Genomic DNA, 240451 nt, shown 5'->3' on the forward strand with positions numbered 1-240451 from the left:
ATATAGGTTATATTACATTTTGCAAGCAATAAGAATTTTCAGGCATAAGATTTGATTTGTGATTTCTCCTTTAATACATATCAGACATATATTCTGTTAAACTGCTTTTTTTTCATATTTAGAAGGTAAAGAGTATCCACCCATCTCATGCCTATACTCTTCATTCTAGAACATTCCTGCTATTTTTCTCCAGTTGGTTGTTTTTTCATCCAGTTATTACTCATATGCAACAACTGCCTGGACCACCTAACATATTTTAGATTGTAGCATTAAAACAGTTTTCTCTGTGGTATACACTTAATGTATAAAAAAAATAAGTGAGCATTTCAAGCCAAGATAAATTTTTATAGCAGAGTAAAGATGTGGAAATGCTTGAGGATAGCACATAAATGGGTGACATTTAAAAATGAGATGCTTACTCATTTCTGTTTGTTCCACTTCCTAATAAGTCTAGTTAATGTTCCTGCAGCAATGCCCAAGATATACTCACAGAAAGAGTGTCTTTTCATGACCTATGCTTTAACCATTGTTTTGTTATTAACAATAGAATCTGGAATTTTGCTGACCAGAGTTTAATACCCACACAATTGTAATGTTTTTTTCAGCTTTTTGACACACAATATGAGACTTTGTTTTTCAATGTAATATTTAAAAATATCAGATGCAGACCTCTCTCCATTATGACTCATGATATCACATCCCATCTCATCATTATGGTTATCTCTAAGAGCTCTAGGAATGCCACTGAGGATTGGATTTTTTACAGAATAAGAAATAGGTTAGTTTAAAGATGTGAATTTAACTGTTTCATACCAGCAGCAATGGAAAATTCACACACCAGTTCACCTTGTGGTGAAGCAAAACAGCATAGGAAGCTATTTTATCTGGGAGACATTCCCATGTTGTGTCCATCTTCCACACAAATAGAAGAGTAACAGAGAGGTTCATACCCATACAAGGCTGCCCATGTAACATTTTAATATAAACTGTTGCAGACATGCAACTCAACTCTGATTAGTGAAATGCATCTTCAAAATGACCCAATTAGGGGTCCATATTTATATAGAGGTCAAAAAGTTAGGAGCATCCAAAGAAACACCCACGGAATAACCAAAACACTTCTTTTCTGGTTTCTGTCCAGCAAAGGAACAGTGAGACCCTCTTCCTTTTCTCATTATTAAAAAGTTCTTGCTTTGACAAGTTCTTGTAATGGTGACATTACTGTGGTGGATGGAGAGAGGCTGAGGTTAGAGTGTCAGGTGACCTCTGACCCCCAAGCTGTCATCACCTGGAATCTTGATGGGAAAATTGTGAAGGCATCCAAGTTCATTATCTTATCACAGGAAGGTATGAAAGCAGATACATTTGACCACAGTTTCACAATTACAATACAAAATACTATTGATCTTGTTTTTTCTACACAGTTATTTATGTCTTTTGATGATAGATGTGACAGACAATTCCAATGAAATGTGATAACCTTATGTCAGTAGAGTTATTTAATGATGAGGACAGGTTTAAAATCTTTATTCCCAAATTCCCTACTATAGTTTTCTGAGCTGTGTTGTAAATCACATGCTGAGAGGAAAGAATCACATGCTGATTATTTGCCAACTGGAGTGCTCAGTGATGTTATCTTGATTCTTTGAGCTCATTCACATTAGGTTATTCAATCTGAAGATTTAAGGTTTCTCTAACCCTTTTCACTGACATGAGACAGAATGATGGTCTGGTTTGCAATTAGAAAGTTCTGAAATAGCAATAGAGGATTCCCCCTAAATCAAACAGGGATGTGATGGGTGTTCCCTGCACTAATGCATTATCCAGTGCTTTAGGTTCTCAGTTGTTCTGGTGGATTTTATGTTTAGAAAGCAGGGGCCGGGTTCATCAAAATCTTTTTTAATTTGTAAGAATGTTAAATTCTGAAAATGTGATTACTGAGAAACTATTCAGTATTTTTTATTTTTATTTTATTTTTATTTATTTTTTTGGTAACACTTTAGATAAGGGAACACATATTCACTATTAACTAAGATTTTTCCCTCAATAAACTCTTAACTGCTGCATAAAGATAATAAGGTAGTTATTGTAATAGTTAGGTATGAGGTAGGGTTAAGTGATCTAGAATATGGTCATGCAGAATAAGGCATTAATATGTGATTTATAAATACTAATAAACAGCCAGTGTTTTAGCCATAGACTGTAAAAAAAGATGGACGACTCGCCTTCGCTCTCTTCCATTGGTCAAAACTGAAGCCGCCAGTGTCCCGCTATGGCGCTGACATCTTGGGCCCTGTCCCAAATGGCACACTCCGGACTTGTGGACTTCCTCAGAGTCCACACTTCGGTGACGTCATGTAGTGCAGACCTATAGGGCCCTTAGCGCGAGTCCGCGAGGGTGCATTGAGAGGTATTTTGGGACAGACTCGATCGTCACGCCGGAAACAGGAAGAAGGTCTGGTTGACTTATCCCTCTCCATACGGAGCTGAATAAACTTAAAGGTCATTTCATCAGTCCCTTTATTAGAAAAATATCACAAATATCATTAAACAAATTACAGTCTTTAGCATAGAGAACAGGATTAATTTTAATTTCCCAAATAATATGTCCATGTGAAATACACAGCCTGCTTTTACAGTTCTATAATTGTAAATGCCACCTGGGCATTAGAATAGATGTCATGGTTATTTAAATGATAAATACATTTGTACATAATAATACATAATGTTAAATTTTAACACAAAATTAAAATGAGTTTAAGAAAAATGTATAGGTTTCAATATTCATACTACGTTTATATGACTCATAAAGCCATGACATTCGGTTCTATTTATGTAATGAATCATAATGCGATCGTATTATTTAACGCGCTATTATTATGTTTGAGATATCAACTGGTCGATAATGTTTGTATAACTGTAAGTAACAACTGGTAAAATGTACGCCTATGTCATAAAAAACATTGATACTTTTACACTTAAATATTCTCTTCTCAGCCATGTTTACAGTCCGTGAGCGAAATATCCTCCCATCTGTTGTCTGATTGGTCTTTCGCAAGGATTCCTGGGTAGTTGAAGTGCGTGGAGCCTGCTTCTATGCGGGCTTCGCGGAAGACCGCTTCAAGGGTACAAAGGGGGCGCTGCTGAGCACACTTCGGAGCGTTAAAATGCTGAATGGGACGGCCTACGGACTCGTAGACTCGGCGAGCACGCGCATTTCAAGTCCACGAGACCGAAAGTCCACATGAAGTGCGCGATTTGGGACAGGGCCTTGGACTTGCGCCTGCGCAGATAGCGATCTAGGGACCAGTTCTGCGCAGTAGCTATGCGCAGTAGCAAGCAGGAAGTAAAGCCTTAAAGCCGCGAAATCAACGGCCCCGCCCCTGTGCCCCGCCCTCACTCTCCCTCGCAGAATGCACATACCGTAATCTGCACTGTTTTGGAAGTGGAGTCCTGCTCCTGTAAACTCTGTCTGCTCCGTTCCACTCCAATCTCATTAAAATAAGGTAAATACAATCTCCTCAGTCCTCCGAAGATCATGAAAAAAGCCTGTTGACGCTTCAGTGCCTCCTCGGCTCAGAGAGCTGTCAATCACGACGTCACACCACCGTTTTTAGAGCATTAAATAACTATCTAAAAACAACTTATTTTAAAAACGAACACTTGAATTTACATTAGCGTGATACAAACTACAGTAAATGACAAAAAACAGCTTCGGAAAAAAGATATTTGAAGGGTAATTTAATTGTTTAGTTGGTCTCGCGTCCCATTGAATAACATGGGGAGGCGGGGTTTATGACCTATACTAGGACCACTCACCAGGGGGCGATCGAGACGTTTTGGCTTCACTTTTCAGGGCTTGTGCGGCACGCTTGGTTTTAGCAATATGCATGCTAATTAGTTAATAGTGAATAGTTTTCCTTAATTGTTTTTTTAAGAAGAAAAAAAATATTTGAAACATTCAAATAAATTCATTAAACATCACCTTTTAGGATTCAAGACAAGTTGAACGTTTTTTCTCATTCCTCCTATTGGATTACTTCATGGTCACAAGCAGGAAAATCTACTTAGACCTTAATATACCTTACATAAAAATGCTTTAACACTATTTGATCACTGTTTTAAAATTAAACATTATTTTGTTGTTTTACAGTTGTTATTTATGTACAAAATTGCTAATAAGCTTGCACGCTCACCCTTGGAAGCATTTGTTTCTTCTCGTACTGAAAACATTAGAGTTTTAGAGTTTGGTCTTTCAGCTTTTTTCTATAAGAGCTGTTAATAACTGGAATAATTTACCAATTAATATTAGACAGTTTCCTACTTTTGCACAGTTTAAGCTACATTGAAAATATGGTTAAAGATGAGTCAGGTTTGATCATTGAATATTCTTGTGTTTTAACATGGTTACATAATTTGGGGATCTTAATTTATCCACTTCAGCTGTTATTTTGATTTTTTGAGAATTAGGCATATGCAATATTGGACCCACCGGTGGGTCCCCAGAGTTGATGTGGTTATATTATAGGGATTTGATTTGTAGTCATTGTGATGTAGGTTCTATGTGAGGATTATATTTCTTATCTTTTTCTTTTTCTTTTTTTTTTGAAGGGGGGGGGGGGGGGGGGGCTGTATATGCTTTTACATTGATGTTTTTGTTATGTAATGTGTTTTGGTACTTTCCTGGCGAGGGACAGCAGATGAAATTTAGCTCTGTAGCTAATTGTCCCTGTTAAATAAAGAATTAAATAATAAAAATATATATTTATGGATTACAACTTAGAATTGGAAGTTTATTTGGATAATATACATGTATGTTAATTCTTCTTTAAAATTCAGCTTTTGAATTTATCCTTGGAAATCAAGTATCTTTTTTATAATAGTAAAGCTGCAATAGCTTTTTATTGTCTGATAATAGCTGGCATAAGATATTTAATCTTTGCAAAGCATAAGCCCAGCATTTAGGTTTTAGTGAATACCAAGACTGAAAGCAAAAGTTCAATCATAAAACAATTCTGTTGTCAGCTGCTATGTGTTTGGAAAGGATGATACACATTTGGCATTAAATGCTACCTCTTGTTTTACATCAGGTGAAAAGTGTTCACTTGCAATTGACAAGGCTCTCCCAGAGGATGAAGGATGCTACACATGTAGGGCAGAGAATGCACATGGTAAAGCAGAGTGTTCCTGTATGGTCTCTGTAGATGGTAAGTGTCCTGTCTCCTAGACTTCTTCTTATCCATGTCATTGGAAACATACAGTAGAATTGAGTGAGGGTGGAATACCAATAAAAATACTAACAATGTCAAATTCCTTTAGAAACAAAATGGAGGGAAAAAAATACTATGTTCATTTGTATTGCATTCCTATAGATCCTTCAGACCCATCAGCAGATAAGAAGAACAGGAACAGCTCTTCTGCAACTCCCACTACAGAACTTGAGTAAGAACACATGTTGTGGCCTACTTACTTGAGCTGTTACTAGTTTATTTTTAAAGGGATTAAAAGTTATTACTGTAATCCATTACTCAATCTCATTTCATTACCAAATCCTGTTCATCAACATGTCTTCCATTTGTGGAACATAAAAGGTGATATTTTGAAGAATGTTCATGCTCCTCTTTTCCATATAACTAAAGTTTATCGGGACCAAGGGTTGACAAGCTCCAAAAATTATACATAAAAGTAGTCAAAACTCATAGAGTGTATTCCCAGTTTTCATGGTCACCATTGACAATTGAGTTTATGAAAAGGAGCAGCTTGGACATTAAGGTATAAATAACTCCTTTTGTGCTCCATTGAAGAAAGAAAGTCCTAAAGGTATCAATTTGAGGATGAATAAATAATGACAGAATTTTCATATCTGGGTGAACTATCCATTTATGAGAGCACCCTTACAGGAAAGTCAAATAAAGTCATGTCAGGTCATGCCTTATCATCGCATTCACAAAATTAGAGCTGAGATATTCAAAATCTTGTCTACAACGAACAACAAATATTCAATCTTAGCAGACTGTAAATATTGTGTTTGTTTTACCCTTCTTTGAGGATGACCATATGTAGTGAATATTTGAGTAAGCTTCCAAAAACCACAATAACTCACGTATTATGTCCATTTTCTCCTTATGTTGTCTTTAATCATCTGAAATGGTTGTCAAAAGCATTTAGTCCTTAATTCTACTACATATTTAGTGCACATTTCATCCCAATTTCCCTTTCAAAAATACTTGTCATGTGGAACAATGGCCATCAAGTGCACTCTACAGACTCCCAGAGAGGATTTCCATCCCACTGTATCTGATGACAGATTGTATCTACAGTGCTTTAATGGTTTGCCTGTTTGTTTTTGTTCCGGCTTTTAACACAATGGATCACGACAGAGCAGAAAACAAACTCAGCCGTTAGTGTTTTGAAAGAACAATCAACTAGCTGTACTGTTGCATTCGTTCTTCTAGTATTTCATAAGTGGCTCACATTTATGTTGCAGTTATGTTCTTAAACAATGACAAATTGATTTCATAATTTAGGGCACAAAAAGCATGTTATTGGCAAATACCAGAACAGAGTACAGTGTATCCCCACAGTGCTTGTGGAAAAAGCTCAGGTGTGTCCTAGCATAAAAGAGAACATGAAAGATAGGAAAGAAGCATCTGAAGACAAAGAGAAGGCCTAAAATGATAGACTTCTGTGAGCTGAAACACATAAAGATCTGACTGTCCTCTCTGTCTTCCTCACCACTGTTCTCCCCCTTTCTATGTCTCTCTGGACTTTGCTGGAGTATTAGTGGGGTTTACATGTTGCATTGTTTCTTGATGGTGATCAAACATTAAATAAATAGTGGAGAGAGAGAGAGAGAGAGAGAGAGAGACACTGCTTCCCGGATCTTTGGAGACCCTATATTTAGCATGCCCATGTGAGGGGAAATCCAGCAAGACAGTGTCCACACAAACACTCTCTCCCTGGATGCTGATCAGGAGAGGCAGTTTCCTTAGAACCCCTGTCAATTCTCAGATGCACCCATAGATGGCTGTGGCTCCCAGCTTCTCTTCTGTCATTCAGGATGTAGAAGTGGTTGAAGGCAGTGCTGCCCGCTTTGACTGCAAGATCGAGGGTAATTATTACCTCTCTTACCTTAAAATTCCATCAGCTACTTGGTTGAGCAGTTAACAAATGTGTATTTTGAAAATATCTTGTTATTTTAATCTCCTTTAGGATTTAAAATGAATATAGTTGCTGATATACCAATATTGTGAGGATTGTTTTTACCTTCTTCTTTCCCTGTAATGTGGTAATGTTCAAAATCACAAATAATGAAAATGCCTGGCAGTTTGGTTGGAGATTTCATCATCATGAGTCAGGAAATTAGCAAATTGGAGCAGCTGGGTATGATTTTTAATGTTTACACTTACACCATATCCACTACTCTTTATATGGATATTTAATTATATGCCCTTATGGGTTAATTGTTGGTAGACCAAAGGTAAATGACTGTGTGGTCCACTTACTGTGTGGTCCACTTGCATTTGAATTTTTAACAGCCTTTTTAATTTTTTACTGATTTACTGTGTTTTCTGAACATAAAGGCTACCCAGACCCTGAGATTGTATGGTACAAGGATGACCAGCCTATTAAGGAGACACGTCACTTCCAGATTGATTATGAAGAGGATGGCCACTGTAGCCTGGTGATCTCAGAGGTTTGTCCCGATGATGATGCCAAGTACACCTGCAAAGCCGTCAACAGTCTGGGAGAGGCCACCTGTACTGCTGAACTGATGGTGGAGTTTATGCAGGAGGAGGAAGGAGAGGGGGGCAGTGAAGTAGAGGAAGAGGATTGAATAATGATGGAAACGGGTGTGGATAAGGATGGAGAAGTGTAGGACGGTGTGAGATGAATGAGGAGAATGACTGCATACCACAGGAACTATGAATATCTTAAACATTTGACACCATTTCGATTCTTCTCTATACACCATCTTCATATTTCTTCTTACTGCCTAGAATGGTTTGGAAAGAGCAACTGTTTTGGGGTAAAACTGTTTGCCATGATCAAAGACATTCCAGCTTGTGCCATTCTGTCCAGACAATTGTCCCAACTGATTTACCAAAAGAGACTACAAAACTAAATGTGACAAGCATATGCCTGTATAGCAACCATTTGATGCACTGGAAAAGATCCACCACTTGTTTCATCATTTCATTGAAATCATCCATGTCAGTAATTTTGAGAGACAATATACTTTTGTGCACACATTTGACATTTTAGGTCTGCACTGCAGTGCAATCTAGTGGTATAAACACGACAGTGCTTCCTCTAATAGCAATAGTCTAGTCTATATGGTGATGGAATCAAGATGAAGACCATTGTTGGAGACCTTACTGTATGAAGATAGGCTATTAAATAATGATTACATTATTATTTTATTTAAAAGTTATAAGAATTATTTGTTGCTGATTTGAAAGTGACCATCATTCGACTCCTGAAATACAAAGAACTGTCTGTGCTGTTTGAACTTTGAATTCATTTTGCCCTATTTAAGTAAATTCACTTGCATGACAGAGTAATGAGCTGAATTTTGTGCAGGAACCTGCAATACAACCCCTCATATGATATTTATAAACTCTGTATAGGCTTCTGCTGCCTTTGAGTGTCTGCACTATTCTCTGAGAATGAATTATTTATAGAATTAAAGCTGTTTTGTCTTTTCTTTTGATTTTTACTTAACATATAATGCTTTACATTTCCCATCACATCAGAAGATATTAAAACTTATAACAGAAACAAATCTAAGTGGTCCTGTATGATAGTTTTTGGTTTATTCAGCATAACTGGCAGCAATTTTCTGAACTGTGGTTCTATAAATAAAGTGTTTCCCTTCTGTGCTTTTGTGACATTTATGTTGTTTTTTAATCAAAATTACAGTTATTTATAAATATAGATTTTTATTCATGCGATGCCACTATTTTTTACACGATCCTTGTGAAAAAGAAGTGCAATTTATTGTACTGAATGTGTACTCCAAATTCTGAAAGAATATATATATGTGTATATATATATTTATATATATATAAACTGTAATTGCATATTTTCAGTATTAATCAAATAAAAGGCAAATTAAGTGTACTTAAAAGAGTATATTATCATGACTGTTCACATATAATCTTATGCTTGTGCTATATAGTTTAATTTAGTCTGTAAGAAAATATCCATTGTATGACATGTCCCAGATTTACCCTCCCAAAACGGCACAATCTGTCTTCACTGGAATTATTGAAATAGTTAACCCCATTAATTACAAGGAGGTGTCTACATACTTTTGAAGAGGAATCAGGATTCCTTCAGGGCTTTAGTTGAAAAGACAGATGACAACAGGAGCAATTTACTAAATGTAACAATACACTGTATACATTAGCTTATATAGCTAATGCTATACCAACCAAGCTACTAAAATTTGATTGTTACTGCAAATATATTATAATTTATACATTAAAATATATCATATAATATTAAGAACACAGGTAATGCAATGAAATGTCATATGGTGATAAAACAAATACCAAAACATAAATAAATAGATAAAAAATACCACATATAAATAATGCCATAAACATAACATTATTGACTGTTTGAAAGGTTTTCAATAAAGTATATAGGTGATAGCCTACTTTTTATGACTTAAACAGGCCACAATTGCCTTGTTAAACATAATATAATAGACTATAGCCTATGCATAATGTTAATTTTCTTTCTAACTTAAATTCGTACTATAATATATTTTTTCCTTCTTTTCCTTAGCCTACCATTCCACCTTGTGCAGAGCTGTTATTAAGGGATGTTATTAAGGGAAGTGGTGGCTATTTTGAAGAATCTAATAATAAAATTATTCATATTAATAAAATAATGCACAACATGACATAATAAAAACACAGTAGCCTAGTTTCTACAATAAACTACAATAAATGCACTTTCTGAGTCGGATTTTTAGAACGTAAATCTATAATGTCGTAAAGTGTGCTGCCCAAACTACAAATACCGGCATGCAACAGAACAAAACATTGCCTCCCCCTCGACTCCTCAGCATGGCTTTTTGGCACTCCCCAGCGGGGGATTGGTGCTGAAAGGATTCATTGTGTCGGGGATTGAATGGGGGAGTTTGCGTTTAGTCGAAGTCCGTCTGTTATCATCCACACAGCGCGGATTAACTGGCCTGCCGAGTCCGAGCCATGCGCGTTATCATGCCGCAAACCTCCAGCGGTGCATTTGTAGTGCGTGACACAGATAAATGCGCCCAGCTTCATACCCGCTGCTGTTGAGTGAACGATGCTCAACAGCTCCGAAAAATGAACTGAGGGCCCGACAGATATGGATTAACAATGTAGGGATGCTCTTGTCGAATTCTCGCATCTGATACAGATCTCTGCATCGATGGAGAAGGTGTTTGGTCACCTTTAAAATCTTTTTTGATTGCTTTTAGCCTCTTGACTACATTTTGAGGCTGAATACGTTTTCCAAAGGGTTTGCCGTCACTGGGCATCAGACAAAAAACATGGGGAACGCAGAAAGTATGGATGCTCAGCTCACAGATTTCAGGGCGAGGGGCAGCAAACCCCCTAAACTGCCCATGCCTGACCCGACCGAACTGGAGGAGAGATTCGCAATCGCACTGGTAATTTTCACTTGTATCCTAAAAAGCCATATCGATGTAATTGTATCATGTGCACAACTAATATGGAAGCTGGCAGCCCACGCCAGCACACACGCCTCTATTGTGTGCGGTTGGCAGTGTGCATCGCTTTGATGCTGTTTGCGCGTGCATGATAGCTACTAATTGCAGGCGCGCGGCATCTTTATTACGGAATCTTTTGGGGTTTTGATGTTTTAGCGTCAGTAGAATTGTGAAAATTGCTTTCTTATTGCGGTAATTATTCGTTTATGTATGATTTAAAGAGTCTGCCCTTAATCCAGTCATCGCAACGTGCTCTACAGGCCACTGTATTTTTTGCATTTGTTTTTCTATAGGATTCTTTTAATTGCTGGACTTAACATAACCAATAACCCGTGAAACATGAAAAGTACTTGCACTTATTTAAGATACAGATAGCGCTACAATGTCAGTATTATCTTGCTGGGTGATATTTCAGCCAATGTCTGATTGTAGTCTGGTAAAGCGGTCTGAAATGCTTCAGTTTGTCATGAAAGGCTTTTTAAGATAATGGCTTGAGGGATATACATGATATCTATCCTGTGATTTAATTCTCTCATCAGAATCCAGCTTGCAGTGTATTAAAATTACATTTGGAGTGGTACAAATCCGCCCCCAGAGACCCTAAATTTCCCCTCGGAGATCAATAAAGTGTAACTAACTGTTTCTGTATTGTACCACTGATCAAACCTCTTTTCTTATTAATATTAGCTGGTCCTGTTTATGTTTGTAATTGCAGTGCCTTGATTAATTTGACGGGTTCAAAACCACATTCCTTTGGCAAGGTTTACATGTGAAGTTCTCAAAGGTCTTTAATCAATGCACTTAGAATAGCTCATCTGTTACTAATCTCCCTGTTTGCTTGTCCTGTCCACAGAACACTCAAGATTTAATCAGTGCATTGAGAATCAAAAGTCTGCAAATCAGCATTACCTCTTCATGCCATGTGTACATGTGTGTGGGCATGTCTGTCTGTCTGTCTGTCTGTGTTTGTGCCTGAGAGAGGAGAAACGGAGCAGGGGGAGTGAATGCAAATGGGTTAACGCTGCCTCGTTTTCATAGATTTGCATCACAAATTCTGTCCCAGTAGAGTTGGCTTTTGCAGCCTATGCTCTTCACCCTCTTCCACATGTTGGGCACTGATGCTGTGTTTTCATTAGATGCTCAGACGGTTTGATTTCCAGCGCTTTTCTCTCATTAATCATTTAGTCAATCTTGGGCTTGGCTTATTATGCCCAAATAGAAGAAGTAACATGAAAAAAGTTTGAGAAACTAACAGTATGTTTCAGTCAGTTATCATATAGTCATTTAAATTAGTGCAATTAATTAATCTGATTCTATCAATCCATTATATTATTTTATATGTGCAAAATAAGCATATATGGACTAAGTTTGTAACATACAAGTAAAAATCACTTTGGAGATATTTTTCACTAAATTTCATGGATTATAAAAGAAAAGGCTTCATTCTTGGTTTCCTTCTCTAAATATGCATTTCTTAAAGGAATATTTTATCCAAAAATTAATATCTTGCTGACAGTTTAATTTACTTACCCTCAGGCCATAGATGTAGATGATTTTTTTTTTTTTTTGTTCATTGGAACAGGTCTGCAGAAATGTAACATTACTTTACTTGGATCCTCTGCATTGAATGGGTGCCGTCAGAATGAAAGTTTAAACAGCTGATGAAAACATCACAAGTAATCCACACAGCTCCAGTCTATCAATTAATGTTTTGTGAGATGAAAAGTTACATGTTTGTAAAATTTGAGTCCTCTATCCATAGTATTGCTTTCTCCAGAGATGACCTGAGAATCAGGAGTAAAATGTGCACAGATCAAGCACCATTTAAAAGCAAAAATGATTCTAAACTAAATGTCATTTGATTTTGATGTAAGAACGTGGTGGACTTTTACCCTTGAGGAAGCATCATTATTGTTTATGGACTGGTATTTTGTCCAGAAGCAACAGTTTTAACATGACACAATGCTTTAGTTTCTTGCAAAAACTGTATTTTTAATTCACAAGATGTTAATTGATTTACTGAAATCCTAAGGATCGTTTGTGGATTATTTTGATGTTTTTATCAGCTGTTTGAACTGTGATTCTAAAGGCACCCATTCACTGCAGAGGATCCATTGGTGACTGAGCAATACTAAAATGGTGATGTAATACAGAAATCTCTTCTGATGAAGAAACAAGCTCATCTACATCTTGAATTTTCAGCAGAATATTCTTTTTGAGCAAAGTTTTCCTTTAGGGAGGCACTGTCATTAAAGTTACATTAAATTCAGACAGTTTTTTGTAATGCTGGTGATATTCTGTATGATTGTTGCTGAGGAGAATTTTGCTGTTCTGAAGATATTTAGTCTGTTCAGACTGAAACCATGTTTGAACTTAGATCATGGGACAAAATATTAAAAAGGTTAAATGCTGCCTGGTGACATTTGTTTTTAAACAACTTGCAAAGACCAATCCATGGTGTCTCGATAAATTTCAAGACTAGCTATTTAGCTTTTCATCATTCGTGTTTTTGGTGAATGTGGTATGTATGCTTCAAATGTATGAGAAAAAAGAATGTTAATGCTCTCTCTTTCTGTCTTTCTCAGAACTCTATGAACCTTCCTCCGGATAAAGTGAGGCTCCTTAGACAGTATGACAATGAAAAAAAATGGGAACTGATATGTGATCAGGTGAGTGTCTGTTTACATGCATTCTGCATAATGAGTCTCAGAAAAGTCAGAAAGCAATTTTACAGAACTGTTATATAACCATGTCTTAGTCAGAGGTTGTTACAAGTGACATTTTTTCCTTTTTACAGAAAATTAAAGTCTTTATTATAAGCAGTATTAACTCTGTAAAGCCTACGGCATCATATTTGATAAAGTTTCATGGCCTCTAAATTAGTGGTCGACACATATATCGCCAAGGTATGCTTTAAACTTTAAACTCGTGATTTCAAATTATACTGCATTTTATGCATTTGCCCACTGTCAAATTGAAAAATATGATTCCCAAATCCACACAAACTTCCCAGAATACTGAGTGCCCTGTTGGTTCCAGTAATTACTTTCTTATTAATTATATTCTTAAATATTTATTTATTTGTGAAAAATACTGTCATCTAAAGTTTAAGTATGTTTCTTTTACACATTATTTTTTAATCTATTGTCAAATGATTTCAAATTTCTTAAAAATTAATTATAATAATTAAAAAATATATATCTGCTTAATATCGGCTATCACCCCCCTGCTTTCCAAAATATCGGCATAGGCTGTCAAAAAACACATATCGGTTGACCACTACTCTACATTATCAATGTTCAAAACTTTGCTGAAAAACCTGTTGTACAAAATCTACTACAGGCTTTGTCATCTGTCTGATTGATGGCTTATAGATTGATACTGTTTTAGCAAGTAAAAGGCCTTTTAGGGGCAGTTTACACATCAACTTTTTATACATTTTGCCTGATCGTTTACACGACAACTGCGTTTAGTTTTTGAAAACGGCACATTAATATGGATTTACTTCACCAATATTACAACCAACAATGGAGATGCATCATATACATCATATTATCGTCAGCTCCTTACAGGTACTGTTTACTTACAAGGTGACAGGGCCAACTACTGGCCTGGCATACGTAATACAGCATTTTTGGCTGTTGTTGCAGATATGTGTAAACGCGAATCGTTTTGAAAAAGTTGTCATGTATACGTGAAACTTTTTAAAAGCGCAAAGGAAAAACTTTTCAGTTTTTGACTACATTGTTGTTATGTAAACGTAGCCTTAGTATTCTAAAAACGCCCTCCTTCAGGTCGAGCTACATTTATCTTTTTACTGTGAACTCTTTAATGATTTTTATAAAATGTAAGAATAACTTTTACTTTGTAATATTTCAAGATGAACACTTGCTGGACTAAAGCAACTTGATTATCAATGTTTACTTATTTATTTTTTTAATTTTCAGAAAACAATTATTAAAAGGTAGACCGATCCTATTAAAATCGAAGTATTAAATATGATAAATCAGGTTTTTGAGGAATTTGTACGTCCCTCAATCATTTTTGTATTAGATTACAGGTGCATCTTAAAAAAATTGAATATCATGAAAACGTTCTTTATTTTTTGCAGTTTCATTCAAAAAAGCTAACTTTCTTATATTGTAGATTCATTGCAATATTTCTGCAAAATATTGAGATATTTCAAGAGTTTTTTTTTCTGATGGTTATGACATAGTTTAGAAAAATAATCTAAAAAAAAATGTGAATATTTTCCTCAAAGATCTTCCTCTTCACAATACCCCATTGATTCTCTGTGAGGTTCAGGTCAGGCATGTTGGCTGGCCGATCAAGCACAGTAATATCAAGGTCAGCAAACCACTTGGAAGTGGTTTTGGCACTGTGGGCAGGATATGAAATCAGTATCTCCATAAAGCTTGCCAGCAGATGGAAGCATAAAGTGCTCCAGAATCTCCTGGTAGAAGGCTACATTGACTTTGGACTTGATAAAACACAATGGACCAACACCAGCAGATGTCACGGAACACCAAATCATCGCTGACTTCATAAACTTCACACTGGACTTTGGATTCGGTGCCTCTCCAGTCTTCCTCTAGACTCCAGACCTTGATTTCCAAATTAAATGCTAAATTTACTTTCAGAAACAGTCCAGTTATTTTCAGAAATGCTTCTGACGTTTTTTTTTCTAGCTCAGGAGTGGCTTGGTTCAAGGAATGTGACAGAATGTGACTCCGGCTTCAGTCCACTCCTTGTGAAGCTCTCCCAAGTTCTTGAATAGGCTTTTCCTGACCATCTTCCCAAGACTGTGGTCATCCCTGTTGCTTGTGCACCTTTTCCTACCACACTTTTTCATTCCAGTCAACTTTCTATGAAAATATTTTGATACAGCACTCTGTGAACAGCCAGCCCTTTCACCAATGACCTTCTGTGGCTTACCATCCTTGTGGAGGGTGTTGTTGATTGTCTTCTGGACAACTGTCAAGTCAGTAGTCTTTCCCATTATTGTGGTTGCATGTTCTAAACTAGCCCTAGAAGTACCCAGTATTTATACTCAAAATTAATCAAACTAATCAAGCTCAAAATGGAATATTCTAATTTTTTGAGATGCTGAATTAAAAAATTTCCTAAGCTGTAAGTAACCATCCGAAATAAAACAAAAAAAAACTCTTTTCAGTTTGTGTGCAATGAATCTAGAATAGTTTGCTTTTTTTTATTAAATTACAAAAAATAAAGAACTTTTCCATGACATTCAATTTTTTTTAGATGGACCTGTATGTTTTGCCTCCTAGAATAAAAACTACAGAATTTAAATTATAGAACAACTGTTCCATTTCATATAAATAGTTTGACCACTATTTTATATGTCAAGTTTTACAGGGTAAAACTTTTTTTAAAGTGTAAAGATGACAACCCATGTGCATGACACCTTAAACCCCATTTGACTTTTGAAAAAAAAAATAATAATTATGTCAGAACAAAATTCCAGCTACAATGTTCAATATAATATTGTAATGTTTGGCATCTTTATTGTGACATTGATATCACAAGAATCTCTGTAGCAGTAGGTATTTCAGCCATACCAAGTGCTCTGTTGAGGTTTTTTGTGCTTTTATTCCGTGAAATAAGACAACAGACACTCTGGTCAGCCGATTAAATAACCACTGGAATACACTTCATTTCTGTATGTTCCTCTACAGGTCCATTTCCTTGTGGCCCCAAAAACGTTGTAATTGTTTTTTGTTTTATTTCCAGTTGGCATACCTTAGTCAAAGAATGATTCCAATAAAGCAGATATCTCTCTTATTATATTTCCAATTAACAGAAAGCACATCCATCTGTCTAAAGCCCCTTTCACACTGAGAGTCCGGATAATACACAGGTAATGTGTCCCGGCAATTGTTCCTGTATTGTTAGATTTTGATTCATTCACACTGCCAGTGATTTCCCGGAATCTGTGAGTGTGTTCTCACACAACCCGTAAAGGTCCCGTAATGACACATGACATCAGGATGTGACGTTTTATGTATGTGTCGAAAACGCTAGGGATGTTAATTTTCACTTAAACTGGCAAACGATCTCAGCTTCAGTGCTGATAGTGAGGAACTAACTACCTGATCTTTGCTTCATTACAGTTTGCACTTATTTTTTCGTCACGAACATTGATCTGCCTTCAAAGCATCCGGTAAAAGTGTTTTGCACGAGAACGTGCGTCATCACTACGACACACCCTTTACAGCATTGGTTCTGGCTTTTGTTCACTGGACTGAACCCAGCAATGTTACTAGGTCCCCAAAGTGTTTGTGCTCACACAGAAGGCAATCCAGTGTCCTGACATTTTATCCTACCTGTCAGATTTTCCTACCAGGGTTTACGGTGCATGCAAACATCAATATTGTGGCCTTTTTCTCATACTGAACATTTAATTTATCTGCATTACTGTAAGGGTAGGTTTAGGGTTGGGGTAGGGGTACACTTTAATAAAACACAATCTAATAGGTAGAAAAAAGTATTTATTGTTGGCTTCCTGTAGCTGTATCCCTTCTAGCTACAACAACAAATATAACACATAATTACTGTATTTGCATTACTTTAAGGGTAGGTTTAGGGTTGTGGTAGGTGTATACATTAATAAACCATAACTTTACAGGTAGCATTTTTCATTGTCAAATTGTACTACCATTCAGTTTTAATGGGATGCAGCAAAATCTGACATGGACAAATCCACAGAACACCGGCAATTTTCCCGGTCCAACGTGCGGTGTGAAAGGGGCTTTAGTTATCCTTCAATGTTTTTAAAGTTGGTAAAATAATACAAACTCTGACCTTTTAATTTTGTTGTATTTCCTGTAAACATGTGCAACTTTAATTAGTACAGATACACTGAACAAAATTATAGATGCAACTCTTATTTTTGCCCCCATTTTTCATGAGCTGAACTCAAAGATCAAAGACTTTCTATGTACACAAAAGGCCTATTTCTCTCTAATATTGTTCACAAATCTGTCTAAATCTTTGTTAGTGAGCACTTCTGCTTTGCCGAGATAATCCATCAACCTCACAGGTGTGGCATATCAAGATGATGATTAGACAGCATGATTATTGCACAGATGTGCCTTAGGCTGGCCACAATAAAAGGCCATTCTAAAATGTGCAGTTTTATCACACAGCACAATGCCACAGATGGCACAAGTTTTGAGGGAGCGTGCAGTTAGCACACTGACTGCAGGAATGTCCACCAGAGCTGTTGCCTGTGAATTGAATTTTCATTTCTCTAGCATAAGCCATCTCCAAAGGAGTTTCAGAGAATTTGGCAGTACATCCAACCATCCTCAACTCACAGACCACATGTAACGACACCAGCCCAGGACCTCCAGATCCAGCATCTTCACCTCCAAGATTGTCTGAGACCTGCGACCCAGACAACTGCTGCAACAATCGGTTTGCATAACCAGAGAATTTCTGCACAAACTGTCAGAAACCATCTCAGGGAAGCTCATCTGCATGCTCGTCATCCTTATCGGGGTCTCGACCTGACTGCAGTTCGTCATCATAACTGGCTTGGGTAGGCAAATGCTCACATTCGATGGCATCTGGCACTTTGGAGAGGTGTTTTCTTCAAGATGAATCCTGGTTTTCTCTGTAAAGGGCAGATGGCAGTTAATGTGTATAGCGTTGTGTGGGCTAATGATTTGCTGATGTCAACGTTGTGGATTGAGTGGCCCATAGTGGCGGTGGGGTTATAGTATGGGCAGGCATGTGTTATGAACAACAAACACTGGTGCATTTTATTGATGGCATTTTGAATGCACAGAGATACTGTGAAGAGATCCTGAGGCCCATTGTTGTGCCATTCGTCCACGACCATCACCTCATGTTGCAGCATGATAATGCACGGCCTCATGTTACAAGGATCTGTACACAATTCCAGGAAGCTGAAAAGTTCTTGCATGGCCAGCATACTCACCGGACATGTCACTCTTTGAGCATGTTTGGGATGCTCTTGATCGGTGTATATGACAGCGTGTTCTAGTTCCTGCCAATATCCAGCAACTTCGCACAGCCATTGAAGAGGAGTGGACCAACATTCCACAGGCCACAGTCAACAACCTGATCAACTCTATTCGAAGGTGATGTTACACTGTGTGAGGCAAATGATACTAACTGGTTTTCGACCCCCACCCCCCCCCCCCCCCCCGAACCCCCAATACAGTAAAATTGCACATTTTAGAGTGGCCTTTTTATTGTGGCCAGCCTAAGGCACACCTGTGCAAGAATCATGCTGTCTAATCAGCATCTTGATATGCTATACCGGTGAGGTGGATGGAATATCTGGGCATAGGAGAAGTGCTCACTAATGCAGATTTAGACAGATTTGTGAACAATATTTGAGAGAGAGAGGCCTTTTGTGTACATAGAAAAAGACTTCAGCTCATGAAAAATGGGGGCAAAAACAAAAGCGTTGCGTTTATAATTTTGTTCAGTGAATATAATCACCCTAATACATATACACAGAGGAAAGTTCCCTTATCATAATTAAAGTTCTCAACGCAGGTTCGGGAGGAACCTAAGCATCCAGTCCTGTTATTTATCTCTACGACCGTATATAAGCAGCAGTCATTGCTCCAGCAACAATTCTTCCGGGCATTCCCCAACCTCCCCTTCTCCTTCTCTAATGCCTTATCTTTTTCCTCCACACTGTACCACCATAAGAAGGGGATCTTACTCTGAGCTCAAGCTGAGCCTCGGGTTCTAGCCTCCTTCGCGGACAGCAAGCCAAGCTGGTTTACCGTTATCTGGCAGGGCTGAATGGGCAGGTGAACTCATGAACAGCACCTCTAAGTAAACATATTCTTTATTAATACATTCTCTCTACATCAACCCTATCATGTCACCATGGCTACACTGCCATAAGAGAAGGAGAATATGGCTGACAGTGGAAATATTTGTTGAGGTGAAAGAGTGTGAAATGCCTGCTGTCTAAATAATGAATGATCATATCTCAGTGATTGCCATGAGGCTTACAAGGCTGAAATGTGGTTCAGAAGTGATTGGGTAAAAGTTAGACTCTGCGAGGAGTTGAATGATTGGGAATTAGATCAGAGGATAACTGAACAGAAAAGAAGGTTTGCTTAGTTAATGTTTCATATTGAAGTTGGGGAGGGGTTGAACTTGCTTCAAGAGGAGTGATACATTTTAATAATAGAAATAAAGCATAATTTGTGTGTTAAACAGGAACGATTCCAAGTGAAAAATCCTCCCCATACGTACATTCAGAAGCTCAGAAGCTTTCTAGACCCTGCTGTCACCAGGAAGGTGAGTTATGGCTTTTTGTCTGCTATATTAATAGACCACAAATATTTAAAGCTCTAGCCCTGGCATCCAAAGGTTGTACATTCAAACTCTTCAAGGATTGCTCATCATCGTGCCCTTAAGCAAGGCACTTGCAGTTAGTGTATATAGTAGATACACATGCATGTATGTGTGAAGATGCTTTAAAGGAGTAGTTTACTTCCAGAATGATAATTCTGTCATTTACTCACCATCCACTTGTTCCAAACCTGTATTAGTTTCTTCTGTTGAACCCAAAAGAAGATATTTAGAAAGATTTTAATATCCGTACAGTTGATGGGCACCATTGACTTCCATAAAAAATACTTTGGAATTCAATGGTGCCGATCAACACCAACAGCAAAATATCTTCTTCTGTGTTCAACAGAAGAAAGAAACTCATACAGGTTTGGAACTAGTGGAGGGTGAGTAAATGATGACAGAGTTTTCATTCTGGGAGTGAACTAATCCTTTAAATTAATTATATATGCAAATAAAAATAAATGTCTCCTGCATATTTTAAATCTGCGTCTAAGTAATGGAAGAAACATCTACCTCGTAAATTTACTGGCCCATCCTGAAATCCCTATCATACAAGTCGAGTCATATAGCACTTCTATAAGAACCATTAGAATATAATTCCTCTGTTTTCAAACTGGAGTTGTCAAACTGGATGACAAGTAGGTGCTAGGAGGTCTGTTTTGTGTAAAGGTTTGGGGTGAAATATTAATAATGCAACGTTCATAAATGTAAATAACAAATAAGGTTTTCTAAATTTTTTATATTTGTTGATAGTTTCTTTCAAGGTTATAAGTGTAACAGCATTCTTGTGATAGGTAAGAAAGATCATTTTCAAGATCATAAAGCTAAAAAAATATATAAATGTTTGTAAAATATTTACTTTCTGATAACTTGACAACTTTATTATAAAGTAAATATTTCATACTCCTTTATCATCAAAAAGTTCATGATAAAAGATTGGCATTTGCTACTTTCCAACTAAATTAAGTACATGCTTGCTCAGAAGTGGACACCTCTTCCTCCTCCTTCACAGAAATTTAGAAGGCGAGTTCAAGAATCAACTCAGGTGCTCAGAGAGCTGGAGATATCTCTTAGGACCAATCACATTGGGTGAGTCTCAATGAATCAACCTCAATAATGAATTTTTCTTTTGAGGTATTTAAGGCCATTGAATGTTTTGTTCTTCACTTAGGTGGGTGAGAGAGTTTCTCAATGAGGAAAATAAAGGGCTTGATGTTCTGGTGGAGTACCTGTCTTTTGCCCAGTATGCTGTCACGTAAGTTGTTTTTTTGCTTGTCAATCTAAATTTTAGTTTTTGGTGCAGTCTTTTGTTTTTGTTTACCACCTAGGGCTGCACAATGTGTCGTTTAAGCATCGATATCGCGATGTACGAATCCAAGTTAGTCACATCGCAGGATGTGCGATGTAGGCTGTCGTAGTTGATCCATTATTCATTTACTGTACGGGCCAGCTGCTCCCCGGCCCCGGAGAGAGAGAGAGAGAGAGAGAGAGAGCGCGCGAGAGAGAGAGAGAGAGAGAGAGAGCGCAAGAGAGAGAGAGAGAGAGAGAGAGCGCAAGAGAGAGAGAGCGCGAGAGATAGAGAGCGAGTGAGCGAGCCCCGGCCGCACGCTCACCGTTTTAAAACAACACGAGCGCTGTCTTGCTCTCTCCCTCGTGCATATTAATCAGTTGACACGATGGTGTCGATGTTTAAATCATTTAAAATCAGAATGTAAGTGTGCTCACCCCATTTTTGTTTGTAAGAAAAAATTACATTAGATTTCATATCGCAATATATATCGCACAAAAATAAAATATCGCAATGTCATTTTTTCCCAATATCGTGCAGCCCTATTACCACCTCAGAACAACATTGGTAAGTGTTGTCACAGCAGTAGACTATTGTTACTGAAATCTTGTCACCAGTCACTGGGTTCCTTCTAACAAGTGAAAGAGGGTGATGAATTAGATAAGTGCCTCATTTAGCAGTTACAGAAGGTTTGATGGATGAAAATGTGCAAGGTGTGTTTTGAGGTCAGTGTGAAAACAAGACCAAATACAATGAAATAGATTTGTGAAAACCATTTAAAAAAAGTTTTTCAGCATTGTGTCGTGATTGCCATTTTAGCTGAAAAGGTACCTAAAAGTTTTATAAAAACTTGTACACATTAATTTTACAACAAGGTATTCTGTATTTTTTTTTATATTTATTATATTTGTTAATATGTAATAAATGTAATGTTGTTGGAGTTCAAGTGTAGATTGATGAGCCAGATTATTGGGCATGGCAGGGTCTAATAAAACTCTGCATGGGTGTCCTAAGGTGTAGGCAAAGGAAAGAAATGGAAGTAATGTTAGTGCTTCTAATAAAGAAAGGATCAATAGTTGCCAGCCTACAGAATAAGTGTAGCAGGATTAGAAGTGAACTATGGGGATGTAACTATATGCGTGGCTAAACAGATGAGTTTTAAGTCTAGACTTAAAGAGAGTTTGTCTAAGTTCTGAATAGTGTTAGAAAGGACATTCTAAAGGTTAAAGGGTTAGTTCACCCAAAAATGAAAATTAGTCCATAAATTACTCCCCCTCAAGTCATCCTAGGTGTGTATGCCTTTCTTCTATCAGAGGAAATCAGTTGGAGTTATAATAAAAAAATGTCTTTGATCTTTCAAGCTGTTTAATGCCAGCGGGTGTTGCAGTGCATCAGTAAGAAGTGAAATAAAAAGCATCCATCCATTTAAAAAAGTCTCACATTGCTCCAGGGGGTGAACAAAGGCCTCCTGAAAATATCCATATTCAAAATGCTTTAAATACTTTAAAAAATACTTTAATGTAGCTTGCGCCAATAGTTGTACATGGAAGCAACTCCAGGAGGATGACGTACGAGTATGAGCATGCACTGGGGAGTCTCGTGGAAACCAACGTTTGTTAACAAAAGTGAAGGAAATAGGGCTGTCGCGATAACCGCAATATTGTAATACCGCGCTATTGACAAGCAAACCGCAGAGGAAAGATAGAAACCGCAGTGTTCAGTTTTTTTTGTTTGTTTTTTTTAGGCTGTGGCCTTATTGTTTTTTTTTTCAATTTGTCACTGTGCATTCAATGTTATATACATTAATGATACAATATGGTTACGACTAATTTTCTCGCGAGTCCGTTGTAGCTTTATGGTGCTTCGTTTGTTTTGAATAGGCCGGCTGAAACGATGGGAGACGCTCGATCTCGTCCCAAAACCTAATGTCACGTCGCCAGTTTGGGAACATTTTGGCTTTCAACCCAATGAAAAGGACGAGCCAGCGAATATAGATGAGCCGATATGCAAAATGTGCTGCAAAAAAGGTTCCTGTGATGCGGCAATAGCCTACATCTAATTTGAGGTCATCGGGACATTCTTAAACGCTTAACGTGGTTTAATGTAGGCTACCAATACAGTGATATTAACAGACCAAACTCACTAAACATCATATTAATAAAGTATATTATCTACAAAAAAATCAGATGATCCCTGAATATGAATTCAACGCGTTTAATAACACGTTAAGCCTTTTCCTCTCATAGAAAACCATCATAATGCTTAACGTGTTATTAAACGACTTGCATTCATAATCAGGGATCATCTGTTTTTTTGTTTTGTTTTTTGTACATCGTATACTACTTTATTAGTATAATGTTTAGTGAGTTTGGTTTTTAAAAATCATTGTCATTGAGCCACATTAAGCGCTTTCTTATAACGGTTTTCTATGGGAGGAAAAGGCTTAACGTGTTATTAAACAAGTTGCATTCATATTCAGGGTTCATCTGATTTTTTTTATAGATAGTATACTTAATTAGTATGATTTTTAGTGAGTTTGGTCTGTTAATATCACTGTCTTAGTACATTAAGCCATGTTAAGCGTTTAGAGTGTCCCCTGTCATCCAGCGCAGCTGCCCCCTCAAGCATCAGATCGCGGAGCAACATCAAAAAGAACAGCTGAGACCGGCCGACAGTTAAGAGTAGCTGAAGCCTTTGCGAAATCTGTAAAATACAGCCGTGAAAGTAACAGGCATACCTGCTGAAGTCACGGACAAACCTCCGCGTCAGTGCCCATACCCAAGAAAGCGTGAGCAGATAACGAGCTCACACGCTATCTGCTTGAGGAGTGCATCGACTCCAACGCGAATCCACTGTCCTGTTGGGTCAGTGGTGGCGCGATAATCAGTCTAGATTTCTGCTGCTGTCCAAAGTCGCGCGCAAATACGTGTAATACATGTTAGAACTCTTTGATTTCTTAAAAAAAATGTATTGGAAATGCATGTTCTTGTTGCTGTTTGGCATTTAACAAAAAAAAAAATGTTTTAAAACGTGTCTCTCTGTCAGTTAAAAAAGCAACAATATATGCTACATAACTCAACGATAGAGCTTTGTATGCAGCAAAATCAGGATAAATTAGGTATGTATACAAAAAAAAAAAAACGGCGGTAATACCGCATATCGCGCTATTGAGCCACCCATAATAACCGCAGGGGTAATTTCTTAACCGCGACAGCGGTTATAAGTCTTCTCTTGGCTTATATCGAAATCCTCCAACATACTTCTTTACAAATCCTCATTTTGTACTTCTAATCAGTAGTGTTGAGTATCGATTGGGTATTTAACAATACTGGTGCCATGTCGATACTTTTAAAATGGTTCCGGTGCCTGAACCGATTTATATCTTTTGCTGTAGTGTGTTGTCAGTAGGAAATATCAGTTTACATTTACAAACATTCATTTTGTCATTAATTTTAATAATAATCTAGTGAGATTTTTGAATGCACAAGCAGTCTTACAACAGCCGGTGCTCCACACAGAGATCTGATCTCACCATCATCGAATCTGTCTGTGATTACATGAAGAAACTGATGAAACTGAGACAAACTAAATCTAAACTATTTTCTTCTGACACACTACAGCAAAAGATATAAATAACTGTCTGAACACCATTCATTTGGGTGAAAATACTAACATGCTTCAGACCTTTGCACAGTAGTGTATGTATAAAGTAAGTAAATTAAATTAAGTATATTTAAATAAGTATAATTAAACTATGCATTCATGTGTTAAGGGCATGATTTTCGCTGGAGGAAACAGCTGTGGTGTGATGAGCGGTGAACAGATCAAAAACTTTAGATGGGACACTGATTGCTCCCTCGTGACTTTTTGTAAACTGTATTTACTTCGCTTTTCTCCATAGACAGAGTCTGGAAGTGCATAATTGACAAGCGGATACTTTCTCGTGGGAAAACAAAACCATTGAGCGAGTTTTGCTGCCTCCTTAATCTGATCATCCATGAGAGCAACCAAGGGGGACACAATCTCAGTTATCACCTTGCCAGACTTTCGCCTCCCCAGTTTCTCACTGACAATCGGTAACGGTTGATCAATTAAACTTTTCCCAAAACCTGTCGGGAGTAGGGCCACAACATCACCTCCATTCAAAATGTGAAACAAACACTCTTCTTGTTTGGGCTTCAGTAGACAAATGCAGGGAATATTCTCCATAACCGAGTGAATAGCATCCCGTGTCTCCATATCCGCTGTTTTCGATTTCCCTAACCTAAACTACAATCTTAAATTCGGCGCTTACGCTTATCTTAGCATCTAGTTAGTTGATTGGACGGCTGGTGCGGAGCTTGAGGAAATCTGGGAGCTGGTTTGCTATCTCAGACTGAGTACAGAAGCGAACTGAAATTAAAGTATGAAGTCTGACGTAGTCAGGCTAGCACAGATACAGATATTCTAAAAATCTGCCGATAAACACACACCTTGTGTCCTCTGTTTCTGTCTGAAAACACTTGCACTTCTCCGCCATGGTCTGCGGATTGAAGAGTGCACTGAAAGACGAGGAGGAGACAAGTCTGCCGCCGTTTTCATATGAAATTTAAGAGTACTGACTCTGAGGAAATCGCAAATTTGTGTTTATGGAGCTAAATGCTATAGACCCGCTAAAAAAAGCCTAGCGACCCCCATGCTTCTTGGGTACATTTCGGAGAACCAGGACAAATATTTCAAATGATTGCTCAGACATTTAAGAGGCACTGAAATCTGCATTCTGGTTCGGTTCAAACCTGTTCCATAGGGCACCGGGTTTCGGTGCCCAACCCTACTAATTAGTGACCGTTGTTTTGTTTTGATCTCTCCTATGTGCTTCTGCATTCATCACATCTGAGTGGCACATGTGCAAAGCCAACCTCATACATCATCCGCCCGGAGATGCTTCCACGTAAAACAGTGAGCGCAAGCTAGATTAAATTGATTATTACATTTTAAATATGGTTCTTTTTCTTACAAAAAAAACATTGATTCGCTACAGGAGGATTTTGTTCACCACCTGGAGCCGCGTGAGACATAGATTGGCACTCTTTATTTAACTTCTTTTGGACTGATGCACTGCAACACCCGCTGAGTGCCATTAAACAGCTTGAAAGAACAGAAGACAATTTTTGATGTAACCACAACTGGATTTGTCTGAAAAAAGAAAGTCATGTACACCTAGGATGACTTGAGGGTGAATAATTTACGGAGCTAATTTTTATTTTTGGGTGAACTAACCCTGTAAGAGCCATGTAAGGAAATGCCCATCTAGTTTTTTTATTTAGTTTTTCTTAATTGCCACTGTCAAAAGACAAGAGTTTTGGGACTTTAATAGGTTCGTGAAGTAGTATGTGTTAGACAGGAAAGGCACAAAAAAAAGTGCAATTCTGTGTGCATCAGGACCAGAATTGGAAACCACTGGTAGGCACAAGGCTGCAGGCTGAGATAATCACAGCCATTCTGATATAGGGCGATATCACATGACTATGAGTGTGATATTGCATTTATACAACAGTTTGATGGCACAAGTGTGTAAATAATTAATAAACAAACAGAGTGTCTTGAAAGATTTTGTACAGTTGTGATGGACATCGGCTGAACAGTTGATGGGCACCTTTGACTTCCGTAGTATTTTTTTCCTACTATGGAAGACAATGTTGCCCATCAACTGTTCGGATACTAACATTTTTCAAAATATTTTATTTTGTGTTCAACAGAAGAAAGAAACATTTTGGATTTGGAACAAGAGTAGGTAGAGTAAATGATGACGGAATTTTGATTTTGGAAGTGAACTACTCCTTTAAGCCTGTTTAAAAGAGTGGTTACATAGTATCAAAAGCTTGTAGTATTAGCAGTGAGATACAACAAAATTTGAAAGACAAAAGTAATTTGTTACCATGACGGGTAACAAATAACTCCATTAACTGTGATGGAGCCTAAAATGTGACTGAAGCAAACTTTGTATGTAAGGAGGAGTTGGGAGGACACCGTCTTTTGTAGTACTTTTGACATAAACAATACAGAACCTATACATAATTTTCTGTTTATGCTTCATACTCTTTTATTCTCTCTCAGGTTTGATGGAGATGTAGCAGAGAGCACCACAGGTGAGATTTCTGTAGAGACCCCTTGGAGCCGGTCTATAGAAGATCTCCATGGCGACAGTAATCTACCATCACCAGTCAGCGGCAGCAGCATACCACGATCCACTCGGCACTCCTTAAGGTAGAAGCACATAAACCAACAGAAGCACATTTGTGTTCATTCTGAAAATTGGAGAATATTTTTTACAAGACCACCCTTAACATTGTATTGCTTTCTTAGGTCAAGTACTTTGCCCAGTCGCAGAACTCTGAAGAATTCACGTTTGGTGTGTAAAAAAGATGATGTTCATGTTTGCATCATGTGTCTAAGAGCTATTATGAACTACCAGGTAAGCAGATTATGAAATTTACATTTTAAAAACGGCTGAATTTAAAAACAAAACAAAAAAAAATACTTCAATCTCTTTTCATTTTCCCCTTTTCTGTATCACTCACTCTTTGGCTGAAGTATGGCTTCAACATGGTTATGTCCCACCCCCATGCTGTCAATGAAATTGCTCTGAGCCTTAACAACAAAAATCCCAGGTAACCACACACACACACACACACAGATATATATATATTGGTTTCTCTTAACCATCATATATGTGAAAACATTAAACATTGCTCGCAAACTTTTCTCTGGTTTGTTTAAACCTCTGAAAATGGTTGATGAGAACTCTCTTATCTGTCATGGCTTTCATCCAAACCCTTAAGGTATTACATTTGATCAAAAACCTTTTTAGTAGGGCTTTTCTTTGGACAGTTTACCTATAAATAGATTAATTGTCTGTTAGTTGTGCTGATTGATGTCAATAGAAGATAATGGTTTGTAACTAAGACCGTTCCTTGAGACAATGATACAGAATCTTTCGAAGCCATCAAATATAACCTTTAAGGATAGCTGCTTGTATAGCTGAATTCATCTTTGATTTGCCAACCATAAAACCAGTAGGACAATTTGACCTGCCCCTTGGATATTTCTTAAGAGTTGTATCTGGAATTTTTAATTTTTCCTTGGAATGTTTTATCAGAGTATTTTGTTTGTTGATTTTAAGTGTCCTTTTGTCTTGGTTGTGCAGGACCAAAGCCCTAGTTCTGGAGCTGTTGGCCGCCGTGTGCTTGGTCAGAGGTGGACATGAGATCATCCTGGCTGCTTTTGACCATTTCAAAGAGGTAGGAAAGGATATTCTGCCTTCCAGCATTTTTACATTCAGTTTATTTCACTCGGATGTAGGACTACGATATTGAAAAAAATATATAAAGTGATCAAATATTAAGTTCATCATCTATATATATTGAGAGATTTAAAAATACATGAATTCTCACCAGATAATTTGAATAACTAGATTTAGAAGTTAGTGGGTTGATTTTGTTAGGGAGTTCATATGCATAGAAAATAACAATAATTGAAGATATTTTTGAGTGTGAAATCCTTTCAGTACTTTACAAAAATTTGGTGTTCATACTTTGGTATTTATGTATATATATAAACACTTACACCTCTTTCAGTAACAATTTCAGTTATTAAAATAAAGTAACAATAAACAATAAAAATCTGCAAGAAATCAATAATAAAACAACATGTCCCACACTTTATAGATCTGATCTTACATTTTTTTTCTGCTGGTTTGCAGTCCACTGCCAGTGTTTGACATTATTTCACTCATGGGTAACATTTAAGTCGGTGAGCTTCAATTATGTTTACATTTCATGATACATTTCATGGATCATCATAAAAACTAAGTAAATTGATACTTTTATAAAATTGAACCAAATTACAGACGGTTAATTAATTATATTTATTAATACCGAAACTTAAACAAAACTACTCACGGCAAAAAGCTAAATTACAAAACCAAAAAGCACAGTGTTGTTTTTTTCGGTGGGTTATTAAAACACAACTTATGTCTTTTATGTTTCTCAGGTCTGCTCAGAATCCCAAAGGTTTGAAAAATTGATGGAACACTTCAAAAATGAAGACAACAATATTGATTTCATGGTGGGTCTATATTGCAGAGTCCTTCCTCTCTCCTCTGGAGTGCCTTTTAGACTGACAAGCTCTCACCACCACTGATGTCATATCTCTTCATCATTCCCTGTTCGTGATTTAGGTGGCATGCATGCAGTTCATCAATATTGTGGTGCACTCAGTAGAGGACATGAACTTCAGAGTTCATCTTCAGTATGATTTCACCAAGCTTGCTTTGGATGACTATCTGGAGGTATGAAAACTGTTCTTAGTGTGTTTAAAGTATCTTCTCTTTATGCTCAGTCAGAAACTCACTGTTGTTTACTGTCTCTGGGGTGTGTTTTTTTGCTCAGAGGCTAAAGCACACTGAAAGTGATAAACTCAAAGTGCAGATCCAGGCTTACTTGGATAACCTGTTTGATGTTGGGACACTTCTAGAGGACGCAGAGACCAAAAATGCTGCCCTGGAACGTGTGGAGGAACTGGAGGAGAGTCTCTCACATGTGAGCAAACACTCAGACACCACTTTATTTTCCTTGCCTTTCTGATTCCTTGTAATATAGTCTTACTTTTCAGCATAATATATATATATATATATATATATAATTAATTAATTAATTAATTAATAACACAACTGTTATCTGAGTTCTCTATTCTAACTATTCCTCATGTTGGCAGATGTCAGACAAACTCTTAGAAACAGAGAATGAGGCCATGTCTAAAATCGTGGAACTTGAGAAGCAGTTGATGCAGAAGAACAAAGAGTTGGATGCTGTCCGGGTCAGTATCACACCACCTGACTTAGAACCAAGATCTATAGTAGTTTGGATCTCATCAAACGGTTCATAACACCCTCTCAACATAACACTTAATTTTACTTTTACAGATTTAAAACATATGAAAATGTTCCTTTTCAAGTTATTTATTGGGCTGATAATTTAACATATTCATTTAGTACAATTCCATGATATTATAGAATTATTAATATTTTGAATGGCCTTTTATTTTCAGTATTCTTTTATGTTTTAGTAATATTATGTGATTTGTCTTTTTTATATTTCTATTTAGCTTTATTTTTATTTAGATTTTAGTACTTCAACTTAAATTGATTTTATTTCAGATAGTTGCTAAAGCAAATAGGTCTAGTTTTTAGGATTTTCATAGAATATTTTATTTCAGCTTTATTTTAATTAATGAAAACGTTTTTAATCGTTTTTGTTAACAGTAAAAATTGCATAAATATTGATTATTATTTAATGTTATTAATGACTAATTTGATTACTGGGTTATATGTTGAATGTCCCCTAACCAAACCAGAAAACCGTTCTCATCACATCCGTTCACATGAGAGAGTGTTAAGAGTTATATGAACTGATGGAAATAATAAGCTTACCTAGCTAGTTGTTTTTATTATCTGTGTTTTGTTAAATTTTAATATCCGAATGTTAGTGAGAAGAAGAAAAATGTATATGTGATGGACATCGGTTATGATTTTCTTTGGGATCTCCTTCAAATGCATCTAGAATAAAACAGCTCTGTATTTAACAATTCACATACGCAAAACCTGATCTGATGCGACCTGTTTTATAGAAAACAGGTTTTTGGTCATAACCCCAATTGCCAGTCAGTTGATTAAAATGTCTAATTGATTGACAAGCCATTTTCTTAAAGAACTTCTAGAAATAATGTCGCCATGTTATCTTTCATTTACTTGATAACATGGGATGATTTCTTTTTAAATCCTAAATTACTCTGTTTGCGTGCACATGTGCAATCCAGGCTGTGTACCGGGACGCCAGTTCGCAAGTTCACACGCTTCGCCGGATAGTTCGTGAGAAGGATGAGACCATTCAGAGGCAGTCCACTCTGGAGAAGAAAATCCATGAACTAGAGCGCCGAGGCAGTCTCCAGATCCAGGTGAGGGGTGAGGGAGATGGAGAAGGAGACGTGTCTCCGCTGCCGTCACCTCCTCAACCCATGGCTCTTTCTCCCTGCCCTGATGCCATGGCTCTGGCCGGAGCCTGTGCTGGTGCAGTGTACAGCTCTGGCAGCACGTCCCAGACTGGAACTCTTCGAGCAATGGCCACACCACCTCCTCCTCCCCCTCCACCACCTCCAATGGCAAGTTCCTCTGGTGAGTAATGATTTCAACAAATCTGATGATTCAGCACTCATTAAATGAGGGTATAATGAAATGACTACTTTCTACAACTAAAGATGATTAATGTTATGGGTTTCACTCAGTGTGACTGCCATCATTTTATTTAATTGAGGTGGTGTAGCCTAATGGTCTTGGGTTCAAACAGTGCAGTTGCTTGAATTTACTGAGCCTGAGAAATAAAAGGTTATAGGAGGGCCCCCTTCCAATGGGCCCAATTGAAAGTCTGTAGCACTTTCTCACAAGACCTGAGACAGCATTCCCCTGACAGTGCCCCTGTTGCAACCCTACAAAGGTTGATCTGTGAACTGTTTATTATCCATTTAACTTCAGTCTAGGTGGATGTATTGCGTGAAAAAAAACTATGGTTGACCAAATGATTAGTAAACATAATCGATTCTTTATTTTTAAACTTAAGTGTTAGATAACTGATATGCAGAACCAATATTTAATCTTTGTTTTATGCATTTTTGCACAAATAATTGTTGTTACATTGTAACGTAATCCCCGGTTTCACAGACAATGCTTAAGCTTAGTCCCAGACTAAAATGCATGACTCAGCTGTTTTAACTGAAAAAAACTTACATTGACATATCTTAAAATATCATCACCTTGTTTTGTCTCTAGATGCACACCAGTAATGTTTTTTTCTAAGGCACATTTATAAAAGTTACTTTAATGTCCTAATTGAACTGTGGCTTAAGCCCTTTCTGTGAAACCAGACCTAAATGCATTATGAATATTTGTATAATTATAAACATTACTCTAAAATATCTTCTGACCTCAAGCTTTTTCATGTTAAAGGGGGTCATATGATGCGATTTAACATTTTTCCTTTCTCCTTGGAGTGTTACAAGCTCTCGGTGCATAAAGAAGATCTGTGAAGTTGCAAAGACTAAAGTCTCCAATCCAAAGAAATATTCTTTATAAAAGTTAAGACTCGTCCACACCCCCCTAAAACGGCTCGTTCTAACTCCCCCACATCACTATGTGAGAAGATTTGCATAACACTGCCCAGATGTTCATGCAAAGAAAGACGGCGTACCTTTTATTCTCGTTGTAGTATTGTTGTTGCCGCTTTCGCAATGTCGTATAGATGCTGTGTGTTTGGTTGTGTAAGCGAAATTACTTTGTTTGGCCTTCCAAAAGAGGATGATATCTGCTTCGTCTTTGCACTGTGGACGTTCATTATAAGCTTGGATTTGCGCAGCTTGTCAGTTAACAACGGCTCCGTGTAGTAACAGCTGCTCTATGTTAAATCACGCACCTGATTTACAGCTGATTAGAGAACCGGCTTTACTGACTTAGTAACTGACTTTAGATGCGTAGTAATCATCGGCCAATATATATTGTGCACCCCTAAAATTTACATAAATATAAATATCCACGTAAAACTACCTATTTTTTAAAACATAAGAGTAATGTATTTTAGTTGTATGATAGTCTGTAGTTCACTGAATATATCCTAAGAAATAAGGTCAAATCTGTAAATGTGTCGACACATTCATAAAGTCCAGCTGATCAGAACTATTAATAACGTTTTCTGAACCCTCTATGAAAACTAACTAAATACCTAACAGACCACCATTTTACCAAGCTTTTACTGTGCACATGTTTGCAGCCAGTGATTGCGTAAAAGACTGTGCCAACATTTTTACCACAAACACGTTCTCTCTCTTCTCCTGTAGTTTCTAATGGGCCATCGGCAGCTCTCGCACCTCCACTGCCGCCGCCTCCTCCTCCACCTCCTCCTCCCCCACCTCCACCTCCTGGACATTCTATTGAGATCTCTGCTCCATTACCCCCGCCTCCCCCTCCTTGTGCTCCTCCTCTCCCAGGAAGCGGCACGCCAACTGTCATATTCAACTCTGGCTTGACGGGTATAAATGTGTATATGATTGTTTCCGTGTGAATGGGTCATTGCAAATATATTCTTTTTTTTTATTGACTGTTTTGATTCGGATAATTTTTCCCTGAAATAATTTTCCATGCTTTTGTGCAATTTTGTTCATCACTTCTTAGTGCTTAGAAGCATTTTCGGGCTTTCTCTTTCTAGACATTTGTGCTTTATTACTCTCTAAACATTTGTTTTTATCTACTCTCTTTTTCTCCCGCACTCAAAGATGGACCAATCAAGCTCTTCTGTAGGTTTCCTGATATTTGTCATGGCCACCATTTACTCCCATGATCCTGTCACATTATGTGTTGTGTGTCTTTGCTTAACACGTTATCATGTATTTTAATGATTCTTTTTAATCTCATTGAGTAGTTGTTTTGGTAGTCACAGGCCTCTGTTCTTTCTTGGCAGCTGTGAAAATTAAAAAGCCAATCAAAACCAAGTTCCGCATGCCAGTGTTCAATTGGGTGGCTCTGAAACCAAATCAGATCAACGGCACTGTCTTCAATGAAATCGATGACGAGAAGATTCTAGAGGTATCTGTCTGTAGCACTTTACATGGTGTGAAATGTGTGATCTCTTTCAAGTTCAAGAACATTCTGTAACTGCTGCTTACTAAAATCGCAAGAAACAATACATACAGAAAGTCAAGCATGTGAAGCAAGCAAGGATGTCGAATCATTGGTGCCATCAATGGTGCCAACGTTTTTGAACACCAAGTTCTAGGAGTGCTGTGGATTACAACTTTAATAGAATGCTTTTATTTGCAGGATTTGAATGTGGATGAGTTTGAGGAAATGTTCAAGACCAAAGCCCAGGGCCCTGCTGTCGACATGACGATGCAAAAGCAGAAGGCTCCTCCGAAGGGCCCCAACAAAGTTTCACTGCTGGAGGCCAACAGAGCCAAAAACCTTGCCATCACGCTCCGTAAGGCAGGGAAGAGCCCAGAAGAGATCTGCAAAGCAATCCAGACGTAAGTTCCCACTTTGCCATTAATGTCAAGATAAAGATGAACCATATTCTCTGTGAGATGATGATTTACAACTGTGGCATTGCTCTTGTTCAAAGGGATAGTTCACCCAAAAATGAAAATTTTCCTCTTGGCTTATATCAAAATCTTCCAACATTTTTCTTTACAAATCCTTATTTTGTACCTCTAATTCGTGAAAGGTGTTTCCCTTACATCTGCTTGTTAGAACATAAGTCAGTTCTTGTTCTGTTCCTTCCAAAGTTCAGCTCCTGTATCTTCTAACTTTGCTGGTTTTGTTTAGTTTCGTTTTAGTTTGGTTTAGTTTTTAGTTTAGTTTAGTTTTCGTTTAGTTTCGGTTTCGTTTCGTTTCGTTTCGTTTCTGGTTTGTTTTTGGTTTGGTTGGTTGGTTTTGTTTTATGTTTTGTTTTGGTTCGGTGTTTTTAGTTTTGCTTAGTTTGTTTTTTTGTTTATTTGGTTTTTTGAGGTTTGTTTTTTTCAATCGCACTCTGATCAGTTTCTCTCAACCCCTGCAGGTTTGACCTGCGTACAGTGCCCGTGGACTTTGTGGAATGTTTGATGCGGTTCATGCCCACTGAAAGTGAGGTGAAGATGCTCCGCCAGTATGAGCGGGAGCGACGGCCAATGGATGGGGTCACTGATGAGGACCGATTCATGATGCTCTTCAGCAAGATAGAGAGGCTGCCACAGCGGATGACCATCATGGCATTCATGGGCAACTTTAACGATAGCCTGCAGATGCTCACACCGGTAAGGTGGAAAGAGAAAAAAAAGAGAAACAACCGTGATTGAATCATTGAATTGAATAATAACACTCTTATTAATAAAGATCCATCTGACATACATTTTTCCTACAGCAACTGCACGCTATCATAGCAGCATCTGTATCCATAAAGTCATCACAGAAGTTAAAGAAAATCCTTGAGGTAAGATAGTATAACTTTAATATCACACAGTTTCTTGCAGTTTTAGAGTCTTCCTTGTAATTAATTGTGTGATATCTCTTATTTCAGATAATTTTGGCACTGGGCAACTACATGAACAGTAGTAAGAGAGGAGCTGTTTATGGCTTCAAACTTCAGAGCTTGGATTTGGTAACATCACATGTCATAACACAAATATGTTTTTTTTTTTTTTTTTAATTAAGTTTATTCTGAGATTATTAACATTTAAGTTTAATTGTAATGTTTCCTGTCTTTAGCTATTGGAAACCAAGTCCACAGACAGGAAGCAGACACTTTTACACTACATAGCCAATGTGGTGAAGGAGAAATATCCTATTGTAAGCGTTTTTTACAATGAGCTGCACTACATTGAGAAAGCTGCTGCAGGTAAGTCTGTATATATAAATATATTTAAAATATACTAATTAATAATGTCAATTATTTTTTTTTATTATTAGTGCTGGTAAGAACTAATTCTAGAAATATATTTTTTAGTTGAGGCGAAAATATAATAAATAAAATAAATAAATTCAACTAACAAAAGTAGAATTAGTTTAAATTAAAATACTAGAATTACTAAAACTGAAATAAAAAACAATCTAAATAGAAATATTAAAAAAAACGAATGGAAATGACAAGCACATAAAAATCACACACTTAAATTAAAATGAAAACCATAGAATTCAAAGTTAATAATTTCTGTAATAGTGCATAATACTAAAATAACACTTTGTAAATGCATTTTGAAATGTTCTTAGGTCTCACATTAACAGAAAGAAATACAAAAATGATTGTCCTCTATGTATTTTTTGCTGTAATATGCTATGTAATCTGATTGATTCTACAGTAAGTTTGTTGTTGACGTTGGTCCTCATTATTCCCATGTTGCAGTCTCACTGGAGAATGTACTCCTGGATGTGAAGGAGCTTCAGAGAGGTATGGATCTGACCAGAAGAGAGTACAGCATGCACGGCCACAACTCCCTGCTCAAAGATTTCATCCATCACACTGAGGCCAGACTGAAGAAGCTGCTGGATGATGCCAGGATTGCACAGGTAAAAAAGAGGAGGGTTTAGGATGTCGTGGTGGGCTGGTAATGGTAAGGCTGTGGGTTTGAATCTCACAAGGCATAATCCCCATGATCATGTGGCTTGCATGTAATTACAGGATGCCTTTGACGATGTTATTAAGTTCTTCGGGGAGAGTCCCAAGACCATGCCACCCTCTGTGTTCTTCCCTGTGTTTGTTCGCTTCATCAAGTCCTATAGGGTGAGTCTATATTCTATCAGGGCATCAACTTCCGTCTTCAACTCCAACTTCACACAAGGCCCAGATCTAATTTGTCTTTGTTTTCAGCAAGCGGATGAAGAGAACGAGCAGAGGAAGAGGCAAGAGCAGCTGATGATGGAGAAACTTCTGGAACAGGAGGCCATGATGGAGGAGCAAGAAAGTCAACAGGTATGATGAGTTGAAAGCCTTGGTAGGTCCCACTAGGGCTGGGTTGAAAATATCAGTTTCTCGATTTTTTCATTTCTCATTTTAAGGAACCAATAATGATTCTTTTATCCCCCCAAAATTGATCTTTTATTCTATGCTGTTTTCAGTTGATGTGTAAACAACTCTTCACTACACACTATTTTATTGCATGGCTTCCATCCAACAAACTATTGATTGAAACTGCCCCCGATTTCAAATTCTGTCAATTTTATTATGAAATTCGAACAATAAATAATATTTTGGCACTTTTTAATGTGATGACAGATCACTGTAGTGCCTTAGTTCAAGTAAAGTGCCATGCACATGAACTGATCATCTCTTCCTCTTTAATACAAGTAACAGCACGGAATAAACGTAAATGAACATAAGGTATGTTGAAAAATACAGTACAAATTACTGAAATGTATCATGTCTATTGTTATCATACCAGTGCGAGCCAGGGCTTAAAACGGGCCAGACGGGGCTAATAGCCTCGGGCCAGTAGCACGAGTCCAGAGTATCGCAGGGTTTCCACAGTCGGTCCTGAAGCACCACTGCGCTTCACTAAAACCCGCCCTTTACACGCCTCTCAGGAACAACGTCACGAAACCCCATCATTTCACCAACAAAGAGAAGTTATCAGAAAAGTCATTGGAATTAGCGCGATCACAAAACGAACATGATAAAAGCGGTCGTTTATTTGCATGCTTTGTTAAATATTCAACTTCTCTAGCCCCAGCTGGCCCGCTTTGGCCCAAGGTTTTCGTCGTTGGCCCCGAGGAAGCCCCGACGAGGCACGATCAAGCCCCAGAAGTGACAGTGGAAACGCGACTGCCACGCATTAGCACGCCCGGTTTAAGCTCAACAGTGGAAACGCGGCTAGTGATTGTAGCTCGATTTGTTGACTATAAAAATGTACTTTAGAGAGTAGTATTTTGCTAAATCTGTATTATATTATCATAAATTTTTTTTCTTAGCCAGTTCTTAAATATTGAATGTGTGTTAGGATAATGTTAGAATAAATCAGTGATTTAGACAGCCACCTTTTAAATATTTATATAAAAAAAACCTAATTGGATAGAAAATATAGAAATATAATTGTCATTAAAAGTTATATTATTAAAAAATATATATATATATATATAATCATTTAATTTTAACCTTAAATACTATAGTTATGTACCAACTGACAGAATTCCCTGTATGCTTTACACCATTAGTTTTTAGAGAATCTTGTCCTTAAACTGACATGTACTGTACCTGAATCAAATTGAGATCAGAATCGAGTCGAAACACAAGCTTGTGAATCAAAATCAAATCGAATCGTGTCATTTTATGTCAATAGCCAGCCCTAGAGCACACTACAGTGTACATTTAAAGGAAAGATTACAGCAAAACTGTGTGCACTAACCGGATATTATATCATTTATTAATTTGCACAAACACCAGTCACCATCTCACAAGGGCAAGCGGCAGCAGCAGGGACTGATTGCAGAGTTAAGGAAGAGGCAAGGCAAAGATAGCCGTCACGTCTACGAAGGCAAAGATGGAGCCATTGAGGACATCATTACGGGTAAGAACGGTGCTGGATGCAAGCTATCCAGATTCATCTGATTGTACGCATGTCAAATGAATCTGTTTCCCTAAGTGTGTATTGGTCTTGTTCTTTAGATAGTAACAGTAGACGCACAGTAGCAGTAGATGCCATGCTGTTTAGACTTACTGGAGTTTAGAGGCTTGAAGTTTCCATCTGATTCCGTGCTTTTTCTAGAGCTTTTAGCTTTTTGTGTTTCTGTGTTGTGATTGACTATTATTTTGCTGCAGTGCTGAAGACCGTCCCCTTTACCGCTCGATCAGCCAAACGTGGCTCGCGGTTCTTCTGTGACCCCGCCCTCTCCGAGGACTTCCATTATTAAACTAAATTCTGTCCCCTCAGAAAGGTGCCTTTAAGTCCGTCTCTTCTTCACTCACTCCCAGTCATTCACTCCATCCTTATCTATTTCTTCATTTCACGTTTTCTGTTCACCTGGGTAAGGGCATTAAATACAGGATGGCAACCTGAATTCTCTGCATAAAAAAAAATGCATGCCTGCCTGCCTTCAATCATTTCTGTTATGCATTTTGTTTCCTGCACACTATTTAAATCTAGTCGTAGATTAAAAAAAGCTGTTGAAGTGTCCCCTTTGAGTAGTTCTATATCAGCCATTATATCAAACCTATACCAATAAATGGTAGAGACCGATAAATGGCCAATATTAAACTATTCTATTCCATTTTGCCAATTGGTTCTGAAACACCCAATGGTGTTTGCCAATAACACCCAGTAACCGATATAGTACCAGAATATCATGCATCCCTACTAAATTGATCTAAAACTAACCAAAAATCCACACACCTGCCTGTTTTGTACCCATCTTTGGCCCTGTCTCATCCATATCCACAGGTACAGACTGTAGTTGTGCTCTCTGTGTAACGGTTGACTTGTTTGTCTTCAGACCTGCGCAGTCAACCTTTCCGACGGGCCGATGCCCTGAGGAGGAGTGGGAGAAGGAACTTGGAGATACAGCACCTTCTGCTACACAACATGGAGATCACCACCTGCTAGCCAAGTTTGTTCCACTTTTGAGGACAGAAGGTGGGCCAATGACACTACTGAAACAAAAAAATAGCACACTTAGATCAGTGGAAGGATGGATAAATGTGACACTGATTTTGTGGCATTTTGGACTGTTTTAAAGAACGTAGGATAAAGAGAACGAAGTCTAGAGTGGTGGATGCAGTATGTTGACTTGGTCAAATATTGTGGATTCTACAAATGGACATTGTGGAAAAGGTTGTGGTCTTTTATGATTCACTATAGTCAACATTGAGACATTGTGTGTCATGTACAAGACAGAGCAGAAATGCCAAAGGAAGTCCTTGGATTGGCCCACTTCTCATTTTCATTGTCATTTTACCTCTAGTTCTAAAACTCCAAGCTGAGTAGCTTTTTCTGAGGGGGAGATTTACAAGATGCACTTTTATTTTTATTTTTAACCTTGATCATCTTAAAACTGAACTTTTGATTTAAAAAAAAAGAGAGGGAGATTCAATCTTAAGCTGGACTTGATACTGTAATGCTGTTGAGGATTTCTCTTCTTTGCGACTGAAACATCCCATGAAATGTTGAGAAAATGTTTACTACCAAGCATCCACATTCAGCTTGACATTGTATGTACAGTACATCTCATTTTAATCACAGACTTGCTCTCCTACTGATTTTATCTCATGTGAGTGTGTTTTTGTTGTTGTTGTTGTTTTTTTTAACCGAAGACATTTCATTGAACAAAAAAGTCTTTTTTTTAACTGTACAGATATTTTGCTACAAAATTGAGCCTCTTATTTTTTACATTGTTCATCCATTGTGGTGCTGTACATATTGTTGAAACAAACCAACTTGTCCTGCAATATCACTGGAATGTTATTAACTTTTATGTTGTTTAGTATGACAGTATTATTTAATCTGATGGTGAAGACAGTGAATCAACTTACTCTGTGACCTAAATTGCTCTCTCATTACTATCGTTGCATATGGTAAATGTCTGTGGTTGCACGTAACACTTGAAAGCTTGAACAGACACTAGTGGCACATATAACTTTTTTCTACTTTGAACTCTTTAACTGGAATCAGTGGTTGTGTGCAAATAAATCAATGACACCAGCACCATTAAAAACAGTGATTCTTTTGTGTGGTCGATGCAAGAATTCACAGAGAGGTTTTTACTTGACTGAAAATTTGGATCGACACATGAGGATGCTCAATGATAAATGTGACGTTGGAGCTATTTGTGGGCAGTGGTTATCTAACGGTGCCACAAGGTGGTAGCAAACCCTTGTGTTTAGGTATCTTAGCCACTTCTTTTTGGCCCCGGGTCCATGGAACAGGCATCTATTAAACATGGTCAGATTACAGTTAAGTTATTTAAACCAGACCACATACTAATGTATAGCTCGCTATCTCTGTAAATTTCATAAAATTCATATGTCTATAAAAATTCATTTTACATTTATGAAGGTTTTCGATGACTAATCATTTTTCAGTTTTGGGTTTACTATCCTTTTTAATAAAATCAACACTATTGCTGTAATCTGCAATACTAAAAGTAATATTTTGCTATATGGCTGTAGAAGGACACAGCAGGTGTTGATTTATTGAGCATAAATGGGCCAAAAATACAATGCTTTAAAAATATTTTAGCACTAAAACTTGGACCCAATTTTTCACATATGAAATTTTCAAGCACTTTAGTTCCACCAGATCAAAGTGGGATACCGATATCCTGTCTGATGGCTAATGGACATCACACAAGGTTGGGGACCAGTTCACCATGCAGAACTAAAGAGGAGAAAAATAAAAGCCGACAACTCACGCTATGGAGAACGTGGGCAGACCTCCCAACTTCAACTGTCAGAAGATTTAAGAGTGCTGAAGAATTGTTCCATGAAAAACTATGAAAATAAATGAAAGAATTCAATAGATAAGTGCTTAGATACAGTGAAAATTATTCTTAAAATCGTATTAGAGTAATTAGTCTGTTAACAGAATCGTTCATCCAAAATTAACAGACTATACCTTAACATGATATTGCTGAAGAATGTGTAGATAATATTTAATATACAAGTTAAGTTAAATATTAAGTATTTTTCAATTATTAATAGTTGTTTCGCAAGTTATCAACTTCTGTAAGAACAAAAAAAACTAGCTAAAAAATTGATTCATGCAAGTAATATTTCAGCCATTTAATTTTTCTTATACGATCTCTTAGACCTCGTTGTTCCTTCAGATGTGGTGGGATTATTGTGTTTGATCTTCGGGCTATAACATTTTGACATCAGCGACAAACTCAATCAGCGGTCAGTCTTTAAACCGTTTTGTGTGGTGAAGCTTTACAATGTGTGGAACAAGTAGGTTTGACGTGCTTCAAATCCAATCGTATGGTCGTATTTCCTGGGTCTTCAATTACGATTGGACAACACTGTAATCGAGGCGGTGCTTCACAAACAAGGAAGCATAAGCCGCGATGATTTGAAACCGTTCACCGTTTAACTATTTCAAATTAATACACGTTGTGTTCAGTGAACTCGTCTTTAAGTCTGTTGTATTTCTCGTTTAACTTAATAAAACGTTTTTAACACTCATTGTACAAATCGAGTGCCAGTTGTCTGGGAAACGGAAACGCGCAAACTAAAGACGCGGGATGTGACTCACGAGCCAACAATTTCAACTTTAGAAACATATCTCGGCGACCATGCTTCGGGCTGCCAGAGATAAAGACGGACAGTCATTAGACGTTTATTCTGATGATGAAGATAATACTGCATTAGCAGGAAGAATAAACATGTTGGGGGAAATAAATGCAGCTTCACGTGAGAGCAGCGAAATCCGCAGGGAAACGCCCGGGCGGCAACCCGTAACGTTAAGCCAGCGCTACTGGAAACACACTCACCTGTGGCCCGCTCGTGTAGTCTCTGTGCTATGCAGCGTAGTCATCATATCATTTATCGCTGTGCTCATCTCCTTCTTGTACATCGTATTAAAAGGTAACGTAAAAAAATTATATCTATTTCTTGGAACTCTTCTCCTGAGGTTCAAACATGTGAAGTGCCTAATGATATATGCATTGTGAATGTATGCTTGATTTGATGAACAATCCTTTGATCTATAGATCTAAGAGCAGAGAGGATAACCAGTGAAGATGGATCAGAAGTGAGAATCCTAGGTAGGTCTAAATTACACCTAGTGTATTTTAACATAGTGGCTGCATATTGTGAAACACAGGACTTTTTTCCTGCAGGTTTTTGGAGTATTTTGGTACTGTCTTCCCTGGCTGGAGTTCTTTGTTACAGTTTCTCCTGGACCCTAACCTACTTTGACTCTTTTGAGCCAGGAATGTTTCCCCCAACTCCTCTTTCCTCAGCCAGACTCAAGTGAGCCTATTTTATCTCTTAGCACACATTAAATCACCAAACCATATTCTCTGAAGCAAAAATAATAATAATAATAATAATGTTCCACACTGCCAATAGAGTACTGCGGATAAGTTTGCATAGCCCTTGCAGAACATGCAAGATGTTAATAATTTTAGCAAAATATGAAGGAATAAAAATTACGTGTTATTCATTTTGTTCTGAATAAGCTGTTTAACAGACACACTGTGATTCAAGAGTAACATTCACTGATGCACAAGAAGGCAATGTGATGCATTATGATCAGTGATGTATAAACTTAAATATATATATATATATATTCATAAACATTGTGTATATATTTATATATATATGTGTATATATCATATACATAACATTATAATGAGAACACTATTATAATTAAAATCTTTTAGAGTTTACTTGCCGGGTTTCACTCTGTGGATGCATTGTGTACATTTCCACAGGTTTTGTGATTTATAAAAGAGGATTATCAGAGCAGATAAATAATTTGTGACTGATTGGGATTGAGTGATACGGTGTCTTCTCCCACTCTTAAAATGCACAAATAGCCTTTCATCCATAATGTCCACATTGAGTTTGCTCTGCAAGTGAGCTGCATGCTGCAATACAAGACTGGCACGTGTTTTGGACAATTGACGGAATTGTCACTAGCACGTAACTTTAAGCTATTTTAACTCATAAAGTACTGTCCCCTTTTCAGGTCTTCACTGTGTTCTCAGCTAATGCGCGGCCAGCCGCCTCTCAAACAGCTCGCGACTCTCGAGTATCAGATTGAGTTACAACCCGAATTCCGGAAAAGTTGGGACGTTTTTTAAATTTTAATAAAATGAAAACTAAAAGACTTTCAAATCACATGAGCCAATATTGTATTCACAATAGAACATAGATAACATAGCAAATGTTTAAACTGAGAAAGTTTACAATTTTATGCACAAAATAAGCTCATTTCAATTTTGATTTCTGCTACAGGTCGCAAAATAGTTGGGACGGGGCATGTTTACCATGGTGTAGCATCTCCTTTTCTTTTCAAAACAGTTTGAAGGCGTCTGGGCATTGAGGCTATGAGTTGCTGGAGTTTTGCTGTTGGAATTTGGTCCAATTCTTGCCTTATATAGATTTCCAGCTGCTGAAGAGTTCGTGGTCGTCTTTGACGTATTTTTCGTTTAATGATGCGCCAAATGTTCTCTATAGGTGAAAGATCTGGACTGCAGGCAGGCCAGGTTAGCAGCCGGACTCTTCTACGACGAAGCCATGCTGTTGTTATAGCTGCAGTATGTGGTTTTGCATTGTCCTGCTGAAATAAACAAGGCCTTCCCTGAAATAGACGTTGTTTGGAGGGAAGCATATGTTGCTCTAAAACCTTTATATACCTTTCAGCATTCACAGAGCCTTCCAAAACATGCAAGCTGCCCATACCGTATGCACTTATGCACCCCCATACCATCAGAGATGCTGGCTTTTGAACTGAACGCTGATAACATGCTGGAAGGTCTCCCTCCTCTTTAGCCCGGAGGACACGGCGTCCGTGATTTCCAACAAGAATGTCAAATTTGGACTCGTCTGACCATAAAACACTATTCCACTTTCAAATAGTCCATTTTAAATGAGCCTTGGCCCACAGGACACGACAGCGCTTCTGGACCATGTTCACATATGGCTTCCTTTTTGCATGATAGAGCTTTAGTTGGCATCTGCTGATGGCACGGCGGATTGTGTTTACCGACAGTGGTTTCTGAAAGTATTCCTGGGCCCATTTAGTAATGTCATTGACACAATCATGCCGATGAGTGATGCAGTGTCGTCTGAGAGCCCGAAGACCATGGGCATCCAATAAAGGTCTCCGGCCTTGTCCCTTGTTTCTCTGAATCTTTTGATGATGTTATGCACTGTAGATGATGAGATTTGCAAAGCCTTTGCAATTTGACGTTGAGGAACATTGTTTTTAAAGTTTTCCACAATTTTTTTATGCAGTCTTTCACAGATTGGAGAGCCTCTGCCCATCTTTACTTCTGAGAGACTCTGCTTCTCTAAGACAAAGCTTTTATAGCTAATCATGTTACAGACCTGATATCAATTAACTTAATTAATCACTAGATGTTCTCCCAGCTGAATCTTTTCAAAACTGCTTGCTTTTTTAGCCATTTGTTGCCCCCGTGCCAACTTTTTTGAGACCTGTAGCAGGCATTAAATTTTAAATGAGCTAATTAAGTGGATAAAAGTGTAAAATTTCTCAGTTTAAACATTTGCTACGTTATCTATGTTCTATTGTGAATAAAATATTGGCTCATGTGATTTGAAATTCCTTTAGTTTTCATTTTATTAAAATTTAAAAAACGTCCCAACTTTTCCGGAATTCGGGTTGTATTACATATTTGATTAGAATCATTTCCTTATTGTCATCCATGGCACATGCATTTTTATAGGTAGCCTGAGTAATGTTGTCCAATGACTTGCATTATTTAGGCATTATTTTATTTTAATAAACTTTTGGGTAACACATTACAAACAACAGTTTTTAAAGTCTCATTTGTTAATGCATTAATTAACATGAACTACCATAGAGCAATTATTGTTTATTATGATTTTTATGTTAAAAGTGAATCTAGTGTTCTTTTGTATTGCTAGTGCCATACCACGTGGCATGAACCGAACTGTGACTTTGGTAAATCGTTACACCCCTTAATTACTGTTGGTAAGGGTTCAAATGTGCAGAAGATGCTAGAAAACCAAAGAATGTGCAGGACATGGAGAATTGATCTGAGGAAAAATGGAGAGTTAAATGCTCAGGGCAAACAATAGACATTAAAAACTATCACAAAACTTAAAAAGTTTTGACCATCCAGGTAACAACACACAACATTAGGGTATGTAAACTTTTAAACTGATAAATTTGTGCGAGCTTAATTAGGACAGTACTAAATAAAGTTATTTCTATGATCTCTCTTTGTTAAAATTATTATTGAATATTATGCAAGGGATATGTAAACCTATGAGCAGAGGAAAGTTCAATATAAAATTAAGTAATGTAGGTGCTGTAAGTAGTCACCATCTCCAAATCAAATTCTTCTCAATTAATATTAGACATTATACAGTTAGACAAGTTAAAACAGTTTTAGTTTAAATATAGCCCTCTACACCACAGGAAACCATAGTTTAAGTACCATTGTATTGAAAAAAGAAAAGAAAAAAAAACTCTATCTGAAATCTAAAAAAGGGCTATTTTCTTAGGCAGTAACCAGATGTATGAAGACATTAAGGCACTTCTGACTCTGTTTGAGTTGTTTCCTGTCTACTATACCTCCATGTGGTTAATTTTCAATGGCACCATAGTAGTCATTAAATATTTGATTGGATATCTGTAAAGCTCACATAAATTTGTTCTAGACCATTAGAGGTGACCTTATTGTGCTTTGGAAGCCAGAAAAAGGGACCTTAATTCAAAAATAATGTTTGTTTAGCCATTAACTGCCTGGGTTGTAAACTGCCTTCAGTTTCAAGAAATGCATAATTTTCCAAGTAATTCAAACTGGTCTTTTGCAATAGCACTGTGTTTGTTACTGTTCAAAAGTAACCAAAAGAATTAAAAGTAAATATTATAAGTTTTTAAATGTTATTTTATAGATTTTTTTAAACTCCATACATTAGAAGAAAATTCTAAGAAATAACATAAAAGTTCACATTCATCTGCGGTATAGGCAGAGAATCTCAAAATCCAAGAAAAAGTGATCATCATCCGATCACTTCCCTCCAGTCTCACTCATTATCACTGCTGCAGCACCTGCAACAGTCATCTAACTGATCTTGTGAGCATTATTCATTTATTTCAGTGCTTGATGTCTGATTTTCTCTACAAGTAGCTGTTTTTTTTTCCATGGCCAGTTCTGCTCAGTAGTGTTATACCCTGAGAGAGTACAAGAGTTATAGGAACATGTTATCAAGGCTGTTCCTCTTGTCTGAGGTTATTCAGCCATTTTTCCTATTTTGTTTTTAGCTGTCAGTGCCTTAGAAGCTTGTCAGCTGGTAAAATAGAAAATTGTTCCTATCTCTCTGTGCTGGTTCGACTCGCCCGGGCGAGAGCAGACTCAGAGGAGAACAGAAAAGCAATTTTCCTGTAATTGCTTTTCATCTTCAGACCTGAATACTTGCACCAAGCGGAACATTCCAAAACTGTCCCAGAATTGGTCCTCAGGGATTTTGTGTGGCTCCAAGCCCCATCAAATATGTCTAAATGTCCTTTACCCCAACTGCTTATGCTCTTGAAGTAGAGAGTGGTGAGGGAATTTGCCTGAATTTTTAGAGTGTTGCTCTTTCCAAAATCGTCAACTGTCATTTAGCTGGTTTGTTTGTTTGCTTATTTATTTATTGAGGGGTGGGAATTAGTTCACCCAAAAATATGATCATTCATACATTCAATCATACATCATTCTAATCCCATACTTTTGACATCTTGGAAACACAAATGAAGATATGTTTATGAAACCCGAGAGATTTCTGTCTCTATTGAAAGTTCACACTACCAAAATTTTGGCATTTCAAAAAGTTCATAAAGATATTGTAAAAGTAATCAATATTAATCAAGTGGATTTAATTGAAGTCTTCTGAAGACATGATCACTTTATATGATGAACAAATTTAAATTTAAGCGTTTATTCACATATAAACAATACATACATGTAGAGTACATCAAAAAAGGTGAATAGAATCTCAAATGTGCTTGTGAGACATTTGTTCTTGTGTGTCACACAAGCATGTTTGAACCTCCACAAGAACAAGTTTTGTTCTGGCAAGTTAAGCAAGTACAGTTTAGGTTCCGAAGAGTCTCTTTAGAAGACTTGATATATGGATTTATTTTACAAACTCTCTATGAACTTTTTGAAGCGTTTACGTTTCGGTAAAATAGACATGTTTTTTAAAGAATTTGTAGATTAATTCATTTCTATTTATGGCAAACCTTCGTGACTGTGCTGTTAACAGGAAGTGTTAACCACAGAAATAATGCCACAACCAACTCAGTAAGACCTGCATATCACAAGGTTCACACTAGAGCTGGTGAAACCCTAGAAACTGTTTCGTCGCCATGGTTAGTAAGTAAACTGACTGACACTGAGGAAAAATAATGAACGTAGGTGCATATACAGAGCATTAGTCACTCCCTCAGTGGTTTACCCACTGCATAAATGAGGAAGTGTTTGGAAGGTGTGATGAATTGCTGTTAGCCCATCAGACTGTGAATTCTGTTGTATTTCCAGTGACCTTAGTACTTCTGACATTTATTAGCAGGAGTTTTGTGTACATAGGATAGAAGGCACATGGACAGAGAGGGATGCTGTGACAAGCTGTTGCTGTTTGCAGATTTAATATACTTTGAAATTACCTCAATTTAGATTTAATGATCCAGTCACGAGGAGACCTATGCTTTTAGAAAGGCTTCAGAGGACACTCAACTGATAAAATCCTCTAATGAATATTGAACGGTGACCTAAAACTGAACTAAAAATGATTCAGCCTAACATATTACAGAACAAACATTTTAACACGGCTCTCTAAAGTTGTTTTTCAACTCTAATTAATTCAGGCTGGATGGCACCACTGAAAAGACGGGGAGCCCCATTTGAAGCAAGCTGAAATGTTTCTCCTCCACTAACTTTGAGTTTTGCAAATGAGTATAAGGCTGTACTCCAATTTATGAATCTATAAGCCAGATTCTGATTGGCTTTTTGTAGGAACGTTATTGATTGTGTCTGGAGGCTTGGCGATAAAACCCAGGGTCACTTCATCGCCAAACAAGTTGGTTATCTAATCACACAGCGGTGCTCTGACGATGTCTGTAACCCAACTTACACAGCCAACTCAGAACATGATCAGGCTATCGACCAGCTTGCAGCCGGATGGGGTGTTATTGACTGACCCCCACGGAACTGTGACTGGGTCTGCTTGTTCCTTCACGCTTGCATAGCTCCAGTTCACCACCAAAAAACAGCAGTGGTCGGCACACACTCTGTCCTATTGGCATTCTCCATGTCAGTTTTCACTGTATGTCACAGCGCTGCTCTGGCAGTTAGCCTTTTGCATTATCCTCAAATGATCCAATGCTAATTAAAGCTTTCCTCTTTTTTTTTTTCAGATATGCACAAATGTATTAGTATAATGCACCCATCACTTTGTTTCCATAGAAACCCAACCTTTCAATCATTGGGCGCCTATGGTCACAGTCAGTTGTTTGTGGCTCTGTCTCCATCAGATAAGCTTTACGTTATCTGCTTCCGTTGTAGGTGAGGTTCAGGGAGTTCACTTCACAACAATTGAGCTGCTGAATTTACTGGGTAATAGAAATAATTTTAGTTTCTTTCAGTGCATTGGGTTTTTAGTCGTGTCATTCCCTGATGGGGTGTAAGAAAATATCGATACATGGGAGTATCGCAATTTTTTTTGTTTGACGAAACTGTATCAATTCTCAAAAACAGAATATCGATATAAATAAAAAAAATCATGGTCTCGGTGATTCCACGCAGGACATAAATGCAAACTGAAAAACCTGTGAAATACAAGTTGAAAGGTTCTGAGAATGATCAGCATCTGAAATTAATTAATTGTTTTTTGTTTTCTTTAGGAATCCTGCAAGCACTTTATTTTTCATTGATTATTATGGGTCAGTTCACCCAAAAATGAAAATTACCCTGTGTTTTACTCACCCCCAAAGCATCCTATTTTTATTTGACTTTCTTCTTTCAGACGGATTTAATCTAAGTTATATAAAAAATTGTCCTGGCCCCTCCAAGCCTTTCAATGGGGGTAAAGCGGATGTTGGTTGTCAACCGTTCAGAAGTTAAAGTGTGTGCATCCATAATAAAATGTCCCTCACATTAGGCAATAAATCGCGATTAGGCAGAAGCTGCGATTATCATGCGTATCTTCCAGTGAAGCACAGTTCTGTGATCGGCAGTAAATCTCCATCTGAAGGCCAGAGAGCTCTCTTGCACTGAAAAAATTCTTTCATGGATTCAACGTGACTAATAAATACACGATTACGACAATATATGGTTTATCTGAGTTATATTATTATTATTAATATCATTTTCATCTTAAGGTATATCTATAATGAAATGCTAATAGACACAGCCATTATCACTGCTTAGAATACAATGGAATATTGTTTGCCTTAATTATTCTGTTTAAGAAGCCACATCATCTCACGGAAGGATTTAATTCAAACACTCAGCTGAAGTTATGAAGAGAAGTTTGGAATAAAATCATGTTTCCCACATGCTCTCAGATGGAGCAGCATTTACTACACAGATCCATAGTTCACTGAGAAGATACGCAAACAGCTTTCATTATTGCGAACAATTTTGTTGATTTCATAATCCGACGATTATATCGTCTGCGATTATGAACACGATTTTGTATAGCTTGTCAGAGAATTACGGCTCTGTGTAGTTAATGAACCAGCTTTACTGACAAAATGTGCATGACAATTTAACCATGTTCAATTAATCGTGCAGTCCTACCTCACATGGCTCCAGGGGGTGAATAAAGGCCTTCTGTAGTGAATCCTTGTATTTTTGTAAGATATTTCAAAAGTAATAAACACTTTTACATAAAAAATCTTCCGTTTTACATGGAAGTCGCTCTGGCGGATGACCTAAGATAAGACATTGTGTGATAACTGACAAAACAAAATGCCGTTCACGAATTAGCACAAAATGAGGATTTGTAAAGAAAAATGGAGGATTTCGTTATAAGCCAAGAAAAGACTGGTTTTCCTTTGCTTCTTTCTTTCTTTTTTTTCTTTTAAATGCCATACCAGCTTCTAAGGCTATATTCATGGCGAGAATAGTTTTCCTTTGCTAAAGTAAGTTTCAAGTTTACTTTATTTATATAGCACATTTAAAACCGCCACAAGACTGACAAAAGTGCTTTACAGTAAGAAAAATCATCATAAAATTTAGTGCAACCAGAAAATCAAAACACGGAAAATACAATAGGCAAGAATATATTCATAATAGGCCAATGAAAACAAATGGGTTTTTAAAAGAGACTTAAAAATAGACCGGCTAGGGGCCATTCTGATCTCCATTTGCAAGTCATTCTAAAGACGAAGCCTAATTACGGAGAAGGCACGATCACCTCTACGCTTGAGTCTGGTATGCGGAATTAAAAGATGGTTCTGGTTACAAGATCTTAGGCTTCTCGAGGTGATATACTGATACAGCAATTCAGATAAATAAACAGGCGCTTCATTGTGCAGAGATTTAAAAACAAATAATACGATTATAAAATGTATTCTAAATTGAACAGGCAACCAATGAAGGGCTTTCAAGAGTGGTGTAATATGATCCCTTTTTTCTTTTTTAAAAGGAATCTAGAGGCAGCCATCTGGACCAATTGAAGATTAGCAAAGTTTTGGAGATGCCACAGTATAAAGAGTTACACTAATAGAGATTCAATGTAACAAAAGCATGAACCGCCATCTCCAGAGTCTTGCCAGTGAGAAAGTGTTTAATTTTTGCTAGTTTACAGAGCTGATTTTGTTTCAGCAAAATGAGAGGGGTAAGATACACCAGCTGACTTTGTTTCCTTTGCTCGTGTATTTCTCAGAGGCGCACGCATGATGCATACATCTTACGTCATCCGTCTGAACATCTTTGCTTACCACAGTCACCGGAAGTGAGAAAAAAAAGTGTTTATTACATTTGAAATACGAATATTTATTTTACAAAAATGCATGGATTCGCTACAAGAGGCCTTTATTCACCACCCGGAGCCATGTGAGGGATGCTTTATATGGATGCGTGCACTTTATTTAACTTCTTCTGAACCTGCTTACCCCCATTGAAAGGCTGGGAGGGGCCAGGACAATTTTAAGTATGACTCCAATTGTATTTGTCTGAAAGAAGAAAGTCACATACACCTAGGATGCTTTGAGGGTGAGTAAAACACGGTTATTTTCATTTTTGGGTGAACTAACCCTTTAAGCAGATGTAATTTTTTTTTTTCCAGATCAAAATGTTATGTCATTGTATGTCACAATTGTAGACTTGTAGACTGTGAACCTATAAAGCAGGGTCTAAAAATATATATGTTCTTTATATAAAATACATATTATACATACACATTTAACTAAAATACTTACTGCAAGCACTTTTATTTTTCCTCCTTTACTCATGCTACACAAAAAGTGGTCCAGTAACGTTGAATGTTACAGTGACTGATTATTGCAAATGCAGATCCCACTGTGTTCTGGTTAAACTATTTATTTATTCATTTTATTTTATTTTTTAAGGTTTGCATATGATGGTGTGTTCTTAATGACAGCTTTCCTAAAATATATATCCTATTCCTAAAATAAGAAATTTCCCAATATATCGCCTTGCTTACAGTATCACAGTGTATTGCAATATATCGTATCGCAACTCCTGTATCGTGATGTGTATCATGTCGCCAGATTCTTGCTAATACACAGCCCTATTCCCTGATTATATCTCAAATTCGTAAATTATCTGAAGGGATGGCCTTAATTATAATTAGTACCCAAACTATTTTTCCCCATTGATATGTTGGGAAATCCCTGGCTCCCTATTGTTTCATGTCAAGGCTGCTGTCTGTCTAATGTGTGTCATTAAGTCTTTGAGAGATAAATGTTACTGTTTCCTGGCTTTAAAAAAGCTAAGACAGACACAAGCTGTAATATCTGAGCATGTTATATGTCTGGTTCAGACTTATCATTGAAAATGAGCCTTAATATATCATGGTCAAGTCCAGTTGATGTACAGTACAGACCAAAAGTTTGGAAACATTACTATTTTTAATGTTTTTGAAAGAAGTTTCTTCTGCTCATCAAGCCTGCATTTATTTGATCAAAAATACAGAAAAAACAGTAATATTGTGAAATATTATTACAACTTAAAATAATAGTTTTCTATTTGAATATACTTTAAAAAAAAATAATTTACTCCTGTGATGCAAAGCTGAATTTTCAGCACCATTACTCCAGCCTTCAGTGTCACATGTAACATCCAGTCTATCACATGTTCATTTAGAAATCATTCTAATATTATGATTTATTGTGAGTGTTGGAAACAGTTCTGCTGTCTAATATATTTGATGAATAAAAGGTTAAAAAGAACTGCATTTATTCAAAATAAAAAAAAAATATAATAATATATATTCTAATAATATATTTTCTTTACTATCACTTTTTATCAATTTAACATCCTTGCTGAATAAAAGTATTGATTTTATTTTAAAAAAAGAAAGAAAAAAAATGACTGACCCCAAATTACTGACCAGTAGTGTATATTGTTATTACAAAATATTTATATTTTAAAAACATAGCTTCTTTTTTTTTTTTTCATCAAAGTATCCTAAAAAAGTATCGCATGTTCTGAAAAAATATTAAGCAGCAGAACTGTTTCCAACTTTGATAATGAAGCATCATATTAGAATGATTTCTAAAGGATCATGTGATAATGATCCTAAAAATTCAGCTTTGCATCACAGAAATAAATAATAATTTAAAGTATAATAAATTTTAAAACAATTATTTTAAATTGTAATAATATATCACAATATTACATTTTTTTTTCATTTATTTTTTATCAAATAAATGCAGGCTTGATGAGCAGAAGAAACTTCTTTCAAAAACATTAAAAATAGTAATGTTTCCAAACTTTTGGTCTGTACTGTACATCAACTGGACTTGACCATGATATATTAAGGCTCATTTTCAATGATAAGTCTGAACCAGAAGTTTCCAAAGTTTTGGTCTGTACTGTAATTTAGAAATCTGCTTGTCCAGGTCCAAAAGCTCTATCAGATTCCAAAAGAAAGCAATGAACAAAGCTCATCTACACTTACGGTGAATGTTATTCATATTTGAAAGTTTCTAAAATAGCAATAAACATTTTGGAAATTTGATATAAATTTTTTTTTATTAAAAATAATAAAGACTTTTCCAGGCTTTCTTCATCATGATATGTTGTATCACCCTGGTCCCTGACATTTGAAATTCTGAAATTAAAAACATGATTGTTGTAGAAGAGGTGTATTCTACTTGGTCATTGTATGTATGAATAAATAGAACAAACAATTGAGCATTTGTCACATTGGAATAGATCTGCACTCCTGAACCTGCTACTTTAAAAGCATGTTCAAATTAACCGTTAAAAGGGACTCATGGGAGTGGTTAACGTGGGACATCTGGATGCCTCATAATGGGATTTTTATTGGCCTCTGCACTCACTATAGTAGAGTAATGGCCAGCAGATAGGATCAATGCACTTGTCCATATTCCATACGCTGTCCTCAGTTTTGTTTGTTCCGTGTGCTTTTAAATTTCCTGATTTGGAGTAAGACACCTCTAGAGAGTAACGGGCAGATTGAGTGGTAGTACATCATACAGCTGTGCAATTAATTGGATAAACAATTTTGATATTATTATAGCTGTTACAATTACAAGTGTATGGATTACAGTACCTCATTAAGGAGTACATCTGTTGCATAAGAAGTTTCTATTTCCAATAGTGTGTTTTTTGCATCGGTTGAGCATTGTTACAATTCACAGACACCAGTTGTGCACAAGAATTCAAGAGATGTTTTTTAATTAATTACTTTAGAACTAAAGTGAAAAGCATTGTTGGATTCACTGTAAACCATTAACAATCCCGTTATGATCAATGAGGCACAGACACAGTGTAAATAAGATTCATTACAGCATAAACTGCTTCGTTAATTATATTGACGATTTCTTAAGGGTCCAGACCTCAGTAACAGGTCTGAACAAAAGACTGGAATACAAAACACAACTTTTTCCCAGATTTGCAGTCTAGAAGAGTCGACTCTACTTGCCAAAAGTCAGAGCCAGTCTGCAGAGCTTTGGCAGATGACAGATTGCCACAGAAAAAATGTGAGGTTCATGATGGGCTTCAGACTATAATTCATCCAGTTGAGAGATATCAGACATGTTTGACATTTTAAGACAATTAGAACACATACTTTTTTCATAAATACTACTTCTAGCAACAATACATGTTTTGCCTGAGTTTGTTGTGCTCAGAATGACTTAAGTCTGGTAGTGTGTGATTTTGTCATTTAGTGAATGATGTTCTCTGTAACCATTTACAAAGTCAGCAGGTGTTTGATGTCCAGTTTTTAAAATATGTTCAGATTTTAAATGTCCAGTGTATTCCTGCCTTAAAGGATCAAAATGTTGCCTAAATCTTTAAATTTGCAGTGACTAGGGCTGGCAATATATCTAACGATATGATCATGCGCATCTAATCAGTAAAGCTGCTACCGTGATTACCGCTAAAATCGCCATTACCTGCTTATAATTGGAGTGGCATTTAATAGACAGAGCTGTAAATCGCTGACAAGCTACGCAATATCGCGTTCATTATCCCAGATGAATCGCCTTCGATAATGAATGCGATATTGCGTAGCTTGTCAGCGATCTACGGCTCTGTCTATTAAATGCTGCTCCATTCAAAAGCAGGTGATGGCGATTTTTAGCTGTAATCACGGAACCAGATTTACTGACTAGATGCGCATGATCATATAGTTAGATGTCTTGGTTCGTTTCATTTTCGGTATAGTAAGTGAGAGAAATGCAAACATTAAACTGCAGGTTGTTTATTACTATACACTTTTATTTAAAAATACTTTTTAATAAAAAAATATATATATATATATATATATATATATATATATATATATATATATATATATATATATAAGAAGTAATAAGAAATAAAATACTGCTGCAAAGTTCTCCACTAAATAAAATACTCTGTCTCAAACCAATATCATATAATAAAATATAATGAAAAATAAATAACTATGATTACAGTGCAGCATTACCAATCCCAGCTTGTAGGCCTGCTTCACCAGAACTGTGCCTGACGCGGCGCTGGCGCGCTGCTGCTACTGTAGGTTACAGGGAGACCGCCGACCATAGACAGTAAAAGAAATGGACACAGAATAATGGACATAGAATAATGGACAAATGGAGTCTTTAAACACCTCAGATGTAAAGTTATTCGCTGTCAAAGTGACGCCAAAATGAATGGGAGTCAATGGGATGCTCACGCAAGTGAAGTTCTGCTTCAAGATGGCGGCACGCGGCTGACTTCAACTTTCGGTCGACTTCCTTCCCGCCTGCCGCCAACAGACCAGGCTCTTGTCTTCATGACAACAATATCTATACTTCATGTTGAGCATAAATATAAAGCCTACTGATAAAGGACACCGTCAACAGTATTGACGGCAAAATAGACTATGTTTGACAGGGTCAATATTTGAAAATCGATAATTTATTTTTTTAATTACATTTTATATCTGAATTTGTCAACCTATAGACTTTCAAACATCAAAGTGTCATGAATTAATATGTATTTGTGTACAAAATGACATATAAACATATTTTCCTATTCTATTTTGCCTGGAAACGCTTCCAACACGCTTGCGTGTCGCGTGAAAAATAGGCGTCGGTTCTATTTCTAGCATGCACGTGTTTTTCGCGCGGTTTGAGCCGCGCCTGAGATGCGCGTCTCACGCAGGCAGTCTGCAAGCTCTAACCTGTTAACATGGGAGCCGAATTAAAAACAGACACACCACGCAGCTGAGACGCTTGCGCCATGCCTCCAGTGTGTCGCCGGATTTGCGCTGAACGCGGAGACTTCCGCCACTTAATATGTTCGTTTGGAAACACGAAAATGTACTTATGTTCCGCGCACAAAATATTGCATTCCGTCATTCGGTACACACGTGCACCGTACCGAAAGCCCTGTACCGAAACGGTCCGGTACGAATACACGTACCGTTACACCCCTAATGTATTCGTATACGGACATCTCGGTTCGGTGCATGAGGCCTTACAATGAATACAGACAGTTCACCCCCAATCCAGAAGGGGTGCCCGCAACAATGCAACACTGTTTGATAACCGGCCTCCAGCAGAAGAACTGCGAATGCCGTGAGTTGCGCACTTGAAAATAAAGGCCGTTAGACAGTGACCATGTGCAGATTCTGAATGCGTCTCTTAACAGACTGACAAAGGAGTATACTTTAAAGGGTTAGTTCAGCCAAATATTAAAATTGTCATTAATAACTTACCCTCATGTTGTTCCAAACCCGTAAGACCTCAGTTTATCTTCGGAACACAGTTTAAGATATTTTAGAGTTAGTCCGAGAGCTCTCAGTCCCTCCATTGAAGCTGTGTGTACGGTCTACTGTCCATGTCCAGAAAGGTAAGAAAAACATCATCAAAGTAGTCCATGTGACATCAGAGGGTCAGTTAGAATTTTTTGGAAGCATCGAAAAGACATTTTGGTCCAAAAATAGCAGAAACTACGACTTTATTCAGCATTGTCTTCTCTTCCGTGTCTGTTGTGAGAGAGTTCAAAACAAAGCAGTTTGTGATATCCGGTTCGCGAACGAATCATTCGATGTAACCGGATCTTTTTGAACCAGTTCACCAAATCAAACTGAATCGTTTTAAACTGTTCGCATCTCCAATACGCATTAATCCACAAATGACTTAAGCTGTTAACTTTTTTAATGTGGCTGACACTCCCTCTGAGTTCAAACAAACCAATATCCCGGAGTAATTCATTTACTCAAACAGTACACTGACTGAACTGCTGTGAAGAGAGAACTGAAGATAAACAAAGCCGAGCCAGATAACGAACAATAGACTGACTCGTTCATGAGTCAAGAACTGGTTGCATAGGTTTTCGGATCACCAATACTTCTCTCGGACAGTTCAATTCAATAAACCAGTTGAAGAAAACGGTTCACCGGTTCTTTTACGCTCGACGTAATGGCGTCATTGGCGATGATTGCCCTTGATTCAAGCCTTCGGTTTACCCGCGCTCATAACACTAGCACAGAATCAGTTCAGTCTGCTTCACACTGAATCACACATGTGCAGTATCATCAGCTCCTCGGTTCTCGAATCGGACACGTCTGACAGAAACGGTTCTTTACTCGTGAACGAGTCAGTCTGTTGTTCGTTATCTGGCTCGGCTCGGTGTTCATCTTCAGTTCTCTCTTCACAGCAGTTCAGTCAGTGTACTGTTTGAGTACATGAATTACTCCGGGATATTGGTTTGCTTGAACTCAGAGGGAGTGTCAGCCACATTCAAAAAGTTAACAGCTTAAGTCATTTGTGGATTAATGCGTAATGGAGACGCGAACCATTTAAAACGATTCAGTTTGATTTGGTGAACTGGTTCAAAAAGATCCGGTTCCATCGAATGATTCGTTCACGAACTGGATATCACAAACTGCTTTGTTTTGAACTCACTCTCACAACAGAATTGGAAGAAAAGACAATGCTGAATAAAGTCGTAGTTTTTGCTATTTTTGGACCAAAATGTATTTTCGATGCTTCCAAAAGATAAACGGAGGTCTTACGGGTTTGGAACAACATAAAGATAAGTTATTAATGACATAATTTTAATATTTGGCTGAACTAACCCTTTAAAGGCTTGCGCACTGTTTGTGTACTGGAGCTTTATGCTCGTGTATCCTACCGCTCTTATTCGGCACAAATCCAAATCCAAGTGGGCAGTCATTTATGCTGCGGCGCCCGGGGAGCGGTTAGGGGTTCGGTGCCTTGCTCAAAGGCACCTCAGTTGTGGTATTGCCGGCCCGAAACTCAAACCCACAACTTTAGGATTAGGAGTCAAACTCTCTAACCAATAGGCCATGACTTCCCCCATATCTGAATTCTAAACTATTATTTATTATTTAAATTATAGGCTTTGTACTTCAGTTCCAACCCTTGTTTATCTGTAAACTAAATAATATATTTCAAAAAAGTATTCCTTGTATGTAGGCTATAAATGTACTGCAGATTATATATATTTAACAATGTAATAATATTTAGTATCTTAACATCTAGGTGGGAAAAAAGTTGTAATTTGTACTACTTTTCTGTTCAAAATTAATGAAAAGAATCAGAGCATAGTACATTTTTTTTTTTTTTTTTTTTTTTTTTCTGTTGTAACGAAATCATATTGAACTGTGACCTCTGAAACTGAGGTACGTATCAAACCGTGACATCTGTGTACCATTCCACCCCCTAGTAAACGAACAAGCAAACAATGGCAAGGACTATAATCAACTTATGATATAATCAAATTCTGATTTGTTATAGTCAGGCTGTGGACTAATGTCATTTGAATGTTTGTGTTTTGGTTTTGCAGAAGTATGACCGGACATTCTTTCCACATGGGCTACAGTATGGCTATACTCAACGGCATAGTGGCTGCGCTCACCCTCTTATATGGTATCTCACCTGATGCACCTCAACTACCGCCCGTATGTGGATACCTTGACTGACATTTAACTTGCAGGTACCAGGAAGAAATTCCAAGTTTAAATAGTTCACCCCAAAATGAAAATTTCCTTAAGATTTAGATGAGTTTGCTTCTTCATCGGAACTTCCGCCCCAGTGGATCCTCCGTCCCATAATTTTCATTTTTGGTTGGACTATTGCTTTAGTGGCAGGAGGAGCTGTCAAATAAAGTAATTAATATAACTACAGATAAAACTTTTTTTTTTTTTTTTTAAGGGCTCAAATCAAACACAAAGAATAGAATACGAGTTTAAAAATGTATTACATTTAATTTTTCTTAGTAATTCAGACAAGTACTGTTTGAGGATTTCCCAAATTTTTTTATGTTAATTTGACAAATTCAATGAACGCACAATGGTTTCTTAATGGACTACATTTCAGAAAAAAATAATGAATATAATAGCTAAGTCAGGGTCTCTTTGTTACCGTTATTTTGTCTTCTAAAAGGCTTTTATTACCGAATCCCGTGCAAGCAGCTTTTTAACATTACAATAGCAGTGCAGTAGATCTGCTTTTTGCCCTTTTTGATGTCATTCATTTTTGATGTCATTTCATTGTCAGTGTGCCAACACATAGATGCTGTTTAAGTCTTTCTCAATAAATTGCATTTGCATTTTAGGACCTCTGCTCAGCAAAGACTAGAGTCCCTTTGCAGTTGCGCTTTATTAAAGCAGGAAGTTGCTGCTCTATTGAGTGTTTTAATGGGGGAAATCATTAATACAATAGCTGTTTTGGGGTTGATGGAGAGTGACCGTGCTTAAGCTTTGGTGAGAGCCTGGGAGAAGGTCAGAGAGTGTAGACGTGTGAATTTAATTTATGACTTTAATTATTTGATGCAGACTCTGCCAGGCCATTATTACTTATTCCTCCTTCATTAGATTAGCAGGCCCTTTAGCAAATCATTTCAGCTAGCACTAATGCACTGGTCTATCTCATATATATGGAGTTTTAATGTACTGCCGCCTCATGTGTGAGTGTGTTCTTTTTGTATCCGTGGCAACAGCATCCTATAATTTGTTTTCCCTTACAGGACATTTCCATCTCTATTTTTAATACATTTAAATAGACATGAATTCCGGTTTGTTGTGATGATTGCTTTACACCAAATAATGTTTTTTTTAGCAAAGTCATATGACCCCTTTAATGCTTTTTCTGTTGAGGTGAAGGTCTGTTCTGGGGTAAACCATCATGCAGTGCAATTGTCACAAACAATATCCTGTCCTGAAGCCACCTGATTTGAAGGTTGAGTGGTTTGCTTGCTTGTTTTCCTGCCATTTAAATAATCAGGGATGAAAAAACAACACTGGAATATTCTTTGCTTACCCAAGAGGTAGGATATTGTGTCAAATAATGCTTGTAGAATTTATATTGTAAGAATGTATTTGTGCAAAGCAATTTAAATGAAAAAATATTTTTGTTTTATTTTTCAATCTTTCACATTTCACTCTAGCACTAGTTATGTGTGATTGCTTTTCTCATAAAATGGAAAAAAAAAATGTATGCCTCCACATAAAATCATAATGTGTTGCAATTCATAAAAACTGATAGAAACATCTGTTTTGCAGTTTGAGGTGAGTGCTTCTGAAGATCTCCGTTATGGCCTAAGGGCGCAGCGGTTCAGAATGCACTGTGCAGACGTGAGCGCGAGTGGCAGTCGATATGGAAGCATTTGCTATGTTGCCTTTTTACTTGTCACCCCAAAGGCTAGTTTTAACGAAAGAGCAACGAGACATGTAATCTTTCCGCAGAATAAAAAATTACACCCACGGCTCACTGCGTGGCTGACAAGATTGACTCTTAATCTGTCTGATTCTTGTCAAAAATAAAATACACTACACAAACTAATAACAGAGCCACAATTCGCCAAGGTGTAATAAAGTTCCAGCCCTGGGCTTGAGTTAATGGAATTGTGCATGCAATCCCATTAGTAATGCTGACCAGTAATACTGGTGAACGATTACAAAGACACAGCAAGTAACACATTAAGCATGAAGGTTAGAAAGCAGAAAGTGTGAATTTTTTTTTCTTTACTGTATTTCAGTAATCTTTGTTTTATTTTCAACTTTTAAAAATATTTTTTGTCAATTTGACTTGTTTTGTATAAGGTGACAAATCCATGGAACAAATTAAACCAGCAGATGCTCTTGCAAGTTTTAGTGTGCAAATACATCAAGGCAGTTAATGGGCCAGCTCAGTGTTTGGCCTTTTCCCCCTCGCTTAGTGCTTTCCATCTGTCTTTCTTTACCCACTGATCTGGCGATGACATTAGACCTGACTCCTTTGATGCAATCATCTCGGTCATCTTTTGCTTTGCGTCATGAACTCCACCATCACAAAACCAAACAGAGAGAGAGGGAGTACATTTTTTTCAATCAGCAATAACCTAGAATCTGCCTTGTTTTGGCTTTCTGTTGGATAAGGAGTTGGACAAGCTGAATGAAAACAGAGACAATGTATGTTGCTTAGATACTGGCTAGAATGTGAAAAAAATATCTGATGTTGGCCATGGTCTGCCTCCACATGAAGAGCTCCATGGAATATCGATAATAAACTATTATAGTTTTGGTTAATATTTAGAGTTTTGTTAAGCTTTTGTCTTTTTTTATTTGGTGTTTATTTTAAATGTCTGTACAGTTTTTATTCATTTGTTTATTTTAATTTCTGTGATTTTAGTTAATTTCAGTATTCTAGGTTAATCTAAATGAAAATGTTATCTTTAAAGATTTTTTTTATTAATCTCTTTTTTTTATTTAATTAGTTTTAATAAATAATAAACCATTTTTATTATTATTTATTTCAGGCTGTTTATTTGATTTATTTTCCAAAGAGTACATTTTTTATTATGACAGCATTTATTCCTTGCATTCCTAAAAAAAAAATTTTCCACTGTGATGCTATAGAAGAACTATTTTGGGTTCCTTTAAAGATCATTTTTTCACTATAAAGAACATTTTGTGAACCTTGTCATGGAACCATAGATGCCAAGAAAGAATATATAACAGTGCAATACGTGGACAATCATGAAACTAAAGTGCACAAACATAGAAAAGGAGTTTTGTAAACTCAAGAGCCCCTGGACCTAGCAGAGTGGAGTTGTGTGAAATGTGAGTTGTGTAAAAACTCAATGTTAAACTCAAGTGCTGGCCTATTTCATGACACTTTTTGCATTCTGGTGTTTATGATTTGCACAGCTGTTTGACGCACTGATGTGTGTACTAGAGTGAAAATATGCCTAAGGTAAACAAACACTGGTCTGGACATACAAGGTTAAGGTAATGGGGTGATCTGTGCTGAGATGTGTGTCATGTACATAAACTAAATGTCACAGTTAAAGTAAAGTCAGTTATTTAGTCATGTTGTTGCTAGAATATAGTTCACATGCATTCTTTAGGTGTGTTTTTTCTCTCATGTTAAAAAACTATTTGAAAAGCACATTGGGGTCTTGTTAGCTATAGGAACCAAAAATCAGAAACCATTACAAATTCTGGACAAATTCAGCTTTAACCTTGAAATTTAAAACTTTTAAAGAACTGTGGTGTAAAATGAATATGATTGATTAAAAAGATTATCTTGAATGCATATTTTAACTCATTTTATTATGGTGATAATATAATGGAAAAATTATTACAAGAATGAAAGTAAGTAATTGGAATAAAGAGTTTTCAGTAATGCTCTTAGACCTTTGGACCCAATTATTTCAAACAGGCGAGTTGAACTGCTGTTGATCTGATTTTGTTGTTTTGTCCAGTCTTTAATGAGATGATTATTTGCCCAAGGCTAGGAAACATAACAATATTAATCCATATTTCCCTTTCTATCTGATAATGAAACGCATGCACACACACTCATATGTAGTGATATCTGCTTCTGTAAAAAAAAAAAAAAAAAAACAAGACAATGAAATTATGATTGTTATTTTGTACTTGCACTTTATAAAAAAGGTTTCGAGGTTGCAGTGACGCAGATATCTATTACATTTGTCAGTTTCATAATTACCTCATTGTAATAAATCCATGACACATAATTCATCCATAAACATGCAAATTACAACAAAATAAGTGCAAACCGGAGTTTCGCTGGACAACATAAAAATTTCCAAATGTAATTTAACAGTAAATTAGATACGTTAGCAGAGCAAAGACATCTGTCACTGAATATTGCACGAAATAAACATCCAGCGTTAAGAAGTGCTTTAGTTACACATGATTATACCTTTATTTAAACTTTAAAAGCATTACTCAAAATGTACGCAGTAGTCACCACATAAATCTCGGCAGTCTGAAACAGCAGTTTGTTTCACAAGCATTAATCACATGGATATTAATCACTCATGGTCCACTGGGTGGGCAGAACAGTCCAGATGTTTCCTCTCATCTATTTTATATTCATTGCAGTCTCCAGGTCGCACGGTATACACTTTCATCTTTACTTTTCTCAGTAACTACTTTTTCCCAGTGGAAACGGTCAACACTGAATCATAAATGTTATGTTTCTTCTATCGTCGATGCGGATAGTTTCACGTTACCAATGCACGCCCCATCTGACCATGAAACTTTTACGCACTAGTACGATCCCACGATGACCGCTTCGACATCCTTTGACGGTCTTCTCTCCGTGACCAGAAAGTTGATCATGCCCTCGGACTTAATGAGCAAGTTACAGCCTAAAAAGAAGATGCCGAAGACCACGGTGAGCGCCAGCACGCACATGACCGCGATCTGCACCGTGCGCGTGATTAACACGCTGCGCTCGTCCAGCGCCGCGGACACAAACCCGCTGTCCGTCACCACCGAGGACAAATTACAGCACGAAAGAAAGCTCTCGCTGCTTCTGTTGGAAAACAAAACACTGTCTGTGTCGTTAAAAACAGTTGAATTCATTCTGGATTACTATCCGGGTTCCTTTGGAAGAGAGGAGCAGGTGCGTATAAAACAGCGAGTGAAGTTTCCTTCAGTGCTTTAAAGTCACAAGAGCAAAGAAGAGCTTGACAGAATGAATGGGCCGACATGCAGTAAAGAGGATGGTTCTACTCGGACCTGTTGTTCAGGTAATATGGGGCTCTGGTCTGCAGAGGACAGGGGTCTGACTCCTGAGAACTCACACAATCAAGGCTGAGCTCGTCCCCTGCGACTAGAGTTCACACTGCGCCCCCTTTGACACAAGCTGAAAACTAGCGGCCGGAATAAACTTAGACTCGTTCAAATGTCTAACTAACCAGTGTCTACTAATTTGTATGCTACATAGTTGGCTACCCAATTTTAATAGTCACTCACTAGTGATTTTAGTACATTTTTGCTCATTCCAATAGAGACTGTATTCAGTTAATTACTAATACTTATTCATTACATACTAGCTGTTATGATTTTGCTTCTAGTCAGTTTACTAGTAGTGGCAAACAACTATTACATAAAATGCAGATTTTGCCATTAAATTGTAAGTATGTGATTCAAACATCACTTTTGGTTATAATGTATTCCAGTTGTAATTAGTAAATAACTGATGTACTGGTGTTCTTTTATTTGTATCTTAAGTAACCATTCTGACAAGTCATTACATATAACAAGTAAATAAGCAATTAGTAACTATTAGGATATGTTTAAGATTTGTTACTAGTAAAAATGTGGATGTCTTCTCATAAATGGCCTAATAATAGTACTAGATGCTAGTAAGAGTATTACTGAGCTAACCTTGGCTAGCGTTTTGGCAAGGTTTGCTCAAGTTATGAAGCAGTAATGTTAGTAGAAATGTTGTTAAAAGTTATCTGGTTTTTAATAATGTTTTCAAAATGTTAGCACAGAAACATTATTTATACATTGTCTATATAACTTTTTTTCCTGCAACGGTTTAGTTGGACATTTGTCTAACATTTTTTTTAAGTGCATTTATAGAACATTCAAAAGTAACATTCCCATAATGTTTGCAAAATGATCAAATTGAATTTTTCCTTTAACATCTCTACAAAGAAGAAAAAACATTTTTTTAAACATTTAAAAACTGGTCATTTTGATTATTCAGAGATCATTCACCAATAATGTTTTTTATAGCTTAATGGCAAAACATTTTTAGAATATATTTTTTGTTTACTGGGTAGTAGCCAATGAACTAAATAACCAGAATCAGTGGAACAATATTGGGATAGTGTAATGTTTAAGGAATAAATGTTACAACGGCTTGCATAAGATTGGAAAACTAATTGCACATTAATCTTATTTAAAATTAATTAGTCCTGCTTTATTTGGCTTTGAAGTATTACATATTATATCCACTTTTTATAAATGTGTGTTTTGCACAAGAATAACTAAAGACCAGTTAATCGAAACCTGAACAGAGTATCATCTGTGATGAGGAGGTGGTCTACAGACACACATGCAGCAGAGGGCAGAGTTGCTCCTAAAATGTGTCTAAATGAATGCAGTTTTCTTTACTTCTTTACTTATTGAAGATCCAGTTCACACATTTTAATAAAACAAACTAAACAATCCAACATGGTAAAAGTTGAAGCACACATTGAGTCACCGTGCTGTGACTCACAGTTGGGTTTAACTTGAAGATGGAAATCCATAATTAAGGAAACCATATAAACCCTCAGAAATGAGTGATGTCCTTGTAAACATTTGGATGGAGAACAGCAGGATTACCATGGAAATGTATGGGTGCAATATATCCATTAGAAGCCACTGACAAGTTTTGCAACGTGGCAGTTATAGATAATCTTTTTAATATGCTAGTGTTTACACAGTCTCAGGTGAAAATCTGTGCTCCCCTATCGCAATCGACTATTCTTGCACAATATATCCTCCACGTGCTCCTTTAAGTACTGGTTATAGTATTTATATTGCTTTGAGATCACATCTTAGTCATGTTTTATTTTATGCTTTTTCAGGGTTAAATGTGTATTGAACAATCACTTAACAGCATCAAAGCTCTTAGATATCAGGCTTATTATAAGTCCTAAAAGCCCCTTTTGTGAAGCATTCAGTAGTGGGAGGAAGAATCGATCATGGAGGGTGCTTAGATCCTCTCAAACCTGGCCTTTTAATCAACAGCCCGGTAACCAGGATCTGCGCAATGTACACATCCCACAATGCACCTCCTGGAGTGAGTCCATCAACAAGGGTCTTTTGAGCAGCACTTCTTGTCTTCTCTCATGAAGCCTATTTTACATGTCTTCCCTGTCCCGTATCACCCTCTCTCAGTGTTTATGAATCATCAGACCTATCGAGTAGAGAGAGAGATGTGCTCTCAGGACATTGTGCTATTCCTGTCTGGGTGTTTCTGTGCACACTGAAATGTGCTCTCTTCCAATGCTTTCACTGAGCGCTTGCTTTTCTCCCTCAGTGGTGGAGGGCGATGGAGGGAAAGAGAGAGAGAGAGAGAGAGAGAGAGAGAGAGAGAGAGAAGAGGAACAAGAAGAGTGGGTGGTTATGGGTAGAACAGGCTACAGATGGAAGAGTACAGAAATTTGTCATATGGCGAGATTCAGGAGAGATAGAAACAAGGCAAAAGATGCATCTGAAATGATTGCGGGGAGAAAAACAGAATAATTTTTAATTATTTTAATAGAAGCTGAACCTTATTATGATGTCGATCAGGTAGAAGTTAAAATCTGTTCAAATGACCTATGATGCGCGACTGGCAATTCCATTTATATTTGTGCATTAATGTAATGTAATCTCCTTATATTCTTAATAAAACTGCCTCCATTTTATTAAAAAGCTATGCATATTTAAAAGTGCATGTTTAAAAATGAAAGGGGCTCACCAAAAATCCTTTCAGGTCTTAAAATAACAAGTTTTAATCATTTTAGAAATCTTAACCTTTTTTCACTATAAAGGACCTTCTGTGTAATGGAAAAGTAGAGATAATAAAGGAACCATCAATGGCATTAAGGAACTTTTATTTGTGTGTCTTGCATTTCAGCTACACGATTACCAGGCAGGTCATGTGTATTTTCTGTATAAAAAAATGTTGTCAAACAAGACTGGGATATTTTATAACATGATGTGTCTAGTTATATAACAGAGTGCATGTTGCTTACCAAATAGCTGAGAGCCGTTCTGCTAAAACATGATCTAAAAGCAAAAATGTGTGATATGCTTGGGATTTGATGACCTGGTTGATATTTATTTGTTGGTACAGTCTTCTTTCTAAGCTCTGGGGACAAGAATATTGAATGTCAGGGCTTTTAAAAGCATCACTCTGATGAACTCTGCCATCTAGTGATTATCACATGAGAGGAATAGCAGTAACTGATTGGACTGATTGATTTAGTAAACAAATAAGCAGACTTTCTTGTCCAGAGTCAGAGAGGGGGTTTTTAGTTACAGTGCCAGTGGTGGTAAAAGTCCTCTTTTATTATTCCAATCGTTATGTGTCATTCTCACCAGTGACATCAGGCTGCCTGGACACGTTTAATCACATTTCATTATGCTCCGGCCGTCCTCCTGCAGCGGTATAATTATTTCTTTAAGTCATTAAGGCTTTCTGGAGAAGACAGGGCAAGAGTCTTGAGGAAAACCTCAGCTGGCATGAAGCAGTTGCGCTAAGATAACAGTCACGATGTGCTTTTGCAGCATTCAGACAAGTGCATGTAGTGTCTGATGCTTGGTCTAATAAGCATGCTGTTTGTGTTTGCATGTGTATGGGATTGTCCTTGGTGCAGACACCCTTAAGCTTGTTCTACACTAACCCCATTCTTCATTACAAACAGAGCATCCTAATGGTGCACTTGGATTTGAATGCTTCCAAAAACAACAACAAAATAGCCTAAACTAACAGGTTCAGTAAAAAGAATTTAAAATAGCTACATCCTGTATTTGTGTTTGCTTCCAAAAGAGCTCACTGTGCATGTGTGAATGTGCAACCTACTGTATAATGGGAATAGAAAGGTCAGAACTGAGATGGGAAGAGAATGGGAGAGATATGCCATTGCACAAAATGCTCTTTACAGTGGAAGAAGTTTCAAGATTATTAAAATGTTATTCATGCTAAGAAACAAAAATGTTCTTTTAAGAACTGTTTATTTAACATTGCTGTGAAACCTCATCTTTATTTGTAAGAGTGTACCTGATGATGTTCTGTCAGTCTTCCACTGTGGATAGTGCTGACACTTCCAGAGCAGCAGAGTCAGTCCATTATAGACTGAGCGTCATTTGCATGACTCCAAAATAACACACTAATTGTGTCCTTATCTTCCAGCACCCCGCTTGGATTGAAATAGGAAGGGATGGACAATCTCAGAGTTGGAAAAGGACACACAGATGTCAAATACAGTTTCAGAGAGAAGTACAGTGCGTGTTTTTCTTTAAGATAGTGTCAGAAAATGACATGTATGGCTGCGTCATAAAAAGTCGTGGTAATAACAGTTTGCTTTAGAAGCTTTATCAAATGAAGAATGTCTTTTGTTAAAGAAAGCTTATTCCCTCTGCTCTGTCTGACACTGATGTGACAGTATATTCATCAACTCTATCTCCTTCATCCATCATTTTGACACATAAAGGGCCAAATATATTAAAGGCTGGACATGAATTATTTTCTGATAAATTGTACATTGGTGTAAAATATTAGATTACCTTCAGGGTGGTTGACTGTTTACAGAAACTTCTGTCTAAAATATCAGTGCAAGATCAAATGACTTAAAACAGTGTGTGTTTTCATTAGAAAATAGATTAAAACATAAAATTAAATCATCTGTAAACTGTACAATATGTTTGCCTTTTACTATTTTGCTATGGAACACCTTTACCATGCCCTGATGGCTCATTCAAAGTGCGCATCTCTGTTTACGTTTTAAAATTCTGACATTTTAAATAAATAATAATAATAATAATAATAATAAAAACGCTTCTTGCTTTGTCTTGTTTTTAGAATGAGCTGTTTGTAGCTGTAATTTCTGGACTGAATTGCTTAAGCGAAAAAAAAAGTATTTTGTCACTCTTAGCAAATAATAGACTTCGAGACTTCGAGTGTTTTTTTGTTATAGGCTATGTAAATTAGTCAGTGTACAAAAGTGCTGAAGCAGCTGCTGTTGCTATGGTTATTTCCTAGCGTGAATGCAAATTGTGTTTGCAAGCATGTATGTAGCGACTAATTCGAATTTGAAACTTGTGATTACTAACATCGGAAAATTCAACTGATAGCTATTTAACTTTACATGTTGAGTTCGATTGGGGTAAGGGGCATTAATGAATTAGCCTTAATTAGGGAGGTCCCCCAGACGCCAACCCTCCTCTAATTCGCATCCTGCATATTGGCTGTAAACGAACACATCTTGCAGAGATCACGTTGTATGCAGCACTGTTCAGAGAAGCATATTACAAACGCAGCAAAAAAAGATGTATCCAACACAAGAACACGTGTTCATCCCTCCCCCACTCCCCATCTCCACCACCACCACCCTCTCAGAGAAGTTTATCTTCTTTGTCGGGGCTGGAGATGGAGTTTGAGAGCTGGAGGCGCGCAGTGCGCAGGAACCGAGAACAGTGAAGACGAACTGAATCAGATAACAAAGCTCGCCAGCCGCGAGGATCAGCAGTTAAACTTGGACAGGATCCTTAGGGCGTCTACCAACTACCATCTTATCAAATTTGGTGCGATACACCTGGGGAAACAGGAGGAGGAGGAGGGTGCCAACGCACAAATGCATTGACTGCGCCAAGCCAATCTGAAATTACAAATTACTCGCATCCATATTTTTTCCACATTTACAGCCTTGGCTGAGTGAGTCTTTTTTATTACTATTATTAGTTATGCGGGTTTGGGGAAGACAAGGAGATCCGCATCGCTTCATCCAAAGACCAACGCTCTGCTGCTATTGACAGCGGTAAGCCCTAAAAATAACTTTAAAATAAATAAATAAAAACATTATCTGCACAGAAATGCGAGAGACTGGTGTACCTAAAGTGTGAAGAAAACCGAAAACATTTTGTCAGGAACAAGCACGCAAAGCATTCTTGTATATCTGGGACAACTTTAACCGTGAAGGATGTCAGCGTTGCGGAAAAAATTTGGGGATGATTATCAAGTGGTGACCACTTCGTCCAGCGGTGGCGGGTTCAACCAGGCGGCCCCCGAGAAGAAAAAGAAACGGCAGCGCTTTGTGGACAAGAACGGCCGCTGTAACGTCCAGCACGGGAACCTGGGAGGAGAGACCAGCCGGTACCTGTCGGACCTGTTCACCACGCTCGTGGACCTCAAATGGCGCTGGAATCTATTCATCTTCATCCTTACCTACACGGTGGCGTGGCTCTTCATGGCTTCCATGTGGTGGGTCATTGCCTTTATACGTGGAGACCTTAACCAGGCCCACGATGACAAGTACACACCGTGCGTGGCCAACGTCCACAACTTTCCCTCCGCGTTTCTGTTCTTCATCGAAACTGAGGCCACTATCGGATACGGTTACCGCTACATTACAGACAAGTGCCCGGAAGGCATCATTCTCTTCCTCTTCCAATCCATCCTAGGTTCTATAGTGGACGCTTTTCTGATCGGGTGCATGTTCATCAAGATGTCCCAGCCGAAGAAACGCGCAGAGACGCTGATGTTCAGCGAGCACGCGGCTATTTCCATGCGTGACGGCAAACTGACCCTGATGTTCCGAGTGGGGAACCTGCGGAACAGCCATATGGTCTCCGCGCAAATACGCTGCAAACTGCTTAAAGTGAGTATACGACTGGCACCAAAAAAAGTAACGGAGAGAAGGAGAGAGAGAAGGAAAGAAAATGATAACACATTATGTGCTGATTAAACTACGAGATCTCACAGTTAGAAATATAAATAAATGAATTTCAGTCATAACATGTGAATATAATGTTAATGTTTTCAAGCTAATCTGCATTCGTTAACCCAATAAAATCATTACCTTAAGCCTAGACAGATGAGAAAGACCTGTAATTTAATTTTTGTATTGACCCCGCGATGGTCTTGGATGCCACAGTCCCTTTTGGATCACTGTAGATGCATTAGACCCAGTCTTTCTCTCTCACTCACTTATACTCCATCATCTTCCTGTTTTATCCTAAGTAGTTCTCTTTCTCTACCTTTCCCTGTAGTCCCGCCAGACTCCTGAAGGCGAGTTTTTGCCTCTGGATCAACTGGAGCTGGACGTTGGTTTCAGCACCGGAGCTGACCAGCTTTTCTTAGTGTCCCCTCTGACGATCTGCCATGTGATCGACTCCAAGAGCCCATTCTATGACCTCTCGCTCAGGTCCATGCAAACAGAGCAATTTGAGATTGTGGTTATCTTAGAGGGGATCGTGGAGACCACCGGTGAGTTTTAGTAACACACACAAAGAGAATATGCTCAGATGTCAAAAACAATTGGCAGAAACCTGTATCTGAATGCTGAAATTTAATTTCACCAGATCCTTCACAGTAAATTTCCACCATGTATGCTTAACAAATGTTTTAGAGAAATAGAAAAAAATATTTAACAATTGTTTATTTTAATTGAATCATACACATTATTTACAAACCAGTGCTATGCAGTCAAGTTTCTAAATCCCTATACTTTCAATGAATTTCTAAGGTGTGTTGTTGTTTTTTTGCACAATAGTAGAATATTTGTGCGGGGTGAAGGTGTTTGTGTGATGTGCTACACGTGTGTGGTTCAGTGTGTCAGTCTGCAGAAGCAAGTTTGCTGGTGCAAATCGCCTTTCTATGATATAAAATGAATGAAGGTTGGTGTGTAGCAAAGACGGAAAGCGAGAGAGAGAGAGACGTCTTATGAAAGAGATGATATACAAAGTTAGTCTTTCATTTTGCTCTCTGTCTCATGGTTCTGTAGTCTGGCATTCTTAGAGATTAAGCCACCTGTCAATCAAATCACAGCTCACCTTTACTTTCTCACCCTGCAGCGCCAAACACATCGATCCATACATATACAAGACAGCACGCACTTACAGTAAGAAAAACCGCCTTCAAACAAGCAACAGCGGAAAATCTCTGCAGCATACATGTTGTATGTACATATTCAATTAGATTCAGAACCTCATGTTTCCATGGTTTGATTTAATTAACATAATCAAGAAAATCATATATGCTGTCCGGTCTTCCTTATTGATGGCACATCTGAATACTCCACCTGCAGAAAGTGAAGGGCTTTGTGGTTAAAAAAAGAAAGGGGGGGGGGGAGCTGAATTATGTACAGTTAGTCAGCACTCTGTTCTCCCCATTGTGAATCAGTTTCCATAGCAACTAAATCGGCCCCTTCTTAAGCGGTCTCCATACAGTAAAGTCTTACTGGCTGTTTGAAATATGGAGACGAAACTTGTGTTTATCAGCCTCATAAATCAAATACTAATTACTACTTATCAACTATTTCATTAGACATTTTTAATTATGTCCTGTAATTATGGCTAGGTTTATGACATGTGCATGTGGGAATGCAGCACACATTTGTTATGCATGTGTGTGTATGTGTGTGTGTCCTTCAGTTCTAATCTTCAGTATTAAAGTCTTTGTTTAGACACATCTCGGTATATGAAAGCTCATATTTCACATAGCGGATAGATACCGGGGCTAGTTTCACAAGGGCTACGTCTCAGTAAGGTAATTGTTTTGATATGTTGGTTTCAGATTTCTTCAGATGTGTTCCATTGAAGAAACAAACTAATCTACATCTTGAAAAGCCTGATGGTCACTACTATTCTTTGAGAAATGTTCATTTTTGGAGTCTTTATTTGGAATCATTATTTTGGTGAGATATCTGTCTTTTAGACTAAAATGATTATTTCAAATTTCTGTAGTAGCAGCATTTATATAAAAGGACACAACATAAAACTACAGGGGCATAAATTAAGATTAAAAACTGGTTTAAACCAAAATAAATAAAAAAAATTATCATAAGCATCAGGTTAGCAGCATATGCTCTATGTTTAAATATATTCCAATTACAATTCAGTCTGCTGGCAAAAACAATGGCTTGATAGTTTTAATAGTGTAGAATTGTTGTGTTTTCTAAATTTAGCTGAAGAGCCATTAAATTGACAGTAATAGGTTTTTAAATGGCAGGTATGATAACAGCCCTCATGTCCCAAAAAAAGTGCAAAAATTGTAGAGGTGCAACAGTGTATCACTGATGCAGTACCCTTAAAAGGACAACTTTGTAACTTATCTACCCCTAAACGTTACTTACTTAAGGATAAAAAGGTACAAAGATGTGCCTTTAAGGATACTCCCGCAACGAAAAGCTGTTATAGACCTAAAGGTACAATCTTTACACATTTTTGTACCCCAGCACTGCTTTTAGAGCATGTTGTCACTAAAAGTGTGCTCAGCTAACTGTTATCTTTCTTATTGGACAATAGCGGAGGAAATAGACTTTTTGTAGCTGAAAATGTAAGGTGCTTTCCTATACAGAAATTGACTCTGGATTAACAAGTGTGACAACTGATCTGAGTTTCCTCTATATGATTCTCACAATGTGGCATGAGGAAGATTTAGCCATTAATACATTAATTTCCTTCAAGCAGAGAGGCAGCAACTTCAAGGCCATGGAGTCTCAGAGGAACAGCCCTGAGCCATCCATTGCCCTCAGAGATAAATATGACAGCTGTGCCAGCATTCACATCTGTCAAATTATTTACAGCTTTTCACATTACACTGCAAACATGTGTCTCTGAAATATAGCAATATATTCCTGATGCTAAGCAAAAACAGAATATGTGTTAAGAAAAATTACTTTCTAGGCATTCTAGGCACAATAAATAGTAATGGTTTTGAATGTTAATTAATTTTAGTAAAAAAAATTGTAACTGCATTACAATTATAGTGTTTGTCATTCAGTTCTTTGTAATTTGCATCTTCAAAAGATCCTGAGATGTAAATTCTTAAAGACATATAATCTTAAACAAAAGCACTTTTATTTAAGAATTTATTTTAGAAGTAGATTTGTTTCCAGGGAATCAAAAAGTTGACTTCAGCATTGTAACATTGTTTTAGCTAAGCTGCAGAAATGCTGGTAATGACATGGTGAATTAAGACGATAAAACTAGATTTATGATTAAAGCATTGTTTAATACAAGACGACAACAAAAGACTGCATTGTAGGTATACATATATATATATATATATTTTTTTTTTTTTTTTTTTTTTTTTTTCTCAAACAAGAATGTTCACTTATCTATAACTGTCCCTGCTTGGAAAAAGTTGTCAAAAAGTTGTTGAAATATAAGTAGATCAGAGTTATTTTTATATATATATATATATATATATATATATATATATATAACATTCCTTTAAGTTTAAATACCTTATGCAACTTTTAATTATCAAATTAATGTTTCATGTTTAAAGTATAGATATTTTGGTGAATAAAACAAATATATGGGGGGGGGCTTTTCCTAAAACTAGTTAACCAACAATAATAATTGCTGTTGTTCATTGTCTGGTTGACTACATCTTGTATTAATTTTGCCATATGCACATAAACTGACCACTGATAAGCAACTACTAAATATTGTAGAAACTAAATTTTCTGTAAAGTTGTATCGTAAAAAGCACTATACAAATAAACTTGAATTGAATTGAACATGTCTACACACAAAATATATATATAATGATATTCAAGATTGTTTGTTTTGACAAAAGAGCATGACACAGATTTGCCTGATGCTAAGATTTTGGTGCCAAACAATTTCGATTAAATGCAATCTGTATACTTCTCTTTAAGCCTCTGTGTGACAGAACAGTTTGACCAATTAAATATGATGTAAATAAGATAAAACATATGAAAACATATGATCTGTGACTGCTTTTTTGTTAGATCATATCAGATGTCTGATTAGGCAGTTATTGTCACTAAATTGTCCAGATCAACAGAATGACATGGTGGTTAGGCCATGTAGAAATAGTTAGACCATAGAATTAGTTATTTTAAACTAAAACCTTCTTTGTTCCTGTAAAAAAAAAAAAAAAAAAAAAAAAAAATTCATTTCAGCTAGTTGCTCGAGAAACTATTTTTTTATTTTTATGTATGTACTAAAGTTACTAAAACTGGAATAAAAAATAATAAAAACTATATAGACATATAAAAATTTTAAATTAAAAAAAAAAACTACAAACTTTCCAAAACGTTAACTAAAATTCAAATGAAAAATAAATAAATAAAAATAAAACTATTAATAAAAACATATATAACAGTATAATACATATCTAATTGTATATAATATTTAAAAAATAAAAAGATATATATAATAGTAATTATACTAACACTGGGCTAGATTCAATTACAGTGTCTTTGTACATAGTGAACAGCATGGAATATTAACCATTTATACTTGGAAGAAAAATGTATTGGCATTATTCATTGACTTTTTATTTTTAGATCTTGGCTTGTGGTTTGAGAATTCCATTCCATTTCTTGTGCTTTCAGCAGTGTGAGTAAACAGGGCAGCTCGGTGCAACCGTCCCAAGGGGTCTCAGTAAATCAAAAGGGAGGCACTGCTTCATCCCCTCAGGACCACACACTGTGTGTCAGCGAGATACAGGAGAGAATTGGGCCCAGCTGCATGGTCAATTACTGTTCAGAGCAGCCAGATAGTAGAGTTTATCTCACACCACAGAGAGAGAGAGACAACAAGAGAGAAAGGGAGAGTGTGAGATAGGGATGGAGAGGGAGTCATGATGATAATGATGGTTAGTGCTATAGGTGTGTTAGGAAGAGACTCTTAAATGGACAGGAGGGAATGTGGAGTGAGTAGGGCAAAATGACGGAAAGGGAGCGAGTGAAAGAGAGAAAGACAGAGATGACAGAAACAGGTCAGGCAGAGCACCTCTGTGGCAATGGAACCGAACACTTGATAACGGTCACCATAGAAACAGATTATCCCTCTTGGAAATATAAATTGTTCTCATAACTGTCAGATGCTGGAGTGTAGTGGTACCATTCTTTTTCTGGTGGAAGATTATGTGCGCGAACGTTCCTTCCAAACGCAGAAATTAAATTTGTCATAATGGAAGAATATGGAATGATTATGTAAGCCAAAATCGCAGGGATCCAGACTGGATTTCATCTCTGGCAGAGACCTTACCTTCCCCTCTCCCCGCAAACAGCAGAAAGCCTGTTAAATATTTCATAAGATGAATAATATTGTGTTATACTGCTAAGCCCAGGATTTGTCAGCTCGAAAAGCAGGGATTTTTTCTACTGTAGTAAGGGAGGATAACCGTGCCTGAGTTTGTGTGTGTGAGAGTGTGTAGGTGTGCGATGGTCGTAGGCGGCAACGTGAGGAAAAAAAGAATGATCTTGAGTTTCAAAAATGTATAATGTATGTTTTGTCTTGCTTGGTTTTTATATTTAGGTCTGAGGTTTATTATAATGTGCACTCGGCGACCGTCTCTTTTTAGACCACGTCTGCTTCCTTCTGTCAGTAGAACGACACAGCAGTCCCAATGCTTTCTAAGCACCTTCATCCAGCTGCTCAAATCCCTGTACAGAACAAAGTCCTCAACAGTATCTCTCCTGCAAACATCTCAAATCTCTTCTCCTCTGGCCCCTACTGCACCGAGCCACAGAGGTAAACAAAGAACCACACTCCTATATGGAGACATGGAGATGCGGATGCTGGTTTTCAAGGAACCGTCTTCGCTATTGCAGATGGAAGAAAAGTGCGCCTTTCATGTGTCGTCAAGAGTACACTGCATCAAGCGCTGTGTTGCTTTTCAGTCTGCAATTGTCTTATCTTAGATTCCTTGCTATTGACTGATGTAGAACATCATGTTGCAAATCTGTTTGCTTGTTAGGGGGTTCATAAAATGAGCTCTGTATAGTGAAGGCTTTGCATGCTTTAATTAAGGAGGGATGTTCGCTGGTGTGGGTGATACACAGATCTAATGAATTTCCCACAGATAAAGCTCTTGTTTTCATGCAACCAAATGGACCGTGAACAGACGTTCCCGTGGGTGTTGCTCAACAGTAAATGTTCTCGTGTGTGTGTGTGTGTGTGCACGCACCCAGTCAGTAATGCACCTATTAGTTTTAGTCATCCAACCATTGTGGCACAGTACACTCCTCTGAAACAGATTTGATATTGCACAAAGCTTTATGAAGATTCTTACTGTCCCCTTCATTCGCTCTCTGTTTAATTCATTTGTCTCTTGTATTGTGCTAGGTATGACATGCCAGGCTCGTACTTCGTACACGGAGGATGAGGTTCTGTGGGGTCACCGATTCTTCCCGGTAATTTCTCTGGAGGAGGGTTTCTTCAAGGTTGACTATTCACAGTTTCATGGCACTTTTGAAGTTCCCACACCTCCACACAGTGTTAAAGAACAAGAGGAGAGTTTGCTCCTGTCATCGCCTCTGACAGCGCCCTCTCTGTGCCAAAGCGCGGGTGGGGTGACGGAGGGCAGTGGCACTCTTGAAGGTCTGGAACTTCAGAGCGATGCAGAAACTGGCTCCATCAATATAGCAACCCCCATGCCAACTACCAAACTGCCTGCCAAGCTTCAGAAGCTTACGGGACGGGAGGCACCCATCCGGGACGGAATGCCCCGCAAGCTTCTGCGCATGAGTTCAGAGATCACCTATAACCTGGGTGACCTGCCTGTCAAACTCCAGAGAATCAGCTCAGCTCCGGGTGTGGCAGAAGAGAGGCTTCAGCCAATCAGTGCTATGCTTAGCCCCAATGAAGACAGACTGGCTCCCAAGCTGGGCTTGGTGGGCGGGGCTGAACCCATCAGCCAATCAGTGACAGATCTGCCACCAAAACTGCAAAGGTTGGCTGGAGGGGTCGGGGTGGGTGGTGTCGGAATCGGAGGACGAATGGATGGTCATCTGCCTCCCAAACTGAGAAAAATTAATTCAGAGAGGTTCACAGGCTTGAGTTTTAAATGAACTGATTTCTATATGCATACACATTTTGCCCATTTACCTCCTCTGAAATTGAAATTGAGTTAAAAGGACAATCTATACTTAGCAATTTATATATGGTATAGATAAATGCTAATCCTCTGCACAATCTGGCATGTTTTTACCACTAACAGCATGAAAGGAGATATAATTTTCAACATCTAATAGCAGATAATACCACAATACTCAACACTATTTAACAACTATTCAGTATATCTCTTTTATATTAGCCTAGTAGCCAAACTTGTTTTGAGGGCTTGCCCATATTCTGTATATCTTAAAATAGAATATCAATATAATTATCAGAATGCTATGTCAGTTTTCACTGATAATCCATGGTAACTGCTGTTTCTAAAGAAGCCAATGGCTATAACCTGATTTAGCCATTTGTTTTTGTTTTTTTTATCAGTGGATTGTTATTGTGGTCCACAATAACACATTGAGAGATTGGCTACTGTGGTCTTAAGACCTAAAAAAATGGGCGCTGTGCATGTATGGAAATGTAACACATTTTTGGATGAAGCGACTCAGGTTTCGTTCTTTTTTTATCTATTGCATGACCTGTCATTTCATAATCGAGTCAGAATATCTCATGTCAAAGAATAAGCCTTAAATATAAGGAGCCAAATGTAAAATACCAATCATCATAGACATTTAGCTGAAAAGCTTTTAAAAGGTTTGACGCATTTTAAAGCTTTTATGACCTGTTTGTTGAAGTTTTGAAGTCTTTCTCACAGTATTTCACATTTGGCTCTGACTATATATGATGTTTTGTCAATGATTTTTCCTGCTGTTCTCCGTTTAGAAGTTTAAACTTAGTTGAAATTTTCAAATATTTTCTTGACCTGAATAACTTGAGAATTGCGATGGGAAAGATGGATTAGAGACAGAAAAGAGCACAATGGATGCGTATATCAGTTTTAATATTCTTTATAGATAAGACCTTGTCAACATTGTTATGGCTTTGTTTAACTCTTGTGTTACCGTAAAACTGAAGCAATAAGATTATAAATTGCAGTGGAACTTCTGACTGGAAAAATCTTGTACCTTATGTTATGTTAACGTTCAATGGTTTTACAGTTTTTTTTAACTGTGTTTCTCTCAATACGTTCTATTCTACTTCTGACGAATGTTAGAATGGCAGTTGGAGTGGTTTATAATACTGTAATAAAGGTTTTGTGATGTGTTACAAGTCTATTATGAAAGGAAACTACTGAAGGATAACCTCCACCTGAACCATCATCACAAAATAAGTCCAAAATGAATCAAAGCTATGGGTGGACTTGCCCATGTTCGACGCAGATAAGCTCATTGGTATTGGCAGAGGTCTTCTCAATGAATAAAGCAGTTTGATCTGGTTTGACCCAAATGTTTGGATGACTGGCAGCTTGCTGCCCAATGCTGCTCTTTGGAGGTGTTAGATTGCTTTAAATGTCCTGAGAGTTCTATTCTATTTCTATGAAAGAACATCCATTTTCTGTGCAGATAATAACAACTGAATCTTAAACCTACTCTTCATTCACATTTAATGAAACGGACAAATGCCACAAAAAACACAGACGTCAGCCTAGTAAAAGGTCACGTGAGCTTTCATTTATTCATCAAGATTTATTATTTATAACGCTTAAGTTGAATAATAAAGCTTTTTTTCTGTAACAAATGGGCAGGTTTGTCCTTTTCATGAACCCCAGTGGCTATACAAAACATTGTACCATAAAGCATTTCCCAAGTTATAACTGCAAAAGTCAGCTTGCATCTGATACAGACATTTATTTGCTTCACCTCTCAGGACAAAATGAATGTGGGTGTGAAGTGTGAAAGAGACAATGTGAAATCTGCATGAGAGTTGCTTAGCTGCAGGGGCTCCATGCAGTTCATCGTTAAATGAATCCCTCGATACAACTTCTCTAAGAAACATTAACACATTACCTCTCCACAGGGGACCAATATCCTGAACTTCTATCAGCAGGAAGCTAATTTTAAAAGTGTGTGTGTGTGTTGAAAGGAAGCTGGTGAAATTCAGAGAGAATATTATCTTGTCACTAAATGTCAAATTCAGATGAAAAGAAGGGGTTTGTGGAGGTCAACCTGCTCTGCTTAAAGACCATTATTGCTGTGACCCGCTCGTCTCTTCAGAGAGCTCTCAGAACCTGCTATCCCTTTTAATTTATTTTCCCCTGCAGCCCGATGTCATACGCTCCTTATTTCATTTCATCAGTTCCATACTTAGCAATCTAATCCCATCCTATATAAGATTAGTTAAATTAATGTACTTTCAAATAACCATTAATGAGTTCCTAAATTGTTTCTGCTCTCCGATGGTGAAAATTCAATCACTCTCATTTAAAATTAACTACTTTGATGATGGAATAGATGGAGAAAGGCTCTTAGTCGTTAATTATAGATAAACAAAGGCAAATCCTTTGTTAACAACCTCCCGGTCAAATCTTTGCTGTTTTAAAGGTGGTTAGAATCTCCAGACGTCTGGGTCAACTGTATGTTTTTACTGGTTTGTGTTAGGTAAATAGCAGATCAAAGTAGAAAACGTATACTTTCCAGTTCAATAGCAATTTAACCGTTTAATTTAATTCACACAGGACGAAAAGGGTCCTGTCCAGGGCCACGTCTTGAGGTTGGCACAGGATGGCACTTGCCACAGATAAATAATGGCTTAAGGCCTTGATGGACGTGAGGGCAGCAGGATGCTCTATTTGTGTGGATATTCCCTGCAGGGACAATGTGCTGTCTGTTCTGAAGTGTGCATGTTTCAGAGAAAGTGTGCCATTTACCAGCTTGTTGTATCCGAGTGATGCACTTGAGATAGTCTGTGACAGATCATCCATTAAATTTAACACTTGATTGTTCTAAAGATGTAAAGAAAAGATGATTAGATATAGACTTGCCTTTTTAAAGACGATATTTAGTAAAAAGACTAAAAGATTACATATAGCTAACAGATCTGGTGCTGTCTGATTCCAGGATTTGGAATCAATGAAGATGATTATTTTTTAATCTTGAGCAAAAATAAAATTCTGTGTGTGACACATCATGTATCATTACTAGAGAATGTTTTAAGCAATTTTAGGCAGTGTTGTCACTACAAATACAAAAACTTGAACTGACATTGATAAAAAGTACAGAAAGAACAAAAAATATGTTTGTTCATGAAGGCATGATTTCATTCACTCTTGAAATTAAAGTTTCTTTATTGGCATCTATATGATTCCATTAAAAATAATATTCCACAGAAATCCACGGAAACTCTCCATTCAACAAATGGTTCTTTATAGTGGAAAATATTATTTAGATAATAGTCGTGTTCTTCACACGCAGAAAAAAATGGTCCATTAAAAACTGTTCAAAGGTTCTGAAATGTTTTTTCTATGGCATCACTTTTGGAACCTTTATTTTGAAACCTCCCCTTATTTGTAACACACTACATTTTGTAGATAAAGTTTAACATATTTCAATTGAATTAATAGTTACATTATAAAAACAAAGTTACTACAATACCAGTATCAAAAAACTGATGGGTTAAGTTAAAATGGGACTACACAGAGTGAACTGACACCTGCTGAACAGTTGATATCTGAATTAGATTTATTCCAACATCAAATTAGTTGATAGAATATTAGTGATAGTGTTGAATAGAATAAATCCTTTGCAGACTCCAAACCTTGGGAGTCGGCCCTCGATTCACGTCAGAATTGAAGAATCAACTCTTCTTGCAATCCCAGCTGTAAAAAGATCCATAGTGCCTCTAAATACATCTGTTCGTATTGTTCACAGTGTATAGACACAATTTGCAGTGATCTATAACACTCACATATTTAAAAAGCAATTCATATTAATGGTTTTAATAGACTCTTAAAAAGAAGATACTTTGAAGAATGCTGGTAACCAAGCAGTTTTAGTTCTCATCGACTTTCATTCTATTTTTGCCCATATAATGGAAGTCAATGGCTACCGAAACTCTCTGGTTACCAACATTCTTCAAAATATCTTCTTTAATGTTCCACAGAAGAAGAAGAAAAGCCAACATGAGGGTGAGTAAATGATGATGGGATTTTCATTGATGGTTTATCCCTTAAACTTAAAATGGGTTACAGGTTTCAGTTTTTTAAAAGAGAGGTCTCATCAGAATATTAGCAATTCACAAGATGTGAACCCACACGCTGGCTAGCATAACAACAGCAATGCAGAGGCTGATGAACAGCTCAAATAAACATTTGGTTAAACATTTGGACTAAAAAGGACTGTGTGGGTGTTAAGGACAATCCATTTTCTGAGGCATTGTCAAATGTGTTCTCTCCACCAGTTTACCTCAGTGCCTTCAGGTCAAGAGGCCTTGACGCTAACAGAGACGTGCGATGCACCATTGTGCACTGGACCGCTTTGATACTTACACACGATTGCGCTTGTTGAAGCTGTTCATGTGGAATCATGGGGGCGTTAAACCTTGTCATGGCCTAACGGCAGCCCTGGCATATCTGGAGCCATAATGATAAAATCTCATCACTGTGACAGTTTATGCAACTCTTTCAGCCTCTCCCTCCCTCTTCAGCTCTGCTTGTTCCCCTCGCCAAAAGCGTGAGAGAAACCGCTGTTATCACATTTTCTCGGCACCTGCTTTAACAATTGCTTAACTGCTTAACTGTGCATGAGGTCGCAGTTGTCATGTCACTGGCCATAATAACATCCATTACATCAGACTCAATCAGCGCGTCCCCGGAGACGGCAGCCCATGATTAACTGGTCTGTCACCCATCATTTGACGCGCCGTTTGTCAGTATCACTCTGCGGCGCGTTGGGTATGGTAGTGCTTCAAACTGAAACATTACCGCAGAAGCCACGCTAAGAGGACTGTGCTATGAATGTTTTAGCAGACGGCGACTGCAACGCTACTACAGAAATAGAAACAGCGCCGGATCTGAAGGCAGCCAGGCTCTTGGAGCGGGAGTACAGTATGGGGGCCGTTGCTAGGTAACGCCAGAGCCCCGGGCTCGCGCGGAGGAGCATCCTCGCGCCCCTCTTACCGCTGCAATGAAGGGAAATAGATTTGCATCAGCACTGTCATTATGAACAGTATCGTCGTCATCTTTAAACGCATGTTACATGTGCAGACCACTGATCTATATATATATTTAGGCTATTTATCAGTATTTTTTAACTGTCTGGGGCGCGTGCTTGCCATTGAAAGCTTGCCCCTACGCCTCAAGATTGACGAGCAAATAGCGATCAGTTACGAGCTTCATTGGTTTGATCTGCTGAATGAATACACACCCCTTGACTGAACGATTAGTTAGTTGTTCTGTGAAGAGAACTGACCTGAACAAGCTGATCTCGTTCGGAACTGAACTGAAAAAAAAAGAAACAAAAATAGTTCTACTTTGTGGTAATTTCTCGGATTTCATGGTGTAGACTTGCAGATTTTAATAATAATTAACACGACTCGCAGAACAAATATTTTTTGTTAACTGATATGAATCAAAATTCCCTCATTGCAGAAGACTAGACCACATTATGATTCCTTTGGCGCCCTCTGCCGTTTTTTTCAAGTAATATTCTCGTCGACAAGGTAGAATTTCAAACCATTACAATTTAACAGCTCCTAGTTTGCAATAACAATCCGTTTAGAAAGCCAGCCAAAGGTCTTATACCTTATAAATCATCTCTGTGCCTGGTACATTTAAGTTTAATCCAGATATTGCAGTCTTGTTTTGTTATCACAGTGTCTTCTTTGCAACACAAAACTAGCAAATGGCTGTTGACAGCATACTGAAATAATGAGTGCACACAAAGTCGTGGTCATAGCAGTTTTAATTCACACATTTCAGATAAAACAAATAGAATTTCTCTTACACGTTGTCTACACACACACACCCACATCCAAGCACTTAAGTAACAAAAAGTAAACATGTCAATACATAAAAATACCTTGAACAAACAAGAGGACCATAACATTTTTATAGGTTATAATAAACTTTTTTTGTTGACTTGATACATTCAGTGAATAAGTATAAAAAGTATATGAGACGACCCTTGCTATGCAAGGGTTTCTGTCAGTTATGCCTGTTGTTGGTAAAAGCAGCATCATCTGGTACAACGGCAAGTCTACCAAACCACAATTTTATACCATTATCCGTTTTATAAAGATAACGACTTAAGGTTATACGTCACTGTTCTCTTTATAAGCTTAACTGCCCGAACACAATTTCATTATATTGGTCAGTTAGATATACTGATATATAGATATTTTCTGATGTGGACATAAAAAGAGGCTCTCTTGTAAGCCACTTTGGTAAAAAAGCATCTGCAACAAAGATAAACAGGAAAATGCAAATGTAGACTTGGTATGACATGAGGGTAAAGGCATCATAACTACTTTCTTTAAAAGCCATAACAAGATAACTGACTATAGCTTTACACCATTTATTTCCCACAACTGCTATCACTTCAGCTAAAGGCCTTCCACAGGAGCACACTGAACACTCAGAATGGAAGTTTAACACCCTCGAGTAATTTTACGGTAACGTGAGAAGGTAATTACTTGTCAAAAACAGGGAGAAAATGCAACTTTTCATGTTTTCAAGAGTGAAATTTTGTGCATTTACAGATTTTTACTCAATGTCAATGTCATACACTGATAACAAAGGTGTTACACAGCTTTCATGGCAGGCAGGGCAAGACCCCATAGTTTAACGGCTTCTAACAGCACATAAACACCATCTGCCAAAATAAGTTTTTTTTATCATCACAGGGGACAAAAGAATGATACAACCATGACACCTTTCCCCTTGTGTCTGCCACTGACAAACTGTCCCATTACCTCTAAACAAGAACCACATTTTCACCAGTTACCGCACATTTTCACTCAATAAAACTAGTTGTGCAGACTGCTACTCTATAAATATATTAAATATGCATTTAAGGATACAAGTGATATTAATGGCTAAAATCCATCTATGTTTGCTTTTTGGGCAAAGAGCAACTATTTTAAGCAGGCAAGGAAATTTATTGCTTGATGTTCTTTCTCGTTGAGGGAAAAAGCTGCAAAAGACTGAGAAGATGGACAGAATGACCCTGACATTGGAGGTGTGTGTGTGTGGGGGGGGGGGGGTCACCTGCAACGTTCCCTGAACACTGTGACTGTAGCAAATTGTTTCTGCCTGCAGTTCAGGCCTGGTCCATAGGTGGCGCCGGTGTACTGTGGTGCGGCTGCAAGTCTACTGAAATCCCACAGTGGTTGAACAGTGAGGGGAGAAGGTGCTTGGTTTGGGATGTTGTTGATGAGGGCAAGGATGTGGTTGTGGAGCAAGTGACAGTCACAGTTTGAGGCAAAGTGGAGAGGGCCGAACTGGGCTGACAGGGGGCCGAGGTCACGTGGGTCATTGGCGTTGAGAGGGCTGTGGACATCAGCAGGCCATCAGAGGCAATAAGGCTGTGAAATTGTGAGTAGTTATTGAGAGGGAGGGCGAGAACACCCCACGAGCCATGAGAGATGTCCTCGTCCTTTCCCAGCGACAGATTGCTCAGATTCACTTTGGAGTTATCCATCTTTGCTAAGAGATGAGGTTGTCTCTGTGAGTATGTGCTGTCTGTGAGTTGCCCCACGGAGGATGGAGGAGTGAGAGGGGGTTGTGGTGATGGAGGTGATGGGGGAAAAGGATCTTCAGAGGTGGGGAGCAGACTGGGGTCCAGCTCCAGACTGGAAAGAGTCTCAGCAGAAAGTCGTCCACTCAGTAGATCCACGACTCCCCCCGGTATGCTACGACAATCTACCGCTTCTACAGGACCAAGCTCAGACATTCCGCTTAGACATGCAAGGGATTCTGGGTATGAGCCCATGGCCTGCAGAACGCGAACCAATTCTTCGGCTTCCTCAGAGGTGGGCAACAGCTCACCATTCTTGCCTATATGGCAAACAAACATGAATTATAGAATACCAAATTACTGTAAAGAGATATACGAAGCAAGCAAAGTAAGTATTACCAGAAAATAATATAAAAACAGATATGTAAAGCTGTGTAAAAAAAAAAAAATCCAATTAGATATCAATTCTTAAAATTCCTATTAGAGCTTGGCGATATAACTAATGATATGATCATGCGCATCTAGTCAGTAAATCTGGTTCCGTGATTACCACTAAATCGCCATCACCTGCTTTCAAATGGAGTGGCATTTAATAGACAGAACCGTAGATCACTGACAAGCTACGCAATATCGCGTTCATTACAGCCTTCGACAAGCACTCGATAATAAATGCGATATTGCATAGCTTGTCAGTGATCTACGGCTCTGTCTATTAAATGCCGCTCCATTTGAAAGCAGGTGATGGCGATTTAGACTGGATGCGCATGATCATATCATTAGATATATCGACCAGGCCCCAATTCCTATGCCAAACTTGTACTATGTCAGTGTTTCCTGCAGCCCCACAGCAAAAGACAACTTATTTATTATGTTTGCAGTCAAACCTTAAAGGAATGCTCCTCTATTTTTGAAAATAGGCTCATTTTCCAACTCCCCTAGAGTTTAACAGTTTTGTTTTACCATTTTTGAATCCATTCAGCCGATCTCTAGGTCTGGCGGTAGCACTTTTAGCTTAACTTAGCATGGATCATTGAATCTGTTTAGACCATTAGTATCTTACTGAAAAATTACCAAAGAGTTTCGATATTTTTCCTATTCAAAACTTGACTTTTCTATAGTCACATAAGCCTATTTTCAAAAATAGTGGTGTGGTCCTTTAAAATAAGGAGCCTCAAAAAGAAGTATTTTATCCAGAAAGGACACACTGATGAATGATTAAATAAAAGATGTATAAATATTGTAATAAGTGTACTGTTCATATTGGTTAATACATTAACTTTAACTTTTGGAACCTTACTGTAAAATGTTAAAAAATGTTGAAAAATATATCATTGCTTCCACAAAAATATTAAGCAACACAACTGTTTTCACCATTGATAAGAAATTTCCTGAGCGTTAAATCAACATATTAGAATGATTTCTGAAATATCATTTGACACTGAAGACTGGAGTAATGGCTGCTAAATATTCAACTTTTCCATCACAAGAATGAATTATATTTTAAAATAGACTGTATTTTTAATCAAAGAAATGCAGTCTTGGTGAACATAGGACTCTTCTTTTTTTAAAATATCTTACCATTGAAACTATTACCTCCAAAAAGATCAAAGTCCTGCAGGTCATCTGGGAGTCGAGGAAGAACATCTGAGAAATCCTCCTGATTCAACTCCAGGTCATGTGGAATGTCGCTGATGTCATTGGTGATGTCATCTGGAAATTCATCTGCACTTAAATCAGGAGTTAAAGGGCTCCTGCAAAACACAAAGATGATGAGTGCAGTGCACACTTACAGACACACAAAGATACACACATTCAAACACACTCGGCTCTCACCTTATGCCAGAGGGCTGAGTGGGCAGATACAAGATGGAAGGCAATCCCAGGTTACCCTGGGGCTCCGAGGGAGGAATGGGTTTCTGAGGACGCCTTGGTGCTCCTCGCTTTCCTTTCTTTTTATGCTTCTTAGTGAGTGCTGGAGGCTTGGCTTTCTTCAGTGGTCTGTGCCGCTGAATCTGCTGGTGGTGGTGGTACGTTCTCCGGCTTATATCACCTCGAAGGAAATTGTCCTGTAAAGCACAATTAGCACACACATGGTTAAATTAGTTTCTAGCAAAAGTTTTCTATGCAATGAAACAAGTCTTCTGTTTCTCACCATTTTCTTGGCATGCTCATCACAAAGTGGCGTCTGGTGCGTGATATCGAAGACAGGGATGGAACACTGAGCTCCATCTGCAAAGCGAGCGGTGCAGCTTGAGAACAGCTGCTGTGAACGGTTCTGAAGGATATCTACAGAGTGCCATTAAGGACACAACACAGGGAAAACAGTTGTAAAACTTTAGTCTATCACCAAAGCAGATGGTTTGTTGAAAAGTCACAGGACAAATTGTTCTGAAATGCAGACGAACAGCCGAAAGCAGCCGGCCTTTGTTTTACAGGTACATCTGAGTTGAGTTCGGACTAATTCAAAGAATAAGAACTTTGAGAGGATACGCTGAAAGCAGTGCCTAGTGAAGGGTAAGGCTGAATTTCTGCAGTCTTCACCTTTCACGACAGCCCCACACAACCCTGAGTCATCTCCAGACAATGGTACTGCAGTGCTGTGGATTCAAAACACATAAGAAAACATCTACTGCAACATGAAAATGTACAATATGAAGTGAATATTGAATGCACATTAGGGGTATAAGTCAAATGTTTCATTACGATATGATCTGACATTGATTACCTTAAACGTTTATACAATATTTATAAAACTTTTGATAAAATGCAAGGGCCTGCAATTTCAATATTTAGATATTATGTGCCTATTATACATAACCAGTTATATTTACTTAACTCAAAATGCAACCAAAATATTACACCAACATTTAATTTAACACTTATTTAGAAAATTACTAATCTCGCTGCTCTGCTATTGCTGCAACTTACACAAACTAGCCAGGAACTATTTTCAGGCGCTGCCTAATATCATTGCGTAAGGCAGCAAAGTTCCTTGATTATTACGCTGGAATGAGAGTATAGTTCTTAGCCATATCGGCCTAGAAAATCGCAACTTTTCATTTTCCGTCGGTCTTAGAAAACGATGTAATTACAGAAGAGACAAGATTTAAATAGGAAAAATATAGAAACTCTTTGGTCATTTTTGACCGAGATGCTAACGGTCTAATCAGATTCAATGATCTATGCTAAGCTAAGCTAAAAGTGCTACAGCAAGACCTGGAGATCGGCTAAATGGATACAAAAACGGTAAAACTCAACTGTTTAACTCTAGGGGAGTTGAAAAAATGAGCCTATTTTCAAAGAAAGTGGAGCACTCCTTTAATACACAAGTGTGTGTTTTTACCTGGAGGGTGTGGAGGTCTTTTTATATTGTTCCTGAATAAGCTGTGCAGTGTGCTGAGGTTCTTCTCCTGCTGCCTGAAGCAGGGCTTTACGAAGGGTATGCTGGGATCTCCTCTCCCTCCTGAAGCCCCTCTGCTCTCTGCAAAGGTGTGTGTGTTTTTGTCTCAGGTATGAGCAGAAGCCTGCCAATCGCTCACCACGGGAACTGCTGGCACTGTGAGATAGGAAAGAGAATTCTCTAGATCAGCAGTTTTCAAACTGTGGGTTACAGAGTGTAAGCATTCATGCACTGCCAGAAATATGAAAACAGAACTTCAGAACAACCGATTGTGAGAATGGAGGAATACTGATATGAGCTTAGATTATTCTATTATATGAGAAAGAAGCCATGAAGTAAAGCAAGTTGCAGTTTAGCGATCTCTGTGCTTGGTGGCTGAATGATTGTTGGACTAATGGATGACTGTACCTTTCCTCAAAGTGCTTCTCTTGTAGTCTCTGGCACTGATGTGACACTAGTTTCCCCAAGTCTCCATCTTCCTCTTCACTGTCTTCGGACCAGACAAGCCCTAGAACACAAGCGGTGTTTGTCATGGAAAACAAACTAAAGCTAATTGAACCTTTAAATGTCAAAATCTCAGGTCATAATTACCTACCTAAATGTGTGTTCAGGTCTTGGGACCTCCCCCTGTGTTGGTCCATCAATCTATGGAACTTCTGCAAACATGGAGCTTGTTGTTGCATGGCAACTGAGTGCATTTTTATTAAGCGTCTATGTATGTCATCACGGCCTGGTGCTTTCCCTGAAGCTGCAGGGACAACCTTTTTGTCAAAAGCATGATTAAGGTCCAGTTTAATTTTTTTATCAGCTGGAGTTGTTTCTATTGAGCCCTGGCGGCTGTCCTGAAGAGTTGATGAGGTTTTGAAAAATGAACCTGAATGAACTGCAGGGGTTTTTAAGATTTCCGTATGAGGGGAGGAGGGAACTTTGGGTGTCTGTGTGGTTCTTCCAGTCTGGGAAGTAGGGAAGCAAGGACGTTGAAGAGTTGAAGAAAGAGACGAGGTTTCGAAATGGTTTGGGAAGGCTGGATCCACACTGTGATCTTGCTGTTTCTGCTTATGGTTCAGAGCTTGGTTTTCTTGGGCCTTCTTCAGAAATGTGCCACTAGGTTTTTTTAACATTTTTCCCCCCCTGTAAAAGGTGAAGGGATCTGAGGGGAGTAGACAAGCCAGGGAGGGTGGGGGTGATGGAGGTAAAAGCTCAAGCCCGTTGTGGGTCTTCAGAGCCAGGGATGGAACAGTAATGTTGAGGGCCAAAGACTCTATTGTATCTTGTTTCTTCTTTCGCTCCTTCTTGGGGAGGACACCCATAACCTGAAGGTGACTATTACAATACCTAAAAGATAAACAGTTTTTTTTTTCAAAATTCTTTAAACATGCACAATCTTTTTTTAAACATTTGTAAATCCAAAAACCTACTTTCGGTCGTGAGCCTTGGGTATTGGATTGGTGCAGCGCTGGCTATTGTACTTGGCTACATATTCGCACTGCCTGAAAGGAGCAGTCCGGTCCTCAAGCACATGGCGGATGCAGAAAGCATAACCATTGAGCCGGCGTTGCTTGCAAAGCTTTGGGCTATATGAACACAGAGGTTTATGGTCCACCTCCGAGTAGTGGATGTGTTTGCCTTCATACATCCCAGAGCTGGAACTCCCCGGAACATCAGCTGATGAAAAAACATTTTGTGAATGAGACAAAAGTGTGAACTCTGCTTTTTTTTGGAGTGCAGGAACAACAACTGTTTTTACTCAAAACTGAAAATGTGTCTTGCATTTATAATTATAATTAAATTTCAAATTTATATAAATGTTGTGTATATATTTTAAATAATTATACTTTACATAATTTTTAATTATTAACTTTTGGCCAAATTTTTGCCTCAATTTGCAGTCTGGACAAGCTGACTCTCACTGCTGAAAGTCAGAGCCGGTCTGCAGATATTAGGCAGTCAGCGTTGACAGATTTCAAAACAAATCATGGAACAGACTCTGATTATAATATAAATTATAATATAACTCAGACTATAATTCTATCCAGTTGGAGGATATCAAGCATGTTTGATATTTTGAGACGATTTTACAACACATAATGTTTTGATTTGTCAGGCACCTACGAGCGACGAGGCACATGTATCTTGGTGGGTTTGTTGTGTTTTGTGTATACGGTGATCCTTAGTTGTTGAGTACACAGTGCTAAATTTTTCTCTGTAACCATTTACAAAGTCGTCAAGTGTATGATGCCTAGTGTTTTAAAATCTGTTCAGATTTAAAAAGTCTTATAATGTAATCCAGCCTTTCCTATAATATTCATCTCAATTACACGCAGTTACAGTTAACTGCCCTTAACTGTATAGTCTGCAGACATGATAGTTAACATTTTAAAAGCACAGATATCAAAGCTCTGAGCTCTTCCATTATTATTGTGCTCCTTCATGGTGAGTTTCTAGCACTCACCAATGTATACAAAACTACAAAGGTTATGAATCTATAATGGAACAGTCAAACAGCTCTAATAAAACCAGTTAGATAATAATGACAAGCTTGCATATCTGCAGGTCAAGTCACATTGAATTTAAATTAGCTTTCAATATATGTTGCAGTCACCTCTAACATCTAACAAATCTGAACTCTGCATTCCAAAGCACTCATCGATGCATGCAGTATGTATTCTGTTCAGCATACACAGCTTAAACCATTAAATAATAAAGTGACAGGAAGCAGGGAAAGTAGCCCCTATTTTAAGCAATCAATGACACGAGAAAAACTGCTGTAATTAGTACTATTAGCGGTTGAAGCACTAAATCATTAAACGATGGATCGTAAAAGTGTTTTGGCAGAGTACAAAACGTTTGACATGCAAAGCAACTTTGAAAACGCAAGGGGACGGTGGACAACCCGCCTACTATATCATGTACTTGGGCAGCTCTATCAGTTACTTTTGAGGCAAGGATTGAGCGAGTTGGGTGTGTAGCGCCTCAAGTAACAATTTAATTCATTTCACGAAAGATACGATCAGAATCAGCGCGGCAGAATCTATTTCTTTGTTGCGTCCTACAAATATTTCGAACGCATTTTGAAACTTTGTAACGGACGACTGATTTGTTTGTTTAAGCGCGGGAGAGACTCGGGACCGATCATAAGCAAAATACCTGTCAAAAGAAAACACGCGTTATCGACGACCTGAGACATTTTAAAGTTTCGGAGTATTATTTATCAGGTATATTTAGATTAGTTTCACGGGCTTAAGTTGTTATAATATTGCAAGAAAAATTTATAAGATACACATTTTGACTTAAAGTATTCATTTATTTCTGCGCAATTCGTAGTTACCGTTGGCCTGTGAAACCTCCCGAATCCCCTGAGTCGAGTAACGAGGTACCCGACTTGCAGTGCGTGATAAGCGGCCTTCCGCCTTTGCTTGAGTCCGTTGCTTCCCGGCAGCCGCCGAGTCCCCGATCGCTGCGGCCTGTGCTAAACAAGCTACGCTGATCTTTTCATACGGTCGACGGCTATTACTTTCAACGGGGATTTTCCGCCTCCACCTTTACGCTTTATGCTAGCAAATTAAGTTTTTTAACGCGTGGATTTAATTTAATACGAATCCTACTGGCATATCTTTGTCGATTATTGAAATAAAACTAGCCGTACACAAGGAGAAAGGGGTGTTGGTTTAGTCATCGGATGCGAGGCTTCTTACAGCACAACTACAGGCACTGGGGGGACATGACAACAGCCAACAGTGCAACAACAACCTCTGCAACCATTTTGGAATTCAACTTTGTATGTTCATTGTCGGCTTTTAGAAAGATGACATATGTCGCAAACACAGAATAAAGATTGAGCATTTGAGTGTCCGGCTGTCAGAAGTGTTCAGACCAGCGTGAAGTTTCATTTAAGCCGCACTCATTGATTTTAAGTTTGAGGGATCTCCCCCAAAGTCTTTTCCGACAGCCTCCTCTCACGCGTCTCATCCATGCCTGGAATGACATCACCGACTTTAAATTCTTTGCAATCTCACATGCGAAGATAACATTCTTGTTAGTCATATTTTCCCTTCCCCTGCTATCACTAAATAATATCAAGACGACAAGGCTTGTGATATAAACTACGAAGCAGGTGTTAGAAGGGGTAAAGGGATTTTGAAGTGACTAAGGTTGCCCCCTATCAATCCTCTTCAGTGATGTCAGAATGATGCAGACGGTTGTAAAAATTTACACAATGTTTTTTAAATTATAGGGTCTGTTAAAAGTTTTATCATTAACGTGGAACTCATCATAATCCACTTCTTTGCTAATGTAGTTTCAGATAATACACTGGGTCAAATTTACATTGCACTTTAATCCAACATTCTTAGAAAGAAAAACCAACCAGGCTGCTTTTTCTCCTTACACTTCCATCCTAGATTCTAAATAAACCACAACATAATTTTTTTAGTGTGCCCTTGCTTTGAATAATTTCTACCAGTGATGTCAATGGTGACAATATTATATTGATATAATACATTTTTATTTATCATAATAAGAGCTTTCCAAAACAAAGCAGACCTCATTCAACCAAATCATGGGAATGAAAACGTTACAACACCCTTCAAAGCCTTTTAAGTTAATTTCACACATTTTTGCTGCTTTGGAGAATTCTGACTGTGTAAGAGTCAAGAGACAACCAGCAAAGTATGCGGAAATCCAGGTATGTGGTTGTACATGTAGTTGACGATGACTACTTTTGTGTATGACTGAAAGAGTTTTAACAAATTGAGGGCTCATCAACTGCTGCTGGTCCCTCTGTCACAGCCTTTACACACTTGGCCATTGTTTGAGAGGCTCTGCTGATGGGATCTGTGGAGGAAGACAATCGAAGGCAATGGTAAACTACAGGTTTCAAGACATATACTTGGTTACAGGGTTCTATTTACGCATCAGAACTTATGAAACTAACAGAAAATATTTGTTACTCTACCTGTCATGTAGAAATCCTTCACTGTGAGCTGAGGGGGGACAAGAGGAGCTGCAAGCAATGACTGATTTGCAGCCTAAAGAGAACAGGAGGACATTACTGAACTCTGTAATTAGTGCAGATTTAAAACAAAAAACTATTTAAAAAGGAAGAACACTACTAACCTTTGAAAGTTCATGGGCCTGTTTGAAATAATTGGCTTCTTCTACATCATATCTCACCAGGTTAGGAGAGACCTCTTCCAGCCTTCTCCTCACCTCATCCAGTGTGTCATAAGGCAGTGTGACTCCCGCCAGCTGAGCAAACAAAACATGAGATTCCCTACTGAACAACCTAAAATTTATTCTCTATACAAAGCTCAGGAAAGGTATATGAACCGTGTTATACATTGTTAAAGTCCTGGTTTTAAGGAGAGTACCTCAGAAATAGCACGCAAAATCTTCCAGTCTTCGCGTGCCATACCAGGAGCAGTAACTGCCACCCTCGTCTGCTGGGTTCGGCCCTCTGTGTTGACGTATGTGCCATTCTTTTCGGTATATGCAGCACCAGGCAAGATGACATCAGCCATGGCTGCACCTACATCTCCATGGTGACCTGATAAGCATGTGGAACCATTACACCCAAAATAATATATTTGGATGCAACCCACTTACCATCAATGCCACGATATACTCACAGCAAAGTTTTGTCATTCATTGCTTTGGGTAAACTTTGTTTTGGCCTAATTTTGTATAAATTAACGTCACACCAGTGAATTCCATATTATATAAATATGCAAGCGTGTTCACTGACCCTGGTAGATGATAAAGCTGTCTTTGGGAAGGTCTGCTCTGGTGATGCAGCCAGCATCAGCTCCCAGGAGAAACAGTACTTTGGGAGGGTTTTTCTGGATGGCATCAACGCCAGGTCTGTAACCCAAGTCCAGGGCTGCCACTTGACTGGCCACCCTGAGGTCACACACATGAATGTAACAAGGTAAGTACTTCTACTAAGCAAAGAGTCAAATTTCACAATTCTTTTAAATGAACAGTAGAACAGAAAAGATTCCTAAAGAAAGGTCCAGACATGCACACTTATGGCAGTAGTTGACCTGTGCAGCACATTGAGCACTTTCCATCCATCCTCAACACCACTGCTGACCCGAGAATTTTGAGCAATTGTGGAGACGGCTTTAAAGATGGCTGCCCCATCCTCCCTCTGGAGAGTGGAGCTACCCAACACTACAACAGGCTTTTTGGCCTGGGCTAGGACCTGAAATACAAAAAAAAAACAAAAAAAACTTATTGAAATTCAAGAGAAACCATCTGATGTCATGCTTACAGACAATGACTTAAGTCAAATCACCATATAAACTCCAACATTGCTATTTAATGCTACCTTGCAGAAAGGGTGTGTTCCAGCAGCAATCTCCTGCAGAACTTGTGTGGTTTCACCCAAATGTTTGCAAGAGTAGCTCAGGTCCACCTTATGACCCACCATGGCCACCTGGAGCTCATTATGCAACCAACTGAAAGATGAAGATAAAAAAGAAAACAAAAATGACACCCAGTCAACATTTTACAACTTGTTAACAGAGCGTGCAATGGTTATACCTCTTGCGGATACGTGAATTGAAGAGAGGAGCCTCATAACGTGGGTTTGTTCCAACCAAAAGCAGGAGGTCACACTCCTCAATGCCAGCGATACGGCTGTTCAATAGATAATTGGAGCGCAGGTCGGTCCTAAGGAGACAAAAGACCAACAATAGTTTAAATCTCTAATAGTAATATTGAAAGATTAGTTTGAACAAAAACTGTCATCAATTACTCACCCCCAGCTAAGATTTAAGACTTTTTTCACATAAGATGTTCACAGACATCGCTTGACGAATAAGTTTTGTTCTTGTGTGCATGTCACACAAGCATTTTTGTGTGTCCAAAAGAACCAATGAGGTTTGTTCTCAATCCAGTACAGATGAGCTACACTTGACTGTATTTAATGTGCTCCGTGTATGTGTTTGGACGAATGTTTATATGTGAATTAAAGACTGATTTAAATCTGTTCATCAAGCATGTTTCATGGACTTTTATGAAATGTTTGATGCTTGAAAATTTTGATGAACTGGAAGTTTTTTTTTTTTTTTTTTTTAAACAGAACAACATGAGGTTAGTAAATGATGACAATTTTAATTTCTGGGTGAAATATCCCTTTAAGCTAACAATACCGAATAATAACATGATCATAATTTGCTTTTTTTTTTTTTTTTTTTTTTTTTTTTTTAAGAACAATATTTTTACATCTGATGAAGAAATGAGCGGTGCTTGCATTGCAAAGTAGTTGCAATTGTGTTCTGATGGTTTTTAGCATGCTGAAATACGGTTGTTAGGCTGTTGCTTGCGCAAGTTAAATCCTTAAGATGAGCTATTTGTTGAAAAAAAATCTAATCCATGATATAAGCATTGACACTGGTTTTTAATTAATTATTAGTGGTGTTTCCTTAGTAATAGTTATGGTACTGTAGACTATGAGAAGAGATGTTATGACTGAAACCAAGACAGACATCATTCTCATTTCAGTCTCTAGACAGAAATCTAATCAAATGAGTACTCACCCGGCACCAGTCATTGGGAAGATCTCCTCAGTGCAGAGGTTGTCACTGTCCAGTCTGTTCAGTAGGTCCTTCAGAGCAACCAGTGCCTCAGCATCTACCATCCCACCAGCAATAGCTCCTACCTCAGAACCCTGAACACCCTGGAGCTGAAAATTCAAATCACAACCATTGAAATATATTGTCTTCAAATGAAAAAGCTGTTAGATTCTGGTCAAAGCTGATTCTGGTTTATTTGCAAGCACTCACTGCTCCAGCCACACGTGTAAGAACATCCTCCCAGGTGGTGGCAACCAGCTGTCCACTGGCATCCTTTATCATTGGCTGGATCAGGCGCTGCCTTTTCAGTCCATCATATGCAAACCTTAGAGAAGGTAAGCCAAAGACAGGACAGTAGACTACGCATGAGTGTGTGTGAATGGAGAGAGACAAATATGTTTTCATATTTTAAGAGGTTATGCGCTCACCTGGTCTTGTCGGATATCCATTCTTCATTGACATCCTCATTCAAACGGGGCAGAATTCTCATGACCTCACCACCTCTGGTGCTCACTACAATGTTGGAGCCAACAGCATCCAGCACATCAATAGACTCAGTCTTTCTGTAGACATAGACAAAGCATGTTCAAAAAGCAAAGTGCACACACATTCACCAAGCAGTCCACTATTAAAAGGCAACATAAATAAATATAAGGATCAAAGTGCACAATATCTCAGGATTGTACCTGGTCTCCCAGGGTCGTGCAGTGAAAGCGTAAGGTTTGGACGTCAGTGCTCCAACAGGACACAAGTCAATCACGTTACCAGACAATTCAGACATGAACATCTTCTCTACATAGGTACCAATCTGCATGGAGTTACCGCGTCCCGTGGTTCCCAGGTCCTCCACACCAGCAACCTCGCTGGCAAAACTGTGAAGTTACAAGGTTATATTTGATGAATTGCTAGTGCTCTGTATGATCCTGAAGGTAATAAGAACAAGCACCATATGCCATTGTTTCACAGCAAAGGTGTACATGTCTTTATACAGTAATTATTATGGAGTGGAGTTACAGATGAAAATTCTTCTTTTATTGTAAATGTAATGCCTATAATAAATCAACTATATGTTATCTAATGAGTATAATGAATTAAATCGTATAATAAATAAATAAAGTATTTTTATCTAGCTTGAAGAAGAATAGACCTCTAACCCACCGAACACAACGTGTGCAATGTATACAGCGGGTCATGATTGTTTTAATGAGTGGGCCGATGTTCTTATCTTCAACTGCTCTCTTGTCTTCTGTAAAACGGCTTCTGTCAGCACCAAACATCATCGATTGGTCCTATATATCCAGCACAACATCAAGATGGGTAAAAACTGCATTAGGAATAATTCCATTTCCATTCTTGAGTGCATACTCAAGTTCCATTAAAATGCTATAAACTATTTTTTATTATTATTTTTTTTTACCTGCAGATCACACTCTCCTCCCTGATCACAGATTGGACAATCAAGAGGGTGGTTGGAAAGCAGGAATTCCATGACTCCCTCTCTATAAGATACAGAAGCAGAAATTCAAATTAATAAATGCACTATATGCAATGTGATGTGTGAAAATTATTTGTAACGCAAGAAACTACTCAAACCTGGCTTTCCGTGTTTTCTCCGAGTTGGTCAAAATGTTCCACCCTTTCATGACAGGCATTGCACATGCTGCAACAGGCTGTTGATGAAGTACAGATGAAAAAAAAATATTTACTTTGATGACAATCGATAATATGTGCCAACAATGATGTTATAATTATAGTGTGTTTGTGAATAATAGTGCATGTTACCTTTGGTGCTTTCTCGATTTCCACCAGACACATGCGGCAGTTACCGGCCACTGAAAGACGATCATGATAACAGAAACGGGGAATCTGCACACCTACTTTCTCACAAGCCTAAACACAGGAGGCATATCAATATACTGCATGGAATGTTTAACTCTACTTATAATTAATAGAAGAAAATGTTCAAACCATTATTACCTGTAGAACAGTGGTCCCTGGCTCCACCATGACAGGTTTTCCATCTACAAACACCTCAACCATATTGCTTGAGGCCCGGACGGAAGTCCGCACTGTTGTAAAAATAAGCCAGTGTGAGAAAATGACTGACAAGTCAGTAAAGTTGCTTAGCATTCTTAAAGAAGGGCACTAAACTTGATTTTCAAAGATCAAAAAAGAATGCAAATTACCATTGTTAGTGGTGGTAATGGAGCCCCTGGAATGGGCCGCACCTGCCAAAACACGACTTACTGCTGGCCAACGCAACATGTCGCTTTAGGAGAAAATGCAGTGATAATTTAGAAGCACACATAACATGTTTATCCCAGATATTTAATGAATAGTATCTAGGTTAACAATGGATAAATATGCCACTCCACTTTGAAACAAGGACACTGCAAAGAAACATACAATATAATCTTACTGATCAGACCCTAGATATGCAAATAACAGTATTAATTATAAATTCTTTATTTAAATGTCTGCATAGTGGAGACAGTCAGCACAACAAATCCTTTGGCAAGGATTACAAAACCTGAGATTTTTAAACTCCAATAAAACAACATCCCCTAAAAAAGCATGAAGCACAATATTTAGAAAATAAGTAAAAGTAGATCAGAAACTTCAAATTTGAAACCAATGCTGTTGACATTTCCATCTATACGCACACCGGTTAGCAGGCTTAGCACTCAACAGCTCTGCAGATACTCAAGGACAGGGAGAACGTTACTGTAAATTACCAATGTTTCGCATGCGTTTATAATTCCAGCCGTTATACACAAAGTAAATGTCCAGACGAAATACCCTTTAGACTTTAATCTAGACAAAAGACAATATTTAATTCCTACCTTGACGCTATTTGGCTTTCTAGACCAGCGTTACATCCGTAGGCTCAGTTGTGAATGTGTACTCGGGTGTTTTCGTACATGACGGATATAGCCGATGCACATTAATCTAAAAAAATAGAAATAAAAATTGGATAAGATTATTCTATAATATAGTAAATGCAAACACGTTTGTTAAAATACAATACAATAATATATTATTTTTATTTGATTAATCTAACGTTTTTCGTTGACCTTTCACATTTATTCATCGTCATTTCCGCTAACAAAAGCGGTTGTTTCCTTCTCTTATTTCACATTAAAAGCCAAACAGTCAGCAAGATATTCGGTTTCTGTGAAAACAGGAGATGATTATCGTGCCGTCTTTGTTGTGTATAAAAGTTAAGTTTTCTATACCTGGTACAAAGTGCTGTCAAGAATGTCCCATTTTAGTATGTTTTTGCAAAATATCTGTGGGTGGGCGGAGTCAAAGCGTCAGCGGTATAAAGACCATCTCACGACGTTTTCTCGTTCCTTCGCTCTTCCTCCAAGCTCAGGGTTTCACGTCTGTACACGAGGTCTCACTGGTAACTTCTAACAATGGGCTTTGGTGATCTTAAAACACCCGCTGGACTCAAAGTTCTGAATGAGTTTCTGACAGACAAAAGTTACATCGAAGGGTAAGCTATTTTAAGAATTTATTTATCAAGTCTTCCTTTATCAAGTTGTTGGCTTGTAACAACTTGTGATTGTCCTCTCTTTCTTATGCTGTAATACTAAAATAAATATGGATGCAATGATAGGCGTCAAAGGTCATGGTTATTAATTTTTTTTAAGCTCTGATTAATATGGCATATGTATGTTCAAACATTGTAGGTCTATATTTGTAGTAACGTTAGTACACCTCCCCCAAGTGTTTGTCAGTGTCAGGAGCCACACTTTCATTGCTGTTATGTAATTTAATCCATTTATAAATGCCTCTTATTTCCCATGGAGGAAAGCACCAGCCTCGTTACACATTTGATTGCTCAATACATATTTTCTTGCCAGGTATGTGCCCTCTCAGGCTGATATTGCAGTGTTTGATGCCCTGTCTGGTGCCCCCTCTGCTGACCTCTGCCATGCTTTGCGGTGGTACAACCACATCAAGTCTTACCAGAAGGAGAAGGGCAGGTAATGTGAAACTTGTTTGTAATATTGAATGTTTTGCAGGTACTTCCAGCAATATATGATGATTATCCTATCACCATCTTTCGCCTGAGTGACTGATGCACAATCTTTCAAATTCTGATAATGGCTGGGTGTTCTCAGACTGTCAGGTGCTATTGTGCAGTCACAAGGATTCACTCCTTTCTTAACCTTTAGCCTTCCAGGTGTGAAAAAGCCTCTCGGTCAGTACGGCCCCGCTGGTGTGGAGGACACAACTGCAGCAGCTCCTGCGGCGGCTGATGAAGACGACGATGACATCGATCTGTTCGGTTCTGATGAGGAAGAGGTGAGTTCAGTAGCAGAAGGGATGGCATGTTTAGAAAAAAAATTGTCTGGTCACATGATGATTTTTCTCACCATCTTTCGGCTGATGTTGTGATTGACAACTTTTTCTTCCTGAAAACCAGGTAAAAAATGACCATGCAGTTGCTGTATGTTTGTGTTCACCTGATCAAAGATATCTCATTCTTACAGGATGAGGAAACCATAAAGATCAAGGAGGAGAGGCTTGCAGCATACAACGCAAAGAAGGCAAAGAGTATGTATTCGTTGTCCTAAGTGCACTACCAATTCCAAGTTTCAAATAATTGAGAATTAACATTAACAAGTTTCTTGTGCTCAAGGAAATCAGAAATCATTGTAATATGCTGATTTGGGGCTCAAGTTATCAATAATGGTTCTTATCAATGTTGAAAACCGTTTTTGATGCTTAAAGAGTAACTAAACCCTAAACCAACTTTTTTTAGTTAATGATTTATAAGAATGGGGCTTTATTAGTGCTGTTCATTGATTCGAGTAACTTTTTTGACACTTGAGTATAAAGTGTTTTAATTCTACAATATATGGTATAAAAACGTCTGAGTGCTGCCCTCTTCAGGTTGAACGGTGGCTACTGCAGTTGATTTTTCCTATTGGATGTTGCGGTGGCAAGTGATGTAAGCGGTGGCAGGTGACGTAAGCGGTTTCCAGCTCACCACGCCCCTTGGTACGAGCTACCACGCCCTTGGCAGTATAAAACCATCAAAATCACTGTAGTGAGTCAGGAGCTGGAATTGCGAGTATTGGTAACGACCAGGATAGACTATTACAGCATCTCTTTAGCATAGCAATTATATAGTTATTTAGATCTTCAAGCGTAGATTTATCTGTATTTAGTACAGTGGTCAGGATGGTACGGAGGTGTGTTGCTAGTTGCGACAGCACTGCTGGACTGCATAGTTTACCAGCAGACTTTAAAATTAGGAGCCAGTGGTTGCATGCACTTGGCCTGGAAGACCGCAAGTTCCCGCCTAGAGCTCGAGTGTGCAAACTGCATTTTACACGGGATTGCTTCTCCAATGCAATGGAGGTGGAAATGGGCTTCTCCACACAGCTCGCGCTGAAAAGCGACGCGGTGCGGGAGTTAAGACCGCAGTTTGAGCCAGCTGCTCGAATTGATATGAACAGACACCTCGACACCCTCCACTTCAGGTGAAAGTGGGGGAGAAAAGTCCTCTACTTCGAATGATCGCTCTGTTGCAAAGCGACTTGCGTCACTACAGTCACTCTCCATTTTAGCGTCTCTGACAGCAGCTGTCAATCAATCCGTCACTGCGGGTCTCAGGATCACGCCGCACTCGCTCAGCCCCGCCCTAGGTTCATCCCCTCTATCTCCGCTGTGATCTGCCCACTTTTCAGCATTTTTCAAAAATTGTCAGTGGGTGGAGTCAGGCTCTGAGCAGGGGTTTAGTTACACTTTAATGTGTGTAAAGTTACATTTGTTAATGTGTTCCTAAATCTTACACAACACTTTTTAAATGTAGTGACTCATGGTTTCCACGAATAGGCAGCAAAAACTGTTTTCAACATTAAGAAATGTTTCTTGAGCACCAAATCCGCATATTAGAATGATTTCTGAAGGATCATGTGATGCAGAAGATTGAAGTGATTGCTGCTAAAAAAAATATAGCATTGCCATCAATCCAATAAGTTTTGTTTTTTAAATATTAAAATGGAATACAGTGTAGTAATGTGTAATATTTTTGCACTGTTTGCATTTTTATCAATGTCAGCCATGATGAGCATAACAGACCTTTCAAAAACCATCAATCTTAGGATTAACGATTAGTCGTTGCAACTTTTGACTGCTAGTGTGCATATAGTAACACTGTGACATGTTACCATCTTTTGGCTAAATGTTGTGAATGAAGAATTATTTTTTTTTTATACCCGATATCCACTAGTAATTTAATTGTGACTGTTGGATTCCTGTGTTTGCTTTACCACTGACCCAGTCTTTTTAATGTCTGTGCAGAGCCTGCACTTATCGCCAAGTCTTCCATTCTGCTGGATGTTAAGCCCTGGGATGATGAAACCGACATGGCCAAGCTTGAGGAGTGTGTCCGCAGCATTCAGTTGGATGGTTTAGTTTGGGGACAGTGTAAGTCATAATATAGTTTAATCACTTGAATTCAAACACCTCACCAAATGTTAGGCTTACCAAAATCGGAACAGAAACGGTCTCTGATTTTGTATTTCAACCGACTAATTGTTATTTTTGACTTCTGTATAGCTAAACTATTGCCTGTCGGCTATGGCATCAAGAAGCTGCAGATTGCCTGTGTTGTGGAAGATGATAAAGTTGGAACAGACCAGCTGGAGGAACTGATCACAGCCTTTGAGGACTTTGTGCAGTCCATGGATGTGGCAGCCTTCAACAAGATCTAAAACCCCACAGAACGAAGCATTATCCCAATAAAAGCACTTCAAATGCACCTTTGTTTCTGCTTTAATTTTATGTGACTTCAAAATGATTCTCTGTGTGGCATCAAATTGAAAATGTTAATTTGCCATGAATGTTACTAAAATGTACTTTAAATGTACTGAGCAATTTCTTTAATGACATCTGCATGTTTGATTTAGTTTTATATATCCATATATATAAAAGGTTTAGCATGACTATGGGGACCATTAAAAAAACATTTATTGATGCAACATTTATGATGTTACTATCAAGGTATGCAATCAGATTTTTCTAAAAAATGTATTTTTAGCTCCATTGATTAAATTAAGCCTTGGACTTTACTAGTGGGCGGATTCCCGCGCTTTACTTTTACGTCACTCCACGAGCAGACACAGTGTTGCCAAGTCCGTAATATTCCCGCGGGATGTTTTTCACTGAAGCGACCCCAGTTCTGTGATATTTAACCTCAACTTTTACCAGGGGAACCCCACCAGAAAATGTGCATTTACCCCCCGGAACGCGATTTTTACAGGAGAATCGCCTCTAGAAAGCGACCGGGCTAGTTTTGAGTAGCAGTTGGGCGGTTATTGCTTTGAAAACCTGGCAACCCTGAGGCCTGAGCTAAATACGGATACTGATGGAATCTAAGTAGAATAACATCTATAATCAGGTGACAGCACGGTGAAGACTGCAGCCAAATTTTGTTAAGATATTTGCAGCTCATAAATATGTGAATATTTACAATTTCACGGTCCCGCTGTCCACGTTGTCATGCTAAGTGAACTAGCATAGATGGCTAGCGTAAACTACAATTTGTGTGTCCCCAAACAATGTGGATAGTCTGAACCGTATAAAATGTAAGCGTTTTTAAATACATTTTACGTGCAAGTGTATTTGTGTGTTAATATTACGACGTGCTATTTAAATGGCCGTGTTTGTGTTTGCATGACAGTAAGTTAACGTTAACGTACATAAATATGAGTAACGTCATTTAAAAAAAATACATTTCAAATAAATAATGTTTTCAAGTATCAAAATTGATTTAAAATACAAATCGTGTTTTATTAATGTATCTTTCTTTCTTTACGTATAAGTTCGTATACAAGCAGAATCATAAGCAAGTGCACTTACAAGAGACTCAAATGTTTTCTAATTTTGCTTAACGTATTCTGTATCTTTAGATGCGACTTTTAACTTACCACACGCGGCTTTACACATCCACGCGGTGATGTGACACGGAAACATTTAGTCATCCTCTCCTCCATGTAGGTGAGTACACAGATTTATAGCATGTTATGTAGTAGATCTGTTTTTTTATCTTCTTGTTATTGTCTATTGCTGAATTCAAACTTATTTATAAAATACACAACAATATAGCATAAGTCAGTAATTGCCTAGCTCAGTGAAATGTTGTTTCTACAAGGCCCAGAGCAAGAAATATAAAATCACAAAAATATATACACTATGATATGTGTACACTATGATACATGATACACTATGCAACTTTCTCTTCCTCTGTGTTTATTTATTTATTTATTGTACATAGACAGCACCATGCCCTTGGAGGAAGGACCACAATCCTCTGCTAAAAGTAAGGCATTCTAATATTACACAATTACATTTCAGGGTTTGTTTGTTTTGTGTGTGTTTAATCACTGAGCACTGGACAGCCTGGATGGACTAATAAAATACTATTTAACTAAATAACCATACACAGTTAGGATAATAAAATAAATTTTTATAATAAAGAACTTTTAAAAGGGAGATGAAAACCTTTCTATATGTATGTTGTTGACGTAAGAGGATGTGCCCTCCAATCAAACTGTACATTTTGTACAGTAAATTATGTAAATTATGAAGATGAGCATTGCTCATGAGGAATTGTTGCCTGAAGATATCTAATAAATAAGAACAATTTAAATGTTTAAGGGTATATTCAAAATTTGAAAGATCAGTAAATTTGGTATTGTGTTGGGTTACCACTGATGTCCAATGTAACATCTGTGTCCTGAAGCAAAACTAGTTGAGAAGCAATGATTTAGAGAATGCATGTACATGTTTTGTAGAACCAGAAAGGCGTCCAGCTGACATCTCTGGCAGGTGAGTTGTCTAAAAACAAATATGGAACAAATTCATTAGCCATCCAATTATGTGTTTAAATTTCAAATCTAAAACAAATAAATATCTAAATCTATTATTTACCCCATCTGAAGGACTAGTAGAGAAGAAGAGCCTGTTGCTGGTCCTTCCAGCTCCCAAAGACAGGGTTACTGCAGCTGCTGTCAAGTTCTGTACAATAGTGTGGAACAGGTATGTAACTCTCCGTCTTTCCTTCTTTTGAATTACTGTTGTGGTTAAGTTATTGGTCAAAGTATCTGTTAAGCATGGGTTAATAGACATTCTGAGTAATGGCTTTTTTTTTGTAAACAATTTGTTGTTGTTTTCTGCAGCACATCTTGAGTGCCCAACATAGAGAAGTGGTACGAGCTGCTAGAGCTAATGTTTCTTCTGGAAGTTTGTTAGAGAGATTTCTCCAAGATGTGCTTCAGCATCATCCTCATCACTACAATGATACACGGTATTCTACCCACATTAGATTTCTTATAGCCTTGTTCACATGTACCCATAACTAGGGCTGGGTATAGAGTTAGATACTTTTTAGGCATCGAACAGGTTGCCTCAATACCATTGAGTTTCAAAAAATGTCTTGTCATTCGGTACCAAATTTTGATTACTAAGGGGTTAACCTCATCAGAGTCAGTGAGGCAATAAGCATACAGCATCCTTTATGTGCCTAAATCAGTGATTGGCTCTGGCGAGGCATTAAGGAAAATGCATGTTACGTTACGTGACCGTTCATTCATACTGTAGCGTTGTGCTACATAAGACAATTAATAAAATTTATACTATGATTTTACTCAGAATTCACTTTAAACCACGTGAAGTGAGCGTTAGTAATAACTTCCAATTACATATATAATTGGTCATATAATGTTGCAGAAATAAGTTACTTGTAGCCTTTTATATTAAGCTAATCGCGGCATCTGCTTAGAGTTTGCACTTACAATAACATATATTCATTTAGCAGACGCTTTAATCCAAAGTTGTTTACAATTGAGGAATACAACTATCACTTCATCATAAAGAGCCAAATAAACACAGGAAGTGCTCATAATACAAAGTTTCAAGCATTGTTCAGATTAGTACAAGCTAGACAGGGGGATTAAAGGAAGAGAAGGCAAAGATTTTTTTTTTTTTTAGGATGCAGTCAAATGAAGCATTTCTCATGTTAATACACTGTATTGTTGTGAAAATAGTCAAAATCTCATGAAATCACATACAAATTAAGTTGTAATTGGGTGTTCATTAGTTTCATGTTTCATCCCTTTAAATGTTTTTCTGGATGTGTAAAGCATGTTTGTCCTCGGAGACAGAGCGGGTTATGAATGTGTAATATGAGTGACATCTGAACAGCGAATGAGCTTCCTCTGAGTCACAATAGCGTTCGCAGAAGAGAAAACACAGACAGACATTGCTTGAAGCAGCTAATGCTCATCAGACATATTGACTTAAAACTGTTCATTATGCTATAAACTTTATTAAAACTATTTGCACTGATATAATGTGTTGGTTTCATTGTGTTGCTTTGAGTCTGTAAAAGCCTCAACAAACAAACAAAAAATAGTTTTATGAGGTAAGGTATGTTTTTTGAGGTAATGTAACTTTGTTCAAATGTATATCATAAAATAGGTATCGAAAAAAGTATTGTTCAGGAACCGGTATTGAATTATAATTTTTTTTTTTTTATCTATACCCAGCCATTTCCATGATATTTAATATACTTTGAGCTTTGTGAATTGAAAAAAAAAAGGCATTTTCAGTCACTGTTTTTGACTCTTCTTTTTCTCTGTAGGCCTACCCATGCTGATCTACCTTCGTTAAACACCCCACTTGTCCCAAATGAGGTGCTCTCAGAGGTGTACTGTGGATCAGATGATGATGGTGTCTCTGTTGGGACACGTGAGGAGATGCCTACCTCTGATGAAGAGTCATGTGAAGTGCTGCAAATTGCAGCCTCAACTCCAGCAGTGATGATTGATCTTACTGCATCTACACACATACAAACCAGTTCCCAAATAGGAAAAATGGTAACTGAACCACCTCCCTCTGAAAAGTACTCCCCCACACAGGGTTTTTTGCAGAGGACTAGTGGCAGTTCTGCCAATGACAAGCCACATGCATCACAACTGGCACTATCTGTTCAGAGACAAAGCTCACAAACACAGTGCTCTGTACATCCCTGTGCTTCAGAGGGTCCACCAGTTGCTAAGACTGGAGTTGTTGAACACAGGAAAGCGCAAAAGAAGACCAATAGGGATAAAGAGGGGAGCGACTCCATTATAGCTTCCTGTGCCCCACCAGCTGCAAAGTGCATTACCTCGAAGGACCAGCCTGCAACCTTTCAATCAGTGGCTGAAGAGTCCACTATGTGGATTTCAGCACTGCCACCTTGGAAAGGCCCCCATAGGGAACCGACATTCAGTCATCTATCTGACCAGATTCGAGATGTGATAGAAGAGGTTGTTGAAAAATACTGTTATGGCCACAGTCTCAAAGTCGATCAGCAGGAGGAGGACGGTAGCTTCATTCTGAGTCCTCAGTCTATGAGTGAATCCAAAGGCAGTGAAGAATGGGACAATGCAATACAGTTGTCTCTGGTAAAGGCAAAGGGTGAAGAAAAAAATTTAGCAGAGTTACTTAAAGTGCATATAAACCTTGAAGACCAAGGATACCAGACTCAGCTGGACACAGCCCTAAACACTGTGGGAACATCTGAGGAAAACAAAGAGAGTTCTGCTGATGAGGTGTTTCCCGATCTTCCCCACATACCACAGTCTTTTGTTGGCAAAACATTGACACAGGTGATGTTTGAAGATGACATGAAGATAGACTCCATAGTGAAAGAGTTCCAACAAGGCCAGTTCCGTTGCTATTTTGACAGTGAATCATTAGCTAGGTTTGGGAAGCACAGTAAGAAAAGGAGAAAGAAAAAGAATCGGGACAAAAAAGAGAAGGCAGATAATGCTGGGTGGGAGCCTACAGACATCTTGCCACTCATGGATCACAATGAAGAAGACCCCAAACATTCCGCTATTTTGTTGAAGAAATCTAGGCATAAAATTTACAGACTTGCATCACGTTGCCAAGTGGTAAAGGTAAGCCACAGTACACAGACCATCCCTCTTAGTTGCCCTGTGGTGCGGCGAAAATCATCACAAGAAGCATTCCCCTCCACACACAGTGAACAGCCCCTGCAATGCCCTAGCCCTGAAAGGACCCCTGACATGAAGACCAGACTCTGTGCTTTGAAGCTTCCAGCTTCTTACTTCAAGATAATGAGTCCTCTACAGCCCAAAACTATGGTGTTTGTGCTTTCTTCCCCGGATGGAGGTCAAGGATTCTCCAAGCCCACCCCTATTAAAAAAGCAGGGAGGAAACGGAAGTCATGTGATAGCGATGTTGGCCTGAAGTACAAATACAAAAAGACACCTCTTAAGTTCTATGACCCATTGACCAATAGGATTTTAAAGAGTCCACCAAAAGGCATGTCTTTATCATGTAATTCCAAGTCTCTTTCACATGTCCGACAGCTATTCCGTAGCCTTAGCCCAGATATTAATAAGGAGAGGCAGGGCCTGGAGCAGGGGCAGTCATCAGGAGGTTCTCGGAAGGGCCGTGGTAGGAGCAGCATGGTTGATCTATGTACCTCCACCTCAGACTCTATTCTTGATAGCGGTGGCCCCTCAGAACCAGGTTCTTCTTTGTCTAGCAGCCGAAGAGCCTTATTCACCCGCTCCTCTATCTCAAGTAGCAGTTGTTTCCTCCTCGGACAGCTCACGCCATCTACCCATGTGGATGATTCTTCCAAAGCACTTTCTCACTCTTGTGCAGGCAGTTCCTATAAGGTTGGAGGACTGGAACAAGAGGAACACCGCCAACAAGAACCAGTTGACCAAACACCAATCAGGCGTAGCTCACGTAGGGCTGGACCTTTGACTCCAACCAAGAGACCACCAATACCTCCTTACAGAACCAAGAGGAAATCACCCAAACCACAGCGGAAAGCAAAATCGCAAGGCAATCTCCAGCAAACTGTTAGCTCCCGTATATCTGCAGAATGTAGGACATCTTCTAGAAACAAGAGCCCTGCTAGGGCCTCACTTAGATCATCGGCTTCTTCTAAACGGGCAGTTCAGCCGGTTATTACATCCTCTTCTAAACAAATAAATAGAATGCTCAGTGCCAGTGAGCAGAAAAGAGTGAGGGGGAGGACCGCCGCTGTACATATAGCAGACTGAACGTTATCAGACACCAGCCTTGAGCATAAACTGTCTTCTGTTCTTGAAATGCTGTATACACGCATGGTCAGATTTGTTGGTACCCCTTGGTAAATATGATCAAAGAAAGCTGTGTAAATAAATCTGCGTTGTTGATCCTTTTGATCTATTATTTAAAAAATTCACAAAAATCGAACCTTTCATTGGATAAAAAGAATTTGAAATGGGGGGAAATATTATGAAATACATTTTCTCTAAAACACATTAGACACAATTAACGGTACCCTTTTATTCAATACTTTTTGAAACCTCAATTTGCAAAAATAGTATAGGAGTTTTCTCCTATAATGCCTGATGAGGTTAGAGAACACCTGACAAGAGATCAAAGCCCATTCCTTCATCCAGAATCACTCCAGATTCCCAGCTCCATGATGGTGCTTGTCCTCTTCAGTTCACTATAGGGTGCAGGTCAGGGAACTGAAATGGCCATAGCTGAAGCTTGACCACAAAAAACACAATTTTTGTGTTGTTTTTAAGGTTTGTTTTTGGTTTATAAGGTTTTTTTTTATCCGGTTGGATGATCCAAACATGGCCCATTATAAGATTTCTAACAAAGTCAGTCACTTTTTGATTCTATCTGTTGGTATTTGATGGAATCAATGATGCCGTGTGCCTAAACAAGATGTCCAGGACCTTCAGCAGAAATATAGGCCCACAAATAAAAATACAGCTATATGTTTAATTGTACATACGGGGTACTTTTTATCCCTGCGTTCATCAACCCATCTTGAGTGTTTGCTGCTAAAAAGCAATTTTTTTTAGTTACAGCCGACCATAGAAGCCAGTCCCATTTTAAGTTCCAGTTGTGTCTGACAACTGAATATGCTGGAGATAGTTTTTCGGTGAAAGCCCTCCCAAACAACATGTGGTGATGTAGGAGCTGTTTGATCTTTTTTTATTAAGGTTTCTGACCCTGAAACTCAAACTTTTTCTGCTATTCTCCAGCGGTGGTCCTTGAAGATCTTTGGCCACTCAATCTCTCCTCCTCAGTGTGCATTAGGACGATATAGACACGCGTCCTCTTCCAGGCAGATTCATAACATTTTCTGTTGATTGGAACTTCTTAATTATTGCCCTGATGGTGGAAACGGGAATGTTCACTGCTCTAGCTCTTTTCTTAAACACAGTTTCTAATTTGTGATGCCCAATTATCTTTTGCTTCACATCAGAAATGTATTATTTGGTTTTTCTCATTGTGATGGGTGATTAATTTGGAATTTGGCCTTTGTTTTCCCTCCTATTTATATTTCTGTGAAACGGGTAGCTATGGCTGGGATAATCTCATGTTCATAATCATGCTGGTGTGCTCAAAATTGTGAATTTGAATGGGAATATATTTCAGATATATTTTACTCATAAGAATTTCAAGGGGTACCAATAATTGTAATTGTGTCCAACATGCATCTGAGAAGAAAAAAACTAAACAAACAAACTAACAAAAAAAAACTTTATTTCTCCTTCTCCAATGAAAGGTTAGATGTGATTTTTTTGTTTGTGATTTGTTTTGTTTTTTAACAATGCAGATTTTTCTTTGATCCAACAATTCTGAGCATGTGTGTAGTTTTGCACAGTTGAATTTCAGCTGACTGTTTCTAGTTTTTTTTCTGTATATGCTTGTTTATTTGTCAAATGCATTTTTTAACTTGTAATGAGTATATTTTTTTAAGTTTATAATGGGTATTTTCTCAAAAGTTGATGGTTGTAAATTAAATTTACAATGAATATTTTTGTCCTTGATAATATATCAAGAGCATGTTTTTCACAATGGGTTTTGGCACTCTGTTGAATTGTCTTTAAAATAGCAAACCAACAATTGTAAAAAGAAAATGCTTAAGTCAGCAATACACCACCTACACAAATAGCAAATGTGCTCTTTGTGAATTAGCCTTTCATTCTCTCTCACAAACACAAAATACACATCCTTTATAGGCTTTTTACACTGTGTGGATTAATGTTTGCTCCCACTGCAGAGATAAAGGTAAAACAAAATATTTACATATATTATTGCACATAACACTTTGCCTAATGGGTGTTGAGATCAAAGCATCTAAGAAGAGCCCAGCAGCCATGGTGATGATTGCGATCTTCCTTGAAAGTGTGCTGAAGCTACAACACTGTTTTTAAAAAGTGAAGTGAGGTTGGTTCATTGTCTTTTCCCTCATATGGCTGGAGAAGAAATATAACACAAATATGTTTCATGAGTGACCGTGGAAGCCTGAATATAACGGGTCTTCTTTACAAGGTTAGCACTTCATATACACTTAACAGAGAGCGATACATACAGTCATATAGGGTCCATATACAAATACCGGGGGGGAAAACAATAGCAGATTATATCCCTTAGTGCAAAATCGCAGTGGTGTGGGTTGAAATATATGCAATAGAAAAATACATAAGGCAGCAATAAGCGTAGGCTATATAATACAGATTTATAAGTACAAAATACGTGTGCAAATAGTGACTGAGATATAAGTCAGCTTACTTTCTTGACGAAGATACATTTTTAATTAACTAATGTAGGCTATTTAATAGCCTATAAAAGACAAAAGCTTTTATTTCAGAGCTGGTGGGATAGTGTTTAATCACTCTAATTGTTTTAATGTGTTCTAACCATTGAGAAGTAAATGGTACATTTCCATTTATCTAGGATGAGTGTGTTGGCGAGTGTACAAAGTGAGGATGGCTGACGCGTCAGCGCAGCATAAGATGCACTGCGCAATCGCATTGGCTTCCCTTACGATATGTGCTGCCTGGCCACCGCCTTCCATCCATCCGAGCTGCCACCCCTTCGCCTTCTTCCCAGTCCTCCCTACCCATGAGCATCCCAACCGTGCTACCCACCCCTCAGCCTCCGATGCTGCATGAAGGATTTCCCCCTCTCCCCGCGGGATACTCATAATAATGGACTGAGACGCTCGCTCTAAATTGATGCGCTAATGACATTTTATTTAGTCTTCAAATATGAATCATGCGTCTGATATTCCATCTGTGTCTGCTCGCTAGCATATTTATTTCCTTGCCATCTTCCATCGCCTCAACCTCAACGTGTAAGTATAATGTTAATCTTGCTTAACTTCATTATTTACATAATACAGCGTATTTTTTTCGATATTTGCTATATGTTACGTTGGTATTATTGCAAGGTGTTTTTCCAACGCCTTCTGTTGCGGTAAGAAATCCAAGCTAAATACGCAGGTTCTCTGTAGGCTTTGATTGAGCCACCTCCATTATTTAACTGTGTTTAAGGCAGTTCATACATGTCAATCTATGCAGAGGGGGTAAAAGGTTTTTGAAGGCCTCTGTAAGTGTTGACAGCCCCATTAGTATGATGGTGCTCCTCGGGAACATGCTAAGGACTTAGTGAGGCGCCAAATCTTAATTCGATTGCCATGACAATAGATTATTATTAGCAGACATTATATGCACGTCTAAAGCTTTTACAATTCAGATATCATATATCCAGAAATGCAGCTGATAAAGTTGAGAAAAAAAATGATATGGGTATGTTTTGCCAATAAGTGTCTCTCTTATGTCTCTTCTGCCATTACATGTATCCTATCTCACCCTCTCACCCACTGTCTTGAATGTGTGATCAGATTTCAGTGTTTTATTTGGTTATCATCCGTAGTGCCTCCATTCAATACCCTGCGATCTGCATAAGGGAGATCTGTGCGCAGCTTCTCTGCAGCATCACAGGACTGCGACTGCTGGCATACGTTCATATATAATTTACGGGATCCCTTTCCGAGATGGAGACTGTAAAGCAGTAAACAATTTCCTCCTTTCCTGCAGTTTCCAGCTCCATACAGAATGAGGATCTCAGGGATCAGCAGGTGTCCGAGACCCCGCGAGAAGCGACAGCAGCATCACCGGTCAATTCCACGGGTAGAATAAATGGAGAATACGAGGTCACTGTCACATATCCCTTCCGGCTCATCTACTACTTGAATGAGGAGTCGGAGAGCACGTATCATGACTTGGACACTCGGGCGAGGAGCCAGGCCAGTGATGGACAGGTGAGACATAGGCTGTCATGCAGAATAAAGATCCCCAGCACTGCATATTTTAGCCCCCACCAAATTCAGGTCTTCAGGAAGCTGATTTCTTTCAAACTACTAGGAGCTGCTGGGAATGGTGCAGTATGTCCAAATTCTCAGAGCTGATCAAGGTTCACCAGCCGTCCCTCACAAATCTAATGCACTTTTCGCATAAGAAGCAGTTTTCACTCCCCCCACTCTCTGTACTGAACAGACGTTGTAGGATTGCATTGTGCACACACTTTCACTTTACTTTTGCCAGTGCCGTATTTTTGCTGTAAAACAGCCAGCTGTGAGATTTATGTTGCTCTGGAGTGGATGTTTTATCTATCTGCACTCACAGAGATTTGCTTGTTGAGAATATGATTTAATGTGTCTGCAGAAATGAAATTTTCACAAAAAGATTTTTTGAGTAATTTTTTCAGGCTTTGCTGGCAGGTTTGATATAGTAACATATGTTTGTTTTGTGAAGTGTTAATGAGCCCCTGTTTATCTCCCTGACCACAGGATGTCCACCTGGCCCAAGCAAGTTTCCAGCTGGATGCCTTTGGCACAACATTCACTCTGGACCTTACATTGAACAAGTAAGTGTGTGTGTCTGAGTAGCAAAAGACAGATTTGGTTTCAAAAACAAAGAATTGCTTTGTTTTTTATTTGTGCGTTGTTCAAATATCACATTCATAAAAGATATATTTTTCCCCTCCTTTTGCATAATGCATGGGGATTTCTAATCTCGCTAAATTTAATTGTGTTTATCGCACAAATTCAGTTTATTCAGTCATCTCCTGCCTGTTTGTCTATTGTCTGTCAGCACCTTTACATTAACCACATCAACTCTGGGGACCCACCGGTGGGTCCAATATTGCATATGCCTAATTCTCAAAAAATCAAAATAACAGCTGAAGTGGTTAAAGGTTTTTGCTAAGAAAGAAAAACACTTTGGTTTAAATATCATTCGAACAGTGTGAATGCTACATTAATTCCTAATGTTAACCTATGGCATCCCAGTTAACAGGGAACATTCTCAAGTTATCAACAAACATTCTTCCATTAACATTAATAGAATGTTTGTTCAAAGTTATCTTATCTTTAATAATGATCTCAAAACATTAGCACTATAACATTATTTATTCACCGCTAATGGAATATTTTTCGAAAACATTTTAATTGGTTGTTCGACTAACTTTTTTAAATGTTAAAATTGACTAGTTTCCAATGGTTCAGAGAACATTCATAAGTATGTTTCCCAGAATGTTAGCGAAATGATCAAATGAAAAAAATTCACTTCAAGCGATACTCCACCCCAAAATGAAAATTTTGTCATTAATCACTTATCCCCATGTTGTTCCTAACCCGTAAAAGCTTTGTTTGTCTTCAGAACACAATTTAAGATATTTTGGATGAAATCCGGGAGGCTTGAGACCGTCCCATAGACTGCCAAGTTAAGTTACACTGTCAAGGTCCAGAAAAGTATGAAATACATCGTCAGTATAGTCCATCAGCCTTCAGTGGCTCAACCGTAACGTTATGAAGCGATTCCTTTGTCAACAGTCTCCTCTGTGTCTCTCCACATCACTCAAACTGCCTATACTCTTCTGTGTAAACCGCACCACAAGCATGCACTGTTTCTGTGTGTATTTAGCTTTGATTTGAAAGAAAACAGCACATCCTTGTGGCACGGCAGTTTGACTGAACTAAGCTTTTACGGGTTTGAAACGACATGGGGGTAAGTGATTAATGACAAAATTTTAATTTCAGGGTGGAGTATCTCTTTAATGGTTTCTTTAACATTCACATAACCAAAGTAAATTAATAAAAAATGTAACATTTAAAAACCTGTATGTTTTGAACATACAGGGATATATTTTTATAACCTAATGGGAACATTATAGCAAAACTTTCTTGGAACATATTTGTGTAAGCTTTGATGTGAGGTGCTAGTTGTTTTGTGTGATATCCCTGTTCATTTAGATTTATTTATGTAGTAAATGCTTTTATGCCATGTTGCCAACAATATTCTTATCAGGTTTAGTAGAAAGCTTGATTAGGAAATAAGCAAGAGCAAAGGTAAAATGCTGACAAGAAGATAAAGGTTTTTTTTTTTTTTTTTTTTTGTAGTAAGTGCTTTGGTTGTGCTTAAGTGCTTGTGGAAGAGGTGTGTCTTCAGCCGCTCTTTGAAAATTGTGATTCACAGAAGATGGGGTGCAAGTTATCAGCTCATAGTAAAAGAAGCCTTATTTGTGTCTGCACAGTTAAAATTAGAATGCGGCACAGTTTAATATCTGGTGTTATCTTCTCTTTTCAAAATTTAGAAGCATGAATCAACCATACTATTTGATCAAAAGTCATCAGTAGTTGCCAAACTGTTTGGCTTCCACATCATAATAACCAGAAATATCCAATACCAGAGGTCACAGTTTAAACTGTGTTTAAAAGGATGAAAATTTTAAATTCTGTCATCATTCACTCCCCCTTATATTGTTCCAAATATGTATGACTATTTTTGTCCTCTGGAGCACAAAATAATTGTGACTTATTTAACTAAAGTCATAAATAAGAATAATTATTGCTGCCCACATTCTTTTCATGAGATTTCAAGTGTCCATTTTTGCAAGTTAAGATACATTTAGGCTGATTAATTGTCAGCTTGTGACAGTTCTAAAAATATGATCTGTTGCAGGAACAGAAATGTTTGTGTTCATGGAATTAAAGGACTTTTCTGTTTTCTTCACACACACACATACACACGCAAAAAGAATGTTTTGGGACATTTGATGGTGAATTCAGCTATTGATTCTGTTTCTCATACAGCACTCAATTTGCTATTCAAATACATATTTAATGCATTTTTATGTATATTTACTATGCCTCAACAAACCTGCGTGGCAGAATTACTGAAGATGTGATGCAGCTTCTGTTCCAGTAACAGCCTGGAGGTCTCAAAGCTACAGGTGCATCTCAAGTAAATTAGAATGTTGTGGAAAAGTTAATCTATTTCAGTAATTCAACTGAAATTGTGAAACTCGTGTATTAAATAAATTCAGTGCACACAGACTGAAGTAGTTTAAGTCTTTGGTTCTTTTAATTGTGATGCTTTTGGCTCACATTTAACAAAAACCCACCAAATCTCAACAAATTAGAATATGGTGACATGTCAATCAGTTAATCAACTCAAAACATCTGCAAAAGTTTCCTGAGCCTTCAAAATGGTCTCTCAGTTTGGTTCACTAGGCTACACAATCATGGGGAAGACTGCTGACCTGACAGTTGTCCTGACAATCAAGGACACCCTTCACAAGGAGGGTAAGCCACAAACATTCATTGCCAGAGAAGCTGGCTGTTCACAGAGTGCTGTATCCAAGCATGTTAACAAAAAGTTGAGTGGAAGGAAAAAGTGTGGAAGAAAAAGATACAGAACCAACTGAGAGAACCGCAGCCTTATGAGGATTTTCAAGCAAAATCGATTCAAGAATTTGAGTGAACTTCACAAGGAATGGACTGAGGCTGGGGTCAAGGCATCAAGAGCCACCACAAACAGATGTTTCAAGGAATTTGCTGAACCACAGACAATGTCAGTGGCGTCTTACCTGGGCTAAGGAGAATAAGAACTGGACTGTTGCCCAGTGGTCCAAAGTCCTCTTTTCAGATGAGAACAAGTTTTGTATTTAATTTGGAAACCAAGGAAGGGTGGAGAAGCTCATAGCTTTGTTGCTTGAAGTCCAATGTTAAGTTTCCACATTCTGTGATGATTTGGGGTGCAATGTCATCTGCTGGTATTGGTCCACTGTGTTTTTTGAAAACCAAAGTCACTGCACCCGTTTACCAAGAAATTTTGGAGCACTTAATGCTTCCTTCTGCTGACCAGCCTTTTGAAGATGCTGATTTCATTTTCCAGCAGGATTTGGCACCTGCCCACACTGCCAAAAGCACCAAAAGTAGGTTAAATGGCCATTGGTGTTGGTGTGCTTGACTGGCCAGTAAACTCACTAGACCTGAATCCCATAGAGTATCAATAGGGTATTGTTAAGAGGAAAATGAAAAACAAGAGTCCAAAAGATGCAGATGAGCTAAAGGCCAGTGTCAAAAAAACCTGGGCTTCCATACCATCTCAGCAGTGCCACAAACTGATATCCTCCATGCCTCGCCGGATTGAGGCAGTGATTAAAGCAGGAGCCCCTACCAAGTATTGAGTACATGTACAGTAAATGAACATACTTTCCAGAAGGCCAACAATTCACTAAAATGTTTTTTTATTGGTCTTATGAAGTACTCTAATTTGTTGAAATCATGAATTAGTGGGTTTTTGTTAAATGTGAGCCAAAATCATCACAATAAAAAAGAACCAAAGACTTAAACTATTTTAGTCTATGTGCATTCAATTTATTTAATACACAAGTTTCACAATTTGAGTTGAATTAGTGAAATAAATGAACTTTTATAAGACATTCTAATTTATTGAGATGCACCTGTAGAACAGCTGATACAGAAGACAGTGTTCTCCTCTGTGCATGCTTATTAGGCACACAGGTGCATGGGATCTGGGGCTCTAGCTTTATTGTTGAGTTGTTGGATAATTAATGCAAGATTGCCCCTTTGAATTCTCTCTCTCACTTTGATTTTAGTGATCTGCTCTCTTCAGATTATATGGAAATCCACTATGACAAAGATAAGCCAGTTCTCTCCAGGGTAAGACAGAAAGAGCAGCACACCAATATCAAACAGATCCCTGAAAATAACTACTACATAGCAGTGATGAATGTGCGTTTGTTTAGGGCGGGGAACACTGCTACTACCACGGCCACGTGAGAGGAAAAGAAGACTCCCGTGTAGCTTTGTCCACCTGCAACGGGCTTCAGTAAGAAACCTTGTTTTATTTGTATGTGTGTGAGTGAGATAAAGAGAGCGCAGGAGAGAAAATCTGACCTGGAGACCTACTGTGAGTCCAGATGGCAGTTGGTACACATGAAAAGATTTGAATGTCACCATGTTAGCATGTGCTTGAGTGTCACAGAGAATAGATAAGGGAAAGAGCAGAGTGGAAAAGCACAGCTGTGGTTTTCGTCTTGTCACTTGATGAGTGATTTGACTCATTGCTGTTTTCTCTGTCCTTCATGTATCCTTTTTCCGATTGACTTCCCTGACTCTTTTTTTCCAACCCCTTTCTTGTGCTTCACTCTTCCAGTGGGATGTTTGATGATGGTGACTTTGTCTATCTCATCGAGCCTCTGAAACAGACGCACACCGTGGTAAGATCACATCATGATAGCTTATCCTATTTGATTTCATTACTCACACAGCTCGTCTACAATTGTCACCATGTTTGTACCTTTTAGGAAACAGAAGCACGACCCCATACTTTGCGTCGAACATCATCGCTCCATGTGACCTCTGTCCCAGGTGACTGGGGTAAGTGTGCCAAGGTCATGGTAACACATATATTATATCCACACCCTCATCTCCATGGTTACCCTCACGTCTGTTTCTCTCTGCTGCTGATGACCCAGTTGAGGAAAAAGAAGAGGAGAAGCGTATTTTTGCTAGCATGCCTTGGCTAAAGCGAAGGAGGAAAAGAGCTGTAAGAAATAACTCTCAACCTTTTCCATGTGCTCCACTGTTTCAGTGGAAACCTATGTATATGCTACCTCATGAATATATCTATGAATATATCATTTTGATTTTATTATTTTCTAAGATGCCACGTAACATTTTTGAGGAAATGAAGTATCTGGAAATAATGATTGTCGCTGACCACAACACGGTGCGTTTATCCATTAACACATTAACACAATAACACATTACAAGCATCCTGTATAAATTAGCCTAGTCTGAAAATATATTTTAATCCTTTTATATATATGTATTTGAATCAAAGCACTGATATTGTTGTAAGTGAATTGTTGAAATTATCTACTAGATGGCACTGAATAACACATTTTCCCTTATTTTTTAGATACTGCAGAACCAAAAATGTTCAGAATACACATTGAAACTTATTTCCTTTTTTTCATCTCATGTTTTTGCAGTTTAAAAGGCATAAGAGTAAAAAGCATACCCGGAATTCTGCAAAATCAGTGGTCAACTTTGTAGACGCTGTATGTTCATATATTAATTGCTGTAAAATATTTCCTTAATAGTCACCCAATTTATAATCTCAATCTAAAATTCAAATGATATTCTCTTTAGATTTTTAAGGAGCAGCTGAATACGCGTGTGGTATTGGTTGCTGTTGAGATTTGGACTGACAGGGACCGGATTCCGCTGAACGTGAAACCATTGGAAATGCTAAGAGACTTTTCAAAGTACAGACAACAGAACATTAACATCAATGCTGATGCCGTGCACCTCTTCACGTGAGTTGTAGTCTCTTGAATGAATGCGCTGTGGTAGCCTGGTGGTTAAGGATGTTGGCCAATAACAGAGAGAATTTGGTTCAGTTGTGGGTGTAAAAGAGTAACTGAGAAAATTCAGAATTCTGAGTTTGTGTTGGTCATTCTCAGGAAATGTGTGTGTTTATAGAATGCTGGACTTTTGTCACAATACTTAATTTAACACTGGTAAGTGTATAATGCAAAATATAATGCATCTTTAAAAATAAAGCATTACATTTTTTTTAATATAACTGGAATTTCCCGTTCCAAATGTACTGTGATAATATAGCACATTAATGTTAAGCTTACAGTTAGTAATAATAAAAATAAATAAAAAACAGAACATTTATGGCACAAATGACACATTTCCCTAAGAATTCAACTGAATACCATTGTTTGGTAATACAGTTACAGCAAAAGGGAACTTGTGACAATGATAAAGACCTCTTTCTGCTTGCAGTAATGTGACGTTTCATTACGGTCGGAGTGGTGTTGCATATATTGGTGGTGTGTGTTCCAAAGGAAGAGGGATTGGTGTTAATGAGGTAAGGTTGACAGACGTAGTATTCTGAGTAGACAGACTGGGCAATTTAATGTAAAACCTTACCTTAGAGCCTAGGCTGTCATACACTGCTGTTTCTGTTTCTCTTTTTCAGTTTGGCAGCACATGGACAATGGCTGCCTCTCTCTCTCAGAGCTTAGCACAGAATCTGGGCATCCAGTGGGATCCTGTGATCAGGAGGAGTAAGTTTGTTTCACCTTCTGCTGTCAAACTACTGGATTTCTTATTTACTGCAAGAGTTTAGGATTAAAAGTCAACTCACAGGCTTTCCCAATCACTCTTTTGTTCTCTCAGAGGAGTGTGGCTGCATGGATTCATGGGTGGGATGTATAATGGAAGACACTGGGTATCGTTAAACACAAACATTATTTTATAGTCTCTCCTGACTACTTGCCAGGCATTTAAGCTCCTGGTTTCCTGTCATATTTCTTGATTTGCATAGGTTTATTTTTCTCTGTTCCCCTCCGTAGAGTGCAACACCCACGCAGGTTTTCCAAATGCAGCATCTCTGACTACAGGAACTTTCTTCTGAGAGGAGGTGCTTCATGTCTGTTTAACAAGCCCAACAAGGTGGGCTTGAAGAATAGTGTGGACATTTTTAAAAAGAAAATTTGCTGAAAACGTACTAACACTTAAGCCATCCAAGATGTAGATATTGATTGATGTGTATTCATTGTAACAGATTTGGAGAAATGTAGCATTACATCACCTTCTCACCAACAGTTCCTTTGCAGGGAATGGGTGCCGTCAGAGTGAGAGTCCAAACAGCTGATAAAAAACATCACAATAATCTACAAGTAAATCATACGACTTCAGTCGATGAATTAACTTCTTGTGAAGCAAAAAGTTGCATGTTGGTAGTAAAGAAATCTATCATTCAGATGTTTTTAACTTCAAACAAGTCCTCTATCCATAAAATTGCTTTCGCCAGTGAAAAAGTCATCTTGTCTGAATCAGGAGAGAAATATGAACAGATCAAGCACTGTCTACTAGTAAAAGCATTCCAGAACAGTTCCAAATGAAAATGTCAGTTGATTTTAATGTGAGATGACAACAGGGGATGGATGATTGTACTGGAGGAAGCGTTATTATGGATTATAGACAGCCAGAAGCGATGCTTTAAAGTTAAAATTGCTTAGTGATTAAGTTGTTTCTTGCAAAAATACAAATTTTCACTTCACAAGATGTTTATTGATAGACTGGAGCCATGTCAATTACTTGTGGTTTATTGTGATGTTCTTATCAGCTGTTTTGTCACTCATTCTGATGGTACCCATTCACTGCAGAGAATCCACTGGTGGGCAAGTGATGTAATGCCAAATTTCTCCAAATCTGTTCTGATAAACAAACTCATCTAGATGTTCACCCATTTTTGGGTGAAATATTTCTTTAAGATACAACGCAGGGTGTAACCTCTGGACTAAATGTTATTCTCTTACAAATCCTTGGTGTGCAATTATTTTTATTAATGTATGCTAGATTTTTGTGCTAAATTTGGATCTTACACTCCAACTAATCTATTTTTGGATCTACTTGCCTTTCTTTTTGTTCTGTTCATGTACCTGCAAGCCACAAAAAACAGGGGTCTTCAACATAAAGCTGAAATTAAAACGTTGAAGCAGGTTTGATGTCAGTGACATTAAATGTTATTGGTTCTCGCTTGTATTGTGATGGATTGTCATCAAACGAAAATCAAGTACTTGTCTTACAATCATCATTTATCAGACATGATGCTGGATAAACTTTGTGTTGGCAGCTCTTTGAGGCTACAGATTGTGGAAATGGTTACGTGGAAGTGGGAGAGGAGTGTGACTGTGGGGCTCGAATGGTAAGCACTTTTTTTTCCCGTAAATCATACTTCCATTCAGGCAGTAGCGAAACATAATATTTTACTAACTGTTTGTTCGTTTGTATGCACATATTTGATCTGCTTATGCAGGAGTGCTATAAAGACTGCTGTAAAAAATGTTCTTTGTCTAATGGAGCACACTGCAGTGACGGCCCCTGCTGCAACAACACATGCCTGGTAAGACACTTCGCTTTTGCCTCATTATTCATTATAACTTCCTCCATCTGCTGAGTGTCTTATAATGCACTGATCAGTTGTTTCTCTCAATTCCTGTCCATGCACCTTTTTCAGTTCTACCCACGGGGATACAGCTGTCGATATGCTGTAAATGATTGTGACATATCAGAGACTTGTTCGGGAGACTCGGGACAGGTCTTGCTCTATCTATTCTATTTTTTATTTTATTTTTTATAATAAAAATAGCATATATATATATATATATATATATATATATATAGAGAGAGAGAGAGAGAGAGAGAGAGAGAGAGAGAGAGCATATTTCAGTAAAAGCTAAATTTGAGTAATATTTTATCTTTTTTTCAGTTTTCTATATAGCCCATCAAAATGTAATGGTGCATATTCACATTTTCTGACATTCCCTTGAAAAAACAAACATAAACAAATTAAATTAACATGTTCTCATTTTATTTTTCCGAGTTAATTCAATGAAATGTCCAATATCTGATTTTTCCTGTAAATAATAAATAATTGTAAATAATTTTTCCTGCTGCTGTTTTCTTACAATGGGCCACTAATTAATTTATACAGAAGATGCAACAGTTTCTACATGACAATCACAGGGATGATGGTGTTTCACACAATACACCCCCAAGCTACACTATCTGCCATAACAGAAGGCATGTTATTCACTTAATGACGGCCCGCCTGCAGTTTTAACACTTCGAAACAATTATGCAGGGCTGAAAAACTAACTTTGATAGTCCAATGGTCAACAGAAATAATAAAACTTAGACGATGCCAAACAAATTGTTTTATAATTGAATCAAAAATACTTTGTACATATCTTTTGTTATTGTTACAGTGCCCCCCTAATCTTCATAAGCAAGATGGCTACTCTTGTCAGCTCAATCAGGTCAGATATTATCGGATAATATCTATATAAATCAATTTAAATACATTGCAGAACAACATTTAGATTAGTTTTGATTAAACCCTCCACATTTTGTTTGTTGCTATACCAGGGTCGCTGTTACAGTGGTGAATGTAAGACCCGGGACAGCCAGTGCAAATACATCTGGGGTCCAAGTGAGTGACGCTGATGCCTTCATAGTGCCTCAACTGTTCTTGCCAAAGAAAACATGTTAAAATAAATGCAATCCACCCATTCTGTCTTTCAATAAGTGCTTGCTTGTGTTTTGTCTTTTCCTTTCTCTGTCTCATTCCCTTCATTCTTTTCTCCTGTTGCTTTCTGTTCATTTCTCTTCTCTCAGAGGCTGGAGGGTCAGAGAAGCACTGCTATGAGAAGTTAAATACAGAGGGGACAGAAAAAGGGAACTGTGGGAGAGATGGAGACAAATGGGTGCCCTGCGGCAAACAGTGAGTCAGTTCTCCCAATTATTTGGAGAGCAGGAATATGCGGCACCATGAAACTTTAATATGGTACAAAACCAGGTCAAGTCTAGATGACGGCTCTTGTTCTGCAATATTCTCAGGCATGTGTTTTGCTATTAATGCATCTTTACTGTCTTCTTTACTGCCTGCCGAAAATGATGGAAAGCATTATAAACTTTGTGTCTCTTTAAGTTTTATGCAGGTACACCAGGTAATGTCAATGGCATTCTGTTACAGTAATGGTAGAATTAGGGCTTCTCAACTAAATATTAATTTATAAGTTGAATTCAATCACAGTGTCATTTGCAGACTTTTTATAGAGGAATTTAATTATCATCAATGCTTAACAAGTAAAATAAAATATCTTACAAGTAAAACACAAACGTTAATGCCGAGACATTGAAAAGAGAAGAAACGATCTACATGTTAAATGCACAGGGTATTTTTATATTTACATTTTCAATCTAATTTAATGTACATTTTGTGTTAAGAAATATAGATCTGTATCTGTTTTTTGTGCAAATGAGATGTGACAATTGCTGGGTTGATCGAACGCCTGACATTTCAATGGTTATTGGTCAAATTATACAATTATTTATACATAGGGCTGCACAACTTGGCCAAAAAATTATTTGTCATATATTGTAGTTTTTTGACAGTGATATGACATTTAATATCATGTGAAAAAAAAAATCACATTTATCCTGCTGAAACCAACTAGAACCTCCTTCAAGTTCTTCATTATAATAATATGGATTTTTATTTAAAAAAAAATTGTATCATTTATTTGATTTTGTATTAAATTACTCACTTTCTAATGTTCAAACCCTCCAGCTTTTAACTTTCAAATTCTTATTTATTTTGAGGGAAAAGTGATGAAATTTTGCAAACCTCTGTCCATAGAAATCTTGGAATTATGCAAATGTGTAAAAAATGTGCACATTGCGTTCCAAAAATGTGTATTAATCTCAAAGCACATCACATAGAGTTTGAGAATCAGCATTTACAATGACGCTCTTCACTCTGATACACAGCCTAACAGACTATACTTATTTTATAACATTTAATTTTGATTAATTGTGCAGTCTCATTTATTTTAATATTGATCAAACCTCCTGCAATTCTCTTATAGATAGTGAACTCCCAACTTTACTGTTACCAGTGAATGGCATGGGTATTTATTTGTGTTAAAAGCCTTGTTTTACTGGCATAGTGTACTCATATGATGTGTTTAGCATAAGTTCCTTATAATATCAGCAACAACTTGATCCCTGTGGGTGTAAGGTAATGAGAACAAACAGTGAATGCTTTCCCTAGAATTAAATACTGTAAAATCTGTATGTGAATCCCACATGAAATTTGCAGAACAAAGGTTACTGTCTAGACATGATCACATAACCATCTCTAATACTTTCCAAATCCTTTGGATTTACAGTGATGTCTTCTGCGGTTACCTGCTGTGCACTAACATTGGGAGAATCCCAAGGATCGGGACCCTGAAAGGGGACGTCAGTCCCACCACCTTTAACCATCAGGGGCGACTGGTGGACTGCAGGTCTGTTCCTGGATCTCTGCAAATATTGATTATACGTTAACAAAACTCCTGAAATGTTTTTTTTTTGTGCTATTTTCTATTTCACCCGCTTCTGTAGTGGGGGACACGTTCTGTTGGATGACGACACTGATCTAGGGTATGTCGAAGATGGTACGCCGTGTGGTCCCTCTATGATGTGCCTTGAGCGGAAATGTCTATCCATCTCCTCCCTGAACCTCACAGCCTGTCCGTCTGGCCCGGCTGGCCGAGTCTGCTCTTCTCACGGCGTGAGTGATCACCATCTGACACTCTCTGCTGCTTAGATGAATCTCACACCGCAGTGAGCCTTGAAAATAATTCTGTTTGAATTCCAACCCATCAAAGCTAGAAATCCACTTATATCCACTTACAAATTGAATCCAGAATTTTAACATCAGGGATTGATTTCAACCCATGCATTCATTTTATATGAAGAGGAATTACAATCTATTCCACAACATCTGAAAATAACACATTATCATGGATATCCAATATCTATAAGAAAGGGATTGATTTATTTTTATTTTTATTTTACTTAAATCTGCTGTAGGATACCACACATTGTTAGTCAATAAACTAGCCAATCAGACATATTTTCTACCTGTGGATCATTTTGTGTTTTGGAATTTGAAGACAGAGTTTGTTTACATGAGAGTGGGTATTGAAAATGTTGAAAAACTAATAAAATAATCACATAAGGTTTTCAAACTTTTCAATGCCAAGACCTCTCAAACATGGCAATCCCCTTGCGAGTAACCTCCTTCCTATAATATAGAGGCAGCTACACTACCATTCAAAAGTTTTTGGTCAGTAAAACATTTTTTACTCACCTTACAGCAAGCAAATTGATAAAAAAAAATTTGTAACACAAGACAAACAGATCCTGCCAGCATTACAAAATTCAAAATTCAACAGCACAACTGCATACATACATCATAAATACGGTAGTGGCTTAATAAGAGCAAGTCATAAAAAATCCTGTGAAAAGAGATGAGCCTTAAAATGAGATTTAAAAGTATGCAGTCTGTCACTGTTGCATATATTGGGAGGGAGGAAGTTCCATAGGCAAGAGGCTGCAAAGCTAAAAGTTTTTGCTCCCAGGGTGCTTAGGCATAGACGTTGCGACACGAGAAATCAAGAATGAAGATCTGAGAGTGCACAAAGGTGTATAGATGTGGAGAAGGTCAGTAAAGTACACTGGGGCAAGGCTGTGAAGCAAAATTTTAAAATCGATACTTCACTGGGAGCCAGTGTAGACGTTGGAGAACTGGAGAAATGTGCTCAAATGATGAAGTCCTAAAAAGAACTGTTCTGAACTAACTGGAGTTTATGAAGAAATTTTGAAGGAAGGCCAGTAAGGAGAGCATTACAATAATCGATACGTGAGGTGAAGTGACGTGTGGCCAAGTATGGTGGCCCATACTGAGATTTTGTGCTCTGCATTTAACCCATCCTAGTGCACACACACACACACACACACACACTGTGTACACATACCCAGAGCAGTGGTCAGCCATATTGCTATGGCACCCAGGTAGCAGTTCAGGGTTCAGTGGCTTGCTCAAGGGTCTCACCTCAATAGTGATAATAGTGGTACATTCTCTCCCCCACCAACAAATTCTGCGTACCTGAAACTCAAACCCGCAACCTGCGGGTTACAAGTCCCAACTCTATAACCATTAGGCCACGACTGCTAAAGAGTTTATGAATAAGAATTGCAGTCTTATTCATAGTGAAGGACAAAGGTGATTAATATTACACAGGTGGAAATATGCAGAACGCATAATAGTATTACCATGAACTTCAAAGGACAGACTCCTAACCTGCTGAGAAGAACAAATTTCATTATGAAATCTAGATCTTGTACCAGTGAGTAAGACCTCAGTTTTATCACTGTTGAGTTTTAGAAAGTTGGCTGAAAGCCAGTCTTTAATTTCAGTTAAACATCACAGAGGTAGAGGGTTTGGAAGACAGGTAGAGCTGGGTGTCAACGACATAGCAGTGAAAATGGATACCATATTTCCAGAAAATATGACCAAGCGGTAGTAAATAGATGATGAATAACAGTTGGCCCAAAACAGAACCCTGAGGGACACCAGTGATAACTGTAAATGGTCTTGATCAATTTTTTATTTTAATTTGAACAAACTAAATGCTACCAGTGAGATATGACCTAAACCAGGACGGGGGATGCCAGTTGATCCCTATAGAAACTAACCTGTCCAGGGGTGTCTTATGCAAGATGGTATAAAAGGCCGCATTCAGCTCGAGAAGTATTGATAAACCAGAATCAGTAGCCAATAACAATTCATTTGTAATTTTAACAAGTGCAATCTCTGTACTATGGTGAGGATGAGAGCAAGATTGAAATTGCTCAAACGATTAATTATTAGAGACGATCATAAACTTGAGTTGCAACACATTTTTCTAAGATTTAAGAAATAAATGGCAAATTAGAAAATGGACGGTAATTTTCAAAATATGATGAATCAGCCCCTGATTTCTTAAGGGGTAATAATAGTTTTAAGAGAGGAAGGTACAGAAACAAGTGAAAAGTTAATCATTTTAGCAATTAATGAAGACAAAGATGGTAGACATGCTTTAACTAAGCGAGTAGGTAATGGGTGGAGCTGACAAGTGATAGGTTTATATTTCCCAAAATGGCACAATATCTCCGCAACAGTTGTTAAAGTGAAAGTACATGGGAGATTGGATACCTGGAAACATACTTTAAAGTAATTGCTCAAAGAAAGTTATAAAACTGTTGCATAGTTCGGTAAAATACCTGTTAAATATTAAAGAGTCAGGTGGACGCAGAAAAAATATAGTTCTCTTCACTAGCTCCAATTATATTAGAATAACTGTCTGATTTAGCTTTGGAAAATGCATCTTTGTAATGTTAGATATGATGAACAAGCATTTCTTTATGTACAGTAAGACCGGATTTGGCATACAGACACTGTAGACTACAGCCTTTAGTTTTAAGTGGACGCAAATCAGAGGTAAACCAAAGAAGAGAGAGCAAAAGAAACAACATTTTACAAAACATTTCTAAGAGATTTCAAATAAATGCGGTTCTTTTGAGCTTTCTATTCATCCTGTAGAATTTTTTATAGAAATATCACAGTTTCCACAAATATATTAAGCAGCACAAATGCTTTCACCAGTGATAATAATAAATGTTTCTTGAGCACCAAATAAAGGAATAAATTATATAAAAAAAATATTAAAACAGAACAGTTATTTTAAACTGTAATATTATTTCACAATATTGTTTTTTACTTTATTTTGATAAAATAAATGCAGCCTCTGTGAGCATATATACATTTTCAACATTTAAAAAACTTACCAATACCAAACTTTGAACAATAATTTGTATATAGACCCATTTTCATATAGTGTAAGAAAAGTTGTGAGCATGCCATTATAAAATATTATTAAACATTACTTTATTTATAAAACCTTAAGAGAAATATTTCAAATTCGTTTCAGATTTAATTATAAAATTATATTTAAAATGTAAAGATTCAGCTGATGTAAAAACTATAAAATGAATGTAGAAATGCTTTTTTTTTTTTTTTGCACAAAACTGTATGCATTTTTTTTTCATTACTACTATTAAAAACTGGCTAATCTGTAAATATTAACTCCAGGCTTACAGCACCTTTAACTTGACTGTGTAACACATCATCAATGATACTGAGAATTATTTCAGGTGTGCAATAATGAAGCAACCTGCACCTGTGATGCTACATGGGCAGGGACTGACTGCAGCATGCATGACCCCCCAAAAGAGCCACCCGTCATCGAGGACCCGGGTCCCAAGGGTTCGTGATCTCTCTTAATTCTTTAAACATAAAAAAAATCTTTTCCATATACATACACAGATTTTACTGCCTAACCTAAGATGCATACATACGTTAAATCCAGTCCATTGCAAAGCCACTTCCAAAGATCACTGCTTTTTGTAGGTGCCCATTTTGATATTGTGCCTTTCCCCAATCACAATACTTTTACAAACACTAGTACGTTTACTTTTTTTTTTTTTTTTTAAATGGGGCCTTGAGTGACATTTTCTCTGTTGAATCACCCCTATTTCCTCTGCACAGTGAGCGTGGCCACAAACAGGCTGATAGGGGCAGTGGCAGGGACCATTCTGGCCCTGGGGGTGATTTTTGGAGGCACAGGGTGGGGAATAGAGTAAGCACCTCTTAACCCTTTAATGCCACTCCCCCAGCAAGAAGGAGATCCTGTGATCCCCTGTGTGTGCGCGTGTATGTGCGGTTGTGTGTAAGTGTTCTCCCAGTGGCTTTGTCCGTTGTGTTGATTGTGATGGTGCCTTGTAATTTTTGTTGTGTAATTGGACTGATTGATTGGTATGTATCTTATTTTCTCTTCTCCCTTGTTTGCTATAATCATGGATATTTTTATTATCACCCTGTGTTAATGGAGTGTTGCAGTGCTTCCCTTTCTGGTCCATGTGGGGCATTAACACAGAACTAAAAATTCAAAGTGAGAAAAGAGGATCAAGAGTGAAAAACAAGACGAGGAGGGTGGAAAAACATGAGATGACTTGGACTGACATTGACATAAGATGCCGTGGCGTCTTTTAACGGACAGAAAATCCCATCAGAACTGTTCCACTTTCTGAGCTGAGCTAAATATTCCACTCTAACTAGGTCCAACGTGTGCGTGAGTGGGTAAAAGTTCACCATGAGTGTGTTTGTGGGTTAATGTTTCTGTGTGTCTGTGTGCGCACGCCTGTGTTTTCGTCAGTCCTATATTGGTAGCGTAGCTCAAAACAACTCAGTGCTTTAAGATCTTCCCTTTCAAACCATCAGTTAATTGTGCCGCTCCCCTGTGCCAAAATCTACAGCCCCTAAATTCTCCACACCCATGTCCAATAACATCCCCCACACACACAGACACAAACACTATGTTATCAAGGGTAAATTGAGCGTAATCTACCCTACGGATTCCCATCCTGAGTAATCACATGACTGAAAGAGTGTATAGCATAAGTGCAGTCCAGCATTTGATGTGTAAACCCTGCATGCTGTGCAGGTGCCCCCAGCAGCTCACGTCATGTTTCTCTCCCATCATGCTTCTACAGGTCCTAGTGCCACCAACCTTATCATAGGCTCCATCGCAGGGGCCATCCTGATGGCAGCCATAGTGCTGGGGGGGACGGGATGGGGATTTAAGTAAGAGCTGCACCGCATGCTTCCTATTGCCTGCCAGCCTGGAACAGGCTCATTCACACTTAAACATACACACTCTCACACACACTTTTGCATACATGCACACAACAGTTACCACTACACACTCACATTCACACATACACAAGGGCCTGGGCTTCTGCTACAGACAACAGATACTAAAACTAGGTCATCATTTAAAGTGCCAAATTCTTAACTACATGCTACGATAGAATGCTAAGGGATGATGTGTAATTTGTCTTTTTTTTCTGTAACCATGTATGTAATTGTAAGTTGTTTAAATGTAACATTTTCTTAAATATGCTAATACGTTTTTTACAGGTGACAGCAGATCAAGAAAAGTTACCCACTAAAATGATCCGGCTACATCTTTCAACCACTAAATTGCAGTTTAAGTCTAGGTCTAGACATTTAACCCAGTAGGTTTAGAGCTCTGTAGACTGTAGCAGAACCTCGTGCAGACTGGCCCATCGCTTGATATGCATGCAAGCAAAATGATAAAATGGATACTGAGCAAGATGTGTAATGACAGTAATGAATTAATGATAATATCAAAGAGAAGACTGATGTGTAGCTTTTTTTGCTAACTACATGCTAATACTTAAAAACTTACAGAATTCAGTATTACCATGACCAGTTTTATGTAGTAAGGTGGGAACTGTTGGAGAAAGTAACATTCTATGCTTACTTAAAGCTACACTATGTAACTTTTTTTTGTTGTTGTTTAAAGATAGCAAATTTATATAATGAGCAAGTGCAGCATACATATTGTAAAGCGGTCAGGACACATTTCACGGGAAACTGCATAGTTCCGTCATTTATCTTGTCATGCGCAAACCTTGTACCGAAAAGTGTTTGTAAGCAAATAATTTAAGTAACAGTGTTCGAACTAAAAAACAGATCAACACTAGCTTGGCTTTTCAAAAATAGGTTTAGTTTGTGCATTTGCTGAGCATGGACTAGGTTCACTTACTACTTAACTTACTAGCCAGGTGTCCACTGTTTAACCTTAACTGATATGAATACCAATCAGTATGCCTAATGTCAGCATTACCAATCTTTTGTAATGTTATTTTAAAACCACTGTTTGCAAATAAGCTCATAAGAACCAAAGCACAATTTGCATAATCAGCAAAGCAATGTTTCTCTGCAAGTAACATGTTATGCTTCAACCACTAAAGGGCCCCAAGTTACATAATGTAGCTTTAAAGATTCCAGTAAATGTGTGCAACATCAGACATGTTGACAGATGCATTTGGTTCAAAATCTGAATGTTGATTAGCAACTTTTTCTCCTAGGACATTTAAAATCTTTATAATGGCCAGCACAGACCCAGTTAGGAGCAAGTTCTTGGAAACTAGCTATGAGATCTGAAAATCATCCAAGAGGACTTAGCTCACCGCAGCATGCTTGTTTGCACATAGCATCTTGACTGAGCCCATTTAGAGTTTGCATGCGGACTGGCACCAAGCCAGAGCTAAAGCGGAGTGCTATCATAGCATCGCACAAAGGCTGGGCTCACCTCAAGTGAAGGGAGGGGAGGGGTGTTTGTTGTTTTCCTTGCTTTGAGACGCGGGGTGGGTTGTTGGGGTGGGACGGGGATGGGCAGGGATGACGACTTTTTGACCCGCTCTCCTCGCCGTGATCTCTCTCTCAATCCCCCCTCCGTTGTCTGAAAGGGTGAGAGTTTGAACGGAGAGGGGTGGAGGTTGTGTCGTAGGCAGCCTTTGTGCCATGGCTGGCTGCCTAGCCCTCTTTTCTCCCGGAAGGCCCTGGGCCCCACTGAAAACCTAGAACAGAGCAAGAGCCCTCACCCCCCACCCGGACTCGCCCGGCACCGCTGCCTTTACTGCCTGCTTCACAGAGACCTGGTACAGACACACGCGCTGCACTGCACCTGCATGTTACCCCAGTCACCCCCCCTACACTGCGATAGTGGCGTCTCCTTTCTAACCTCTCTATGGACAGGTGCATGTTAAACTGCTGGGATGCCCCACATCAAGCCAAGCTATGGGGAGGATGTGTCAAACCCCTGTTGTTGTTGGTGTTGTTGCAGTTCTTGTTGCCTTTCTTGTTGTTCCTGGTGGTATCGTCATAGTTCATGTTGTGGGTGTGACGTCCTTTCTGACCCTTGATGTTGTACACTCTTCTTGCTGTTTTCTATGTCTATGTTTGTGTGTTCTCCCAGGAGGTAATGTTCTTTTTCCACATCCTTTGTTGTCTTTCTAACACATACTCACCCGCAGTCAGCGGAGGCACACTCTGTGTCTCTCCTTGCTGCTGTGAAGAACCGCCATTTTTACCCGCCGCAACCCTACGGCATTAGGAGTCAAACTACATGTTATGAGTAGCTTTTGATAAATAATTTGAATTGATTAAGAAGCTGATGAAATGACTACCATGTGGTTGCTGTGGGTTAAGGCGGTAAGATTGGCACCAAATTGTATGTTGATGTCTCTGGCATTGCCTGCACTAACTCCCCTTTTGGTTTTTTTTGTCATGTTTGTCCTCATCACCAAGAAATGTCAAGAAAAGACGATATGACCCTAATGCCAGTGCCATCTAAAGGCTAAGAGAACTGCATCCTTGCCTAATGTGCCCCTGGGTTCCGTCAGAACCCGCTGGACTGTACCCTCTCCTGCTGTTGACGCTGCTGCCGACGGCGTTGGCGTTACTTGAATAAAAGAGGACAGCAACAAGAGAAGAAAGAACATTTTGGTCGAACATTTTTCATCCAAAGTCACGTAGAACTGCTTCTCTAGTGCTGTTCCTTTGCCCTCTGCCCCTGAGCATCCACACTGAACTGTTTAGCAACCCTGATAACTGGTAGTGGATGGTACCACTCATCAGGCCATGACTTCCTGTTTACATGCCCGCAACCTCCGGTTCTGACCCAGGCATGACCAGCTTCAGCTGTGGACCTCGCATGGCAGAGGATGGACACCAATTCAAGACTATTGTTAATTTTAAAAAAGAATGATTTGAAGTGTGAGTAGGCTGGTAACATATCCATGTGTTTTTCAAAAGGCTAAATGACCACACCCTATGAGCGTGACCCATATTGGACAAACATTTCAAGATATAATTATAATTTTTTTGGTTATTCCAGCATGTTATATTGCAGGCATTTTCTGTAGTATTAATGAAACAAAGAAACCCAAACAAAAAAAGTACAAAAAAAAAGATTTTTGGCCGGCAGCGTATACAGCTGCATGATGAAATCACCACTGATATATATGCCTGATGACATCAATTACTGTTCCACTTAAAAAAAATAAATAAAATGAAAAAAAAAACAACAATTACACTGTCTGGGCCCTGTAGGTCTGCCGTGACCTGAATGCCATCACTGGCCAATCAGAGCTGCATGATGTAACTGCACTGGGGGCGGAGTCCACACAGCCTGCTGCGCTTTTCAAAGTATCTGCATGTCAAAGGAAAAACAGTTAACATTTACTTACTATGCAAAAGGGAAACACTGCACAAACATTGGTTTGCTAAAGAATTCTCAACTGAGTCTAAAAATAGCGGATTATTAAAAAGGCAGTCTTTTATATGCTCGACCATCTATGTTTGACATTATAATAAGCTTCTGATTACTTAAAATGAATGTTTCTATGAAAATCTATCAGCTTCTGAAAATGTCATAGTCATCTGTGTGGGACAGCATAATTGAGGCACTTGTGATATTGATTGATATAATTAATATGGCTGTTTAAGTAGAGGGAGCTCTGGTTTGGGGCTAAGTCACTGGAATAAGAGCAGATAGAGAGGGTGTTTTTCTATACCATCATTGATCTACACCATCAGGTTTTTGAACTCATCTTCTAAACCCTGATCCCTTTTACAGCTATCTCATGTTCCCATGGAAACATTGTCAAAACAACACTTAATTATAATAAAGAACTTATCAAAAACTTTCCTCTTTGAGATCTTTTGTTGTAGTTGTTGTTGTTCTTAATCCTCTCAATCCAGAAATTTAAATGAAAAAGAACAAACACCAAACACATTATCATTTCAGAAGGCTTTCATTTTGTGTCCTTTTTATTGGTAGATTTTGCATTCTGAAATTAAAACACAATATGAATATTTGACACAATATTTGACACAATAAAACACAATATGAATATATGCGGAACCCACAACAAAATTTCTGTGCACTGGATACAAAATATTAAAGGGTTGGTTCACTGTTTTTTCTAAGCTTGATGGTACATGTGTTAATGCTTCGTTTTGTAAAAAATAAAATATTATTTTTCACATAATTTACCTTTATTCCACACTGCCCTGTATCTTAATTATGCAGAACTTAAGGCTTAATATAATTTAAATGGATGAGCTATAAAAAAATAATTCACCCCCCTCATGAAGAGCAAGATTAGCTATATAGACCAATGTGTTGCCTGGGATTCGAACCCCCAACCTTGCACTTGCTAATGCAATGCTCTACCACTTGAACTACAGGAACCAACAAGACATATTAGATTATTAAGAACCACTGCTTTACAACACTGATTTTGAAACCTGTGAATCCATTAGAATCGTTAGAAGACAGAATAGTGATTCATGTCTGAATACATTTTTATGTGCACCTCTAGTTTTCTCTTCCTTTTCTCTAAAGCGACGCGGCATGGCCTCTCCCCCTTTGTTGCCTTTTCCCGGGGGTGGGGTTTATCTGGGTTTGTTATGTCACAAACCCAGGAATGAACTTGTTGTAGTCCCTACCAGCTGTTTTTGTAGGCATTAAATTGCCAGAATATCCGTTGAACTTTCAGCTTCGTAACTTTGCAGATATTGTTTATCTTCAAACAGCAACATTACACACTAAGTAAAAAAAGTGAAATCACATTCAACCACCCCTTTAATATTATATTTATTAATTGTTCAACAGGCAAAATAAACATACGAGGCTGTCATTAAAAATGTATTCAAAATGTCTTGTATTTAAAATAAATAAAAACATATAAATTCACCATAAAATCACATTATAAATAAATGACATTATTTATTACTTTTTTTCTTGTTATTTCAGGGTTATAAATGATGTGTATTCTATATAATTTTGTTTTTGCAACTCTCAAAATACCTACTTATCATCTGTTTGTCAAGAATATTCTAATCAAGCTATGTATTTTTGCTATGTTGTGACTTTTAGCTCAGTTTTAGTGCGATTTGATATTTTTAGTCAAAATATTATTGGACTATAATACAGGCAGTTTATTTGTATGGGTAATAATTAAGGGTCAACTTCATCATCTCAAAACACACCGACAGACCCAAATGCAAAGCAAACACATCTGTATTAAGGGTTATAAATTGTTATCCTGGAAAAAATTTGACTACAGAATGTCACAATTGACATAACAAAATCAAATATTTATGTAGTAACAAGAATATAGTTATCGCCTAAGCCATATCATCCAGAATTACTCAGTATTGATGATCTCTAATATTAACCTTTTGAGTTGAAGTGGATCATGTTTATCAGGTTGAACACAGTATGTACAAGTACAGAATTACAAATCAACAGACTAAAGTATATCCATAGGTATACCCCAAGGATCCATCCTGGGTCCATTGTTATTTATGTTGTATATTAATAATTTTCCATCTGTTTGTCCTGAAACTAATATCTAAATGTACATCAACAACACTAGCAAGTGCAAGTGGCTTATGAAATTACAAGTGGCTACTGAAATTACAAAGTCTAGGTTCAGGTAACAGCTTGACTAGAACAATGGTGTTTATAATTAAATATCTCTGAAATGGTGTGCATGTTTTTTTTTTACCAAAACAAATAGCTCAAGTGAAATGCCAGCTTGTTATGTTTTTGTATCAGAAGAACAAGTACCTTGGAGATCTTAAGTTTAAAAGGTCTTTAAACGGGTCAAATTTAATCTCTTGAATTTTAGATTTATTCAAGATTACATGTCATCAGAGGCTGCTACGATGTGTTCATTATATCGTCATTTCTCTTTTTCACAAGCTAGTACAACTACTTTAAAATCATTGTGGTCTTTATATAAGCAATCACAAAAAATTCATGATTATATATATCAGACAATTTTCATCATTCAATATTAAAAATAACTGAGTTGGGATAGCATGATCAAATGCTGATGTTTGTCTCATGTTTAATATTATACATAACTTTACTTATCCATTAAAATATCATGTTAATATAAAAACAACTACATATTGGTCAACAAGAGGTGTATTATTCCCATTAGAAAGTGTTAAGTCAGTCTGTACTTTCCATTTAAGTTGCACAGGAATGGAACTCCATCCCACCAAAAATTAGATGAATGGATATTTCATGCAGTAGTTTCTCCTGTTCCACCTGCTGCCCCTCCTCCTCAACTTCCTCTTGTTGCCCTGAAGCTGTATGGACTTCCTCTTATTTGTCATCCAGATTTGTGGAGATGTCTTCTTATACCTCATAAAGAGTCTCCCTATCCACTTCTGTTCTTCCTTTCTGACATGCTTCTCTCCCCTCTTTAACCTGCTCTTCTTCACTGGAGCTGTCTTGAGGTTTTAAATGCCCAGGTTTAGTCCAGTCGTTCTCACTAATGCTGCCATCATGTTCTGGTTGAAGGTTTGCATGGGAATGAAAGCCGATTCTGAGCTGATCTCTGTCCCTCAGATTCAATATCAATAAAAATAAAAAAATAAAAAAAATATTGTTATATGTGACTTGTTTTCTCTCTCTGGATTTGAATGTATTGATGATAAATGTATAAGTTGAATGTGATCTAACTATATCTTAAACACATTCAGTCTATTAATAATCTGTACAGTTGAACTCTTACACTTTCTTATGTTTTTTTTATGTATGATGGACAATGCATTATGGTTATTCATGTTAAAACTGTGTAATTCAAATGTATAAATGTAAAATTAATTTAAAATTACATTTATGCATTTAGCAGACGCTTTTATCCAAAGAGACTTACCTAACATGTGTTCCCTAGGAAACAAACCCACAACCTTGCACTGCTAACGCAATGCTCTACTACTTGAGCCATAGGAACACTAGAATAGAAATATTATATGCAATTCAAACACATAAATCTTATATTTAGGCCCAAATATTTTTGAACTGCCCTCCTTATGACCCTTCTCACAAGTCTGACTCTATCCAGTTCTTCATCCAGAGGCTGGTTATGTTGGTTCATCGTCTCTATCATGGTCTTCAGCTCAGTACATTAGTCCTCCAGTGAATCATGCTCTGACTGGGCTGCAACTCTCCACACCTGAAAATCTTTCTCCAGAAACCTGATCATAACATCACAAATGCACTGAGCTGCAATACAACAGTACTGCACACAAGACTGCCTTTTTCCCCCCATAGTCAAGATTTATTTTGAAAAAGGGCCCACTATTTATCTCTCTGCAGATCTATCATGGCTTTCTGAGTAACACTGAGGTCTTTTTGGAGAGTAGCTGTTTCTCTCTATAACACCATAAACATAAAAAATATCCACAGACTGATTGTTTATTATGAATCATTATTATAATCTATGGATTAAATTTTACTAGGAACCCTTGTTGTACTCTAATGTGAAACGTTGAAGGTAAGTTCTGTCTGCATGCATTTAGACTCTACAGTAGCCTAACCAGAGAAGGGGTGGCAGTCAGACCTGTTCCAGGAGCATTATGCATGTCTAGATCTGCTACAGTGAAGCACTGCAGCATTGGAGAAGAGGCACTGCAGACACACACACACACACACACACACACACACACACACACACATGCAATTATCTGTATGCTGTTAAAAATGTACAGTATGCTTGCTCACTTAATGTTTAAAAGTTTATTCAGTGCCTATTTCCAACACAGAAAAACATACTGTACAAACAAAATCTGTACCTGTTTTGCAGCTCCGCGGTGGAGCCCAGTGGCGCCCCCAGAAAATGTTAACAGGGGTGGCCAAATGAGGCCACAGTACATTTTGGGGTGGCACAATAAAATAAAGAAAAAAAAATAAGTTTTACAATATAGACAAAAATTTATATCTGTGAGTTCTTGGATTTTATCGATAACGATAATTACACTATTTTGCTGAGTGTTATTATGCTGATATCTTATTTTTAATTGTGCTGACACCTGATTTTTTTTTTTTTTTTTTACCTTTACACCATTGTTTCTAAAAGTGTGCACCATATTTTAGGTCAAATACTTGCATTTGGGCTGTTACCAAGCAAATGCAATCAGTATCAACAAAATTGATCTTTGCAATGCAGATAAAACAGAAGCTGCATCTGAAGTGCCATTTAGATGTTTTTACACACTGTTTAATGTAGCACCGTGGAACATGGAATACTTTAACCTGCAGTTACAGATGAATAAATAATGTTTTGATATTTTAAAGATAAAACATTGAAAACTGATGTTTGAAATTATTTAAAAAATGAAAAGGTTCCATAAAATGTGAAATTAAAACCGCCAATAGGTGGCAGCGAGTCACTGTTAATAAGTGAGTCATTGCGATTGAACCGAATCATTTAAACGGTTGATTCATTCAGGAACGAAACACTTTAATGTTGCTCAGAGACGCAAAACTGTGGCTGCAGCAGCTGCTGCACTTTTTTTCACTTCTTAAACTATTGTGAATTTACATTCTGCATTTAAATTAATAGTACCCACTGCAAATAATCCTAGTTCAGGGGTGGCCACCCCTTGGGGCCGCCCCTGGTGGAGCCTGCTCTCAGGTAGACCCCGAAGCCGCCGTCAGGCGCCGTAATTTGCGCCATTTAGAATTTCAGCCGCCGCCAGCCAATAATTTCCTAAGCCAAATTGAGCCGCCATCTGATAAAGTTTGGCTGAGCCGGCTAGAATCATTTGCATCATATAATAATTCTATCACATAGAGACATACACACACACGAAATATATAAACAATACACGAGATCTATTTTCCCACTGGTTTCATAACAGCACCGTCTTGTGCTCGTTGCTATGATACACAGACTCACAGTGAATTGACGACCAATTAAAATTGCTCGTTTTCCGTGCAGAAGAAGCGATGCATTTTTTTTCTCGCACTGAGGTGAAATGGCGGAAAGAAACAAGCAAGGTAATTTTGATCTCACTTACTTTCCTAATTCCTACGTACTTTTTTTTTTTTTTTTTTTACTTAGGCCTAGCCAGAGTTTTGTTAAATCTTCAGGGCACGGTTGCACAAACACCTGAATCAAAGATTGATGTTATGAACCAAATATTCTGGAACGGAGAGATTTATAGCACTGAACGTGATATTACTGCAGTAACAAACCACCGTTTCCACATTACTAATTCACGACTCATGCTTCAGTGTACATTGAAGTGAAATGTGCAAAACTTTGTCCAAAATAATACTGATAACAGTGTGTGTTTATATTAAGGCGAGACACGGCAGGCAAAAACATCGTTTTTTTTCCTGGTCACTTTTGAGATTTTTGGATATTTGTCTTCAATAACAACATATCTTCTTTCAGACTTGTGGTGAAAAAAAGTCCGAGATACACATTTAGGTCTTTATTTTACTACACTTCTTCTGTTTGCGTCTGTAGATTTATCATAAATTCAACAAAAGTTTGCGTTCTTAATCAACATACTTCTCCGCGATCTCTGACGTCACCCTCTCATCACATGCACCGTTTAGCTATCTCTCTTCTGTACAGTCCTGTTGGATCCAAATATGGTCATTTCCTTTTTATCAGCAACCAATCGTGAAAGTAAAAAGACTGAATGCGCGATCTCATTGGCTGATGATAAATCTTTGAAGCCCGTTTTCTCAAAATGACCTTTCTCTCATACTCCAAGTCCGAAATCTCCACTTCAGTAGTACCTAGTTATATTATGAAGACATTTACAGAGGGATTTGTAAATATATTATTCCTAGCCTGATATATAACATTTTATTCCAAAAAACATGGCGAAAATAATTTTTTTAAGGCTATTGACACAGTATATTCTGATTTACAGGATAACAAAAGTAGATATCCATAAATCCCTCTGTAATTTTTTACCATCAATTGTAGGCTATTTGAAAATGTTTAGTAGCATACAGACTACAAAATAAATATTTGCATACGTTGTGAAAGTAAAATCTGGTGTTTTCTTTATTACATTGTATTGCATTTTGTAGAAATATAGTGTAAGCCATGCATTCCTTGGAAAGATTGAGATCTAGTTAATCAGTATAACATAGACATCTGTAGACACGAAGTGGCAGCTTCAGCCATTTGCAGCTATGAAAAATTTGGCGGCTGCAGCAGCCATTTAGGTTTTGGCTGAGCCGGCTAGCCAGCCAATAACTTCATCAGCTAGCCATTATTCTCAAAACAAATGGCTTCGGGCTGTACTCTCAGGGCTCTCTTTCTCTCTGCTTCTCTCCGAGTGTGTCGAGGTACCAAAGAGTGTCTAGCGCTGGAGGCAAGTGATGCCACTGACTCCTTCCAGAATGGCTAAACAAGCCCTAATATATGTAACCAAAAATGTATAGCATAAATTAAAAAAAGGAAGCATTCTAGTTCTAATTCTTATCTTCTTGAGTGAGATTAATCATTGGTTCCCCAGAACTGGACAAAGTATTTAGAACTGGGCACAAATCCTGCAGTTACACCAGGTGCACTGTGGTTTGAAATGAAATGATTGAGAAATATATTGCTGGTGGCTGAGATAATGTAATGCTAATGCATACAGCTGTTATTCAAATAAAAAGAAACATGAAAACTCACTCTGACAGAGTTTTTGTAACAAAAAGCTTTAGAGCAGCTCAATACACTGCAGGCCGAACCTCATTTAGACCTTCTATGGGAGAAATACATGAAATGACACTTGAAAATGAGAGAATAATAACTGCAATTGCATTTACTGCAAAACATGGCTGGTTTAAATAAAATGAAGGGATATTTTTTGATGATTGTACTATTTAAAAAAATGTAGTTGGCCTTAATTTGTACCAATTCTTTTGTAGCATATCCAATATAAATAATAAGTAATAAATATATTATTATCTACAGACCCTCTCCAGTGGTCAGTACTCCTTTTTACACAAACATTAAAAATAAAAAATGCAGACTTTTATTAATGCAAAGAGGGAACAAACTTGCCAGTGCTGTCCAAATCCATAACAGTCCACTGCATGATAATTTTAATTCTGGAAAACTGGAAAAAAATAACAAAAATAAATAAATAAATAAATAAATAATTATAAACACAAAATAAATTTGCTGAACTTAAAATAAAATAAGATTTAGCTTGCACCCATTGTTTTTATAAGTTAATGTATACAGTATATGTATACTTATTTGTTTTGTTTGCTTTCCTTACAATATTATAAATATTGGTAATGTTATTACTTGGCTTCTTGGTTTTCAACCTTTGAAAAATCCTTATTTATTTACTTATTGAATGATTGATGGTTTATTTATTGGATTATTTATTGGTTTATATATTTATTGGATTCCCCCTCCTCTTAGTTCAGCCTTCTGCGTGGAACAACAACTGAAGATGGATAAACAAGGGACATCTTTATATTTTGTGTTTGTACTGATCACGTAAATTGTGTTGACTCCTTTATTTCTGTAGTGATTTGGCGGGGACGAGGGACAATATGTAGGGGATTTGTTAATGACTAATTAAAATTCTATTTTTTTCCTTCTTTTTCATTGTTCATTGTGAGGGTAATTGTAATTATGGTACGGTATTGTAATTAAAATAAGTATTAAAAAAAAAAAAAAAAAAAACACTTCGAGGCGGAGCCCCGCCCCTTCGTCCAGACTGGGCTACTTGAAAAGAAGACAAGAAAACCTTGAATATCTGGCAACCCTATAGTCTTTGAATCAGGCGCGGCCACGGTAATTTCGAGGGAAAAACTCATCCGATAACACGGTGGGTGTTTTACATTTGAAATTGTAAATGTAACATACTATTTATTAATAAGAACATATCTTGATGCGTCTGTGCTATTATCACTGCAAATTACAGAGGCTGCGATATGTATAAATGTAATTTAAGTAAAGTTAGTCCAAATAGCTAGAGCTACAGTTTCGCCATGTTCAATGGAAGGTAATAAAACGAAAGCAAAAGAATAGTCGAAAAACTGCTCTAAAACCGATTTATCTATTTAATATTAAAGTAATAAACACATAATAGTAAGTTGACAAATAAGTATTTGATAATACAGCAAACGATTGAAGAATCGATCTTAAACATAAAAGTGAATTTATGGCTCACCTGATCGCTGTAACATGAAATTCCTTGAGTGAACATCGAGCCTTGTGCATCATAGACTCGGTTTCGATTTCTTAGTGTTAATAATGTATTAGAGCTTTTATTTCACTTAGTTCATGTCAGTAGCCTACTATCGGCTATTATTAGCTTGTTAACTTTTTGTAACTTCGTGTAGCCTACTATAGTATAGCATACAGCTTTGCTTTGAAGTGAATATGAACAATTTACTGTACTGACTACAATTACAAACTGACATTAACCTCTCTGTTCTTTTTCTCTCCAGCTGCTTAGGGTTGAAAGGGTTGCTTAAAAATGGACAAAAAAGAATCATTTAATAGAATTTGCCAAAATAAAGTTTTCCTCTTGGAGACTTTATCTGTAGAAGCCGAAATCATCTTGCAGCATGTGCAGCAGGCTGGAATTATTACTATGCGTGAATACGGGAACCTCTCAGATATTCCTCAAAGAGAGAAGAGAGTCATCAGCCTACTTGACAAACTCATGGGAAAGGGAGAGGAAACTTGTCGCAGATTCATTGAACTTTTAAGAAAGGATGACATATTGGAAATCTTTCCTTTATTAAAGGATCATGCCGTTATTTCTTCTCCAGCCAATCCAGTGCAGGAGGTGAACATCATGTCTGAAATATTCACCCTGCTGTAAATGCAGCAATCAAATATGTTCTGTTCCACTGATGTGTGTATGTACTTTTATTTCAGGTTCGTCAATACAAAATAGCACAAAATCCACGTGGTACCTGTGTAATCATCAATAATGTACATTTTGCGACCTTAAAAGAAAGAATTGGATCAGATCTGGACCAAAGTTAGTTTTTTTAAACATTTCTTGATGTATTTAGTTATTAGCATAATATATTTTATTGGAATAGATGACTCTCAAATGAAAGTTTGCTTAAAATGTACTAACCCTCAGGCTGTCCATGATATAGATGAATTTGTTTCCTCAATCAAAACAGATTTGGGGAAGTTTAACACTACATCACTTGTGCACCAATGGATCCTCTGCAGTGAATGGGTGCCGTCAGAATGAAAGTTCAAATAGCTGATCAGTACATCACAATAATCTACAAGTAACTCCAGTCCATCATTTAACGTCTTGTGAAGTGAAATGTTGTGTTTTGTAAGAAATAAATCTATCATTAAGGCGTTCTAACTTTAAACTGTTTCTTCTGGCCAAAATAGAAGCTGTCATCCACAATAAGGCATTCTCCAATGAAAAATTCCTTCCCCTGTTTTTGCGTGTAAATAGAACTTGATCTGTTCATACTTCTCTCCCGATTCAGATGACATAACTTTATCACTGGAGAAAGCAAGCTCAGATTAAGGATAAAGAGCTCGTATTTTAGCTGAAACCAACAATTTAAAGATAAAATATTTAATGATGAATTTATTCAAAACACGCAGCTTTTCACTTCATAAAATGTTAATTGATGGACCAGCGTCATGTGGATTATTGTGATGTTTTTATCAGCAGTTTGGACATTTATTCTGACGGCACCCATCCGATTAGTGAGGAAGTGCTGTAATGCTTAATTTCTCCAAATTATACAAAGAAACAAACTCATCTACACCTTAGATGACCTGAGGTTGAGTACATTTTCAGCAATTTTTCATTTTAGGGTGAAATATTCCTTTAAGTTATTTACTTTTAATTATTGTGTAACGAAATCTTTATATAATTGGATTTGCTTTAATTATTCTAATTATCTATTGATTTAGAAATGTTTTTTAGAATATTTAATTGTAATTATTTATAAATATTATTTCTTTATAATTATTTGTATAGCTGGATTGATGGAGTTGTTCATATTCTTTCTTTTCAACCGCAGAGGAACTTGCAAAAGTTTTCCACTGGCTGGGGTTTGAGGTGGTGGTGCACAGAAATAAAACTGCTGCTGAAATGAAGAATCTCCTCGAGGGCATGGGGAAGACAGTAGATGGAGACTGCTTTGTATGCTGCATCCTCTCCCATGGCATTAAGGAAGGGGTCTGTGGAACCGATGAAAATGTTATTTCTGTTGATGAAATACGAGAGCCTTTCAATGGCATTAACTGCCAGAGGCTAATCGGCAAGCCCAAGCTGTTTTTCATACAGGCATGTCGTGGGAAAAGAAATCAAAATCGTGTGCAAGTCCAAGCAGATTCTTCAGAAGATGGAGAGTCAGAGATGGAAGTGGATGGTGATGATTTTGATATCACAATCCCGGCTGACACGGATTTCCTCATTGCCAGGTCAACCACTGACGGTCACCTTTCTTATAGAGACCTAAAAGAGGGCTCCTTTTTTATTCAGTCACTTTGCCGAAAGCTTAAGAAACATTGTCCAGAGTAAGTTTATAACATGCACTTTTTTATGCAGCATTTTTATGTGCATTAAAATTTGAATATGGAGAAAACGATAAAGGATTACATGCACAAAATCAGATGTATTATCAAAAAAGTTATTTTATTTATTCATTAATTTTTTTGTTTCCAGGGGTGAAGACATCCTCACTGTCCTGGTTCATGTGAATAATGAGGTTAGCAGTCAGGGAATCATCTGCAAACAGATGCCCGTCCATGAAGTCGCCATGAGAAAGAAACTGGTCCTGCTGCCACCGTGAACCACTGCAAGCTCCTGCACTGACAGCATGGCTTACTATGCATCATGGTTCTATAGGATCATTTCTAAGGGGATCTTTACCTACATTCCTGTGTCTTTGCTGATGTTCTTAAAGGAAGTTTTTGTTTTTAAATCAGGACCAGGACTGTTTACTTCAAGGCAACCATGAGCCATTTAAGATTTGTTTTTCACGTTTTCTAAGTAACTTTTTGATGAAAATTTTTTAGACATTTGTACTGTTATTTTAATGTTCTTTCTGTATCCAGTTCAAATAAACTAATCCAGGTATTTTATAATAAAATGTTTAAATATGGTAATTTAATGCATTTAGAATTAAATGAATTTTGATATACTATTACTCATAGTCATCTGCAATGCAACACATAAGCATAAATATGTCATCAGATAGGACAACAGGAACTGTTATGTATCAAATGTAGGTTTAACCAATGAGCTGTTATTTCTACAAACTGTTTGTAACTAGTGCTTGAATTAACAACATTGCATTAAAGTAATTCAAATTCCCTACAGAGATAATTGAAGAAAACGAATTGACAAAAATAAACTGAATCCCATTTTTGGTGATCATATGCAATTTTTTTTTTCATATTTTATTTAATAATGACAAAACTGAGATTAATGAGGCCTACGAAAAATATTTTCCAAAATACATTCCAAAAAAATAAATTATAATATTGCATAACAAGGGATTTATAAGCTATTTTTTGTGTCTTTTTTGAACAGGAACACCAAAAGCGTTATAGGCATTTGAACACAACCTGAGACAAGTCTCTACCCGCACATCAAGTGTTGTCCTGCACTGCACTCTGTTGCGATGGGTCCCGCAATCATGCAGGTCTCTAACAGGAAGGTGCCTGTTATAATTTTATGATCAAGGCTCTGTAACTTGTTTTTCGATAACAAAATATAAAATATTTTTTATAAAAACGTTAATATTTAAATGAAAAAAGTGCACAATACACTACTTTTGAATGCATAATTAGTTTTGTTCATAGCAATAAGATTAATTGCAGACAATAATGCGATTAATTGCGATAAAAATTTATTCGTTGCCCAGCACTAATATATATGTATTTATACTGATTTTAATGTTATCATAACCAAAACATAAATAATAGGACATTTTGATTCCAAGGTATTACTACCTTTAAAATACATGTCTATAATGACTACAAATGTTAGTTTTGATCAGTCTTAACCCATCAGCTCCATTTGTATTTGGAATACATTCAGGAAGGTTTTCTTTGTCTCCCTGCATAACATAAAAAGCACTTAATAATATAAAAATGGCTCAAAAATATACTTTTTAAAATCAGAATCTGTATAATCTAAATAAGACATTTTTGACTGTGGCCTATTGGTTAGAGATTTGGACCTAAAGGTCACAGGTTCGAGTCTCAGTACCAGCAGGAAATGAGAATGAACAGCGCTCTCTTCCACCCACATTACCCATAACTGAGGCACTTAAACTCCAATTGCTCCCTAGGTGCTGCAGCAATTGTCCGCCCACTGCTCCAGGTGGGTGTTCAATATTGGCAGAGGACAAATTCCAAGTACGGAACACCTTACTTGGCTACATGCCACTTTCACTTTCATTGAAAATACTTGCTTGTGAATTCCTCCCTACAGACTTCTTTTTCTTTAAACCATCTGATTCTTTGACTTACTTCTGCTCATTTTTGTTACACTGAATTGTCTGATTGTTGTTGCCGGCAGTACCAACTGTATCAATCAGTAATAACAACAGAAACATTATGCTTTTATATCAACAAAATTATGCATCAAATTTAGAACTCCTAGAAATTGAAATGGCTTTAAAATATTTGTGCACATTTGTACACAGGCACGAAAACATAAATAAGTAAACACTCAGTACTCACCTCAATCAAAGACCAACGCTTAAGTAACAATGCAGACCAAAAATAATAATAATTAAATGGCTGTCGTAAAGAATATTGAAAAAAGCATTTAAAAAAAGTAACTTACTTTCATTAAAATTATTACAATTTCCTTAAAATGTGAACTCAAGGACCAAGTGTCTCCTTATATAAATTGCATTATCATGCAATTTGTTAAATCGAAACAACTTCATTATTTACTTATTTAATACAGTTAACGCATAATTATCTGAAATTGGAATTACTTTTTTCCAATATTCCAATATTCTGTCACAGCTTTAACTAATAAATGACAATTCAGAAAAATAACTATTTTACTGCTTTTAAAGCCACAAACTGTGCAAGAGTGTAACCACATTGGGCTGTTCATGATTGTCAGGGTGGGGGACCAAATGTAGGCCTTCTTAATGAATTCAACTTTCAAATGTAGATAGCAGTTAACTACTGATAGCCTATTTCACGAGTTCACACTTACATATAATTAGCTGAAGTATTATAATGCATATTTGGCATGCTGTCCGAGGAAGGGCTCCGAGCTCGGGAACGGCCCGAACCTAGAGTACCCCCCCGTATATAAAAGTGTAAAATGTACTCTAAGTGGAGGAGATGGGGTGGAGGAGTGATGCTGAGACAGGTAGGTCAGCTGTATTTATACCCTATTGTTGATTATCTTAAGTCTGCGCCACCTGTGCTAATTAGGCTAAGTATCTGACGTGCTCCTCCCGAATCTTGTTAATGAAACTACATTAGAAGAATGAGTCCTGTTTACCACCCTGACTAATAATGTTTCATATTAAATAGTAGGAAACAGAAATAGAAGGAGATTCTGTATGGAGATTCATGTCCCAACAACTTCCTAACATCGTCTTGTCACCATCACAACCCCCGAATTTTGAGCCAACCACAGACAATTGCAATTACTACCTCTTAAACTTTTGATGCCCACAGGAACATTCAGTGTTGACCCTCAATTGCCAAACAAAAGGTTTCCCAAAGAAATACTGGCACCCTAAATGTCTTCTCCTGTGTGCTAGCACCAATATTTTCAATCCCCAAGAAAGAACAGGGTTTAAGTCTGGATTCATATGCATGAACACAGAGGAAAACTGCTTTATTACATGGAACAACAGTTTTCATAAAGGCTGAAGGTCCCAGACCTGTTTCTACTAAATACAAAAGCTGCAGTGACTCTTATATTGTGACCTAAAGGATCAGGATGAAAGCAGCATAGAGAAACCAAAGGCTAGCAATAAATAAAAGCATAGTAGCCTCCTTGGAAAACAGTTACAGGTTTCCAAGGCACAATAACACCTCTCAATATTCACTACAATTTCTACTTCTTTGTAGACAGGTTTAGGAACTAATAAATTCAGAATAAGGTCGAAAGGCCCAAAGGTATTTGAGGAAATAGTACATACATACAATATTCCTGTAAAACATTAAATAAGAAATGTAATATTCAAATCACAAAATAAATCTCTTGATATGCCACCATCACCTATCTTGGAACAGAAATGATATTTGGCTAAGATGCATTGAGTTTACATCCACACTATATCATTACATACTGCATGTATGGGAGTGGGAAGCCAACGAGTTTCAGAAAGATGTGAAAGAAATAGAGAAGATCCTTGATGTTATATTCCATTGCCTTTACATGTTTAAGGAGATCAAGTTTTGTTTAGTTTTTTTTTAAATACCTGTATACATTTATAAACATGTATCTTGAAAAATAAGGTGTTTGGGCAGAAAATATAGGACATATGTAAATGAAAAAGATTTTAATAGATAAATTTAAGATCTTTGGCAGAGTTTGGGGACCTTTCTTTAGACATGGCGAGGTGATAGCAGAACATTACTGTAAGGAAATGGGAAGTTTTTTGTTAGTTTCTTGTACACGTATTTCTTTCCATGTAACAGAAATAATATTTGTCCGGTTAAAAAGTTTATTAAAATAACAAAAATAGGGGGAAAAGTCCACATAACAGGGTCAGAGAGTGGGTGGAAAATAACATTTTATGTTTTGTGATGCAAAACATTATCCCATTATATGCTAAAATAATTAATATAAAAAAATGACACTTTTAAGAATGTTTAAGGTTTAATTAATTTCACTCATTTCTAACATCAATGATATCCTACAATTACAAAGTCTTTAAAGAGTTCAAAATCTCTGGGTTTTTAGTTCATTCAGATTGCCGAGGAAGACATTAATGGCAAAAATATGCATTTATAAACAGCATTTAAAACTAAATCTTTTAGACTGTTGGTATAAAATCATCAGACTTAACATGAGTTTAAAAATATTTGTTCCAAGTATCAAATATAAATTCTTTATTACTTTTAAAATGCAATGTTTAAACAAGATCACCCAAAAACGTTTCTGTAACTTCAACACATATTCTTATTTAATAATTTAAATCAGACTCACAGAGACAGCCAGATCATTTTGAATCTATAGTACTAAAGTGTCATGATCTTTCCGGAAGAATTAATAGTCTGAGAAATGGAATAATGTAAACGTCTTTAGCATGAATCCAGTCGAACAGGAGTCAATCAGAATCTTTAGTCCATGGGCAGGACCAGCTTCTTGGTGAGGGTATATCGAGGTTCAGGCATCTGCTTGAAGACCTTCATCTTTTTCAAGCTCACTTCATGGTTTACCTTTGTCAGGATGGACAAGATATCCTCTCCTCTGTCAAAAAAAAAAAAAAAAGCAGACAAGAACATAACTCTATGTATGAACCCACCCAAATCAAACCATCATGAGAATTCAACAGGGACATTTTCTTTCCTCAAGCTTACTGCATTTTCACTGCGGTTCTAATGTGTGGTGTGAACACTACGATTAACTGCAAAATGGATCAATGACAAATAAAGCTGAATAAAGATAGGGAAACAAAACAAATCTAAAATACATCTGCCACGTTTTCTGTTCATGTTGGTTTCATATGTACATACGTAACAACAAACAGAATATCAATAAGAAAAGTAATACAATTTTTCTTACACCTTGTGAATGTATACACCTTATGAATTATTCAAAATCATTCATAAATATGTTGCATTGTACAATTATTTTTAAATTAGATTAAATTAGATAAGATTCAACTTTACTGTCATTGTGCAGAGTACATGTACAGGGCCAATGAAATGCAGTTAGCATCTAACCAGAAATGGAAATGGCCAATTTATATAAATAAGCATAAATATGTAAATATAAAGATATATATGAATGTGTGTGTACAGTATGTAAAATAAACATTTATGAGGGAGAGCACCAAATTGGAACGTAAAAGTCCACCGATTGATGGGATTCCAAAAAAGCTGCCTCGACCACATTAGTTTTCTCAAGCAAAATATAGGACAGGATGATTATTGCTGTTGCGGGTTTGCAATAATCTATGATGTGTCCCTGTTTGCTCACAGGGACATAAAAAAAATCAAATAAAAATGATACGTGGACCAAGGTGTTAGAGATTGTTCATGAGGTGAGTTGCTGATGTGCAGTAACATTATAGGAATAATAATCTAATGATATAATAAATAATAGTACAGTAGTCCCAGTTTACTTTTAAACAGATTTCCTTGATTATACTTGCATTAAGTAATGTTTATAATTGATTATATTTACCTAAGTAACATTTTCATTGCAGGACTTTTACTTGCATCAGAGTATTTTTACAGTGCTTTATACATTATTAGGTAAAGGCTCTTAATACTTCGTCTACAACAATATTTAATGAGGCTAATTTATAACGTTACCCCCATTGTGGTTAGTCTGCACAAGATCAACAAGCTTGTTTGCTGTGCGGGCACTTACAAGATAAGCATTCGATCTACGTCAGAGCGCTAACAAATCTTTCTGCAGCGTTGTTATCAGGGCGATTTTTGAAGCTCCCGATGATGGCGGTGTGGACGCACAATGCTGTATCAAAGCCAAACTAAAAAAAAACCAATACCAGCTCTGACCCACATTAGCCCCCAGTATTAAAGTATATGGTTATCCTTTTTGTGTAAATGCATTCTGCATTCCACATCTGAGCAGCTTTGAACAGTCTGCGTAAGACAACTAAATGTTCCACTTCAGAAGCACTTAAGCGCAAACTCTACAGTGTAAATTTGGCATTATTGATCTTGGGAGTCACATCAATATTTTTTTTTTTCAAACTGTTAGCATTCTTTCCACCTGTGATAGATTTTGTGCTTAGTTAAATTTTCCAGGAATGGTAAGGGATTAAATAATGCAATCATAGAAAAGGAGGATCCAGTCTCTGTGCACTACCGCTCAAAAGTTTGGGTTTGGTAAGATCTTATTTATTTTTCATGTTTTTAAAACTTTCATGCTTACCAAGCATGCATTCATATGATCAAAAATACAGTAAAAACAGTAATTTGTGAAATATTATTACAATACAAAATTGTTTTCAATACCTTTTTAATACTTAAAAAAAATATTTATGGCTGAAAATGAATAAACTGCACAGCTTAAAATTCTAAATCATTAATCAGTCACAAGATATTTCAGAAATCATTATAATATGATGATTTGTTGTTAAAGAAACAATTCTTCTTATCAATGCTGAAAACACTGTGCTGCTTTTTTTCTTTTCTTTTTTTTTAAGCACATGCTTTTGTAACATTATAAATGTCTTTTTAGGATAATTTAATGTTTCATTAAATTATTATTTTCTTAAAAAAAAAATAAAAAAAAAACTGACCCCAAACTTTTTGAATGGTAGTGTAAAATAAATTTTGCATGTATGGGTCAAACTGGTCAATGGGTTGACTGGTGGATACTAAAGGTTAACTGCCAAGTAAATTCACTCATCTTTACCATGTCACATTTGGTCATGTGTATTCATCATATGGAACAGCACCATGAATTTCTACAAACCCAGCATGGGCACATTTGAGAACCACCCACATGCAAATATCTTTCATTCAAGACATGACAGAGTCTCCTTTTGAACTCACCTGGGGCACAAATTCTCCAACTGATTACAGAGCTCCTGGATATAGATAGACCCATTTATAGTGTGCCGGAAGGACTGGTAGTGCTCCACTGTGGCCATTCCGATTAGCATATCCGCTTCTATAGGAATAAAGCGGTATGCTGGATTATAAGCATCTGCCTCATACTCTTCTTCTGTAGCATTTTCCGGTGAATCCTCTGCCCATACACCATTCTGGCCCTTACTTCCTTGGCAGGCTTGAATGAAGAAAAGCTTGGGCTTGGATGCTAGTGTATGGCATTCAGCAATAGGCTTTGTGATTTCACGGATTTCAACTCCTTGAGCATCCACGCCCAAAACCGCGCCCTTCTGTCCATGCGAGAGGACACAGCAGACAAAAGCACCCATTTGATTATGATCCTTTTTTGCAAATTCCTTAATCAGTTCCTTCATTTCTGAAGCGGTCAGATCATTCTGAACCTCAACCACAAAATGCATTCTGCGAAACACTCTGCTAAGGTCACCTACAGAGACAGAGAGAGATAGTGTTAATTTACAAACACATTTTTAAGGAATACATATAACTTAATGGATTTGCCTGAAATACCTCTGTCCTTATTCGTTCCAGTTCGGTTGCTCAGTGAGGACTTTTCTTTAAAGTTGTAGTTGTTGATGATTAGACAATATCCAAGAGGCCGCCGAGTCATATTATAATATTCATCCTGCTACATGAATGCAAAGCAAATATCATTATATATATTATATATATATTTTTTTTATTTACATAATTCACAAACAGCCAGTACACACATACACATTTTATTAATAGAAGATCATTAATAATTCATATTTGTCACAGCAGTGACCTTACGGAAATTAAAAACAGCTGTATGTGATTAATTTATGCTATGCCTTAGTGAAAAAGTTCAAATTTATCAGCTGTGGCCAATCAGGTCCTATTTGAACAGTCAATCATGATGACCCTGATCTGTGAATTACTTATAACTTATTTGAAATCCTCACTGTGTCTTGATTCACCAATCCTGATTACGGTCATTAATGCCATTATGATCATTTGTTTGTAACTTCTATAGGAGTGTGTAACTATAAACCTATATACTATATACTATAACTGTATACTCTAAACCACTTAATATGGTGGTGCTGCAAATAGTTTTTTTTTTTTTTTTTTACCTCATTCAACTGTAATGTAACAATGAAAAACATATTTAATATTAAGAATGAAATGTAATGTGTCTTTTTTACTGTTGGTTCAGGTTCTGCGTCTGTAAAAAGTGATTCTCTCGCTAAAAAAAAAAAAACATAAGGTGATATATTTATATACATACAATTATGCACAAAGGGAGCATTCATTTTAAGTAATGTTTTGAAAGTTTGTATGACAGTATAACTTACATCCAGTTCCTGTCTCCATTTGCTGTGATAAAGCCAAAATATGGAGGGAATAGAAACAACAGAGGTTATTATGCATTGAATTGCAGTATATTTATCATTTCAAATGTATTTGTCATTAAAAAAAATTGCTATTTCTCACCACAAACACACACACACACACACACACACACATACACAAAATGCCAGCAAATTAGAGGCCAAATTAGGACAATGCCAATAGATACATGTCTTCATCCTTTAAAATCATGAATGGGATTAGGCAAAAGAAAATTCCACGATTCCACTTTTTTAACGTTAGTTAGTTTGTTTGTAATGTTGCTGTTTGAACATAAACAATATCTGCAAAGTTGCAGCACTGAAAGTTAATTGAAAACGGAGATATCATCTTTTAAGATTCTAGGAGTTTAATGCCTACAATAACAGCTGGTAAGGGACTACAAGGAGCTTCTTCCCAGGTCTGTTACGTCACGAACCCAGATAAACCCCACCTCCGGGAACACACAACAAAAGGGGCGAGGCCATGTTGTGCTGCTTTAGAGAAGAGGAAGAGAAAACTAGGGGTGCAGATAAAAATCTGTTTATATATGAATCGCGATTCTGTCTTCTAACGATTCTAATGGATTCAAAAGTTTCAAACCCAATGTTCTAAAGCAGAGGTTCTCAATCCTGTTCCTCGCATCGCCCATGCTCTGCATCTCTTGCTCTCTCTTGCTCTCTCCCTCTCTCATTCAGATCATCAGATCAGCTCCAACAAACTGTTCCATTTCTACACTTATTTTCACCAAGCAATGTGAAAAATATTAAACATTTAATATTTGAATATTTTCAAATATTAAACAATAATGGTCAATTTTGTTGAAAAATAATGTGTTTTATAAAAAAACGAAGCATGAACAAATATTAGACTGCACCCCATAAACACAATCAAGCCTAGAAAAAAATAGTAAACCACCCCTTTAATTTACTCACCCTCAGGATACTTTTTTCTTCAGTAGAACAGTAAAGATTTTTAGCTGAAACCATAGTCCATTTATATTTACATTATGTTGTAAATAATGTTCAGTTTCTTGCACAGACTGGCTGTTTCACTTCATAAGATGTCAATATACCATCAGGAGCCATATGTATTCATTTTGTGATCCCTAGATGCTTTTGTTTGACTCTCAAAATGATAGTTACTGCTGACTTGCATTTTATGAAATCGCCAATAAACCATGGTTTCAGCTAAATTTCTTCCTTACTGTTCTATAGAATACAAAAATCACCTATCTTGAATGGCCTGAGGGTCAGTAGATTAACAGTAAATTTTCATTTTTGATAAAGTATCCCTTTAAGTGAGTTTTTACATTTGGTTCTTAAATTACACAGAAATCCACATCATAAGAAAGACTTAGATTATACTATGTGAAAATTAAATGTCCAAATGCATCTTAAAGTAAAGAGTTCTACTTACATATCTTTGCCTACTTTCAGCAGGTAAGGAAACTTGTGCACTGCCAAACACTTCCCGTAGAGGAAGTCTGCCTCCTATTGGACAAAATAAGAAAAAAGCTGCTGTTTATGTTTGGAGAAATGAGAAAAGTAGACAATAAAGTAGTTAATAATTAATTAGATTTTATCAGTAACCTTGTTCCCGGGTCCTGTAGTCCTCTATCCTGCAGGCCATCTGTTTGTCACATTTGTCTAAAACATTGTAAAGTTCATCCAGGTTGTCTTCCCCAAGCCTCTGTAGCTTTTCCATCTCAATTATAACATCTAGAAATGTCTATACAATTCACATAACATAACACTGTTGTATGGTAACAGGCTAAAGTGCAACCCATAATAACTATATTCTTAATTAAATTTAAAAAAATTACAAGGCTAGTTAATGCAGTCAAGGTAGCAAACTACATATTCCACTTTTCCACATGAATTTATTATTCATATGCAATCTGCATGAACATTATAACTTCAGGGCTCAACATAAATAACTCACAGCAGACGTTCCTAATTTTGACCTCGGAAGTTCTACAAGGAACTTCACCGAACGAAGGTTTTCTGCTGTCATCTGCTCAGATATTCCAAATAGCATTTTTCTGTGATGAGAAAGGAGTCACAGTCATTGTGACATAAAATTTTATCAGTACAGTAACTACAGTACAAGGAGCCATTTCTAAGAAAACAATGTGATATTGTGTTGGCAATTACTTTTATATAATTATACTTTTATTCCTTTTTATTTAATTTAAGTTTAGCAAGTCAGTGTGTATTCTTCATACCTGTAGGCTGAGACACCTTTCCTAGACATGTCACACTGTAGCAGTTTCCTTTCCACATCTTCTTTGGACATTCCCAGGATGCCAAGCAAGTCAAAGCGGCCAATTGTGACCAGAAGCTCGGGGACGAGTAACCCATCATCAAGTAGTGCTTGCTCTTCCAGTCTCAGGAATAGATCTTTGGCATCAGCCACGGTCTCCAAACGTTTCTTGGGAATTAGGTCCATGCACAGAAACTTCAGCTGGGCCGTTTCACTACTTGTCAGTCCCTCATCAATCTTGTGAAACGTGTTTAGGTCCATATTCTGTTACATAATGTCAAACAAGGCTCTTTGAAATAAAGGAAGAAACAACTTAAACAACTTGAGAATCTGATAACAGTGGTAACTCATCAGTGCTGCGCTGGCACAATGGCGTTAAGAACGTTCATGATATAGCTATTTCTAGAGTGTACTTACGGTGTTCACTTCTTAACAAATAATACAAAATACATTACATTGGAATTTTAGTTTAGGACAGAATTCACAAATAGCGTCATTTAACAAGTTTCGAAATAGGTATTTGAACGCAGCATACAAAACCATCAAACATTTTTTTAATTCAGCCTTGTGACAACACTCCCGTGTGACTTTTTTGACCGGTTTTAGTTATTTGTTCAACTTATACACGTATTTTAAAACCTCCGATCGTATTTAAAACTACTAACGTTAGCTAATCGCTTGGGCCATTAAACGGAGTGTATAAAATATATACTAAATATAGGCTACATTTTTTTTAATTTTGTATCAGATCACACTTCAGGACACAACTGCCACTGCTTTAAAAAAAATGGTATCACTATCAAATGCATTTTTTTGTTCAGCAAATCGAATGCTACAGTAACTGTGGTAACAAACTAACCCCGGACTAGGTTATGACAGTCATGAAAGTTACCCCGAACAATCAACTAAAATGCTCAACTTAATACTCATCTTACCTCTATATTTACATCCAAATTACATAAAATCGTAACGTAGAAACAAAATCAAGAGTGTCGGTCGGACATGCTAAAGATACTGTTTCCAACGCGTCTTAATACTTTCAGTTTCTCCTAGCTTCAGTTTAAACAGGAAGTGACATCAAAGGGTGTTTTCACCAATGTGTTGTATATTTGTGGGAGTTACTGAATTCTGAACAGCAGTAAGAAATATTTACATTTTCAGACAGTTTTTGATTGAAAAATATAAACAAGAGTGTATATTGTAATGTGTATCGTCATGTGCTTAACCTTTTTAAAAAATATATTTTCTAGAAGTACTTAAAAAGATTGTTACATAAAAAGCTTATTTTGACACACTATAAAGTTTACTGTTTAAGTATATTCTGTGCAATATTTCTTTATCACTGCAAAGGTATATAAATAACTGTGTCACTCAAATAATCAAGATAAACCAAATCCTATTACAGTAGCCTACAAACAAAAACAGAGCATAACATCATTATACCAAGGCACTATTAGAAAAAAACTTTTATTTTCAGTACATCAGGAACTGGTTAGTGTTTCAAGCTGTTAGTGGTTAAAGTTTTGAGAGTAAGGGATTTTCCTGGATTATTTTGAGCACCAAAGGGTGAAGAAGTCACAAGCAAATGAGAAAACATCTTGAGGTTTCCTCAACAGCAGAAAGTGGAAGTCCCCCAACAACGCCTTTAGCTCAGGGTTTCGTCTGATGTACAAGTAGTCGTCTGCTTTGAGTTCTTCCTGTGTGAGTGAAAATGAGTCAAACAATTTGCATACTTGTTGAATGGGATTTATTAAGCTTATTAAAAATAACAGGCACCTTTCTATCAAGAAACATTGAGTAAAGCTCCATGTCTTCCTCCCAGATAAGAGGCTAATTCTCAAACACAGGAATATGGTCTTTCTCCACTGAAAATATAAGCAAAATCATTTTGATTTAACTTAATTTTTTACTGTAAAGATTAGTTCTGGTTACAAAGGAGCAAACTGTATAGTGATAAAGTATTCAAACCTCCTTCAAGGATGAAAGGCAAATGCTGGAGCTTCATAAATCACAGGTGAGCCCAAGTGCACTCTGCTTGCTAGATGCCTAAGTGTAAAATATTTTAGTTCAATACTAATATATACAACCCGAATTCCGGAAAAGTTGGGACGTTTTTTAAATTTTAATAAAATGAAAACTAAAAGACTTTCAAATCACATGAGCCAATATTTTATCCACAATTGAACATAGATAACATAGCAAATGTTTAAACTGAGAAAGTTTACACTTTTATGCACAAAATGAGCTCATTTCAATTTTGATTTCTGCTACAGGTCTCAAAATAGTTGGGACGGGGCATGTTTACCATGGTGTAGCATCTCCTTTTCTTTTCAAAACAGTTTGAAGACGTCTGGGCATTGAGGCTATGAGTTGCTGGAGTTTTGCTGTTGGAATTTGGTCCCATTCTTCCCTTATATAGATTTCCAGCTGCTGAAGAGTTCGTGGTCGTCTTTGACGTATTTTTCGTTTAATGATGCGCCAAATGTTCTCTATAGGTGAAAGATCTGGACTGCAGGCAGGCCAGGTTAGCACCCGGACTCTTCTACGACGAAGCCATGCTGTTGTTATAGCTGCAGTATGTGGTTTTGCATTGTCCTGCTGAAATAAACAAGGCCTTCCCTGAAATAGACGTTGTTTGGAGGGAAGCATATGTTGCTCTAAAACCTTTATATACCTTTCAGCATTCACAGAGCCTTCCAAAACATGCAAGCTGCCCATACCGTATGCACTTATGCACCCCCATACCATCAGAGATGCTGGCTTTTGAACTGAACGCTGATAACATGCTGGAAGGTCTCCCTCCTCTTTAGCCCGGAGGACACGGCGTCCGTGATTTCCAACAAGAATGTCAAATATGGACTTGTCTGACCATAAAACACTATTCCACTTTGAAATAGTCCATTTTAAATGAGCCTTGGCCCACAGGACACGACGGCGCTTCTGGACCATGTTAACATATGGCTTCCTTTTTGCATGATAGAGCTTTAGTTGGCATCTGCTGATGGCACGGCGGATTGTGTTTACCGACAGTGGTTTCTGAAAGTATTCCTGGGCCCATTTAGTAATGTCATTGACACAATCATGCCGATGAGTGATGCAGAGTCGTCTGAGAGCCCGAAGACCACGGGCATCCAATAAAGGTCTCCGGCCTTGTCCCTTACGCACAGAGATTTCTCCAGTTTCTCTGAATCTTTTGATGATGTTATGCACTGTAGATGATGAGATTTGCAAAGCCTTTGCAATTTGACGTTGAGGAACATTGTTTTTAAAGTTTTCCACAATTTTTTTACGCAGTCTTTCACAGATTGGAGAGCCTCTGCCCATCTTTACTTCTGAGAGACTCTGCTTCTCTAAGACAAAGCTTTTATAGCTAATCATGTTACAGACCTGATATCAATTAACTTAATCACTAGATGTTCTCCCAGCTGAATCTTTTCAAAACTGCTTGCTTTTTTAGCCATTTGTTGCCCCCGTGCCAACTTTTTTGAGACCTGTAGCAGGCATTAAATTTTAAATGAGCTAATTAAGTGGATAAAAGTGTAAAATTTCTCAGTTTAAACATTTGCTACGTTATCTATGTTCTATTGTGAATAAAATATTGGCTCATGTGATTTGAAATTCCTTTAGTTTTCATTTTATTAAAATTTAAAAAACGTCCCAACTTTTCCGGAATTCGGGTTGTACATATATACATATATATACATACATACATATATATATACATACATACATACATACATACATATATATATATATATATATATATAGGACAGACAAAAAATTACTATTTTTAATGTTTTTGAAAGAAGTTTCTTCTGCTCATCAAGCCTGCATTTATTTGATCAAAAATACAAAAAAAACTGTAATATTGTGAAATATTATTACAACTTAAAATAATAGTTTTCTATTTGAATATACTTAAAAAAAAAATTTATTCCTGTGATTCCTGTGATGCAAAGCTGAATTTTCAGCATCATTACTCAGCCTTCAGTGTCACATGTAACATCCAGTCTATCACATGATCATTTAGAAATCATTCTAATATTCTGATTTATTATGAGAGTTGGAAACAGTTCTGCTGTCTAATATATTTGATGAATAAAAGGTTAAAAAGAACTGCATTTATTCCAAAAAAAAAAATCTAATAATATATATTCTGATAATATTAAAATATTAAATATTTAAAAATATTAAAAAGAAGAAAAAAAATTACTGACCCCAAATTACTGACCAGTAGTGTATATTGTGATTACAAAATATTTATATTTTAAAAACATAGCTTCTTTTTTTTTTTTTTTTTTTTATTCATCAAAGTATCCTAAAAAAGTATCACATGTTCTGAAAAAATAATAAGCAGCAGAACGGTTCCCAACTTTGATCATGAATCATCATATTAGAATAATTTCTAAAGGACCATGTGATAATGATCCTAAAAATTCAGCTTTGCATCACAGAAATAAATGATAATTTAAAGTATAATAAATTTAAAAACAATTATTTTAAATTGTAATATATCACAATATTAATTTTTTTTCTGTATTTTTGATCAAATAAATGTAAGTATTAAGTATATATATACAGTATATGTAAGTATTAAGTAAATGTAAGTATTAAGTATATAATATATATATTTACATTACATTTACATTTATTCATTTAACAGACGCTTTTATCCAAAGCAACTTACAGATGAAGACAGTGGAAGCAATCAAAAACAACAAAAAGAGCAATGATATATAAGTGCTATAACAAGTCTCAGTTAGGTTAACACAGTACACGTAGCATGGGATTTTAAATAATACAATAAAAGAAATTAAATAAATAAAAATAAAAAAAGAAAACAGATAGAATAAAAAAAGAATAGAGCAAGCTAGTGTTAGAGATCTTTTCACACACACACACACACACACACACACACACACATACAATTGCATAATAAATGAATACAAAAAGATTAGAAAGGTAGTTAGATTTTTTAAAGAATAGAATTAGAATAGTGAGTGCTAAAGTTAGAGGGGGTCAAATAAATATGGAAGAGATGTGTTTTAAGCCGATTCATGAAGATGGCTAAGGACTCAGCTGCTCGGATTGAGTTGGGGAGGTCATTCCACCACGAGGGAACATTTAATTTAAAAGTCCGTAAAAGTGACTTTGTGCTTCTTTGGGATGGCACAATCAAGCGACATTCACTAGCAGAACGCAAGCTTCTAGAGAGCTCATAAGTCTGAAGTAACAAATTTAGGTAAATGGGTGCAGAGCAAGTGGTAGTTTTGTAGGCAAACATTAATGCCTTGAATTTTATACGAGCAGCTATTGGAAGCCAGTGCAAATTGATAAACAGAGCTGTGACATGTATTCTTTTTGGCTCATTAAAAATTAATCTTGCTGCCGCATTCTGAATTAATTGTAAAGGTTTGATAGAATTGGCTGGAAGACCTGCCAAGAGGGCTTTGCAATAGTCCAGCCTGGACAGAACAAGAGCTTGAACAAGGAAATATACATACATATATATATATATATATACAGTCGTGGCCAAAAGTTTTGAGAATTACATAAATATTGGAAATTGGAAATGTTGCTGCTTAAGTTTTTATAATAGCAATTTGCATATACTCCAGAATGTTATGAAGAGTGATCAGATGAATTGCATAGTCCTTCTTTGCCATGAAAATGAACTTAATCCCAAAAAAACCTTTTCACTGCATTTCATTGCTGTCATTAAAGGACCTGCTGAGATCATTTCAGTAATCGTCTTGTTAACTCAGGTGAGAATGTTGACGAGCACAAGGCTGGAGATCATTATGTCAGGCTGATTGGGTTAGAATGGCAGACTTGACATGTTAAAAGGAGGGTGATGCTTGAAATCATTGTTCTTCCATTGTTAACCATGGTGACCTGCAAAGAAACGCGTGCAGCCATCATTGCGTTGCATAAAAATGGCTTCACAGGCAAGGATATTGTGGCTACTAAGAATGCACCTAAATCAACAATTTATAGGATCATCAAGAATTTCAAGGAAAGAGGTTCAATTCTTGTAAAGAAGGCTTCAGGGCGTCCAAGAAAGTCAAGCAAGCGCTAGTGATGGCAAAATCGAGGCCTCGTGAACCAATGAAACAGTTGAACCAAATGTGCCATATTGTTTCGAGGCTTCGAATCAATCCGACACCCGTCTCAACGGTGACACCTAGTGGTCACTTGCAGGTGTTGATCTGAAACAACCTTGACGAGCCATTAAAAAAAATGTGTTGTTTTTTTATTATTATAATGTTCTAATATGTGAAGCTTGTAACCTATAGGCTCCTCACTGTGCATAATGTTATTTTGGTCATGAAAAATGAATATTAATAAAAGAAATCAAGCCACAATGTCTCACTTTTTTAGAGATTTTTATTCAAAAATATTAATTTATCTGATGTGGAAGGACTTAGCCTACTTCTTTTTTTACAGATAATTTCTCCAGCCTTTGAAAAAATCCTCTCACAAGGGACACTTGTTGCTGGCATACAAAGATATTTTTTTGCAAGGACATACAAATGAGGAAAGATTACTGCTCTCTCTTTCTGGGCAAATACGCATCGTTGATGTATTTTTTCACTTCCACTGTGGCATCAGCTGTAGCATTGTGTATCATCTTGGTTTGATGGATGCGAGTATCAAAAAGTTCCCATAAACTGTCCTGTGTTTCTACTGGTGTTGATGTTGATGGTGATGGTGATGATGATGGGTGTGATGTTGACATTTCTGGGTCTGAATAAAAATGAAAACAGCAATTAGTAACAAATCCTAAACTGACGGCATATATGAAGGATATATTATATTACATGATTCAGATTACATAACATAACACAGACTGAAACTGCTCACCAGGATTTGTGTTTGAACGCATCAGTGAAGCACACTCCAGTGTGATATGCTTTTCAGCTTCCTGGGCTTTGGCAGCATTTCCAAATGCCACATTTTTGAACCTTGGGTCCAGCAGTGTAGCCAGTGCCAAGGCTCTAAAACTCTCATAACCTCCACATCTGGAGTGCAGACCTTCTTGCAGATGTGAGCCTATGAGCCAAAACAGGAGAAACACATATTTATAATAATGACAATAATATGACAGTTATGGCCAATCACATGGGTAGTATGGTCATTGTGGCCTACCTAATTGAACAGTTGATTCCTGCGTTGCATTTCCTTTTTTCTGTGCAAGCTTGTGCTGCAACATCCTGTACAGTGGTATAAGCTTTGAAGCAGACACACTCTTTTCCTCTGACATCTCTGTTGTTGCGAGTTTGAATGGTTGCAGTATTGACAATGATTGTTCAATAATGTCATAATCAATACTTGTCAGGGGAGCAGTATCATTGTTTAAGTTGGAAAGTGCAGCAGCCACTGGTTCACGTTGGTCATACAAGCGCTGTAGCATGTCAAATGTGCTGTTCCATCTCGTGTCAACCTCCTGTATCAGTTTCAGAGTTGGTCTTCCCATCAAGCTCTGCATCTCCACAAGCTTGTCCTTTGCTTTGCAGCTGGATCTGAACAACCCCACTATCTTTCTGGCCTTCTGGCGTATTTCATTGATGACTGGGGTTTGATCTAGTGCCTTTTTCACAATCAAATTTAAAGTATGAGCAAAACATGGGACATGGCGAAGGTGGAGTAGCTGGGCACTTAGGATCATGTTAGATGCATTGTCAGTCACCATGCACTGAACTTTGGAGGTTATTCCCCACTCAGCCATTAGCAAGGCTTTAGCCTCCATGAGATGCTGGGCTGTGTGGGTTTGGTAAAAACTCCTTACACCCAGTACAACAGTTGCCATTTTTGCCTCTGGTGTTATGTAATGGCAAGTCACACCAAGATATCCATCCATATTAATGGAGGACCACATGTCAGCTGTAAGGCTAACAAATTCGGCCTTTTGTAGGTCCTCCATTGTCTTCTCCTTGGCTTTGTTGTACTTTTCGCTGACCATTATTTTAAGCACCTTCCGGGATGGGAGGACATAGCTTGGATCAAGCTTGTTCACAAATGCCCTGAATCCCTCATCGTCCACGATGGTGAAGGGCTGCAGATCCTTCACCACCATGTTTATAAGAGCCTCATCCAATTCCCTCTGTCTGACTTTTAAAAGAGAAGACAAAACATACTTTCAGACAAATACATTGGAAAAATACAGCTTCAATTAGTGCACATCTATTAAAAGTATAGCCTACTGGTTCATTATTTGGAAACCTTCCAGTGTTTATAATCAGTGCTTTATATAACTTATAAACTTTATAAACAGTGTCCCAAAAGGTTGTAATTATATTTCAATTATAATTATATCCCAAACAATGCATACCTTGCTTAGATGGCCCAGCAGTGTCAGTAGCAGGCCTAGGTACAGGGGGAATGCCATCCTCTGCACCCTGCAAAATGGCAGGATGAGTGCTCCTCAAATGGCGCATCATGGATGATGTATTGTTGCAGTAGGCTAGCTGCCGATCACAATACACACATCTCACTTTATTTGGGGTTTCTAAATGGAAATGCTCCCACACCACAGATGTACGGCATCTCTTCTGGGGAGCTTCCATTTTATCTATCTATCCAAATCTATCTATCTATATATGAATCGATCTATGTATCTAGATATGTATCTATAATCTATGTATCTATATATGTATCTATCTATGATATATGTATTTATATATGTATCTATAATCTATCTATATATGTATCTATCTATAATATATGTATTTATATATGTATCTGTAATCTATCTACATATGTATCTATCTATTAATCTAGCTGTCTATATATATTTATATCTATGTATCTATTAATGTGTCACTATATGTATACTCTGTCTGTCTCTAGCCTCTCAGTCAATGTGTTGTGTAAATTTAAATGTAAGTCTAAATTGCCTATAACTAATCAAATCGCACTATGTCACTATATCACCAAAAATCCGCTATCTCAAAGTCAAACTCCTCTCACAAAAACCCACGAGGTCAAAATGCGTTTATTTCACTTTTATACAGATGTGCGATTGTGTGGTCTGTTCCCGACCGTTCCAATCAAACGCTGATTCGGCGGACCACACCTGATGAAACAATTAGTGAAACACTTCGAGGCTTCGTTTGGTCATAGTCACGTGACATGGGTGTTTCGAATCACGCTTCGGATCAGTGTTGACACATCTGCGCTTCGGGATCTCGCAAAGCTTCGGAACGACTGTTTCGCTTCAGCCATCCTTAGCAAGCGCCAGGATCGTCTCCTAAAGAGGATTCAGCTGCAGGATCGGAGTGCCACCAGTGCAGAGGTTGCTCAGGAATGGCAGCAGGCAGGTGTGAGCGCATCTGCACGCACAGTGAGGCCAAGACTTTTGGAAGATGGCCTGGTGTCAAGAAGGACAGCAAAGAAGCCACTTCTCTCCAAAAATAACATCAGGGACAGATTGATCTTCTGCAGAAAGTATAGTGAATGGACTGCTGAGGACTGGGGCAAAGTCATATTCTCCGATGAAGCCCCTTTCCGATTGTTTGGGGCATCTGGAAAAAGGCTTGTCCGGAGAAGAAAAGGTGAGCGCTACCATCAGTCCTGTGTCATGCCAACAGTAAAGCATCCCGACACTCATGTGTGGGGTTGCTTCTCATCCAAGGGAGTGGGCTCACTCACAATTCTGCCCCAAAACACAGCCATGAATAAAGAATGGTACCAAAACACCCTCCAACAGCAACTTCTTGCAACAATCCAACAACAGTTTGGTGAAGAACAATGCATTCTCCAGCACGATGGAGCACCGTGCCATAAGGCAAAAGTGATAACTAAGTGGCTCGGGGACCAGAATGTTAAAATTTTGGGTCCATGGCCTGGAAACTCCCCAGATCTTAATCCCATTTAGAACTTGTGGTCAATCCTCAAGAGGCGGGTGGACAAACAAAAACCCACTAATTCTGAAAACTCCAAGAAGTGATTATGAAAGAATGGGTTACTATCAGTCAGGATTTGGCCCAGAAGTTGATTGAGAGCATGCCCAGTCGAATTGCAGAGGTCCTGAAAAAGAAGGGCCAACACTGCAAATACTGACTCTTTGCATAAATGTCATGTAATTGTCGATAAAAGCCTTTGAAACGTATGAAGTGCTTGTAATTATATTTCAGTACATCACAGAAACAACTGAAACAAAGATCTAAAAGCAGTTTAGCAGCAAACTTTTGTTGTTAAATTACTGTTTATTGCATTATTTCAGTATCATTTGTATTACTATGATGTTGTTTAGTATTTGTGTGAATGACACTGTGTGCATCTTAGTATTTTCCTCTTCAGCTTTTGGAAAAGCTGTTTGTGACTTTCTCATCACTCATTTATCACTCATTCTCATTTACATTTTTTGGTGGTTATCAGTGTATTACAATGGTTCAAAGCAGATATTAGTACTTAAATAGGTTGGTATATTAACATGACATAAGTTAATGCATTTTTTATTGTGAATATAAGTTAAGTATGTAAAACCTAAAATGTTGCTGCCATATTTTTTACGGTGAGGTTCTGGCAACCTCTGCTGCCGGTATTTTCATGTAAATGTGACAGATTGTTTTTTTACAGTGTAGGTTTTATTGTCTTTAGTCATGTAATACCACTCGTGAGAAACAGATAAGATAAATTTTGCTTTCTAACAAAAAAATTAGGAGAGTATTCTACCCATTAGGCAAGAAATAGCAATGCCAAGTTCCTGAGAAGTCCTTTGGAGAGGACACAGTCCTTTCTATCCCAAAGAAATCGACTAACTCTTCCCCAATCATCTGCTTCTTGCACCCAAGTTCTTTAAATAAAGTTCTTTAAATTTTTTAAATAACATAGGGCTGAAATAAGTCATTATTGCCCTGTACTTACATAAACTGACTTAGTAAGCACAGTATCTGCATCAAATGACAGGATTGTCATGTTTTCTGGAACAGTCTTCTGCTGAGCCAGTATATTACGCAGGATCATTAAGTTGGATGCCTCAGACACAAAACCCTTTAGAGAACTCAAAGGAAATGTGTGGGTTTGTCTTCACACCCTTGAGAATGAAAGATGAGCCTCTCTTATAACTGATACAAACTGCTGAACACAAACTATCAGTAAAATGTTCAATAACAGCACTCACCTCTTTCTCTGAGATGATCGGGTTTAATTATTTCTATAATATAAAACAGAATCTGTTGGGTAACAAGTATAAAGTTAAAGGGAACCTACCCTATGATTTTCATGAACTTTGCTTCATCTCAATAGAAAAGATACCTTTACATATTCATGATGGTTCTCTTACTGTATCTCAAGATTTCTGGATATGTAGGCTGGTAAAAACACAAGGGAGCAAATAAAGGGTTCAACATGTTTAAGAAATGACTGAGATGGCACAAATGCCATTTGTGTTTTTTAACTAACAAATGATAAAGGGAAGGAAATAATCATTATGTAATATAAGCTCACCTACAATGGATGTACCACAAGGAATGTCATCAATCGTTCTGTGACTGTTGGCATGGAGCAGGTAACATAGCTCCTCATTGTAGCTCGCCTTGGTGACCCTCACAGAGAAGTCTCTCAGCTCTCAGCCCGAATTTGACACAGTCACAAGTGAAAATGCAAACAAACACTGGTCCAGATCCTCGGGTTCTGAAAATGAGAGCAGAAGCGGCTTACAGTCATAAGTCAATTGGAATCATATCTTGACTTAAGATTCATTTACAGTACGATGATTGCGATTATAAGGATCTGAAAGGACTTCTGAAGAAACATTCAGTACATTTAATCTAAAGGCACGTTTATGTAATTGTCACTGCCTCATGCTTTATCACAATATTATATATATCACATACAGTCTCCGTCCTGCATCAAGTAAAATCTGCTGTTCAAATTGCATATTAAATAGAAACAAAATAATAGTATAATGCAACTTAACGAATGTGAGGGGACTTACAGTTTACACCGTTGATGCCATTAACAGATGGTCCCTGGCCCTAAAATAGCATCTCTGACAGGCAAACTTTAGAAGTGACGTCACATACTAAATCATAATCATGTTTAATGACTTACCAATGCTGTAAATAAACTCCACTGCATTAACCGAAGCTTTCAGTTCTTCTGTTTCATTCTGTGTTGATTCAGTCTCCTCCATGTGTGTCTTAGAAAGTCCAGAACAATAAACAATCACAACAATAGTTCCAAATATTGTCTATATATTTTTATTTTACATGGGTCTTTGAGATCGAAACAGTTGGAGATTTATTTAAACTGTCTGCGTTTTTCTTTTTACCTGGATTGTATATTGATTTTCAACTGCTCAGTCCTTCCGATGTCAAACAAACAAGAGCTACTTTGCCAATGCTATTAATAAATATCAGAAAAAAAAAAAAACTAACTTTAAAATGACTTTAATATTACAGGAAATAGAACAAATGACTAACAGCGTCTACATTAGGACTCGTTTTATACATGGTCTAGATGTGTTTTTCATGCCTCAAACTTATTAGCATCTCTGGTTTCCTTAGTAACGCTGTTGTCAACATCTACCGTAAACCTTCTTGTAATGGCGCCAATATTTTAACAGTGCAACACGTATTCAATGCAAGCACATATTCGTTAATAATAAATAGGTTTATTACGACAAACCGCTTATTGTACCCTAATGCCATATTGTACCACTGCTTATTGTAACGTCATTTTTTTAAATGGGATTCACTACACATCTCCAAATCACAGAGTCAAGGGTAAGAAAAAACATGTGTTTTAGAATGACAGGAAAGGTTTAAAAAAAAAAAAAAAAAAAAAAAAAAAAAAAAAAAACACTTTCAATACAATGCCTTTCAAATTCTACCAAATACTTAGTGTTAAAATAAATTATGTTTGTGTACAAAATAATGCCCAGGTCTACTTCACTTTTTTTTTTCTTTTAGGTCACTGTTCAAATTCACATAAATGCTTTTAACAAAGCACGGTAATGATATGTAGGGAGCAGTAGTTTGGAATGGTTTCAGTGGTCACGTCCTCCAGTCATCAGTGGATTAAAGCCTTATCGGTCCTTATAAATGTCCTTCCGTCTGCGCAACTCCTCTAAAACACGGGCGCGATATGACGTCCAGTCCTCGTCCTGCTTCTGCTGCAGACCCAGAGCCCGGTGAAGATCCTGGGAGTGGCTCCGCAGGAAGGGATTGTATTGCTTCTCCTCTGCTAGGGTGGATGGACACTGTATGAAGAGGAGAGAGAATGACTTTAAATCAAGCTGGGTTGGTAGGAATATTATTGAGAAAATTTGGAATATCACATGTCTGGAGATGTAACAATTATCTGGGACTTCTTTGATATTAGGACTTTTTTTTTCATAGACGTCTACCTTACCGTGCAGAGTCTCTGACCCCTCTGTTGCAGAACCCACTGCAACTTCTGCTCCCGTACAACATTGCATGGCTCCAGTTCAGCAGCAAACATCAGGTTATCTTCAGCATACTCATGTCCTGAAAAGAAAGACCTACTTTATGAAAATAACCAATAAGCTTTTCCTTCGAACACCCAAATACTAGTTTAAAAAAAACTTAAAACCAAAAAGTTATGTACAAAAGCTTAAAAAGTCTTACCACAATGCAATTAACACGGGTAAATATGTTTTTCAAACCCTGGGTTAAAGCCACTTTTAACATAGGGTTAAAGGATAAGGGTAAGGGTAAAAGTCCACCCAAGAATGAAAATTCTGTCCTCATTTACTCACCCTCCTGTATGACTTTTTTTATTCTTTTTTATTATTCTTTTATTCAACATTAAAAATGTTGGTAGTTAAACAGTTTTGGTTCCCATTGACATCCAATGTATGGACGAAAAACACAAAGGAAGTCAATGGGAACCATATTATTTGGTTATCAACATTCTTCAAATTATTTTCTTTAGTGTTAAGCAGAAGAAAGGAAGTCATATAGGTCTGGAACAACATGATGACAGAACTTTCCTTTTGCGGTGGACTACCACCTTTTAAGCTACGTTTAACAATGCTATGAAAAAATGCCACAGTGAGATTTTGGTAATTAATCATAAATACATTAATAGTTTCAGTGCCTGAGGGGAAACGGTTTCAAAATTGAATGTTTCAACTGAAGTCACGAGGAGATCATGTTATGTTCCATACTTATTCGATAAATGTTGCTACATGACTATCCAAGAATTATTACTAAAGTTTACAGAGTGTGCAACGTAAAACAACTTCAAGTGTAAAAAGCCTGTATAAAAAGACTGTTTCCTTACCAGGCCAAAGCAGAGTTTCATCGTTCAGAGATCCCACTGTATCCAGAGATGACAACATAGTTGAGGCATTACCCTCAAACATTCTCCCTACAAGGGGTGTAAATGATTCAGAGCTTTAAATAGAGTTAGCTGGATTTAAGAATGCTGAATTCTTGCTTGCAGATTTGGCATGCCTCTCTGGGCATCGATACTTTAAATAATTGTAAAGTATGCATACAATGTCAAACACTGCACTCAGGTAACAATAAAACTATAAATATATTAAACATAATTATATAATTACTTTTTATATGCACATTGAGATAACACAATGATTAATACCATACTCACCACATCCAGAGAGGAACACCAGATCCCCTGAAAACAAGCTGCTGGGGCCACCTATCGCTCGGCCATCAAGCAGGTAGATCACGTGGCCTACTGTGTGGCCAGGGGTATAGAAGGCCCTGAAGTGCAGCCGAGTTCCAAAATCTATCGTGTCTTTGTCTGAAAGGGGGCTAAACAATCCAGAAAACATCAAATTAAGTGGTCTGTTTCATGCTCTTGTAAGATTGGAGTCAGACCGTCTGGACTGAGGGACGACTTCTCCCTAAGACAATAAAGGACTTCCCTAATAGTTAACATTTGAACAGAACACTCTCCTGAACATCCTCCTTGCATAAGTAACGGTGCCATCGGAAACGCACCACCCCTAGCAGTTCACACCTCACCACCACACTCCCTCCTCACTAATGTTCCTAATCCTTTCTCTCTCACCTAAAACTCACTCTAAATCTATGCAATGCTTAGTGTATACAACAAGTGACTATATATGTTTGGTATTATTTGAAATGTCTCAGTATGCCTGGTAAAATGGTCCCATTCTCTTGACATAGTGCAAACTCCCAAGAAGTTCTAGAGAACAAGAAATATTCTGTGTCACTTAAGGTGTGTCCTCCCCCAGGTCCTTCATGCAAACTACCTCCTGTATGTAAATAAGTGTCCTTTTCTACAAGTATCAATGATCCATTCAAATTCTGATTGACCACTTGTGACCCCCTGAATAGGGGACCAAAACTTAATTATAATGACAGACACCACCATTTGACAAGATTAAATTATCTGAGTATTTAACGAAGGATGGCAAAGGGTTCAAGGAATCTGTAGACAGATCTCCCGCACAACTGCTGTGTGTAGTCCTTTTCATTGCCAGGTAAATACTTTTATATTCTTTGATTTCTGAATTAATGTATATAATGGATTTATGTTTTATTCTTGGAATTGGATTTGAATTATTGTTCTATTGCCTGGTTAATAAATTATGTTTGAATTTATTCTGATTGACTCTGAAATGATTAACTCTAGTAAATTATATTAAGCCAATAATATCACAAATCTATGCTCAGGTTAGAAACGGACTAAAACTCAGTTTGTGGAACATCGGGGCACGTTGACTGAAGTTTTAGAGCTCCGACTAACACATTGGCATTAGTCATGTGTACTTAGACTGTAGGAGCTAATAGTGGGTTTTCCGTTCAGAACAACAGAGTGTTGTTAGATCAATCTGAATAGGGTGAGCCTCAACCTCTGATTATTGTAATATTATTCTAAGTGTACGTGGGAAACCACGGCATGATTATGTAAAGTTACCGTTAGAAGAAGTTAAATTGATCAGCTTGGTTCTATGGTAATGGTCATGACCTCTGGATAGACATAGTCTTACTTTAATTAAGTGTGTACAGATCTATGGGGACTGAATAACATACTTTTAGGAATAAGCAAGCATGGTGCGGCTTATAAAAGTTAGAGCCCGACCGATATATCGGCCGGCCGATATTATCGGCCGATATAAGCTAATTGCATTTAAATCGGCATCGGCATTTATAACGGCCGATGAAACATGAGAAACAGAGTCTCATGCTTCACTCATGTTATGAGTGTTGCATAGTGTGCCCACCAGAGGGAGCTCTGCAGCTCCAGAGTTAACAACAGCGCCAGAAGTCCACTACAGAAGAAAGCGATCAACTGTTTTGACGGTGAGTCTGTCGTTCGTCATGTGAAATGATTGTAGATTTAGTTCATACCCTGTATATAAAAACTGTGTGGTAGTTCTAGCTAACGATCCTATCATTATCACTTCAAAATATTCTGTAACATCACTTACAGCCGCTAATGCATTGCTATATTAGATTAGCCACAAAGCTAATACCATGTTTATCAGTGGAAGAGCGCGAACGTTAAAAGGAGGTCAAACTATAACGTTAAACTTATTCTTATTCTATTGCGGTGTGTTTCCCACATAATGACCGCGTAATTGGGCCTTTCACACAGGACGCGGTATGCACGGTGCTTGCCGCTGGGTTCAGCGTTGCCCTTCAGATACAACGCGATTTGCGCTGCGCTATGGCATAGGCGGAGTTTTAAAAACGTTTAGCGTGAGCTCTTTCATAGTCTGTTCCTCCTCCTTTCGGTCAGCAGCAAACATGTATCTGTCCCGTTGTAAGAAGCGAGCGATAGCGCTAGTCCTGCTGATGAGAATTAAGAGAGAAGCAAGGAAGAAGAGGCTACCCTCAGGTCCAGAGAACAATTTGGTGAATTCAGGCTGGTTACGTTACTCTAACGCTAATAGCTTCCTTTTTAGCAGGCCCCTTAAATGCTTGCTATTAACTTGTTTGAAGGTGGTTCTTCTCAAAATTGACAGCGGTGTGTTCATGACACTAACGTTAACCATTCAACTTCGAATTGATTCCGTAATCTTCCGGTAATAGTAGGCAAGACGATGTTTTGATTCAGACTGCACAAAGAGAAGAGGAGAAGATATACGGGTCTGTTGTGAATGTGTCTGTGAGAGCAAATATAGTGTAGTTACAGTAACTACAGTAGGTGCGTCAGAAATGATTAAACCAGAGGGGACATGTAAATAAATGTGAGCTGAACAAGCGCTTTTTTTTTTTTTTTTTTTTTTTTACATATTGTTTCAAAGCAGCTTTACAGACATAACAGGAAAATGTTGAAATAATATTGTTAAATATAATTAGGTAATACCTATTGCTTGACAAATAAAAAATATATATATATATTTCTCATTTTTGCCTATGTAGGAGATCCCAGTTTATTATTATTATAATTCTAATGATGACATGAGTAATGATACATGGTGATATTATTAATACACATGCTTATTCTTTCTCCGTCTCTCTTTCTACCTACAGATGGCTGAAACGGTGAATGCTGTAGCAGCAAAGTGTGGGACTACTTCTGCAAATACTTTAACTTTAGTATTATAATTTATTTACAGTAAACACACAGACTGTTAAAACCAGCTTCAACTGGAAGAAAGTAAAAGTGTTAAATGTTTAAAACCAGACTGTTTTTTGATCATTAAAAAAATATATACTTTTGATGTGCAATTGTTTAGTCATTGAGACTGTAATCTAAGGCTTTTTTTTAACATAGTCCATTCTGGAAAATGGTTTATACAGCCCACATACATAGAACAGGCAGATATTTTGCTATTGAATGTTGTGTAAATGCAATTTATAGGAAATGGGTCTAATATCCAGATTATTTTTAAAATCAAAATATCAGCTTATAAATCGGCTCTTTTCGAGATAATATCGGCATCGGCCCCCAAACATCCATATCGGTCGGGCTCTAATAAAAGTATCAGTCAATTGCCTTTGTCTAATGACCAAGACTGACGAGTTTGTGATTAAGAGATCGTAATCCCGATTTGTGCGAGACTCAAAAAGGTTATAGGTTTCCGAATGAACGAGTATAATTCAAACTAAGGGTTAAATAGAATAATCAAACACGTAGTAAACTTTATAAATAACCAAATGGGGGTAAACCCTTTTTCATAATTGGAGTCAGATGAAAACACATAGGTAATACACATAAAGAGATGTATTTAATTTAAACTTGTTGCGTTGCATAAGGGAAGACAGTGACACGCAGGAACCCTTCGAGCGTGCCATTGGCTACCGTACTTGGACCAGTGGGTGGACCTTACACTCTCAAGGAATGCCCAACTGTAAAATCATATACGTTTATAATAGGTTTAGTTTAGTTGAGTTAGAAAATATGAGATCTAATCTCTCAAACAAGCCCTTCTGTATTTCGAATAGACAAATGTTTTTATATTCGAACACATTTTGGATACATTTAAAGGAATACATCACTCTAAAATTAAAATTCTGTTTACTCATCCTCATGTCATGCCAAACCTTTATGCATTTCATAAATTCTGTGAAACACACACAAAAAAGTGAAAGTGACATGACATTCAGCCAAGTATGGTGACCCATACTCAGAATTTGTGCTCTGCATTTAACCCATCCATTAGGCCATATTTTAGGCCATATTTTGTTTTTTTGGACCTCACTGACTTTCACTGTCTGGACAAAAACAGCAGAAACATTCTTAAAAATATATTTTGTGACCTCAGAATAAATGAAGGCATAATATTTTGAAATGACATGCGGGTGGGAAATAATGACAGAATATCCATTTTTAGAATTAACTGATAAAATGATACATCAGAATATATTCAAAGGTACTAACTGTGTAAGGCCTGGAATGTTGTCCATAGCGTTCCCATACACTCGACAGGACATGTAGTGTCTCTTTAGAGCCCTGTTCCCTCCACTGTGGTCCCTGGTTTATATACAGAGTATAGTTTGATTTAATTTTCATGTTTAGATATTCAGTCTTGATTCTGTTAAATTCACCCAAAAATTAAAATTCTGTCATTTACTCATCCTCATGTCGTTCCAAGCCCACAAGACTTTCAATCATCTTTGAAACACAAATTAATATATATATATATATATATTTATATTTATTTTTATCCATCCTTTTAAAATCAATGCAACCAACATTTTCAAGTTTCAAAAGGTGCATAAAAACCTTTTAAAGTAATCCATATGAATTGAGTGGCTTAAGCTAAATCTTCTGAAGAAAATTGATTGTATGTTCACTGATCAATATTTATATGTGAATAAATGTCTAAATTACATATTTCTCAATCATGTCTCATTCATATGGATTACTTTTAAATGTCTTATTGTACTTTTTGAACCTTGCGAATTTTTGTTGTGTGGACTTCCAATAGATAGGCAAAAAATTATGACAGAATATTAAAAAAATCTTCACTGGTGTTCTCAATAGAAGTCTAATGGGTTTGGAAAAACATGGAGATGAATAAATGATGACAAAATTTTTATTTTTGGGTAAACTAATCCTTTAAAGGTAGTTAGACGCCCCATAGGTATTAGAACTGGTGCAGTGTGATCTTGCGTCTTAACCATCTGAATGTAACAGATCTAGTAATTGATTACACTAAAAGATTGTGCAGCTTTCAAGCTGAAGAGATTTTTGGCATTATTTCAGATTTGGTCTTACCAGTGCTTGTGTGTGCAGAGAACAGCTTGTAGCTCCACCCCCTCTTCCTCTAGACATGCCTGTGTGGGTGTAAGGACAGACCAGGAAATGAGATAAAACAAAACCGGGGCTCTGGTTAAAATCACACATAAGATAAGACGTGACTATATGTCACCCATGCCCAGTAAAGCATCCATTCATGTATAGGAAGGATCCTAGATATTTTGATCATGACTTCCCTAACCTTAACACCACCTGATTATAATATTACTGAGACCACATAAGTTCATAAACAACAAACAGAAATCAATCTGCAAGGAATGAAAATGGGAATCTTTCCATTAAAATGACAGATTTACAATAACAATAACTGATTATTCTTCCATCCTACACCATTTTTGGTAAACCATTGAGGAAAAACAAGCACTTTCCACTAAACCATATGGGTTTGGCAATTTCACTACAGTAAGACACATAATCCAGCAAACTGTTTCTGAAACCACTGCACAGTTGTTTTGAATCCAACCTGAACAGACTGAGGGTCAGCGGGATCAACCACAACAGCCATATTTGATGCAGTGTCAATGACCACATAGCTGTAATTGTCTAATAAGATGGGCACTGGTATGATCTTGATGCCTGTTGAAAGTAATAGAGTGTGACTTTAGATATTGATAATCAACTGTTGAGTGTATTATGGAAAAAGTGTTTCTGCTCACCGTTTATTATAGTAGGTTGAGTTTTGGAGTGGCCGGCAGGGTACCGCTCCCGTGCTTTCTTTATCTGCCTCTTATGAAATATGTACCCGAGTTTGGTCCGTGTATATAGAGAATACCTGCAAGTGTTTTTTTAAGAGGACACCTGAGTGTTTTATGCCATTGCATTATGTTCCTCTATGCAACTGTTCCTTCAGAAATGTTGTAAATTCAATCTAAATTATCAATTAGGTAAGTAAAGGAATCGGTTTAATTTTTATTACAACTACTAATAGTTTTTAGGAAAAAAAATAGCCTAAAAAGTGTTTAAGCTATTGTTTTCATAATTACTTTCGTTTAGTTTATAGAAACCTGACATGGTGTTAACGGGCCCCAAAAACAAAATCACATTTAAACTGTATATTTTCATTTGGGCCATATATAATTGACAGTAATGAAATAACATTGATGAACATTTGCTACTTCTACACACGTAAAATATTTATATTTCAATACCACATTCATGTAAACATCATACAGAAGATGTGGATAAATAAAACAGTAGCCTATTTAAATAAAACAAAAAAATCCGCAGCAGGCCAAATAAGCCACTTACGCTATCCAGAACAGCGGTTTCTCTGTGCGACCCATCAGTTTAGCGATCCGGCTGTTTTTCCATGCACTTTTCCTGGCGCATTTAGAAACACGACAGATGTAAAATCCTCCACATACTGAGGCAATACAAAGTAAATACACTGTCCAGTCCGGAAGCGCCATTGTAGTAGGCGTGTCGACGATGACGCAAAACTACAACTACGGTTGGCCAGAAGTAACAATCACAGTAAACACTCGTATTTTTATTTATTTATTTATTGTATTGTTCTTCAAATTATAATTCATACAGTGGATTATTTTTTATCAGGAAGCTATTAGTAGGTGATAATATTTTCATAGTCATAATATATATATATATATATTTTATCATATCGTATTGCACATTGCATGCATTACAGTTTACGTTTGTGATCCTATGTCTATTCGCTGTATTGTTCTCTTGAGGTTTCACCTGCCTGCATTTGCTGCTGTATGCTATATTGTCAAAACTATTCCGTTGCTGATTCCAAATAACATAACAAAAAATATTTGCATAGCAATGTAGCAATGTAATCTATTACATTTTAGGTGATAAAATATTTGTACATTTTAGGTAATGTAATCAGACCACTTTTTGATTACTTTTAGATTACTTTTGACCTAACTTGTTTATCGTATTTATTTAAATAGGATAATCTTGTAATATACTGATATAAAAATGCAGAGAAAAAGAAAATTTGTTGTTAATAACATAATGAGGTGCATTGAACATTACATTAGGTTTCCCGAACTGAGGTTTGTGAAGGAACTTCAGTTGGTTCGTAAATTTAATAAATTTATAAAAGCTAATAATTAAATTATAAAAATTTGAAAAATAAAATCACTTTTAAAATAACAATCAAAATAAAACTTTTTAATAATTTGAATAATGTATTGCTATTGTGTGAATAATATGTAATCAATCAATCAATAAAAAGTAACTTGTCTGATTACAATTATATTAAAATGCAATTTAATCTACAACCCGAATTCCGGAAAAGTTGGGACGTTTTTTAAATTTTAATAAAATGAAAACTAAAGGAATTTCAAATCACATGAGCCAATATTTTATTCACAATAGAACATAGATAACGTAGCAAATGTTTAAACTGAGAAATTTTACACTTTTATCCACTTAATTAGCCACTTAATTAGGTCTCAAAAAAGTTGGCACGGGGGCAACAAATGGCTAAAAAAGCAAGCAGTTTTGAAAAGATTCAGCTGGGAGAACATCTAGTGATTAATTAAGTTAATTGATATCAGGTCTGTAACATGATTAGCTATAAAAGCTTTGTCTTAGAGAAGCAGAGTCTCTCAGAAGTAAAGATGGGCAGAGGCTCTCCAATCTGTGAAAGACTGCGTAAAAAAATTGTGGAAAACTTTAAAAACAATGTTCCTCAACGTCAAATTGCAAAGGCTTTGCAAATCTCATCATCTACAGTGCATAACATCATCAAAAGATTCAGAGAAACTGGAGAAATCTCTGTGCGTAAGGGACAAGGCCGGAGACCTTTATTGGATGCCCGTGGTCTTCGGGCTCTCAGACGACACTGCATCACTCATCGGCATGATTGTGTCAATGACATTACTAAATGGGCCCAGGAATACTTTCAGAAACCACTGTCGGTAAACACAATCCGCCGTGCCATCAGCAGATGCCAACTAAAGCTCTATCATGCAAAAAGGAAGCCATATGTGAACATGGTCCAGAAGCGCCGTCGTGTCCTGTGGGCCAAGGCTCATTTAAAATGGACTATTTCAAAGTGGAATAGTGTTTTATGGTCCGACAAGTCCAAATTTGACATTCTTGTTGGAAATCCCGGACGCCGTGTCCTCCGGGCTAAAGAGGAGGGAGACCTTCCAGCATGTTATCAGCGTTCAGTTCAAAAGCCAGCATCTCTGATGGTATGGGGGTGCATAAGTGCATACGGTATGGGCAGCTTGCATGTTTTGGAAGGCTCTGTGAATGCTGAAAGGTATATAAAGGTTTTAGAGCAACATATGCTTCCCTCCAAACAACGTCTATTTCAGGGAAGGCCTTGTTTATTTCAGCAGGACAATGCAAAACCACATACTGCAGCTATAACAACAGCATGGCTTCGTCGTAGAAGAGTCCGGGTGCTAACCTGGCCTGCCTGCAGTCCAGATCTTCCCCCTATAGAGAACATTTGGCGCATCATTAAACGAAAAATGCGTCAAAGACGACCACAAACTCTTCAGCAGCTGGAAATCTATATAAGGGAAGAATGGGACCAAATTCCAACAGCAAAACTCCAGCAACTCATAGCCTCAATGCCCAGACGTCTTCAAACTGTTTTGAAAAGAAAAGGAGATGCTACACCATGGTAAACATGCCCAGTCCCGACTATTTTGAGACCTGTAGCAGAAATCAAAATTGAAATGAGCTCATTTTGTGCATAAAAGTGTAAACTTTCTCAGTTTAAACATTTGCTATGTTATCTATGTTCAATTGTGAATAAAATATTGGCTCATGTGATTTGAAAGTCTTTTAGTTTTCATTTTATTAAAATTTAAAAAACATCCCAACTTTTCCGGAATTCGGGTTGTAGTTTCAAGTACTTAATTTTTGGAATCTGATTACGTAATCCAGATTACATGTAGTTACCTCCCAGCTCTGTATATTGTACATTTGGTAAATAAACGTTTGATACTGATACTGATGCAGAAAAGTAGCAAGGCCAATTTAGCACCATAAGGTGTAAGGCAAAACGAGCTCGGCACACACCCACATGGGCACACACCCAGCTTGTAGCAGGAACTCAAATATGCAGCCTGGGTGTGTCTAGTTCACCATAAACACCCCTCGACAGACTTCTTACTTGAGTGTTTGAGGTGAAGTGTTACATAAAGAGAACAGACAGACAATGTTTTAGATATCATTTTAGTTTTACTCAGAGCCAAAGTATAACTGTTCTTGTATAACAGCTATCTTGTTCTGAGAATTATGTTTAGTTACACGCAAAATGTTCCAGGCTGACTCCACCTGCTGGTTTATAAGCATCTTGAGCACGTTACACTGAACGTCGATATTTGACGTCGTCAGCTGACTGCTGGTTTTACAATTTACATTAGTTGAACTGAAACCGAAGAAGGTGGATCATTGCGTCAACTCACGAATTTTTGGTTGAAGGATTATATCGCTAGATATTTCTTCCTCCAAGCTTCAGCATCGATCGTGTAAAGTTTTCTGGATTTCAAACAGCGCGTGGTAAGATTGTTACACTGTTTCATTTAACCATCACATGCTATTGAAATGCATTAAGTACCATCGGCTGCTTTTTACATCGATTGAGTAATCTATTATGCTTTAACTGTAGTAAAATAACCAGTACTGTTGGAAACCACGGTCACCATGGACATGGTAAATATTTGTTAGGGGGAAGTGAGGCCAAAATATGTGAATATGTTCAAGTACCCTAGAGTAAGTTAGCTATCAGCGTGACTTTTAGCTTGTTTTCATAAGTAAATAACTTAAGTGACTTCGATTCTATATTTAAAGATTAAATTATATCAGATGAATATGGTAGTAAAATAAGATTACACTTTGCCTGCTTCCTGACCTCTTAGGGACAGGATTTCTGGCACCTGTGTCTGTGTTTCATATCCTCTGAGCTGCCTGCTAAACATCTTCACACACATTCATCTATGACGCCCGAGACCGCTGTGGAAGTAGGCAGCTTACTCGATATTGAAACACAGCCTGCTTTTCAGCTCAATTACATTAACACCGTTTTCTATTCAAAACATATATAATATTAAAAACATATTCACTGTGCCATATCGACCCTATCAGGAAAAGAGAGAATAAGTAAACCGTGAAAGTAACTTTATCTCTGTAGAACAGTAATTTGAATATGGCTGATAGCTAACATTTTGCCAAATTCCAGTACTAGGGTGGACCAGTAAGAAAGTGAAAGTGTCATTTTTTCCCACTTTAAAAATAAAAGCTTGCTTAGCAGAGAACATAATGATGTAACAATGTATGGTAAGCATGGTTGAGTAATACTGACAGTGTTGAACTGATACAAGAATGGAGACATTCTTTTCCAGTCTGGCTTGAATTGCACAGCACCCTCTGTTTTTGTAATCATTATAATCAGCTTACATATCACAGGGGTATATAGAGAGTACTAACACATGCTTGGTCTGAAAGTAAATAGTGACATTAAACCTGGTTTTATATTGTTCGTGGAGTTCTGTCACATATCCTGGAAAATGTTGGTTCATTTAGTAACGGCCTTTGACTCAGTTTAGTTGCTGTCTTAAGTAAATTTGACAGTCACTCCTTTTTGAACATGAAATGCAGAAATGCCCTTTCCCAGGATACTTTCATTAAATGACAATCCGATTCACCCGGTTTAGACTTTGAATTGGGTTGTATAAGATTTTCCTTAACAGTTGTGAGTCACATGACCTCACTGTGTGGTCCTGAGTGACCTGCTTTACATTTGTTTGATAACAGGAAGTAATGATCCTGGTGCACAAATAATGTATTTACACATGCCAGAAAAAAATTCTAATTATAATAAAATTTTCAAAATGTCACTCCCTAACCTGAACAAAGGAAACATAGTTGCTGAGGAAAAACTATGTGTGTTCACAACTACAGCCCTCACTGTAAGGCCTTTCATGGGCTGTGCCTTGTCGGCTGTTTTCAGGAAGACTGTTTAAAGTGTGGTTACTGGTTAGTGCTTTTTTCTTTGATCAGTACTGTGTGCGTGAAAATAGCAACTTGACATTTGAAGCTTTGGTACTCCCAGATCCCCAAAAAATCATCAGTTCATATCTTTCATGCACGTCATTGTAAGGATTAAAATGGAAAGAAACCTTTTAAAACGCAGCATGAGTAGACGTGCAGTCACGGAGTTAATTTATGTCTACTAATCAGTTGTGTGCATCTGGACCTCTCAAACCCCTACACAGCCACATAATAGTTCTTAATGGGAAAAGGCAGAAAGGATATTCTAAGTTTAGTGCTCCTGGAGAAATGTTGTCCACAATTATTGAAATCATTTTACATTTCCGTCTGAATAGTTTTAAAGGTCCCGTTCTTTGTGATGCCATGTTTTAAACTTCAGTTAGTGTGTAATGTTGTTGTTAAAGTATAAATGATATCTGTAAAATTCTAAAGCTCAAAGTTCAATGCCAAGCAAGATATTTTATTTAACAGAATTCGCCTACATCGAACGACCAGTTTGGACTACATCCCTCTACTTCCTGCAGTAATGACGTCACTAAAACCGTTTTTTGACTAACCTCCGCCCACAGGAATACACAAAAAAAGGGGGCGTGGTCTTGTTGCGCTCCGACGGAGAAGAGAAAGAGTTGCGTTTGTGTTTGTCGCCATGTCGTCGAAATGCTGTTATTTTCATCTCGGAGTCCAATCATCTTTGTTTGGGCTTCCCAGGGGCGTTGTACTTCGAGATCAATGGTTACAAATTATGTTTAACTCTGTTCCCGAAAAATTATAATCCACATGTAAAACTATGTGCAGCACATTTTGCTGAGGACAGCTTCCTCAATCTCAATCAGTTTAATGGCGGATTCGCACAAAGATTATTCTTGAAAGATGGAGCAGTTCCTTCTTTGTCTGGAGAAGGCATTGTTTATGGACCACAACCGGTAAGTGTATTTTATTATTTAAGTTGGTGCGTTTAACAGTTTCTGTAACTTATTACACAAAGGGCAACGGTGTTTAGCTTTGTTAACTAGATGGTAGGGCTGTGCAAAAAATCGAATGCGATTTTCATGCGGATCTCATCAGTAAAGGCGTTCTGTGATTAGAAGTGATCTCCAGCACGTGCGTTCAGATCAGGATTGCCAGGTTTTCAAAACAAATCCTGCCCACTTGCTTCTCAAAACTACTCCAAAACTAGCCCAATCGCGTTTCCAGGAGGGCAGCGTGCGCTAATCTGCTGTCGAATCACAACATATGAACCGCTGGCACAATCAGAACTCGTTATATATTTCTGAAGGAGGGACTTTATAGAACAGAACAAAGAAGTCATCAGCCCGTTTTTATGACAGTGTAAACAGAGGTATACAGACAATTGAATTGTGTGAAAAATACTGTTTTTTTTTTTTTACACGCGAAACATAAACACATGTTATATTGCACACTGTAAACACAAAGTTTCCAAAAAAAAAAACGAAAAACGTGATCTTTAAAAAATGAATCATTACAGAGCTGAATTTCTGACACTTGCTGTACTATATGAATGATTTTATCTGCTTTTTATCCACTTCATTAACTAAATTGTAGAACGATAATTTTTGAATAAGTGAGAACCAGTAACACCACTGACAAATTTTGTAATTAGGTTGATTGTTTAGTATAGAGAAGTTATTACAAAATCAATAATGTTGTTCATTGATATATTGGGTGTTTTCTGCACTTTAGTGGCACAAATGGTCACTTTGGTATCTCATCTACCCAACAGGTGGTAAAGCAGCATGTCAAGGTCAGATTTCCCTCCGAGTTACGATGATTCCCGGCTGCTCTCTAACCCTCAGCCTGGATTAGGTTACCCTGCTTCTGCCCCCCCATATGGCTTCAACGCAAGCCCGGGACAGCCACCTTACCCACAGCCCAATGATCCATACCCTGGACAGCCTCCGAGATACTCCCCGCCAAGTCTACCTGTCATGCCAGTCATTCCTCCTGGTGTAGGTAAGACTATTATTTCTAGTATCTTGTAAGCCTTAATTTTTTTACTTTTATTATCATAGAGTCATGGTCCTGAAATATTTAAGAACTATATTTAATGGCCTGCTGATTAGGTTTAGGATCTGGTTTCTTACTTAAACAATCCATTGTTCAGGAAATTGAATTTTAGCAGATCATATGCAGGCCATCATATTCAATGGTATTGAATCTTAACTGAAGTCACCATTTTTGGTAATGCAGTCCCTATAGGCTAGCTCTAACTAGATTAGTGTTGATAGGCAAGTGATGTGGTGATTCATTAGATGGCTCTCTGGAATACTTGATTCTGATTGGTCTGTCGCAGCATTCTAATTTTAATGACACTATATAATTCACTGTTGTCCCTGACAACTGAATGCCTACGTATATATCTGTGGTAGTTTCATGTCTCTTTCTCGTAATGTAATAAAACCATTAAAATGTCCATTTATTTATTTATTTGCTAAGTAGAAGGATAATGGACAGCCAGCTGCCATTATCACAAATGCTCTTCAATGAGACCAGGGTTTATTTTGATTGTATATTAGCCCCCTAGTTGGGCATTTCTACTATGAGCACTTTTGGAACTTTTAGAAAATAAGCTTAACAGTTTTCAAACTCTCACTTGTTTATTAAATTTGTTCACTAACACAGTGGACAAACATGCATCTCGTCTCATGAGAAATTTTCACTTCCTTTTCTGAAATTAATGAAAATTCCCATCACATCTCATCATTTATTGGTTTAATAGTGACATTAAAAAAAAAAATCTAAGAGAATTACAAAAAAATTCATTCGCTTTGGTTTTCTATGCCATATTTGCTCATTTCAAAGCTAGCAGTACACAATTCAATTAATATTTGCACACTTTGTGCATAATTGGACAAAACTGAAAATGACACAAAATCAAAGCATATTCGTTTTGCAAGTGATATTTGATTTCTCTTTATTTTCTTCCCATATCACGTCATGTATTTTCTTCACAGGCATGCTATTCAATGGCACTGTAAGCAAATATACTAACTTGGAAAACCCTTTATTGGGACAGGAAAGTTATCTTTTGAAATAGTTTAAGTATTAGTAATGGTTTATGATCCTCTGTGCCAGAGGTCGAAGAATCTCCCAGTTATATGATGGGTTATTTACACAGACTGATGTGAATGATGTTGTAGATGTATATGTAGTTTTCATAGAACACATGATTGTTACAGGAGACAATGAAGGATTTACCACAACAGGAGGATTCGACGATATCAGTGTCCGTCACTCTTTTATACGGAAAGTAAGGAACCATTCTTCTGTAATCTGCATAATCTTAATTAAGTAAGATAGATTTGAATGGTAATGTTACTCAGTCGTTGTTTCAGATGAATGGATTTTGTGTGTGTATAATGGAAAGTAATTTTTCTGAATGGATGAGTTTGGAAAATGGTCTTTCTGTCTTGCAGGTTTATCTGATCCTCGCTTCTCAGCTTATCGTCACAGCTGCCATCGTGGCTATTTTCACATTTGTGTGAGTCTCTGTTAGGGGGGTGTGGTTACTTTCTGTGCTTTGTGTTCACACAAAATATAGCTTGTTCAGGTAGGTTTTGTCATTAAACTTTCATTCGTGTTTTTATTCACACAGGGAACCTGTAGGAGCGTTTGTGAGGAAAAATCCAGCCATTTACTGGGTTTCATAGTAAGAATGAGACATTCTTAATGAGAATACAAATGTAGTGAAGTAGAAGAATGTGAATGACTGTTGAAATATATTTTTTCAGTGCGGTCTATTTTGTCACACACATCGTATTGGTTTGCTGTCAGGGACCCAGGTGAGATGATTGCCCCATTTTCAGAATAAACCAAATAATAAAAGGATCAGGTGGTGATATTTTTAACTGCTCGTAGTTTAGTACTTTGACACGGTAAGAATGAAGACACAAAAATCATACCAGACAGTATAAACAAAAATAACTGAATCTAAAAATTAGATTGCAAAAAGAGCCTCTATAAACATGAGATGTAATGTGAACCAATGAATTTAGCCCTGTCCTTTGTCACACATATTAGGAGGCGTTTCCCGTGGAACCTGATCCTGTTGTCCATTTTTGTGAGTTGAAAGATTTTAAGTCATTCTAAAGGAATTAAGATGGATTGTAGCCAAACCTGTAATGGGCAATGTTGTTTTTACATGTAATGCTGCAGATATTGCATCAAGGATGCTAAAGTCTCTGTATAATATTTACTTTTTTTTTCTTGTTTAGACACTGGCCTTATCGTTCATGACTGGAAATATAGCAAGGTGAGACATGGTGCACACTATATGTTCATCTCAGTGATGAGATACAGTGGGTGGAGAAATGAAACTTTTATTTTAAATTATAATATTTTACAGTATTACTGTTTTCACTGTATTTTTGATAAAGTAAATGCATCCTTGGTGAGCATAGAGACTTCTTTAAAAAAAAAGACAAAAATCTTATAGACCCCATACTTAGTTTATTTTGCTAATAATAATTTAGAATTATGAATATTACAATGTAATTTTTTGTTTGTAGCTATTATAGCACTAGGGCAGTTTTCCTGGCCCTGGCCATCACTGTTCTTGTATCTGTTGCGGTGACAGTGTTCTGCTTCCAGACTAAGGTGGGCTACACATATAATATATCCACCATCTCCGTGACTTTACATTATTTTGTTAATGTGTGTGTTAACATGCTTTTCTGTTCTTTTATAGGTGGATTTCACTAAATGTTCAGGTTTTTTCTGTGTCCTCGGAATCGTAGTGTTTGTGACTGGCATCATCACGGCTATCGTGCTGTCGTTCAAATATGTAAGCATGTGTTTGCATCTTGTATTTGCACAGAAATTGTCATTTGATCATTTAACTGACTTTTTCACCGTTTGTTTCAGGTCCCATGGCTTCACATGCTCTATGCAGCAATAGGGGCCATTGCATTCACTCTGGTATGTCTATAGACTGCATCACATTGAATTCACCTTTTCTTGGAATACTTCAGCTCTGCATAGGAAAATTGTTTACTCGTTCAATCCTAAATCTACTTTTGTGTGTTTTTAAATGATTAGTTTCTGGCCTATCATACCCAGCTGCTCATCGGAAACAGGAAGCTCTCTATTGGCCCAGAGGAGTATGTGTTTGCGGCTCTCTCCCTTTATGTTGACATTGTCCAGATCTTCATCTTCCTCCTGCAAATTATTGGATTTGCAGAGAGATAGAAGCTTCAAGCTGGCTCATGGACCTTTTCTTTACCATCATAATGGCTTTAATGTTTATGCACTATGCAGTGTCTTCTCAGTCCAGTTCCGTGCTAAAATCTACTCAAATAATTGCAAAAAATATCTAGCTTTATACTAATGGAACAACTGATAAGGGAAGAATATAATTTCCATGATTTACTAATCATATGCATATATTCTGATAAAATATGAGTGATATTATATAGCCAATACTGGGTTCTTGGTCCCATGTCATAGAAATGGAAGCTGTCTATTAGAAGTGGATCTCTATTATGAAAATTTCTACTGAATTGATTTAGATTTGCATTTTGGTTGAGGGTTTAGCTTTTCTGCTGTGTACATACAATCTAAAATGTATTCCAGTTAATGAATTTAGAGTATTTATTGCAGATATCTTTATATACAATAGAAAAGTCTATATCTGATTTTTTTTTTTAACTTTGGGAAATGTCTTCATGAATTTATTTTTTATTTGATACTAAATGTCTCAGATTATGTGATGTACAATGATGCCTTTTCTTTGTTTAGATACACCATGAATAAATAGGCATAAAAAGTGTTAACTACATTAACGTTGTATATTTGAGTTATATAAACAAATTGAACCTGTATTTTCTGATACAGTGTTCTCATGCCATATTTTGGTCAACAATGTGTTTAAGGTTTCTATTCTGTAATCATTGTTATTGTGAGGATAATGACAACAAAAGCAACATTAGTATTATTTAGGTGATATTAATAGATAATAGTGGTTGCTTATAATGTTCTGTATGCATATGAACAAGCAAGGTGATGACTGCATCAAAATATATAAAACATTTCAAACAGGCTGTACTGAAATCTTCATCAACTCCTCACCCACAAGATCAAAAGATCCATTCACCATAATAAATCAGCTCACTGTTTCAATGGAAACCCAACCGTTAAGTGCACAATAGAGTCATTTCAGAAAGCAGAGCTTTCACTGCATCCTGGTGGCTGGTGTATATCGCTCTCTCTCGTAATCTCCCTCGTTGGCTTTCTTCATTCTCTGTCTGATTTTCAGCTGCTTCAGTCGGTTCTTGTCCACCTGTCTCTTTGCCAGAATAAAGCCAATGATTCCAGTAGGCAGGCCGAGCATCCTAGAAGAAAACATCTCAGTGTCAGTAGTCTGAAATACTTTTCAATACTGGTTTATTCTGACAGTACTTACCATGCATACCCAACTTTCATCAGTGGATTTTTGGCCTTTCTTTTGGGAATGTACTCAGGCCTGTTACCTTCCTCCTCTTCTTCCTTCTCCTTGTTTTTTTGTTGGTTGGTTTTATTTTCAGGTTCAGCTGCTTTCTGTGTGTTCATAACTTTTGGAGACTCTGTCTTGGTGATGGTTTGTAAAGCGTAATGTCCGCAGTGTAGAGCTCAGCTGTGTAAAACATTCTCCTGCAGTCTGAGAGGGGCAGCTCTCGACTCAAAGGGAGATCTTCTCCACAATGTCTTATTTGATAACTTAAACAAACCTGAAAAAAGGATGTTAAATAATGTATAATCACATTAAGCCCACATTTATTTTTCATGCAGGTGCATCCTTACCTTACTGAGCTACTACTAGATCACATATATAGTGTTTTGTTAAAATACCATTCAGTAACAACATAGATATGGATAATACTAAATTTTATATTCGGCAGATGCTTTAGTCCAAAACCTGAACTGGTGTTGTACACAAGCAATATTGGTCTAAGTACCAGCATGGCTGTGATCACATATGACCTCGTTCCTAACGTTATAGCTTTAAACATTTATGCTTTTATTGATCATGTAGACTGATGAGATTTCCTGAGATTTCCTGAAGTAGTGGCATCCAATCTTAACTCTTACATACGAGATTCTGAGTACATGTGTAGTTAATCTTCCCAGAGTTCTCATTAGCCAAATGTATCTTGAAAAGTTGTTTGCATTTAATCAGTTGACAAGTACAGTATATTATTGCTGCATTCATTTATTATGTGCATGTCAAGCTATCAAAGTGCACGCAAGGCAATTCAGCAGAAATGTAAAATAGTAACAGTGGTTTAGAATCATATTTCAAAAGTAAAAATGATGATGTATAGTCAATTCCTTCAGATGTGGCATGATTTATTATTAAATTATATGTTAACATGTTTACCTAGTACCTACCTTGCAAAGTCGACCTCATCGGGTTCGGACAGGACGCAGCCATCTTTGTTGTGAAAGGAAGAGGACGCGCGTTCACGTGGTTTGTTGACGCGCTCATTGAACAAAAATACATTTGTTGAGAGACACTTTTTTACTCTTATGGGAAGATGTTCACTTTCTATCCTGACCAAGAGGAACAGTACTTTTACTTGATTACTTTACTGGTCAGACTGCTGACCAAATTTCACTTTCATAAGTGTAAATTTAGCAATAGGAAACCCAATTATATGGTTTCGTTGACTGAAACGAAGTATATATATATCGACAGTTTCAGAGATTCGTTTAATTAGAAAGCTGTAGGAACTTTGAAAGCTTGTGAACGTTAGATTTGATTTTTATATTTTTTATACGAGTAACGTATATATATATATATATATATATATATATATATATATATATATATATATCCTATCTTTGTTTTGAACGTTAATACCCCTGGCGACTTTTTATTTGTTGTAAATTATTTACCCTCTTCCCTTTTGTTTTAATTTCCCCTTTCTTCTTTTTGAAGGTTTCATGATAAAACACTGTTACTGTACTTTGAATAAAAAATGAATACATTTGGGATTTCTTAGTGAAAATTTACACTTACATCTTTTTTTGTTGTTTTACATACCTAGCTTACATATAATTTAATAAAAAACAAAATAAACCCCACTAATATTTCAGTTGCTTTTTTCGACTTATTTAATAAGTTTTAGTTAATTTTAAGTTAATGTACTGTAAACTTTAAAATATATATGTATATAAAAAACTTAAGTGTAGCCAAAATTAGACATTTTACATTTTTTGTTTATATATTTATTAATATATGCAAATGTTCCTTTAAAAAAAATAAAACTAGTTTTTTCAGCAGACAAATTCATGTATTCAAATTTATTGCATAACAAACACAACTTGTAATAAAACATTATAAACTATATATGCAAAACATTTTATGCATGTCCATCACTAACATTCTGAAATGTTCTAAAACATGTTCTAGAATAAAAATAAACATATTTACAAAGAGCTGGTTTTTGCAAAGTCACAAATTCTCTTAAAATTAAGATAATAGCCATCCTTATGAAGCAATGCAAAAACAGTGGGGAAACAGCTAAAACCAGAGCAGAAGCAATTTACAAAAAGAGAAGAGACTGAAGAGGGACACCGCCACTTCCAGATCACCATCTATCCAACAATCTCTTATCTGGAGTTGATAGAGCAGAGAATGTAAAGGTAAAAAAGTCTAGTCATCAAATGTGTAGTTGGGGTTGACCACCAGCGTAACGTCTTCCTCCTGAGATTCTGTTCCTTTGGACTCGGCAGACCCTTTCAGCCCAGACTGTGTCAGCGCAATCAAAACATAATCCTGATGAAGAAAAAAGTGAATAGGTTTTTTGTTGTTGTTGTTGTTGTTATAATGCATAATGTAGCCTCCACACAACATATTCAAATTACACAGAAAAGAGATTCAAATCACATGAAACCGTTTCCTTACACAGTGAACCAGTCTGTAGATAATTTTCTCTATCATTGTCTTCTTATTCATGAGTTCCATTTCTGAATCAATCTCGGATTCGATTTCCTTCAGGTACCAGTTCACTACTTCACTCTTCTTAAGTGCGGTCTCGTCCTCGGCTAGGAGAAATGGCACAATACAAATTAGATTCCTGTGGGCTGTGTTTGTCTGACCTTGTCATGTTGTAGTATTGTTAAAAGCGCATAATAATGGCTGAAATTACAGCTTGTACAGAGTGCTCACCTTCCTCAGCGTGACGCAGATGTAACACCAACAGGTTAGAAATGCGTTTATACTCCCCAAATGACAGACGCAGTGAAGGTTTAGTGCTTTCTCCGTTGACTCCATGACCATTAATACCATTTGTGTGCTCATGACCATTCACTTCTCCATTAACATCTCCATTCACACCGTTATCTGCATCATGCCCTAAAAAGAGCAAGAAAACAGAAGTATGTTTAAATCAATGGTACTTTTTGACTCCAAGACCCTTCTATCTAGGCTTATATATACCTCTGGTACTTCTTTTGTAATAAAAAAAACATAAATACGATATTAGTTTATCACTGTACATATTTTGTGTTTTTTGTAGCATTTTAAAGGCATATTCCACCCAGAAATGAGAAGTCTGTCATCATTTTCTCACCCTCATGTTGATACAAACCTGTATAACTTGCATTCTTTTGTAGAACGTAAAAGATCATTATTTTGGGGAATGCTGATAACAAAACACTTTCTGTTCCCAACATTCTTCAACAGAGGAATGTAAGTTAGACAGGTTTGGATCGACATGATGACCAGCTTTTCAATTTTGGGTGCACTGTTCTTTTAAGTAAGAATAATATAACACAATTGAAATAAGACATATTGGGGCGCCTAGTTGATAAACGTTGGTTGCTGTACTAGACTGATTTCTCAAAATGACTTAATTTAGAGAGAAACAGAGGATTACTGTACCATTCATCTGATTGTTGTCTTCCTCCTCCATGGCCTCCTCTTCCTCCTGATCCAGATTAATATCAGGAGTCTCGACCCGAATGATGGACTTATTAAGCAGCCTGAACGCTTCTTTGACATGCTTTGGCTGAACCTAAAAGATAGAAACAGCGAGACAGAAATAAGGAATAACTGGTGACATGTTGTTGAATTATTGAAAAAAAAACTGTATCCCCAAGATGATAATGTCTCTAATCTGTGTCTCTACTAACGAAACTGTTCCACCTTACTACTAAGAAATGTCTTTTAGCTTTTCACTTACAAACAATTTCATTGAAAAAAATAAATAAATCATGGGGCAGTGCTGACAACAACTTTTGGTATGTGTATGTTTTGTCTCTGTGTGCAAGTGTGTGTCTGTAGGGAGAGAGAGCGGAAGAACCAAAGTGTGCTTTTCACAGATAACAGATAATTTAGTTGGAAAAACAGAGAAAATTGCTTGTCATTTTTATCCTGTTGTTTGTCACACTTGTTTGCTCAGTGAGTGTCTTTCTGGGTTTTGGTTCAATTGCTGTTGTATGTTTCAAGGACCTTTAGAAATAACTGAAACAATTTGGTGAATTGATATGGATTGACTTTTGAGAGACATGAACTACTAAATAGCTTCACATTTTAGAACGTTTACAAATACATAATTAAAATCTAAAGTTTCTATGTTAAAGGGATAGTTCACCCGAAAATCTAAATTATGTCATTAATAACTCACCCTCACTTTGTTCCAAACCAGTAAGACCTCCATTTATCTTCGGAACACAGTTTAAGATATTTTAGATTTAGTCAGAGAGCTCTCAGTCCCTCAATTGAAGCTGTGTGTACGGTCTACTGTCCATGTCCAGAAAGGTAAGAAAAACATCATCAAAGTAGTCCATGTGACATCAGAGGGTCAGTTAGAATTTTTTGAAGCATTGAAAATACATTTTGGTCCAAAAATAGCAAAAACTACGACTTTATTCAGCATTGTCTTCTCTTCCGTGTCTGTTGTGAGAGAGTTCAAAACATAGCAGTTTGTGATATCCGGTTCGCGAACGAATCATTCAGTTCACCAAATCGAACTGAATCGTTTTAAACAGTTCGCGTCTCCAATACGCATTAATCCACAAATGACTTAAGCTGTTAACTTTTTGAATGTGGCTGACACTCCCTCTGAGTTAAAACAAACCAATATCCCGGAGTAATTAATGTACTCAAACAGTACACTGACTGAACTGCTGTGAAGAGAGAACTGAAGATGAACACAGAGCCAGATAGTGAATAATAGACTGACTCGTTCACGAGTCAAGAACCTTTTCTGTCAGACGTGTCCGATTCGAGAACCGAGGAGCTGATGATACTGCGCATGTAGGGGTGTAACGATTCACTCGTTTTCTCGAAGCATCGATTACAAACCCTGTCGATTCATATGCATCGATCTTGAAACATGATTTTTGAATCGTGAATCACCGATCTTGGACAGTAATCGATTCAAAATGCTAAGAATCGAATGAATCGCGATTTCTATAGCGATTCAATGCTTTCAAAATGTATACACATTAAATTACTACACGCACGAATTAATGGAGACCTTGAAGAGTGTTCATGAATCGTGCCTCTTATCTGTCCTTCACGCGCTCCACTGTTTACCGACTGAGACTGTCACAGGATTGCGCTCCGTTCGTCTCTGACGCAGCTGACGTGTGATCTATAGGACTCGTGGCCAGTAATGCTAACGTGAAGTAGTTTTACTTTTCTGTAGTTTGTCAATGGCTCTCTGCATCTTACCGACGGAGTTACCGAAGCCGTCGACAGCTGTATTTATTGCATGGACGGAGCAGAAATGTAAGTGTCTAAATCATACGCACAGATCCATTGAATGATAAATGTTTTTAAACAATGCGGATGAACCGAATATACGAAGGAAACTTTTAAAATTAACCACAGCATTAACAACGACCTTGAAATAAGAGCGCGAGATTTATCTGATAATCAGATGCATGAAAGTAACGTTTGTTTCATTAGCAAACAGACATCTGGCACGTTTTCTCTCAGAATCATTCGCTGATGGAGAGGAAAAGTTAAATAGAGATGAAGACGTTCTCACACTGAAAGAGAAGCGATCTCGCTCTCATAGACGTGCCAGGCTATATCTGCAGCTAAACCGAATAAAAGCAGAATGAACTGATGAAACTAAAAAAAACCCACAAACAATTGAATGATGCAGTGCTAATTGACATTTATTACAGTACAGAAACTATAAAGTATATTTTCTACCTTATTCTGTGCAGAAAATTTAAATAATTGCTAATTAAATGTAGCCTAGTATATAAAACAATCATAAAATTGCCATTAGGAAAAAAATATCGATTACAAATGATTGATTATTGTCCATCAGTGTATTTGATTTATTACAGCTAATTAAAAGTAATTAAAAAAGAAGATAATTCCTTGTAAAAAAAAATAATAATAATAATTATTATTATTATTATATAGGCTACGTACAAGAAATGATTGTATTTGACATTTCTGTCACTTCTGAAATTATGGCTACGCCCCTGGTGTGACAAAATGTTAGCTTATACATAATACTCTTTAAGCTCTTTTTTAAAAACTTGGCCTACATACATTTTTACGTATGCCATGTCGCATCATTAAACTAGCATTTAACAATGGACAAAAGTTTTTTTTTTTTTTTTCTAACCTATGGTTCTCTAACCATAAATGCTACTGTAATTTGCCTCCTGACTAAGCATTTAAAGAATTTAGTAGAAGCATTTAAATAATCCCGTGAATGCACTTAAAGAATGCAGAATCGAATCGTTATAATCGAATCAAATCAAATTTAATTGTGAATCGAATTGAATTGAATCGTTCTAAATTTGCAAAAATCGTTCTTGAATCGAATCGAAAACCTATGAATCGTAATCGAATCGAATCGCTGCCTTGCCAAAGATTCACAGCCCTATGCGCATGTGTTGTGTGATTCAGTGTGAAGCAGACCGACACACAGAGCATCTGAACCGAATTGATTCTTTTGGTGATTGATTCTGAACTGATTCTGTGCTGATGTTATGAGCCCAGGTAAACTGAAGGCTTGAATCAAGGGCAATCATCGCCAATGATGCCATTACGTCGGGCACAAAAGAACCGGTGAACCGTTTTCTTCAACCGGTTTATTGAATCAAACTGATGAACACCGAGCCGAGCCAGATAACGAACAATAGACTGACTCGTTATCTGGCTCGGCTCGGTTTTCATCTTCAGTTCTCTCTTCACAGCAGTTCAGTCAGTGTACTGTTTGACTACATGAATTACTCCGGGATAATGGTTTGTTTTAACTCAGAGGGAGTGTTAGCCACATTAAAAAAGTTAACATCTTAAGTCATTTGTGGATTAATGCGTATTGGAGATGCGAACCGTTTTAAACGATTCAGTTCGATTTGGTGAACTGGTTCAAGAAGATCCGGTTACATCGAGTGATTCATTCGGGAACCGGATATCACAAACTGCTTTGTTTTGAACTTTCTCACAACAGACACAGAAGAGAAGAAAATGCTGAATAAAGTCATAGTTTTTGCTATTTTTGGACCAAAATATATTTTTGATGCTTCAAAAAATTCTAACTGACCCTCTGATGTCACATGTACTACTTTGATGATGTTTTTCTTACCTTTCTGGACATGGACAGTATACCGTTCACACAGCTTCAATGGAGGGACTGAGAGCTCTCGGACTAAATCTAAAATATCTTAAACTGTGTTCCAAAGATAAACGGAGGTTTTACAGGTTTGGAACAACATGAGGGTAAAAATGTAATAAAATGTTACTAACATTTTTAACTAACATTGCTATTTATTTCAGAGATTAGCTGACCAAAACGATTTCAGGACACAAAAATCATGCTTTAGTCTTTCCCTTTTTTTCTTACACACCTCATCACAACAGTGCATCCTTGCCATGCTCTCAGAAAGACGAATCAAGCTCTCCAGCTGGCGAACTGTGATTCTCCAGGCTGATTTAGTGACTCCGGAGCCATCCCGCTGTCTCAGACGCTTGTACTGCTCCACAATGAATTCCTCAGACTCCTTTGAGATCTGATACCACACACACACACACACAGATCGAGACACAGTTAAGAAATAGCTGAAATTGTGACAATGAGATCAAATGCCTACCGCCAAACACCAGTACATAAAAAAAAAAGGATCAACACACAAAAACGAGCAAAATATTTTTGGTTCAAGCATTTCTACAAAAGCTTTTGCCTGTTTTTTTGTATGCATATAATTTTTCCTAATTACATCATGAAGAATGAAGATAAATCTTCCTGTCGCTCACCTTTGGCTTAAATTGGCGAGCGAACAGCATGTATCTGCGAATCTCATCTAGACTGTAGACACGTTCAACAGAATTTTGAATTCTGGAGTGGAGATCCACTATACGTCTGGCTATGGCATAATCGGTGACCTGAAGGGAGAGACCGAGGGATTTACTAACAGTCTAACAACGTCCTGCTGTATCCACAATCATCTTCATAGGCTGTGGCATTGTCTGCTCATACCTCATTGCAGTCATCTACCAGGATGAAGAAGAGATCAAAACGTGACATGATGGGTGCCGTCAGATTGATGTTCTGTTTGAGGGATTTGGAGCGGTCGTAACGCCCGCTCACTGGGTTTGCTGCAGCCAAGATGGATGTGCGAGCATTCAAAGTGGCCTACAATTTAAACAAAACAAAAAAATAGAATCTTTTATGGAACTATTATAAAATACAACAACCATTATGGTTAGGGTTATGCAATATACCTGTTGAAACGATAGTGTGCGCTTGTATGATGGTATAATTATGGTATTACAGTTTATACAGAAATATGGATACTTTTATTACACCAATGCACCAATTCAGAAGGCCATTTTTAATCCCCCGGAGCCATTTGGAGTACATTTTATGATGGATGGACGCACTTTATTTTGCTTCAAAATCCACCATTGACTGCCTTTATAAAGCTTGGAAGAGCCAGGACATGTTTTAATATAACTTTGATTGTATTTGTCTAAAATAAGAAAGTCAAGAGCCCCAACTGCACGTTGGACTCAGAAAATTGGCGGAACATTGGCGGGTGGCCTTCTGTGTGAATGCAAACACATCCCAGGATTGATTCCGGGATTGATCCTGGGTCGGGGACCTTGTAACTAGGGATGGGCGTTTTCCCCAAATATCACATTTGAATATTTGAGCTCACAAAAAACGAATATTCGAATATTCGTTTATTTAAATTAAGTTTAATGAGACAGACGTTATTTTTCAGCAACATTTATTGTTTCCGTCATTTTGAAAAAGCTTACACACAATAAGCTTGAACATTACCGATCGTGTTTTGTAGCTGAAAACCTTTAACAATGTGTGCAAACAAACAAAAGTATAGATTAAAAGCAAAAAAAAAAAGTGAACAAAGAAAAAAAAGTAAGGCAGCCTGCAGCAATTAGGCTATTGTAGAACGCAGCCTACATTTAACTTTGAAACTTTTAAACTGCCAGCAAATCTTTTTTACTTTTTTTCTATTGTTTTATATGTTCTTGTTAGGAAATACGGCATTTAAACATGATCGGGGGAAAGTCGGCTCCTTAGTCTGTTAACAATAAGGCCGGTCGTGGAGAAAACACGCTCTGACGGCACAGTTGGCGGGACTCACAAATAACGGTGTGCTAAGCGAATAAGTTTTGTGAAGCGCTTCGTGTTTTCGTTTCACAACTGAATGGGATCCTCATCTGGTGGAATACATGGCTCCAGCAAGAACTGTTCCCACTCATCTCGGCTGGACTCTCTGTAATCATCGCTGAAGAACTGGCTCAGCCTTTTCCGACGAGTGGGCATTGCATCCTCTTCATCATTGGTGAAGGCGGCAGCATCCGCACCACTCGCATCAAGGAAAATGTTCTGATAATGTTAAAAAAAGTTTTTTTTTCTTACTTCTCTCATGTTTTTATTGAGAAACCTGAGATGTTTGTGCCGAGGGTCTAGGGCAGACGCGAGAAGAGGAGTTTTCACTGCATTCTCCAAGTTAGCGGTGTTTATTCGTGCTTGAGAGATGCCGCAACAAGGTCACTTTCTGTGATTCTCCACGGCATATTTGAAGCACTGTAGAAGACCGCAGTTCTTAGGGGCCGTACACATATCGCTTCTTTTGCGCTCTCAAGTTCTTTATTTCCAAAGTAGGCGCGTGGTATGCGGGCTCATAATGGAAGCGACGGTGCGACGTGCCCGTTTTTTCCAGGCACCTCATCGAGTTAAAAACATCTCAACTTTTCAGAATGCCGCAAGCGCACCGGGGGTCATGTGACAAGAACTAACCATTCAGCTTCATCCTTTCCCGAAACAACGTTGAAAGCTCAGCCAAGATGAAGGAACAGCTGATCATAGCTGTATATGGATTGCCATTTTGAAATAAATTTAGTAGCAGAGCTACTGAAAGCGATTTTTTGTGCTGCAAATCCATTTATCCTTTGCTGAAATTTCTGCGTCTTAATGGATAGAGCGCGTCATTGATGCTTGGCAATGGAAAGAAGGAGAAAGCGGCTTGTCTAGCATTTTCCACGCGTTTCATTCATTATTTTTTTTTGCTTGCATACATCTTCAAATATGCCGTGGAGAATCACCGAAAGTGACCAAATTAGGTTTTATTGTGAACCTTTTTTTTTTTTTTTTTTTTTTTGCAAAATTCGAATATCATTTTTATTTATCGAATAATTAGAGCAAAATGAATATTCGAATGTTCGACTATCCGTGCACACCCCTACTTGTAACATTGCTGGGTTTAGTCCCGGAATGAGCACTGTGTGAACAAAAGCCAAACTAATACCATAAAGGGTGTGTCGTAGTGATCGTAGTGATGTCGCGAAACTTTTTTACCAGGTGTTTTGAAGGCAGATCAACATTTGCGACGAAAAACATATGTATAAACTGTAATGAAACAGAGATCAGTGTATCATTTTCACGTGTTATTAAGCCTTGCCACTTGCCAATTTAACCATTCAAAAAACGTTAAAGCATTCAAACACAAGACGCTGAAAAGCTGAACTGAGCAGCTGGTTACTCGCACTGTGCTCGGTGTAATCCATTACATATCTTTCTATCAAAGTTATCTGATATTATCAAGATGAATTTATTCTGACAGTTTAACTCTTGAGTTCTTGTCATATTTTATTACCATTTTGTAAACTATAGCAAATAAACTGATAATGTGAGAAATGTTGAAGGTTTCTGAATAAATTGTGGTTTGACTGTATGTTTAATTTTTACAGTGCTATTTTACATTTAATTATTCGGTTTCTGTACCTGGAAACTTACAAACTTGAAAAAACTTAAACACTGTGTAAATAGCACAAACAAATAAACAGAACGAACATACAAATTAAACACTTTCAAATAGGGCCCACTGGTACAACCTGCACCAGGGCCCTGCTAACCCCAGCTACGGCCCTACTTACAGTACAAACCTTGTCAGTGAACTATGAGGGCAAAAAAACAAAACAGAAACAAAATAATCGTTCATTAATCGTAATCGAGGTAAAATGTTAAATTAATCAAGGTTTTGATTTTAGGCCATAATCGTCCAGCCCTACTGAGGATGACTTGAGGGTGAGTAAATCATGGCTTCATTTTCATTTTTAGGTGAACTATCCCTATAATGTTCACCGCTGAAAAAAAACCTGGATGTGTCATTATATTAGATCCACCTCAAATAATTACCTTATCACATTTTTTTTAATCCAAACTGCTAGTACAAAAAATATGTCACAAATGCGAATATGTGTCCTATAAATCTGCATTTTGACCCTTACCTTGACCCCTGCTTTGGTGATGGAGATGGTCTGTTGCTCCATAGCCTCATGGATAGCCACTTGGTCTCTCGTTTCCATCTTATCAAACTCATCAATGCAGCAAACACCCTATGGACAACAATATCAAATCAACAGGGATTTCAGTGACTAAACATATTGGAATGTACAAGGGTCTTACACAAATCATTTGTAAAGATAACTCACATTGTCAGCCAACATGAGCGCTCCGGCTTCGATGACAAACTCGTGTGATTCCTCATCTCTCACCACAGCAGCTGTGAGACCGGCCGCGCTGGAGGCTTTCCCGCTGGTGTAGACCGCACGGGGACTGAACTCCTCAACATGCCTGAACAACAGCCAAACTGTGAGAACTAATACATCTTTAAACACAATTTGAAAGAAAACGTCACCAATTTGAAATGTCGTTCTAATAATTGAAATGCAAGTTATTAGCTCTATAATTCCAACTCTAAAAACACTGTTCTATCCTATAGTTTTGAACCTGTTCATGAATAATCAATAATTAAAAGATGAATAAGTCTTACTTAAGGAACTGGCTCTTGGCAGTGCTGGGGTCTCCCACGATGCAGACGTTGATGTCTCCTCTCAGAGATGTGCCCTCCATGGTGGTTTTGGGAACACCTCCAAACAACATGAGCAGAATCCCCCGCTTAACCTCATCATTACCTGAAAACAACAGATTCCATATCAGAAATAAAAATTTACTGTATCACACACACATATGATTGTTTATATTAACAGGTCGACACAACTACATTTGGTTACACGACTAAAAGTAATTTCAACGGACAGATCAGGAAGAAATAGCACTTTAAAGGGTTAAAAAAAATCATTAAGAGAAATCCACATGAATCAAGCAATTTAATCCAAGTCTTATAAAGAGACACATATAACATACACAGAGCACATCAAATATGGTAAACAGCAGCTAAAATGTGTTTGCTTGACGTGCCAGAACTGCTTGGTTCATATGGATTAATTTTACAATATCTTTATGAATTTTTTAAAGCATCAAAGTTTTGGGAAATTGGGCTTCATATGGAGGAACAAAACTGTCAGCATTTTGTTTTGTTCTCTCTCCGTGCTCGTCACTAACCACGCACACTGACGAACTACAACACCCGCCTGCACGACTTCCAGTTCCCCACAGTCAGCAGAAGTTGAAAAAAAAAGTGTTAATTACATTTGAAATCTGGATATTTATCTTACAAAAACGCATGGATTTGCTACAGGTGGCCTTTATTCACCCCCCCGAGCTGTTTGAGGGACGTTTTATTACAGATGAGCGCACTTTATTTCACGTCTTCTGAACAGTTGACAACAAACACCCACTTACACCCATTAAAAGGCTTGGAAGAGCAAGAACAATATTTAATATACTTTTGATTGGATTATTTTGAAAGAAAAAAAAGTCACATACACCTAGGATGCTTCGAGGGTGAGTAGAACATGGACAAATTTTCATTCTCGGGTGAACTAACCCTTTAATGTTATTTGCATATTTTACTTTAAATTTTATTTCAAGTAGGCCTAATTCAATAAGGTCTTATCAGAAGGGCATAAGGACCCAGGGGAGGCTTTAGCTGCTGCAGTCACAAGTCTATTTACTCTGGAGTGTCATTCTGTACATACTTTCTCAAAATGCGGCAATCCAAACCATTGAATGTAATCATGATTCAGGTAAAAGTTTGCTTCAAGAATGACCACACTGCTGACATGATCTTAGCGCTAGCACACCCTGAGCACATGTGAGCTATTTGTGTAATCGGCAAGGCATATCGGCATAAATCGGTTCAAATCAACTTTTGCTAATGTTTACATTTTGAACCTTTATCGGCCGATTCCGATAACTTTCTGATAATATCGCACATCCCTAATTTTGATTGCAAGACATATTGTTGTTCATAGTGACTAACCGTGAATGGTAGGGAAGAGGCTGGTGCAGAGGTTGTGGTAGAGGTTTTTATCTTGACTCATCTCAAACACCTTCTCCCACTCCTGGACCGTCATCTGTTTCTTGATACTTTCTGCCGTCTGCTCCTCATCCCTGATCTCCTTCCCGCCAAACTACAAACAGAGACATCCCATTAAAATAATCTGATATAACAGAAAATGAGACCTTCATGCCATAATGGTGGGTTTCACTCTTACTCTGGGATTGGTGGGGGCTACGTGGCATGCCAAAAATGCAAGTTTGTAGGAAAGTTCTCTGACACCCAGTGCTTTAAGTCCACGAAGTCCCTCATTCTCGTAACCTTGCACCCCAGCTGTACGAGAACTAGTCTCGGAACGCACACCTGAAACAAACATAACTGCATCTTCAGACTTGTAACAATTGTATAAATATCAGTGAGGGCTGACTGGATGAAAGATGTGTACCTGGTGTGGCCAGTTGGGATACATCTGGCACAACAATGAGGGAGCCAATGAAGTCACATTTGTCCCCGGCCTGTGCCGACTCCACAGCCTCAGCCCGCAGGATCACCTCCATACTACGAGGAATGGAGCCCCGTGGCAGCTCAGCCTGTGTCTCCTGGATGCGTACCTGGAATCAAGACATCTAAGTAAAACATCTAAATACCCTCATAACACTTTAAAACACAGTACAGCAATCAACAATGGCACAGGGCTAGTATGATGAAATGTCAACCCCTCAATCATCCTGACAAGAGTGCATCAGAATAGGAAAAGTTTTAAAAATATAACATTCAAGCATGTGATATTGTTTCCTGGCTCTTCCTATATAGGGCTGTACGATTAAAGCCAAAGTCGCAATATGGCTTAATGCAGTCATCTAATTGCAGAGACTGTGATTTAATTACATAAACATATGTGGTCTTTGTTTCAAAGTGAAAATATTGATGGTGAAATATAACAATAGTAATATTTTTTGTTTCATATTTTATTTAATAATATAAATTGTTGTTATTTTAAATTATATGTACTGGTAATCATAACATTTTTGGCCAGCCATAAAAAACCAGCACAGCAAACCTCGAGCTTTTTTTAATTGCATTTTAAATCAAAATTGCAAAGTTTTATTAGAAATATCACAAATAAACAACAGAAGTTGTTCAGCCCTATGCCACTTAGAAACTGACATTAGAAACATCTGTTGAATCACCTTTTTATATTCAATATTTACCGATTTAATTATTTTTCCCCATTCACTTCAGATATGAATGGCCAAAGCTATTACATTTGAACTTTATTTATTTTTTAAGTTTAAACTTAACATTTATTTCTTAAAATTTGTAATTGCAAATTACCATGTAAAAAAATACCTTTTTTGTTCACTTTACTTGTGTGTTGCAGAAAATATTTGGCAGAAAATTTTCTAAAAGTCTAGCCAACAGAAAAATATCCTTACCGATGTGACATCATCAACTACAAAACAGAATTTTGAACTTTACCTATACATGCTTTGCACTGTAATTTCTCTACCTTTTTATGACAGGAAAGGGGTTTTACCAAAGAACATAAAAATGTACCCCTTCCTGTCATACCTTCTGGAAGTCGATGAATTTGGATTTGTTTGTATCCAGGAGAAAGCGTCTACGGTTGTTACACACAGGGTTGCGGCAAATGCTGGGCTGAGTGTATTTAAACTGCTGCTCCACATCCTTTATCACTCCTTGACAGTCCAAGCACAGGAAGGTCCCGCTCACCAGCTCAGGGTGAACCGGGTGAGTACGAACAACCTGGCCGCTGATGCGCACAAGTGAGCCAACCTTCACCACGGTCAACTCACGGATCCTGCAAGGAACCCAGAGCAGGAGCACACTAGTTAGGAAGGCATCTGTTCAGAATTGACAGTATTTTCGTTTGGAATGATTAATTAGTCATCACAGTGTCTTATAATTCTCTTTACTTGTGTCTAGTTGGTAGATCCTGGAAGGCAACATAGAATTCCTTTGAGGTAGGAACTTCTCCGTGATCCCGAGCAAAATTACGCACAGCATGGCACAGGAAGGGGTAAAGTCTAAAACAAAACAGAACCAAAAGTTTTTCTTTCTACATGCAGGTAAAAACAATGTGTTATCAGTTTCATAAAGCAGTCAAAGCCTGTGCAGAATGTTTGCGTCAATTTTCAGTACATACTCATATTACACACACTACTACACAATAACTGCACATCTGAGATTATGGGTTATATCGTAATGTTTTAAGCGTTAATAATTACATTACTCAACAGTAAGATGAACACAGCAAAGTATATGGTTGGCTAAATTCAAAAACAATGTATGAAAGCGATTCTTTCACACCTGTAGAACTCTTCCTGGATGGCTGTTGCCAGTTCTTGATTAAAGCCCTCCAGGTCTGTGAAACTGACCACGAGTGTGTTCCTTTCCGGCCGGATCAACTCCTCTGCGTCTCTCAAGTACTTCACCTCTCCATCACTATTCTGAAACCTGCGGAACCATACACAAAACTATTACTAGAAAATTCTGATCACAAAAAAATACAATATACAAATCACACGTGCATGTGTCACAAAAGGCATGTTCACGTGCACAAGTATACTGTTCAAGCAAACATAATAATTATATAATTTCGTATACATATATACATGTAACGTTAGTTTAACATGAAATCGTTAAAAGTTAATGATTTATAAGTATTATTGTTATAATTAAATACGGTTACCGATAGTGTACCATTTCGTGATGCTGAAGAACAATAAGGGACAGCTCATTTACTCACTCTTCCAAGAAAGCCTGGAATAATTTTTGGCATTTTTCCGCCAGTTCGTCCTTGATCATCTGACCAGCATTCGGATTTGCTCCATGTTCCATAAGATCCATTTTTGCAATAAACTGTTATTACAAAGTTATAACAAAAAATGTACTCTCGTCCCGTCTAGCACAAGAAGCACACGAGCCGCTGTTTCAGAAGTTTTCGCGCGACATGCAGTACCATGTGATCATTTTCGCGCCACCAGGAACCAATCAGATTGTTGGTTTTCGGTGCTGCAGCTCCAATTGGACAGTTGTGGCCAATCTTTTTCGAGCTTTCTGTTGGGGGCATGGCATCAAGTGAGGTTAGACAGTTTCAATAAAGATACTTAAACTATAGAAAAATGTCAGGAGTTTAAATAAAATAGGAAAAGTATTTGTTAATAAGAAAGTATAGGGGTTACCCAAAACAGGTGACAGCGTCCTAGAAGTTTGATTGATCGGGTAGACCAATAGTGCATAAAATATAAATAATAATCCTGCTGTTTTAACGTTTCATAATATTTTTTAATTAAGTGTCTAAAACTTGTTAAGTTGGCAAGTTATTACGTGGCATTATGTATAAAAATGTTTATACTTAGACGCGACCCTGTCACGTGATACATGTTACTGTTCTCTGCGCTGTTGAGGTCAAAACAATTATAGTTCTTTGTGAATATTTAATTGTGCATTATTTAAAGAAAATATAGAAATTGCTATGTTGGATTTTTCTATTTATTATGCTAGTATTGTTACCTCGATGAAAACTTCCAAATACAATAAATTGTCTTGCACAAAGTATCAATGCAGGAAAACTAAAACTTGCCACCCTACGTTACTTTGAATTGCTATCGCTGCGGCACTCACTTAATGACTGAAACAAAATATTTATTCTATTCTATTATTTCAACATGATTTCTAATTATTTTTCTTGGCACACTATGTATTGTCAGAATTTAAGGAATTTCCTTCTGTCAACAGTAGATGGCGCTATTTCTACGTTATATGTAAACAGACAGCTTTTTAACCAAGCCAGGTTAATTCGTAGTTTTAAATCATGCATGCAGACTTCGACTAACAAAACATGCAAGTGAAATAAAAAATGTGCCACTGTGCATAAATGGCCCAGCCATATTTTTAAAGGGCAGCATGAAATATTATTTAAACCTATGTGATTATGTTATACCCTCACAACAATTAAAATAGCAGTGGTAAATATAGAAGCACTTTATAACAGCTTTCATTTATAAGTAATAAAAAAATGATATCATGTTTAACAGATAATTAATAGATTGATCTCAAAGTATGCGAGTCAAGTTTTTGATAATTCAAACTGTCTAAATGAAGCCACATTAATTGTCTGGTGTTAGAGTGAATTGCCTTTTGTAACCAGTTTTACTTAAGTGAGGATTACAAAAGAAAGAACATTTGTTGCAAAACTTAATTAATTCACTAGTGTGTCTCTCTTATTACAGCGCACTCTGACATATTTTCAAGTTCGTATTTACATGTTCAATGAGAAAGAAAAAATGTTTGGGGTTTCTGTGAAAAGTGGGTATTACAATACCAAAGCATATCAGCACCAAATGAAAGTTTGCTAAAACAACGTTTAAATGACTATATTGTTATTAATATTGTCCAAAAGTCAAGTGACATCTTCAAGAGAAGAAAGTCATTTTAGGCAAAGCACAGGATGTAAAATTTTTTATTAAAAATGACAATGGCTTTTTTTTTTTTTTTGGAATAACATGCACATATAAGTCATGATTCATATTTTTGTTTTGAGAAACTAATATATATTATAGAATGGATGTTGCTGACAAGTTTCAGCCAGATGTGTGTGACTGGAGGACTTTGTGGACAGATAACAGGATCTGTACCTGATGGTTTGGTTGGACCAAAAGCCACACTTGCTGGTCTAGTATAGTGAGTAAAACACATTTTTGTGGTATGTATATGTGTCTGTGAGAGTTTTTAGTCTGTTGGGTGTACCCTGAGTTGTGTTCTTTTCTGTTCTTGTGGTTTCCGTTATGGCGGTTGATTTCATCCTGAGGCGGCATTTTCAAATTTTTAAGTCACACTTTCATTGGTAGGAAGAATAAAGACAGGCAGACGTCAATGCAATGCTTATCTGTGTAAAAAAAAAAAAAAAAAAAACAATAACTAAATGAATACTGTTATGTTTATTTTAATGGTTCAGTTCATTTGTACAATCTCTCCACCTTTCTCTTTGTGTGTGGGTGCACAGGCCTGTGTGTTTATGTACCTTCGATGTGTTTGAAACCCAAACGTTTTTTTTTGTAATCTGTAAAATCACTTTGTTACTCAGTAAACATGATAAACATACGCTAGTGCATTGGTTGAATCTCTACATACATCTGAGCCAGGTATATAGCGTTAAGGCGAACGGCGTCTAGACGGTTTTGTCTGCAGGGCGTATTCAGTACATCAGATGTTTCGTAATATTTGGCACAGCAGTACGAGGACTTTCTTGCTTGCAGCTGCAGGGTGAGCAGAATTTATTGCATTAGTCAGGAGATTTATGTCTTTCACAATCCTGCACGCAACAGCATAACTGCCAGATCTTCCTGAGGTGAAAACAAGTATTCATCCAGGTTTGTATGAAGTAAAACAAGATATGACAGATATCATTCTGAATGTCACAACACTAGAGAATACTGAGTTGTTTTTTGGTTGGTGTGTAACCTTGATCATGTGTAGGCGCCCCCTCTATAAATGATGATAGCTAGACAAAAGTAACTTGTTTTCTGAGAGCTGTGCGGACGTCATTCTAGAGTTCTTGTGACTGCATTTGTGAAAAAAGTGCATGTGTTTACCCAGTGATTCAGCATTCAGTGACTTCAGTATGAAAATCAACTATAATGATTGTTTTTACCAAATATACTTTTTTCACTGTTTTTACTATAAATATACATATAGCTTGATATGGTCTGCTAAAGAAAACGTTATTCATGACTTGTACATCTATTCCTGTCTTAATGTCTTCATGTGATGACATGTTGATTATTTTTTAAATTAAGCTGCAATACAATAAGCTGCCAATTAAAGAAAATGACGATGGATCATATTTTTTATTTTATTTTATTTTTTGTGATAAATGCAGATTTGTTGAGTCAAAGACTTATGTTGCAAAGTGAAAGTGACCTGCACTGTTTGTCACTAAATATACAAGACAAAAAAAAAAAAAAAAAAAATATATATATATATATATATATATATATATATAATTCCATTGGCAGATTTGGCAAAAAGTTGATATATGCATACATAAATATATACATAGCACAGGTTTCAGATACATCCACCAGAAGCAAGAGAGTGAAAGAAAGTAAAGTACAGATGTCAGAGGTCAAAGGTCATCAAAAAAAGGCCACAGGAGCACTTAGAGCTCTGAGAGCTGTTTGAGGTCAAAGTCTTTCAGTTACAATTTCCAAAGAGGGAAAATCCAGCGAGGATTTGATGGCGTTGGTTGCAAAAGCAAAGCCCCACATAATCCTTATTTTCAGGTGTGTTTTTGACAGGCTTCTCTAATTATATAAACACCTGTAGGGACCTGCATGCTGAATACATATATGCCATGGATTTGGGGTAGGGATATTTGCACACAGTATTTGCACTTGTATATCGCGGGAAAAGGTGTATTTAAGCATGGGAATGAAATGGCATGTCTATCTGTGTCAGCACCTGGATGTCTTAACAACCCCCCCCCACACACACACACACCTCTTGCTGTTTTGTATGTTCCTGGTTGTTTGTTCTGAGTAGATTGGTGGGAATCTTTGGTTGAGCTGGTCTCTCATTAGCACATAGTGAGAAAACGAGTCCTCAGAGGAAGATCATTGTGTCTAACAGCAGGTGTGTGTTTGTGCATTTCACACAAATTCTGACAATTCATACACTGTCAGTGCAGGGAGGGAGTCCATTTATCCATCGGTTCATGCTATTCTCTCTTTCTCTTACAGATAGGGCTAGATGCACACAAAGAAATGACCATGCTCATCATTTTCAGATTAAGGACTGTAAAATGCTTCTATGTTAATGAAATATACCTGTATATGCTACCATTTAAAAGTTTGGGGTCTGAAAGATTCTTTATTGTTTTTGAAAGAAGTCTCTTATGCTCACCAAGGCTATATTTATTTGATTAAAACAAATAAAATAACCATTTTGTTTTAATACTTAAAACATTTTTTTTAACTGCCATTACTCCAGTCTTCACATGATCCTTGAGAAATCATTCTAATCTGCTGATTTGGTGCTCAAGAAACATTTCTCATTATTATTAATACAGAAAACAGCTGTGCTGCTTAATATTCTTGTATATTCTCTACATTTTCCAGATACTCGAACAAACAGATCAATGTTTTGATAACAGCAAAGAGCCACACCTTTAGGGAAATCAATTTATTAATGGCTTGTAAATTATTTTGACATTACACACTTCACCTTTCAATTAGGAAAATCCTGTAAACCCTCCACCCTCCCTTCGGTGTACCTTTAATGGCTTGTTTCGGTTGTCATGATAGTCCTTTTGTCAGAAGTGTCTTTGTTGTACTTGGTGGTCTTTGTCAGGGGCGTAGAGTGCGTGCTGTTGTTGGTTTCACACAGACGTGAGAAAATAGGTCCTGTCAATGAAGGACTTTTTTTCCCACCATTGTTAACCTAGACTCACAGGAAAGCCAGTCACTGTTAGGAAGCGCAGACTGTTGCTCACTTACTATTGAGCTTGACCATGAATCTGAATTATGATAACAGGCCCTACATAACAGTGGATTAGTCATAGATAATAAAACACACCTGATACTACACCTGTCCACACTTGTGTTTTTTCCCCATTCCACTGCCTGCATCTCACGCTTTCAAAGCAAAAAACGCACTCTGTGTGAAAGGCCCCAAGACACCAATTTCCTAGTTTTGTAGCTGAAAAGGCATTCGTTTTTTCGGTTTCATTACCATCTATCCTTCGGAAAGATTTTGTACTGTAATGTAAACAAGGACCATGTAACATACTGCAGTGAATTCTAGAAGATAGATGACATTCTTGTTTGATAAATGAACATTGTATGCCAGCTGTTGTTAGGGTTGTTTTTTTAATTGTTTTCAGTGTTTGTTGGGTTGCTAGTGTTATGGAAGAATGGGATGTTTTGAGTTGAGTTGACTCTATAAAGTAATTTGGTAGTTTTAGTGTATTTTGGACGTGAAATGTACTGCTTTGTGAAGAGGTTTTGGAAAAAGTGACGTGAAAAATGTGAAAAAGTCATTCAAAAGAAAAGCTCACATCTTCCACGTCCTCATAAACATCATAAACACTCACCTCTCTGGATGTGTTAAAACCACACACACTTATAGATAGGCGCACACACTCGGCGATCAGGATGTTGTTGGACTTTTGAGGACATCCTCCACACAGCTGAGATCGTGAGAAAATAAGCGAATGAATGAATGAATGAATGGACCCTTGGGTTGATCGGTGGCCGAATGCAGCTTTGTAGAGAGAGACAGATGAGAGGATTTGACCAGGAAGGAAGCTATTATACGGTATAATCATATTGTGACGGACCCATTGTTGTATTTTTAGCATCCTGCAAACATGTGGCCTGTGCGTGAGATATTTGGGTTTTAAAGAAAAGCTGCATCGCACAGATGTCTGAGCTTGGATGTGAGGTTTGCGTCAGTGTGTGTTTTGAAGCATGTTCTCTGTCACTGTATCACAACAACATGTGTTGGCTGTTAGACCTTTTAACTTTCCTGAAATGAAGCGGAAAAATGGTGTTCCTGTTTTGTTGCCGACAGCAGTAAATATTCTATAAATAGAGGCTGTTGTTTGTTTCGGATATGAAATAATGGCTGATACATGTATGCTTACATGTCTGTGTGAGGTTATTGTTAATAGATTCATTTGCTTTTAATCATTTGAGATGATGGTCATTTGTTCACGGCTAAACAAAACTTCAAAACTTTGTTACACCTGGCTTTAGTTTTTAAATAATTCTTTTGAACTCTCTGTTCATCAGAGAATACTGAAAAAAGTGGATTCCACCAAAATATTATGTAGCACAACTGTTTTGAATATTGATAATTAGAAATGTTTCTGAGCATGCTTCCAAATCAGCATTTTAGAATGATTTCTGAGGGATAATGTGACACTAAAGACCTGAAGTATTGGCTGCTAAAATTCGGCTGTGCCATCACATAAAGAAATTACATGTAAACATAAATTGCAATAGAAATAAGTGAATTAAATTTTTTATAATATTTTACAATATTACTGTATCTTCTAATGCAGCCCTGGTGAACCCACATGAAATTTTTGATTGAATGGCAGATCATGTTAAACTGCAGATTTATATTATAAAATAGCAATGTAAATACATATTTTTATATCAAGAAACATACTGCCACGATATTTAAAAATGGACTAATATTTTCTGTTAACCATGTCAGCCCGGTCACATAATAATAATAAAAAAAATAATAATTCCCAAAATATTAAAAAATAAGTCTGAAACCTGCATTCACGTGTTATTCGTGTTTGAAAGTGAACCCTAGATTTTTCAATATTTTTAATAAATAGCCATGTAACAGTTTATTTTAATGATCAGTTCTCACTATTAACTTTTAGTTACTACTACTCTAAAGTGTTATCAATAGCCATATTTGTTAATGACAGGAAACTTTTTTGTCTATTTGAGTTTGGAAGGAAATCATTTGTATTAGTAAAAAATACATACCTATATAATAATAATAACACCTCTGAACATGTTTAACACAACACATCTTTTTTTCTCAGCACTGAAGAATCTGTGCATGCTGAATGTTTTTTTTATTAAGTCTGTATGTTGGTTGCGTGCGTGTGCCAGCCCTCAACGTGAGCATTTTAAGTGTCATCATCTCAGTTTTTTTTCAAGCCAGACAAAAAGATTAATTGCAAAACATTTGAGACTTGATGACTTTTTGACCCCGTGCTTGTCTCCTCAGGTGAGAAAGGGAAAAACATGCATCAAAGAACAGCCACCTACACTTTTAACAAGGATTCCAGAAACAAAAGCAGTAAACAGTGTCCTGACAGGTCTGTCCCAGTCAATACAGGTTTGCTGGAATGCACTTAAGAATTTGACTGTTATGATGACTTATGTTGTGTGTGGATTTGTGTGTGGTGTGTGTATTTGCATCATCATAGCACAGACTTCTTTTCTTTGTCAATGGAGCTGAGAGAATATGCAGTCAGACTGACGGACGTCTCCATAAGGAAACGAGTCGGGGAACACATACCAGCACGTAACTGATCTACAATCTCTTTGTAGAGTTATGTGCCATAAAATGTAAACAACTTTATTATCTGGTTTTCACACCATCGGCGTGATGTCTGCACTTGATTCATTGTGCGTCATTTATTGACCTTTTTTTGACATGATACACAAAATTAAGTTGGATTACTTGAGTCATTGTACTTGATTTGTTTGGCATATATATAAAGTGTACATTACTTATTGATCAGTTATTGCATGATAGACCTGTGACATAATTTGAAACGCTTTATTATGATACCAAGATCAATGCTTCAAGGCATCTTGAGCTTAAAATCTGGAATTTAGAAAACCATATCCTTACCAACAACCACATCTCTAAAGTTAGCTCAGAAGTACAACGTGTGAATTACTTGCAGTTTGCACAGGGGTATGAACACAGCTCCTTATGGTCACATTTATGCCAAACACCTTAACTTAATGGTCCTTTTATGTCCTATTTTTATTTAAACAACAATGTTATGAAAGTACCACAGTGAAGCGCTTAAGGGACAGTTCACCCAAAACTGACTTCCAGTCATTTATATTGGGTGCACGTTAATGCTTGCAATTATGGCAAATGGTGTTATCAAAATGCAGTGTTTTGCAATATGCATTGGACATGCCAATCCAGCATCACTAGTTATGGTGCTTGCTTTTGGTCCTGTAATCACAATGACTTGCTGATATCCCTTCCAGTAGAATGGGCCATTGTTTGAGGGACATAAACCGAACCCTAAACACAAGAATCTCAAAACAAAAAGCATCCTCCAACTGTAAGCTCCTCCTCCCTCCTTGTCGTGTCACCTTTCGATTTAGACAGCTGAGGAAGAGGGGGAAGCCTCCATCTTTCAACCCTCTCCTCTGTTTACCATGCCACTATCCTTCCTTCTTCTCTTTCTTTGCTTAAGCCTTCTCTTCCTCATGCAGCGCAGCCGAAGGTTGGACTGAAACAGGAAATCGCCAGAAAAACAAGCTGCAAAAACCTCTGAGTAAACGTCCAGGTTCTATTTCTCCATCTTCCTGATGGGAAGTGTTTTCAGACCTTCACTCAGCATCTCCATGCTTCAGATTCCTCTGAAGCCTTGTCCGCAAAACCATTGTGTTACACTGACGAAAAGGGAAAATTGGGAGTTGGTCGTATAAAAATGATTTTGCTTTTGACTCACACGCTTCTCTGTCAAACTGAGTCGTTTAGGAGAAAGAGCTGCTGAGATTTATTCCTCACAGAAGAGGTGTGAGTTCAAATGACTGCATCGGTTCGTCTTTCATTCCATTGACGTGTGTGTGCTTTTAGCCTATATCTTTGCCTCCAAGGGAAGGTCAAATTATAAGCATGAATTGGATTTGTGGGAGTTACAAGTTGAAGGTTCTCTTATCACGCTAATTAGACACAGTGTCTGGGATAAATGCACCAACGGGGAGCACTTAAGCCACAAGGTTAAAGACTATCATGTGAATGCTCACTAAGAGAAGCTTTTGCTTTTTCTGATTTCACTGATTTTATACATTTTAAGTATGCTTTGATGTTGGAATTTTAAAACATGTTTAGATATGGTCCAGTGAACTTTGAACCCTGTGAAGGTTCTTGACAAGTAGTTGTTTGAGCTGTTTGGTACTTTGGTACTTTGGGACTGGTATGTCCCGGGGGGTGTTTTTTTAAATCTCTTAAAATCTCCAAGCCTTGAAAATCTTCTAGCTTTTTTCAATGTTCCAATTTTTTCATTTTATTTTTGATAGTTTTTAAAAGCTTTTTCATTGTTTTTTCAAATTTCATTGTTTTACCCTTAATATTATATCTATATAAAATTGTTATTTATTATTTTTTTTAATCATGAACTTCTAATATTTAAGAAATTATTTCCAACCCTACAGCACAGTTTTGGCCCTAATAAATTGTTTTATTAAAATTAGCATGCTCATTTGCTAAGGAGACAACAGTGTCAATGCATGCTTGAGATGAGATGATATGTGATGTGTAAAGAGAAAAAATTGGAAACATTCCTTGTGAGCAGAATATTTTATAATGTGTTAATTCCAGATGTAAGTATTATATAATTGTAAAGGAAATATTCAATTCTAGCTATGAAATTTACCTGAGCAAGAAAAAGTAGTCTGCTATTTTTTTTCCAAAAATGTTAAAACGTAATTTTCACCACTGAATGCTGTTAAACACAATGCAAAATTAAAAGAAAAAAAAAACTATGTGGTGGGAGTTTGCATTACTTTCAGATAAAAAAACAAAACAAAAACGAAAAACAGGTCCTCTGAGAAGTGTTAATAGACCAATGAAATCAAGTCCTAAGTACCTATGTGAAAGATTTTATTTCAGGACGTCAACAAGGCCAAGTGTCCTTGTTGAAGGAACACAGGTGAACAATATGTTCAGTTTAGAAGATCGTCAGTATTGTCATCTGAATATGTTTCTGATTGCTTGGTCATGCCTGTCACACAACGTCTGGCTTGGCCCTAAATTATGTGTGATAAACATTGGGGTTAGCGTGTACACTACTTTATAGCTGATGATCTCAAACAGTCAAGTCTGAGTTTTATTGCCATTTTTCTCTTACGTACTGTAATAGGACAGACAATAAATTATCCTGACTTCTCAGACCCAATGCATGTGAACTCTCTGTTATAATCAATTCCATTATTTCTGTTAGTGTACAAGGGTTGAAATTTAACGTTGTGGGCAAACAGTTTGAGGAAGTGTGTGTAGCGTGGATATTCCCACAAGGCATGATTACAGTGTTAGAAGGACTGCAGGTGGAGAAAGAATGTAAGTGAGTCCCCTTTTGTACCAACAGGTGCCCAAACACCTGCCCGTCTGTCAATACAATGTGCGTGTGCATGTGTATGTCTATGCATATTCGCGTGTGCTAAGTGAACACCGACCCGCTCACTTTGATACAAGCTCTTCTTTCCGCTAATCACTTGACAAAATCCTCTTCAGATCCTCTTTAGGAACATATCATATGTCTGAAAGGAATGAAGGGTCAGGGTGAGAACTGGGATTGAAATGACTTCATTAAAAAATGACTTCTGATAAATAAATTAGAGGCACTAGTGTAAATAAACAGGATAAACGGAAGTAACCATTATAGATTCAGATTATCACATATAATTAAATAAGTCATAGGTCTTAAACTTGAAAATTCATAAACACACATGCATGTCTGTATGTACCACATCTAATCCCATCATTCATCTACAGCCTTTAAAATGGACAGCTGCTCTCCTTCAAAACACACAACCCCCAAGATCATATTTCCAACCACAGCCCTGGATGAGAGTCGAGGGGCTCATGTTCGGCGAGGAATAAAGGTTTAGTGCATGAAGACAAAATAGTATTCGGTTCTGGCATACATTAGATGCTTTCAAAGAACCAAGCCAACTTTTGGGTTTTTCATCTTTGAGAAAAACAAGTTAATCAAAGCTAATCAGCATTCCAGTGCCAAGAAACGGAAATTTGCCAACTGATTTCACGCCAGCAGAAATGAGGAGGGCATGTCTGCTTTTTTAGAAGATAACATTGTTCCTTTCAATCCTTAACTGAAACTGTCAATATGTTAATATTTTTTTGCAATGTTGTATATAAGTCAGTTCCAGCTATTCTTGTTTTTTTTCTTATTATTATATGGCTGACTCACCTCTGTAGTGCAAATGGCTAAATGATTCATCATCCAACAAACTGTTTCCTGGAAACCATTTTACAACAGTTACAAAACAATCTGTCGGTACATTTGCTATAGGCTAATATAAATCATACTGTGTACACAACATGTACATGCTACACTCAAAAAAAAAAAGTATACTAACTTACTATTTGTATTAACTTTTTTTAACATATTATATTATATTATATATATATATATATACATACATAGATAGATAGATAATTTTGAATTATTTTCCATTATTATGTATATTTTTTTCACTTTAATTTAGCTGAATTTTAGTTGAGTGTTTTTTGTAAGTTTTATTCGATTTTATGTACGTAAAGTTTTTAAATCTTTTTTATTTCAGTTTTAGTTTTAGTTATTTTAGTATGTGAAGTTAAACTAAATGAAAATAAGAAATGTTGCCTTGGCACCTAGCTGAAATAACACAAGTTTACGTTTTTTATATATTTTATTTAAATTTTATATTGCCAATTTATTATCAAAAGTAAAGTATTTCATTATAATATCACTAAAATATTTGCAGGTTAAAGATGCATTTTTATTGACTCATATCTGAATAACCTGCTGAAATGAAACTGTTGTTCTCGGGTGAAAAATCTGAAAGTGCTGTAGTCAGACCCCATAAGTATTTCCACAGCAGGAGCTAGTGTCCCAGTGGGTATTCAGCAGGAAACTGCTTTCCAAATAGCCACTTCTCCTTCAGTAACACACACATTTATCCGTTTATCACACAACAGGCTCTTGGGTGGTGAGATAGTGTTGTGATATGTGTTATGATTATGTATAGTATAGGTGTAGGCCTACGTGATGACAGTGTGTGGGAATCAGTGTATTTTCAAGTTATTTTGGAGCTGCAGTCCGTGATAATTGTTCAACATGTGTTAAACTGCTTACTGATACAGTAGCATTTGTTTGGTCATTGTTCAAGCCCCCTGGAACTGGGATTCATTTGTAAATGATTTTGGTTTTACTGACCTCTGTGGCTCCAGTCCTTTTGGGTAAACAAGCTAAGGTTTTGGGGGTCACTGGGGTCATTAAGTGTCTCTTTGCCCCACTAGGGTCAGTCTAGCAGGAACTGTGAGTGGCTGCTAATGGTCCCAGACAAGATCTCCTTCCTGCGCTATGGATGTCAATAGTTTAACCCTCTAACCCTCAATCTGCTTGTAAGTGGAAAAACACATGCAGAGCTGTGGATCGAGGCCCACATGAGGTTTGTGGTTTTACTCAGTTACAGGAATAGATTTGCCTTAAAATTAACATTAATTCACTCACCCTCATGTAATTCACCCACCCCGTAAGAATGAGACAGAAAAATTATTTGTTCACAAATTGGACATTTCTACTTTCCAAAAATGTACAGAGGAGAGCTGAATATCATAGAATAACAAGTTGCTGTTGACTGAAAATATTCACTTTCTCTTCAGTGAGCTGTTAACTTGTTTGGGAACATGCAGAATAAGCCATTAATATGTGCTTTTTAAGTACTAATAAACAGCTGATATGCTAGTAATGTGCATGCTAATAAGCAACTAGTTCATAGTGAATAGTGTTTCCTAATCTAAAGTCTTAACAGCCATTTTTAACCATCATTTTCTGGTGAGCACTGGCTTTCACTGCGTGTACAAAAAAGGCTTTTCAGACATTTGTCAAAATGTCTTCCTTAACGTTCCACAGATGAGAGAAGGTCAAACTGTAAGCCTTAAAAAGTTCCTTCAGTTTTTGTAATTGCGCAGAAAAGAGTAGCCAGTGCAGTTGTTCAGGATCTCCCATTTTGGCATCCAAGGAAATTCAAGTCAAACAGGTTTGGAATTACATTAAGAAGAGTAAATGATGACAGAATTTCCATATGTGAACTAATTAAATAATCTTTTTTAATCTTGACTGGATATACACTCTCTGTCTATATCTGTCTATCGCTATAGAGTGAGATATATTCAGATTGACAGGTTGGACAAGGGGGTTTAACAGTAAAATAAATGACCAGCTTTTTAGGAATGTACACTGACCACTCTCCTTTCTTACAGCCCTCGGGGGAACAGAGGCCTGATGGGGCACTTAACACTCTAAGACATGCAAGTCTTTCACACTCTACATTAAAGCCCATTACTCTGACTCAACAGGCTGTCCCGTCACCGGTGTTAGTTTGTATTGTCCTTAAACATGGACTTTGCTTCTCAATGGGTCAGCTCTCACACATTTCCACCTCTTAGCACAGTGGCCTGGATAGCAGCTTTTGCAATGCAGGGGTCACAGGCTCTTGTTTAGTTCTACACTGCTGTGCATTGCTATAAAACTTTCTCCTTCTGTAAAGACCTCCCATGGTTTTATTCTGTTTCATCCTCACCCCATTTAAACTGAATGCTACTGTCATGGATCACGAGTAATAAATGCAGGTTGCATACATAAACTCCATACAAAAGGGTTTAGAAATGGTATTTGGAAACTTTAGCTACTGTTCATCCACCTTTGTACCCTATTTACCCCTGAAGGGTGCTTATTAGTAATTTTTGAAAGGGTATCGGCCCAGTGACAGATTTTGTAAAAAAAAAATTAAACCTATTTCTCAATGTGAATACATATGTACATGTACTGTATATACACTAGCAGTCAAAAGTTTGGAATAATTCAGTTTTTTATGTTCTTGTCTCTTATGCTGACCAATGCTGCATTTATTTGATCAGAAATACAGTAATATTGTGATACATTGTAATAATAAATAAGAAAAACTGAATTTTCAGCAAACAGTGCTGTTTTTTTAGGAGCGCCAAACTGCACATTTTAGCAATGATTGAGCCTCAAACCAGCATATTATATAATGGCTGATGAAAATTCTGCTTTAAATATTCATCCATTAAATGCCCCATAACCACTTTTATGATGTCTAATGATTTCCTTACTGTGATAAACTACACCTGATGTTGCACTACTAGGACATCTATTTGAACTTCAGAGAACTTACATACATCCACTAAAAATCATCCTCTTAGTTACAAAACTGAACTGACTTCTGAGAAAAGCTCTATAATTTGCTCACAGGTTTTATACAATATTTTGAGGTATAATGTGGTCATGTGGTGAAGTGTCCATATACATTTGGAGTTATTTTATAGGATGTTGAGTGCTAAAGAGTTTCAAACCAAATATGTCTACTGGTTATGTTTTTCTAGTAAATTAGTAAATTATGAGCATGATCTTCTTAACCTGAATAGTGGGTTTTTACCTAAACTTCTGAGGTTTTGTGACTCATAGAGGCTATGGTTACGACCGCATGTCATTGCTAGCGACATGGCAATAGTTTTGTTATTGCATCACCTGAAAAAAAAACACTCTCTTTGAGGTAAAAGCATTTATGGGGGGCAATTAAGAGGAAAACCCCGAATGAAGATAAAAGTGGGAAGAAATGAAATTTAGAAGCTAATCAAAACAAGATGGCAATGCAAGACTGCACTATTTGCATCTTAGGAGGTTAATGTGTGTGTTTGTTCATGGTTGAATGGGTTCTGTAGCATGTTGGGGATGCCGCCAAGGGGTGTTTGGTCAGACCTGAGAGAGTTTACATGTCAGGGAATCCCCGTCCTCAATGCCTATGCATCCGAAGGGGAGATTACAGACATTACTTTAAAGAAGTTCGTACAAAGTAACAGTGTTTACCACTACATGTTGCATGTCTCTTTGTAGAGTGAAAGTATAAACAATACTGTGTATTGCAGGGAAATTCCATTAACATACTTTATTGACAGTTGCTTAAAAGGAGTGGTAAAAACACACACACACACACAGACAATATTGAGTACTCAAAATTTTATTGCAAAGACTTCAAATTGCCAAAGCAGCTTTTTAAAACTGGGAATGGACCCCTAATTCAGTCCCTTTATCATGTAATAAATAAATGCAATGGTCAACATAAGTGCAGGAAGGAACCAGATAAAAAACAACAACAATATATTTACACAGTATGTACAGTAAACATCTTGCACACTATATCAACGCATTTCCTCACTATGAAGAGAGATTTGCGGTATGTGATGCCATGCTGACAGATTTATTTACATCCTAGCTACTATTCAATCAGGCTCAGCCTGTTTGCTATATGTTTTCTATACAAAGCACATATAGCTGGTAATTTCATGACATTAATATTATATCTGGAAGCATTTTCACTGTCCAATGTGTGCGGTCGTGTTAACTCGTTTGAAAACTTGAAGATTCGGATTCTGTGGATACAGATAACATTCCCCCTCTCTTCTTAGTAAGACTTTTCTGACTGGACCCCCGGCTGGGAAATAGAGCGCTGCGGGCGGACTTCTTGAACTTCACCCCCAGAAACGCGTATAGGATGGGGTTGAGGCAGCAGTGAAAGTACGCGAGAGCCTCCGTCACGAAGATCCACTTCTGCAGACCCTGCTCGAGCTCGCAGCTGTGAGGAACCACCTTCAGCATCATCAGCGTGTCCACCAGGATCCCTCCGCAATACGGCAACCAGCAGACGAAAAAGCATACGATCAGAACCACGGTGGTCTTCAGCGCTTTGCGCTTCTGCGAGCCCTTGGAGCCGCTTGACAGCTTGGAGATGATGAAGCAGTAGCAGATGAGAATCACGAGCCCGGGTAGCACGAAGCCCACCAGGATGTGCTGGAAGCGGAAAGTGACCACCCAGGTGATGAAAGAGTCATGTGGGTAAACGCGCTCGCAGAAGGTGCGTAAAGAGCTGGTCTCCGCTTTGGCGAACACCAGGTCGGGAATGGTGAGGAGCGCGGCGGGGAGCCACACGCCCAAGTAAATGATCCGATTGGCTACAAGTTTCCTAATACCCTGGCTGTTCGTTGCACGCACCACGGCGAGGTACCGGTCCAGGCTGATGAAGGCGAGGATGAGAACGCTGCTGTATAAATTCACTGTGTAAATCATATGCACGGCCACGCACATGAACCCTCCGAAGTACCAGTCTTTGGCCGCGTCCACGGCCCAGAACGGCAGGGTGAGCACAAACAGAAGGTCCGCCACTGAAAGGTGCAGACGGTACTTGTCCGTCATGGTTCTGGATTTTTTCTGGCAGCCCATTACCAGCACAACCAGTCCGTTCCCGATAAGACCCAGAACAAATATGATTCCGTACACGGTTGGAAGAAAGATCCTCTGAAAGTCGTGACTGACCTCCAAGTTGCACGGAACCTCAAAGTTGGCTCCAATGTCCCCTGAGCCGAACTCAGAGCCATTATCAGCTGATGAATCATATTCAAAGACGATGTGCTGCAAAAAAAAAAAAAACAGGAAAGTTATTGGAATGAAATCAAACTTCACTGAATAAATAATTATAATATAAATAACTGTTGTCTTACTTCGTAATATGCCATCTTTAAAACACTCGTCCAGTGCTTAGTTAGTCTCCTCTCCAGTAAGCCTACAGTGATTGATTGTCTAAAGTTCTGTGGAGCTCATAGGATTTAAATACCCCACCGAGCACAGAAACTCCGCCCACTCACAGCGCGCGCGCTCAAATGTTGCTGCGTCTGGGTCTTCCGCAGACTCTTTTCCTGTTTTCGTGTTCAAAATTTGGTGTGTGTGTGTGTGTGTGTGTGTGTGTGTGATTGAAGAAAGATTGTCGTTTCGGCTGTAGTAGCCTATATCAGCTAGAAACTTAACACAAAATCATTTTACTTTGCCTATCCCAACAAATACGTTAATTTCCATTCACAAATAGTGATAAACAACAAAGTAGTTTATGTTAGTGTTGGGGGTAACACATTACAAGTAACATTGTAACGATCAGCCCAGCCCTGTGTTACTAAAATTGAAATGGGGTCTGATTTCTCTGTCTGAGAGTTAAAACCATAGACTGTATGGTTAAAACGTGTTAAAAGAATGACATAAAACAGAAATACAGTTAATAAGATTGGTGTATTAACAGGTTCACAATAAAAGACTTTAAAACAACACAATAAAACCAGGTAACCTGAGTTTGTTAAAAGAATACAGGTATTTTGTCTTCAACCTAAAAACAGTCCAAGAATCCCATTGTGTCGTTGAGTCCAAATGTGAGTGCCCACCTGTGTAGGCTATAAACAATCTAAGTAGCGGCAAGTGATCCGGAAAGGTAAATTCAATGAAAAAGAAACTCCACAACGTGCGTTACATAATCAGAATACTTTTTCAAGTAGTAAAAAGTAAAACCTTCCCCAACATTGTTTAAGATTGTACGTGTTTGCCTGTATATTTACATTCTATGTATTCGGTAAGCATCATGAATGGCTATCAGCATCATGAATTCCCAACGAAGTGGTTCACTCACTACAACTCTTAAAACACTTTTAAATGTCATTCAGCCAGATCAGCCAGCCAGCCAGATTCAGATCAGAAGATTACACACACACACACAAACACACACACACACACACACACACACACACACACACACACACACACACACACACACACACACACACACACACACACACACACACACACACACACACACGCAAGCACGCACACACACACACGCACGCACGCACACACACACACGTGAAAGTGTTGTTATACTTTGAGGTTGGGCAAAGAAAAGTATAAACAAACACTTTCTATGTGAACAATAACTGAAATTAAATTAAATCTGTAAAATAAGGAGTGTTTTGAGTATAGATTGGCCTACATACTGTATATTAATCCCTTAATTGCTCTGAGCTGTTTATGTTTTGAATTCCTTGAATGGCTGTATTATCACAGTTAGAAGGTGCTAATGTGTGGATGATCAGATAAAATCACAGAGATAGTCTGAGTGATCACAGATCATACAGTTCTCCCTTTGTTCAAAACACCCAAATACCTTAGTAAAATTAACTTAACTCATTTATATACATAATATGTCCAAAATTTTAACAAGTACAATGGGACAACTGGAAAATATGACACGTTGTATTTAATATGTTCTGTTTACTGTAGTGAAGATCTTTAAAAAAATGGCATTGTTTGAGTGGCAAAACATTTGGCATCATAAACACAATGACAAATTATCATATAACGAGAACACCCCATACTCCATATTCTATAATATCTCAGTCATTCAATACTGGGTTGTAACAGGCACATATTCTGCTTAGTGAACAGAGATGTAGTGTGGTTGGGACACCTGACTGAAATGAGAGGTCAGGCTTATAGATGGTTGTAGGGAGCAAGGAAGGGCAGTTCTCAATGACAAAAACCCTTTGGCAATGTGTGTGTGTGTGTGTGTGTGTGTGTGTGTGTGTGTTTGTGTTTGCTTTCCTATGGGAGAACATGGGTTTTCACCTGTCCCCAGCCAACAGAGATGGGTTCCTGCCAACTGCTTCTCAAACTGGGAAAAATATTTTTTTATATTAATATGCTTTTGTAATGTAAATTATTCTTGTGATGGCAAAGCTGAATTTTCATTATCCATTACTCAAGACATGGTCTTTCAGAAATGGTGAAATTGTGCTGCTCATTTATTTTTTTTATTTTATTTTTTTATATAAAGTTCAAAATTAGCATTATTTGAAACAGAAATATTTTGTTATTTTATATATATATATATATATATATAATCATAAGACATTGCATGAAATTTGAAATCTTAATTAGGTCATGTTTTAATGGAACTTATGTTTTCTTTTGAAGTTTGAATGTGCGTCTCACAGATTTTCCACAGGAACATTAAGAAATCAGATTTAGTTTTTTCGTGTGTACTTATGAGTGGTTGTGTGTATGCATGTGGGATGATGAAAGAAAGCTGGTGCAGTGAGACACAAACCGGGTGCCTTTTATGTCTGCAGATACCACAGAGGTGTCAAAGGCGCAGAGGCATGAAGAATGACTGAATGGGAGATTGAAAAGGTGCATAATTGATGCATTCGTTGTTGTTTTCTCTTATGTCAGTACAGCAAAGGATCTCGTCATCCGTGAATGTATGATTTCATCATCCTGTTTGTGCCACACAGATTCAAATGCAATGAAAAAGAAGTTGACCGTTGGTATGATGACAGAGGTTTGAAGACAGCTGTCCTTAGAGGGTCATATGCATGTAGCAAAAGAGAAGAACAATAGCATAATAAGTGTAGAGTCTGTTTGTGCATGATGTATATATTTAAATACATTTTGATATTAGATCACACAATTAATAGCATAACTGTTCCAGTTTGGGTAATTTGTTTGTCACGATACAGGTCTGGTGCGGGTGGGGCATATTCAGGGTGTGATAACTAAATGGCCATGGACAATGGACAAATTGTGGTCAATACACTGTAAAAATGTTTCAAAGTTTTAATTAGAAAACGTTTTTTTTTTGTTTGTTTTTTTACAAGAAAAGTGTTTTTTTTTTACTTCGCAATTTCACATTTAATACAGTGTGTCACTTGCTGATTTTTTGCAGTGTTATTTCAGTGTAATTTCATACTTTTTATTAATATTTTGAATCAGTTTTTATTTTTCTTTAACGTAACATTCTAGTAATTATGTTGTGTGCATATATATATATATATATATATATATATATATATATATATATATATATATATATATATATATATATATATATATGTATATGTATATATATATATATATATTCAAATTTAATGAAATATAAAAGTTAGCTTCTTTTTTTTAAATCATCCACACAGACACATACAAAATGTCCCTAGTGCACAGGGTTTCCTCTCTTCTCCACAGGCCATGATGATAGCCCTCGGGACAGGGCAGAGGGACTCTGATAAGAATACAATAGGTCTCATGATTCCAGATAAGAATTTATGGCCTTTCTCAGCATCATTAGGCCATCTGTATGTTTCTGTATGTGTCTTTCTTCCAACTTTATCTACTAATAATGATTTGAACAGAGGACAAGATTCAGATAAGAGCATGCTGCTTCTTTTTTCGTCATGTGAACAGAGAAAAGAACCTGAAAAGAAACTTGAGGTCTATTTGCAGATTGACCAGGCAGCACATTGGTGCCTTGAAGTCTATACGTTGGCCACTAAAGTTCAAGCCTCAAGGCGACAGAAAACAAATCACTGCTTGGCCAGCCTATTCACAGAGGTGAGCAGAGGCAGGGGGAGAAAGAAAAGGTGGTATTAAGGAAAAAGACACCTGTTTGAAAGGCCTACTGCCCATGATCTTTTTTCCCCTCTCTCTTTCATCCCAGCTTGTTTGGTTGTGGAGACAGCTGAAAAGACTATTATAGGGGAACAGAGTCTGTGACAGACCCTTAATAATTAAAAGCCATTGTAAGACTAAACAAAGATTACCTGATTCAGTGCTGCAGTCAACGAGAGACCGCTTGAAATTGTGCTGCTCATTTTGTTTTGTTTGCAAGTTCAAAACACCGAAATCCAGAAATCTTTTGTAATATAAATGTCTTATAAATATCCTCTTAAGTCAACTGATGTTTACATTAGATTGAAAAAAAAAACTTACAGTGGGTTTGTACACTCATTCAATTTAAAAGCAGAATGAAAGTAACTATTTAATTGAAACTAATAGTTTCATAAAAGCATTTAAATAAATGTTATGCTAAAATGTGCCTTTTTTTTACAATTACCCTCTGGCTGTTTACCATTGAAAAATGTTATTATTTTAATACCTTCAAATTTACTTTGATTCCTGTCATCCTGCAGAACAGAAAGGAAGATGAAACATGATTAAATGTCATCAGGTTTAATATATGTCACCATGTTTGATGCAGGTTTTGTATGCTTTCACTGGCCAATGTTTTGATTTGATTAATAGAGCCCTATATTTTCATTTGTTAGAAGGCCACCAGGGTCATATGGATTGATTTCACAATACCTTTATGCTACCTGGTCTATTATGAGACTTCAAAATGTAAGTACCCATTATCTTACATGATAAGGACAAAAACACTGAAATGTTATACATAATATCTTCATTTGTGTTCTGCAAAGGGAAAGACAGCCATACAAATTTCAAGTAACATGAGGGAGAATTGTCATTTTTGGCTGAACTATTCCTTTTAAAATTCTGGAATGATATTCCATCTTAGTCTATTCTGTCTGGCTAGAAATCTGACTCTGACTCGCTGAATGGGGTTGAATTGTGTTGCAGGTCTTTGAGAGGATTAGACGGGCTGATCTGAGGACTGATATGGAACCCTCCTGTCTGTCATTTGCATCTTTTGTAGAAAAGACTGTGTGTATATGTTATCGGGGGTTGGGGCTGCATATTAAAGAAGTAATTCACTTTCGAGATTAAAAATCATGTCATCATTTACTCTCCTTCCACTTTTTATAAACTTATATGAGGTTTTTTTTTTTTTTTTTTTAACACTGAAGAACATATTTGGAAAAACGCTAGTATCTGAACAAATAGATGATGGGCACCATTGATTTCCATAGTAGGAAAAAAATACTTCTTTCTTCAACATAAGAAAGGAACACATATAGGTTTGGAACAAGTGGAGGGTGAGTAAATGATTACAGAATTTTCATTCTGAGGAAAGGCAAGGCAAGTTTATTTAAAAAGCACATTTCATACACAATGGTAATTCAAAGTGCTTTTCATAAAAGAAAGTAAAATAATCATTAAAAAAATCACAAAAATAAAAAAATGAATTTAAAAACTGAAAATTATTTCAAAATTGATTTAAAATGAATTTAAAATACAGGGCAGTTCATAAAATACAGTACAATCAGTTTGGACATTGCACAGAGCTCATTTAATAAATGCACAGCTAAACAGATGAGTTTTGAGTCTAGATTTAAAAGTGGCTACTGTTTTAGCAAATCTGATCTCTTCTGGAAGCTGATTCCATCTGCGGGCCGCATAATAACTAAAAGCAGATTCCCCTTGTTTTGTTTGAACCCTTGGTATTTCTAATTGATTCGATTCTTATGATCTGAGTGCTCTGTTAGGTTTGTATTCAGTGAGCATATCTGCAATGTATTTCAGTCCTAGGTCATTGAGTGATTTATAAACAAGTAAAAGTACTTTCAAATCAATCCTTAATGTAACCTGAGGACTGGTGTGATATGCTCAGATTTTCTGGTTATAGTCAGAATATAGCAGAGTGGAAACCTCAAGTGTGTTTGTGTGTTTACTCTATAATATATATTACTCTATTTTTATCAATCAAGATTTTCTTAGCCTCCAGCTGGTGAGGACAATGGATGACTTGGTTCTTCTTCAGTCACAACGCTGATCAGCAGCTTATGGTGATGTAACTGTCATATCATTGTATGTTGCATTGTAATCCCTTTTAATGAGTCTGGTGAGACAGAATGAACATATAATGAATCAGATTAACATTATCAGTCAATTAGAGCCAAATGCAGATTTCATTTCAATGTAGCTCCATTGTATTTGCCAGAGATCACTAAACCAGGCATTTCATTAAGCACATTATGATATAGCCTACTTGTGTTTTTTCTCAGTTTTAAGTTGCTCTGGATAAAAGTGTCTGTCCAATGAATAAATGTGAATGTAAGTTCATTGTGCAAGTCGTGTTTCCAGTCACAAAGTTGAAAACTGCTGCCATTTATAAGGGAGTGGCCCTTTCAATTTCACTCACATAGGAGTGGTTCATGATCAATATGCCTAGCACTTGTCTGGAAAGATAGGCGGAGACACTTTATTATACCTGCCAAACCAAGTGTAGGGCAAAAATTAGTTAAACGTCTGTTAAAGAAATTACCCCACCTCAACATACAAAACGTGCCAGTGTTGTTCATGTGTGGCCTTTAGAGTGTGTACTTACATTTGTTAGTATGTGTGTTGGTCATTTAAAGGAGTATTTTATATACACTACTATATACACTTTCAGAAACAAAGTTGAAGTTCTCAAGGTGAATTCATACCTTGACTTTAGGGGTCAAACAACTAAAGTTCAAGGAATCTTGGTGTGATTCTGGAGACAGACCTTAGTTTCAGTAGTCATGTCAAAGCAGTAACTACATCAACATACTATCATCTAAAAAATGTGCAATGATTAGATGTTTTGTTTCCAGTCAAGACTTGGAGAAGCTTGTCCATGCCTTTACCACCAGCAGGGTGGACTATTGTATTGGACTCCTCACCGGCCTTCACCACAAAACCATTAGACAGCTGCAGCTCATCCATGTGTCTCAGGGGTCCGACAGACTTCAGTGAACAGATGTTTATCTGCTTATCCAGGTGTGCTAGAGTTGGTTGTTCATCTCTGAATGTTTACTGCTAGTTGATCTGACTCCTCTGAAGCAGTCTATGTCTCCCTGCCTTTTATTGTTTCAACCAAGGTGAGGCCACATAGTTGAAGACAAGGGTCTTGAGGTAAAAGATTTGTGGTTGTGACAGGGGTGTGGTGTTGGCATATGCCCGTCTGTGTATGAGTAATCTGTGTACATCAAACGAGAGTCTAGGTGTGGATGTGAATGCATATGTGTGAAAAGACTGAGTATGTGTGGGTATACGTATTTTTTCCACACTGATAGCGTGAGATTCAGTGTACCAAGCGGAACCACAGCTTCCTGATTTTTTTATTATATCACATGTTATGTAACAAGTCTTAAGCTACAATACATTCTATGGGGCACCTTAATCATCTCAAATCTGAATCGATATAAACTATTTTTTACTTTGAACTTTTAAATGAATTATATCAAATTTTTTTTCTTTTTTATTTATGTCTTAAACATGTCCTTGCTGTAGCAAACATTTAATTTTGTTCCTGTTATACAACAAAAGACTTCAGTATGTACCCACCGAGTTACTGTTATAAAGGGACAAACATTTGGCAACACTGATTTCTCTGTGTCAGTGGCGCCATCTTTTGGGCATAAATATCTATTTTGCAACTACTCCATTCCGTCACAATGAAAATAATAAAATAAAATAAAAATGTCAAAGGTTTTAAAATGAACTGAACTTCACAAGTGAATTCTATTATATTAATTATTCTAAATTATGCATTCTGTTGTACTGCTTTTGCTGGAAAATAAGCATTCATAAAGGATGGGTAGGCTGGTGTGTAAATCTGGTGTGATCTCAGTTTTGTTTCATAAACATTTTAAAAATAAAACAAAATAATAAAAGTGAACAATAATTCGAAGTGAATTATGTTGCTAAATATTCTATCTGTAGGCGTATACCTATGCATTTATCTGTAATGTAGCCCACCTCTGATGGAAAATAAACATCTGAAGTCAGACTAAACTTAAAGATGGGTAAAATAAACCTGTTTGGCAGCTGAAAAAAAAATACAGTAAAATAAACCTACTACTACTAAAACAAGAAAACAGACTAGTCTGCCCATGTTGGAAGACTGGCTAAGATCAGCAAATCATTGTTTTTAAAAAAGGGTTATTGTAGCCTTCTATGTTGTGTATTTACATTAATCCATTTAAGTGTAATTATTTTTATTCAGGTCAATTTACAAAAGAGTAATACAACCACAAAAGGACTTCTTATACTATTGTACGCCTTTTTTTGTAGTCCTAAAATATACAAAAAAAATATACAATTTTATATAAATAGGCTATACAATATATTTATATATTGTTATATATTAATATATATATATAAATATATAAATATACAATATATTTTGTTCAGTTTAATTCCCCATAGGCGCAGTTTCACTTTGCTAATATACTCTAACTTAAACATTATAACAAAAAGTTTTTCTTCAATTCATTGAGAACTATCAGCTTGTGTCTGGGGCTGACAGTTCTCGCGCATGCGCTCGCGCGGTCTCGCAGCACACAGGAATGACGTACGTGAACGTTCCCATCGGTGCAACGTCAGCGGGTAAGGAAATGCAATGCCCAAATAACAATTAAAATATAAACACTCATATTTAATGAATTTTATTGATGTCATTTATTTGGATCCGTACTGTGGTGGGTTCGAACTGCAGGATGAAGTCAACATGTCACATTCGTATTCTAAGTTAAAAGGGTTGTTATTATTCTAGAGAAACGCAGCGCGAGCTCGATGACTCCTTGTCTTGTTTGGGATCCGGTAACTCTTCCTTTTTACAATATTTATTCGTTTATCTTCGCAAAGAGTCCTGTATACACTTTGAATACACAGTTCAGCTTATTTGCCAAAAACATAGTAGTTATGTACAACAAAAATGTTTGAAAATACAAGCAAGTGTGATAAAAGCGAGCAGGCTGCTTGCATTGTAACCAGACCCAAGATCAGATGGATGGATGACGAGGAAGGAGAGATCAGAAAACAGCGGCAGCTCATAAACTCTATAGATTTTTTTTATTTTTTTTTTTGTGGAAAAGGTGTTCTGATTATGGTATATTTAGTGACAAATTTGTCAAACCATCTTTGCGATTATTTAAACACTATCCATTCACTTAAACACTAGTGATGAGTTGAATAAATGTCAGGACAGGTGTTTCTTTTGACTTTGTGTGTGTGTGTGTGTGTGTATTTTATTTTTATTATTATTTCGATGGGATATGTGTCATTGATTTTTGGTATTTGTGATCGTGTCAGACATGGCAGTCATTGTGAGAGCTAACAGCTGTTACCTCAAAAGAACAAAAAGACAGCGGTTTACAAAGGGCCTTCTACTTATTTTGAATTTCCTCAAAACTCAGATTTATTTACAATTCATTTATATTGTTCAGCAACACCTAATTTTTAAGTTTGAAATAATGTCATACATTTTTATGTCCAGTTATTTTGGTGTCTGCTAAATGCTATCGCTAGTAAGTAGTTTTTTTGTCATTATTATTAGTCTTTATAAACAAACATTTTGGTATTGTAAAATTTCTTTGATGCTCACCAAAACTGCAGTTATTTGATAAATACAGTAAATCTGTTTTACAGTTTAGATACAGTTGAGTCTATTTTAATATATTTTTATATAATTTATTCCTGTGATGGCAAAAGTGAATTTTCAGCATCATTACACCAGTCTTCAGTGTAACATGATCATTCAGAAACCATTCTATTTACAGATTCGGTGCTCAAGAAAAATGTCATATCATTATCAATGTTACAAACAGTTATGCAGCTTAATATTTTTGAAGTCGTGTCTTTGATTTGTTGAAATAAAATCTAATTATAGTTGAAATATTTGAAATAATAATTTGTGACTTTATAAAAGATCAATTTAATGCTTTCTTGCGGAATAAATATGTAAATATCTTAAAATAAACAAATAAATAGTATTTCTTGTAACCAAAGGCATGATACAAATTTCTATCCCATTTGCAGATTTAAGCCTCACTCGTTAAGAAGATGGACAGCTATGGGTTTGTATCTTGACTTTGTCCCATGAATGTTACCCCTCCTCATTTTAAATTCGGAATTTAAAAACATAAATGTCTGAAGAACATGGCATGCTCTTTCAGGTTCTCCAGTGACATGTTCAGTGGTCGAGCGGTTCTGGGGGAGGACAGCTCGGTCATGGCCCGGGTGCAGAAGAAGTTCTGGAAGACCAAGCAGGTTCTGATCAAGGCCACAGGGAAGAAAGAAGATGAGCACGTGGTGGCATCTGACGCAGATCTTGATGCCAAATTGGAGGTATGAGCACCCTTTTAAATGTCGTAAAATTATCTCTTTGAAGTCAGCTGTAGGTGAAACTATAATGTCACTGGGCAGGGTTTTTCTTTCAGTGACTGTGTATGACTCATGCTGTATTTTAACATTTGAAAGCATATGCTTTTTTCCATTTGATGTATGTGAGCCTGACAATGACAGAGAAATGACTGAATGCGATGAAGGGAGGTTAATGGAGTACTGTGACATGATGACAGGGAAGAGAGGAGATGAATTGAGCTCTAGATGATGCTGTACTATGATCAACTGTGCTTGATGTTACCACTGTTTACAGACATCCAGTCCAAAATGGCCCTATCACTGTCTCTGTCTTGCCTGCTTTTCTCTTATGTGCACACACACACTCAACTGTGCTTCCTTCTCCTGTTGTCTCTTTACATAATCAAAGAGTGCATTCCCTATGAATCTGTATGTCTGTTGTTTCACAGCAGTCCAAAGCAGATTTAGGTAGGATGCACAAACTCACGCATAGGTGACACAAAATAATAAAGATGTTTACATTATTATAAAATAATACCCAGTTATTTTGAACTTTCTAAGAATCCTAAAACATGTTTTATTGTTTTCACAAAAATATTAATCAACACAACTGTTTTCAACATTGATAAAACATAATGTTACTTGAGCACCACATAAAAGTTTAAAATATCTTAAAATAATAATAATAAAAAAAAAAAACATGTATTTTAAATTGAAATAGTACTTCACAATAGTGTTGTTTTTCTATATGTTTGGACAAATAACTGCAGCCTGGTGAGAATAAATAAAAATCTTACTAGCCCTAAACTTTTGGACAGTACTATATCTTTGGACTTTGTATGAGGACATATTTTTATATTTTACTACCATATGATACCCAAAGTTTTTATAACAGTATCATGCATAAATTCTGAAATATGTGTCCAGAAACCTTACTTTTTGCAGTGTCTTTCAGCATTTTTATTTATTGACTGTGATGTAAATAGATAGACCTACAAGAAATATTATGAAATGAAAGATAAAACAAACAGAGAAATTTACTACAGGGACATTTTGTCCCAAATATTTTTAACATAGCTCTCCCAAAAAATTCTAATGCTGTCATCGTAATCTCACATCATTCCAAACCCGTATGATTTTTGACTTGTTGGTTTGAAATAACATGAAGGGGAGTGCGTGATGACAGAAATTGTTTTTGGGGTGAACTATCCCTTTAAGTATTTGGGGCATTAGTAGCCCAAGCCTTGGTTTCGTTTGATGTTGCACTCCAGGTTTCAGGATCTGAATACATAAACAGTGATTTTATTGAACCTGGATTTATTGTAACATGAAACACGACATGAAGTGCATGGACGCCGGGAAACTCTGGAAGTATTGTATTTGGGTGGTTGTATGTGTGAGAGATAAAATATAATTAGTTGACATTTGGTTAATAGTTAGCTTTTATAAAATAAAAGTAGCTGATTACATGGAATCAAGACCTAATGAAAACCCATACATCACTCACGATTTAATGAAGTATCGGCGTGTTTGTTTATGTGTGCTTGTCTAATCTTGCCCTGCCTCTGGCTTTTACACTTAAGCATATCCTGGTTTACTGGTCATTAGACGGTTTCCAATGTTGGAGAAGAGCAGAAGGCAGGCCACCGTAAGCCCCCCGGCTGCTAGCTTAGTGAACAGGTGTATCCGTGTGCATTCTCCTTTGGGCAACAGCTGCCATTATGATCATATGAACTGGCTTTTAGACCGTTTCGAAACAAAGCTGTTTCCTCTTAACCTGAAAACAATAATGCATCATCCTCATGTTGTGAAAAGACAGAATTTTATATTGGTTAATTCAGTTACAGTGTTTATTTAGGAGAGCCAGTTGTCCAACCTGGTTCTTGAGGTCGTTGTTCTTGCATGTTTGTGCAGCATAGGTTAAACAGTAACCTGAATGCAGACCTCACCTTCATCACCACACATGGACCTTAGTCTGGCTGGATGCCATATTTGATTTAATGCACATGAATATACTGTATTAATTCAAAAAATGACCTAGGGGTGTGCAAAAAATCGAATGCGATTTTCATGCACATCTCATCAGTAAAGATGCTCCTGTAATTAGAAGTTTATCTCCAGCACGTGCGTTCGGATCAGGGTTGCCAGGTTTTCACAACAAATCCTGCCCAGTTGCTTCTCAAAACTAGTCCAATCGCGCTTCCAGGAGGTTCCCCGATAAAAATTGCTTCCCGGGGTTACAATATAAGTGTTTTAGCAGGGTTGCCTTGGTAAAATTAGCATTTTAGGTGCTAAATATCAAGTTATTTGTATTGGGGTCGCTTCGACCCGCGGACATGAAAAACAACCACAGACTTGCCAACACTGGTTGGCATTTACTACACCGAGCCGTAATTCAATGACAATCTACACAAAATCGATGTTAAAATCGCAGGCGATTCTTTGTCGATTTTGAAAACGATTTTGTGTTAGTTGTCGGTAGACTACGGCTTTGTGTAGTAACTGCCGCTCCACCTGAACCAGTGTTGCCAAGTCTGCGATTGTTTTTCATATCCGCAGTTTGAAGCAACCCCAATACAAATAACGTGATATTTAGCCCCTAAAAAATGTTATATTTTAACCCCAGGAAGCAATTTTTATCGGGGAACCTCCTGGAAGCGCGATTGGGCTAGTTTTGGACTAGTTTTAAGAAGCAACTTGGCAGGATTTGTTGTGAAAACCTGGCAATTCTGATCTGAACGCACGTGCTGGAGATAAACTTCTAATTACAGGAGCGTCTTTACTGATGAGATGTGCATGGAAATTGCATTCGATTTTTTGCACAGCCCTAAAATGACCCCAGTAATAGATTTCACCAATAATTTATGTCACTTTCCTGAAATAGAATTTGTATGATTATTTGAATACTTTCTTTACAGACCTGCTTAAATACAGTAGTTGCTGGTGTGAGACATGAACTATCACCATTGTGCCCTGTAATAAGTATAATGAAGGTCACTTTGGATGACAACATGTGTTGAAATTACAACCTACACTACCATTCAAAAGTTTGGGTTCGGTAAGATTTTCAGCTTTGACTCTTGTGTTCACCAAGGCTGCATTTATTTAAAAACCAGTAAGATTATGAAATGTTATTTCAATTTAACATAACAATTTTCTATATTAATATATAAAAATATTCATAGATTTTATAATTTTTTTCTGTGATAGTACATTGAATTTTCAGCAGCCATTACTTTCTGCATATCATAACTATCATTTGTTATGATCATTGTTGAAAAAAGTTTTGCTGATTAATCTTTTTGTGGTCATTTTTCCCCCCTGAAGATTCTTTGAATAGAAAGATCAAAAGAATTGTTTATTTGAAATAATCTAACACTATGAATGTCTTGATTAATTGAATGCCTCATTGCTGAATAAAGGTATAAAACATTATTCACCCCAAACTTATGAATGGTTGTGTGGCTCCTGCTATTATGAAGGTTTTAGAATGCAAGTTCTAAAATACTTTTCTATAGCCCAGTGTTTTCATCCCATTATTAAATGCTGGAAATAAGCCCTGTTCCCATATTTGGCTTCTCACAAGCTCTTGAAACTCTTTCTAGAACAAAGGCAGCTCAACCAGAATGAGTCATTTATATGATTTGTCATTTATGTGAGTTACTTCTTCCAGGTAGAGCACAAGTACACCTTGTCCTGCTCGCTTGCTCGACTGTCAGGGACTTCACATCCTTTGTTGCCATGACAGCGAGACTGGAAAGGCAGTTCTGTTGTGTTCTAATGTGTCTGCCTTTTTGTTACGTTTGTGTGGGTGACCAAATGTTCAGTCTAAACATATAAATGCTAAAGGAAAGGAAAGTATCAGAGATATTTTGGTGTGTTGCAACAAAATCTAAAACTAAAATAATAAATTATTAAATGCATTTGTTAATGATAACGTGTGTTCTGTTTCCTCCAGTTTTTCCGTTCAGTCCAGAGCACTTGCACAGATCTCCTGAAAGTGATCGAGAAATACCAGCAAAGAATCACACGTGAGTGAGGAACATGATCTTCCACCCTCTGTGTGTGCAAACACAAAGAGTCTTGTTCAGCTTGTTTTGAAAGCCTTTGCATGCAGTGGCATACATTTTCTTAGTTTCCATGATGAATACTGTTATTGAGACAAAAGTCAAATTTAAGCATAACTCTTGTGTTTTTTGTGGTTCTCAAAATTGATAGCTTTCAACACATATAATCAAGCCACTTATTGTTTCTTATTCCATGAGTCACTGTTGAGGTAATAACCCTGTTTTCGCCCCCTGTGACCTCCTCTCTTCAGACCTCTCTCAAGAGGAGAATGAGCTCGGACTGTTCTTGCGCTTCCAGGCAGAGCATGATAAAACAAAAGCAGGCAGTATGATGGACGCCACCAGTAAAGCTCTCTGCTGTTCTGCCAAGCAAAGGTAGGCACTCAACCAACAAACATGAACAAATCAGGTCTTCAGGTCATTAATGCAGTTTTGTTCTGTCATGTCCAGGTTGGCTCTGTGTCCCTCTCTCCATCGTTTCGAACAGGAAGTAGAGACGTTCCGGAGGAGAGCCATCGCTGACTCCCTGCTGACTGTGAGCCGGATGGAGAAAGCACGGACTGAGTACCGCGGAGCTCTGCTCTGGATGAAGGATGTCTCACAGGAACTGGACCCAGATACTTATAAACAACTGGAGAAATTTCGCAAGGTCAGATTACGCAAAGATAGCAATAAAAAGGGGGACTAGCATCTATATACATAGAGGTTCAAGTGTCTGCTATATGTGTGTGTTTGCTAACAGGTTCAGGCCCAGGTTAGAGGAACAAAAGCACATTTTGATAAGCTTAAGAATGACGTGTGTCAGAAAGTGGATATGCTGGGTGTCAGTCGCTGCAACATGCTTTCACATTCTTTATGTACTTACCAGGTAAAAATCCTTCCACCTGTTATTGCTTATTAAACCTGTTTCACTTTTATTTCTAAAACCTTTTCTCATCCTATATATATATATATATATATATATATATATATATATATATATATATATATATATATATATATATATATATATTTTTTTTTTTTTTTTTTTTTTTTTTTTTTTTTTTTTTTGTAGACAACGCTTTTACAGTACTGGGAGAAGACTGCACACGTGATGTCTGGCATCCATGAGGCCTTCAAAGGATATGTACCCTACCAGTTCACTACCCTCAAAGTAGGTTTCCATGCACAAATGCCAAAAAGTAAACTGTTGTCATGAGATTTAAGCTCTTATTTGACTCCATTTGACTCATTACAGGAATTGAGGGACCCATTGGACCAGATTGTCTCTGCAGAAGCAGCAGAGGACAGCAAAGATGAGGACAAGACGCATCCAGACAAGTGAGAACACAGTTAGACATAGGCATGGTTTGACCATGAACCAGCCATTTTCAGCTTGTTTTTTATGTATGTGTGCAAAATACATCCCTTGGTCAGTGAATTTCACACAGACAAATCTAGCAGTCTCCATTTTCTTCCCATATTCATTCTTTTTCATCAATAAAACCTATCTTTTTAACTTGAAGGTACCCTGCTTGCCTCTCATTGTCAGATCTCTCATTTACTCTCTTTTCTCATTCCCTGCAACCCTCTAAACCTGGTTACTGATCTGTGAGTGGAACATTGTAATTCTATTAGAAACTCCTGATACCTTTGCGAAGGAAACGCTGTTTAAAGTTCCACTGTCATTTCCGGTTTTGGCTGTGGGAAATGAAAACGTGTTATTTATCTCTGTGCCATCTGTGACCTGCTGTTGTACGATAACGTGTCGACTGTTAGATTCTCACTTGCTTCCTAGAACTATCACAATGACTCACTCCAGTTGGTCAATTTAGATCTAACTTGAGGTGTTTTGTAAATCTGATACTGTGTCATAGTAATGTGAATCATCTCTTCTCATCTTAGAAAACGGCATCCATTTAGTCATGCATCAGTGTATCTATCAGTTTAATTTGGTTGTTGTATGTTTATGTTTCAGTCTTGTTTTTCTTGAAGATGAGCCGCTGGATGAATCATCTGATACTGGTATGTTCAGCTTTTAAAGTTCATTTTGGGAACACACCCAGTCCAACTACTAGGATTGTCTAACGATTGTCTACTGGCGCAAGTTTCTTAAAAAGATGCTCTTTCTTTCTATTGTCAACAGTTTCTACTCGTGCAGTAGATGGACAGAGTAGAGGATCAGACAGTTCTTTGTGTGCTAGTCTGGACTCTGGTAGGTTTTGTGTGTGTGTGTGCATACTAGGTCTCGTGCCACAACTCATTAATACTAATCGAATAGTCATCAAGAAATATAGTCGACTATCATAAATAGCATATTATGTTTTTTTTTGTTTTTTTAGATCTAATCAACTTTTTTGTATAGTCGGAGCAACTCCTAGTGTGTTTGAGTAGTTTTTATTTACAGATGACCTGTTTGTATCTCATCTTCATCTCCGCCCCTGTACTGCAGCGTTGAATGAACAATTAGGGCCCATTGGAGTTAGCACAGATGACGACCTCCTATTATTGACCTCTGAGCCTGGTCCGATCCCTTCTCTCACTCCAACCTTGACCCCGACCCTACTCTCATCCATGTCCGTTATGCAGCCTCAGATACCGCAGGAGACCTCGGTGCCTCCTGCTTTTCAGTGGGCCGTAGGCGTCTCACATGAGGAAAAGCAAGGTGCCTTACCCAGCAGTCTTCCATCTAAAATGGGTATAAATTCTTGACTGGGCATCTCTTCAATGCCCAGGGCTCCATTAGCGCCTGTTCTTACCCTCTAGAATCAATTTTAAATCCCTCTTCAGGTGTGCTTTAACACCTTGATCTATCAGTCTTGGGTTCCATAAGACGTTTTATGCATACAGCTCTTTTAGGTTTCCTTCTCCACTGTAAAACTCTCCTGGTGTTTCTGACCCTGTCTCTGTAAAACTTGTAAAAAGCATTCCTAAAAACTGTACTTTCCTCAAGGCTACATTCTTTTCCCCCATCTTTTTATGCTTTTGTTTAATTTTTATGTGCTCCTGGAATATTTTGGGGATTTCTTTTTCATATTTAAAAAAAATTAAATTGACCCTGATTTGCTTTTTGTTGCTGATGAGCTAATATTTCTGTTAATGCTCTTATGTTTTGATTATGCAACCATGTGTTTCTTGAAGCCTCTCTATGATTCTTTTTACTGCCACTTCTGCTACGCTGCAAAAAGTTTGCTTCCTCCATATTTTTGACTTGTTTTCCAGTACAAATAACTAATTCTAAAACCAAGATGCATTTTATTGATAAGCAAAATAACATGAGATAGCGATTCATATTTTTTTGTAAAAAATCTCAATCAAAAAGTATCAAAATTAAATTAGTTTAAGCTTAAAACAGAAATAAATTTGTTTTCCCCTTTGAATTAAGTTTAACGGAATTTGTATTCTCTTTTTTAAAGCTTAAACTCACTTAATTTTGATACTTTTATCACACTTAATTTCACTTCTCAAATTTTACTACATTTATCAAAATTATGCCAGTTTAGGCTTAAAACAGAAAAGAAATTGCCATTGTGGCAAGAAAAATAAATGTTTTTCCACTGAATAAAGTTTGTTTTTCTGATTTTTCTTGTTTTAAGATTAAACTCACTTAAATTTGATACATTTTAAGTGAGTTTTTAGCTTTAAACAAACAAACAAACAAAAGTTTGATAAAAAAAAAATCAACAATTCAATTTAATTAACTTAATTAAAATTAACTTAATTTTGATAAATATTTCAGAAAACAAGACTTAATATTTAATATAGTTTGCCTTCCCAAGGTAATTTTTTTAAACTAAAGAATGTTTAATTATTTGTACCAGAAAACAAGCCAACAGAACTGAGGCAGCAATTCACTTTTTGCGGTGTAAAAGCCTCATTATCTTATTTTTATTGTAGTAGGCAGGGATCTGTTGTCTGAGGCTTTAGACTCTGCCGGGGTGAAAGCAGAGGATGGAGATAGAGGTGACCTGGCCTTCCTGCAGGATCTGCTGAGTCCTGGGGCTGCCGGTGGAGCTAGTGATTTCAGTAAGGCATGGCAGGATGCTTTTGGCTGTTTTGAGGCCCCTCTTGCTCCTGTTGCTGCCGCTTCACCACAAGCAGGAACGGCAAACATACCCACTGGCTTCCTGCCATCACAACTCCTCGACCATAGCCTCAGTACCACAGGTTGGCCCTCTACTGTCTGGAGGAATGAACGGCACAGTTTCATTGTGCTACTAATATTCAGTGCAGTCAATGTGATGTTCATATTCATTCTCTTTCTGTTATTCAGGATGGGAGACTCCACCCATGTTTCAACCCCTGCCGCTCCAGCCACCTTCCAGTGAAGGACAGTCCATCCAGAATAGTCCAAACTCTTCTGCCAGTGGTGGGAGTTGTATATGACATGTTATAAATTACACATCGATATGGACAATCTCAGATGCTCTTTTTCTGCTGTTTCTGTTGTGATTCGTCTCTCTGTGTCTTTTTAGCACCTAAAGGAAGGTCCAGGGACATGTCTGCCTGGTTTAACCTCTTTGCAGATCTGGACCCTCTGTCCAACCCAGATGCTATTGGGCGCAGTGATCAGGAGTTCCTCAATGCCTGAGGTCTGTTTTTCTGAGTTTGTATATATTTGTGTGTGTGTGTGTGAGATGATGGGAGTTGATATTTTTACCTTTTTATGACATTTTAAGAGAGTTACTAATCTCAACATACTCATGAAGAACTTTAATGAATTCAGGGTTGCATTTTGGTTGCAAGTACAAGATCTTGATTTTAGTTTTTTAAATAATTTTTGAAAATGTTGTAAAAAAAAAAAAAAAAAAAAAAAAATATATATATATATATATATATATATATATATATATATATATATATATATATATATATATATATATATATGAAGAGTTAAGATGTAAAAGCCTCTAAGTGCCATCTGAAATTTTCATCTACAATGAGCATTTTTATCAGGCTCCTATATTTATGTTCATTGATTTCACTTTAATGGCATCAAAAAGGACCTATATATTGCCATTAAAGTAAAATGACTGACCATTAGATCCATTCATGTGTTTAATAATACAATGCTCTGTGTTTCAGTAATCTTGTGTTCGAGGTGAGATTGTGCTTGTCACAACGCAGCCTTTTTCCTGTCTGAGTGAAGGATGGTATGGAGCTGATCACTTCCCAAATATTCTTTGCTGGAAAGGAGTGCATATCCCAAGCCTTCATTCGGAGCTGGTGCACTACCTCTCCTGAAACCATTCAACCTGAGCCAAGGAAGCATCCAGAAATCTCTATCCACATTTAACACTGGAAGGTTTCTGATATATGGGAATGTGTCTC

General features: G+C 37.3%; 16 protein-coding genes, 1 long non-coding RNA gene and 1 pseudogene across 30 annotated transcripts in view; 10 read left to right on the forward strand and 8 right to left on the reverse strand.

Moving 5' to 3' along the window:
* The first annotated feature begins 7023 nt into the window (after positions 1-7023).
* LOC132151425 (telokin-like) lies at positions 7024-8874 on the forward strand. Its single transcript, XM_059559531.1, has 2 exons — positions 7024-7111; positions 7584-8874. The coding sequence occupies exons 1-2, from the start codon at positions 7024-7026 to the stop codon at positions 7835-7837; spliced, it is 342 nt and encodes a 113-aa protein (XP_059415514.1). The 3' UTR covers positions 7838-8874.
* A 1187-nt stretch (positions 8875-10061) lies between these two features.
* On the forward strand, positions 10062-40641 carry LOC132152036 (formin-like protein 2). 4 transcript variants are annotated; one of them, XM_059560677.1, is made up of 29 exons: positions 10063-10375; positions 10475-10666; positions 13312-13395; positions 19958-20038; positions 21108-21184; positions 21267-21350; positions 27480-27629; positions 27729-27837; positions 27957-28033; positions 28570-28663; positions 29415-29489; positions 29602-29712; positions 29813-29962; positions 30138-30239; positions 31239-31593; positions 33306-33497; positions 33741-33761; positions 33926-34050; positions 34285-34487; positions 35018-35252; positions 35360-35428; positions 35516-35596; positions 35704-35833; positions 36338-36501; positions 36614-36715; positions 36803-36904; positions 38372-38495; positions 38747-38862; positions 39418-39555. In XM_059560677.1, exons 1-28 carry the CDS (start codon positions 10283-10285, stop codon positions 38836-38838), a joined length of 3474 nt encoding a protein of 1157 aa, XP_059416660.1. In that variant the 5' UTR covers positions 10063-10282; the 3' UTR covers positions 38839-38862; positions 39418-39555. The 4 variants fall into 4 exon arrangements, with proteins under 4 accessions (XP_059416659.1, XP_059416661.1, XP_059416660.1 ...); XM_059560676.1 differs by lacking the exon at positions 38747-38862 and having other exon boundaries at positions 10062-10375; positions 39418-40641; XM_059560679.1 differs by lacking the exon at positions 33741-33761.
* Positions 40642-42629: 1988 nt separating this feature from the next.
* On the forward strand, positions 42630-43082 carry LOC132151351 (uncharacterized). The gene is made up of 2 exons (XR_009436393.1): positions 42630-42681; positions 42757-43082. It is a non-coding gene; the product is annotated as an uncharacterized LOC132151351 (long non-coding RNA).
* Positions 43083-63210: 20128 nt separating this feature from the next.
* Positions 63211-64416, reverse strand: rprmb (reprimo, TP53 dependent G2 arrest mediator candidate b). Its single transcript, XM_059559448.1, has one exon. It carries the CDS (start codon positions 64148-64150, stop codon positions 63833-63835), a length of 318 nt encoding a protein of 105 aa, XP_059415431.1. The 5' UTR covers positions 64151-64416; the 3' UTR covers positions 63211-63832.
* A 5059-nt stretch (positions 64417-69475) lies between these two features.
* LOC132152037 (G protein-activated inward rectifier potassium channel 1-like) lies at positions 69476-79486 on the forward strand. Its single transcript, XM_059560680.1, has 3 exons — positions 69476-70932; positions 71324-71540; positions 77384-79486. The coding sequence occupies exons 1-3, from the start codon at positions 70255-70257 to the stop codon at positions 78106-78108; spliced, it is 1620 nt and encodes a 539-aa protein (XP_059416663.1). The 5' UTR covers positions 69476-70254; the 3' UTR covers positions 78109-79486.
* A 5281-nt stretch (positions 79487-84767) lies between these two features.
* LOC132152038 (INO80 complex subunit D-B-like) lies at positions 84768-92956 on the reverse strand. Its single transcript, XM_059560681.1, is given in 11 exon segments — positions 84768-85380; positions 85383-86036; positions 87295-87467; positions 87550-87782; positions 87869-88002; positions 88258-88313; positions 89060-89272; positions 89525-89624; positions 89712-90451; positions 90535-90781; positions 92445-92956. Coding segments are annotated over 10 exon segments (2658 nt in total). The 5' UTR covers positions 90753-90781; positions 92445-92956; the 3' UTR covers positions 84768-85243.
* Positions 92957-93432: 476 nt separating this feature from the next.
* LOC132152039 (NADH-ubiquinone oxidoreductase 75 kDa subunit, mitochondrial-like) lies at positions 93433-99658 on the reverse strand. The gene is made up of 19 exons (XM_059560682.1): positions 99537-99658; positions 98880-98962; positions 98671-98762; positions 98476-98583; positions 98287-98363; positions 98111-98192; positions 97852-97982; positions 97380-97565; positions 97122-97256; positions 96904-97018; positions 96658-96803; positions 95660-95788; positions 95445-95574; positions 95158-95318; positions 94860-95014; positions 94486-94661; positions 94232-94363; positions 94071-94143; positions 93433-93949 (listed from the first exon to the last, which is right to left on the reverse strand). Exons 2-19 carry the CDS (start codon positions 98956-98958, stop codon positions 93858-93860), a joined length of 2199 nt encoding a protein of 732 aa, XP_059416665.1. The 5' UTR covers positions 98959-98962; positions 99537-99658; the 3' UTR covers positions 93433-93857.
* Positions 99659-100022: 364 nt separating this feature from the next.
* Positions 100023-103474, forward strand: LOC132152040 (elongation factor 1-beta-like). The gene is made up of 6 exons (XM_059560684.1): positions 100023-100192; positions 100563-100685; positions 100878-101007; positions 101196-101259; positions 103015-103140; positions 103273-103474. The coding sequence occupies exons 1-6, from the start codon at positions 100113-100115 to the stop codon at positions 103425-103427; spliced, it is 678 nt and encodes a 225-aa protein (XP_059416667.1). The 5' UTR covers positions 100023-100112; the 3' UTR covers positions 103428-103474.
* A 389-nt stretch (positions 103475-103863) lies between these two features.
* LOC132152041 (uncharacterized) lies at positions 103864-111323 on the forward strand. 3 transcript variants are annotated; one of them, XM_059560685.1, is made up of 7 exons: positions 103864-104300; positions 104625-104712; positions 104990-105034; positions 105510-105543; positions 105657-105753; positions 105894-106021; positions 107357-111323. In XM_059560685.1, the coding sequence occupies exons 3-7, from the start codon at positions 104998-105000 to the stop codon at positions 109800-109802; spliced, it is 2742 nt and encodes a 913-aa protein (XP_059416668.1). In that variant the 5' UTR covers positions 103864-104300; positions 104625-104712; positions 104990-104997; the 3' UTR covers positions 109803-111323. The 3 variants fall into 3 exon arrangements, with proteins under 3 accessions (XP_059416668.1, XP_059416670.1, XP_059416669.1); XM_059560687.1 differs by having other exon boundaries at positions 104625-104708; XM_059560686.1 differs by having other exon boundaries at positions 103864-104113.
* A 1246-nt stretch (positions 111324-112569) lies between these two features.
* Positions 112570-134938, forward strand: LOC132152042 (disintegrin and metalloproteinase domain-containing protein 23-like). 4 transcript variants are annotated; one of them, XR_009436464.1, is made up of 27 exons: positions 112570-112888; positions 113634-113857; positions 114386-114462; positions 118501-118564; positions 118651-118733; positions 119061-119124; positions 119212-119284; positions 119383-119453; positions 119571-119636; positions 119902-119970; positions 120062-120228; positions 120707-120791; positions 120903-120990; positions 121103-121154; positions 121279-121378; positions 122565-122636; positions 122748-122834; positions 122949-123029; positions 123700-123750; positions 123860-123923; positions 124109-124214; positions 125665-125784; positions 125882-126050; positions 129518-129629; positions 130916-131006; positions 132701-132892; positions 133542-134938. XR_009436464.1 is itself a non-coding variant. In XM_059560689.1 (26 exons), exons 1-26 carry the CDS (start codon positions 112810-112812, stop codon positions 133585-133587), a joined length of 2361 nt encoding a protein of 786 aa, XP_059416672.1. In that variant the 5' UTR covers positions 112570-112809; the 3' UTR covers positions 133588-134938. The 4 variants fall into 4 exon arrangements, 3 of the variants coding, with proteins under 3 accessions (XP_059416672.1, XP_059416673.1, XP_059416671.1); XM_059560689.1 differs by lacking the exons at positions 130916-131006; positions 132701-132892 and adding an exon at positions 129912-130002; XM_059560690.1 differs by having other exon boundaries at positions 132701-134938.
* Positions 134939-142767: 7829 nt separating this feature from the next.
* LOC132151353 (caspase-8-like) lies at positions 142768-146220 on the forward strand. The gene is made up of 5 exons (XM_059559449.1): positions 142768-142901; positions 143527-143861; positions 143963-144068; positions 145093-145591; positions 145740-146220. The coding sequence occupies exons 2-5, from the start codon at positions 143556-143558 to the stop codon at positions 145864-145866; spliced, it is 1038 nt and encodes a 345-aa protein (XP_059415432.1). The 5' UTR covers positions 142768-142901; positions 143527-143555; the 3' UTR covers positions 145867-146220.
* A 4090-nt stretch (positions 146221-150310) lies between these two features.
* Positions 150311-157487, reverse strand: LOC132152043 (caspase-8-like). Its single transcript, XM_059560691.1, has 10 exons — positions 157390-157487; positions 156417-156718; positions 156134-156233; positions 155782-155920; positions 155609-155682; positions 154156-154177; positions 154006-154046; positions 153347-153464; positions 152762-153263; positions 150311-150479 (listed from the first exon to the last, which is right to left on the reverse strand). The coding sequence occupies exons 2-10, from the start codon at positions 156713-156715 to the stop codon at positions 150350-150352; spliced, it is 1425 nt and encodes a 474-aa protein (XP_059416674.1). The 5' UTR covers positions 156716-156718; positions 157390-157487; the 3' UTR covers positions 150311-150349.
* A 514-nt stretch (positions 157488-158001) lies between these two features.
* On the reverse strand, positions 158002-167485 carry LOC132151426 (ciliogenesis-associated TTC17-interacting protein-like; annotated as a pseudogene).
* Positions 167486-169243: 1758 nt separating this feature from the next.
* On the reverse strand, positions 169244-177562 carry LOC132152045 (probable hydrolase PNKD). The gene is made up of 9 exons (XM_059560692.1): positions 177380-177562; positions 176788-176903; positions 176595-176707; positions 176090-176148; positions 175250-175342; positions 171038-171204; positions 170708-170794; positions 169814-169929; positions 169244-169661 (listed from the first exon to the last, which is right to left on the reverse strand). Exons 1-9 carry the CDS (start codon positions 177538-177540, stop codon positions 169488-169490), a joined length of 1086 nt encoding a protein of 361 aa, XP_059416675.1. The 5' UTR covers positions 177541-177562; the 3' UTR covers positions 169244-169487.
* A 2655-nt stretch (positions 177563-180217) lies between these two features.
* On the forward strand, positions 180218-188172 carry LOC132152046 (protein lifeguard 3-like). Of its 2 annotated transcripts, none has more exons than XM_059560694.1 (12): positions 180218-180633; positions 183867-184087; positions 185314-185384; positions 185551-185615; positions 185730-185783; positions 185866-185916; positions 186155-186194; positions 186349-186386; positions 186643-186730; positions 186822-186917; positions 186998-187051; positions 187172-188172. In XM_059560694.1, the coding sequence occupies exons 2-12, from the start codon at positions 183871-183873 to the stop codon at positions 187319-187321; spliced, it is 924 nt and encodes a 307-aa protein (XP_059416677.1). In that variant the 5' UTR covers positions 180218-180633; positions 183867-183870; the 3' UTR covers positions 187322-188172. The 2 variants fall into 2 exon arrangements, with proteins under 2 accessions (XP_059416677.1, XP_059416676.1); XM_059560693.1 differs by having other exon boundaries at positions 180223-180625; positions 183858-184087.
* A 2254-nt stretch (positions 188173-190426) lies between these two features.
* On the reverse strand, positions 190427-204779 carry LOC132152047 (DNA replication licensing factor MCM6-like). Its single transcript, XM_059560696.1, has 17 exons — positions 204576-204779; positions 204137-204283; positions 203743-203853; positions 203378-203627; positions 202251-202416; positions 202023-202168; positions 201788-201938; positions 200396-200537; positions 200055-200196; positions 199851-199958; positions 196570-196725; positions 196347-196475; positions 195941-196102; positions 191997-192129; positions 191283-191468; positions 191019-191158; positions 190427-190889 (listed from the first exon to the last, which is right to left on the reverse strand). Exons 1-17 carry the CDS (start codon positions 204674-204676, stop codon positions 190767-190769), a joined length of 2493 nt encoding a protein of 830 aa, XP_059416679.1. The 5' UTR covers positions 204677-204779; the 3' UTR covers positions 190427-190766.
* A 14803-nt stretch (positions 204780-219582) lies between these two features.
* LOC132152052 (C-X-C chemokine receptor type 4-like) lies at positions 219583-221044 on the reverse strand. The gene is made up of 2 exons (XM_059560701.1): positions 220916-221044; positions 219583-220826 (listed from the first exon to the last, which is right to left on the reverse strand). Exons 1-2 carry the CDS (start codon positions 220928-220930, stop codon positions 219759-219761), a joined length of 1083 nt encoding a protein of 360 aa, XP_059416684.1. The 5' UTR covers positions 220931-221044; the 3' UTR covers positions 219583-219758.
* Positions 221045-229306: 8262 nt separating this feature from the next.
* LOC132152048 (islet cell autoantigen 1-like protein) overlaps positions 229307-240451 on the forward strand; it is an 11978-nt gene continuing 833 nt past the window's right edge. The window contains exons 1-16 of one of the 5 annotated variants that reach the window (XM_059560697.1): positions 229392-229532; positions 230751-230788; positions 230888-231059; positions 235033-235105; positions 235393-235516; positions 235592-235790; positions 235884-236009; positions 236196-236294; positions 236379-236461; positions 237099-237145; positions 237267-237335; positions 237573-237818; positions 239018-239287; positions 239394-239489; positions 239596-239712; positions 240248-240451. The exon at positions 240248-240451 is cut by the window's right edge and continues 833 nt beyond it. In XM_059560697.1, the coding sequence (XP_059416680.1) occupies positions 230775-230788; positions 230888-231059; positions 235033-235105; positions 235393-235516; positions 235592-235790; positions 235884-236009; positions 236196-236294; positions 236379-236461; positions 237099-237145; positions 237267-237335; positions 237573-237818; positions 239018-239287; positions 239394-239489; positions 239596-239711 (1734 nt within the window). In that variant the 5' untranslated portion in view covers positions 229392-229532; positions 230751-230774 and the 3' untranslated portion in view covers position 239712; positions 240248-240451. Of the gene's footprint in view, positions 229320-229390; positions 229533-230750; positions 230789-230887; positions 231060-235032; positions 235106-235392; positions 235517-235591; positions 235791-235883; positions 236010-236195; positions 236295-236378; positions 236462-237098; positions 237146-237266; positions 237336-237572; positions 237819-239017; positions 239288-239393; positions 239713-240205; positions 240219-240247 lie in introns of those variants that run through there. The other 4 variants (XR_009436465.1, XR_009436467.1, XR_009436466.1 and 1 more) reach the window with 4 other exon arrangements.

The sequence above is a fragment of the Carassius carassius genome, chromosome 10 (genome assembly GCF_963082965.1).
Source record: "Carassius carassius chromosome 10, fCarCar2.1, whole genome shotgun sequence".
In the NCBI taxonomy this organism is placed as follows: Eukaryota; Metazoa; Chordata; class Actinopteri; order Cypriniformes; family Cyprinidae; genus Carassius; species Carassius carassius.

What these genes read in the sequence shown, in the direction of transcription:
- LOC132151425 (XM_059559531.1), top strand. Translation starts at nt 7,024, where the DNA reads ATGGCTGTGGCTCCCAGCTTCTCTTCTGTCATTCAGGATGTAGAAGTG. An exon ending in CTTTGACTGCAAGATCGAGG is followed by an intron (nt 7,112 to 7,583) that starts GTAATTATTACC and finishes CTGAACATAAAG; the next exon opens with GCTACCCAGACCCTGAGATT.
- LOC132152036 (XM_059560676.1), top strand. Translation starts at nt 10,283, where the DNA reads ATGCGCCCAGCTTCATACCCGCTGCTGTTGAGTGAACGATGCTCAACA. An exon ending in CTTAACAACAAAAATCCCAG is followed by an intron (nt 28,034 to 28,569) that starts GTAACCACACAC and finishes TTGGTTGTGCAG; the next exon opens with GACCAAAGCCCTAGTTCTGG. An exon ending in AAGAGTTGGATGCTGTCCGG is followed by an intron (nt 30,240 to 31,238) that starts GTCAGTATCACA and finishes TGTGCAATCCAG; the next exon opens with GCTGTGTACCGGGACGCCAG.
- rprmb (XM_059559448.1), bottom strand. Translation starts at nt 64,150, where the DNA reads ATGAATTCAACTGTTTTTAACGACACAGACAGTGTTTTGTTTTCCAAC.
- LOC132152037 (XM_059560680.1), top strand. Translation starts at nt 70,255, where the DNA reads ATGTCAGCGTTGCGGAAAAAATTTGGGGATGATTATCAAGTGGTGACC. An exon ending in TACGCTGCAAACTGCTTAAA is followed by an intron (nt 70,933 to 71,323) that starts GTGAGTATACGA and finishes CTTTCCCTGTAG; the next exon opens with TCCCGCCAGACTCCTGAAGG. An exon ending in GGGGATCGTGGAGACCACCG is followed by an intron (nt 71,541 to 77,383) that starts GTGAGTTTTAGT and finishes GTATTGTGCTAG; the next exon opens with GTATGACATGCCAGGCTCGT.
- LOC132152039 (XM_059560682.1), bottom strand. Translation starts at nt 98,958, where the DNA reads ATGTTGCGTTGGCCAGCAGTAAGTCGTGTTTTGGCAGGTGCGGCCCAT. An exon ending in CAGGGACCACTGTTCTACAG is followed by an intron (nt 98,584 to 98,670) that starts GTAATAATGGTT and finishes TCCTGTGTTTAG; the next exon opens with GCTTGTGAGAAAGTAGGTGT. An exon ending in CAGCTTTATCATCTACCAGG is followed by an intron (nt 94,662 to 94,859) that starts GTCAGTGAACAC and finishes CATGCTTATCAG; the next exon opens with GTCACCATGGAGATGTAGGT.
- LOC132152040 (XM_059560684.1), top strand. Translation starts at nt 100,113, where the DNA reads ATGGGCTTTGGTGATCTTAAAACACCCGCTGGACTCAAAGTTCTGAAT. An exon ending in GACAAAAGTTACATCGAAGG is followed by an intron (nt 100,193 to 100,562) that starts GTAAGCTATTTT and finishes TTTTCTTGCCAG; the next exon opens with GTATGTGCCCTCTCAGGCTG. An exon ending in TCGGTTCTGATGAGGAAGAG is followed by an intron (nt 101,008 to 101,195) that starts GTGAGTTCAGTA and finishes TCATTCTTACAG; the next exon opens with GATGAGGAAACCATAAAGAT.
- LOC132152041 (XM_059560685.1), top strand. Translation starts at nt 104,998, where the DNA reads ATGCCCTTGGAGGAAGGACCACAATCCTCTGCTAAAA. An exon ending in ACCACAATCCTCTGCTAAAA is followed by an intron (nt 105,035 to 105,509) that starts GTAAGGCATTCT and finishes CATGTTTTGTAG; the next exon opens with AACCAGAAAGGCGTCCAGCT. An exon ending in CATCACTACAATGATACACG is followed by an intron (nt 106,022 to 107,356) that starts GTATTCTACCCA and finishes TTTTCTCTGTAG; the next exon opens with GCCTACCCATGCTGATCTAC.
- LOC132152042 (XM_059560689.1), top strand. Translation starts at nt 112,810, where the DNA reads ATGCGTCTGATATTCCATCTGTGTCTGCTCGCTAGCATATTTATTTCC. An exon ending in GGGCGACTGGTGGACTGCAG is followed by an intron (nt 125,785 to 125,881) that starts GTCTGTTCCTGG and finishes CCGCTTCTGTAG; the next exon opens with TGGGGGACACGTTCTGTTGG. An exon ending in GAGTCTGCTCTTCTCACGGC is followed by an intron (nt 126,051 to 129,517) that starts GTGAGTGATCAC and finishes GAATTATTTCAG; the next exon opens with GTGTGCAATAATGAAGCAAC.
- LOC132151353 (XM_059559449.1), top strand. Translation starts at nt 143,556, where the DNA reads ATGGACAAAAAAGAATCATTTAATAGAATTTGCCAAAATAAAGTTTTC. An exon ending in TGGATCAGATCTGGACCAAA is followed by an intron (nt 144,069 to 145,092) that starts GTTAGTTTTTTT and finishes TTTCAACCGCAG; the next exon opens with AGGAACTTGCAAAAGTTTTC. An exon ending in CTTAAGAAACATTGTCCAGA is followed by an intron (nt 145,592 to 145,739) that starts GTAAGTTTATAA and finishes TTTTGTTTCCAG; the next exon opens with GGGTGAAGACATCCTCACTG.
- LOC132152043 (XM_059560691.1), bottom strand. Translation starts at nt 156,715, where the DNA reads ATGGACCTAAACACGTTTCACAAGATTGATGAGGGACTGACAAGTAGT. An exon ending in AAAGGTGTCTCAGCCTACAG is followed by an intron (nt 156,234 to 156,416) that starts GTATGAAGAATA and finishes TTCTCATCACAG; the next exon opens with AAAAATGCTATTTGGAATAT. An exon ending in CTACAGGACCCGGGAACAAG is followed by an intron (nt 155,683 to 155,781) that starts GTTACTGATAAA and finishes TTTGTCCAATAG; the next exon opens with GAGGCAGACTTCCTCTACGG.
- LOC132152045 (XM_059560692.1), bottom strand. Translation starts at nt 177,540, where the DNA reads ATGGCGCTTCCGGACTGGACAGTGTATTTACTTTGTATTGCCTCAGTA. An exon ending in CTGACCCTCAGTCTGTTCAG is followed by an intron (nt 176,149 to 176,594) that starts GTTGGATTCAAA and finishes ACACCCACACAG; the next exon opens with GCATGTCTAGAGGAAGAGGG. An exon ending in TGAAACTCTGCTTTGGCCTG is followed by an intron (nt 169,930 to 170,707) that starts GTAAGGAAACAG and finishes CTTTCTTTTCAG; the next exon opens with GACATGAGTATGCTGAAGAT.
- LOC132152046 (XM_059560694.1), top strand. Translation starts at nt 183,871, where the DNA reads ATGTCAAGGTCAGATTTCCCTCCGAGTTACGATGATTCCCGGCTGCTC. An exon ending in GTCACTCTTTTATACGGAAA is followed by an intron (nt 185,385 to 185,550) that starts GTAAGGAACCAT and finishes TCTGTCTTGCAG; the next exon opens with GTTTATCTGATCCTCGCTTC. An exon ending in TGATCCTGTTGTCCATTTTT is followed by an intron (nt 186,195 to 186,348) that starts GTGAGTTGAAAG and finishes TTTCTTGTTTAG; the next exon opens with ACACTGGCCTTATCGTTCAT.
- LOC132152047 (XM_059560696.1), bottom strand. Translation starts at nt 204,676, where the DNA reads ATGGATCTTATGGAACATGGAGCAAATCCGAATGCTGGTCAGATGATC. An exon ending in GATCTACCAACTAGACACAA is followed by an intron (nt 203,628 to 203,742) that starts GTAAAGAGAATT and finishes GGTTCCTTGCAG; the next exon opens with GATCCGTGAGTTGACCGTGG. An exon ending in TCTACAGACTGGTTCACTGT is followed by an intron (nt 190,890 to 191,018) that starts GTAAGGAAACGG and finishes TTTCTTCATCAG; the next exon opens with GATTATGTTTTGATTGCGCT.